This window comes from Trichoderma aggressivum, assembly GCF_033847375.1.
Source record: "Trichoderma aggressivum f. europaeum strain CBS 100526 chromosome Unknown scaffold_011, whole genome shotgun sequence".
Classification (NCBI taxonomy): Eukaryota; Fungi; Ascomycota; class Sordariomycetes; order Hypocreales; family Hypocreaceae; genus Trichoderma; species Trichoderma aggressivum.
Window position 1 is genome coordinate 1 of NW_026946377.1, and position 225,979 is coordinate 225,979.

Here is a 225,979-nt window from a genome sequence, read left to right on the forward strand (position 1 = left end):
GGGGGAGATGCAGCATTGCGCTGCTGCCACACCGATGATTCGATTTCCTCTCTCTCTCCATCCTGAACTCCATCCTGGATACAACCCAGCGACCTGGTTTCTTACTGCTGGATCACGATCCAACGCGAATCTACCGGAACAAGACCATTTCGGCATGTATGAACACGGAGGCTGCTCCCCAGACTGCTCGGCTTGCATTTTTTTTTGTCTGGAGACGAAGGGATGGATAGGTAAGCACGTGTCACGCATAAACATGGCACATTCTATGCATTGTACAGGAGAGGCGTACTCAGAGGATGGGAAGCAAGGGATTTTGATTAACTGCAATGCAAATGCAACTAGATAGATACAAGACACAGGGGGAGGGTTTGAAAAAAAAAAAAAAAAAAAAAAAAGAACCTTGAAAAGAAAAGGCACTACCAAATCCAGAACCAGAATCAGAACCAGGGCCGGATCTCACCAGAGCCTGGTCCTACTGCACGAGCACCCGTCCTGTCTGTCCCCCAGCGGACGAAAACACCAGAGGTCGGCGATTCCTCGAGCATCGGCCGATGTCAACGCGTCTTGCCTGTGCTCACTTGCTCGTACTTGTCCGTACTGTCTCTCCCCGTGGTAGCACAGCCAGGTAGTCGTGTTCAGTCGTGATCGTGATCGGACGTACCCAGCCATGGCCCGTAATACTTTGCATGTATGTAGTAATCCGGGCATAATGCTGGCAACGCCTAGGCCAAACTCGTCCTCTTTGAAAAGCGGGTATCAGGTGCGGCTGAAAATGTCTTGTCTTGCTCATCTCTTTGTCGTCCTTGGTTGCTTTTTTCTCTTTGTTTTTTTTTTTTCCTTTTGATTTGCGGCTGAAACAATGAGCATCCTCCCGCGTGAGGGGGAAAATCCAAGGCAGACGCGGTGGGCGCAGGGATTTTGGACGCCTCTTGATTTTGTCATTTTTCCCCTGTCATTTTTTTTAATTTGTTTATTTATTGCTTTGTTTTTTTTTCCTTTTGGTGCATGTGTATGACCGTGGATGGCCATGGACGCGAAACAAGTCTCAGGCATGGATGGTGGTGACACATGCTGCATTCTGTGCTCCCTACATGTACTCATACATTACATGATCCGTTTCATGCAAAAGGAAATACAACGCCTCCACGAACATGTGCAGAGTAGCGGCACAGCGCGCCTAAGTGTCGTGATAGAATCGGACAAGATCGTCCGAATCAAAGTGCCCCGGAACATGCCCCCGAGTCGCCGAATGGGCTTGACCGCCTCCATGGGAAAAGAGAACAAGAAGATGAAAGAATCAAATCAAATCAAATCAGTTCACTGTAGTGTAGTGTAGTGTAGTGCATAGAGACCCAAAAGCAACCCCCGCAGATATACGCCAAGTCGTATGCAACATTTAAAAGTCATGATACAATTCGCTCTCGCTCTCTTTGGCCCAAAAAGACCAAGAATATCAGGCTTCCGGTAATCCCCTTCCGCATTCCGGTCTCGACTCGTCTCCTCATCTCATCATCCCTGTCTTTCCTTTTCTGCGTGTCTCATCTGCCTACAAGAGGTCATCAGAGCCACTGGCGACGCTCTGCTCAATGGCGTAGTTGATGTCGCCCTCGGAAAAGACAGGCCCCTGTCCGTCACACTTGGCCATTCGCCTCATGTGCTCGGCCACCTTGCTGACGTCCACCAGGCCTCGCTTATACAGCGGGTGTTCCAGGAGGAAATCCCAGGCGGCACCCGCGGCAAGCAGCCTGTGGCCATCATCGGAGGTGACTATGCGGTGCGAGGGGAACTTGTTCTTGTGGCCCTCGAGCACGTTGGTGTAGAAATCGGTGGGCGTGTATGTCATGGGCCCCGTTGTTGTTGTTAGAGGCTCGGGAGAGTGGGAGCCGTTCTGGTTCTGGTTCATGGCAGAGGTGGCGCGGAGAATCTCGTTCTCGGTGGACATTCTCTGCAGATCTCGTCGGAGGCGCTCATTTTCGTTGGCGGCTTCCTTCTGGGCGGCTTCGAGGCTTGCGAGTTTGGACTCGAGGTCCTTGACGTGCTTTTCTTTGCGTTCGCGGAATGCTCTTTGACTGGAAGTAGGAAAAAGCAGGGTCAGTCAATGCCTGAGTGGAAGAAATAGAAGAATCGAGTATTTAGTCCCCAATGATAGTGTAGCTATTGGCCATGGACTGATATTATTTTTTCTTTCTTCTTTCTTCTTTCTTTTTCTTTTCTTTTTGATTTTGGAATGCTCAAGAAGTAGATGTAAGGGAATTTTGCGATGGGTATCCGGTAAGACTACGAATTGCCGTGTGCTGAATGCATCCCCGGACAAATCGATCCACAGCTCCATGGCTTCGATGCTACTCCAAGAGATGCCGGGGGGGCACCGAAAAGGGGAGCAAGCGCCAGGAAGGGAAACGTGAGGGAAATGAAGAAGAATCAGAAGGGAAAAAACAAGAGAGAGAAAAAAACCACCTACGCAGCTCTGTTCTGGGCCTTTCTTCGCGACTGGGCCGGGGTCATGTTATCATCGTCGTCGCTGCCGCGAAGCTCGTCGGCGTTGGCCTCGGCCTTGGCCACGGATCCGGATCCGCCATCGCCGCGCATGCTGCTGTTGCTGCCGTTGACGCTGCCATTTGTGGAAGGCGAGTGCGGCTGGCGGCCGGAGCCGTGCTGGTGCTGCTCCTGGTGATGCTGGTGTTGCGGCAGAGAGGGAGGGCTCGGATGCTGGCCAAAGGGCTGGTGATGGCCGCCGAATGGCTGGGAGTAGTCGAATGCGCTGAAGTGGTCGGCGAAGTTATCCTGTAGACGGAGCAAACAAGGGGATTAAGTCAGCATCAGTCAACACTCAACAAGCAGTTCACTTCGAGAGCAATGGCTCAATTGTAGTGATTAGTCTTCTCTCGTAATGCTCAAGTAAGGAGCGCTAAGGCACGAGAAGCGGGAGTGGGGGACCACAAACTGACAGGCGGGGAGGTATTGCTGAAATCGTCCGAGCCAGCTGATTGGGAGTGCGAAGGCGTCAAAGGCATAAAAGCCCCGGGGAAGGCCTGGTGAGTGCCAAAGGCATACTGGGCAGCGAAGTCCATGGCGGTTCTTTCGATGTGTCGGATGGGTGCTGAGAAGGCGGCGATGTCCCCAGCCGGCAGATGTTTTATGTAGGCAAGGTATGGGAACTTATGGCCGCCACCCGGAAGGGGAAACGGGGCGTGAGTGAGGCGAGTTGATTGAAATGGAGTTCTTCTGCCGCTTTCAAACAGGACTCGGGCAACTGCAACTCGGGTGCCTTATATGTAGGTACGAGGTATGTGCAATCGGGAATGGGGAAGGTTATGAAAATAGAGAGGTGGAAGTAGGTGGTATGGTATGTAGGTATGTATCAAGGTGGGTGGGAATCCTGGGGGTGAAGGAGAAAAAGGGAGGGCCCTGGATTTGTCTGCTTTTGGATCTTTGAAATTTCTGGCTCGCAAAGTCCGTACAAGTAAGTAATTGATGTGGCCTGCTTTTTTTTCCTTCAAGACTAACAACGAGGGGGCATTAAAAAGCGAACACCAAGCAGAAATGGAATTAGTCAAGCGTGTAGTGTAAGTGTGGTGTAATTCCAGCACGGAAGAGGAGAGAATCAGGACGAGAACAGGAAACGAAGAGAAATGGAAGAAACACGAGACAACCCACGAGACGGGCGAATGACAGCGGCGCCTGGCCGGAGACCCGGCAGCCTCTTGAGGCCTGAGCCTGAGCTGAGGGGGCTGCGACGGTCCCAAGATGATGCTAGCACGCGTGGGAAGCATCTCGTCCGCTGCTTAGGGATTACCGCGCGGGTAGCAGCCACATGGTCGCTCGCTTTGCTCCGTTCTAGTCGGGGGCTAGGCTGAGGCAATAGAGGACGGCATCGGGGTCGTGGGATTTCTCCAAAACGCCCGGCCAAGCTTGTGGCGCCACACGCGACTTGCTGGACAACCAGACCGCCATTGCTGCGTCTTGTCTCTTTGTCCAACTTGTTTCTCTTTCTCTCCGTCTCTCTGGTCGGGCTCACTCGCCCAATGTCCGCCCTCTCATCCCGACCCTGCCACTAATGCCGCTAATAAGACGGCGAACCCCTCCTAGTGGCTGGACAAGGTGCTGGTGGTTGACGAGCTTGTCGACATGCAGGGGGGGGAGCTTTCAGACCTTTTGCAATGCGGCAGTTGGTTCAGTCTGACTGGTTTGAGATTTGGAGCGGCCCCAGCCCGCTTTACTTGCTGACTTGGTCCTGCAAGCCTCGGGTTTGGCTGCGTTCTTGAACCGGGGATGTGGGCGGACAGGGACCGCTTTTTGAAGTTTTTCCTTGGAGTTGTTGTGGATCATTTCAGAATGGGTTAAAGACTCCAGTCAGTCCTACTGTCTCCATACCAGACGACGAAAAGAGAAAGAGGGGCACCAGACGGACGGAAGAGGCAACTTCAGACGAGCAGAGGACATCACAGAGATGCAAGAAGAGGAAGAGGAAGAAGAGGAAAACATGACAACCCACTTCCCTTCTATCCCAGTCATCGCCGGCCTCGAATCCTTCCCCAACCGTCAGAGCCCAGTCCTACGTGGGTTAAATTCACGCCGCAGGCTTATTTTCTTCCGGGAGCCCAAATTTCCGTCCCCAAGAACGGAGCGCATGGTTGCGTGCGGGAATATTATTTTCATCAAATCAAACCCCCAACCCACGCCCCCTTGGGCATCTTCACATGTACCAGTAGAGGCCAGAGCCACAGCCATCTCGATCTATTTGAGAGGGCGCAAGACCATGACAGATATTTTGATACGAGAAACCTGGGGGCGCTGTTTTCGTTCCAAGAGAAAGAGAGAGAGAGAGAGAGAGAGAGAGAGAGAGAGAGAGAGAGAGAAACCAATACGTGTATACTTGAAGGATTGTGCATCTCAACCTTGTCCTGTGTAGTGACTCACGAAGATCCATCGTCCCGGACTCCGGATGCCGTAGGGCTGAACGAAAGGCTCTACTGTACAGAGAGGGGCCATTGTGACTCTCTGTTATCTCAGGATCTCGTCGAGGCCCGAGGACAACTCTGTGTGTGCCTGCTTCCACGGCCAGTCCTGACTAAGGACGTTTATTTTGAGCCGGGACCGACCGAATCCTTCGAGAGCGGGGGGGCGAGCTGTTAAACTACAACGAGTACTAATACGGCGATCAGCATGGCATGGGCATGGGTCAGATTGGCCTGGTACCTTTCTCAGAGGAACGAGCTGGAGATGGTTTGGTCTGGATCCAAGTCTGCCCTGCTGACTCGGCTGCTTTGATTCCGGTAGCCTGCTGGTGCCTTGTGCCTTGTCTCTATCCAAACGATGATTTGCATTGGCCAAGAACCCGCCCGAAAGGAAGGATCCATGTCACGGTAGCCAAGCGAGTTTGGGCATAGTAGCAGCGGATATTCGGCGTCAGCAGGTTGCATGAAGCACATGTCAGGCATGAACAGGAAGAGGAAAAGAAAAGGGGACCGCCCCGATCATCCATGAGCCAAACGGTTCTTCCAAAGGTTCTTGAGGTAACTTTGGTCCCAACTGTCACATCATTCAACCAACACATCCGATATGGTGTAGTGGCTAACATCGCTCGCTCTCATTAAGTGTGCCGAGCAGCCCTGGGTTCGATTCCCAGTATCGGAGTCATACCGATTTTTTTTGGCTAAAATTTCGATTCTCTTCCTTATCTTTTTTCTTTCTTAAAAAGAAGAAAAAAAAAGCAGAAACGATTATCGCAATTGAAAAGGTCAAAGATGAAAGACGAAAGACAAAGGAAAGGAAAGAATCCTGAAAACGCCCGTCGTTTTAAAAAGTTCAAGTGAGTAGCTAACTACCATCAGATAAGTCTAAACCTCGTGCTGAGAAGAAAATGTCCGCCACCGGTCTATGTAAGAAATCCACCTCATCTGTCTTCCGTATGTAGGCCCTGTTGCCTGTATAGTCTGTATAATCCGTCATATCGCGTTACAAAGTTTTTGCCTTTTCCTTCTCATTTGTTTTCCCTCCTTCGACCTTCTCGACTCCCCTCTCCGCTGGCCTCCTTTTGAAACTATTTTCCCCTGCCATTTCCCCTGCCAAATCACATGGTGCCGCATTGTACAGCATACCCAACTAGCATGTTTGGGTATGAAGGTGTTTATACAATGTTGAGAATGATTCCTTAGTGGCTCTTGATACCGTTGGGCTTCGACACAGCCGCCTCGACATGGGGGTGCTTGATCGTCAAGCACCAGATGTCAAGATAATCGCAGATGGAAACAATGACATCCACCACAAAGCTTCCATACACACCAACCGCGGTGCCAAGCATGAGGAACACAAAGGCGGTTTGATAGATGTCGTCGCCCAGAGAGCTGGGCCAGCCAAAGCCGTAGTTGTTCAGCAGGACTGGGCCAATGGAATCAACAACACCAAAGCCGACGAGCACGCCGAGGACGTTCCAGTAGGGGAAACGCATCTTGGTAAGGTGAGCGGTGATCATCTGACCGACGCTGTAGGCATTGACGAGACCGGCGAAGAGGGAAAAGGGAATCAGGTGGTGGTGGAGGATATTCGGCTGCAGATACAGATACGTAACGATAAGGGCCCAGACAGCGAAGAACGGAACAAGACCAAGCAGGGCGCCGCGGGAACGGTCGCCTCGGGCACGGCGAGCTCGGATGACGTTGACGGACGACTCGAAAGTGTTGAAGCTGGTCACGATGGTGCCCTGAACCATGTACCACTCGGTAAAGGTGAGCTCGTAGATGAACTCGGGAATGCCCAGAGACGCGGGAACGCCAATGGCGCGCAGGGCGCTCTGCTGCCAGATGTGCGCGCCTCCCATGAAACCGGTCAGGGCGAAGACGGAGGCAACAATGAGCACACCCTCGACGGGTCCATTGACAATACCGAGAGTAAGAGTCTTGGTGTGGTACTCGTCCCAGGTCTGGACGTAAAAGGTAAGGAGAGCTGGTCACCTCGATTAGCATCTGATTGTCCCTCTTCTGATTCACCTCGCAGGTTTTGAGTGGGACTGATGGAGGGGAAGTGGAAGAGGGGCAGAGAGGAAAAGTCTCACAAGCAAAAAGAGTGGCCACAGTCTTCCAGCCCTGTCCCATGTTCTGGGACGCGGCAAAGATGAGGACTTCCAGAGTCGTGTTTAGAGCGTCGACACCGTGGTCAAAGAGCTCGCCGAGGGGTCCGGATTGCTTCGTTCGTCGTCTGCAAAGGTTCGCCCCCCGCGCATTAGTCTTTGCCGCTGCCTTGACTCGCCTGATGTCGTTGGGAATGGAAAAAAGACTCACGCTTGAGCACCGTCAACGGCGTCAAATGTCTGGTAGAGCAGCAAACCAATGGCCCAGCTGTAGTAGACCCAGCTCGGGCAGTCCTGATCCAGGGTGGGGTTGTACCACAACATGGTCAAGAAGTTGACGACGACGAACGAAAACCCCGTCAGGGTGATGAGGTTCGGCGCCATGTTCATCGGGAAGCAGTGGATGACAAAATTGGTGTAGAAGGGCTTGAGAATATATTTCGACACCAGGGACCGGTCCACGGCAGAGTACTTGTACTCCTTCAAGGCCGGGAGGTTGTGCTGCCGCACGTAGACCATCTTGACCGGATGTTTCCTGCTGTTGAGCTTCTTCTTCTTCTTCTTCTTCTGGTTCTGGTTCTGGTTCTGGTTCTTTCACACGCTGTCGCAATGATCAACACGCCGTCTCGTCGCGGTTTTCGTTTGGTCTCGGTCGTTTGGGTATTAAGATTGCATCGGCTTAGATCGGGTGGACACGAAGCTTGCAAGAGAGAGCTTGCTTGGCTTTGATATGTTGGGAAGATGCAAAAGACCAATTCACTCCAATACAGACTGTCGCTGCGGCAAAGAGGAATCAATGCGAGAGGCAGTGACGCTCGCGAGAAAAACAAAAGTTGGGCTAGAGACCCGTCTTCCTTGGTCTAGTCGCGTGTCCTGTTGTTAGTTTGAAATCGACCAGGATGAAGTAATGGCTGCTCGGGAAGCAGAAACAGGCTGTCACGAGGATTTTTTGGGCGCACAAACACCGACGTCAATTTCGCAGGTGGTTGCGCCCTAGTCCGTTCTGGGGAGGCTAGAAGAGGGCTAGCGCGCAGCGTCGAGGAAAGGAGATTGGCTGTGAATCTTGATTGTATTGATGCTTCGCGAGGAACTCTTCTGGCAGCTGCTGCGGGACATTGTTATTGGCTCTGCCGATGCTAACTCCGTTTATAACTCTATATCTCTATTGTTAGATACAGGTAGCATTTGTAACAATGCTTTTGATGGTCGTAGAGCAAGAAAACATTGGCTATCTCACGGATTTCTCTCTTGTGATTCCTTTTTCCAAGGTACATGTACCTATCTAGTAGTAGGTAGTCGGTCGGTTGATCCTTCGTGGTTCGTTCCTTCTGATGGAGTGTTCAGAGCTAAATTGTTATCAGGAAGTTATTATCCTTGACGTCATTGCTGCGCGTCTCGCAGTTGCTACGTAGAGCATCTCTCGATCCCCTCTTAAAGAGACCAACTATCATTGAATCAGCACAGTAACACACGTGTATCATCCGCTGCAGACAAAGCAAATAATCTTCTTTGTAGTAGAGAGATGCCAAGTTCTCTCCTTTAATACCGCAACCCATCAGCTATATTGTGATGATATCGGTGACTTTTTGGGATACCGTTGGTCCATGTCTTTCCAGGGGGGGGTTTTCATTTTGTATACATCCTCACCTGTAATTCAGGTCCCCCAGTCGACGATGGGAAGACGTGATTGGCGATTGTGCTAATACAATTTGCCACCCTCTTTTAATCAACCTCTATAGGTGGCCATCACCGTGATACTCCATATTATGTGCCTTCCATGTTGTTCAATCGTCCAGAATAAGTCGCAACTACCGCACGGCTCCTGCTGCTTACAACGGCCGCCGGCACTCGTGAGACACCAGGACACCAGGACTATCCGAGATCGCTACCTGGATCGTAATTCAAGTCAATTTCCCCCGTCCACATTAACGGAAAATGGATTCATTCTTCTCGTTATGTATCTCGTCCAACGTGAGCTCGGCTAGCTAGACTCGTACCCTGACATCTTTGCTCTCTCTGCGCGCCAGCGTATCCCTCGAAGCCATTCACGCGCTCGACAGAACCCCAGAGCCGAAGCGGGTACAATAGATTGTCACCACATCGTCGCTCTTGTCCCGAATCTAAACGGCTTCGGAAGACGCTTTCGTTCCAGGGGACCTTTTCACCCCACGAGTTCAATGCCAAGGTATCTCTAGTGTCTATAGTTGATGGACGGGATAAAGGCAGCATGACCCGTGCGAATGGCGTTCAGCAGCGGCTTGAAGAAAAAGCTTCACCTCGGAGGCCTTTGGATCCCGCTCGGCCATCATGCCCCATTTCTTTCTTCATTTCCCTCGAGGCACAGTGAAAATGCTTCTGTTTCCATCGCTGCCTCTCTTCCCACTAACTCTTCCTCGCAACATGGAAATAATCCTTCTGCTCCGCAATCAGCCCGTCTCGCCAGGTCAGCAGCGACACCCCCCTCATCAGCACGGCATCTCCCCTCGCGATCCCCAAGGCAGGCGAGCTCTTTCTCGCCGTGCACCGCACGTCGCACTCCCAGATGACCAAGTCTGGCGTCCCACTGATAGACCGCGTTACGAATTCGATGTCGCCATTCGACTCGAAGAGGTCGGCGTAAAACGCCCGAATCTGCACCTTGTCCAACCCCACTAGCTCGAATACTTGAGCAACACAAAAAGGTCAGCTAATCCAATCCACTCCGACCATCGATCATCCACCAGCCTGCCAAAAATGAAATTAAAAAAAACCTCTTGCACAAATCCAACTATTTGCCCAAAAAATGAGACGGAAACTCACAGTGAGCCGTCAATTTGGCGTCGTCCGCATACAAGCTCAGAATACTATCCAGATCCAGGCTGTTATACGTCGACTCCAGAATCGCAATGACGCCGTGCGCGGCCGTCATGATGCCTCAGCCGCCCTCCCGTTTTTGAAGAAAGGAAAAGGAAAAGGGAAGCAAGAGAAGCAGGACGCGGGTTCGCTTCTTCCCTCCCCTCCTTGGAAGAATGACAGGCACCAAAGAAAATAAGGTCCCCAGCTAGCTTCAGCCCGTCTGCGCCGCCACAAAGCGGGAAACCATCTTTTCTTTATACCGTCGTGCCAGTGATTCACGGAGGCCCTCAATCCCAGTAGTTCCACTGCTTCGTTGCCCGATTCATCGATAGAATGCCCAGAAAAGACAATGGCCCTGGCCGGAGGTTTAACAAGCCACGGGCCGTATTCCCCTTATAGATTTTCAACCTTGCGGTCCCGTTCTCATCGTATGGTTCGATGCACACCAAATCGGCCGCGCGCTTTGGAATCAATCCGTCTTGAACCGCCCCCATTGGCCCGCTCGGCAGTCGCTGGGTCCATATAGCATTTAGTAATGCTACTCCGCGGTCATTGCTGTCCCGAATTTTCGGAAAAGCCTGCCAGCATATGCCTACCTAGGAAATAAGAATCCATGGATAAGAAAACACGCTGGAATCCACTCGAATGACAACAACGCCGTAATACTATTATGATTGGTTAATCGACCTGTTAAACTAATGTTCTAGGATCTCCATGGCATGGACTCATCCCATCGTTCCGTTTTCCTTTTCACGAACCGACTCTCCAGCCTTGATCCTTTTCATCCAACCCTCGGGAAAAGGAAATTAAAAAAGAAAAGAGAGAAGTAAAGTAATTAAATAAGCTTTCCGATGCCAAAAATGCGCAATCATAACCATAACCATAACCTGCCGCAACTGATCCGCATCTATCTGGTAATCTTTATACCAAGTCCCCATCCCCTTGCTAACAATCAGGCAGCCCTGCTCAAGACATGGTCCAAAAGCGCGAGGCCGTTCGTAACGTCGCTGTCGACAGACTTCAATGACATGCTTCTTGATGGCCAAGTAGCGTTTCCTTGAGCAGCGGGCCTTTCCTGTCCAGTTCGGCTGGGACGGCCCTGGCCCACTGCGCCGTAAATATTCCTTGTCACTGGTGGGCTAACATTATGGCTAGCAGGCCGGGAGAGCACTTGTGCCGCATCAATGTCTCCCAGTAAACCGGTTCCTGCATACCACATAACGTTGAGTCGCCAATTGTGCTCTTGAATCTCCCTAGCGGTCAAGCGTCCTGGATATCCCATTGACTGGGGAAACATTGGGCCCGTGGGCTCGTCCCGTTCTTCATGGGCACGGTACATTCCGGGGGGGTGGTTCCATGAGGTATCCGGGTCAACTGAACCGGAGTAGCCTTGTCTCTGGGCACCAGAGTTTGCAGTGCTTGCTCCTGCCTTCTCACAAACTTGACAGGTACACCCGCAAGCATACTCAGCGGTGCAGTCGGGGTCAGAGTTGATGGTCAAGTACAGCAGAGTGTCGGGAGAAATCATCGGGTTCTCCTCATACTCAGCGAGTGGGCTCTGTGAAAGTGCCGGCATGGTGTTGGACGCTCTGAATGACGATTCAGGAGCCGACATGTATTCTTCATCTTCTGCCACGGACTCTTGAGGAGTCGATGGCACGGTGTTGAAAACCTTGAAAGCAAATGAAGGACGGTCGTCGTCAGCTTCGGCGATAAAACCTTGAGAGGCTGCCGATCGAGTCGTGAGTGCTTTGAATGTCGACTCAAACGTTGAAGGACGATACTGGCGTTGTCCGGGAGGCCCGGCAGTCAAGGGTTTGGGCGCACCTGGGCCTGTGGCGAGATGCATGGACGCCAACGAATTGGGATCTGTGTTGTCGCTGTTTGTAGAGGGGGTCGAAAGCCGCGATTCGAGGGCGCCGTGATAGGTACCACTTGCCCCAGCTTCGGATGCCATCTTTCGAGACCTCCATCGACTGTCCTGGGTTCTCTGGTACAGAATGCCGGGTTCCGATAGAATAGGCCTGAGTCCCATTGAGACTTCTTCACTTGAGGAGATCCGTGCTCCGCCTTGACTGCTCTCGTTGCGGTATATGAAAGGGGTGCTCAGCCTAGATGGGCCGCCGCCTAGGCTGCCGCCGGCCTTTGGTCTTGTCCCCCGAAGGAGCGCCTTCTGAGCGTTCTTTTGGTTCGGGTTCGGATACGAAGCCAGGTTCTGAAGAGATTTGACAGTCATGTTCATGAGGGCACTGTTGACGATATCGTCCTCATCATCACTAGAGCTGTCGTTGTTGATGGCGACCGCCTTCCCCTTGCCATTATCAAAGAGGGAGAGTGGTGGCGAGCCATCTCTGGCAAGGAGGGACGTGTTATGCCGTCTGAGGCCCTGAGATGACATTCTGGGTTCTTGGAGCGGGCTAACAACAGGGCTAACTGCGCGATCATAGTTTTGCTGTAGAGGGCTATACTGCGGGATGGCTGTGGCGGCTGGCACTTTGACGCTGGTGTCAGGTCTTGACTGTGCGTCGGGGAGCATAGTTCTGGGCGTGCTAAACTTGGTGGCATCAAGAGGGAACCCGCTGGCTTCGGAATTCAATTTGAGCAAGCGGCCACGGCGAGCGGGGGGCTGGAGCCGCTGCGAAGAGTTGGGATTGTAGATGGTCCCCGCAGTTGTATAGGTGGGCTGAGACGAGGCTGAGGAGAAAGTCTGGTAAGAAGCTTCTTCGTCGTCCGCTGGTCCACACGGCTCCATAGTCTGTGTCATACTGATGAACTACTACCTGGCGAAGATGAGAGGAGGTAAAGTGCGATAGAAATTGCAAACTAAGGGAAGGTCCATGTTAGCTGCGAAGCGAATCAAGCGAGAGACGGAAAAGTATAATTTCGTGACATCTCTCTGGAGATGGAGCGTCGATGGTGAGCTCCAAAATCGGCAGAGAGTGATGAACGGGGGAAAGGAATGGGTTGGATATACGATTCAAGGCCAAGAAGGACGAGCCCAAGTCCAACCAAGCTGCGGCCACTTTCACTTTATCGATAGATTCGGACAGGCAGCTGATTGACCAAAGCCTGCTTTCTCTCCAAGATCTTGACCTTGCTCTCAAAGTGTCCAATGAAACAACCGTGAGGTGGAAAGGAAAGGCTCAACGAGAAAAGATGCAAGAAATCCCGGCAATCCAGTAGATCACCAGAGAAGGCGAAGAAGAGAAGAGGGCGAAGGAGGGACGAGGATGATTTGAGAAAGAAAAAGGAGAAGAGAAAAAAATCGGCGAAGCGAGAGCGAGGGGAGAGGGAGAGGGAAAGAGAGGCAAGTGATGGGCAAATCGAGGAGTGAAGTCCTGAGGCACAAATTTCTGGGTGCTCCTTCCCTCCACAAACGACACACGGCGAGCAAGAATAGGAGAAGTGACATTGCAAAAAGTATAGATACACCATCGGTCAAGTTGGCTTACCTGTGATTTCCAAGAGGAATCGCTTTGACGGGGAGATCGAGAGAGAGATCTTCAGCTTTCCAAGAAGAAAGAAGACGGTCGAAGAAGATGAAGACGAAGAAAAAAAGAAACACAGCAGCGGAGCAAATGTGACGAAGATGGGCCGCTCCCAAGAAAAAAAAAAGAGAGAGAGAGAGAAGGATAATGGGGGGAAGGGGGGCAACATCCAGTGAAGTGAAGCCAAAGTGAAGCCGGCGGGTCAAACAAAGGGACAGCCGCCAAAAGTGATCTCGACGACTTGTAATCCAAACTCAAAATCCGAGCACACGTAGCCAGTTGAGTAGCCCTGCGTCCTCTGCGCTCCATAAGGCATCGTCAGTGAATGGGGCCCGTTCGACTTCCCGGCCCAGAAGGACTCAACTACCAAGGTAGCTGAGTGCTACAGAGCCCCCCATGACGCTCTTCACCAGCCATTTCTGCGATATATTGCTGATTGTACTCTTCAATGTCAATTGCTCCGGCAGTGAACCTTGCCTGTCCCCACCTAGGCACACATGATGGCTGCGCAGAGTTTGGTAATGGATCAGTAGCATAGGTAGCAGAGTACAAAAGATAGGCGCTCAGCCCAAGTGACAAATCATGTATACGTCAATATTATTCTTCATCTGCCCACTACCTTATCGTATCCTATAGCCGCACGGCCTACATAACATGTCCAATGCCAACAGAGAAAAGCAAGCCTCGCAGGTCTTGATGCTTTTTTTAATTCATTCCTGGTAAATCCACCCTGGGTATGATCAAGACACGCCTTCCCGAATTATCAAACATGAAAAGAAAGAGAAAACAAAAAGTGAAACGAAGCCTATGGCAAAGATAGCCAAATCTTGTAGCAAAAGCCAATCTTCTGGTCTCAGGGCCGAGACCGTCCGCATCCCATAAAGCGGGTCATCCGTTGCATCATCGTGACCAAGAATAGTGACTCACTCCTCTCTCCGGTTCGATTAGAGCATCGCAATGTACATATAAATGAAACGCGGTCAAGAATGGCGCATCGATAGCTGTGTATAGCTAGCCCTCCAAGGTGCAAGCGCCATGAGGTATGCCGTATAGAGAGGTAGATCAGGCAAAAAAGAAAAGCCATCATCAGGACGAATATTCGAGGATCACACTAAATATTGAAGTTGCAACCAAAGAGTATAATCACCCAAAAGGCTGAGTGTAACTATGTGAGAAGAAGATAAGGAAAACGTCGAAAAAGAGAAGAAAAGAGGAAGGAATGCAGCAGCGGCGAGCCCATCGCCGGGTCCATCTAACTTTGCATGAATAAAATCGAAGTGCTCAAAAGCGACGTTGTCGTCAAGGAGAGAGAGAAGAGGTTGACAGCTTGTACCACACTACATTGGGCGACTCGGGTTCGGATACGCGCTCTCAGGAATCATCCCCGGAATTCTTCGATTTCCCGCTGCGGCCGATCGACCACCGGGAAGTCTAAAGTCGGGATTGTCCAGAATCATGTCATGGCGCTGCTGTACTGGTCGGCGTTGGGGCATTGGAGGCTGTGGGCTCCACTGAGGGTTGATACCACGCTGCGAGATGGATGTGAAGTTGGAGTGCTCCGACTCAGCAGGGCTGCGAGTCCCATCAGGACCACCTCGCACATCGTCGTAGCCGGCTTCCTGGATATGTAGCGGTGGCGGTGTTTGACGTCGCGGCGGTGTACGAGGTGTCTGATCGAAGCGAGGGTCGACATCTTCATAATAGGTTCCCTTGTCCTTAATACCGGTTGCCGATGGTGCAGGGCTTCTGGAGTGATCAGGGGTAGGGTCGCGCTGCGCGTTGGCTAGAGGCGCTACAAGAGGCGAATTTCTTCCACCCTCTTGGTTCCACTGGGCACGAGATGGGACGTATTGCCTATGTTGTTGGACATGGTTAGTAAAATCCAGGGGTAGGGGATGTAGTCAAGGGGCGATGCATACTCGTCTTGGGAATATTTGCTCCCGTCGCTGGCAAACGTCTCTCTCCGCGCAGATGAAGGCGGCTGGTCCTGCTGGAGGTGAACCATTCCGACAACATCTGGGTCGCTCTCCCCGAGGTTGCCATACTGGCCTCCATTGTTGCTAACCCCGGCAGCCGGCGTCGCGTCCATCTCTATGGCTTGCCCAACCGATGAAACAGCAGACTCGGTGGCTTCTGGTAGCGGTGGAGGTGATTCTGCCCTAGGCAAGTCGAGATCTGGGCGGTACGGCACATATCTGTTGCTGCCGCTGTTGCTGCCGCTGTTGCTAGCAGTACCACTCGGTGCGCCATAGTTTGTGGCAGCGTCTGATTGTGGTGGCTGCTGCGCACCGCCATAAGGTCCCCCTCGACCATCTGCAAATCCTTGTCGCGGCGGAGGCTGCCGCCTGTTGCTGTACTGGCTGCCCATATCGTCAGAAGAATAATTCATCGGTGGCGGACTACGTGCTCCGCCTCCGTTGTAGTAAGGGCCACCACCATAGCCGGCACGAGATGGCGGTCCGTATCCTCCTCGTCCACCACGCGGACCGTATCCACCTCGACCGGCAGGGCCGTAGCCTCCTCGTCCTCTCATGGGAGCTCCGTAGCCCCCACGACCACCGCCGTAGCCGTTCACGGGGTCTGTTTCTCGTCTGGCGGGGCCCCGGCGGCCATCATACGGCTGGCCAGCCGCTCCGTAGGCGTTGGGAGGCATGTTGCCATAATTAGTGTACGAATCCTGCGTTGCCGATCGCTGTATTCCGCCTGCGCCATAGCCACCGCTGATTTCGCTGCCTGCGACGGCGGCCATATCGACGGCCGCGGGTTGCCTTCCATTGGATGACCTCTCAGACGTGGTTCGCTGCGTCAGAGGAATGCGTTCCTCGCTCTGCTGGTCGTCTCTCGGAGTCTCGTATGTGGCGAATGCAGGCAAAGTGTCTTGGGTGCCGCTTCCACCGCTAACGGTTGGCACCGTGGGCTGGGTTGTCATGGTGAAGCTGGCCTTTGGCACCTGGTTCTCCCGGTTGTAGTAGTTTTCACCACTCATCTCTGCATTCTCCGCAATCCTCCTCTTTCGGTCTTTTCTGCTTACCAGAGTACGTCGCATGGCGCAAGAGACCAGGGCACTCAGGAAGACCAAGATGGTGCCGGCGAGGACAATGTAGGTGCCCCACGCCATGTGAGGAATGAAGAGCAAGACATCGATGACGAAAGCGGCGATGCAGACGAGAAGGGTGATGAAATTAAAAATGAAGAAGAAGAGCAGATACCTCGACGAATGAGAGGCGGCGCGGAAGTGGGCAGCAATGGCCATGAAGAGCATGACCAGGGTAAGGAACGCGGCAACAGGGTGAAGAATCAAGATGGAGGAGAGCGTATGGCGAACACCACTCGGCAGATCAAAGGCCGAATTCTTTTGGTTGGGAATCACGCTGCCTATTCGCACATGTTTTGTTAGCTGCTATGACATTGTTTTGATTACCAGTACAGCCAACTGTTCGCGACAGTTGTGGGGGGGGAGGATGGGAGGAGCAGGGGCAAGTAGGGGGGAGGCAGGCAATCGCGAATATTCTCACCAATGTCATAACCGATGCCAACGCTGCTGCAGCCCGAAGACCGGCAGAAACCAAAGACGCCAAACTGGACATCTTCAAAGCTACCGAGAGGAATGGCCGAGATGATGGGGGCTGACAGCACCGAGAGGAGCAGCAAAGCAAAGGCGAGGCCAAGCAGGACTGTCAAGGGCGTCGCCGGTCGCAGCATGCTGGCGGTGGACAGAAAAGAACCCAGCTACAGCAACCGTCGACTAGGCGACGCGAGGCGAGGGAGAGAAGCAAGACTCGACAGCAGCGCAAAGACTTTGGGATTGACTCGAGTACCGGAGAAGTAGAAGAAAAGGCGAAAGAATGGCGTGAATTCAGAGAGAGAGAGACAAAGAGACAAAGAGGATTTAATGTCGTCGTTGTTGCGTCTTGTGCGCGAATTGGCTGAATGAACGAATGGGCCCCCCAAAGAAGCGTCACTGGGTTGTTGTTGTTGTCCTCCACATGATCCAGAACAAAGCTCGACCGGTAGTAATAGTACCAAGGCAGTAATGGTAATGGGCGATTCGGCGACGACAAAAAAGGAAGAGGAGCAAGAGAATGGCCGTCGAATTGCTCAACCAGAGCCAAAGGAGCTGGACTGGGCGAGGGAGGGGGGAAAGAGTGAGGTTTAGACCTGTGCGGCGCTCAGATTTGGTGTTTGCACCAGGTGGACCCGCCGTCTGGGTTGGGAATTGAGATTTGCGAGGTCTTGCAGCAAGCAAACAAGGAGCGTTGGGAAGGGGAAGAGATCAAAATTGGTGATGATGCCGGAGGGGGGTGGAGAGCCTGTCTCCGGTCCCCAGTCCAGAAGCATCAACATCGAGCGTTCAATGAGAGACAGCACCGAGAGAGCGCCCACAGCACGGCTAAACGTCGATGGCTGCAGCGCTAAGGTGCCGGTCTCGTAGTGCATTTAGCGCATCACAGCCAACCGAAGGACCCCCCCACAAGGAGCCCAGACAACCTTGGAGTCCAGTGAATCCACAGGCCGTTCGCGGCTGCTAGGCCCCGGTTGAGCATAGCGCTGACCCTCTGGCGCACGCAAGAGTCTTCCATGTAACGCTGCACGCAATTTAGCAGCGGCCAGTACATTGATGTGCCTGAGTGTGCCTGTGCCTGTTGAGATGAATTTGATGCAGCCTCCAAGGGAGTGAAATTGAGTTGGAGGCGCAAATCTTAATGCGAAGCTGGACGAGGCAATACGAGATGCAACAAGCCGTGGCGTTGGGAAAACGAGCATTTTGCAGCACTAGAAATCTAATTATAAAATTCCACCTCAACCGTCTGTTGTGCAATTCGAGTCAATCAATTCTTATCTCACGGCGCACAGAGTTCAGTTACAGTGGAGGATTGGGACAAGCTTGATCGTGCAATCATTTATGGATTGATCCATTGATGGCAATCTCCAAGTCCCGTCGCATTCACCTCACATGTTCAGTGTAGGTTGTTTTGCTGTTACGCGTTCCTGGCCTTGTCCCCCCGTAATTTAGTGGTGCTGCCCGCTAACATCGCTGTAAGAACTGGGCCACGGCTCCAGTGATTTTCCTGCCCGGTGTCTCGCTCGACCCACAATTATGCTGCAGGTCCCATGAGGCGCCACCGCAGATTTTCCCCGTGCCTGAGCCTCTGCAAAGACGGGCAGTCCATCCATCCATGGGCTTTTTGGGGCCGCGCTATCGAAAGTGTTGCGCAGCATGTCATCCGCCAAAAAGCCCCAGCTAGCAGCAGAGAGTTTTGCATGCTGCTTTTACGAGTACACTTGCGGAGTACGGGTCCGTTAGCAGAGGGAGAGAGTGACCGTCAAACTGGATTTGTGTGGTTCGGGCAGAGGTGGGCTTCTGATAAGGACAGAAACTGCTTGGCCGTTTCGAGCAGGTCGGCTCCAGTACTTGGTTGATTGCTAAAATTGGGCGGCAGGGGATTGTCACTGCAAAAGACACCACTGTACGAGTACAAGTACCATCACGGCAGATCAGGCGCTTCGCCGCGACATGGAAAACAAGGATTCTGGCCATCCCACACAATCACGACGTCGGCGTGGGCATTCCACCAGCGTATCCCGACCAGCAAACCAGAGGGTTCTCCTTCAGAGGTCAAGCACTCTGAGTTTCGCCACTGCTCCAAATCTCGTTGCCTCGAAACGGGCCCCCTGTTGTGCGGATAGCGGATGGGTCTGCTCCGTGTCGCTCGCTTGATGCTAGTCGGAAAAGGGCAAAGTCAAATAGCCCAGATCAAACTCGGTAGCAGTGGTGATTCTACGAGTATTCACCCTCAAAGGATCTTGTAAGCGCATAACATCGTGCAGGTTCGAGGCCGAATTTCCGTAGTGCAGAATTCGTGTAAACACATAGATGACGCAAGAACGCATCGTCAACTTCCATTGTGCCAAAATACTCTGGTACCTACTGCACCTTCCCTCTTGACTCTTCCCCGCATGGTTTTGACTCGTACTCGTATCCTTAAACACGAAGTGGGAGCCGTGCTATCTACCTACTAGTATCTTATCGCTTTATCTCGTGCAGTGCGAGATGTCGTCACCACACAGGTTAATGACCAGCATACCCTAGATTATCAAGCATCTTGACGAGGTCAAAAGATGAAGACGGACTGCTTCGTACGAAAATCACATGTTTCCTTACGTTGACTTGGAAACTCATTGTTTGTCTCTCTTGCCAAGCTATTGTTTCGTCTGATGCGATATATAGATCTACGTTGTAGTATTGACCTGTAGTGCTCCTTGATATGAATTTCCATAGTATCCCGCTAGGCACGTTTGCAAGAATCATCTCAATGTTTATGTAGCAGGAACATCACTGCATACCAAAGGCATTTAAGGACAAGAACAAATAAAAAGCTGCCCAAACAAATCTAATCATTCCCTTTCTCCTGCATCAAGATTATATCGCGTCCATACTGAGATGTAATCCTCAACTGGCCAAACCTCGGAGCAACCTCTTAGTCGGCACCGATCGGAGATCCGGGAGCCACAATATGCCGGGGAAATTATCCAAGCTGCCCGCCACCATCCCACCAAACACTCGCCGGCAGCTTCCATCATCCAACCTCGCCCGAGTCCTTGTTCTTCTTCTTCTCTCCGAATGACGCCGCGGTAAAGCTATCCATCCTCGACAATGCTCGGCACGCTTTGTCGCAGCGGCCTGGGCCTCCCCAGACAAGCTCTGCTGCGAAGTCGCGTGCCCTCTCGGCATGACGTCTTCGTTCGGCGCATCCAGAACTCGGGGCCATTCCAGCCTCTTCGGCCGCCGTCTCCTGCATCCTTGGGGGCTCCGCGGGCGGCCAAGCAGTACAAAGGGAGCCGGAAATGGGGACGCCGACTTCTCATCACGGCCGCGGTTGGCGGTACCATCTATGTCGTAGACCGAAATGTCTACGCCTCCAGCATTGGGCGATCGCTTCGAACGTTTGGCACCGCGCTGGTCGCTGCCCTCGACTACAAGATCAATTTCCGACCGGAGCCGTGGGTTGGGGGAACCGTGCCTGATCTCCATATGCGCAACGCGGAACGACTCTTTCACCTGCTGCGACAAAACGGCGGGCTGTACCTCAAGATCGGCCAAGCCATTGCTATGCAGAGCGCGGTGCTGCCGCCCGAATTCCAAAAGATGTTTGGTAGAATGTTTGACGATGCGCCACAGGACGATTGGAAAGCCGTAGAGGCGGTTATCCGACAAGACTTTGGCAAGAGTGTCGAGGAAGTCTTCGGTGTCAGCTTCACCGGAAAAGAGGGCTACGGAGTCATGGAGAGGAAAGCTCGCGCGAGCGCAAGTGTCGCCCAAGTTCACTGGGCAAGGCTCCCTGATGGTAGAGAGGTTGCAATCAAGATCCAGAAGCCTGAAATCGCTCTTCAGATTTCATGGGATCTATGGACTTTCAAGTGAGTTGTTTCTTGTCTCCGGGTAGCTTCTATCCAATTACAAGATTCTGGTGTTGACTGTGTAATCAACCAGGACCGTTACCTGGATCTTTTCAAGATGGTTTGACCTACCCCTCTACACCTTGGTACCCTTCATCTCCGAGCGCCTAGAGCTGGAGACCGACTTCTTGTGCGAGGCAAGAAATTCAGAAACGATGCGGGAGCTGGTTAATTCGGAGAGCCGCCTGAAAGGGCGTGTCTACATCCCCACGGTGTATCCCGACCTCACCACGAAGCGAGTCTTGACAACGGAATGGATAGAGGGCATTAGGCTGTGGGACAAGAAAGCCATGACGTCGAGATGGCTGGGCGGATACGGAAAAGGCAGCCCAGGAGCGGGCACTCCCTTGCCGTCGCTTGATATGGACCTTGTCCGCCATGAGCTTCGTACAAAGCCCTACCAGGAAAAGATCAAGCCGGAGCGCCAGGAGTGGAAGGGTGTTCGTGGAAGAGGAGGCCTTGGCCTGACCACCAAAGAAGTCATGACCACCATGGTAGACCTCTTCTCTGCCCAAATCTTCAAATGGGGCGTCGTCCACTGCGACCCTCATCCGGGAAACATCTTCATCCGACGTCTCCCCAGCGGCCGCTCGGAGCTGGTTTTGATCGACCACGGCCTCTATGTGTACATGTCGCCCAAGTTCCGCCATCAGTACGGTAGGTTCTGGAAAGCCCTCATGACGTTTGATAACCAGACCGTTGTCGATGTCACAGAACAGTGGGGTATCAAGGCAGCAGACATGTTTGCGAGTGCGACACTGATGAAGCCGTACGAGGGCGGCGAGTCCACCATGCAGAACGACATCAAGGCGATGGAAGGTCTCAGCCCGGCGGAGCGACACTACTATATGCAGCAGAAGATGAAGCAGGGTATCCGCGACATTCTTGCTGACGAGGACAAGTGGCCCAAGGAGCTCATCTTCATAGGCCGCAACATGCGCATCGTCCAGGGCAACAATCAATACTTGGGCTCGCCCGTCAACCGCATCAAGATGATGGGCGAATGGGCAAGCCGCAGCCTCTACGAGGACCCAAACCTCCCCTGGATGCAGCGCCTGGACAATGCATGGCGGCACATCATATTCAAGTCTGTCATGGCGCTGACAGACGTTGCCTTTTACTTTTTCAAGCTGCGACAGCTCCTTGGTCTGGGCGGCGGGATGGAAGATGAGATGGAGCGTCGTATGAAGAATATGGCGCACGAGTACGGCATCGAGCTGCAGCACGAGGTATTCGAAGGCTGAAGAGAGCGACCGTAACATATTGATGGTCCATTGTTTCATTTCCACGTTCTGTGCACCACGACATATTTGGTAGAGGCGTTGGACCGCATTGATTCTTATAGAGGGAAAAAAAGAAGGACAAAAGAGCGGTTGGCATTCGGAATCCCCAGTCAGCCTGGTGTATGTATTCATACATGTTACGATTATAGACGATATACCACTCATTGAGGCGGCAACAGGCAGCTCTTCTTGCTTGCCATGTCTGCGTGTGATGGTGATGCTGGTTGCCCATATTCGTTTTGATGCTGTGTGTTACTCCATACTCGTACCGCGTGGCGGATTGTACAAATGTAGTCAGACTGGCAGCATCTGCAGATGCTGTTGCCATCATCTTGACTTTGCTCGTCCACAAGTCAGTATGACGCTCGTAAAGAGCTGCTGAGCACGAGTAATTCAAGACATCACTTGCTCCGTACTTATGAAATACCTTCTTGTCTCCATTGTTCTATTGGATCTAGCGCCAGCCTCGCCCTGTGGCTAGCTGGCGGGCTCCGTGGCGCCTTGTTGAAGCTGGTTTCATGTTTCCCACGCGAGAAGACGCCAATGGAACCAATAGCGAGGCATGATTGGTGCTCCAGTAGCGTGACGAGTTGAATGGCGAATCGCAGCGGACCTGCAATTTAAACGCTTGCAGGGATCGCAAGGGGATGAGCTGGAGTTGGTGCCAAGAAATGGGCAAAGCTCCGCGATGAGGCTTGGCTTGTTGTTCCAGCTTCTCTCAATCAACAGCTCGTGCAAACAGGACCGGCTTTTTGGATGCTTCAGGCCCCAGGACAGATCCGACATGGTATTGAAATCGCCGCCGAGCAATCACCGCCATTGAGAATATTCCATTCCATTTTTGCTTCATCCCATCATCTTTTGGGAGGGCATACTGTACTCGTACTTGCATCGTTAATTAGCCTGCTCCTTGCTGGTTTCAAGGACATCTCATTTGAGGGGTGCATGTGAGGTGTGCGGAGGATGCAAGTGTGTCGCAAGCCAATGACCCCCGTCTGATGTGTATGCGGGCAAGCAAGGCATATAATCCAAGTACATCCTGGAGCCAAGCCCAAGCCTGCAGAAATTGATGTGCTATTGGCACTTAGCACTCGGCTCGGTACGACCTGTACAAGTACGTGTACGAGTAGTGGTAGGTGACAGCATTTCGTGTTCGGTAATACTTATTTAATGCTTCATGCTCCGTACGAGTGAGTACCTTGCAAAACCCCCCCATGTCCGTGGGCAAACCAGCCTGTGCGCGCAATGGGTGTGCGGCCAAATCTGCAGCCAACGAAACCAAGATACTACTGTATGTAGATGCCGCCTTGTAGAGGTCTCTTTGTCCGTGCGCCGTGGCTAAGATCTCGAGGCATCGCGTTGAATCAAGAATCTGCTAGGGAGCCTTAGATGCCGTGTTTCATGCTCGCCAGGGATCGCAGCTTTGGCCAGCAGGAGACTTGCAATCGCCATGACATGATGGCCCGGCCAGGCCTGGTCAGATGGGCTTGTGGAGAGGCGAATGGGGCCGGGGGGTCACCTAGCATCACGAATGTAGGACCTCGATTGGCGCTCCAACAAGCACTTGGGTGGCTCCCCTGAAGCCCAAGAGCTGGTGCAAGCCAGAGACGAGCGAGGACAAACGCGCAAGCTGTCGAGGCCGATGCGCGCTCCCTCTCCCTCTCCCTCCTCTGTCAACGCTTTTCTCCCAGAGTGTCGAATCCTCGCTCGCTCGCTCGCTTTCCTTTCCTTGCCATCGCCACGACCTCTTCCTTCTCCCCTGGCTTCTTCGGCGCTTGACGCTGCCGACAGTCCTTGTTGTTATTTTTTTTTTCTCGCTCGTTACCGCTGTGACATCCGTCCGAAGAGGCTGTAAGCCGCGACCCTGGCCCTGGTGATACTGTACCGCAAAAGCTTTGGGCAAGTTCACGAGCTGAGTCAAAGCGGTGTCGAAGCTCCAGCAAAACCCCCGGCCCTGTTGCCTCTCTTTCCATTTTCCTTTCTCAATCCGAGTCAAGGCAGGAGCCCGCAAACCACCTGCGATTCGCCACGATCAACTTGACCATCTTCCCCGCGTCTCGGCTGGACCAAGAAAAAAAGACACAATTACAAAATCGCCCAAAAACAATAAAAAAGAGCAACAAGCCCTTTCAAACAACGACTCATCCAATAACGCAATTGTGAGTAACGAGAATGGTTCTTCCTGGTCTCTTATCCTTTCTTCTCTCTTCCATTGGCTCCCATCACCGCCATCCTGTGCGAAAACATCGCCAATCGCCAAAACACTGTTGCTACGAGGTCGAAGCAGAGTTCAGCGACCAGGCTCATGTCTTGCTTTCATTTTTGCTTCTGCAGGGCGATCGTGGAGTGGCGTTGCGCTGGTGACGGCATTGGCCGGCTGCAAGTTGCAACAAGCTCGTTCAGCCTTGCGTGCGTCAATCTCGTTCTCTCCAGCAATGCGACAATGTCAAATGCAGAATCAGAGATGGAAGCATAGCGCAGTTTTTTGAGCGACGAGGCCTCGGGTTGCTCAAGCTTGAGCCTGGAGACAATCGCAAGATGGCACTCGTGGGCTGTCTCAATTATTACCCGCAAGCTCCCGGCCGCATGATTCTGCAGCTGTCGACTCTTTTGGCGCCCCCAACGCGTCGGCTGGCAACCAGAACCCTGACATTGTGTTTCTGAATGGATGCTAATCGCCTCCTTTTACCATCTAGTGACAAATTGCCATCGAATTGGAATCGTCTCCGCTGCAGAAGCCCCGCCTCCCCGCCTCTCTGCCTACGTAGCTGATGCATTAGACTTGCATTGGCATTTGGAAATTTGGGTATGGCATCTTTTCTCTTTCGTACCGGCAACGTCTAGCGCCTCGTGTTTGCTTTGACTTGCGCCTCTGCGACTTTCTTAGTGCGTCACTGGCGCACCAGAAACCAAGGCGGCAAACAAATCATCAAAGTCACTTTCGGATTTCTTTCTTTTCTGACCCTGGAGTTGAGCAGGAATCTCCTAAATCTTACCTCATCCAATCCGGCGTTTCAGAGGTTGATCATATCCGACCAAACGTCCGCTTCCGTCGTCATCATCGCTGCGACACAATACCCGATCTCGTTCATTGCAACAACAGATCGGCTAAGCAACGGCTCTCCCATTTCATTTTTTAACGAGCCTTATCCAGCAATCTGTCGCTGGCTAAACAATGAGTTCGCCTCGTCGTTCTTCTAGTTTCGGAATGCTTCTCAAGCGAACAAAAAGTGGTGATTTGGGCAAGGGCAATAGAAAGGCCCAAGCCGAGCCCGATCGCCAGCACCAACCCACTCCGCGAGCTGCTCCCAAGCTTCCAGAGTTTTTCAGCGGCGCCGAACAGCTTTCGAAGTCTTTCGCACCCGAATTGCAGTCGAGTTCCGTCATCCCAAGCAGCCGTTCCGGCCGCGAATCGTCCAGCCGCTCCTCTGCAGAGCCTGCTCGCGCCGTTCCCGCCAACATCCCGATCCCTCCCATTCACAGCAATGCCTTTGACCCATATGCTAGATCGGAGAGCATGACGAACCGTGGCCGTTACAGCTATGCCAGCAGCAGCGCTATGAGCACGATTAACAATCCACGGAGGATCCGCCGACGAAAGGACCCGACACCATTCAAGTAAGCCGCAGTACAGTTGCTACTTTGCTTCCCGTCTCCCTTTCATTTGATTAGACCTCAAAATCCAAGTAAACTAACCAGCCCACTAGCATTCTCATTCTAGGAAGCCAAAATGCTGGCAAAACCTCCTTTCTCGAGTTCCTCAAGACTGCCCTGGCGCTCCCACCGAAGAAGCAGGCCAAGAGGCAGGACGAAGACGTCTTCCAAATACCTACTCCGCCCGTTGGCAACTTCATCCCACACTATCTGGAGACGGAAATTGATGGCGAGCGAATCGGGCTGACCCTTTGGGATTCCGAGGGCTTGGAGAAGAACGTCGTCGACCTTCAGTTGAGAGAAATGTCGTCTTTCTTGGAGAGCAAATTTGAAGAGACCTTTGCCGAGGAAATGAAGGTTGTGCGCTCCCCGGGCGCCAAGGATACCCATATCCACGCGGCTTTCTACGTCATGGACCCTTCTCGCCTGGATCGCAACATTGCGACGGCGAAAATTGCTGCTTCGCGCAATGGCGTTCCCAACGGGAGCTATGGCCATACTCAAACACTCGGTGCTCTGGACGAAGACATCGACCTCCAAGTCCTCCGGACTCTTCAGCACAAGACAACCGTCATTCCCGTCATTTCCAAAGCAGACACCATCACCACAAAGCACATGAGTGTCCTCAGAAAGGCGGTCTGGGACAGCATCAAGACTGCAAACCTGGATCCTCTGGAGGCCCTGGGCCTGGATGAAGATAGCAGCAGTGTTATCGAAGAGGAGGCTGAGGAATCAGAGGAAGACGAAGTAGACGAAAAGCCAGCCGCATCACCGGGCCATTCGAAGAGACTCTCTACAAACTCCATCCGCAGACACAAATCTGAGGATGCCAAAGAGGAAGAAGCGCCATTCCTTCCCCTTTCCATCATCAGCCCCGATCTTTACGAGCCCGGCGTCATCGGCCGGCAGTTCCCTTGGGGATTTGCTGACCCCTACAACGAGGAGCACTGCGACTTTGTGCGCTTGAAGGAAGCTGTCTTTACCGAATGGCGTGCTGAGCTGCGCGAGGCGAGCAGAGAGCAGTGGTACGAGGGCTGGCGAACAAACAGACTCAAGCACCGTGACCTCCCCCACGCGCGATAAAGCTTCACGTGCAGCCTTGATCCCGACAGGGCCAGACCACAGCGTCTCTGTCATGACCCGTTGAGCAATTTGCAGAGAACATGTGTGGACCCTGCATTTTGTTTCAACCTTTTCTCATACCCTACCCTCCGAGGCCCCATTTACCTTAATTTCCGCTTCCGATTAGCTCGTGGCATATCCCGGCCTCACCTCCGCCTTGGGGTTCTATTTTCTTAGCGAGACAGGTCTTTTCTGTTTGTGCATGGGAGCGCCAATGTCAGATTCTTTCTTTGCATCGTCGGAAAAAAAAAAAAGCCAACATCATTTGAGAAGCCTTGATTCAGAGATGTTATAATTCCATGACTCTGGGTATACGTGATTAGGGAGAAGCTACATTTCCCTGCACTTTTCCAGAGTTGTTGTCTGTCTCTACTGCATCTTTCCCGCCCGCTCTCTTGTTCACGGCGATTGTGCTGCTCTTGACAGAGGACACAGGTTGATGGCGCGATGGAACTTTTTCTTTTTTTTTGTCTCATTTTTCTCTCTTATTTCTTGATACGCAAATGACTTTTGATTCCCCCATCATTCTTTTTTGATGTCCTTTCCCCTCCCCTTATACGACGCCTCCCAAGATTGCGCCTTTGGAGACCAAATTTGGAGCTGTGGAAACGGGCGACGACGAATGGTATTTTCTTCTCTTTTATCCCGCAGCCTGGTGCGAAGCAGTATGATCGATACCCGATGATGGGAAACCTATCCCGGTGGCTTTTTACCTTTGTTTCCTAAACCCCCTTTTTGTATCGTTAGCTTTAACAACAAAAGAAAAAAGAGCAAATGCCCCTGGATAGGTATCTATGAGTATGCGCGGAAAATTGCTTGGACAGATGTAGAGTAGGATGAAAGAGAGGTTTTTTCTTCTTTTGTAGAGTCCTTTTTGAATTGGAACTTGACCACCTTTTTTCTTTTTCCTTTTTTTCTTTTACGTATGTTTTGGCCTCTCTGAAGGGTGTGTTGGTTTTTATGACGTGCTGTGATGGAGTTGCCTTGATGTTTTTCGGCGGTTTGGTATTCAACACGAACCTAGTCGATCTTGTAACATACAATACTTGACGAGGCAGATAGGTAAGCATCAAGGTCTGAAGCTGTCGCATCCAGTTACCAACTAAGAAAATAATACTAATAAAAGATGCCATAACTATCAACAGGTACCGTGATATGAGATATGTAAACTAAGAAAACTGGCAAAGTTTTGTTTCCTAAACCCATGGATCTTCATGTTCCTTGATTCAGATGACACCGCTGTAGAACCCCGATAAAAATAGTGAAGTGGTCGTTGGCCATCGAAACATAGCAAAATTGTATAAACAACTAACCCACGCACCAAACTTTTAACCTTGCAGCCAGGACATGTCGGCCTTTGTGTTCGTAGGCCTGCCGTTCCTGTCTACATCACGCTCCCGCCTGGCATGATTCTTGCCCAACTTCTGCAGCCGGTCGATTTCCTTCTTGCTCAGCGTGACCTGGTCGAATCCCCGCGGCAGAATCGCGTCAGATATGAGGAAGTCGACCTTCATGTTGCGAGCCCTGTCGCGGTAGGCTTGCGCGTTCCGGGGAAGCTCAAAAAGTTGGCTGTCTTCCCTTTCAATATTGGCCCAGCCGGCGGCACGGCGGGCGACGAGGTCAATCAATGTGGCAGAATCGTGTTCGCTCCAGACGAATCGTCTTTTAAGAGACTTGGGCTGGCTCAGTCGCGCATTCATGCGAGCCTGATCCTTGATCCGCTGGATGGCGGCAAAGTCTGGCGAGGCAGACAGAGGGATGGACGGAGGCGACCGCGCAGTGGAGGTGCTAGCCGTAGGGCGGCGATATTCCACTTGCTGTTCTTGGCTCCGGTACACAGGGGCAGCTGAGGAAGCCGTCTTACTCCTTTTAATAGACCTCTGTTCCTCTTGTGCATCGTTGTATCTGCCATCGTCGCGTTCCGTCGGCAATTTTCGAGGCCGATGTACAACGCTGGACGGGGCAGTTGCCTTGCCCCCTCTAACAGGCCTGGAGTCCACTTCAAAGTCGTCATCTTCTTCTTCCTCTCCATCTTCCTCTCCCTCCTCTTCATAAGTCTCTTCTTCTTCTTCTTCTTCTTCTTCTTCTTGATTGTCATCAGAGTCGCCGACCTCACTAAGATCTTCGCTTTGCTGATATGTTCGCTTGCGCGAGGACCCCGAGTGTGGCGGTTGGGCAAAAGATACGCCACCGAGTAGACCGATTAGCTTTCTGCCCATGAATAAGGAGCTGCTAGAAACGAGTATCAGCGATCAAAGGGGGGAGAAATGGTGGAACATATTGGGGCTTACTCTCTATCTCGGCTTTTGAACCGTTGTGGCGGCGGCTCTGGCTGGGAGATGTTCAGATCCTGGGAAGATCCGTCAAAGGAGTCGTGGTCAGGATAACTATTCTCGTCGCTGAGGGGTGGCAGATCTGGATATGTCTCTTCGCGGGCGGCTCTCTTGTCTGCCTTTCGAGTCCTGTCCTGTCGAGCTTGCTGCTCCTTCTCGATGCGAGCTCTTTCTTGCTCTTGAGCGTGTTTCTCTCTCTCGTGAACTTGTTTTGCTGCTTCTCGCGCGCGTTTCTCTCGATCTTGAGCTTTTCGGGCAGCTTCCCGAGCCCGTTGCTCCCTCTCCCGAGCTTGCTGTGCTTCTTCTCGAGCCCTGAGTTCTTCTTCCTTGGCTCTTCGCTGCTGCTCTCGAGCCCCATGTTCGTCCTCAAGAGCTTGTTGCGCTTCCTCTCGAGCCTTTCGCTGCTCTCGGAACAGCCGTTGCTCTTCGGCGCGCCATTGCTCACGCAGCCTCTCTTTCTCCATGGCGACTTTCTCTTGCTCTGCCCTGTTCAACAAATGCGAAATTGTTGAATATCTGTCCATGAGCCATTCTTTGAGGTCGTTGAGCGTCTCTTTGAGGGAATACTGAGCTCGGATGCTGGGCAGATCCACGGGAGTCCTAATCCCTCTCTTGCCGCCATCAGACATTATCTTCCACATGTTGGAGACTCTTTGCGAACAAACGTCTACCAGTGACTGCTGATCGAGGTCCGCCAGGGGCTTGTAAGGGCCCTTGCTAAAAAGACTGCCATAGTCGCCGGGGGCATCTGGGGCGTTCATGTTGCAAAACGCGTGGCCCAGCATGCCGCGCAGGTCGGTGGCCTGGGGTGACCTTGCTATGCTCTCGATGGCTCTCTGGGTGCGGATTTCAAGAGACATTGACCTGTACTGCGTTTCTTCAGCGGCGAAATGCAGAGGAAAGAGGGTGTCTACGGCCTCGAGAAAAGGCACAGGGTTGTCTCCCTCAGACTCGATGCTTTCTATTTGCATGAGGGCGGTGGCAATGTTTGCCAGCTTGATAGAAAGCGGAATGGTTGCATTCTCCGTCTCCGGGATGTCCTCTCCCGCCTTGTCCACCCAGTCCCAGTCGAGAAAAGGGGATGCCTGGTGAGAAGGCTGGAAAATGCTGCGAGACGCCCTGAATAACTGCAGTTTCATGAGGAGCACCTTTTCGTAAGACGGCCGTGACTTGTTCTGCAACTGGCCGATGAGGTTTTTGGCGTCCCGAGCTAAAGAAGGAGCGGCCTCGAGCTTGATCTCATTCTCGGCCTCTTCGACATCACGTTGGACCATTTCTTCTTCCAGCAGCTGAGCCGCGGATTTGGGCTCTGGGGCAACGCTTTCGTCGTCGTCGTCGTCGTACTCGTCGTCAGTGTTGTCCCTCCTAGGGTTTGTCGCTATACTACTGACGCTGAGATGACGAGGAGCGCCACGACGCGGCTTTGGATCAAACACAATGGAACCTTTGCGTGGCACAGACGTTAGACCCTTTGGAGGTTCTATGCTTGGTAGCACAGGGGACGAATGTGATGGGGTTGCCGGCGGCGGAAGTGGGCGAGATGGGAGAGAAGAGGGAGGAGGAGCAGGAGCAGGAGGAGGAGGGAGGAGGAGAGAAGTCGTCGGTCTTGTAGGCGAGGAGCTTGGAGGAGGGCTAGGGGAGGAACTAGATTCCCTGACGGCGGCTTCGTTCCCACGCTGCTTAGTCGCTCGAGGTGGGTTTCTCCTGGGCTGTGGTGGAGGAGAGGAGGATGGCGCAGGCTCGACGGCCTTTTTGGACCGCCGGGTCTGCATCTTGGGCTAGCTGCAATGAGATCTGACACGACGCAAAGCGGGACAAGTGCCGGACAGCGGAGCAGAGGCCGTGGATCAGAACAAGAGACGAAGAGAGAGAGAGAGAAGGAGAGGATAAAACACTGATAATAATAATGGAAGCTAGGAAATACAAATGGACACGACACACGGCTCCCGCGACAGACCAGCACCGGACTGATGATCTCGGCCGTCAAAGAGAATTAGCGGCTCTCTTTGATTAGATGCTTTGTTTGTTCCGAGGCAGCGTCTGCTCTGTTTGTATTGCGCAACAACGCGATGGACGTCCAACCCTAACGTTAGACCTAACCCTATCCCTCTAAAAAGTCGGGATTTGTCCCCTGCGCGCCACGATGCGCTAGGCCGGTTGCGGCGACGCCTGACCTCCGCGCTGGGGGCAGCTCCACAGTGGAGGAGGGACAATGAGAAGCTAGAACTGGAAGCTTTCCTTGTTCAACGTGCCTGGACTGGAGCACAGATAACCAAGCTGGCCTATCACGAGCATCGAATGCAGTGTGTTGGCTTGTTTTTCTCTCTCCTTCTCCTTCTCTCTCTCTTTCTCTTTCTTTAAGCGGATTGAGGCGTCAGGTTTCAGCATGGGACAATGCGCAATCACGGCGTAAAAGCTGTTGGTTGGGCCTGTGCGACTGTGTACTTGTACTCGTAAGATTGCGGAACTGTGAACCGGCCAAGTACTGTGTACGAGTACCTACGCCGCGAGTAGCACCCTGGCAGGACGGGACATGGGTTGGAAGACGTTGCCAGATTCACAGAGCTGAGAAGCAAGCGAGGTATCGGGTACTAGCAGCATGAACCAGAAAAATTACTCAAAAGTGCACAAGGCAGATAGATGGCTGAAGCTTCTCGGCTGAGAGAGACCCAAAGTACGAGTAAGACACGCTTTCTAAACTGGGCTATGGAATCTATTCAAGTGTGGAGTACAGTACAGCTTTATGTTGCGTTGCCTTTGTACTCGCATCGTCTACTGTATCAGGCCGAGGAGAGAGAAAAATAACTCGCCATGAATAAAAAGCACAGGAAATCTCTGCATGACAAAGGGACTGGACTAGAGCTGGCGGCGTCTGTTCTGTTCGGTCAGACTGGCCGAGACAAAGCCCGGAGAGTTTCCTGGCCATTGTACTCGTAGTTGGGCAAGCCGTGAGCCCCACTGGACCGAGAGGCAGACAAGCAGAGTAACTACTCGTAATACCGCAAGTACGGGTACGGTATGCACTTGGTGGCGTACAGAGACGGAGCCAGAGGTCATGGCATGATCATTAATGACGACGGGCAGGCATGATCTGGTTGGACCGGCTCTCATCGTCGACTCATACGTGCTGTATGTAGCTCCTCGGCCTCAGTTGCTCTTCTTCTGGGCCGTGATGGCGGCCGACACATGTCTGTCCGGGCCAAACATGCCTGAGAGATACGCAATACGCGTAAAGGCGAGAAACAGCTGTAGAATAAAAAAAAAAACGCACGATTAGCTGCAATGCCAACAAATGCAGTACTAAATGCAGCAGCACTGCTACTCAAGCGGCAGTTGAAGTCTGCCCGGTCTCGGTTGCCCGGTCTCGTCTCGAATGCCTGAACATGGTGGATAAGATGTGGACAAGCAGTGGAGGCACTGGCTTGATGGAGACCAAAGACAAGAGAGCCAAACCGGGAGTCAAACTCAAAGTCAAAGTCAAGAGAGGGGAAATGTGCGTACCGTGGCGCCGAGATTCCCCCAGGCCATGGCGTTCCACCCAGAGACGTCCATGAACCTGTCCGAGCCTAGGCCGTGAACTGTGAATCCAACGTGGCCGGCATCAGCAATCAAGAGGGCGACGAGATAGCTGCGGACGACCCTGGCCTCGGACGTTGTCCAGAACAGGGCCAAGCCCACAAGGCACATCCCAAGATACATGTTGCCCAGCTGATGGGCCATGACGATGCTATTGTCCGAGGCAACCAGAGGCTTGTCCTGGGGGATCTGCTGTGCCACGAACCATGCCGGGTCGTATACGGCGCCGGCGAAGCCTGCCACGCTGTGATTTGCTCAGGCCCAGGTTAGCCGTTACTCGTACTGTACAGTTACGAAGTGATACATAGTCTCTCTCTCGCTTGCCGTCCTCGTCCTCGCTGCAGTGGGTGGCCTTGACGACTTTGTGTGGGTTTTCTTGGGCAGAGGAGCAGTGATTGGGCTTTGCTGCCACCCTCCCAAACCTCGTGAACCCCATATTTTATGCATACAAAGCAGAAGCTTAGGATGGGAGAAGAGGGAGAGATGGAGAGATGGAGAGATGGAGAGATGGAGAAAAGCTGAGAAACCGAGTGGTGGGCTGTCTTAAGTTGCCACGATTGGGCAAGCGATGCAATAAGGCAAGGTAGTCATACAGCAAGTGGGCTGGGCTTACAGCGACAAGGGCTCGAGGACCGTGAAGACGAGGCGGGGGAACGGCGGCAGAGAGGCGGCCATCATGTGCTTGTGCGTTGTGCGTCTGGAAAATGAGGGGGGGGGAGAAGAAGAAGAAGAAGAAGAAGAAGGGGAAGAAGGGGAAGAGATGGAGCTGGAGACGGAAATGAAGATGGGGATGGGATGACGAGTGGTGTGAGTGTGAGTGTGAGCCGGACGATGAGAGGCGAGAGGGAAGTGAGAAGCCAAGTGACCAAGTGAAAAAATCGGAGGCGTGGAGACGTTGAATATGCAGCAAACCACTGCGACAATTGGTGACGATGTTTGGGCTGTTTTGCGACGACGATTGGATGTTTCCGTTTCCGTCCAACCCAAACAAACAGCAGCCCCTCGTAGATTGTGAGCGTATGGTAGACTTGATGCTGCAGGTTCCTCTTTGGGCTCGAGATGCAGCTCGTGATACGGGGAAAGGAAATCAACCACTACAGAAAAAAACCTTGAACCCTCGGGCAGCTCCCGGTTAGGTATCGATCGAGCAGGATCTACTCGTACGTACACACTCAAGAGACACACTCAGAGAGAGCAGAGGCCCTGCGGTGAAATTCAGCTGAGACTTGGCCCGTCAATTCCAGCTGTTGCCATGGCGCTGACGACCACTGCGACTCGTACCGGTACCTGAGCGCCCTTCTTCGCTGGGGTGCCTTTGCCATGTAAGACACTGCCGGTGCGGTACTGGGTACGGCGGGGCATGATACCGTAGTGCCGAGCGTCAGTCAGCTGCAGCCGCAAACGTACGATGCGGAGGAACAATTTGAAGTGAGAGGGCAGTCGAATTCGGCATAATTCGGGGGGTGATGATTCTGGACAATGCCTGAGCGAACCAACGTGGACGGTATTGGGACCAAACTTGCTTGCTTGCAGCTGCACGCGACCATTTTTTTACCCAATTTCTACCTATTCTGTATCTTTTTTTTTTTTTTTGGTCGAAACGCTGCTTGACGTTGCATTGACACACTCAGTGCTAGCAAATGACTGCCAAATAAAGGTACCTTGGTGCTACCTCCTACCATGAGCAAAGTTCAATTCGGGTATACGGAGCAACGGGAGGTTAGAGGTAGACGTGGACATTAGAGATTATTACCAATGCCGAGACAAGCTACTACTAAGGTATCTAAGGTACACGGTACAGTAGCGGCCTACCTTTGACGTCACATTCAGCCTGTACCAAGTACGCGACGTTTTTTGCTTTTTTTTTTTTTTTTTTTTTTTTTTTTGCCTTTCCCCCCCTCTCCCTCTTTTTCTCTCTCTCTTTTCCAAATCAATCACCCTGTTGCCGGCTGACGCTTGAGGTTAGTACAGTAGCAGAGCCACCAACTACATGTACCTAGGCCGCCTGTAACTGTGCGCTGTGCTCTGGCCCCCCCGGAGGACGCGCCGCCGTGCCTTGCATCTAAAGCCGAGCTCTGCTTCTGCTTCCGCTTGATTTGTCGGGCTTTGCTGGTTCCTTTTCTCCTCGCCTTCTTTTCGTTTCTCTGTCCGTCTTTTCCCCCCTTCCTTTTGCTTGTGCTTCTCACCCGCTGCTACTACCTACTAGGTACCTAATCAATCGTTACTCCCCGTGCTGTGGCGCCTGTCTCGGCTTCGTCTCCCCGAGGCACTAAACCACATTTCGCGAGTTCGATTCCATCCATGCCTCGCCCAAGCAGCCAAACGTGAGCGCTTCACGTGCTGCCACCACTCCAGCTTTCTCTTCAGCTCTCCCTCTCTCTCCCTTGTGCTATTCGATGCCCTATTCCCAACCAATCCCCTTTCATGATCCCTCCCGTCCTCCCTCTCCCTCCAAATTGGTCTCCAGCCGCAGCAGCACCAGTGGCATTGCATTAGCAGGGCTGCCTGCACCCGGACAAGCAAAACGCGGAATTCCAGCTCCTCGTTCGCCAACTAAGACAACCTGAACCCAAGGAGGGACATGTCGAGGCCTCACTGTGCAGAAGTGCGGCAGAGCAGAGCATAGGCACATCCGGTCACTTTCTCTCTCCCTCTCTCCCTCTCTACCATCTTCTCTCGCTCTTACACACTCTTACACACTCTTTTAACCAACTCACACTCTTTTCTTCATCCTCTCCCTCTCCTTCGTTTCCCATCATCCTCTCTTCCATCCAACATCCCCCCCCTCTCCCCCCCCTTGGTCGCTCTTTGATCCGTCTTGACCCAAATCTCGAATACCCTCGCTCACGTGTGCCTCTCCGTCGACCCGGCTACTTGCTATTACTACCTACTTTATTACATCGTCAATTCATTCCTCGAGATTCACCACTGCGGATAACTCGCCATGGCTACCATTGAGCCGCGTCTGATCCACCTCTTGAACGACGATCCGCCGACAATCCCGGAGCTCCCCAACACAGACCTGCTCCCGCCGCCATCGCTGCCCACCTTACAGCTGCCGCCCTTGTCCGGGGCTCGCGATGGGCCTCTGCCGCCGCTGCAGCTCGAGGGCCTTCGAGCAGACAGGTTCTTCGGCAGTGCTGGCCGGAATGCCGCCGTTTCCGGTCCCAGCAGCGGAGCTCCGTTGGCATCGCCATTCATCGGAGATCAGTCGAATGCCTACTCAGATTACAGGAGAGACAACGACTTCTCCAAAGAAGGCAAATATGCCGGGAGCTCGGCCCTGTATCCGCTGAGGCTTCTGTTGAGCGAGGTCAATATGCCGCTGATACCCACGCCGCCAGCTCCTTCATTCACTAGCATTCTCAACGACGGTCCGGACTTTCAAGATGATGCTCCCTCATCTACGTCTAACTCAACGTCTACATCCACATCCACATCCACAACTGCAAACACAACCGCAAACACAACCGCAGACACAACCGCAGACACAACCGTAGACACAACCGCAGACACAAACACAAGTACTTTTACGTCTACATCCGCCTCTACATCCACGTCAGAGGCCTCCTCTTCGTCATCTGCTGCATCATCATCATCATCTTCTTCTTCAAATATTACAGCTGCAACACCCGTACCTGAGGATCCCCCTTCCTCTTCCAACAAGAAGCGACCAGCGATCCATATCAAGGATGATTTCGTGCAGCTACCACAGCCCGCGAAGAAGCCAAAGGCGCACCAGGCTCCCTTCATGCCACCCATCATCAACGGTCTTCTTGAGCCACCGCCCCATGTGGCTCTCTTCCCGCCCATTGAATCCAGCGCCTTTGACGACACCGATGCTGGTCAGAGCAAGCTCCTCCATGAGCTCAGCTACAGCCCTCCAGGCCCCCGCCTGTCTCCGGAGCCAGACCAGCCTGTGGCCAAACCAAGAGCAACAAGAAAGCGTTCAAGCAAGCCAAGGCGGAAATGGACAGAAGAGGAGACGAACCACCTGCTCAAAGGGGTCGATCGCCATGGCGTGGGGAAATGGACCAACATCTTGGATGACCCTGATTACACATTCAATTCGCGCTCTGCCGGCGATCTCAAGGACCGCTTCCGTACTTGCTGTCCCGAAGAGATGCGTGTAAAGGAGGTTGATGAAGTCAAGGCTCGCGCCCGACGACGGCAGCTCAGGAGTAAGCCGAGGCCCAAGTCGCTTTCGCCAAAGAAGAGTCCCGGCAAGACAGTCCAAGAGACCCAAGAGACTCTTCTGGCTGAAGGCGGGCCTCTGTCGGGCAAGGACCCGGCCGCCTCTATCCCCTTCGAGTTTGATGATATGCCCATCAAGAGGAGTCGTGCTCATCGGATGAAAGTGTCGGACCTTGCGGGGCTCGGCATCACGGGACCTTTCAGAAGGGCCCGTAGGCGGGAGAGAACTGCCTTTTCCAATCGAGACGACCAAGAGATTCTGCAAGGCCTTGAAAAGTATGGCGCGTCTTGGTCCAAGATCCAGCGCGATGAGCGTTTTCACCTTGGCACACGGCAGCCCACGGACCTTCGAGACCGGGTGCGGAACAAATTCCCCTACATCTTCCAGCGCATTGAAAAGGGTGTTTTCCAACCCAAAGATGTCAGCGTTACAAACATTCTCGAGCCAATGGTCAGCACCACCATTGTCGGCTCATTCAAGTCTGCCCCTGCTCCGCCACTTGCGTTGAAGCCCAACCCTGCAAAAGCCTCGCAGGAAGAGTTACCAAAGTGGCCGTTCCTGACGGCTGGCTCGGCGGAGCAGCTTCAACAACCGACCCGTGACACTGATGAGTCTGTCTCTTCAGCAGCAGGTGGCGAGATGGACATTTCCAGGCTTTTACTGGACGATGCCCAGTTGGCACCTGCGCTCTCCTAGAAGAAAAAAAGAACAAGAAAAAGATGGGGATACAGAAAAAAAAGAAAGAAAAAACAAGAGCCATCACAACTCACATCGCTGCTATATCGGACTACCGAAACCACGCACAAACACTGGATCGTCTCGCACGATGAGACTCAGGCTCAAGCGCGCTCAGCGTCATCCGATTACATCTCTCTTCCCTACTCTTCCTTTTACAATCCATCTTTGCATACTCCTAATTATCACAATGCCACGATACATTGATTGTATTGTCCATGATACCATCATCTTTCCTTTGTAACAAGCCTTTGAGACTTGATAATAACTTGAGGCGCTGCTATGTAAGCTCGCCAATAGAAGAGGAACTGGCAAGGATCATAATACCCCCCATATTAATGTTGCACATGATGGGATGAGAATAATAGCAAGCAAAATTTGATTTAATTGAATTTTTAATTTCCGTCACACTTGACGGCACCAAGCCATCATCGTTATTCCACCTGATAGGTACTAACTCTTCGAGTTCATCTTGTGAGGTTCGTATTGTGGAGTATTGGGGAGCGGCTGTTATCTTCCGCTATTGCTTATCGTAAAAGAATGGGGCGCCGGAAAAACAATGGCACTGTGGGGAAGTTCTCTCACGTGATTTACTTCCGCATCTGTCTGCCTGTTTTGGTAATCACGGTCAGCCTTAGGGCAAGAAAGCCCCCACAATTTGGCGCGCTCACGAAGCGAGAAGAGAAAAAAAAAAGGTGTGCCGTCAATTTACGTTTCTGTTTCTTGATCCACGCCCAACCTTTCCGTCGTTTTCATCACCGTCGAGAAAACAGCCAGTCGTCACCATGGCCCGAGGAATGTGAGTACAATCAATGCTGAGAAGCGTTACTGTCTATTGTTCAACAGAGGAAGAGAAGAGGATTGATGCTGTTTGCTTCAATCAACCTTTTTCTGCTCTTCGTCTTCGGATGCTGTTGACGATAGCTTCAATTGCAAAAAAACAAAACACGGCGACTGACTTTTTTTTTTTCCCTATCACAGCAAGAAGCACCAGAAGCGCCTTAGCGCCCCCTCCCACTGGCTGCTGGACAAGCTGTCTGGTCTCTATGCCCCTAAGCCTTCTGCCGGTCCTCACAAGCTCCGTGACTGCATGCCCCTGATCGTCTTCATCCGCAACCGTCTCAAGTATGCCCTCAACTACCGCGAGACCAAGGCCATCATGATGCAGCGCTTGGTCAAGGTCGACGGCAAGGTCCGCACCGACATCACCTACCCCGCCGGCTACATGGACGTCATCACCATCGAGAAGACTGGCGAGAACTTCCGTCTCATCTACGACACCAAGGGCCGCTTCACCGTCCACCGAATCCAGGCCGAGGAGGCCGAGTACAAGCTGGGCAAGGTCAAGCGCGTTCAGCTCGGCCGTGGTGGAATCCCATTCTTGGTCACGCACGATGCACGAACGTGAGTTCTGTCAGACATCATTCAGCCGTTGGATCAAGCTTTGGTCGATTCGGGAAAAAAAGGAAGGAGAACAATTAAAAAAATTCACCTCTCCCTTGATTTGTTTTCTTCTTATCCCACTTTCCCTCTTTATTTAGAGGAGAAAAGGAGGAGGAGAAACAGAGACGATGTCGATGGAAGCTTTATTTGACGGCTGTATGTTTCCCCTTTCCTCCGTGCGAGTGCTAAATATTCCTCTCTTCACAGCATCCGCTACCCCGACCCCCTCATCAAGGTCAACGACACCGTCAAGATTGACCTCGCCACCGGCAAGATCACCGACTTCATCAAGTTCGACACTGGCGCCGTCGCCATGGTCACTGGTGGTCGTAACATGGGCCGTGTTGGTGTCATCACCCACCGTGAGCGTCACGACGGAGGCTTCAACATTGTCCACATCAAGGACGCCATTGACAACACTTTCGCCACCCGTGAGAGCAACGTTTTCGTCATTGGCCAGGAGAAGCCCTGGATCTCCCTGCCCAAGGGCAAGGGTGTCAAGCTCACCATCGCTGAGGAGCGTGACCGCCGACGTGCTCTGGCTCACTAAATGGAGAAAAATCGGTAGTACTTTTCTTCTTCTTTTTAGTGGACGATATCAATCAATGGTTAAAAAATGGCATATATGTGGACTGGAGTCTCGGATTTGATGTTTGCTTTATTAGGAGGGGGTTTCTCCTTATGTGATCCCCCCTTTTCCCTCTCCTATGGAGATAGCCGGCCCTGAGGCTAACGACGGAAAAAAGACTTTTAACATATTGAGCCCAAGAAGCTCTCTGTTCACAGTGTTACGTGTGCCTCGCCCCTCCCCGTTGCCCAGCGTGAATGTCGTCTCTCGTGAAGCTACTACCCCTTTATTGGTGCGGTTACGTTGATGCAAGTCATATTCACCATGTGTCTTTACGGAACAGCTTGTGTGCCGCGTCATCATCTATTAACATGTGTATAAGTCTCATCCTGTCTTGTTCTTTCATAACGCGTCATTTACTGACAATGATTAGTCTCAATCATCTGTGTCGAAATAATGTACCGCCACAGCATCGTGCGTGGCATTCCCATTCACACTCCCGCCGTACTCCAAGTATCCTGTCACATCTGGCTGCTTGACTTTGAGAATATCTTCCGCATCGCCAAACACCCAGACGGTCTGCATACCCATAATCATATGCTGCAGCGTATGGCAATGCATCATCCACACGCCTGGATTCTGCACTCGCAGACGCCACGCCCGCCATCCCCACGGCTGGTCCGGCTGCACATTCGTCGTGTACCGGAACAGCATCGTCGTGTCTCGCCGGACCGGGTGCGTGCCCTCAAGCCTTTGCTGGGCCACCTCGGGATCGTACACGCCGGGCCCTCCGCCAACGTCATAGAAGTGGTCGCCGTGGGCGTGCCAAGGGTGCGTGTCGAGGCCGCCGCCCAGCCTACCGTCTTGGGAGCGGGCGCCGACTTGCTGGAAGATGATCTCGATGACTTCGCCGAGCTTGGCGGGATACGTCTTGGTTTCCGGGTCGAGGCCGTAGTTGGCGATGGAGGCGTCGTAGTCGGGCAGGTACTTGGACGCGTTCTTGTACAGGGATACCAGGTAGGGCTCGGACGGGCTGATGGTGTAAGTGTCCCTGTCGACGTTGTCGTCGGCCCACGACACGCCATTGTCGGTCCAGAAGACGTATTTGTCTATCTGCTGCTGAGCATAAACAAAGATGCGGCGGCTCACCTCGTCTGACGAAGGAACGTCGTTTGGAACGAGCGGCTCCAGCTTGTAGTCGAGGAAGCCCTCGATCGTGGGGGGCAGGTCCACGGGCCTGTCACTGGGCAGAGTCGTCGTCGGGACCTGACGACCATGCAAGTGGCGATGCTGCAGCGTGCTGCAGGTGTTGGAATACCGCAGCACAGCGTAGCTGGCAGTCATCCTCGGCCTGTCGCGGGACTCTATCTGCAAGTAAAAGTCGAGCTTGCGGAACAACGCCAGCTCGGCGCACGTCTTGGTCTTGAAAAGCGAGCTGAAGCGCTGGCCCGACCCGATCTGCAGCAGCGGCGTCGAGTACGGCTTGGTGTACTCGCCGTCGGCCTCGATGATTTCCAGGTTCGTGTGGTTCTCAAACGCCAGCGACGCGTACGACAGGCCCGTCGCGCCGACGAAGCGGAAGCGATACGTCTTGCCCGGGTCGACTTGGATGACGGACAGCCTGGCCGAGGCGGGATCGACGACGGGGTAGTTTGATATCGTGTTGCCGTTGGTGAGGAAGCCGCCCGTTTCGCCGGACCAGACGAAGGGCGCCGAGCGCAGGCCGTCGGCGATGTCCTTGTCCGTCTTCTCGAACAGCTCCTGGAGGTGGATGACGCGGTCGCCGTCGACGGGATACGGCGGCGGGCCAGAGTCGTCGACAATCAGCGGGCCGTTTGCGGTGCTCGTCTGGAAGTCGATGTGCGAGTGGTAGAAGTAGGTTCCGGCCGTTCCCAGAGGCGTCTTGAGCTCGTAGTCGAAGTAATGCATCGGCGGAATCGGCCACTGGCTGGCCATGGGGGTGCCGTCGGAGAAGGGCGCGGCTGCTTGGGCGAGGCCATGCCAGTGCTGTTTGTGTAGGAAGAAAGAGAATCGGTGTAAGTTTATTACTTTGAAAAATTGTCTGTTTTGCTTGGTGTTCTTGGGCTGTTCTCTCACCATGGTTAGGTTGGCGTCTGCCATGTCGTTGTACACTCTGATCCAGACAACTTGGTCCTCGGGGATATGGAGTTCGGGCCCCGGTAGCGTGTCATTGACGAGAGTTGTGTATCTTCTGATGCCTCCAATTCCAATTTCTCTTCTTGCGACTCGGAGGACTCGATCGGGGATAAAGGTCAGGTCATGGATTCGAGGACCGCCTGCGCCTCTCGCAGTACCGAACAATGAGATGAAGAGAATGACACCATTGGATAGCAGCCAGCGCATGTTGGCTTCGAAAGGATTACGATAACACCGCTCTATCTCTTTCTTCTTTATTGAACTTGTATAACAGGTCAAAGGGATTGGGAAAAGAGAAGTTTATTCTTGTTGACGCTGCCTAATACTAGTAGTATATCAAATGCTTGACGTTACAAGTCCCGGGTATCTACATATATCGGTCTCGAGATGGCTCTACAATGTTCGCCTATATCATTTGGGTTCTGTGATGATTGCCCGTAGGACAGGGGAGTTTGACAGTAGAGCAGACCTCATGCCGAAAGAGGATAATAGATCTGCCACCATGGCTTGACTATAGATTAACCTTTTTTTTGGCGCCTGTCTAGTATTCTGACCGAACCAGGCACCGAGGATTAAAGCGTGTAGTATGACCATGGCGGTTGGCTTGAAAGCGTAAAATATAACCATAAAACCCGAGTTTAATTGTTACAAAGTGTCTCTTTGGGGAGGGCCGTGTGTTTAACAGCCATGACAGCCGGTCGGTTCGGCGCCGTGGCAGGTGTCAATCAAGGAGCCAAATTCACCATTATATCATCCTTACGACATGAAAGAATGCTCTAATTTGTCTCTTTTACTGTATATTTGTATAATGTAGAAACTATATACATGAACAAGTGGCTCAAAGCCGGAGTGGCTCGACTGGCGAGGGTGGCAGTACGTAGAACTTGTTGAGAGAGGGCCAGAAGAACCCGAACCCGATGCAGAGAGACCGGATCCAGGCAGTCAGTCTAGAGAAGGAGAATGAAACGAGAGATGCGAGGAACCAGAAAACTGCCAGAGTTCGGGGGCATCGCTCCTACACACATGAAAGGCCTCGCAGCTCGTCTCTCCCTTGTCAACGAGAGCTCGCCCAATCTTTCGGACAAGCCAGTCTCACTTTCGCCTTGCCCGCCCCCTCTTTCTCTCAGACAGACTTGGACAAGAATATCCAGGCACCAGTCGTCCTGCAAGGTTCGCCTCACTTTTCCCCCAAGGCCTAGAGCATTCCTGTATCAGAAGGTCCGTCGGCTTAAGGCCGTCTTGAGCCGATACCCTAGGAAGTGAGCGATGCCGATCTTTCCAGTGCTGGTGCCCCCTTTTCGCCTAGTTTTGCCTGTTTTTTTTTTGTTCTCATCGGGCATCAAAGGCGATGCCCGACAAGGTTCATGGTTAATTTGGTGGCTTTTTTTTTCCTTTTTGTCGTGTGACAGGGCTGTATGTAGGGGCACTGAAGTATTCACATGGATCCGTGCTGTGCTCCGGGGAAGGCAGAGTGCTTCCGGGAGACTGCATGCGTAGTCAATACGTTCTAATGCAGGCTGGCAAGCCACAACTAGCTAGTAATATTTCGGTGAGCTCAAGTTATTACGAGAGGGGCGAGGAGATTGGCCTGTCTCGAGCCATACATGGTAGGCCAGAGTGACTGGATGATGTTGTGCTAGAGTGAGTGGGAGACACGTACGAGTATAGATGTTCATACAGAGAGGTATGTGCAATACGGGAGAGATACGACGGCAAGTATGGATTCCATAGATGGGTAGATTTGCCTGGAGAGAGATATGTACAGATGGATGCCCGAAGAACGAGTCTGTTTCATGTAGTTTATGCAATTTATGTAGTGTATGCAGTATATACTGCACTCATACAGAGAGGTGATGGACGAGCAGAGACATTGGTTGGCCGAACCGCAGACACCATCACTTCCATACTTGCCCGACATTTTGTCTTGTACATGTGCAAAGTCTTTGCGCGGCCCATGACAATGGCACTTCCCCTGGATGCTCACTGACCTCTGTCCCATGCCTCTGCACAGAGGACGAATACGAACCATCGAATAGAGGAATACTACGAATACACGGACCTCGATGTACCGGCACTTCTAGCTTCACTCGCAGCATCCTATCCTGGATGATATGCCGGGGCCATGGCGGCTAAATCTAGTCAGCCTCTGAAATCACGTCAGTTCTGGAAACGAACAGGGATCAAGGGTGTATGTACTAGACGAATGATGAAGCGGCTCAAACTAGTCTATTTGATACGCACAGACGCAGCAGGATGCAATACCATGCTGCTGTAAGTCATACACGTATACGAGTAGTAGCACTTGTACTTTCCGAATCAGCTCTCCGCAACTTTGCGGGAGAGCCTGATTCAGGACTGCCTGAGTACTAAGGTGGCGGCAGATCGTGACCAGGGTCGGCGGCTACCCAACCTCGTGGACGAGAAGGAGAGTTGTATGACAGAATTGGGAGAGAGGGCACATAAACATGGACTAATCTTGGTCCGATGGTGTTTATCATCGGCGATTGAGCGCATGAACCGGGTTTTGCGGACGCGGCACGATGGCGTGGTACGAGTACATGTAGCCTGCTTGAGGGGGGGGGCTGAGACTCTAGATGCAACCTTGGACATGTCATATCACAGGCAGAGACACGAAGCGACTTTGTGACAAGAAGCAGAAAAAGCAAAGAGAAGAAGCCACAAGAACCGAAAAGAGAGTCACCTGCGTCATACCGCGGGCCACGCATTGGCTGCCTGTACTCGGGCCAGGCCTGGGCCGAAATATAGCGCCCGATATTCTTCGGGATTCTTGCCCTTTGCTCAGCTTCGACGGCAGCGGACCAGGATGGGAGCCCCCCGGCCAGGAAAAAGAAAGATCTCGCACGGACACATTTTCTGTCTCGGCTGTCCAAGGTTCCGAGCTTGGTTTCTTGCCATCGGGCCGCGTTTGTATCGCACTTTGCGCTTCATTCGGATGGACGTGGATGAATCGAGGATGGGAGATGAAGTCATGAACACAAATTCAGGAGCTCGGTTGTTTTTGCCCGAAATTTCGGAGCGGCGGATCGACTGCGGGCTCGGGAACCCCTCGAGGCTAAAGGGCTTAGCGGGAGCTGGAGCCAGATACAGTGATGACCGGCGGGGGGTTTCGCGGCTCGTTCTAGGGGGTCCTGGGGGGAGAGCTCCAGCGCTGCCATTTAGCGCTCCAAACGTACTACTAGGTAATGGATGGACTGCACGTACATTGATAAGGTACCTTAGTAAGAACCTTATTCATACCAAGGTACATGTACCTACTACCTATTGTTCTTGCGTCCCTTGGAGGCACAGGCACAAGGACTTTTTTGCTTTTTTGTACAACTCATCCTGCAGTGCATCGCAGCGCAGCGCAGCGCGTAACGGCACCCGCTGCAGCTTCTACTGCACTAGACACTTTGCTTTTGCTCGTCTCAGGTGCTCATTTGCGGTACGCCTCTAGTCGAGCTCAGCTGCCAGCCCCCGCGCGGCACAGGCGACCAGGGGAGCTCCAGTGGAGGCCTATGAGTAGGTACAGGTCAAGTGTGCATAATGGCCAATCTGTGTGCGCGGCATTGTGTGGATAGCCCTAACCAAGCCCGTGTCAGTTCAATCTTGCCTCGCACACACCACCGCTTCCACCGGACACGCCCCCGAGGCTAAACGCCGGGAGACAACAAATGAGAGAACAAGACCTGGACGAAAGAGGAAAAACCGCTGAGAAAAAGAGACGAGTAAGAAAAGCCAAGATCAGGCTATGCACACCGCTGTTTTCCGCCATCAGAAGCCCCAATTTGATCGCGCTGGATCGGATCAATTCGAATCGAGTCGAGTCGAATCGAACCGAACCGAACCGATACGCGCGCTCCCCCCTCCTCCTCTGGCCGCAGGTGTGCGATTCCCCCGCCAAATGGGCGAAACCACCATCGACCAACCGGATCGTCGACCCCGAGACCAAAATATGGAGACGCAAGAAGAAGAAGAAGAAGCAAAAACTACAAAGGCAGAGACAAGAAGAGCATGCCGCTACATGAAGCGTCAGCCAGCAGAGGCGCTGCTACCATGTACTGCTGGGTACCTACTGCTAGTCTACGCGAGCTGAAGACAGGGTTTAGTTTGACATTTGTCCAAGACAGGCGATCCTCCTCCAGGATTAGCTGGCACCGAGTACCCGTACCGCTGCTTCTCCCATCCATATTGTGGCCACTTCCTTGGGCAGCTGGCACAAGCTTGTTCATCTCACATGGCATTTCAGGAACTCTCCGTTCTGAGGCTGGGCATGATGCGGGCAGATGGTAAGACTAACAAGTCCAAATCTAATGATCCATCTCAATGGCCTGGGTTTCCGCCTCCATACAACCATGGACCAGTGAGTGACTAGAGAGAGAGGGAGAGAGAGTCGAGAGAGACAAAAGAAAGCACTGCCCACGCCACACCAGAAGCCACACGCGGCATCGAGCGGCGGCAGAAACATCAGGCCATTTGGGCACATACAATCCATACTAGCATGTCTCAGGACGGGACAGGAAAGATCGGTCAGATGCAAGGGGTTTGCAAATCTGGCTAGCTACTCTCAAATCACCACTAGCAAGCCTGCATGGGATGAATCTAGCAGAGTCTTCTTGCTGGCTCTCATCAGACTGTAAGCCGTGAGCCGTCTCTGACTACAGACGACATCACCACGCCAAGGCGTCGTGATGGCCATGATCGCGTAGAATGACTTAGAATCGTCGCCTATTGCTTCTCACCTGATGCCCGATTGCATAGTTGTCTTTGATCGCAACTCAGCAAATTGCCCTTTCGAACTGGCTATAAAGAGGCCGCTCCTTCGCATCTTCCCCATCGAATTCCAAACTTTTTTCTCTTCAATCCAACTTTCTGTACTTTGACATAGCCTCTGCTAGAACCTTCAAACTCTGCCATCTACAGCTCATCAGCTAGCTACGCCAAGGGCCTTGCTCGCTCCGGCGTCATGTCATCCGTAGTAGGTGATCCCATCCTCTCTCTGTACAACCTCTTCTCAGCGTACGCTAATGTCCTTCAGTATCCAAGGGGCGATCCCGTCGTGGAACGCGGAATGTCCGTCCCTCGCATCGTTAGAGACAATGGATTCTGCCTCACCTGTCGTCGCTCGGGGAAGCAATGTGACTCGACGCTGCCCATATGCCGTACTTGTCAAGAGGACGGTCTCGAGTGTATTCAGCCAATCAGCGCATACCCTCGAGTACAGAGCAATTCCAGGAAACGTGGACGGATTAGTCCTGAGCCGGAGGAAGAGAGGCCCCGGTCCAGGCTCCGGCCTGCATCTGAGGCCGCAGTAGAGACCACTGCCGAGCCCGAGCCCAAGCCCGAGCCCAAGCCCGAGCCCAAGCCCGAGCCCAAGCCCGAGCCCGAGTCTGAGTCCGAGGCTGAGACTATCATCTTGACCCCGTCTGCATCCGAAACTCAGTCCGAGGCTGAGACTGAAATCTCGACCCCGCCGGCACCTGAGCCTCAATCCGAGTCTACTCACCAGACTCAACCTGAAAATGATGAGAATTCTATTCCTACATCTGGGCCTGGGTGGAGCGTGTTTCTCAATGCCGTATCACGAGAGATTGATCAAGCTCAGCAGGGCTTGCTACGACAGACCAGGGGCCATTTGAGATTCTCCCTGGTTATTAACAGACACAACAACGATCCGGACCATGACTATGCTGTCTATTACGATTACCAATACGACCTCGACTCTGACTATGACTTTGACTCTGACTTTGACTTTGACTCTGACGACGGCGGCGACGGCGGCGACGGAGGCGACGGCGACTCCTCGTCCTCCTCGTCTTCGTCCTCGTCCTCCTCCGATGATGATGTCGGTGGGCCAGATGAGGACGGAAGCCAAATTCCTATCCCTGCCCCTATTTTGCATCAGATCAGGAATTCTTGGACAGGACAGGGACCGCCTCCTCTCCTAGCTTATCTTCGCGACTTCATTGGCTATATGAGAGTGTTTCACTTGTCACGTGCGCCATCCGACTCTCTGCCACTTGCCTTGCTGCCGGCATGTGAGCAAACTACAGCCGAGACTCTCAGATACTACGTTCTGCGCCCAGCCAACCGTGGCACTAGACCGTTGCCAGATATAAACCCTACCAACCCCAAGGTGGTTGACTTGGCGTATTCCAACCCTCTCGTCCTGCAGCTCATCATCGCCGAGAGGGCCAATCACCGCGAGGTATCCTCTGCCGTACTGCCGACGGGTGAGATGGCGGAAGGGTTCTATCGTAGCGCCATTGGCGCGTTTGCTCCCAAGATTCAAAGCTACCTCGCTGGTAATGAAGAGGATATGTTGTCCCTGACCATGGGTAGCCTCATCCTGGCTCTCACAGAAGTAAGTGCCTGTCCCGTCATCGCTTTCCGCTCCCCCGACGTGCAGTCTTCCCTCCTCCCCCCATCACCCCCTTAGAGGTCTCCTTAGAGTTAGAACCCCATGGTGCTGATCAGGGCTAACAACACCTCTTATAAAATAGAAAGCCCGGTTGGATAGGCGTACTAATCCTCTGGATTATCCTACAGCAGCCGCCCGCATTCTAATCATACTCACCACCTGTCCCCATGAGGAAGTTTGCAGCAACCTTCCAGATATCTTGGTCGAGTATTACATGCACACTGCCATGTTTGCTTGCCTCGCAGCCGATATTACCACGGCAGAGACGATACCTTTTGTGAGCAGTGCGTTTCAAGATGCCGTCGACAGGCTGGTGGCCAGAGACTACAATGGTAGGCTCTGCGGCACCTGGTTGCCCATCATGGTTTCCATCCACAACATCTTTACGCTGGGCATGTCCATGCGGCCTTATGTCAATGGCCCGTTGGACATCCCAAGACCAGGCCCATCAACGGGCTATCTGCCTGATCACATTGTCACCTTTGGCCGGATTCAAGAGAAGCTCTTTGATTTCGCACCTGCCCTCACCGAATTCACCCCCGATTTCGAGGCGGGCGTGCTGTGGAGAAATGCGGCCATGCTGTACCTTTGGAGCCTCTTGGAGTGGCCACACACTGCGAAACCACCCGGGCCTTATAGCGAAATGATACACAACTCTTTTTACGACGCACTCCAGCGGCTGGAGCAAATTGAGAGGGACGACAAGGTGAACAAGACCATTTGCTGGCCCCTTCTCGTCATTGGGTGCTTCGCAGTGGAAAAGGCCGATCAGGATCTCATTGGAAGCCGCCTCGTCGACATCTCATCTCGCTTCAAGGTTGGCAACGCGCTCGAGACTTACTTTGTGCTGAAGCATGTCTGGGCGCAGCCTGCTGTGTGGCGTAGCCCCTGGCTGTTGCGCAAGTCGATTCGAGAGACCAAGAGCTGGGGATATCGTGAGGCCAACCGTTTCCTTTAGCTGCTGAGAGAACCTCGCTGCGCTTTCTTTTCTCTTTTACTTTTCTCTCTTTCCTCTTTCTCCTATGTCTTTATTTTCCCTACCATACACTCCTTTATCGCTCTCTTTGTTCTCACCTCCTTTCTGACACTCGTTTTTTCTCTGTTTCGTTTTCTCCTGTCTCCTTGTTGTCAGTCTCCTTGTTGTCAGTCTCCTTTTCTCAATCTACCATTTCTCAGGCTCTCTTTTCTCAGACTCCTTGTCCCCAGTCTCTCTTTTCTTAGTCTGCATTTCTGGACTAAAGAGGCAGGCCAGCTGTGACGCCGTGGCCAAAGTGCCAGCACAGACGGGTGACATCGATTACTGCTGCTGCTGCTGCTGCCGCTGCTCCGTACAACCGTGTAGGCTCGATAGTCGCGTGCTATTGTTTTTCAGTCTGCTTTTTCTCAGTCTCCTTCGTCTGTCGCTTTCGTCTATCACTTCCCATCATTTCTCCTTAGCTTTTGATTTTGTTTTCCTCGATTTGGCTGTCCTCCCCCCTACTCTCCTTAAATTCGGCTGTCGTTTAGTCTGTTACTCTGCTTTATCTGGCCTTTCTTTCGTTTATAACAGCCTAAATGGCATGGCTTGGAGGACATAATAATGATCAACACGTAAAAATACACGGCGCGAGTTGCATAAATGGATTGGTAATCTTGGTCTATAACACTCTTTCAATAAATTATACATCTTGAAACAAACATGCGCCTATCCGTTTGAACCGCTACCCCCTTCACTCTTCCCCATTCTTCCACTTCCCGCTGTCGAGAAAGAACTCGATGATCCTGCTAGACAAACGCACTCCGTCGTGCGGGCGGTCGACACGCTTGATGGCGTCTTGGAATGCTTCCTCGCCAAGCGTGTTGCGCTCCACGTTGAGAAGCTCGTCGTTGATGGGCTCGTCGAACTCCGGGTGCCCTTGGAAAGAAAGCACTCGCCCTGGCTTGTGGAGAATCTGAATGGGACATGAAGCGCTAGAGCCGAGGTTTGTGACTCCAGACGGGACTGTGAGGACGGCATCGCGATGCATCTGATGCAGCTCCTAAGACATGGCGTTAGTTGTCTCAAAGAAAATGCTGAAACAAACCACCATTTGGCTGACTGAATCTTACCAGCGACGGAGTTCCAAGGAATTTCTGGCCCTGCTCGTTCAGGGCAATGCTTCCGACGGAAAGCTCCCACCCGCCTGGACTGTGGTTGACGTCGGCTCCGAGTGCGCGGCCGATGATCTGGTGGCCGAAGCAAATGCCGACGACTTTCTTGTCTGTAGATTCCAGGGCGTCCTTGATGTAATCGACCAGAGCCACGATCCAAGGAACATCTTCAAATGCCGTGCCGTCTGTCGGATATGACATATAAAACCCAAGTCAACCAATATTCGACGCTCAATAATACCAAAAAAAAAAAAAAAAGACAGATGAAGAAAAAAGGAGACTCACAGCTTCCAGTCATGACGATTGCGTCTACGTCCTCATTCTGGGGATATTTCCCGTTGATGGCATCCCATTTGCTCACTTGGAGCTGCACATCGGCGGCCGCATCGCCCAGGTTTTTGAGTCCGAGCCTAAAGAGATCTTCAAAGATGTCACCGTATGAGCCACGGGCGGCCTTGGCCTTGGGCAGAGTCGCTTCGCATTCTAGAATGGCCAATCGCAGTACTCGAGCCATTTTGGTCGATTCTTTGTCCGGTTCTGTTCCGATTTCTCCGTACGAGTATTGTTAATACCCAGATCAAAAAAGGTGTCTGGGAATATATAGGTGTCTCCTCGACCCCAATTCCTCTATGTATTTGATACCGAGAAACCCCCAGCTTCGATTAGATAATAAAGGAAACGTAACGGCATCTCAACCCACGATGCTCTTAATAATTAGAGTACATGTTAGCCATGTGGGTTTTGCTGCTAGTTTGCTGCCATCGTGGATCTTGGGCCGCTATCATCGTTGGATTGGGGCCGCTGCCAATCAACGGCGCCCTTTTCAGTCTCAAAGTAGAAGCTTGAGTGCGTGTTTCGCATGTACTTGGCGATAAGGGAAAGACGCGTTGCTCCCAAATCTTTACGAATTCCAAATCGTGGGCGATAGAAAGAAGGAATAAAATCCGACAATTTGTTTAATGCTTCAATTCAGCTGTACGCAAGGTACTAAGGTATAGTTAGTACAGCGGGAGTATTACTGGCAAATTGGGTACATGTACCTTGGCAGGCATGCACCCGATAATCGACGGGGCACGTGGTGATTAGCACAGGCAAACAGAGCGGATAACAGCAACACAATTCGTAAGAAGAAATCATCAATTCATTTCTCGTTTTATTTATTTACAAGCCAAAGTGCTCTCAACCCCTCGGCCACTCCATATCTACACGAAAGAAAACCGGCAGCCCCGGAAGAACAAGTCGACCCAGCTTAAGCAGAACCTCCAACCTGCTGGCCGGTGGCGACGGCGACGGAGAAGGCGGCAAAGTTACCGTTGACGATGGTGGCAGCAGTGTCGCGGTCGTAAGCGGCATAGGGGATCTCGCAGTCGGCAGTGCTGAGAGGCACAGCATCAGCAACCTTGTCTTCTTTCTTTCTTGCTTTCTTCGATGAAGGGCTCGTTGACTTACTTGTAGAGAACAACAGCGTGGCCTTCGGCGACCTTGATGGACTGGACGAGAGGGCTAGGTGAAGATTCCCGTTAGCTGCATGAATCAGAAGCCTAGGGCAGAGCAGCAGGCAAAACTTACAAGGTGGCAACGGGGTTGCATCCTCCAAGAGTGTCATCAGCACCGCTAATGGTGTAGCTGACACCCTCGAAGTTGGTGGCTGAGAAGAGAGTGGCCTATTGGTGCGACAAATTGAGCGTCCGTCAGTATCTGTCTCGCATTCTCGAGATTTCAAAGGCCCCAGCCAACACTCACCACATCCTGAGCGGCGACAATGCTGGCAAAGACCAGAGAGAGGACGCTGGAGAACTGCATGTTTGCGGTGGGGAGTTGTATTGGTTGATTGGAAGAGTGTTGAGGAGAGTGTTGCTTGCTGTTGATGCTGCTGGTTGTTGTGAGGAGATGTTTCGAAAGGGGGCATCTCTCAACCTTTATATACTTGTAAGTTGCCTCCCGAATTATTGCCCGGGCCCGTTCCAACGACAATTGGCGATTCCAGGATGTTTGGCCCATCGCCTTGTACAGGGATCATCCCCAGCTTTGCATATACGGACTACACAGAAACAACGGCATGCTTACTCATGCCGATGCATACAGCACCGATGAGATCCAATCCCAGGGACAAAGCAGCCAGTCTAGTGCCAAGATACTACGACGACCTCCTTATTCCAACCTAGATTTAGAACGAATTAATCTCGAATGTACTAGCGGATTCCAAACAGGAAGGCTGAGAAATCATTCCAAAAGAGGCACATTTAGATGACATGACAGCATAGGTGAGCATGGTTGCGGGCAAAGTCAGATCCCACACACCTCGTGCACCTCGTAACCTGCACAGGCATGGATACAGTTGCTGAGAGGCAACAACGCATAAACAGCTAACCAACGCTAACCAGCCGATTTGTCCGCAGGCCTGATGATAATCCCCATACCACGGGGCTCGTGTATCCAAAACGATGTGTCGTTGCATGAAGAATACGGAATGACGGCAGGGATGTTGGCTAGTGACCTACCAAAATAAGCTTGATCTTGGTACGATCCATGACTTGCAACGGTCCCCCCTTTGGATTATATTACCAATAGGCAGCATTGAGAAGCCACTGATTAGTATTTACATGAGCAAGATACAAGCACCGGGCGCATCCTATAGCCGCTTACAGCAAGAAAGTTGTTCCCAAAAGAAGGTTGCAGTCCCAGGTACTTTGTCGTTACATCGAACCGTCAGCCGGGGGGAACGGCCCATCATCAGGATATACCTCCTAGACAGTCGGAAAGTGGAACTGCGAGTTGTGATGAACGGAAGACAAAGTAGGACCGTCTGAGAACCTTGGATGAATGAAATCGATTGTTTCAAGCACGGGGCCATTCTGGGAAACATGCCTTTGGACGGCTGGGTGTTTTGATCTCGAGGTAAGCTTAATGTTAGCCCCGCCACGTCCACATCTGTGTTGATCATTCGATGCGGGCAAGGGAGATGAAATGTAGCCCTTGTTGGAAGTATCAGAAAGAAATCGTAGGCTAATGAACTCCCGTCATTTATTTGTTAACCGGGTTCAGCGTAAGTTCAAAACACAAAATATGCTCGTACGATGACCTACCTGCGGGAGCGTAGCATCTGGTGTCGGAATAATTCCCTTGTCGGTCCGGATATAAGGCCCAGAAAGCGTAAGAAAATAGCATACATGTTGAAACCACAAGGGAGGCCACATCACGCGAAATCGGCAGTTGGATTCGCCTGGATTCGCATGCGTTGGTTACATATTTCGTTGATGCAAGAATATCACATTAGAGAAGATGACTGACATGAGGAGTTGATGGAAGGGTGGACTTAAATCCGACGGTTCATGTACAATTATCCTCCTCACATTCCTAGAACAACACGAACACAGATTACAACTCAACCGGGACACCGAATAATTGCTACCTTGGTATATAACATTCTCCAAACCAGGTCCAGTCGGGTTATTGCCTCCTCGACGTTGTATTGTCCTGTCATCAATCACACCTCCTAGGAGACACTAACCGCTGCTTCTTCATGCTGGCAAGGACAGAATACAAACAACCATCTCAACCCATCGGGTAGCCTACCCGGAACATACCCGGAACACTGAATTTTCGAATCCTCATCATTTCTCCGGTTCTGCTGCCCCACCACAGCCTTGAAGCCGGTTTTGTGCGAGACCTTTGTCTTTGGCCGGCTTTTCTCGGCCGCATGCAACTCTTGGTTAGTTGGTGGGAACCACTGCCGATTCTGCCGGTCAAATCGCCGGGCGGTCAAAAAAAGTTGGCTCACCGCCCGCCGAGCTCCTGCTCGCTTCCTATAAAAAGTTCACACAGCTGGCCGTTTGTTTTGTTTTTTTCTTTCTTTTCTTCTTTACGTCGACAATACTTCAGTATGTGCACCCCCTACCTGTGAACGCCCGCTGTCTCAAACGGCTTCTAACCTTTGTGTGTTTTCTTTCTACAGGAGAATCATTTCTATAGTATTCGTCTCTTGCTTTGGTTCCCAAAAGAGCCATCGAATCCACCCTGGTTGATGATTGTATATCCTCAGCACCCAAGAGTGAAACTATTTCTGGTCCTCTCGCTCTGTTCGCAAGAATGGCGGCGATTGCCTTGTGTAATCGCTGTATAGAGAGTTGTTTCTTCTTGATGATCTCGACCCTGTTCGTGGTCTGCCTTTGGGCGCGTGGACAGGGTGGGTGTTGATGGACGTCTGACAGGCTTTGTGTTTTTTTTTTCATTGCATATTGGGGCTTGCCCTGGGTGTGAAGAAGAATGGAACCGCAGAATTCTTGTGAATTGATCGTGAAAATTTTTCTTGCTTGTGGTGGGAGTGGGAAAATTTCTCTTGTCCTCTCGATGCTTTGGTGGGGCACAAAATTTCTCCATGCGTCGCCCAACATTGTCTCTCTTCCGCCTTGCCTTCTTTATAGTCTTTCAGTTATTATTCTTGCAGCTAACCTCGTTGTTACTACTCTATTGTCTGCAGAGCGATATCGCCTTTGAGGAACCATGAACGGCTGATCGCGTCGACCCCCAAGGCCCCTTGCAATGGCCAACTGACGGAAGGAGGGGTATACGTTGGGAGACTCTCTTCGCCTGTTTGAACCTTTGTTCGTGAGGCCTAGTAGGCTCGTCAATTATATTGCATAATATTTTCGGATACGGATACTAATGTTCGCCCGTTACGCAGAATGATGGCCTGTCTACCTCTATAGCATAGCAATCGCACCAATCGCGGCTCAGCAACAGCCATCAGTGAGCCACTAACAGCAATACTAGCGTTTTGAGTCGATAATGTTGCCGCTGAAGTAGAGGTGCGTGTTCAATTCGAACCCCCATGGGATCGGCTCTTGGTGGAGAGAGTTGCTGGGCTCGTGATGGGAACCTTGACCGACGTGGAAGCGGAAGTCGTGACGGGGCCGGTGGTGACAGTGGCAGAACCAGAGGGAGTGTCCGATGTGGCGGTTGACTCGACAGCGCTTGTTTCACTGGCTGGCCTCCCAGCGGTTCTTTGCAGTTCAGAGGTTGAGACAGTGCTTGTGGAGCAGTCGTCGAAGCGGCCGGCTGAATGGCAGTTGAAGGCTTCCCGCAGGAGGGACTGGAGATCGGGACCTGGGATAGTGTGCTCGAGAGGTACGCTGGGCAGCTCGGGACGTCGGTATTGTTAGGAGCTCGGCCACCTCCGCAGTCCAATGGGTCACAGACTTGGCCGTTATTGGGATCGAGCCAGTGGCCAATACCGTCGGCGCAGCTCGTGAAGCCATGTGTCTCGCAAGCATCGAAGGCGATAACAAGAAGGGAAAAGACTGAAATAACGAGTGACTGACGCATTTTGACGCCGACGATGAGGTCTTGCGGTGAGTGTAAACGAATGACTTGAATTGACCAGAACTAGGGGTCAAACATTGAGCGGCAAGGCCACGGCCTATATAGACTGACTATTCATCCACTTAGTCTTGGACTCCCGCAATTAGGATATTCCAGCTTGGCTGGTCGCTTGTCGCGATGAAGCCGCAACGTAGCATAGTCATGCCACTAGCCCCTTCGGAAGGAAGAAGATTCTCAGCCTAATCAGTTGTTGACAACAAGCGCCAACAAAAGGATTTCTTTCTGTGCGCATTGATCAACTAGCATCCCAAGATTCAAGGGCTTGCTTCTTATTTGCTGCCATGGCCCGCGAGCCACCACCACAATATCCGTTGTGTGGATTTTTGGTTGGAAAAGGGGCACAAGATTCAAGGATGGCCCTGATCTTTTGGCGTGTGACCAAATGCCGTTCTACCACAGGCTGAGATCAGTTGAGGTATGTATATTGCCATATAGCCCGATTGATAACTCACTACATATAGTCTAGATGACATACAGGTTGTTTATTATACATACTTCAGATACATCAAGTTCGCTTTATGCACGTACACGACCGTGATAGGAGGAGGGCAAGGCTCTGTCGCGGTTTAGGCCATGTATGGATGCTGTGTGTATAATTAGTAGTCATGTCTATCTTAAGCGCATTAGTAGTTGAAACTAAGAATTCTCCATTGGGCCAATCTATAAGCTCTGATATCCGTTCCCACGGCTTGTTCCGATTCCATAACCTTGTACCACTCGAGCGAGCAAAAAAAAAAAAGATTAAAAAAAAATAAAGACAGAGCGAGATGCCGAATCGAAACAACCGCGACGACTAGTGGCAGGAATGGCTGCCTACCTCTGAAACGCCTCCCAGGCTCGCCAAACTCTCGGCGCATATTCCTCCTGCAACCAGGATATAGGCATAACTATGTCCCCCTCTCCTTGGCGTGGATCTCTCAGAAACAATAGTCGAAAGCTCAGTGTCAAGTCAACGTTAGTAACTTGGTAAACAGATGGGTTTGCCCTGTTTCTGGTAATCGTAATCTGCTGTTGACAACCAGGTATCCATGCGCTTGCCCAGCGGGTTGTGACTCCTAGACGCCCCTCTCCCTGTTGCCTTTCTTCCCATCTCTGTATGATTATCGTCTGTTGAGCTGGGTCAAACTTTGCTAGCAGCACAATCTTGATGTCGTGATTTGAATCCCTAAACCAGTCTCTTGCTTTCCGCTGCATGTCCAGTAGAGTTTCGGAATATCCAGCTTCAATAACAATAGTTGGATATGAGCCCTCGGGGCGTGTATCCTCAGGGCTCCCAGATGCGTCTGGCTCTTTTCCTCCTCCTCCTCCACTACCGCCAGAGGAAGGCCGTATACTAGGATAAAACTCAATTCCTCTGACCAGCCAGTTCCCTCCTAAACCCATATTATCAATCTGATGGGTAATTTCTCTATCAAGAAAACCGTAGAGTCGCTCGTGTGGTCCAGAGGGAATTGTTGTAATTAAACACCGAGAGTCATCAGAATATGTTGAGATGCGGATCCTATGTTCATCAAACTTGTCAAGCAGCGTCTTGACAACCGCGGGAGGCACATCTAAATAATTGTAAGACACACGTCGGAAAGCTGTACAAAAGACTAATACATACCTGTAACACATAGCGCATCTGCTAACGTGGCATACTTTGCTCTTTTCAAGTCGTCGATACTAGTAAACCTAATTGTCGGCATCGAATAATTCGGTTGGCCCATTGATTGCTGCACGGCCATGGAGCTCTTGGACGACGCTGGTGCCGGTGCTGCTATAGGAGTCAGAGTTTCTTTCTGCTGCGAACCCACCGTGAAGTTGTGTGTGTGTGTGTGTGAGAGAGGAGATTCTTGATGCTTGAGGAAGGATGAAGGAGAAGAGAGAAGGGGGGGGGGGGGGGGGGTAGCTTTATAGGTAGTTAGTAGAAGAATACACCTTTGCTCATGCTTGTGTCACTTGGGTACTGTGATCCATAGACGTTCGAGCCTCCGTCAGTGATTCACTCAAGGCTCCTACGAGCGAAGGAGCCAAGGCCTTTGCTGGTAATCTGTAAATGGATGAATAAAGTGGCAACAAGGCTAATAGTATATTGCTTTATATAAGAACCTTAATGCGTGATTGTCCCCAACGTGAGAGGATTTCTACCTCGGCCCTTGTTTGAAGAATGTTGCTTCGTAAAAGCTCAGCTAGAGATGCTCCCACTTCAAGGCAAAAGAGCGCATTTGGCAAACGCTCATATAGGCCGTATTAAGGTTTTCGAGAGATTTCTCCACTCAAAACAGCCCATGTCTCTAGTCGTAGAAGGGATCATAACACTGCGTCACCATGTGCTCATAATTACCGATGATTAGGTTCCAACACCGCTGAGCCCATTGGGGCCAAATTTGAATGTTGCCTGGTTGAGACGGATAATCTAATCTATCCCTCTTCCACGCCCGAAGACAATGAGGGCGGAGAATAGCCACCAATGTGATAGCCCTGTTGCGGAAATACAGTACCGTGAAAAGTTCAGCCCGCCCCAATCCTCCACTTTTTGCTCACTGAGGCAAGTTGTGAATGGTTGAGATACACAGATATTGCTATACTCGCACCGAAGTATCGGGATTAGATCGCCACTGCCGAGCATTGCGAGAAGGCTGCCTTGGCAGATACGGCCCGACCCGGTGAAGTGATGAGGCTCTACATGGTAACGGATGCAGGGGGTCCTTTTGTTCAGCTCTTGGCAGCCAACCTGCATTATGCCCAGAAAAGTATTGGATGCCATGTTTTTAGCACCGTTTAGCAGCTCCTTGTGAGAATGCCCAGTTCCACTGTGAGATGAGAAATAACTTCAGATAAAGGACAAAGCAAGAGCATGTTCGGTTTGAGCGGGCTGGACAGCCCAAGATGGGTAGAGGTGTATGAAGCCCGGATTTTGAGCAGTGCTCAGCGCTCAGCGTTGCCCAGGCTGCGTACTCTAACCAGTGCCTTGTGGGCAAATTATTATGCATGTGAAATCCAGCATATGGTTCCAAAGAAGGGGGAAAAAAGGCTATCAAATAAAAGTCACAGTTAGGTAAAACGAGCCCCTTTGGTTCGCTGCTTCGTGAAGTAGCAAGTGTGCTATGCTTGACTGGTGGTGTAGCGAAATATTGGAGACAAAAGTATGCTTCATAATGCGATTAGCATGAAAAACTGCCAACAAACTAGGACGTCTCGTACGCCCGGTTAGCTCAATCGGTAGAGCGTGAGACTCTTAAGAGTTACACATTCTGAATGTAATCTCAAGGTTGCGGGTTCGACCCCCGCATTGGGCTTTTCCTATATCCAAAAAAGATTGAGAGAACGAGCGTTCATTTTTTTTTTGGCGTTCCTGGGAAATTTCTTCTTTTCTTACTCAAACCTTTCAGTGGAGCTTTTAATGATGTGCACCAAGTCATGCGCTAAATCAAGGGTTGCACCCAACCGCGATCCCTGTGGCCCATAGTGGACCAAGAATCCCCAGCCAATTATCTGACACGACTCTGGACGAAAAAGGCCGTGGCTTCTTCTCTCTCGAGATTCATCCGCTTTGATGCGCGCTTCCATTTCGTTTAATAGCCGAGGTGCCTGTTTTTTTTTTTTTTTTTTTTTTATTTAACGATGAATTGAATCTGGTTGATTGTATAGAACAGCAATCTGGATACTGTAGCCAGCTTGATTGATACCGATAGAAATCGCCAACCGCATATGTTGATTGGTACCTTATACTCTCCAGTTATAAAAGAGGTACCGACCGCTTCGCCCATGTCCGATCAATTTCGCACTCACATTCACATCGATGCTTTCTTTCCTTTGGTCCGATTCAAAATGCCATAATACTTACCTCGGCCGTACCTACAGGTAGTCTTTCAAGCTTCGCTCTTGCACACAAATGTACGTTTGCATGTATAACCTCAACACTTCCTTCCTCGCTGAGAATCACGTGTAGTCACCTGACGCACGGGTAGATGTCCTGCTTCGTCTGCTTCCTTAGGTACTTCCCTTCGATATCATCTTAGTATCTTCCATTAACTTGATTCTTGTATTCTACCATATCACATCCCATTTCTTGTGAGAGTCTGTGATTATTACGCAACCGGACCTGGCAGGCTACGATCCTACATCATAAAACAGACGACCATTCTGTATTCCAACCATCGCCTTTTACAAGTCCGAATAGTCATTGGTCTTTGGCGCTTCTCCAAGAGTGAGCAAGCTGGTTCCGATCTCTTCATAATGGTGAGTCTAACTCTCATCGTTCCATCTATAGCAGACAACATCTAATGTAGACCTCCCAGAACACCTGGATTGGACCACCATGTGTGCAAAGCACAGTGAAGCGGAAGGCAGTCTCTTCCTCTCAGCCTCGTCATCGGCTGCACAACACGTGATATTCAGACAAGGCTGAGTTTGTTTCGCAAACAGCGCGATTGAGCCGCCAATATCTGCTGCGCTGCAGGGCTATTTGGGATCTCTACTTGTCCTTTCGCCAAAGGGCAGCCTGCTACTATTCTCTGCTAATCTCTGCTCCTTTGCGGATACTTCATCGCATACTTGACGGGCTAGAATGATGGCGACTAAGACGCCCATTATTCTGAAGGGATTCTTCTTCAGCAGAGTCTCCTTGGAGCCGCTTCTCGGCTAATTTTTCTTTTTCGCCTGGAGAATCATGCCCGAGATGTTGGAAGAGCCACTCACACAACAACACGTATTAACAGACAATTAGTCGCAGGAGAATTGACACAAGAGGCGCAAAAAACCAATTTCATCATCTACCCAAAAGAATCGACTCAGTTCTAATACATCATGGGGTATATCATTATTGCCTCAAGTCTGTTTTCGTTTTCCATTTTCTGACAATATCAACAGAAAAAAAAAAGAATGGTCCTCCATCACAATGCAAAGACCAACACCAAATACTCCCCCGTTATCAATCAAGGACGTCGAGGTTATTAAAGTGAAGCAAGACGTTGAAGAGCCTCTCAGAGATTCCCCAGTGTTCCAGGCGGTGAAGCATGTGGAACGATTCTTGTATAAGTTTTTCAGTTCGACATCCGACCTGGATACCTGTACAAGACCCCATCTGGGCCGGGCCGCCGGATTGAAGCCAATTCTCGACGTCTTTCTCATCCTGAGGCCATCTGTCTACATGAAATGGTTCAACTCCTTCTACATCTCTTAGAGATCGGGGGCCGTATTTTGCAAACGCAAGTATGGTGAGATATGCCGTAAAGATGCGCAGGTTGTCGCAAGGTACAAACATTGCATATATCTTTGCTATTCTGATCATCTGGCCAGCGTGCCACACATACTGTCGAGATTTATGTGGGCGCTGTGCGAATTGTTCAATCAGCTTTTGCTGCGCCCAGCGCAAGGATGTGCGGCAGTTGGGTGACTGGCGCGAAGCGGCTGCACGAGCAATATACGTTATCAAGTCCATGACATCCGAGTACACTGTCAAGTGAGTATGATGGCGGATCAACATGGTTGAGCTATGGATTAAAGTCAGCGAATTGTCAAAGACGCAATTCTCTGCCGACTGAAGGGCGACTTGCCTGAAATTGAAGAGGTCCATCGTTGACAGAGGTTTTGAGATTGCAGCATCATGTACGGACTTGCCCAAAAAGCTGATGGACCAAAGCAATGACTCTGCCCTCTCTGTGGTAGCAGATCCCAGATCCAGGCCATGATGCCGGGCAGCCGCAATAGTGCTATCTCGTTGAGTTTGCCTCACGTACCCTCTCAAAATCCTCTCCAACACCTGGGTGCACAGACGTTTGCTCCAAGGAGAGATATGATCCGACAATACCTTTTTTGCCGCCGTCGCCGCCACGACAGTTGATACCTGTGGTCCCTCATCACGAAATGGTGATTGGAATCGGAGATCGGCCCAAGATTCCGCATCTGGAGCATTATATAACTCATCGGAGCATGGGAATCTCAGGGGTAGATCTCTCAGATCTATGGCACAGGGGCTGTTGGTGAGAAGGGAGAAACTGCAATCAAACTCGAACACAGCCCACGTCGTTCTGATTTCGAGCTCTCGTGCTACCCATGCGGTCCATTCGGCCTGCTCTGATCGAGTCGGTGCCACGTGCACCTGAGCTGGCCCATCTCGGCCACTCATGCCGGAACCCAACAGCTTCAGACTTTTCAGACTGTCAATGAGAAAGCTGCGGACTCCGTTAACCTGGCTGTGGATGTTTTCGTCACCGGACCCAAGCAAATATGCCTGGTGAAGACAAATGGCAGCCAAATGCATTATATCGCGGCTATTTCCAGTACGGCGAGTAGCCTGTCGACATTAGCATCTATACCGGCAAGAGATGGCCATGTAGTGAAGGCTTACCATGATGTTGAGCTCCGAGACGCACCGTGCGCTGATGTGATGCGCCTGGTAGACGACTTCATCATCCTCGTCGAAGACTGCGCCAATACAGGCCATTGCTCCGAGCACCACCATTGGGCACTTCGCAAACTCCCAGGTAGGAACATGAAAAACAGGCTGGATCTTTTGCCACTTGAGAAAGTAATTATCGACAAGTTGCCTTAGCAGCTCGATTCCAGGTACGAGGCCGAGCTCGGATAGCTCCAGAATCTGAGGAATACAGGGTTCCTTGAAAAGAAGCCCCAGGCTGTCTAGTGCTGCCACCAGGGAAGCATCAAGAGGAATTCCATCACCAGAGTCCCCTTGACTGCGTGAATGGGAATCATCGTTGATAAGTCTTTGAATGAGAGGCGTCTGCGGGCTCAGATACGCCACTTCAAAGTCCAGCCAGCTAAGGCTACCAGCTCGGACATTGACTTCTCCAGGAGCGGCTGATCTGGAAGACAGGCTGTCCGCACTGGTATCAATATCCATGGGAGGAAGTGGATGGGAGAGAAGAGCCAGAATGCTATCTGTTGGGCTATTCGGGCGTGGCCGAGGGGGGAGAGATAGGATGCTATCCGTTGGGCTATTCGGGCGTGGCGTGCTCCAACCAGCAGAAACATGGCCAGAAGTTGACCCTAGCGCTCCTTGTTGGATCGGTGTATCATCTTGTGGCCCTTTTTCTTCTGCCTGTTCCTGCTGCTGTGGAGATGTAGCAGGAGGAGGTACCGGTACAGCAGGCAGCGGAACCGCAATGACACACTCTGCAGCTTTACCATCGATTTTGCACCATTTGCAAGGAGCTCCCTTGCACGGCATCTTATAAAGCAGACAGCGCGCACAAGCGAATCGCTCATCAGTCTCCTTGAAGTGGTAGTCGTTGATGTGTATTTGGAGCCTCTCGTCGGTCGCGTATTTACGCCGACAATGGACACACCTGTGATTGCGCCGTCTAGCCTTCTCTCGCTCTCTCAGCTTGGCATGTATCTTACGGTGACGCTCCAAGTGTCGCCGGCTGGTGTATGCCACCGTACACTCATCGCATTGGTGTATGACGGCGTTGTCTTGTTTACCTGGTGCCATTCTTGCGTCGAAGCCACGTTATGCCGGATCCGTTCTGTCTTTCTTGCCAACATTAGCAGAGAGTTCGTACGAAGTACAATCTTGGGATGGTTCACAAGCAGAGACACTCAAAATGAGACCTCGGGATCCCCTTGCCTTCACAGGGGCAAAGCAGGGAGGCTAAGCGGAGTTGGCCAAGATGCAAGAACGGCGATGTTTTTTTTTTCAATTGTCAAAACAACGAATGACCAAAATGAAGGACAACAGAGTGCAGAAAGGAGGATGCAAAACAAGCTTTGGACTGGAGAAGGAATAGATTTTGGGAACGCCTCGCTACCTTTGCCTACCTTTTATACGAACTCTACCTACCTACTAGTAGGTATCTACCCAGGTACTGCTCCTACATTGCGAGAGCTGAAGCAGGGCACCGGTCTAGTCAATGGAAAGTCAACCATGGCAATAGCTCTCTGCATTTTCAGGTATGGACCGGTACCCTGCTCTCTCTCTTCTCTTCTCTACTCGACGCCGCACACGCCTGGCCCTTGACCTTGAACATACTTGTCTTACTAGCTTGCCATCTTTAATGCGTCTCTGTCCAAATCGGGTCTCGAGAGCGGCTGCTGCTGCTGCAATCGCGCGGCAGTGCTTGTGCTAGGCCAAAGTACGTGGCTGCTTCCACGTGCGCTACCAGCGGCCCAAAAAAACACCAGCCTCTCCGGTATTGGCTTTTCAGCGGGACAAGGACAGGGCCTCATGCATCTTGACAGTTCCTAGGCCTTCTTAATGGGCTTCAGAGTGTCTGAGCTCGCATCCCACAGCAGCATCAAATGCACTCTAGAGACGCTGGCGTCGCATCCGAGCCACATTGTCACACCTGGGTTCCACTGACGTGCGCTGACCGGTCTGCGAGGTGCGGGAAGAACAGGAATACAACAGGCACAGAGATATGCTCCTGGTCAGCAAGAAGGCGGCCACTTTCCAACCTTTTCAGGACCCGACCGGATTTGGTTTGCTTCTTGTCTCACGCCAGAGGTGTACACCCCTGGTCGATTCTTTCTTTTTTTATCTTTTATCTTTTTCTTTTATTGGTCCGTTGCTAGTTTGCACGGCTGATAGCTGAAAACCAAACCAAGGAATGACAGTCCTCGCTTGTTAAGCCCCTCAGACAGCAATCTCCGCCGCTGCTGAATGATTAGGACGGCACATCGCTGCATAAACGTAGGATTGTTGGGCTGGTAGGTAGGGTGGCATCGATCCCAAGTTGCAGTGCTCATCGGCCTGGATCGCTGACCATCCAGAGTAGCAATGATTAGAATGACCCGCACTTCCAGCCTGACCGGGGGTTGTTACGGAACGGCTAGGGGGGATATTATCCTCTCGTTCTTCTAGACCAGGCTCGGGTGAAGTGGTTTCATACCTTGCAGTATGAGATCTCAATGACATCAAAATCCCATGACTGATGCCCTGCCGCTTCTTTTTACGCGCTCTATCGGTCGAATTTCTACCATCAAGACAATACGGGCACCTTGACTGCAAGAGACGACTCAGGGAATAAGTAGCAACATATCGTACTCTGCCAACCAGGCCGGCCCCAATAAGCCGGTGTTTGCCTTGTCCATTGATGGGCTGCATCCTGGTTTCCTTCTAAGCCCTGGTGTGGTCCTATCACCGCCGTCGCTAGTGTGTTCAAACCAGGGAGTTCAGAGTAAGAGACAAATTTATGCCAGAGAGCTGCAGAAAAGGGACAACAACGCTTTTTCGAAGACGGAAGAAGCTCTCCTTCTCCAGTGGGAAGCGTAGTCTGCTATCTCATGACGCGAGGCAACATTGGCCATGCAGCAGGAACAGGGACAAGAACAGGACTAAACGCTCCCCGAGCAACACCCCAGTCAAAGGTGGTAAAATCCCACTCCTCCTTGTGAGTAGCTCGCAAGCTGGAACGGCGGCAAATCAAGCTCAAGCCCAAGACTTTGACACCGGGAAGGGCAAAATTACTGCTAAACACGACAGGAGATACGTGTCTCTCTTGATTTATTTTGCGCCTCGACTCAAATGTCATTGCGACAGTCGCAACCCCTATCACCAAATTTTCTTTCAAAGAGAGACCCCATAGACCAGGCTATTTCTTGGCATGGATGTTTTGTTGCTGGAGCGAGGCGGTTTGATTTTGGGGGGCTACAACTTTCACCAGATCTCACGACACTGATCTATGCAATATTCCACTCTAGATCTTCCCGGATCAATGGCTCTCTTTTGCTCGGGGCAACTCCACAAAACTTGCTATGTGGGCACAGTTCGCCATGAAGTGCCCGGGCTCACACAGGGGTGCATGTACCCTGATGAGATGCAAGCTGTGCCCCCGCCCCCCCTTCAACCGAACGGTTTTCAATACTACCTCCTGCTCAAGCAATATTCTCTCTTTGGATGGCTCTGGATGGAATGCAAGATGAAGACCAGTGAGGCATCACATTTGCATTAATCGAGTTACTGACTCTCTTCCTAAGCAGCCGCCCCAAGGCGACCTCTGTATTACCCAGTTGTAATAAATCTGTGTGCGATGCTGCATATGAACAAAATTGGTGTGGCACAGCGACACGACAGGCCGTCTCCTTGTACGAAGTACAGCACCGACGAACTACTTTTCCGCCAACCAAAACTATTTTTGCTGGAAGCCCCGGGAGAGTGTGGCCAAGAATGGGAATTGTGAACGCGACGCCGGGCTTGGTGGCCTCGTAGTTGACTTCAAACTACAAGTCGCTAACGTGGCATCCAGCAACACTATCTCTCATTCAACAGATGGAAGTGGCGTCTTGTTTCATGCTCACTTACCTGAATTCGAATGAGTTACACCAGAGAAGTTTCTCCAACAAAACGATACCCTACAGTGTCTGGCACCGCTATGCTGCTGCGGCTTTGGGCTTGCTCAAGTCCACCTGCAGGGGTGCCTAGCTCTAGGTCGGCCAGTTGGGTGGAACAGCCCTTTGCTATAATTCCTTCCGCCTTTTACCATTAAGAATGGAGATTTGCTGCCATTGTGGTAGAAGGGCGCCAGAGGCAACATGCATCAATAACTACGAGTAACATGTCTCGCTATCATCAGAGCAGAAAGGACTTCAGAGGGAGAAGACACAGATTGGACGGCGATTATTGAATCCCGAATATCAACCCAGCACTTTTCCCCGGACATTCTCTCATTTCTATTATGGATGTTGACTCTTGACTCTCTGTCAAGGAGCTGCGGAAGTCTTGCTTTTCCACTTGGGTGCTTTCACGAGGTCATCCACAGGTGTGATCTTGGTCCCTTTGAGAGAATATCCAGGGCAACCGGGAACAATTGTCAAGCTGATAGACACCGATTCTTCGAGTCATATCATACCAGGTCACTGACGCGGCGAACCTAAGGCAACATGGTGGCAATCGAAACGATAGTGTCATGCAACCAAGGCCCTCACTATTGAAAAAAAGAAAAGAAAAGAAAAGAAAGCATTGTGCCATTGCAGCTGACCTGCAAAATTTGGCGGGGATCCTTCCAACCAGACAGAAGCAACCAATATTCATCCAGGATCTCAAGCCATGTTGTCTAGAACATGCGAATGGCCTGGGTTGTTGGCCACCTCCTGCAGCTTAATGTATGGTTAGGGGGCAGCCAAGAGTCCCATCATAGTAGCAGGCAACGAATCAACGAGGAACAGTATACGAGGGGAACAATGAAAAGCGAGGTGCTTTGCGAGAGCCCGGGTCAACCGCATAAACCCTGCATCTCCCCCGGCATCTCTCAGCCATCCATTTCCTTCGCACTCTCGCATTGTCTTGGATATTGGTGGGCAGCAAGCTTGGATACGAGGGCCTGAGCATCAGAATTGGGCACTGGTGTACCGTACATGCGGCCAGAGTCTCAGTTGTTCATTTGGTTTTGCGCTTCTGTGCCCTCGCCTTTTCTTTGGCCTGAGAACAAGGATGTACGCCACAGCTGAAAGCCATTTCTGGACTCTGATATGAGTGGAGACCAGCATCAGAGAGTGTTCACTCGCAATGCTCTGTTTTACTGTTTTCCAGTCGTGGCATTTGAGGCCTTGAGAGAATGTGAGCTTGAGCAATTACTTGTATGCTTCAACTGCACCCATGTAGGAGATGAATAGTATACGTGTGGGGGTGGGGGGGCGAGGATCGGAGAAGAGAAGTACGATTGCATCAGAAGCTGCGAGCTACCTCTGTCGGTACACCTACTTACGAGTACTCTCTCGAGGCAGTTTATACCGAAGTTACCCAGACATGTCGGTAAATACAAGCTGCCTGTCTGCCTGCCTGTATACAGACAGTGCTGTTGGAGCTGCTTAGACGCGACACCTAAAGGAAATAAAAGACCGGTGAACGGATGAGACACACATCTGTGAGGGGGGGACAGAAGACAGAACGGCAAATGGCATCCGGCAGACGTGGCCAAATCCGCAAGGGAGAATCACTTTCCAACAGCGCATTATACATGCGACTACAGACCGACATGGCGAGAAGGCGTAATACCGCCAGGTGGGACTATACGAGGTCCCAATGAGGGAATGTTCTGCGCTGCGTGTACCTCATGGCACTGGCATACTGATGAGCCATTGTATCCCGGCGGAGAAGGTTTGGAGATGATATGATGGGGCAACTCTCAAAACAACAACTGACAGAGGCCGACATTCGGCAGCAGGAAGATGGTGCTGATGGCCTGGTCATCCAGCGCCACAACCATGGTTTTTTTGTGTGTGCGTTCTTTCATACCCGCCGCCGAGTATTACCGACCAATACCATATTCCAGTCATGTCAAGAAATTGAACCAGCCACGCCTATTATCTTTTAAGCGTAAACCAAAGCTACTGCATAGCGGCAGATCTACAAAATACACCGAGTGCCTACCGGTCTACAGGCCTGTCAAGCTTGGAAAGAGGCGCGCTGAACTTGGACAGGGTGCCAAGGTGGTTGATCTCCCCCGAGAAGCATCCGATTGCACCGATCTCTGGGTTGAGCTCCATCTAGGGCCATCGAGACTACCGTAACCGTCGATCATGGGCTGATAATGATACTCCCCGGCGTCAATAGCACCGGTGGTACGAAACAGAGCCTGCAAGGCACTGACTGGCCCGTCCGCGCTCTCTACCAGGATCAACGAACGACCTGTCGGATTCCTTGGCTCAGGCGGCGGGAAATAAGCGCTGCGGCTGACCAAGGCAAACTTTGAATACCATGTCGTCCAAGGCAAAACTCACCCACGGATGGCTCTCGCAGCCCGGGAAATGATTAACGAGATGGACTCACAGCAATTAGTAGATATCCCATCAAGGGGTTCGGCTGAGACTTCCGGCCGCGGGGCAAATTGCTTGCAGACCCGGGGGGAGACCACCAGATGGACTCGCAGTGTATAGCATTCATCATGGTCACTGATGGTTGAATGAGATTGAGCGGGCGAGACATGTACCCAATGGTGCTCGATAGGCCGCAGCAGTCGAATCATGGGCAGTGCTTGAGAGGCAAGGGGCTCTGAGTGGATAATGGGTTTGAACCGAGAACTGTGCCCGGAGAAGCCTGCCATGTCTTTGTTTGGTGTCAAAACTAACCACGACAATCCCGTGCTCGAGGGCCATGAGCCATGAGCCATGCCCCATGCTGGATATTCGATACTATACACTCTCTGTTACTGCCTACCATCTAGCTGGTAGCAAGTAGTATACTTGCTGGAGGGCAGAAGGCAGTCATATGAGCAGAGTACTGCCCAGAATTGGAAGAGGCGCCTCCAAAGTACTGTTCCAAAGTACTGTGCCTGGGTTCAGGCAAGGTACTACTAAGGTAGGGATGCTTAGAGTTTTTTTTGCTTTTTGCATTTACTTTTGCACACCGCCACCCGGATTCAATGCACTATGAGGCAGCATGGGCACTCCAGCACATTTGTACGGAGTACATGCAGTTCATTTACTGGCTACACTAGCCCCGGAAGGCAAACAGTCAGGTCAGGCAAGGAAGCAAGCTGAACGGCCGGCGAGACGAGTCGAAGAGAAGGCGTGCCAAGCAGAGAGAGAGAGGGGATTCCTTTTTTCTTGCTGCTGATTCGAATAGAATTCAGCCGAGCCAAACTGAAGCGGCTCGGTATTATTAGGGTGTTTCTTTTTTCTCGCCTTCTCTGGTGACGAGATTATGCGCACACACTCACAGCTGTTAATTAAACCTTGGGACCTTGGAAGTTGGAAGTTGTGGTTCGCGGTGCCTGGAAGTGGAAGTGGAAGTGGAGAGCAGAGCGGCCCGAAGGGATACTTGCGGGGCGGTGCCCAAAGAGGCTGAACCACTGGTCACTTTTCTGGTCGTTTTCAGTTGAGTTGGGGAGAGGGGCAAGACAAAGAGGAAGAATGAAGGGGGGAAAAAACTTGGAGCTACGAGGGTCACCTGCGTCATTCCGTGGTAAGGTACCTACTTGCGCCATCCATTGCACTGAGGCTAATAGTGGGATGGGGAGAAAAAGAGACGAGAGGCGGGAGGCAGAAAAAAAAAGAAGGCAGAAAAAGGCAGAAGAGACAGGCAGACAGACAGACAGACAGACAGAGGGGGGCACATGCTCGTGAGGATTTGACGGCTGCATGGGGGTTTGGATGCACAACAGTAAGTAAGTATGCCTGTATACCCTACCTAGAGCTAGGTACGGGCATTGTTGTCTACCTAGGAGGTAAGTTTGTTTCGGCATCTACCTACTAACCTTTGAATTAAACTTATCCAGGCGCTGCTGAACTGGCTTGACTGATGAAGCCGGCAGTCATGTGTCAGTCAGTGTCAGTATCAGTGTCAATCATGTGGCAAGTACCGAACAAGTACCGCACCTACCGTGTTAGCACCGCTGGGTACCCCATCACAACCTGGAACCTTGCCCCATTGCGAAAAGCTTTCCATTCAGCACTTCAATTCTCCATCACTCGACTCGACTCACTGCTCCCAATTTTCCCCCTCTCATGACAGAACATCCCGCGTTCGTCTTGGAATTACTAGCCGCACTCCTTTTGGCTGCTACATGGCGCCCAACTAAACCCCATTTCCCCCTTTTCTTCTTCTTTCTTCTTCCTTCTTTTTCACCTTGCTTGTGTCGCCGACCAAATCACCGATCCGCGACCTCTCACTCGTCCGTCGAACAGGCTGGGGGGGGGGGGGGGGTGCTAAATTGGCCACTCACTCACTCGCTCGCTCGCTGTATGGCGTCCCGCGTACAATCCCCCGGTCTCGAGTCCAGCCGAAGCTGCTCCCTGCATTACTAGCATCTCATTAGGCGCGCATGGCCTTGCGCTGCACCATCCCGTCTCATGGCGCCGGTCACCCTCGCCTTGTGCCGCTCCTGGTGACAGCTCTGTACTCATACTCGTCCCTCTGGTCTTGAAGCTCAGTCTGGGGGCTCGCGCTGGACACTTGGACAAGCGTGGCAAGTGTGTCTCGGGTTCTAATACTCGCCAGCTAGTCACCGGCTCGTGAGGTTTTGGGCCATCCAGACACGCAAGAGAGCACCTCGTCACAGACAACGCACAGCTATATAAGAAGCCTCTCGTCTGCCGGCATTGGCTGGGGAAATCCTTGTGCGCCAAGTCAGTCACTTCACATACGTCTCAACGCCGCTCTGTATGCGTCACCGTTCACACACTTATTGTTCAGCTCTTGTTTCCCCGGTATATACGAAACCAAGCGTCATTCATCCTCGATTCCCCCGCTCTCACCTGCTGGCTACTACCTTAGTAGTAGGTAGACAACAGATACCCGTTTTACCTACTCAATAGGGCAATCCTGTACGAGTACACTAATCGCAGAAAAAACCGACGCCTTGCCGACCAAAGACCGATCTGGCTTGAGGTTGCATCTGCCCTACGCCAGTTGCCTTTTTTATTTCTGCCTCTTTTGCTTGTACTTGAACGTCGGCCTTACTCTTGTACCTGCGTTGTTTCTGCGTCTCAGCTTGCATCTTCTGCGTCACCTTATATCACATTATATCACATCATCATTTCTCCCCCATTCTACAAATCTCAGTTCATACCTGCCTGAATTCTGGTGTTTGCGCCTTGAGAGATTCAAGGCTTCAAAATTCGCATTGCACGATTCACAGAGGCTATACATACGCTCACATATACACCAAAGAGTCCTTGTTGGTGTCGGTCATATATTGAGCCACTTAGCCACTCCGCACTATCATTTCCGCTACTCGAATCACGACATTCAGACACCGAACAAGGAACCCAAGCCACTTGCCGCGTTCAAAACAAAGATACACGTCAACAAGGTCTGGCCACTGCGGCACTGCTATACTGTCTTCCGCAGAATCGGGCAGCATATTAGCCGCTGTTTCTTGACCGAGCTTCTCGCCCCGAACTGCCGAGCTGAGCTTCAATCCAATTACAACCAAGCAAGCTCTCCAACGTCTTTGCTTCTCGGGCTATATCAAGCCACACCGGTTTGGCTGATATCCGTCCAAAGTATCACCGCGCGAGTTTCTTCCTTGTTTAGCAAGCGCCGTCAAACGTCTTTGTTACCCTGTGTTTAGATATTTCTTCCCATCCCCATCCCCTTCCGCCTTCGTCTCATTCTCTTCCTCTTCATTGCATCTTCCGTGTACCTGACGGCAGCTATCAAGCTTTCCCCCCCCCTTCTTGTTCCACATGGCTGGCAGAACGAATCGACCTGTCTGGGAAACCTCAGACGTGGACCGGAAGCCCGTGTCGTTGTTCAGGTCGGATCAGACGAGACGGTCCCCAAACGGCACGGACGCCTTCTTGCCCTCTGGGGCCGTCGAACATCGTCCAGATCCTGGGCCCAGCCGGCCTCCAAACGGCTATAGCACCATGAGTGGCAACGGCAGCAATAGTACAAGTGGCACCATCACTGGCAATGGCAGATACAATGGCAGAGCCACGAGTCTCCTTTCCGATCACGAGATTGCCGCTGCCTTTCGTTTTACTCATGGCTATGACTACGAAGACCACAGGGGCACTCCCTTGCCCCCGCTGTCAACGTTGGCTTTGATGGATCCCAACTTGGGCAAATATCTTGCATATAGTCCTTATCGCGTCAGCCCGCCAAGTCCATCAAGGGGACATCGCTTGCAGAGCCCCTTTGCTCCCGTTTACCCCCCGCCCATGGCTACTGTAGCTCCTCCTGAACTCGTTGCTGGAGAACGTCCCACGGTCTCGCCGCCGCGTACGTCGGGAAATGCTACCACGGACTGTCGTTGTCTCACTTGCTCCGGTGGTACAACGGCCAAGTGCTTCCAGTGTCGATTGGCTCGGCAGTACGAGCTATTGAACACGGCTTGGGAAGATGAGCGCGCTCGTTCTGAGCAGGCTCGGCATCGTATGGAAAGCATTCTTCGAGAAGAGGCCAGAATCACTGTGGACTATTACCGTGAAGTGTGGGATGCTGAAAAGACGCAGCTAAAAGCTGATGTTGCCTATCTCAGCGAGCAGGTTAGGACGCTGGGAGATGAAAACCTAGTACTCAGGGGCAGGCTCGCAGATCAGGTTCAAGCTGGCGAGCCAATCATATACCAAGGCAGCTTCCAAGGCAATACGCCTCTGGTTGACGGCAGCCCTCCTTCGCCATCCATCCCGAGTCCTCTTTCGCCAATTCTCGGCAGTCCTCTTTCGCCTCCTCCGCCCGTGGCTAGGAGGCAAAGCAGCGGCGCCGGTAGCTCCGATGGCGCCCGGGACAACCGCCGGGTGTCCGGGCTGCCGGGCTGCTACTCTCATCTTTTCGGCTTTGTTTTACCGGCGTCCCCTCAGATGCCAACACATCGAAACCCGTCGCCTCTGGGTAGATCTGTGTCTCCTCCTCCGGTTTCAGCGCCTTCAACAATTCCATCTACGCGCATTTCCATGTCTCCTCAGCCCGGACATGAGACCATCCCGATAAGCCCGACTTTCTCGCCCTTCTTGCCTTCTTCACCCTATCCAGGCGCAGGGGCGGCGAGCGGTGGCGTCTCGACGCCGGTGAGAAGCCCCAAGAGGCCGCTTTCCGTCATCGATGTCCACGAGCTTGATCCAAAACTTGAGGGCATTTCTCTCAGGGCAAGCACCGTCCGAAAGACCACATTCGAGGAAGCTCCTCCAGATGGGTCTCCTCCTAGCAAAAGGCGACGTAGCTTGTCTCATGACTATTACATTGTCACCAATGTGCACGGAGAGGATGAAGTAAAGGATGCGAAGAAGACCGAGTATGAGGAGTATAGGGAGGATGCGGAGCGACGGCTCACCATGTATGCCGGATATACTCCCAGCTGCTATTCGCCCTCTTCGCCGTCTGAGACTGTGTTGTTGCGCGGCCAAGGCAGCGTAACTCCAACTGCTTCTTCTTCTTTCCTTGCTGAAAGGCACGACTCTCCCGAGACAGAAGATCGCAGTGTGACTGCAACTGCGACAGAAGAGGTGGGCGAGAGTAGCGGGGCCTCGTACCCCGATCTTTCCAATCACCTCAGGCGAGCAGATTCATCGGGAGCCCTCTCAGCGGCTTCGGGCGATGCTCCTCTCAAGGGCCCTTTGATGATCAAGAACATTCCCGCTCAGGATGAGCTCTTTCTCGCTGCCTTGAACGAAAGACTCGAGCCAATTAGCCAGGGGCAAGATGCCCTTCCTAGGGCCGTGCAGACACCTGTTGCAGTGCCGGCGTCGTTGTCAGCGGTGCATGGCGAGCCTTTTGATGGTGCGGATGCCAGCCAGACTACAGCGCCCGACAACACGGATATATCGGGGACACAGTCGGAAACCGACGAGGAACATGATGGTGTCCATGTAGAAATGGACCGGCCCATTCCCTCCACTTGGCCAGTACCAAACAACGATGGCCAAAAGAGGGACGTCCATGATCCACCAAAGCGACCCGCGTATCGCATCAAATGGGCTGAGGAGCCGGGGTATGCGTATGACGGAACTTCAATCAAAGCGGAACCCAGCGATTATCCATTTTCCTATGAATATGATGACGAAGATTTGCCCGCCCAAGTTGAAGCATCCCCAACAATTCCTGTCAAAACGGAAGATTCAGACGACGAGAGTGATGGCAGGAACTCGGAGCCCGAGGTCGCCATCAAGTTTAAATCGACGAGCAACTTTGGGGCTCCCTTTGGGAGGAGGTAGAGCACTGTCCAAGGGAAGCCCAAGAGCTATGTAGACAAGCGCTGCTTTTTGGGTGATGTTTGGTCTTTGTTAGTGGCCGCGGCTATCTTTTGGTTCACTAGCATCAGCATATACCTATATATATACATAAGTTGATAGATTGGGTGTTTTTATTACCGATGATCGGTAACGGGCTGGGTTTGGACTTGGACTGGAAGAGTTGGGATTTGGGTTGTTCATGGAACTATTGAGCTTGGCGAGATCATGCCGGGCTCAATTTGGTACATTTCTTTTGTTGGGTGTGTTTATATCTGCTTCGTACTTGGTAGTTGTCGAATCTGGTGTTTATACTGCATAAGTGGATGGCTAATGCTAAATGAGAGGGACTATAGATGAAGTCTCTTCTTGTTGAAAGTGCCTAATATATCATCCCTCATGATTAATACATTTTGGTGAATACATTTTGGTGAATACATTTTGGTTGAGGATTGACAGTCAAGACGAATATCGCAAGCCGGTTATCCAGCATCCTACCAATTACGAACCCAATATGAAGCATTTCCGTGGCGAAACGCAAGAAAAGGGGTCTACCATTATCTCCATCTTTCACCAGCATCAGGTGCTCTCTCACTTTCATCCTTTCGCGCTACCGTTACTAACTTTGAGACACGGGATGCTAGATACCCAACCTGGAACGTTAGCGGGAAAAATCCCGTGTCAGTGAAAGCAGGTAGGCATGGTGTACGCCTCGTTGGAGTTGAGTTATGCAAAGACGTGCCGTGGACTGCGAGGACTATCCACGATGAATAGGTACAAAGGTAGTGTCATTCTCTACTACTAATGTACTCTGTACAGCTAGCTGCCTGCAACACTGTGCCCTTTTTACAGAGTAGACGCATCATTTTCTGCGCCGCCCAGGAGCCGTCCTTGGAAGTTTAGCTTGATGTTTCAACCTGACAATGCAGGGAGACGTGTGGTGTGGCTTGAGCTTGTCTTTGGTTTGGTGTGTGTAAGTGCGGAGTATGGAGTTGAGCATCGCGCAATTAGCACCAGGCGCTCTGTGTCCCAAGTACTACGGTCTTTGATTAGGTACCGGTTTGCATGTTATGTATGGCCTGTTATGCGACGGATCTCATTTGTCGTTTTCTTTTCTTTTTCCTTTTCCTTTTTCTTCCTTTTTCCTCTCTCTTGGCTGTGTCAGAGGGGGCGGCAACCCCCTCGAATCCTTGCAGAAGCAACAAGAAAAAAGAAAGGAAAATGAGAAGGAAAAAGAAAAAAAGAAAGAGAGGCAATCGGCCATCTTGTGCCGTCCCCGAAGCCAAGGAAAAATGCGGCCCATCCACCCATCCCGCTCCCTCATAGCGTCAGGTGAAGTGAAGTGAATCTTGTCAGTCAGACTCACGGCTAATGCAGGCTGGGCCGGGCCGGGTGCTGCTACCGCCGTGATACTTTACAATCTGGGCTTGTGTCTGCGAAAGAGAGAGGGTCTGCCTGCGGTTCCCGTGTACTGCTGGTCACTGTCACTTCTGGCCAACCGCCGCTCTAGAGCTGGTGCCACCCGATCTCATTCTCATTCTCATTTTCACTCACATTCTCATTCTCACTCTCATTTCCATATATTTTTTGTTTACCCCAGCCTTTAATTAGTGCCTGCCAATCATGCTGCGGGTCTCAGCTTGCAGTGCCCGGGGGCAGGTGGTACGTACCTGGTTGTATCAGAGGTACTTGCACTTTGTCCGGCATTGCTTTTTCGGTTATCAGGTCTTGGTCTTGGTCACGTTCTTCCCGTCTCTTCGTCTTTTCCATATCTGTTGTGTCTTTCTTCCTCATTCTCTCTCTTTTCTCTTCCTCATCTTGTTCTTCCACAAGACAAACGGGAACGAAAAAAAAAAACTAACAGTAGATTGTCGTGTATCAGTCGTCCTCGACGGCCGATGCCAACGATTCCAACAGTACTGCTTCTTCTTCGTCTTCTTCTTCGTCTTCGTCTCCCTCTTCTTCATCTTCTGCTGCTTCCTCTCCAATGTCTTCAACTGGCAAGCCGGCATCATCTCGAATTGCCAAATTGTCCATCTACGGCATTGCTCGCCAGCACTGCGGAGAAGAGCTCATCATTAACCCCATTCGATGGACTGCCCGTCACCTCAAGCTCCTGCGATGCTCGTTCGAAAGACTGCTCCCTGAGCCATTGACTCCAGCCGCGTACGCAGTGACAGAAGCTGATTACACAGAGGAGCGTAGTGGCACGCCCTACCTACACGAGTTCTTCCACTACTACTACAAGGCCCAATTTCGAGAACAGGGCATCAGGCTGCTTTTAACGGCTGATGGATGCCCCTTGATTGCTTAGTTTGTTCCTTCTTAACTTGCCCGCCCGATCAAGTTGACTGACCATTCTCATCAGTGACGCTCTCGGCCTGTATTTCAATGGCGGTGTCATCAAGAGGCTGCAATGTATCAGCCTGTGTCTTCGCAGCTCCACGCATCAGACACTTCGGTACCAACGGCCACTGGTAGCCTTGATCGACCGCGACCACGTTCTGGCGAGACGAAGGCAGTCGGTTAGCTACCGATTGATGCGCTTCAATCCTCCCATCATCCGCTTGTTCAACAACAGGTGGAGGAAAGTCTGCCCGCCTCATCCAGTATACGATCCGTACATCGTCACGCTCCTCATTGGTGTAGCACAGCAGAAACGGAGGCATTTCCAAGAAATCAACTGCAATCGAGAAGCTTCAAAGGGCACCATCTTCGTATGTCACCTACCCCTATGCTCATCTTATTTCCATGTCTCTTGGGACTAACACTTTTGCGTTTTCGCAAATCCAGTCTCAGGTCTTGCACACGTTTTACTCAAAGGGCCAATGTGAAGTCGTCGGAGAGGAGGCCTTCAATGGCTGGATGTATCTCTACCAGGCCAACATCCCCATATCGTTTTTGGACATGTTCGACGACCCCAAGTATGCGCCATCAACGCCGCCATCCGTCTCGGTCCAGGTCATCACAATCCGCTACAGCCCACTAGCTACCTTGCGTGCTCGGCTGCTGGAACTTATGCTTCCAGAAAGGTTGGTCTCAGAAACTTACGGTCTTTCAGCCAGAGGACAGAAGCGAAGATACGACGGTCAAGGTTATACTCAGCCGGCGCAACGAGAAGCCCCTGCAGGAGAAAAAGCATGCTCAAACAGTTGCTGTATACCCACTTAAGCTCAGCCCTGATCAACCATCATGCATCAGCACGCTGAACACGCTTAGACCACTTCAGAGGCTCAAGCACTTGTCAAGGGATGCCGTCATCTCTCGGCTGCCAAGCCAGCTGAGCACTGCCACCCTCCGTCAGGACGGGAAAGCTTTTCTTCTTCTTCTTCTACAATATATGTATATCAGAGCGGGTTTGGCCAAGGTAACATGGCCATATACGAAGGATCGGAGTCCATGCCGGATAGATTGGAAGACCATAGGAGCCCGCCCGTGCACGGTATTGGACTTTCCCGCCCGCCAATGAATGGTAGTTTGGCCTATTAGCCAACCAGCCCGGTGGGCGGTAAGTCTCTGCCAGATGATAATAATAATAAAAGTATGATATCGTTTTTACTACCTGGACCAAGATGCCCGGGCTGAAGAGCTAGTCTGGGGTCCTTATGCAGGGCACTTGTGACCCCAGCCGCGGCCTAGCTCAACATAGTACACGCAAGGGAGAGAGAGGGGAAGAAGGAAAAAGAAAAACGGAAAAAGCAAATACTGCTTGGGCAAGTAAGTGTGCCTCCATGCCCGTTCGCCAAATATTGCCCCATTGTGTTAATCGATGTCTCATGATGAATGGCGTCTCCCTCTAAGAGGAATGGCGCCGTTGCGTATCATTTGCATTGTCTCACGAGCTCCCTTGACAACAGCCCAGCGAACCAATCACTTGGCCAAGACGTGATTTGGAAAAAAGAAACACAACTTGAGAGGCGGCCCGCGACCGCTCTCGGGCAAGATGGGTGTCCCAAGACCAAGACGGGAAGACACTCAAGAGAGTATGAGATATTGTGCCGCCCAGCTGCGGCCTGCCGACCGAAAGAGGCTGCGAACAAACACTGCTTACATGGCGTAGAGAAACAAGCTTCAAGGATTTCCCAAGCGTCGAATGATTCCGGTTGACTGATTCCGGGAGCTCGGAAGATTATCAGAGGGTATCCTCTCTCTCATTCAAGACGGTAGTAAGGAGCAGTGGTGCCTTGATCACTCTGCCACCATGTCTTACCGGATCGGCACCGTCTGATAACGCTGCTGCTAGCCATGCTCTTGGAAACGCCGATGGCGAGGTGAATCTTGATGGCCCCTGCTGGGCTGAAAGGTGGGAGGCGGGAGGCGGGAGGCGGGAGGCGGGAGGCAGGCAGGCGGTGGGAAAACACGGCCGGTCTGCAACTATGATGTGTATGTGATGGGCGGTATTGTGCTCTCTTTCCACCCCTTGGCGGGTAAGGGCATCGGACGCTTGCACTCGAGCCGGAAGTCCTACGCTGGTGACGCTCAAAGCCCTACTCTTGCTTGCTTGCTTGCTCGCTTGCTTGCTTGCTCGCTTTCTTGCTTGCTCGCTTTCTTGCTTGCTCGCTTGCTTTCTTGCTCGCTTGCTCAGTGTATGCTGTTTCATCCGCAATGGTCGTAGCTCAAAAAAGAGAAAGACGTGGTTTCACACACGGTCCAATCGTGAGAAGCCTCGTTGTTTCAATAAAGCTGGTGGAGAGGCCCGAAATCGTGCAAGATCAGCATCTGTCTATCTATGATGCTGGCCATGATTATCGCCGAAGGACCCCTAGTTTGCTATCTCGCTGCAGGTCGAGATCGAGGCCCCCCATCGGTCTGACAGCATCCGGATCAGCAGCGAGACAGAAAGATGTGAATACACAAATATGGATACCAAGGATCCCATCTGACGTCGAGAGGACATACTTGTACATGCACGGCACAGGGCAGTCAATTCACCTGACCAGGTGAGTGATCCAGCGTGGAGGCGTTGTCCAATGGATGAACGAGATGACCTGAACTCTCCCTGCATAATATCATCTCACCTGACGCAATCTTGTCCAAGATAAGTGTGAATTCCCAGCGCACATATGTAGCATTCTCCACATGCCGGCTCTACGGAATACCACTTGCATGCAAACTACTGGGTAACTTGGGAGGAGAAAGAAACATACCAGCATACCTGGTAGGAGTATACTGGATTGCCCGCCCACCAGAGGTAAGCTCGTTGAAGTCGCCAAAGGGGAGCCTGACGTAAAAAGGAAATGAACATTTCTATTATTCTTTGCTACCCTAAACATGATGGCATATGGATAACGACCAAAGTATGCCACCATCCCCCCAGCAATAACACTCCAAAAACGCCTGCCGCAAACGCATGAAACCAAGAAAGCGTGAATGAGGGAGTGGGATGGCTAGATTAGATGAAGAAGCGGGCTACATCGGGTAAGCTCGAGACGGAACAGTCATGGGATTCTTTCTCTTCTGCTTGGAGATTCTATTCATTGGCATAATTAGACACCCATGGTGAAGTCGTGCTCGATACCAGGCGTAACGCTAGCCATGAACTGTTGATACCCAAAACGATTAGCATTTGTCAAATCTTTCAGGAAAGGGAAAGAAGGAATATCCAGCGCAGGAACAAGACCGGAACAACGCACTTTTAAGAATACAACCAGATACTGGTCTACTCGGATGGCAACCTCCTGGTCATCCACCTCGTTCTCCTGCACCTCTTCCCACTCGTCCTTGTCAGCGGCCTCCTGAGCGCCCTTGACGTCCAGATTCTGCAGTTCGCTGGCCAGGCCCTCGACGTCCTTTCCATCGACCGAGTGCTTCTTGCCCGCTTTCAGCCTCTCCCTGCGAAGGCGCAGCGCAGCATCGGCACGGTCCAGCAGCGACTTCATGACGGGCGCGTGCTTGCAGGGGTGGACGCTGGCCATGCGGACGTGGTTGGCGAAGAAGGGGAACTCCTCGAGCGTCACCGTCTTGTCTTTGTAGTCGCCGACAATGTCCTCCATCATTTTCATGGGCGGCAGAGGGTGGCCGCTCGCCTGGTAGCCGGAGAGGTAGAGGCGCGGCGTTCGGTAGTAGGGCGTGTACATGATGTAGAGGTTATACGTGCGTCGAGCGCTGTGAAGAAGAAGAAGAAGAAGAAGAAGATGAGGTTAGCAACATGATTCCGGTGATGACGAGATGCTGGCGGTGAGTGGCGAAACTGGGGAGAACAAGAGAGAGAGAGAGATCTTCAGCTTACGTGTTGCCAGGCTCGATGCGAAGAACGGCATCGTCTTCCTCCTCATCCTCCATATCCGGGATGTCGTCGTCCAGCCCGTACAGGTCGTCGTCGCCGACGTTGCCCGAATCGTCCACCGTCTTGACCTCGCGCGCCTTGAGCGGCTGGGAGCTCGCCAGGCCGCCGGTGCGGAGCCAGCCGTCGTCGTCAGCGGCATCGGCCTTGTTCTTGAAGTCGTCGCCGTCGTTGATGATGGACTCTTCGTGGGCGGCGTCGCCGGCGAAGTCGTCGTTGAGGCGGCGGTGGCAGGGGACGTTTCGCGTGACGAGGAACTGCTTGCCGGGGGGCAGGTAGCTGGCGCGGAGGGACTCGTTGTCGGCGTCGCTCCAGGACCAGGTCGGGAACTTGTAGACGAGGTAGTCTCCGGCGGCGACGAACTCTTCGGGGGTGATTTGGCCGGTGTTGCGGAAGGTCGAGGTGTGCGTGACGGGGGTGTAGCGATCCCTCAGCGTGTTGACTGTCGAGTAGAGGTAGTTCATCGTGACGGCGATGATGATGATGATGACGAAGTGGAAGCTGTCACTGGGCGTCTTGGGACGGGAGTTTAAAAAAGTAACGCGTGGATATCAATATGAGCTACTTCGACAGCGGGCAAAGGTATGTTTGTTTCAAGGTGTCGTTGAGTTGTAAAGATGAAGAAGGAAAAGGAGAATCTCGGACTGGAGAATCTATGAAGAGCCTCGGGGACACGGTGGGAAGAGCACAAGGCAGCAAAACGAGGTTATCGAGACGGCCAGGGCAGTTGACCCAGAGCGAGCATGTGATGTGGTGGGAGAGAGAGAAAAGGGTTGATGACTCAAGGGACCGTGATCTGCTTTTTGCGAAAACCTTGTGCTAATTCAGGCAGCCTGTTTGTATGTACTTGTATGTCTTTTTTGGTTTTGAGGGGCTTTGGCTTTGGCTTTGGGGGATGCGATCACATGGCGGGGCGGTCGAGGCTGATGTGCCGGGAGTGGTCTAGCCTAGGGTGTGCCTAATCTTATCGGTGACAGCATCGATGGTTTTAGGGGGAGCTTTGCTTTGCTGGGTTGGATGAGGAACATGCGCCGGCGGGTTTTGTTACCTTGAGTTTGTTTGTTTATTGATTATTAATTCACCAACACAGTGGGAGAATATCAGGGTTTGAAGTTTGGAATAATAGCGTGTGCTGATGCAGTGAATTTATTGTATGTGTAGCTTTTGGCCTTGGAGAAGCTGCTCCAATGTAAGATCAACGCCGTGTCTATCCGCAAAAAAATATGTACCCTTTTCCGGTCTCTCTCTCTTTATATCCTTGTTTATATACACAATGAAACATGATCCATTCATTCATTTCATTCCTCTTCTTCTTCCTCTTCATCACTCACTTCTTCCCCTCTCTCAATGGCTTCCTGTCTCCTCTTTGCCGCCCTCTCTCGCTTCTTCTCCAGCAGCTTCTTCAGTCTCGTCGCCGAGTTAAACACGCCATTCGTCCCTGATCCGCATGCCGCACACGTTGGGTCTCTCCTGTATCTCTGAAGAGCGCACGGCAAGCAAAAGTAGTGCCCACACCTTGTGACAATCGGCTCCTTGTAGGATTCCTGGCAGATGATGCAGGCAAACGGAATGCTCTCGAGAATCGCATCGTCGTCCTCGTCCTCATCCTCTGCCTTTGACTTGCTCCGGTTCGCGCTGGCCACCACGGTTCCTCCGAGGTTCTTCTTGCCCTTGGTGACTTTTTCCCATTCCTGATCCAATTGCCATCCTGCCTTGAGATCATCTCGAGAATGCAGGTACTGACAATTATCACCGTAACCGCAAAACCCGGTGATGCGGTAACTATCGTGGTATCAGTCAGTATGTGGTAAACGAAACGGCCAAAGGGTCATATACTAACTCTTTACACGTATCAGGGGCGTAGTCCGTTATCGTGACGGTTCTGATGTTTGTAGGCGCCTTGACAGGGCCAACAGTCTTGCGGGGAGCGTCCGGGTTCTTTTGTATAAATGAAGTCTGGTTCGCCAGTCCCTTGTATGTGCCATCGGGCTGGTCGTCCTTTGAAGCTCGAGCCGAGCCGAGGAGGTTCTTCGCCGACAGCGCGTCCCTTGCGTTTTCGTCGTACCAGTTGCTCTGCTTGGTCGCGTCGTTGCTGTCGGCAATGGGCACGCTTCTGTCTGCCGTGAAGACCGCAGAGCCGCCGTCCTGGTTGCTGGGCGCGGCTCCCCTTGCAGCGGCGGTGACGACGGCCGTCTTCTTGCGCCGCTTGACTCTCTGGCCGGCCTCGTCTTCTGAGGATGAATAGTCGCTGTCGCTGTCGCTGGCGGCCGGGGGAGGAGTTGCCGGTCGCTTGCGCAGGTTCGCCTTGCCCTTTGCGCCTCGCTTCTTGAAGAGAGCGACTGGTGCGGTGCCGGTCTCGGCGTCTGCCATTGTTTTCTTTGTGTCGGGTGTGATTGAATGCAGTGAGCTTTGGAAGAATTCGACGAATTGTGCGAGATATCGTTTGAATGTAGACAATTGCAAGAATTATTGGTTGAGAGCGATGTTGGTAGTTGAAGATTTGATATCGGGAATGTTTTTTTTGAACTGTCACAGTATGGCTGGCAATTGCTTGCCTGCCGTAGAAATTCATCGATACAAGTGGAAATGTGGGGCGCGTTTGTCACCCGCGGAGCTCACCGATTGGGTAAGGCGAGTGGCAAGAAGAACGTCAAGACAAAGTACATATACCTAAGACACATGGCGGAATCACAAGACGGCTTACACATCATTCAGCTTGATGAACAGTCCAATGAATTTAATCAAATGTTCAAATCATAGCAGAGATCTACCTACTATAGTTAGCTTGTTGCTTTGAAGATAATTCACGCTGATACATGGGACAAGGACAGCCCGCAGATGGAGCATCAACAGGGGAAGGCTCTTACACACATGCCGACTTGATACACTGCTGAATACATATAGAAGAACTCAAGGCCAAATGAATCTCAGCCCTGTACAATACCAGGCCCACTGGCTGATGGATCAGATACAATTGACCATTTACATTCACAAGGAGAGCTCAGGACAACAGGCATAAAAATTCCCATTGATATCTGCCATGTAATGAGTGACTCTACATACATCCCTATCCCGCTCGCAAATACACCATTAAATCCTCCACCATGAACCTTTACCCACCCTTTCCCATCCGTTTCCTCCTATAATCAACCATACCCGTCCATTTCAATCCATTTCCAGCCATATCTACCAGTTGTCATCCAATATCCTCCGATTTGCGAGCCCCTCGATACCGGTGTGTGTGAACCCCGTGATGCCGTGGACAGGGTTCACCATCCAAGTGCAAAGGGCACTCTACTGGGTACCGATGGGCTTCTGGCAAAGAACACCCTGATCGGCCTTGCACAAGAGATCAAATCAGCATTTATACCTCAACGTTATGCGCTCTTGCTCATTACTCTATGGGAATACTTACAACGGGAGCCACGCAGCAAAGGGGCTGTTTGCCCTTGGAAGCACAGTGGGCCTGGAAAAAGGGACCACTGGAAAGGGCGGCGGTGGCTGTAGTGCGTTATTCAGTGAAACGCTCGACGGCGGAATCTCTTCTAGGAAAGAGGAGATAGACTTACGAGTGCTGCAATCAACACCAACGAGGTCGAGGACGCTGGTGGCGCAGCAGAGAGGGTTGGAGAAGAGGCCATCAGGGCAGACAGCAGCCATGGCGCTGGTAGCGAAGAGAGCAGCGACGGCGAAGAACTTCATTTTGAAGGTGTTGACGGTTGGTATACAACAAAAAGTTGATAGAAGAGTGTGTGTGTGTGAGAGGGTGGTGGTTGTGGTAAGAGAAGATGTTGATGAGGATGAGGAAAGGAAGTCGTTTGAAGATGGGGAAGAAGGTCGACTTTATACCCTTTTCTCTCCTTGATTGCCTCCCGAGTCCCACGAGATATATCACCGCCATCTCTTCCATTCGATCCATCTCGGACCAAAGTTGACGGCCGTGCTTGGATGTCCGTATGCAGGGAGAGGAACAGCGCAATCTCTTTCACGCTGCACAAAGAAAGGGATAGGTAGGGAGAATGGGTCTATTATCTCGGTGGCTTGGGTGCCGTGTCTTGGGCGCATGTCAGAGACACGCAATACCACGTCCATGACGGCATGAATATGAGAGTGTCAGTGCACGTACAGATGGTCGGTCAGTGGTGGTTGTGAGAGGCTGGGGAAGCAAGGCATCAGGACTCTTAGAAGCCAGCTGGACGTGCGTGTTCCGACGTAAAGCTATTCAACAAACTTAGATTCAACAGGTCATCAGATTACCATTGCGATAGTGAGATGCAAGTATCGCCATACTCTTACAGGCTACAAAAGACTCGTCCAGTCGAGGGAGAAGCTCTCCTCGATGCCCAAGATCCGGGTATGGCATCTCAGCTGCCATGGTTGAGCTCTACCTGGTTTACGGCGCTCTTGTTTCTTCTTTTCTTGTCTTACACATTATCACAACTGCCCTTGTCATTAATTTCAGGGCGCAGCTAGATGTCTCTTGACGTGCGAGCTGATTTGGTCAAATGCCGTCTTGGTGGAGACTTGGCTTGGTCGTTCATCTCCCTTTGGCTGAGGCTTGTCAGTGCATCCGGGGCGGCTGCGCAGGGTGACGCCGACTAGGACCAATTGGAAGAGTGCCGTTTGGGCCGTGGTTGTTCTCGGTCAACAGGGAAGAGGCAATAGCTTTGAGACTTGCATATAAGTTGGTCACTGGGTTGCTGTTCAGCTGACAGGGAGCAAGTTGTGGCAAGGTGCTGTGCCGTGCTGTGCGTGTATGAAGTTGTGAAGCTGCTGGCTGTTTGAGCGTGAATAAGGCGCTTAGGTTGTACGCACGTGTCTATCAACAATAATATTCACTCACTAAAACATTTCTGTAAGAGATCTGAGATGCTACTTTTATAACGAGTATCCAGCATTGGGCCTATATCTTTTCCATTGATGGCTTCCTGATGTGAACAGTGTTTAACTCTCGGGTAGGGTTTAGTGAGATACTTGCACAGATAACCGCCGACGATCCGATCATGATCGGCCTTTGACAGGCTTGCGGCACGGACTTGTCATCCTATCCACTTCTCGTAGTAATAATCAGGGAGCACATGCGTGTGCCCGCCAGTACAGTAATAGTACTTGCAAGCAGTATTACTATCGCACTTCTCGTGGCGTCCCGAAAGGCGGCGGTTCATCGTGGGCGGCTAGACAAAAAGTGGTATGGAGAGGGTGTTCTGTCACATCGTGGCCCGACTTCCGGGGCTGCCAAAAGTGACGGTGCAATCTCCTAGAGTCAATCTAAGATGATGGCTCCGCCGCCATCTTGCATGAGAGCCACTATGCATGAGAGCCACTAGATATTGCAAAGTCACGGCTTGTTGAGCTTTTCGGGCCCCGGGTAGTACGAGTATACTTGGCAGACAGGCTGCGTGTGCGTTGAGCTGTCAAAAGGATACCACGATTGAGTTGACAATGGTGCTTAAAGTTTGAATACATCCATCTGAAATGCAAGATGGACATCAAAGTGCCTTGTAAGGTCTATCTCAGGCAATGCTTGGGGAGACTTTAACATGCAGCATGTTGGAAGCATCCATACCAATTTGCACCATTACGGTAAACTCCATGCTACTATCCCGTGTTCAGTATTACTGTATTGCCAGTGTCTTACAGGTTCAGCCACGCCCTGCACGCACAGACGGCGTCTGTACGCGGACAGCGAATGGCCATGGAGCCGAGGCCAGAATTGATGCTCATTTGGTTGACATGGGCATATTCGTACTTCGAGCACGAGTACAGCACCATTGCGAGCAGTACTGCATAGGTAGGTATTCGGCCCATGCTACCGGCAGTGGAACTCGATTCACACGCGGAAAAAAAGCATCCATCAATCTGACAACTGGCGGTGTGCACCCATTTGGAGCACGGCATACGAGCACCCTCAGCGACCGGCTAATGCAGGGGAAACGGTGCCTGGGCTCAGTCGACGCCGGGGCCGGAGGCTGAAAAGACTGGAGACACTGGAGTCGCTCAGTTGCGGCTGCGGCAAAAAAAAAAAAAAGTGGTGATGGTTTACGAGTAAATTGATCTGGATTCTGGCGGCTCCAACTTCGGATATTATACTCGCAAGGGTTCCAGAAGGCTCTCGGAAGACGGAACAGATGCTGCTAGCACGAGTAAGTTGAGAGCACTCGATCCGTTGTTCTCCATGGATGTGAGTAGTGCCCGACACTCTGTTTGACGCTGCCCAGAGAAGGATTAGTTACTAGCAGTAACAACAACAACAACCCGACCTGAGCGAATAAAATGAGCCGCTCCCCAAGAAAACAATGAACAACAAAGAGCCAGGCACCGGCCCAATCACGGCGGGCAGTTCCATGGGCTTGCGAGCGGGGAAGAGGCTTGTTAGCGGGTTGCTAGTCCGAGGCACTAGAGTCGGATGATTGGCTGACGGGAAGCTGTAGGTTTTCTTCTGCTCGGGCTCTCTCAAGCGGCATCAGCCGGGGTTGTGGCTTGTTGAGATTGGGGGGCCTCTTTTGTATGTACTCGTACTCGTACTGCGTGGTGAGGTTTTAAGCTTTGCTAGACGGCCGTGATTATGTGAATGTGATGCAAAGGTGAAGAGGGGAAGAGAGAGGAATTCGGGCTGGGAAGCACTTTGGACTCTGGAGCAGCGGAATACGTAGTACTAAGCCGGAGCGATGATGATGATGATGATGATGTACATGTGCATACAAGCATCAACAAGGAGTAGGTACTTGTACATAATGCACGCATCTCGTGCCTCCATCTCTGGCTCGCAGAGGGTCCCTTGCTGGTGCATCTGAACAGCATGTGAGTGATGCTTTGGCCTCGTGTTGATGCAGGTACAGAGCAAGGTTCTGTTTATCTTTTTAATTGAAGGCTCTGGGGTAATGATTTCGTGCATATATACCCGTACAGAGTATCATTTCGTACAAAACCATTAATATCCATTGGTTGTGATGATGATGGGGGCAGTAATTAGAGGGGATGCAGCACGCTGAAACACGCACTGGGCCATTTGGGGCATCAACTGCGTCTCTCATCCACGAGTTTTGCTCCGTGCTCGTCGTAGGTAGCGGTTACAAGTGAGCAGTACCTACCTTAGTAGTACTTTGTACACGATACGATACAGGTACCGTGAATGGGAGGTAATATTGACACCTAATATAAGCCAGCAGTCCTCGTGACATGGCCGAGCTGAATTCCAGTTTCTCTCGTCCTCCTTGGCTGGCGCGTGCATGAATTGGAATTCCTCGGATGCATTGACCGAGCAAGATCTTTGCGAGATGACGCCCAATTAATTCAGCAGTTGGTGGTTCATGCAAGTTCATTTATGCGTCCATGCACGCCGTCTGCCGAGCCAAAATAAAGCGAGAAACAGAAACAAACAGACAAGCAAACAAATCGCTAGGCTTGTCCGTGCAGTTGATTGATTGATTGATGCGATGCGATGCAATGCGATGTCATGTCATGCGAGTTGCGTGCTTCTTTGCAGCCCCAAAGCACCTCATCCAGTACGAGCATGTACCTGTTGTAGTCGCGACTTGTGCAGCGCACCGCAGCGCACACCAATACAATGCACTTGTACCCCTCAAAACATCGAGATGCCTCAGGAGTGAAGAGATAAAGACAATCCGTGCCTGCCTTCTGCCAACTCAGTCTACGGCTGCTAGGTACTATCAGCTCGATGCGATAAGAGATCCGCTCTCAACCTCATCCCATCTTCTTCTTCTTCTTCATCTTCTTCTTCATCGTCATGTCAGACCTCGTTCCATCATCAACCTCAAACAAATACTACATACCTTGGCCCTGCAACTCGTACATTTTGTTCCCTGGTCAGCTTCTCCACCACCCGGCAAGGCCCCTTTGCCTTAGCCCTCCCGAAGTGGTCCTAGCAGTGCAGACGAGCGTCCTTGTTCCTCTCCTCCATTGTTTGCGGCATCTGATACCTCTCTTCTTCCTTTCTTACTCTCCTACTCTCTAACCCTTCTTCTTTTCTTTTTTCTCCCTAACCTCGTCACGAAAATCCGAGTCCTGGCAAGTCCTTGTCCTCCGCGCGGCTGGCTCTCCGATTTTTTATACTTGAGTTTTTTTTGTCCTTTCTTTTTTTTTGCCCGCCCCCCCGACTCGATACACTCGTTACACCAACACCTACCGCTAGAATAATAATAGAACGCCTCGTGTTTTTTTGGGGAGGACTCGCAGCCACATACGCGTCCGATTCAACCCTATCCGCTCATTCATTGCAGCCTTATTAAAAAAGAAAAATTCACCAAAAAAAGTTGTTTCAGCCGATTGACACGGCAAGCTGCCCATCAGCTTGAATTGGATTGCGCCTCGTCTCATTGTCTCCTTTTGCCTCGGTCGGCCGCCTTCGATTCGGCTTGCGCGTTGGCAACTCGAAAGACCCGAGTCGCCGTACAGTGCGCATTTCGACTTGGCCAACCTGATCAGCGAAAAGAGACGGTCGCGCGTCAGCTGCATTCCAATTGCGTGTGCTCACCTTTGGTTGTGTTGTGTCCAGCTAAAGCTGAGAGCCGTTGATTTACTGGATCCAGTGTTGAAACCTGGCCGCCCACACGGCTCGAGCCACGTCTGCCCCAGCCGGGACAACAAAAAAACACACCCAAAAACAACAACAAATAATACGTCTTTAATCTGACCCCCCCAAATTCGCTGTTCCTGCTTCTGCGGCCTTGCCCATCGACCCGGTAGGCATTCGTATTGCCTGGCTCTCGCAAACGCATAACAAACAACGAGACAGGACAGGACAGGACAGGACAGGACAGCCCGCAGCCTCGGCGCCTTTTTAACTTATCTCGCCTTTCCTTTCTCTTCTCGCTTGGATCCCTTTTCTACTTTTCCTTTCCTACTGTTTTGCGCTTCTCTTCTGCTTCTTTTGGCCTTCCAAATTTCCCGCCAATTTCGCCTACCTGTTCGCTCTGCGCTTCCATTTCCGCCTGTGCGCAGCGCATCCACAGCGTCATTTCAAGGTCTTGCGTCCTCTATTTTTTTTTTCCCTTTCCCGCTTACCTCGAGCACCCCGGTTTGCTGCAGCAGGGCCTGCAACGACGCCGGGTTTTCGTGCCTGTATCCATTTTCCCCGTCCAGGCCGCTCACCAATCGCCTGGTCGCCCCCCCTGCAGCTTTCGCTTTTGCCGCTGCATCTCAGCAACGCCAGGGGCTGCGCGGTGCCAAACGCCAGCTCACTCACCCAATTCCTGCGTTTCTATCCGTCGTCTTTTCGTCACCAACCAAGGAATCAAAAGTTCAACCCCTCAATTCTCCGCATCGCTCGCTGTGACTCTGTCCTACAGTACGAAAGCGAGCAGCGAAAACGACTACAACTTCCGCCGGTGCAGCTGCGGCACGGCCTCGAGCTGCCACCTCCCGAAACCCGGTAGGGGATTGAAGCAACAAAAGCACCTCTTTGATGGTCCGCCGCTAGCCACAGACCGACGTTGCGCTTTCTGGCGAACTCGCCTTCATCAGAATGGCGTCGTCGTCAGTCACCTCGGACCGGCCCGATCTCTCTGTGCCCGCAGGAGACGGCGCCAACGATCCCTTCTTCTCCGCCTCGTCGACCGCCCCGTCCCATCTGCGATTTTCCGACTTTGATCAAGAGCTCTTCGCCGCCGGCCCCGGTTCCGATCCGCGACAGGCGAAGCGCGCCCTGGAAGCTCACCTGGCAGAGACCGACCGTCGCCTGGACGAAGCTGGCAAGATTGGAACCGCTCTCGTATCGCAGCGCAAAGCCCTCGCCGAACAGCTCCAGGAAATCGAAAAGCTCCAGGCCGAGGAAGAGCTGGCGCCCGAGCTGCGCAAGAAGCTCGTCAGCATCGAAAAGGACTACAATGATTTGGCTCGAGAGTCGGCGAGGGTCTTTTTGCCCAAGCAGCGAGTCGCGAGCAGCAGCGACAACAACCAAGGCTCGCCCTACACGCTGGACAGCCGATCAGGCAGGGTGAGAATATGCTTTTCATTTCATTTTCCCCTTTCCCGTTTTCCTTTTCCGCTCTTCCTTTGTTCGAAGAGAACTGGGTCGGCGGCTTATCTATCCCATTGCGCATTCGGCCGACCCACTACACATTTACACATTTACACATGCCACATAGATTCGCCTCGCACATGTTCCTCCTGATCTCTACAAGCCTTCGTCAGTCTTCAGTTGCTAATCAAAGCCATCGTCAATCATGGTGTATAGCGCTCCGCCAGTCCTTCCAAATTCGAGAGTCAAGCTACGGGCTCACCCGCCAAGCTCAGCGTGCCCAACCGCAAGATGCGAAACCAGCCGTCCAACAGAGTCCACGACATCGAATTCGCCGCCGAAATCAGCACATCGCTCATTGCCCAGCTCCGCAATCTACAGGCACTGCTCGGTGAACGAGATGAACAGGTCAAAGACCTCCGCAACGACGTCTCTCGCCTCGAGGGCGAGTCGGAGGCCCAGCAGCAGCGTCTCAAGGTTCTTGATGAGAGTGAACATCGCTTCAAGGAAGAGAACTGGAACCTTCAGACCCGACTGCAGGAGATGAATGGCCAGCAGAGGGAGGCGTCCGACCGCGAGAAGAAGCTCGACAATGCTCTCCACGCCTCCAACGCTGCCAAGTCTGCCACCCAAAAGGAGCTGGATGAGGTGAAGCTGACGCTCTCCAAGCTGACCGAGGAGCACGCTGCCTCCACCAAGCACCACGACATTGAGCTCGGCACTGCCAGACGCGCCATTGCCATGGCCGAGGGCGAACGTTCTGCCATGCAGCGCAAGATTGATGAGCTGACCAGCCAGAACCTGGAGCTCGCCAAAGCCATCGCGGCCCAGAGAGCAAAGGCTCAGGAGCGCGAGTCCTCTTCAGGCACTAGTGACGAAGATCTCGAGGCTTCTGCCATCGACATTACACCTGAGCATTCCCCGCCGCAGTCTCCCGTCAAGGGAGCCACTCCCAGGCACTCCATGCTCGAGACCGAGACTCTCAAGACATCTCTGCAGCACGCCCAGCGAACCATTCAGAGCCAGCGAAGCCAGCTCCACCGTGAAAAGACGGAGAAGCTTGAATTCCGACGCATTATCCAAGACCTTCGCGACGATTTGGAAAAGGCCAGAAACGAGCTTGAAAAAGGCCCTGCTCTGCCCCCCGTTCGTCGTGGTCGCAGGGTCGAGCCCAAGGAAGTCAAGGTCAGGCCGCCTCGATTGCTCGGCAGCTTCCGCTCTAGCCGCCAAGAAGTTGTCATGGAAGAGCCAGTCGCTCCGGAAGACCCAGAGTGGGAAGATACTCACGATGTTTCACCTCGCTCCTCTGGCCTTCGCGCCGGCGGTCGCTCTCCCGATCGACGCCAGCAACAGTTTCAACTTCACCTCCAGCGGCAACGGCAGTCGTCTGATGTTTCTGATGGAGAGGAACTTGTTCTCGAATCCATCGAGACCAGCGACTCTTTCGAGACTGCTGCCGAAGAGGGCAACGATTCTGCCTTTGAGACGGCCGAACCAGGAACCGAGACGGAAGATTTCCAGACAGGACACGAGGACTTGTCTGATGAAAGTGATGCCCCTACTGAGGTTGCACTCTCCATACGAGGCTTTGGCAGCATGAGACGACCTCCCAGCCTGCAGCCCGGCCTTCCAAGATACCCCAACCGGGAATCGTTTGACAGCACCGCGTCAACCTCGACCGAAGAAGACGAGTTCTTGGAGTTCCCTGAGTTTAGATCACCCACCGCTGCCGCCTCTCTACGGAGAATGCGCATGAGCAACAGGTCATCAATGTCCCGAAGAAGCTCTCGACAGGAGAGCGAGGAGCCTCAGTTCCGGAGCCCCGGCGCAAGCTTCAGCAGCGGTGGCGGCGATCCGGCAACCCCCGGCCAGAGTCTCTTTGCCGAGCTGCAGGATTTCCCCAGCGACGATGAATCATCAATCATGTATACTCCTGGCCGCAGAAGCCTCCGTTCCATGACGCCGGCTTCCACCCGCCGCGCCGTTACGCCGCCTCCAGCGGTTCCCCGGCTGCCTCGAGTCATCATGGTGGATTCAGGCGTCATGACCGACCCCATCGAGTTTGGTCCTGGCATCGCGTCTCTCGGCCATCGCACATCTCGCAGCTCGCTGCTCAGCGTGGGCGAGTTCGCTCGAAGACCGAGATCCATGGAGTCGGCCATTCCCAACACTGATTTCCGTGCATCCACAGCCTCATGGCGGAGCGCTGAAGAAGGGCCCGCGGGCTCTGCTACGTACTCCCGCCCCGCGTCTACAGTTGCCTACAGCGATGCCGGTGCCCAGTACGACATTGGCGAGAAGCTTGCACAGTTCCCTCTGCCTCCCTCATCGCTGCCCAGCGAGCCAGATGTCATGCCAGTTCCTGCGCCTGCGCCTGCGCCTGCTCCCCCTGCTGTTCTTGAACTCTCCGTCATCCAATCCGAGGACATCGAGCCTCGAGAAGAACAACACCAAGAGCCGGCACCGGCCGCTGTACCTCCCACCCTGATCTTGACACCAATGGCATTTGAGACAGTGGAGCCCTTAGCCGAGCCGGAGGTCCCCGCTCCTCACCTGGGATTGTCTGCCATCGTGGCCGAGCATTTGAAACCCGAAGCAGAGCCCGACGTTCCACCTCCAGACCTCACCCTCTCCAGCATCTTTGCTGAAGGACTGGAGCCCCGGGCGGAGCCAGAGCTGCCTCCGGCTGAATTGACTCTGTCGACAATCATTGGCGAGGGCCTGGAGCCAGTGGCCGAGCCTGAAATCCCCCCAGCGGCCCTTTCGCTGTCGACAATCGTCGGTGAAGGTCTGGAGCCAGTGGCCGAGCCTGAAGTCCCCCCAGCGGCCCTTTCGCTATCGACAATCGTCGGTGAAGGCCTGGAGCCAGTGGCCGAGCCTCAAGTCCCCCCTCCAATCCTCTCGCTCTCTACCATTGCAACTGAAGGCTCAGAGCCAGTAGAAGAGCCAGAGCTGCCTGCGCCGGTGCTGAGCCTCTCCACCATCGTGGCAGAGGGACTGGAGCCCAAGGCAGAACCCGAAGCTCCTCTACCCGAGCTTACCCTGGCCTCTATCGTATCAGAAGAGGTTGAGCCCGTTATCGAGGAATCACAAGTCCCCGAGCTTATCGCCGCCAAGGAGATTGCCCCAGAAGAAGCTCCAGCTGTCATCTTGCAGGAGCTCAGCATTTCGCCAATCGTGACGGAGCAGGTCGAGCCCATCGCTGAGCCCGAGGTGGTGATATCCCCGCCGGCATATCTCACCATGTCATCCATTCAGACACAGCAGCTAGAGCCCAGAGAGCTTTGGTTGCCAACTTTGACGCTGTCTACCATTGCTGTGGAGAATGTCGAACCCATCGCCGAGCCGGCGCCCGAGCCCGTTTCCGCAGCACTGACACTCTCTGCTCTCTCCTTCCAAAACACCATTCCGTTCGACGAGCTGCCTATCGATGACGAGGAGCTGTTCTTGCCATCATTACCCCAGCCCGAGCTCCCTGCGCTTGGCCTCTCCTCAATCGTAGCAGAAGACGTTGAACCCATCTTCCCTCTCGCCCCGCAGTTTGCATTTTCCTCCATCTCATCTGTTGAGACTCAGCCAGTTAGCCCCGTCAAGAGAGGGGGATTCATCCTCCCAAGCAACATCAAATCTCCCTTCAACGATGAAGAAGATGGTGAGGTATCCGACAAGAACCTCTTTGCGTCATATGTTACTCGCAGAAGACCTGAGAGCGTCCCCTCATCACCCATTATTGCCGAAGATGAGACGAGGCAATCACTTCCTGTGTCGCCGCAAGTCGACACTCCCGAGTCCAAGCGGCCATTCAAGGAGATTTCAGCCAATGGAAGCTCTCGTCCTGGTCAGCAACTGACTCAAACCAGCGACCAGGGAGCCCAGACATCACTGACTTCGGGAGCCATCGATGAGCTGCTCAAGACTGGAGCTGAGACTCCCGCAAAGAGCCCTTACTCCGTTGGCAGCCCTGATACCGTGGGGACTGTCAAGGTCAACCGCCCCTATCAAGAAAACCTAGACAGCCCCTTCTCAGCCATCTCAAGCAGGAGTAGGACGCTCGATCCAGCACCTATTTTCCACTCTACGCCCACGTACCGGCCTGGCAGTGCTACCAGTGGCAAATCCTCGCTCGTGGACGCGCCTCCTCTGCCATCAAACCACCAGCAAATGATCCAGGCGGCTCGTTCCGGCTCATCCAACGGGACGACGCAAACGCAGAACCAGAGCCAGAGCCAAGGTACTATGGGCCCGCCTCTCTGGCCCGCCTCGGCGACAAAGCCAACACCGACCACCCCCAGCAGGGACAGACCAATGTCTCCTCCTTCCGGCCGCGGCACTCCTACTCCTCGCGCTCCTGTCCGAGCCGACTCATCCCACGGTACTGCCGAGTTCCCTCTGCCTCCTCCTGTCAGGCTTTCTGCTGCCATGTCCAGGCAGACTTCCGTGTCCTCGTTCGCATCAGAGCTGGACAATCGTTTCGGAATGCGGGCCAACGAGATGGGCCTCGACCCTAGCGGGTTTGGACCCAACACCGACCCCAGGATGATCCAAGCCATCACGCAGACCATGATTGGAGAATACATATGGAAGTATACGCGCAAGACTGGTCGCGGCGAGCTATCTGAGAAGCGACACCGCCGCTACTTTTGGGTGCACCCATACACGAGAACTATCTACTGGAGCGAGCGAGACCCGTCAACGGCTGGTCGTACTGAGATGAAGGCGAAGAGTCTCCCCATCGATGGCGTGCGAGTAGTGACAGACGACAACCCCATGCCGCCGGGTCTCCACCGTAAGAGCTTGGTGATCATCTCTCCCGGCAGGACGATCAAGTTTACCTGCACCACTGGCCAACGACACGAGACGTGGTTCAATGCTCTGTCATATCTCCTGCTGAGGACTAGCAATGGTCACGATGGTCAATCTGATGCGGAAGAGATGGCGACTGACCTCACTCGGGAAGACGTCGACGAGTTCAACCCTCCGTTTGGGCGGCGCCCTGCCAACGGCACCTCGCGTCCCTCGGCCCCGTCCCTTTCGTCGTACAACTCCCGCACCACTTCACAGGCCGAGGCAATCTCTCTAGAGATTCCTACGCTGACGCCATCGGGGAAGCATGCTTCAACCCCGATTAGGCCTTCCCTTACAGGCAGCATCAGCAGCAAGGTAGGCTCGTACTGGAAGGTGGGCGGGTCCAAGCTCTCTGGATCGATCCGCAGCAGGACGGTTAGCGCTCAGAATGTTAGCATTTACCAGGCGAGCGAGGTCCACGATAGTGCTGAGGATCTTCGTGAGATGATTGAGCAGCAAGACAGGGAAGCAGACCGGCTGGAGAATGTCAGAGCCTGTTGCGATGGTAAGTCATGCGCGAGAATGGGAACTGTTTGTGTGTGTAACGGTTTAAAGCTAACATGTTTTTCCGTAGGCAAACACGACGTCGGGACGCTTCCTCACACTACCAAGAAGGGAGGACGCAGCCACAACCATCATCACCATCACGTTCACTCCAGTGGACAGTCTGCCATGAATACCCCCATGGCATCTATGCGCTCTCGGGCATAGAGTTTCTTGTTCATTCGACTTTTGCATTATTAATCAACAACGTCTTGACTCTATCTCTCTCCATCTCTCTCTCTCTCTCTCATAGAAAAAGGGAACATCCTTTCTTCTCTCTTCTCTCGCTCTCTCTCTCTCTCTCGCTCTCACTCTCGCAAACGTGACGACCATACATCTAACGGAAGACCCGCCTTATGACTCTGAACGATTCTTCTTTTTCTTTTCTTTTTGTTTTGTTTCTCAATTTGATCTTGTTAATGCTCACAGACATTTCAGGTTGTCATGGATGGCTTTTTGATAAGATACAATTTGTCACTGGCACACCGAGCATTCTGTTTTAGCCTCTGCATACTCCGACCTTGGAAGAACCATTGATTCTTAGAATGCAGTCCCCCCTCTCTCTAAACTTGTTTCTTTCTTTACTGTCAAAAATTTCCCCATCAAGGCACAACTGCTTTTTTTGCAGACGAAAAAAAAAAGAATCCCCATCATGCTAGGGTTGCAAACAGATGCATGCATTTTTCCCTTTTGATGCTTGTAGCAAGGAAACTAAACTGAAAAAAAAGAGGGATTTGTTTTGGCTCAATTTTGTATGTTAACTAGGTGCCTATTTGGATGTGCTTCTCGCTCTGAAGATGAATGAGAGCGTGGGAGCGTGTCTGGAGTAGGTATGGATGGGCATGTCGGACATTGCAAATTTAGTTGGCGTATCAGTATCATTTCGGCCTCTTACTTCATAGATGCTTGAGTCTTGTCACGATGCTCTGTAGAATTGTTGTAGTCGGCGCTGTATTATCAACGGAATCGATTGGAGCCAAGTATACTGATGTGTGGACGGTAGAATCACAGAAGAGGAATCGTATTAGCATTACGGTTTCAATCGCCCATGTCAGGTAACTAAGTATTACATATGCATCATGTAAACAGGATCCATCATCATCGTTGCGTCCCAACGCGTACCTATCCTAAAACCAAGTCTATAGAGTCAAGGTCATGACTATCCCAAGCTTCCTGTGTAATATAGCCGTATCCTTTCCGATACGCTACACCATCTATCCACTCGATACAAAGGACGCCGTAAAAAGGCTTGTAGGCGCGTCTGTTGAGCCACCGACCACGTTGACGATCGATGCTCTCGGAGTACAATCGCCGACAGACCTCGACAACCTCGACGATTTCATAGAGATCCCCCGCAGGGCTGTCGGGAGGAGACGGGAGATCTGACGGGAGATCCAACGGAACGTCCAACGGAACATCCAACGGAACATCCAACGGAACATCCAACGGAACATCCAACGGAAGGTCTGGGGAAGCTTCAGTTTCAGTTTCAGTTTCAGGCTCCTCCTCATCTTCCATGTCAGGGCTGGCCTCTTGCGAGAGACTAGGCAGTTCTGTATCGGCCGTCGGGAGCTGGACCCAGCCGCAAACCTGGTCGTCATAGTCCAGCAGTTCGAGGTGAAAGTCCATGGCGCCGGCTTCCATGGTGCAGCCCGTCTTTCGCAAGCACGTGAAGAAGGCTCGCCTCGTCTTGCAGGAGATGAACCTGCGCTGCCGCATCTGCATCGCGCCGCGCCGGGCGTGCAGCGGGAACGGGCGCCAGAACAGGCGGGTTGGGAACTCGGGGTGGCTGTAGACGTATTTGCCACTGAGGCCGAAGGGGACGCTGGGCGTGTTTGCGATGTCTGGGCCGTTGGAGCCGGGATACCTTTCCCTCGTCCAGCCGCCGGTGACCTCTTCGTCGTGGAAGGGCTCCAGGAAGGGCGTGGACCAGTTGGATCGGATGCGCTGCCTGTCTTCGGATGTTGGCGTGTCCTGGCTGAACCAGTGGGAGGTCGGGATCGTGGTCCATTTCTCCGTCCTCGAGAGGGCTTCTTGGGGCTGGTTCGGGTAGGTCACGACTTGGTAATCTTCTTCATCCCTCAAGACGCTGAGGTAGTCGCTCTTCCATCCGATCCAGGACCACGAGGGCAGCTCGGCGTTGGGAAGAAGATCGCGAGGCCTGCTGGAATGCTCTCGTCTGGTGAGGCCTCTGTATTTTGCGCCCGACATGTTGTAGTACCAGAATCTGGTGCCCCAGAGCAGCGCCGCCTCGAAACAGACGACGGGCATTCCGAAGAGGAAGCCGCCGTCGAAGGAGGGACTGATGAGCTTGAGAAGGCCTGCTATCCCCGGCAGGGCATCCTCGGGGTAGGTCAACCCGAGGTTGTTGTACGAGCGGAACAGGTTGCCCAGCACGTTGAGATCGGGACGGCGTCTCAAGATTTTGGACGACTGCAGGACGGTCTCATTGGCCTCGTCCAACGGAGAGCGAAGAGTTGGGAGATCTTCATGCCACGTTCCGCAGTGGCAGGTCCAATGAATCTGTTGGCGCGTAAAGATGAGGCGCCGATGAGAGAGAACGTACTCTTGGAACGTCCAGCCCCTTTTGAAGTATTCAGGCACGAATATGTGGCTGACGGAGGGGAGGTCTCTGACGAAAATCTCGCGATTCTCCGTCCACGGGAAGATGCCCTCGAGCTGTCGGGGCGAAGAGCAGTTTTGGAGGCCGGGCAGACCCGTCATGCCATCGCCATCGGTGGAGATGATGGTGAGTTTGGCGGATGCGTAGATTGCCCCCATGTTTTGGATCTGGTTCAACATATGGGCCTTGTCGTCGTGTATGATGCACACTGCGTCGACCCATAGGTAGCGCTCTTTGATGTTTTGCACAACGTGGATGGCGTCTCTGATGATTGGCAGCTTGGTGATGAAGCTGTCGGCGAGGCCGCCCGGCTTTTGGAGCTCATCGATCTTATCGAGGCTGACTCTGGACCAGACGGATGCGCCCCATCGGTAGCTCAAGGCGACGTACTCCATTGAGATTTCACCGCGCACAAGGCAGTTGTCTTGGGTATCGATGAGCCAGTTGGGGACTACCAATGCATAATTGTCTGACTCTCGGCAGTTTGGCGTCCGCCGAAGGATGCAATCGTCCTTCCACGCAATGGCGCGGCTGAGGTCTATCCAGGAGGTGTCGATGGTTGTTTCTTTGGACGATGCGCCCGAGTTTGGAGGCTTTCGAAGGACAAACTCATACGACTTCTTGCCACGGCACTTGTAGTCAAGAACCGTGACGGTTGGCACGCCGTCTTGGGTACAAGAGAGTTCCACGCCGTAGGCGGGATAAGGACGATTGTAGATTCGAGTTGCCATCATCTTCTCCACGAACTCGCCGTACAATTTCAGGATATGCTCCATCATTGCCTTGTGAGTCTCGCACGTCACGGCGAGATCATGTTGAGCCATGCGTATAAGTGCCGGATAATGCTGGCACTCGCACTTGAAGTCGGGAGAGTGATGCTGCAAGACGTAGGTTGCTTCACTCCCGTCGAGCAACTTGTTCGTGACAAAGCACAAGCTGCATCCGGTGTCCGGGAGAGGCTCAACCTCCCTGGACCTGATCCAATGACCGTTTGGTTTTCCCCAAGTCATTTTTATAAATGTTTTTGTAGGAAGATGGTTGAATTCAAGAAGGGATACAAGTAAAGTAAAGCGAGTATAATGGATTGGCACTTTTTTAACAGTGGTGAACACTTGGAAGTCTGTGATTGTATTGGATACGCTTTGATACGTTCAGAGGCTAGATAAAGAGAAAGAGAAAGAGGTAAACGATACTCAAGGTGCTGAGATGGTGCCCGAATAAATACATGGACCGGCCTCACACACTTGACGTTACACAAACGTTGATGCCTCCATCACGTGTGAAGCCACACGGTAACGCAAACAAACAACTCTCCCCCCTTTACTCTGCAGTTGTTGATTTTTTTTTTTTTTTGCTTTTGGTGGTGAGCCAGCCCATTCCTGCCTGCTGTACGGATGCCCAAGTCCCGGACAACTGCATCTGGTTGATAACGCCAGAATCCGGGTTTCTCAAGGCGGCTGAGTGAGGGGCTGAGGTCTCTCACGCCAGGATCACAACCCATGCCTGCATTAGTAGTGACTACCGCATGCGTACAGCAAACTCTTGATCCTCGCCGGCATCGCGGATCCAGATGCCGGGATTGGTCGGTCGCTGGGTTGGCGGCTCGTGGCATAATCGGGGCTGGGAGATAGGGGGGGCATATTCATGTCGTGACTCCAATATCCTCCCTGCAGCGGTTGTTTGCCAAACAACACGTCGGCCTCGGGTGACTTGGGTTTTCGTCATTCACCCAGCCATTTAATCTCGGGATGGGTCTTGGCAGGCAGAAACGCTCATTTCATGGCGTATCACAGCTGGACCAGCGGGATTCCTGCCCAAGGTTGTTGTTGTTGTTGCTGTTGTTGTTGGTGTGTATGGTTCGGCTCGACACGGCTCGACACACCAACCTCTGTCACACCCATTCACTCTGCCAAAGAGGAGAGAGGCCGCGCCTGAGAGGTTCCGTAGGCTTCGTCTCTCTTCTGTGTCTCCGAATTCTGTAGAACCAAAGAGACATGAAAAAGGAAAGCGACTTTCGGGATTCACCCAACGATTGTAGCGCCAAGCTGAGATAACAGTCGGGTAGTCGCAGAGCCAATGCTTTGACTTGATGAGTTATGCACATACTTATGCAGCTAGGGGCTACCCAGGCCTGATAACATGGCCCGACGTTCACGTACAACGGGCTGTGTCAAGACCTCTGCATGGCCAGGAACCGCCCCGAAACCCCTCCCGTAGCCAACATCTTCAGGGCGTCGAGCTTGTGGCCAAACAGCTCATACGACCAGAGCGAGGCCCCGAGCAGCTCCCCATACCACTCTTGTCTTGCGGCAGGGCTCATCCAAGCCAGCGCCGCGGTAAAGGTTTGAGAGTCGGAACTCTCAGTGGCTTCGGCTGGTTGCCAGCCCCCCAAGTCGCTACTCACTTTGACCGCGGCGGGGATTCCTCCTTGTTGTGAAGGCACCGTCATGCTGAGTTGCCAAAGAACACAAGAGGCGTCTGTTAGGTTGAACCGTTGCAAGAGCATCAGAGGGGAGGGAGAGCAACACACCGAGTAAAGACGCCGTAGGCATGCTCGAAGAGCTGACGCTCGAGCGCGCCTGGTGGGAGATTGAACCAGATCAACTCGAGACACTCTACGCGATCGAGCCCTGTTGAACCCTCGTGGTCTCGGGCTATCGGGAAAGATTGGTACGTTAATGGTGATGATATGTGAGGTGACGATGCGACAAAGTCGTCCAGCATCCGACGAGAGTCGTGTGAGACTGCTCTTTGCGCATGTTGGCTACCCCAGACTAGGTACTCATAAGGTAGAATAAATCAGCTGAATGCACGTATAAACATATTCACTGCAACTAGTTGCACGTTGTTCTAACCTGGCAGTATGGCGAATTTAGTGTCGTCCTCGACATCACGAGCCCAAAAGGCCTTGACAAAACCTGGCAGTGCGCCTACATCGTTCTTGATCTGGTTGTATATGCGAGGGCCGTGAGTCCGGACGGAATGCCGCTTCAGCTGCATCCAAGCAATGTCCACGAGGTAATGACCCCAAGGTGCCTGTCTGCTCCGCCATTCTGGAATCACGGACATGCTGCCCTCGTGCAGCTCGCCTTGGGATGTAAAATAGCCCTGCGGTAGCGGGAACAGCCGCGTCCTTGCCCTTGCGTCGCTGATGCTGCGATCGAGGACGTGACGGGCATGTTCCCTGAGGTTGAAGAGGTCAGCGCTGCATTGGCGTGGGAAATCACCTTGAAGAATAGAGACCAAGCTGGTGAGCAGTGCGGGTGATTGTTGCGGTAGATCGTGAGATTCTTGTGGTTGGACTCGGTTGATGAGCTGAACCGATTTTCTCAAGATGCTGGGCGGCTCGTTTCCGCGAGAGGACGGCAGCAGCGAAGTTTGTAGGCTGTCACAGAGATGCTCGGCACGATGGATGTCATGGTTAATTCCATCCCAGGCGAGGAATGCGGTAAAAGTGGCCGAGACATTCGCAGCAGCAGCTTCCGCTGGAGATGGATCGGCGAATGTCGAGGCGTTATTCTCAAGCCGCATGACATGAGAGTGTAAAAGGCCGTTGTCACCATCACCATCCGTCAGTGAAGTGACGAGAGCGTTCCATTTCTCCTCAAAGGCCAAACGGCGCTCATGCGACGACGCTTCTTGGGCGCTGAAGGTGACTGATGCAACATCGATTATTGCGTTGGTTCGCACTGCTTCACCAAGTTCCAGAGCGCCTGGAATTCTTCCTGCAAATTTCGCACAGCGGTTGGAAACGTCCGACGCAAGCAGCGCTACCAGCGGAGTGAAGCCGAGAGAGTGCTGAAACTTGTGCCAGGCGACGACGCTGTCCCAGTAAATCAAGCAGAAGAAACTGGCTTCTGCATCTACACCTACATCTACTCTTAATCCCCATTCGATACCGCGACAGCCGGTGATGGAGCTGATGTAGCGCAACGTGGCGTCCAAGAGCCTCCGAGGCGGCCTGGAATCATCGCGAAGGTCGACGCCGGGCTTGAGCGAGAACTCGATGATTGCTGAGGATCGGCGTTTGCGCGCTTGAATCCGCATCCGCAATTTCTTCAGCGCGGCTTTTTCGCCAGAGCACGCCATTGACAGCTGGGCCGAAGCGTGGCGTGGCGATGCGTCGCGCTTCTCGTTGAAGTCGAAGCTGCGTCTCGCGGGCTTGTCGCATCGCCTCCTCGTGAGCCTCGCTGTTTGACATGGCGATGGCGATTTGTGGTGGTGGTTCCATTTGGTGATAATATCACAACCAACAATATTTTACAGAGATTTTCTTCAAGACGTTCAAGGGATTCCCCCGCCCGCTATAACAAAAGGCACCCAAAAAAGAGAGCCAACGTTTGCATCCTTCTTGGGATCTATTCGGCAAAATGTGAGTGAACCACTGGCCGCTCTTTTTTTCTCGACGACATCATCATTCGCTCCGACGCTCTTGTGGCTCTTGTGGCGCCAACTATGCTGAGAAAGCAGAGATTCTTAAGACATTTCATCTTACTCTGATGGAGTCTTGTATACTGAACAAGACTCCACGCAGCCGGAATATTCACCGCGCCAACGCAGGACGCCAGTCTCACGTCGGGATTGCCTCTTCGGCCAGCCGCTCCAAGAGGTCAACCCACCTCTCATGGGCGGGCCGCGCTCGTTTGCGACGGTTGTTGTGGGATAAACTTCCTATAATCATCACGAAAGGTCTATATTTAAGATGATTGGTAACCAATTACGTCGGTGAGTCGTTCTAGGATCAAGGCTCTGACCGACGGGTTGCTGCCTTTACCATGCTGGGGGGTATTTGTCTTCATCCTGGGCGTTTTCGAAGCAGCAGCAGCAACTTTTCCATCCAAGCTTAAAACAAGGACCATTTCTGCCAGGATCGGGCGGCCTAATCGTATTTGCCGTCGGGCATGTTTTGCTTGGGAAAATAAGCACAGCCAGACAACACCAGCCCGAATTGCCTTGGAGGTTGATGGAGAAAACAAAACTTCAACCAAAAACTTTTACGCGGCCACGCCGAAAGGACCGAAGAGTCTATTATAGAGTCTCCACGATGATGATGGGAATTTCGAGATGAGCTGCTGGCGTCTTGGCCGTACACAAAGTTATAAAAGAGACGGCATGGACTCTTGAGACACATCTAGAGCTTCATCAGTATCTCAAAAAGACAGCATGGCTGGATTCGCAACATCACGCCTGCTGGCCCTACTGACGCTGGCCACAGCCACCGCGGGCCAGATCGCGTCCTCTGGAGCGACCGTCAAGCTTGGCCAACTCAGCTACTTTATCAATCCCTACAAAGCCGGAAGCATTCCTCGATCCTCTCTCAGTGCGATCAGCGACATACCGAGCGCCTTCGGGTTCACCCCAGTCACAGTCGTGGCCACAGCCACCAACCCCTCGAACCTAAACGCGGTCTTGACAAACTGGACGAGCATCGACGACGTCTTCCAGGACGGTTTTGCTCAAGCCGTCTTTGTTGCGGGTCAGAAAAGCAGCACCACGCAGAACCTACTCGGCACAAATGCAGTGGTAGCGCCGCTTGATGCCTCCGACTTGCCCTCTGGGCCCTACTTTGTCGACTCGGCAGGCTCGGCATACAGAGCTTACCGCTTGTACGATGACTTTGTCGGTGCCTTTGCCGAGTCGCTTCTGCAGAAGCCGGATGGATCTTTCGAGACGCTCTCGGCCAAGATCAGCTCCTCGGCCACGATGAGCATCGGTGTGCCGTCGAGACTGTACTTCACACGAACCAAGGAAAAGCCGTTGGCTGGAGTTCGCATCGGAGTAAAGGATCTCTTCGACCTCAACGGCGTAAAAAAGTCCAACGGCAACCGGGCATGGTACCACTTGTACCCAGAGGCTGAGAAGACGGCTCCCGCAATCCAGAACCTCATCGATGCCGGTGCTGTCGTCGTCGGCCAGCAGATACCGGCACAATTTGCGCAGGGTGGCACTGCCACGGCGGATTGGATCGACTACCACGCACCGTTCAATCCCCGAGGAGATGGTTATAACGACGCTGGAGGTAGCTCGACAGGCGGTGGCGCATCCATCGCCGCATACGAATGGCTTGACTTGGCCGTTGGAACAGACACTGGTGGAAGCATTCGCGGCCCTGCAGCTGACGGCGGAGCCTTTGGCAACCGGCCAAGCTGGGGAAGCGTGTCCTCGGACGGTTGCATGCCCCTATCTCCGACGATGGACACCATTGGATTCATCACTAGGGATCCCGCGCTCTGGGACGCGGCTCAGGCAGCGTTGTATCAGAGCAAGTATACCTCCTACGCCGGTGACAAGGCGATGAAGTGGCCGAGAAAGATTTACAACATTGGCGGCTGGCCGGACCCAGCCGATCCTACACCACTTGACCATCTGACGCAGATTGTTGTCGACATTAGAGACAAGATTGTCAAGTTGACTGGCTCAGAGCTCCACGTGACTGAGATTGCAGACGAATGGGCCAAGACGAGGCCCAAGGCTGCCCAGGATGCCAGTATCAACGAGGTCCTCGATCGTGTGTACACCACCAAGGTAGAGAAGGACGTTGTGCGGCTTGTCCGCGAACCATTTTATGCCGACTACAGCGGTAAGTCAAGAAACACGGCTCGTGCTCCTCCATTGTAAAGGATACGACTCTGACGCATTCACACCAGCAAAACACGACGGTGCTCTGCCCGCTGTCGATCCGGCCAACACCAACCGATGGGGCTTTGCCGACCAGACGCCCGACTCGGAACTCGCCGCCGCCGAGACCAACAGAACCATGTTCCGGGACTGGCTGCAGTCAGAGTTGCTGACGCCAGACGACGAGACATGCTCATCGGCCATCATCATCTACGCGACAGTGCTCGCCGATGCCGTGCCGCGCAACGTCTACCTGAGCCCGCCCAAGGTGAACCCCAAGTTCGCCCTGTCTCGCATTGCGCCGTTTGCAGAAGTTCCAGACTTTGCGATTCCGGTGGGGGAGTTTGAAGTGAACAGCACCATTACGAATCACACGCAGAAGCTGCCTTTGGGGCTGGGCATCTTGGCGGCCAAAGGTTGCGATGGAGTGCTGACGAGGTTGGCGCAGGATATGGTGAAGAGCGGCATCATTGGGACTTACAAGGCTGGTGGGACGATGGAGGGCGGAGAGGTGCTGTTTAAGTGAAGAGGACAGACACATTGGCACAAGTGAATCAAGAAGAGCAAAGAGGCTATACTGAGTAATACTTGATCTAGAAATGCTAATTCATGTACTGATTTGATAACCACCTCAGTTAGAGTTGAGTTGCGGCTGAACCACCAACAGACCTGGCTATAATTCACATCGACATCTTCCAGGACCAATCTATGACTGCGATTCGTCGTGTCACTGAGTCGTGAATTCAATTGGAGCGGCCGACTTGTGCAAATTGAGCATTCAACAAGTCAAGAGCCATGTCGAACAAACATTTTTCGTCGTTGAGCGGGGCGTTTCTTCCAAACATTTTGTGCACTGCCAAACAAACTTGGTTCATAGGCATCAATACATCTCCGCTATTCCAACAAGCCGCCTTTGAGCTCAACCGGTGTTTCGCCGGCCCGGTTAGCTCAATCGGTAGAGCGTGAGACTCTTACGAGGCACACGATCTAATGTCGCGATATCTCCACATCTCAAGGTTGCGGGTTCGACCCCCGCATTGGGCTTTTCCTATAACAAGCACCTGGTTGAGAGTTCAAGGCGGCTTCTTTTTTTGTGGCTGAATTTTTCGTCGAATCTTTTGTTATTCCCCTTCTTTTTTTTTCCTGGTGTGTGTGCGTGTGTGTGTGTGTCTACTATGAACATGATGTGATGTGGCCTTGGACTACTTACTTACTCCGTACTTGGTGTTTACTCGTCCTCCATGCTCAGACGACATTAGTTGCGTGGTGCAAGCATCATCACATACATCATCATCATTCATCATTTCCTCTTCCATGACACGAAAGAGTCTCGTCGCAGCCACTTCCTGAATTTTGAATGTCTCGAGCCAATATCCCACCATCTGGTGGTGACAGCGCCTGGTGCCCCCTCAAGCCAGCCGGAAAACTGCGATGCGAGATTGTGCAGTAAGCCTGCGACAGCTAATGCCCTTTCCCACTCCTCTCTCGTGCAAATGTTGAGACGCCCTCCACGCCGGATCAAGGCTGGGGAGCCTACGGAACGGCCGTGGCAGGTGTTGTACCTTTGGTTGCTCTTCACCCAGCAGTCGAGCGGCGTCAGATCCCTCGAAGTCAGCGTATTGGGGTCGGCGCCTTTGTCCAAGAGATAGTCGGTAAGTCGATCGTCAGTAGGTATGTGAAGCGCCTGGATAACCCCCCCTTGTCCGTGAGAAAACATCAGTTCAACAAAGTGACTGCTGGTAATACCCAAGCCGGCAAAGTCCGCCTTGAGCTCGACATTGGCCCCTGGCTCGAAGAAAGCGGCCATCACCCTCTGGAAGAATTCCATGGATATGGCGGTCTTGGTGGTCCATGGATCCATGTGATGTATCTGATCCATCAGGATGAGCAACCCAATGTAACTTGCATGGAGCTGCAGCCCTTGAGCCACTATGGCTTGAAGAAAATCTACAGCGCTGTCTGTATCGAATATTTCCCGCTCAATCATGTGCAAGAGAATGTGAAAGATGAGCACTGCTTCCGTCTCCTTCTCGTGCTTGAGGGCGTCTTGCAGATGTAACTTGAGCTCGCAGGCCAGCGCCACTTCCAGTGTAGTGTAGGGCACAGCCGTACTATGATCTGGAAAAGCCTTGTTCTTCTGCCACACAGTCCATTTGGCGCCCGTAAAGGAGAAATACGCGCTGTTTCCTGTTGTCGACTCTGCTTCCCGTGCGTAGTTTGAGAATATCTCGCCCACCGGTATCGAGATGCGGCCGTTGGAGTAGGATGCGTTCCGTACAGCTTCGTATCTTGAAAGTATTGTATAGCCGTTTTCCTTTACGATTCGGTATCGTTCCCCAAGTACAACGCGCTTGAATTCGGGAAGCTGGACAAACTCGACCAGAGTTTGATGCAACAGCTGAAGTTGATCATTCTCAACACCACCCAGGCCGCCCGAATGTGCCCTACGACGCTCTTGGATCCCAACAGTTTCAATCAGGCCACCTGTATATGTCCTAAGATGTTCATAACTGTGGAGTCGTGCGTCGCTCTTGTCGATTTCCAACATCTGCGGGTAAATATCATTGACGTTTTGAACATTGGCACATAAAAGGATAATCGACATCTCCTTGAGATAGATTGGTCTTGCCGACTTGCTGACAGCCTCGAGTAAGCAAAATGCCTCCCAGCGATATGATCGTGGTATTCTTTCAATGATGGTCTTGTAGTACTGCTCCAAATCTGTGGGCAGCGACTTGAGGATATCCATGAGCGCAAAATGAAGATGCACACTACCAACGCCGGAACTAGTCAATCCAGCAGCGTTGTCCAAGAGATCGTTCAGCACCAGTTTAACCCATAGGAAGACACCTCTCGCCTGGTTGACAATCTCCTCGACCAATTGTAACATCTCTGCTGAACCTGGATTTTCGGGGCGTATGGTATGTAAACAAAGCTCCCGGATGTCATTTTCAGTGAATTCGTGAATCTGAATGCTGGGGCTGCGTCCGAAAGCGTCAATAAATAGCTGCCAGGGTCGACTAGAGAAAAGGATCTTCAGTCTAGTGCGGCTACTTTCATTTGAAGTTATATCCTTGATCCATTGAGAGATGAATTCTGGTGGGCCGTCATGTTCGTCCAGAGCATCGATAAAAATGCAAAGATCCAAGTCAACCAGCTGCTGATCAGTGATGAGACTGATTGCACGGTTGAGATGTTCTAGACTCCAGTCGGCTGTTCCAATACGATTCCGTTGTGTTTTTCGAACCGTGAATCTGTTCAGAATCTCCTTTATCATATCATCAAGCTTTCTCTTGTTAACCACATCCCAATTATTGGATCTTCGAGCCACCAAATCATCTCTAAAGTTCGACAGCTGCGTGTTTATGTCGATGGCCTCAAGCCAATTTTCGACTAGAGAGATGAATTCTGGGCTTTCGGCCCATGGCTTCTTAACCTTGGAGAGAGTATCCTTCACAATTTGGAATCGTCTGCGCCGGCTGTTCTTGTACCTACTTTGTTCCTCTAACAAATCATCTCGAAGGGGGTAGACGTGATATAGAAGGTCTTCATCGCTGTACATGGCACCGGTGGATAGCATTGGTTCGATAACCATCGTACGAAAGGCCTTGAGAGGTATCTCACAGCATAAAACTTTGTCAAGTTGCCCCAAGATCTCGGTATTTGGAGTAACTTTGCAGAATACGATCAAAGCTTCCAGATCATGAGAAAGGCTTCCAAGATTGTTTGCACCAACAGCAGCCTGGTATGTCTGCACAAGGTGCGGTTGGATAGCCAGGAATGACTGCGGGGCTTGTTCGAGGACTTGACTCAAGATTCCGCGATGAAGACCTTCGAGAGACTTTTGGATCGCGGTGCCGCGATGGTGGAAGAAGAATGTTGCGCGGACAAAATTCGCACTGCGACGCCATGTGCGTAGATAATCCGCCGTGAGCGGGTTGTTGTGAAGGTATTTCATGAATGTTGATTTGCCAGACGCTGGCTTGCCGGATATCCAAAACAGCTTCTCACCATTTTGCAACCAGCTAGTCAAGCCGACGGATGATCTCTCAAAAGCCCAGGAGAAAGAATGGCCAGCCGCTACATCAACCTGCTCCAGTCGGGTGTCACGTTCTGGGGCGTCAATTGCCTGTATGATGGCTACATGTACAGCATACAATTAGCATTCTCTACATATAGAATAAGAGTACATGCATATACTTACAACGAAAGTCCCAGAAATCCGGGTCCACAGAAGGGTCGACATGATTGACAAAGGTCTGGGCTGATGGGCTATCAATATGGAAGGCTGTCATCTTTCCAATGGATGGCCGGCTTGTTTCCTCATCAGCCCCCGTGATAACATCCTCGAGCATTTCTTGAAGCTTATAAGCAATACGATCAATAAGCTCGCTTCCTGGAGAGAACTTGACCATGTCTGAGTGGTTGGCGTTGATTTGTATGGTCGAGCCCGGTTCGAAGTTGCAGCGTTGGCTTGTTGCAGAGCTAGGAGAGACGAAAATAGTCCCAGGTCCAGCTCTCTTGTACTTTCCATCGACTGTCTACAGCTTGACTTAGCATGACAATGTCAAAATCCACACACCTGCCGTTTCACGGAAATGAAAGATGATGGAGACATACTATTACTGTTGGCGTTGTCTCCGTCTCGTACGCCCAGAGCAGTTTCATCTTTTGAAGATGAGAGATGCCCGAGAACTGCTCTTCTAGTACCCTGACAAAGGGTGATTCGTCCGAAATTTCTTTAACGAGAGCATCTTTGTTTGGCTGACCTTGTAGCATGACCTGTAGATCCGAGACGTCCAATCCTTGACTTGGAACTCCAAAAAAGATGGCCCCTCGAGTGCGATTAAGGATCAACTCATCCCTCACACTGCTGTCGGCCAACATGCGCAACGCTTCCTTCAAAACTATGCCTCCAAGGCTATGAGCGAAAAAGAGAAGCTTTCTAGGGTCGGTTCCAGCCCATCCTCCTTGTTGAAGGGTGTGAATAAGGCTCAGTGCAATATCTGGCACTGTTTGAAACGACTTACTTCCAGCCAACTTGGTGTCGTATCCATACAAGATGAACTTGACTTTCGGAACAAGATGCGGAAGGGCGTCCCGAATCCACATAAACGACTTGTTCTTGCCATGTGGCTGCCATGAGCCCATGGGGTGACTCGCAAGGCCCGACATCACGATGCAGCTATAGGGCGTTTGTGTTAGTTGGACTGCTGCATAATAATGAAAGATTGTTGCATTCAAAAGCTCCTTACTCATAGTGATGTTCGTGTTCTGCGACATCGTTGAGAGGCGATAGCCCGATGAAGGTATCATCAAGGAGAAGCGGTGCAAGCCAAGTAGGATCCCGTAGTGGCCATTCACCTGCGTCTGGATCCCTGCTGACAATGTCTGGAAGCTTCTTAAAGGACAGAGTCGCCGTCTTGGTGCGTGTAATGACCCATCTTTCACAGCTGAGAGCCAGCGAAGCCACGCCGACGTCTCCTTGATCGCCGTTGGTAATGAACCTGCTGAGAAGAAGGGCTACTCCAAGTCGATCCAGGTGCTCAGGAATACCCCGCAGGCGGTAGACTTTGTTCTCAGCAGAAGACATTTCTTCTGCCAGCAAGACGCGTGCCTCTTCCTCGTCTCTGACTCTGGCCAGGCACCGATCACTTGGTTCGCCGAGGTGGTGCCCAACGGCTTCAGATTAGTTTCGGCTGCAGACTGCGTACATGTCTGAAGCGACATAGCCTGGACGGGGCTGAATACATGTACATGCATGGAAGGATCAGGCAGCGCTTAATGTGCATCTCCCACTGGCCACACAACCCCTGTCATCCATGTTGCCCAACAGCCACCGAATCAACACAGTTAATACATCAGATGTAGCAAATCACAGTGCTGAATTGACTTCTTCAAGGCTCCAGTGTCTTTTCAGTTTCTTAAAGTTCTTTACAACCGTGTTGATGTCTACATCTCAGACCAAGAGTTCCAGTCTCTAAGCTAGACATTTTGACAGTCCTCACCGGTACACCAATAAGAAAAGGCGTGGGTTACACTCAGTTCAGTCTCTTCTTATCTTGATAGATATTACACACTCAATCCACAGGCCTTCCATTATCGCTGGCCTTTATGGAATTGCTTGACGCTTTCTTGCCTTGAGCGTGAATCTGCAGTGAGTTGGGCTTGATATCGCACCCTATAGATATGTTGTTAGCCAGATGAGCCGTTTTCTGCTCTGCTCTGCCCTGCTTACCTCGCACATAGTAGGCATGCGGTCGTCACACACGCCCCATTCCAGTTCGCTAAACAGCTCATATAGGACAACCCTGAGCTGCATCAGTACAAACGAGACTCCTAGACAGGTCCTCGACCGCGACGAAAAAGGAATAAAAACGGCTTTTGCCTGCTGTGCCCGGAACATGGCATTGATGCTGTCAATGTCCTCTCCCCATCTGCTTGGCCGGAATGTAAGGGCATCAGAGCCCCAAACCCGCGCATCGGTTTGCACTGCATATGAATTCCATCCAATCCATGTACCGGCAGGAAGGTTGATGTCACCCCCTAGAAGAATCTGCTGGGCTGTATAGCGATTCGTGAGAGAGGACAAGGGCGTGTAGAGACGCAAAGCCTCTAGTGTAACTGAGAGAAGAACAAGAAGCCTGTCCAAGTCTTCTAGAGTATATGTGGTTGGCACCGAGGAAGTCAACTCGGTGTGTAGTGTGGATTGGATGTTGGGATTTATTGCCAACGCCGCAATAGCAGACAAGAGGACTGCTTCAACATTCTCAAAAGCGGCAATCAACAGCTGTTTCATGTTGGAGAGATGATGAAATTCTGAAATAGCTCCGTGTCTTCTAGCAGAGTTCAGGCGATCCTTGACGGTGTTACTATCAGCGTTAGACTCATTGTCTGGGCTCAACCTGGCAATGCCGAGGACAACTTCTTCAAGCTCCTTGACTAAAACAAGTGCTCGACGATTCGATGGAAAAAACCATGGGAACTTTTGCAGGAATGGGAAGGGCATTGTATTCCCCCCCATGAAGCCCTTCTTTCGGGCTGTCACAAACCGAGTCAACCGACTCTCGATATCAGGTGCACTCTCCAAATTGATGCCCATAAAGTATTTGAAGTAAATGGAGAGTGCCCAATGCTGCACGTGTTCATCAATATTGATGCCGACTGTGCCGTCTCTGTCTTGCGTCTCGCAGTCTCGCCACAACATGGCACGTAGCCCTGAAGATTTCTGCCTCATATACGCAATGTCAAACTGCCGTTTAATCCCCGGTTGCAGAATATTTCTCTGCTGCTTCCACAGCTGACCACTTGAGTCAATGATGTTTTGGCCAAATAGTTTACCCAGAGGACCCCATGGAACTTTCATGTACGAGCCACCCTTGAGGAACGTTGCGTCGTCACGGAACATCTGCATTAGATACTCGGGCTTTGTGATGTGCACGCTCCATCTTCCAATGTGCCAAATAACAACTGCTCCGTGTTTTTCTGCTAGGTCTCACACATGTTTATTGTAGAAATCGACTCTTGAGGTCCCATAGTAGGTGGCATAAATTGTGATCCAGATCGGAATTCTGGGAATATTTCTGGGTAGCTTGTATGGGTAGATGGAGGCATATACAAACAGCAGAAGAAAACCGAGAGCAAGGATATAAGGAGCCATGGCAGGCATTGAGAGGCAAGATCTCAATTATATGTAGAGGCAAGGATTGGATGGTGGTAAACTCAACTACAAGATAAGGCAAGGTGATTACTTATACTGCTAATTCGTCGGGTCGCTAAGCATACATGCTACAATCAGTCGTACATGAGCCTTCTTCACGTTTTAGTGACGGGTACATATTCTTTCATGTTGATCATGCTTGTTTCAATGAAGGGTAACACAGCGGCCAAGTCATATCGGAGTACACATGCCATGATACTGGGAGGTCGGATGGACTGGATAGTCCGACGGCAGTCCAGATGTGCGATTCTCCCATCCGCTGAGAGCAAGGCATGGGCGTCTTTGTGTCGGTCTGAGTAATACATCTTTCGTATAAGGCAGTGCTACATGCTATAGCCGTAGTGCAACGGCTACATCCGATCATTGATGTCACTCGGGATGGCGACGTGCCGAATGACGATGGTATCGCGACGAGCCGAAGCACGACAGCATGTGGAGAGAATCAATCGTTGCAACCTAGGAACGTTTCCCATAGGGCAAAGCCTACGATAATGATTGAGACACGACATAGTACTGAAGTTTGTTGAGACCCGAATCGTAGCGAAGATTTCGTGGATAGATTGCGCTGGGTGCGAGAGTCTATTGAGACTGGCAAGTATCTTGCAGCCATGTGAGTCGTTTCAAGCATCCCGTAGCCTATGAAGTGACACGGAGTTGACTTGTGCACCAGGCCTTACAAAGGGGATATCATTAGTGTGAGTTCAAACTGAAGAAGTCGGTTACAACAAAATGGGAAGCAGGTTGTTTTAAAGAGTGTATCTGCATGGCGCGGTCTGAGAGGATTCAACATCCGCACTGTTTGCATATCGGGCAATTCCGATGGACCATATATATAAACATATAGATTAATCAAGTGTGAGGTCTATCATTCTCGTCGTAAATGGTGCTCGGAGTCGCCATCACCTCCTTAACCATGCTCTTCCATGCTTTCATGATACCTCAAACGTGGTGGTACGGTTGGGCCCGTGAATGTCGACACGGATATCTTCCCCGGTATGTCATTGCCATGCTCAGCATGGAGCTCAATTACTTCTGAATCCTATGCTTTGGTAGCGATGATGCGCGCTCCTCCCAATTCACGGCTGGAGAACAAATCGTCGACTGTATCGTAGAATAATGTAAGCGGCGCCCCAGTCGTCCCCTTTTGTCGGTTAATGAGCGCCCGTTGGTGAACAAACTCAGTCCACTCCTCCGACACGTCTTCAAACTGAACGTCATGGAAGCCGGCATTTGTCAGATCGCGTATATACTGGTCCCGGCTCGGCAGGTAAGGGCAAGAGAGGACGTCGTGTAATTTGTCTCCGGCGTCTTTACTGAATGTTGTCTCGGCAAAGAAATCCTCAATGTAGATTTTCCCTCCCGGCTTGAGCGTGCTGACTGCTTTTTGGAACAATGTATCCCTGTCGGGGATGTGCAGAATGCATAGAAACGAGACAATGTAGTCGACGGGGGCATCTATTGTGAGTTTTGTAAAGTCGGCGTTGACTGAGCGAACGCCTTCGGAGAGGCCATTTCTTTGGGTGATTTTCTCGGCAAGCTGGTGAATCTCAGGCTGCAGCTCGATGCCCGTGACATCAACGCCGTAATGCTTGTGCAGATAGCGGCCCGTGGCACTGAAGCCCGAGCCAATGTCGACGACGGTTTGTCCCTGTTGCATTCCTAACGTTTGGCCTGCATGTTCCAAGGCAGCATTGCCCAAGTAGTGCATGCAATCGAAATCTGCCGTGTCGTCGAGGTCCCACGTGGGTTTGCCTTCCAGCGTATCCAGACGTCGGTTGGCTCTCTCCAAGTTATACAAGGCCATGTCGCCAACAGGCTTGTTGCCATTGCTGTTGTCGCCCATTCTGTATATATCCGGGAAGTCCGCTCTAACAATAGGAGATGTATCTAAAGTGTCTTCACGGTAAGATTTGGGTCACTATGGCTGGGCTGGGCTCTCGTGGGTAGGTAGTCTTACACGATCTGTAATGTCGATACCCACGGTCTCTTGGTAGCTCCGCGATCGTAGTAGAAGGAAATAACGGTAAATAGATGAATTGAAACAGCAAACAAAAAAAATTGGTGGTTTTAAGCAAAGCAAACAATATGGTGTCGTGGAATATTGATTAAAGTACGTTGGTGATGAAGGCAAGCTTAGGTATATGTAGGTAGGTGGCTAGGAAAAATTGAAGGATTAAGGATAGATGAATTAAACAGGCCCCTCTTTCAGGTCGTTATCTATCACCTGGGCATTAATGCAGATCCATGCCAAATCTTATATAGAAGTCGGTGAGTTTAGCCCAAAGTATAAATCAAGGCGTAGTATTAAAACAGAGCTCGAATGTCTACCTACACGCAGACAGGACAGGACAGGACACCCGGTTTTGCGCTGTCAGATCCACACGGGGATGCAAGGGGGACGGACCCAGAAGTGCCGAAAAGATGCAGCTAAATGGATCCCGGCTTTATTAGCTGAGCCATGTACGAGTACGGTGTACTGGGGCTTCAGTATCGGTACATTGCGTCGGAATCACCGGGATGTCATTGATATGGTGGCTCTCATGTACGGGTTCTCATCATACAGTGATAAAGTTGGACCAACGTATTAGGTATGTGATGCGCCAAGCTTGGGAAATCGGAAGAGGCCATTGGCAGTGGCTTCTCCCTGTCACACATGCCAGCCGAAAAGATGCAGCATTCCCTGTCCAGCCAGGCATGTGATGAAAGGAATAGGCCCAGGCAGCGGTATTCGTCGGTGTCGGTGAGAGGCAGGGTTGTCCATGACAACTCACTCGGCAGCGTTGTCTTTTTTTTTCCACCTGTCTTCTGGAGCAGAGATTCACTAGTAGTACTAAGTACTAGTATATGAGATCTGGCTTACTGGACGCTTACTTCCTTGGAGAAGTGGGTGTGAGGGCCAGGTAGGGCCACCGAGGATATCCGGAGGATAGACAACAAACGGAAACAATCGATTGGCCTCACTACGTATGGGCTGTACGTGTGATAACTGAGCAGATAAGCTACATATCGAGGTAGTAGTTAGAATAGCCTCGTGACATGTAAGCTACCTTTTCAAGAGGCATGTCTTACGTTTCACTCGATGCACGGCAAGGTACCTATGCAAGCTTCCAGTGACTGGGGACTTGGGCTGCAGTGATATACCTACTCGTAGATGATTACTACCTACATATAAGGTATGTAGGTACATGTATTCACAATTATAGAAAGAAGGAGGAACAAAAAAAAGAAAATACCCAAAAAGGCAACTGTATTATACCAAAATAAAGAGGGAGAAAAAAAAGAACCACCTTGATCTTTAGCCAGGTGCTTGTTATAGGAAAAGCCCAATGCGGGGGTCGAACCCGCAACCTTGAGATATCGCGACATCAGAACGTGCGCCTCGTAAGAGTCTCACGCTCTACCGATTGAGCTAACCGGGCCGGTGATTAAGCGACCTGGCCAGTGCTCCAAGGTGGTTGCTGCTTGTTGGATTCTGATCAATGCTATCTCATTTATACATCATTTCGCCAGCTTCATGGCATCCTTGCACAATGACTCAACAGCGCTGCACTGCTTTTAGCCATGTGTGAAATCACCTGCCAGTACCGCCGAGTATTAATCGCATTCAGCTCAATCTGCACAGGATGCCCAGGGGGAAACTTGACATGACTTTTGCAACAGCCGTGGTGAACGGACGAAACCTTTTAGACTCGAAAGGAACAGAAATGGCTCTAAACAGCCAACGCCATATAACCTCTACCACTCAAAAAGGGTTACGATGAGAAAACCAACTCTACTAGAGGAGATGCAGGCATAAACTGCGAGGCCTGAAGCTACCTACGTATGGGAGACTGCCATCTCATTACCCTCAAACTACGCCGCTGCACCCAACCCTGTCGGGATAACGACCATGCTCTCAGGAATCTTGAAGCTCTGGGCGCGCGTCTCTCCTCTCTCTTCCTTTGGACTACGCTGCTGCACCCAGCCCTGCCAGGATGACGACCATGCCCTCGGAAGGTCCCGGTAGCCTCAGACCCAACGTCTCTGCTTTGTCCCCTCGTTCGAGTTTCGTCCATCTAATTTATAAAGAAAAGGCCTTTACCGAATCAAGCGAGGTTTGCTTGTATCGTCCAGCTCCCAGAGCTTGGGTTGGTTGGCCCTCCTCGTGGATCTCGTATTCAAACCGCTAGCAGGGCGGAGGGGCCTTGCTCGTGGAGAAGCTGGAGAAGAAGACGTCCGTCTTGGGCGTTTGTGCTGCCTGCCCTTTGCTTCGTCGTCGACTTTGGCCTCCGTCGTTGCCATGCTCTCATCTGGTGCCTGCTGTGCAGGAGGGGAGACGTGGGGCGTCGGAGCAGATTCTGGAGTCTCTGTTCTTCGGCGCTTTTGTCGGCGTTCCTCATCGCCATCATCATCATCCTCGTCGTCGGGTTTGGATCTCTTCCTAGGCACCTTCTCAGCCACAGCTTGCTCAGATGCTATGCTCAGATTCTCCTCTTCCTCATCCGTTGATGTATCTTCCGACGAACTGCCGTAGGTGATAAAATCCGGCTGTATAGATTCAGGCCTGTTGAGCTTCCACCCCTTCGCCGCCGTATACCTCCTCCAACGCAGACGCGGCGGGAACAAGTCGTCATCTGGCCGTGTTGCGTTACCTGTGCCAGCTGCATTGCCTTCTTCAGCTGCATCATCGAGTCTCCGCCGCTTCTTAGCTGGTGACTCTCCTGCACGTTGCGTGCTTGGAATTGGCTGGCTCGAGGGAAACCAATTGCAATCATCGGGTTCGTCATCTGGCTCTACTGCGTCATCTGTGCCGGCCGCGTTGCCTTCTTCAGCCGCGTCGGTGAACCTCACCCGCTTCTTTGGCCGGTTTTCGTTTTCTGTATGCTGCTGCCGTTTGCCATCCAGACTTTGTCGGGGCGAATGGCGTAGATGTTCTTCTGTCGTTGTAGAAGAGGAAGGGGAGTTTTCATGTTGAGAATTGGGGATTTCTTTCGTCACTGCTTCACTTGGCGCTTCGGACACATCTAGATCAGAAGGTTCAGACGGCGTCCTATAAATCTCCCCAATATCATTCTCGTCCAAATGCTGTGTCCCACAGCCTATCTCGTCGTCCGAGAGATATCCATTAGGCCACCACTCAATATGAACCTCGTCCGCTTCGAAACCAAATGCTACTCCATCCAAGATCTGCAGCATGCTCTTCAAGCTGCCGGTTGTGCAGAAATCAACTGCCAGGTGGCGAGTAGCGTTGGTGACAAAGGACTGGTTTTCTTTCCAAGCATGTCGCTTGAGCCCGCGGTACCATTTTCTTCCTTTGGCCTGCCGCCGCCTGATGATCCGCCGAAAACGTTTCTCAAAGTCATTTCTATCGCTGGAAAGCTTGGCTAGTTTGATTGCCGTCCTGAAGTACGATTCCGTGTCGAGGACGGGTATTTGTACTGTATTGAATCGCCCCCAGTACTCTTCCCATAGGAACTTGGGAGAGCGAATATCTTTTGGGGCAGTGTGCATCCATTCCAAAGCCTTCGCGCGAGTCTTTATCGGCGCCCTGGGTAAGCCCATGACGAGTATAGGGCGGGCGGACGCTGAATCTGAATCGGTCGGTTCGCGGTTGTGATGGTGATGGTGATGGTGACGCGGGGGTTCGCAGTCGCGGCCGCGCAATGAGCATCAACAGCGGCTCAATCTGCTATGGAAGGATAAAACATCCGCCAAGCACCAGGCAGAATCGTGCCCAATGCGTGCGTTTTATCTTAGTGCTGCATCTTGTTCTGATTTAGGAAGACGGTCAAAGCAAAAGTACAAATGGCCGTGATTCACGACGGGTACTTGGTCTAGCAGACAGTGCGCGTCAGATTAGAGGTACCGATCGATAAAACCAACTCGGGAGACGGGCCGTCAGCCGCATTAGCTTCCCTGGTTGCCCAAAGGGGACCAACCAAACACCGTCCACATCACCACTTGTTCTTGTTGGCAGTGCATTGGGCATGGAGTCAAGTTGCTATCAGCATTTGATAGTAGTATGTAGTAGCAGTAGTAATGGCAGCAATAACGGCCAGGGTATGGCGGGCATGGCGGATATATAAAGGTATACATATATACGTGAGGAGGAGCAGCATCAGCATGATGGAGGTAGCGCATCCACGTATTCTCTGCTTCCCATCATGTCTCTGCCCCTGAAGTCCAAACAATTCTGACAAGCTCCCTAGCTAATCAAACTAGTAGCCAAATGCATGTATTAATATACATATATTCAGTTTTGCGCTCTGCCTCACTGTGCTTTCCCTCACTCTTTCTGCCTTTCTCTCTGTCTTCTTTCTTTGCTTGCAGGCAGAGCATCTTGCACACCTAGCTTGTAACAGCAATGCAACCGTTCTTCCGCTGATGACGATGAAAAATGACAAAGCCAACAAGGTTAAAGGCGAGGAGCTTATGCCGAATTGCACCAAAGCAATTTATCATCGAAGCGATAAATTGCACCAAAGCAATTTATCATCGAAGCAATTTATCATCGAAGCGATAATAGCCTGGAACTCCAAAAACATCGTGACTGTAACAATGGCATCGATAATACCAGACTTGCGCAGCGCCTCCCCGTCTGGCTAGTAGCCCACGACTCCATGGACAGCATCTTCAGAGAAGAACCTGAGAAGGGGATAGGAAGCTTCTTCAATAATCGGAGGTACGACGAGAGGGGTGATGAATGGAACTAGAAGAGATGCTTCAGATTCCCCAATACTGGAGAGTATGGCACAGTGCGTTCGATATGGGATTCGCCTGAAGCTGCAGAGTACTCGTACAGCCTCGTGCAGCATAATCCCATCATCTCCGCCTCCTAGCACACCGTCTGCTCTTAACCCGTACGCTTCTGCTGTCCCTTTTCTCAACATGGCTAGCAACGCGGCACCAGACTCCCCAAGCACCAATGTCAACACGCAGTCCTCCTCGCCGGGGTTAGTGAGACGGTTCTTCTGTGATTCCACAATTAGACAGCCGTGCCAACCCCGCAGACTGTTCTCTGCTCGCGGGACTGGGGAATTCCGACATGTTGCCATCCAGGCGAGCAGAGGAAAAAGGACCGGGGTCTTGTTGGCTGTGGATAATGCGCGACAGCTTGTTGTTTTACCAAGTGGAGCGTCCCTTGTCCACCTCGGCGCTGCAGTATGCCATCTCTGGAGCTGTCCCTTCCACTTCATCATTTCCTTGTTCAAAACACTTTTGCCCAGATTTCTCTTGGTCCCCTTCCTCTCGTGCATATTAGGCTGACACACGATGAAGACGGGAACGGGAGCAGCGATGGCAGCGACAACCGGAACCCAACCCCGTTAACCAATTCTTTCCAGCAGATGAAGGATGTCTTTGAATTCCAAGCACAAGGCACCACTGTCATTTGGCAAGTCCCAGTTGAGGGCGCAGAGCAGCGTGCTGGCCCTATAAATCTCGACGTAAATCACAATTCTAAAAGAAACCAAGGACTTTCCAAACCGCTCCGACCATGTGACCCCAACGTATTAGACCTTCAAGAAATCGCCTCCGACAAATCGTCTCCAAATACGCGCCCCGCCCCGAAACGGATCTCCCGCGTGCTAATGTCCAAGGGCTTGTACACTGGGGAACCAGGCCGAATCGTTGATGCAAGCACCACTGCGACAAGCGATGTTGTTCAAGCAGATTCTATCTTGCCCCATCAAAATCTCGGTAAGCACACCCAATTCCGCCCCTCCATACAAGATGCTTCTCCAGGCTCGGCTGATCTGTCATAGGAAAGCGGAAGCGCGAGGATGCCAGCTTGAATGACGATGCCATGCTGCCTAGTAAACGTGCCAAAACATTGCGTCGCTCTGTTTCGACCGTGATTGGATTGTTGACGCTATTTCTACAAGAGATTGATGCTGGATTTTGCCGGCATGGGCTCCAAGAGATGGAGGACAAACTCACAGAGATTCACACTGCGACTCATGCTACCATTGGCGAGGTTGCGAATTGGCTGACGTTTGACGGCCAGGGCGAATTCGCAGAGTTGGGACGTGGCGTGAAGGAGGTTTCAAGACAACTATGCGAAGAGGCCGGCGGGCAGGTGGTTGAATGCCTGGACAAGCTCTCTGAGTTGGTAATTGACTTGGTCGAGATTCTAAGACAATCACACCCAGAGGCGGACGAGTATTTTGAACAGCACGTCGAGAAAGAATCAGGTGACTATGGGGATCAATTGACGGCAGATGCGGGAGAAACAAGGGCGGAATGTAGGGACAAGGAGTTGGATGGTGCACAGGTGCCGTCTTGAAGAAGCCTTCTCTCTGCACTTCGAGGAACCTTATATATATCGCACTCGGTAGGAACGAACAAGCTCGGCGGGTTGACTAGGAGATTGGGGGGTTCTCTTATACCGCGTTTCTCTAGCAGAATCCTGCGATGGCGCCCAGTGGCATCTGCAAGTCCTCACGAGGTGCAACGGAAATCGTAATGGAGCTGGGAAACGAGCCTCCAGTCAAGATGCGATTCGTAGCGCCGGCATGGTATGATGCGTCGTACTCGCGCTCCCATCCCGGTGGGCATCCGGGGCCCTCCACTGGCGAGATTTCGACGAGCAGCCGATGACCTTTTAGAACACGTCCAGTAGCCGGCATGATCTCGACATCAATCTTGACCACTTCTCCTGGTACGAGGGGTTGAGCATCTTCACGTCGATGAGTGTGCCAGGGGCGCTCTGTCGTACTGCGCTCAGGATCAGTCGCTCGACGGGAGACTTTGAGGCATCCCCAGGTCAAAGGACAGTTGATCCAGCTTCGTACGTGCGATGCGGAACCTCTCGCTCGCCATCCATGATACGCAGAGCAACAAAGACGTCAGCGTCCGACGTTGTGGACGACACCCACAGCGTTGCCCGAAAGCGTCCCACCAATTCGAGGTCTTCTTCCAATGGAGCTGATTCGAAGACTGCCATGGGCATTGCCTCGTTCCCATCTTCTACATCGGCTGAATATTCAGCAACTCCTTCCTGGCTAGGCGCGCGAGTGGAAATATGCCCAACACCCACGCTTGTGACTTCCAGGAAGAGCTTCTTCTACGCCTCGAAAACGGCTCTCCGAGCTCGCTGAAGACGGCACGGATGGCGGGGGATTGTTCAAAGGCGTCGATGTCGGAAGTGAACGAGATGCCGTCTGCATGTCTGTTCACGATATCACGCATGGTATCATCGATGGATACGCCATTTCGGAGGTCTCTTTCAACTGCCAAGCTCTGGACGAAACGCGCTTGGTTGACCGTCTCTGGAAGTGTCAAGTTTGAATTTCCCAGCTCAGTGACACTATCGCGGAGCGTGGCAAGCGTCAGTGAACCACCAACAGCGGAGCCAAGAGACAATTTGCCGATCGAAAAGCTCAAAATTTCACCATCTTGGTAGAAGAAACGTCCTTGCTGGTCAGTGACGCCTTACTGGGACGCTGTCCGATATCCTAGACCAACCAACGGCCTATCGTCAAATCGGCCGCCAAGAAGCTCAGGAACTTTTGATTGAAGCTTGGCCATTGGATTTTCACAAGTTTGTACAATTCAAAACAGTCGGGTTTCCTGCAAAAGACGCAAGTGGATTTTGTGGATTTTGTGAGAAGAAGTGTGCAAATGGCGGGTGTCCAGAAGCCTTTACGGAGCACTGAACCTGACAGCAGATGATTGTAGACGCCTTCATCATCATTTCGAACGTCCTTTTCAACAATCATTCAGGTCACTTTGATTGCCGAATGATTTGCCGCTGAATGACGCACTGCAAAATAGATGATATGCCGCTTGAGGATACGCCGCTCTCGAACAATAGATGCACCGCGATGCCAAAAGAGTCTCCTCGCCCGCGGGATAACAAGACTGTGGCTTCTGTCATCAAGGGATCGTGTGACTATAAGACTTGTAATGCGGACCGCAATGGATCTCCAAGTATTATCCGAATAAGAATTACTGTCTACACCGCTCCCCCCATCGAATATCTCAGCTGATTCTAAGTCTTGAACGATAAAAGTGAAAGATGCATATCGTTACAAATTTCGCCGTTAAGGATAAGTACAGTTATTATGAAGGGTTTGGAAACCACTTTCGGCCAGTCCAATGCCCCTTGGAACCACGGAAAGCGAATCAAATTCTGATGCTTTAACTACGGGTCCGAAGCCGTTCCTGGTGCTGTTCCTATTCCCAATGCCCATCCTTAACGTCCTCCCCTTGGACTGCGCACGGAGAAAATGTCCGGAACGTCCTTGGTAGGCCCTCGATCGCACAATTTATATACGTATATGTATCGCATTGAGTCCTCCCATGAGCACAACGAGTTCATTTAATGGAACCACCATCTTGAATACGCCAATCCGCCCCCGGCCAAGAACCTCACTCCAAATGCTGTGTCGTGGCCCACCGTCCCATGGCCAGAGAAGGGAGACTGGATCTCGCAGCGCTTGGTGGGCAGCAACGGCGACCCTCAGCAGAAGACGGGCCTATCCATCTGGTTCTTTAACGTTCATAAGGACATGGATCCGCAAACCGTCTTCAACAGCCTGGACGGCGAGGCTCTCGTTGTCCCCCAGTTCGGTTCGCTGGATATTACGACAGAGCTTGGCAAGATGCTGGTTAGGCACAACGAGATTGCCGTAATCCCGCGCGGCATCAGATATCGTGTGGCGCTACCTAATGGAAAGCCGTGCCGGGGGTACATCTGCGAGCTCTACCAGGGCTATTTCCGTCTGCCCGAACTCGGTATTATCGGGACGACTGGCTTGGCGAATTCCTATGACTTTCAGATACCAAAGGCTTCATTCGAGGGCCGCATTGAAAAGCGGCCGAACGGTGATCAAATCGCCGTCGCCAGCGAGACTTCGGTATGGAACATTGTATCTCGCCTGAATACAAAACTGTGGCGCTGTTCACAGCCTACGAGCCCTTTCAATGTCGTCGGCTGGCAGGGCACACTCTATCCTTACAAGTACGATTTGGCGCGCGTAGATGGCATCGCAAACATCCGCTACGGCCACGCCGATCCCTCCGTGTTTGTTGTTCTGACGGCTCCTTCGTTTGGCAAAGCCCCCGGCACTGCGGTGATTGACTTTGCCTGCGTCGGCCCCCGATGGCAGGTTGCCGAAGGCACGTACCCGTTGCCTTTGTTTCACCGTAACACGATGCAGGAGTTTGTTCTCGGCATCATTGATGACCAGCGCCTCGATACTCCGCTCAACGATCCCAAAGCCGACTTTAGCCCTTTTGCGGCCTTTCTCAACGGGACAATGGTGACGCATGGGCCTGACGAGAAGCATTACCAGGCCATGAAGGCATCGGACACTACTGAGCCGGTCATGGTACAGAATCAAGGCCTCACTTTCGGCCTGTTTGAGTTTGAGTGCCCCCTTTATTTGACGGATTGGGCCATGGAGGCGGCGAAGCAGAACTCCAAGCGCCAGTTTTCAGGTCAATTCGCTGAGACTAAGTAGCGAGATGGGAAATAGCAGAGTTGTGTATGCCAATAGAATGGTTAGATTGAATCAACAACTTTTCAGTAGCTTGTGCTAGGTACGTCTTAGCATCAGCAACGTTTGAACTTGCCTTGATCCGTTCCTGGCCTCGATATCTTCGGGTAGAGGCTCTCGTACAAATAGCAACAGTAATTGACTCAGCTCTACATGTCTGTATAGGATTGGAGATGGACTTGATGTAGTCCCCTTGTAGAATGGCAGAAGATTTATTCCTACGATCGCAAATACAGCTACAAGTCGGGTCCTTGCGTAGCTCCAGACAATAAAAATTTATGTCGTGATGCCTCCTTTTTTTCTTGAGTACATGTAGCCTCGTTCGGCGGGCATTCAGTTGTGATGGCGTGGGTAAGGAGAAGATTCTGTCGAGGGGTAAGACGTCAACCACGGGCGGCTGCCATATTCAACATCAGCATTGGGGGTATTTCGGTCATCACGGTATCAATACTGTGTCCATGACAAATTCCGAGTGACAATGGCCCTGTGGCTGCCGTTACTGGAGCGCGAGTCTGTCCGTCTTTCATCCCAAGACGGCCCGTCCAAAGACAATCCGCCCGACACTAAGAACGGGACCTGAACAGTTTGCCCGGCAAAGCACTTGAACATGCCGCCCTAAATGCACCATGGTTTATGAACTAAACGAGAATAAAGATGTACTTGATGCTTCATCATGCATGTTAATTAGTCTGGAAGCTCGCATGCTAAAATTCCAAGAGGATATCGATACAACAAACTGATAGTCTTTGAACCAACACATGTTCAAATGTAAAGAGACAAGAAATCGTAAATCAAAATCCAGCAAAGCCTTCTGACCAGATCCAATTCGAGTCTTTGGTAATGTAGTCAAAGTTGTCCATCCCATCTTGAACGATAACGTCTTCCCCTATGCTGAATCGTGCGTCGGGTTCTTGGTAAAGAGCGAGAGCGGGATCTATTAGCGCTTCTGCATGGTTGATTGACGTCGCCTCCTTCAGTGACAAGGCGTTGATGTGGTCTGGAAAGAACAAGATGCGGGACACGATCCAATGGTCGTCGTCGCCCGGTTTGCTGTCTGCCCATTCAAGGTCACTCAGCTTCTTTTCGTACCGCCGGAAAGAATCTATACGTCGCCCGTCAGTATAGCTATATCTCTGTTACGTCTACGTTCCGTTGCGACCTACTCAAGACAAATTGGCCAAGGCCCGAGAACTCTGCAAACCGTTCTAGGGTCATGGTCAAGATTTGCAAGGAAAGCGACGCCCTCTCTGCCAGTTCCGGATCAGCTCGGGTGAATAGCTTGACGAGCAATTGGAGGCACGCGGGCACCCATAGAACAGAGGCAAGGTAAGGACAGCAGCGCGGCACATCGTCGGCCGACGAGTCTCGAAGAATGGAGCAAACGGTCTCGGATGCGGACAGCGCCCGTGAAAACGCTTTGGCCTCGGGTGATGTGCCATTGTCGCTGCCCTGTCGTCGCTGGCGGGACAAGTCGTGACAGATGGTAAAGATGTCAGAGGGCGTTGCATGTTTGAAGCATCGAATCTTGCTGGAGATGGTAAAGACACTGCATTTTAGGTCAGCGGCGAGGCTGCTGAGACGGGACAGGATGCGACTTGCGATTCGAGCAATAAACGCAGATGGAAATGGTCGGTCGAAATCTTGAACTGCCCAGCATCTCCCGTCTTCGATTCCATGGGCATGTTCTGTTTGTAAAACGTAGCACACTCGTCGATTTTTGTGAGAATGTCGTTTGATTCGAGAGCGTCATCATCATTCATCGCCTCCTCGAGCATCTTTGCGCCGAGATGCATTGTTCTGATCCGATGTGCCAAGATGGAGAGCTGAGGCCGTACTGTCAGAGAGGCTCGCAAATCATCGAGGCTCGCTGGTAGGAAGTCCGATGGGCAGTGACGCCCTTGGAACCAGTCCTTGTCGTCGCAGGGAAGCTTTGTCTTGCATTTCCCCCAATCAATCATGCGCGGTCTGTCCTTGGTTACGCAGATGAAGTTCTCCAGATACGCAATGACCCACCAGGTGCGCCGTAGCTCTTCTTTCTTGACCCATATGGATTTGCAAGGATCTGAATCGCTGGCTCTCGACGTGAACATTGTTTCGTTGTTGTAATCGACCTGATCCAGGCCGCAATCAAGAGCTAATCGCACCGTAGTTGTTAATAATGAATACGTTCGACCACCGAGTCCGATTCCCATTTGTGCAAAGGTAATAATGGCGGCAGCTTGCACGACGGTAATCGAGGGTCTCTGCATCCCGCCGCTTTCAAGCTCCAGCTTGTCCATTCTCGAGGTTTCATTCATGAGCAGCCGGTATGCCTGACTGAGAAACCCTTGACCGCGCTCCCATCGCTTTCGGCTCTTGTAGTGGCCGTCATCTTGGCTGCCGTAGCTACCTGGCGCCTGGCGCAGCAGCATGCGGTCGAAAAGGTCGACTTCAGGATGATCCGAATATCTGGCCGCCAAAGAAAACATGCTTGACAGGATCAGCGTTGCCTGCTCGTCCAACGCGTACGAGCCACTTTCCACTCGGCCGACAAAGCTCGGTTGGTGAAGGAGGCGGATCTGCGGATGAACATGGTCAAAGTAGACATTTAACAGGTGAATGATGAGTGCCTTTGGAGGAAGAGGAGGAGGATCTTGTCTGGGGGAATTGCTCCACGGCTGTTGCCAAGGCAGAGATTCGGTGGCCGTCGCCAATGCCGATGCTGCAGCCTCGAGTGTAGGATCCAGGCTCGAGAGGGGATGAAGCGTGTCTTGGGAGAAGGAGGACTGAGACCAGCTCATCTGCCCCAGGGCATCTTGCGACCAATTGTCTTCCCATTCGCCATTGTCGAGTGTTGAGCCCGAAGCTTGTGTTTCTTGGGGCGGCTGAGGGTCTAATGATGTGCATATAGTAAGTAAGTGTCGAATGCGCTGAAGGTGTCGCTGAAGCAATCAACTGGCGCTCACCTGTTGTTGATTTGTCGCTCAAAGGTACCTGTATTCTTCTCTTGTAGCCCTTTCTCGGGCCGGGTTTCTTCGTAAAGGCAGGATAGATACAAGTTGCCATGGTTTGGGAGCATAGCGAGCACTGCGGCTTCGTCCCGCTACCTAAAAGGCACGTAACACGATCATGAGCAAAGGTGCAACGCAACACACGATTCTTCGTTCGCCGCGGAGCATCACATCAAAACTCACATCTCTTTTTCCTCCTGCGTGCAACAGCAGCTGTAGTTAGCTGGCAACGGCCATGACGTCGAGCAGAATCCAGAGCAGGGCGAGCAACTCACCGGCTGCAATTCTGACAGGCTCGGATCCGTTGGCTTTGGTGAGAGAGCATTTCCAGACAGCAGTGAGTGACTGGATCCAGTCGTCGGGCCAGCAATACGAACAAATCGCAACCACCTTTTGACCGATCTCCGTCTGCAAGCAAGCCGACATGCCCAAGATCAGGCACAAAACAACCTGACAAATGGAACAAACAAAGATTCCGTCCAGGTGCTGCAACTGCTGGTATTACTGCATCTCCCCCTCGCTTAGTGGATTAGTCAGCGCGACACCACTGTACTCCGTACCCAAGAATAAGATGTGCAGCACAGCATGGCTGACGCCTGACTTGACTCCTACACAAGGTAAGGTAAGCCAAGATTGTTGGTACCCGTAGCCATTATAGCTGAGGTGGATTTGGTCCTTGGAAGCGGTTGTGAAAGGCCTCGAGCAGCAACAGGTTGGTCCATCTGGCTGATCCAGTTGAGGCAGATTAAAGATGATTTCGGCCTCTGTAGACAATGTGAATATACTAGTACCTACCTATGCAAACCACCAATCTCATCATTCGATATACCGGCGCAAAGAGAAAACTACATGGACAGATACATCTGATACACTTACTACTATATACTCTTTACTACTATATTACTTGGGTACAGGTATGTATCACAATATGATGTATGGGCACTCAATACGTTTCAACCACAACAAGTGACTGAATTTTCAACTACCTATAACCTACCTAGTAAGTAAAGACTACCTAAAGATAAAAGATACTAACTTATCAAACGCTGGGGCGTAGCCTCCTTTTGACCTAGCTGTTGCAGCTTTCCTGAACCTCTTGATAACAAACATGATCCCCATACTAACTTGTAACCCATTGGGATAAACAACCTAGATGGAACAGGGTACATGTATCCTAAACGGTGCAAAACAAACAAACAAACAAACAAACAAACAAACAAAAAAACAAAAGATCCAAACAACCCAAAAAACAAAGATCCAAACAACCAAAAAAAAAAAGATCCAAACAACCAAAAAAACAAAGATCCAAACAACCAAAAAAACAAAAGATCCAAACAACCGAAAAAAAACAAAGGTCCAAGTCCTCCTGGGGCACGACTTCAACAATTCAATCATTTTTCTCTCTCTCTTTCCCAGTTTCCTCATTTTCCTCTCTCTCTTTCCCAGTTTCCTCATTTTTCTCTTCTCCCTTTCTCCCTTCTCTCGGTGGTTCAATCTCACTTCCGGGGGACTCTCTGTACAATAAAGTTAAGTCGAAGGAGGACAAAAAGCTCCAGCTCCTTAATCTGCTCATCGCCAATATCAGGTCGTGCCACACATGGGTAAATCGTGAGAAATGGGAGGCCTTTCCCGGCTCGTTCAACTTCTTGCTCTTCCCGCAGCAGCTGACACTGGCTACTGTTGATGGCTTGAGGTTTCATGAGCTCTGGTAGTTGGGGGTATCGGACGAGGTCTCGCAAGATCTGGTGAACAAGAAGGAAGTGGCACATAATCCTCTGCACCAATTTCTCCGAAACGTACTGTATCGCATCGGCGTTGTTTGTTTCCTGGTCGGTGACGGTCATGACGTCAAAGCGCCCCGTCCCGGTGGACGTGTATGGCAGAAGATTCTTATCCCGCTCCATGACGGAAAATAGTACCTTGAAAGCGTCGAGCGTGACTGTGTGGCACTCAAGGATGATTTGACGAAGGGGTCCAGGCACGGGATTGGGCCCCTTTCCGAAAATCCACTGATTCGGTAGACCTCGAAGGGCCTTGGTGAAGTCACGCGAGACAGTCATTGTCCTCAAGAACAGGATATCAAAGCGCAAGTTCCAGTTGCCGTAGTCAAAATTCGCTCCTGGTTGTGCCTTGACGATCTTCCCATCGGGATTCTGTTTGCTAGCTGTGTCCCAGGCCTTGACCTGAGCATGAAACAGGATGCTGACTTGACACAGGTTCCGGGCGTATTCTTCAGTACATTCCCTTCGCTTAACCGCCCTATTTATCCTTTCGGCAAAGTCGCAGGCCCTCGCACAAACCTCGCGGGCATCGGCTCTGACCATGGCGAGATTTTCCCAAACGGCGTGAAATTTGGAATCGTCGAAAGGGTTTGGGGTGGATGGCTGCATCTGTGGTTGCTGTATCTGTGATTGCTGCATCTGTTGTTGCTGCATCTGTTGTTGTTGCTGCATCTGTTGTTGTTGCTGCATCTGTTGTTGCTGCACCTGTTGTTGTTGCTGCATCTGTTGTTGCTGCATCTGTTGTTGTTGCTGCATCTGTTGTTGTTGCTGCATCTGTTGTTGCTGCACCTGTTGCTGTTGCTGCATCTGTTGTTGCTGCACCTGTTGTTGTTGTTGCATCTGTTGTTGCTCAAGGTCAAGCCGCTGAGGGTTAAACCACGTGGACCCTTGCTCATGCTCCTGTGGTTGAAACGGCTGTTGAAGCAGTCCTAGTAGACTCTGGGTTTGTTGAGGCTGCTGTTGCTGAAGCTCCAAAGTGAAGTTATTGGATTGTGGCTGCTCCTTCTGGGGCTGTTGTTGCTCTTGCTGAGACTCTTGTTGCTCTTGAAGCAAAGTAGACTCATTAGATTGCAGCTGCTCTTGCTGAGACTGTTGTTGCTGAAGCTCCAGAGTAAACTCATTGGATTGCAGCTCCAAAGTAAACTCATTAAATTGCGGCTGCTCTTGCTGAGACTGTTGTTGCTCTTGCTGAGACTCTTGTTGCTCTTGCAGCAAAGTAAACTCATTGGATTGCAGCTCCAAAGTAAACTCATTAGATTGCAGCTCCAAAGTAAACTCATCTGATTGCAGCTCCAAAGTAAACTCATTGGATTGCATTTGCTCTTGCTGAGACTGTTGTTGCTGAAGCTCCAAAGTAAACTCATTGGTGAATTGCAGCTGCTCTTGCTGAGACTGCTGTTGCTGAAGCTCCAAAGTAAACTCATTGGATTGCAGCTCCAAAGTAAACTCATTGGATTGCGGCTGCTCTTGATGGAACTGTTGTTGCTCTTGCAGCAAAGTAAGCTCATTGGTGAATTGCAGCTGCTCTTGCTGGGACTGCTCATCGAGTGGAAGCTGGGCCGGGAGGTTAGAGTCCATGTCCGACGCGGATCTTTGTTCTTGAGGCTCTTGTTCTGTTGTGCCAGTAAACGCACGGATAAACTCCATGTATTCCATTTCCATGGCGATAACTTGACGGCTAGGGACGACACAAAAGCTGTCGGCTTCGTGGCCCGCTCCGTTTTCCATGAAGGCGTCCATCTTCTCGGCTGGTTTGGTTATCTCCATGGCATCATCAAAAAAGTGGCTGCTCGGTTCAGGTGCATCGTCGGGACTTGGGACGTATGCTGCTGTTCCGGCTTGCGTGATATCGCCATCCCAGATTGGTTCAGTCATATCGGAGGGGAGATCCTTGAACAATTCAAAGCGGCCATGGGCATCGCTAGCTTGGTTGTCGCGGTCCATTGTTGCAGTGATGTTGATATCGAGCAGAGGATTATTGCTTTGAATATCGAGCAGAGGATTATTGCTTTGAATATCGAGCAGAGGATTATTGCTTTGAATATCGAGCAGAGGATTATTGCTTTGATCACTACAATTTTCTCAGGAGCTCTACCACCAAGCTTCTTTTGGAGGCTTCTGGCCTGGCTAGGGACTTTATAGAATTCTTGAGGATGTATTGCTTAGAGCGCGGTGTAGAGATGTTGAGAGTAGCAATATGCAGGGTCAAAATCTGGGGGGAAATTCTTGAGGATATTTTGCTTAGAGCGCGGTGTAGAGATGTTGAGAGTAGCTGTATGCAGGGTCAAAATCTGGGGGGAAATTCTTTTGGATCTCGGCGGGCCTCTTGCACCTTTATATACCCAGCATTCGGGAATGAAAATTTTCATTACTCAAACTATAAGACTCGGGGTAGAAAAGTTTATATCAGGGGAAAACCTTATACATGTTGTCTGAAGACCTTGTACATGTAGTTTGAAGACCTTGTACATGTAGTTTCAAGGCCTTTGATATGTTGGAAACATATTGCGCCGCTTCTTCGTTTGCCATTCCTTTCGTCTCTTATCTCTTTCTGCCTCTCGTAAGAGATACGAGACGACGAGGCAATGCCAACGTCCTTGGCTGTGTCAAGCGCGTAGACACAATGGACTGGACGAGAGGCTACGGCCGAGGGAACGAGGATGAAGAGCAACGTCATGATGCTACCAATTGCCACCACCAGCTCCATACGCGTCCGTACTGCTTCCTTGTGATTCCACCCCTATTGCTTGCGTTTAGATTTTCCCAAAAGTTGTGGCGCGAGCTACCGTGTAGGTTTTTCCTCCTGGACAGATTTTTCCTTGGATGAGGTGTTTTGCGAGCGTTTTTGTCTTTTCGCACCCCGCATTCGAAGCGGGATCAAGAAAAGGACAAGCTACGATCAAACAAAGTTGTAACGTAGCTCCTCAAGAAGATTCGTTGACGGGATATGACGTGGCCAAGTGGTGCAATGGTGGATGTCGAAGTTGAAGCTGCCTCGGTGTCTTGACCACCACACCACCTGCAAATCTCTTGCCATCACGGCCAGTTGAGGTGCATCTTGCAACGCCGAGATGTGTATCTTCCGTCTTTCGGCAACTCTTGTCCATTGAGTCAACATGGGGGCACGACGGAATGCTTGGAGTGATTCGAGTCTGTGGATGTCTCGACTGTACGTACACCTGCCGGCTGAACAAGAACAAACCTTATACAAGGTTCGCTTTGAGTTCTTGAATTTACGACGGCGATAATGACTCCAAGAATGACTCGTACGCGGATTTAATGTTGTCTGTTGGGGTATGAAATCGAAGGCTGAGGGGGATGGACGATGGGACTGAACGGGACGCCACTGCTGGAGTGGCTTTGCGGGCGGAGACTTTTGGAGGGAAGCGGAAATTGAGAAGAAGAAAGAAAAAAACCGAACAGCAACAATGAGAAAACGCAATTCGCCATTTGTTGTTGATTTCTCGGGCTCGTGGGCACACAGGCGTTGCCGCGTCGACGGACTGTGAGGTCCAAGTAAAGTATGTAGCTTTCACGATGCTCCCCCACAGACGGCGCCATCCAACTGCCAGATCTACCTAGTAGGCACTAAAGCATGGAGGTGGCGCTACTAGGAGCTGAAACCCCAGGCGCCAATTTTCCAGTGGCTTGAAATGTCCATTCCAAATTCCCTTGTAGGGAACTTTACGGGCCCGGCTTTAACGCCAACTGACAGCGCCCGAGATTTCCCCGACCGTTTCACTCACATGGAGTTCACATGGATTGAGGCCATCAATTGCCTTGTTTATTAGCAGCCATCGGGTCCATTGGACGCTGCAACGCCACAAAAGCCAATCTTACAGGTAATGGATCGCTCACTTACAAGCACATCTCAGTGCTGGAAATTATTCTCCGGGCTCTCATACGTGTACGTGTACCCTGTCTGTCTCTCTGCGAGACTTTCCTGATACTTGTCCGTTCCATTTCCAACAGATTAAACAGCGCCCTCGCCTCCACAACAGCCATCTCGTTGATATTTCTTGTGCTATTGTTGAATTGACTCTCGATTCATGGCTTAATTATACCTTCCAATACCACCAAAGCCAAATCCCACGGATGAGTCTCAACGGTCGAGTCTATGGATGCTCCCACCCCCCCAAAGGGCAGCGATGCTATGAGATTTGGCTTCTTGGGAGCGGCCGATGCTGCGTAAACCTTGATTCTCTGCCAAATCGCTCCCATCTGGGCCCGGTCAGAATACGCTTGTTGAGACCAGAGGGATCAGCCAAGCGACGATGCTATTCTGCCACATCACCCGCCCGCCTCTGCCCAGCTCTCCTCAGCTTCAACTCTGGCCTATGCGTCGTCTTCTCTCCCTCTTGATGGAAACACACGTGGCTAACATACAAACACCGACAGTCCCCTTGCTCACTTCAAACCCGCCAAATCACACCCCGAGGCCATTGTCCAGGCAATCAGCGCCCGCGATCGCCCAAAGGCCGAGGAATATGCAAAGACCCATGGAGTCCTCCAAGTCAATGATACCTATCAAGGTAGATGTACGTCATCTCATGCTCTCGGAAACACCCTCATCTGTTTGTCAGAAATCCTTCATGGTCCCAACGTTGATGCCGTCTTTATCCCCCCCAACGGTCCTCACTTTGAGTGGGCTGTCCGTGCTATTCACGCCCCTTCTTGAAAACATTGAAGCCTTGCACGCCCAACTCCATTTTAGGCTCGTATTTTAAATTCCAGCACTGTTGAGCGATATCCTGCTTCAGCATTGCCCAACACGAAAGCGAGAAGATAAATATAGTAGAAATAGTACATGTAGAAGTTGGATCCCCCCTCACTGTCAGTTTCAAATGTGACGCGACCATCAATAAAGTTTACCTCATCAACAAGACTAAGTTCGGGGTGCTACAGCAACAGAAGTACAATATATGACTGCTCTTGGTGAGATAAGTTCGGGGTGCCGCAGCAACAGAAGTACAATATATGACTGCTCTTGGTGAGATAAGTCCTTGTATCTACATAGTCTTGATGGCATAGTCTCGGAAATTCCCTGCAGTACCAATCTAAGTTCTCCCCAAACTCTGTCGGATTAAGCCACAGTTCACTGCGTGCGTGTGTAGAAACAACAGTCTTCCCCAGCACTGGTGTGTTTCCCTTACCCTCATACACACCTCCTTACTCCTTCGAATAATTCTCACTTCACAACACTGCGAATATCCAAATCATATTTGCCAGATTCTGACACATATTGCCTATTATCTACATCCAGAGACTGCCGATCAATTGAATTTCGTCTCATTAGTAAAGATGGATCCGGAAGCAGGAACCCCCCGAACAGTATTAAGCCATCTAATTTTCCACTGTTATTTGGCTGGATTATGGAGTCTTGCGATGACATACCCAGACATTGCTGCCGGCATGCTCATTTCCTTGGAATTTCGAATGTTTAAACTCTCATGACGAGTTATGGTTGTGGATCTTTTATCATTGGCTATCGTTGTGGGTTTCTATATTTCGACTCTACCTCTATTCTGAGATGATAGAATATCTACTCTGGCTTTACGTCAAATTCTTCTTGGGTCAAAGCACCGAATTGACTAGGGATGTCTATAAACCCATGTGTCTTAAAGTTGAGCTCATAATGATGAGTGGACTCTACTGCTATAGAGAGCCGCTTTGATCCCAGTGAGAAGGTTGGGGACAAGGGAGGGTATATCAAGTTTTTTTTTTATATGGATTGGGCATCTGAGAAGACCTTGTGTACTACCTAGGTAGTCATACAACTGCTGAGTATATCCAAATAACAAAAAAGGCCACGCTGGGTACACGAAGATGATCAATTTGTCCAGTGAAGATTTTGACCCAACTTCGGCTTTTGCACCTTCTTTTCAACAGTTAACCAGCTTGGAAATTGTTCATCATCCCCCAACTCAGTGCTGGGTATTTTGTCAATACAAGTATCCGCAGGAAGGAACATCATTGCTCTTGGTGTAGTAGGATTGAACTTTGGCTTCGTAGATCTTGGCTCAGATTTAGGAGATGTGTTTTTGACCGCTGTTTTGACAAACAGGGCATCAGTTCTACCCATCTGCCCATTAGCGGCAGGACGTGAGTTATGATCCTTGGCCCCGATCAATACATCCGTGGTAGCGGCTCGTTGAGCCAAAACGTGGTTCGCCCCCGGTTTCTTCATTACTCTTTGCTCTCCAGTGATATCGTAGGTCCGATCAGTTTGGAATTCCGATGTCGCATCTCGGATAGAATGTCTCCTTTGGCCGGAAGGATCAGACAGCCGTTTGGAGGAGCCGTTGACAGAAGCAGATTGGCGGCCATGGACCGGACAACTAGGACAGCTGACAACCTCGACTCTCTCGAATTCTGACTCATTAGGGGTGTTCTGGGGATGTTGATGTTGGCAATCAGTGTGAGAAATCCCATCATCATGCGGGCGTTGCGAGTCCTTGTCCGAGTGTCGCTTTCCAACCCTGCTGTGCAGTATAGTATTTATCACGGAGTCCGCAGAGGTGGCCCTTTCAGACTGCGGGTCAAATTTGGCTGCGCCGGTAGATGCAGCTCTCCTTTTAGGCTGACGACCTCTGCTCACAGAGCGTGATGACTTCGTTTCGCCGCGATTGATCAGAGAAGCCATCGACCTTTGTTTTGCATCGTTGGTGAATGCTTGGTGACTACCGACACTGTTGTTGCCATGGGCTCCAGGCTTGGAGCCATCATCAGGCACCTGTGAGTATGTATTGGGAGAAGATGCCCCAATTGTAGAACTTCGGTAGTAGTCTACCGCCACGGGCGTAGGTATGTATGCTCGAGTCCCAGGCCCCAAGAGACTAGGGCTCGCAACAATAGGTATCATATGATGCATTGCAGAATCCGCTCTAGTACTATGCTGGCCATCGCTTGCCAGGTTTAGTAAAGACGTAGGACGGTCAATGGCTAGCCCGCTTTGATGATAATCTGTGCTGTGTCTATTTCTCGACTCGGCTCGCTGAGAAATTTGCTCGATATGCTGCGATACTGCGCTCGGGATGTTTTGCGGGCTTAGTGATGAATCAGATCTGCCTCTTATCCCAGAGCGGCTCGCATTCCGTGACTTTGGCGACGAGGGTCTTGAGGGATTCTTCTCATTAGGGGACTTTATGCGCTGCGTCTGCGCCTCCGTGGACGATTTTGACTTTCCAGTTCTATTTGACGACGTGTTCGACCTCGGAGACTGTGAATATTTGGATCTTGTTTGCTGAAGCGCTGGAACACCGTTTATGCTCTCGCTCTCGCTCGTTGTATTCGGTAAGGGAGTGGTATCCTTGAGTGCTTCCCATGGAAAAGGTTCTGCTTTCCGTCCGACCGGCGTGCTGGGAGTCCATTCTCCACCAACGACTGGTGTCCGAATTATGCTGTCATGTGGTCGCCAAAACCAACGTGGTGATGCCGTAGATGCAGCAAACGGAGTTGTCGGAGAGTTGAAGGAATCTGCACCGTGGTTAATGGTCACATTGCCGCCATAGATACGCCGCTCGAACTCATTGTGGAAGGAGTTTGAAGGATATCCGCTCAGGGGAAGGCCACTATGAGGATATGGCGTGCTGTCTTCTGGTGGTCTCGGGTTGGAACGAATTGTTTGAGCCGAGACCTCTGATTCATTGGATTTGACTGATTGCATTGACTGTGCAGATCTTATAGACGTTGCGCTTAGGAGATTATCCTCTGGATTTTGCGGATTGGAAGTCGAGATCGGTGACTGCGGAATAACGAGTCTTGGACGAACAGCCATGGGCGTCGGACTAGGGGCAGAAGGAGTTGGAATATTGCCATCTGCTGCATCGGCCGCCTGATTACGATTGGCTGATTCGAATGGGGGCGGGATCGAGATAGAAGGCGCTCGTCGCTTCGCTATTTGCTTGGCGGGAGATATTTGCTGGGGTTTTCCAATCAGCTGAAGGGGAGATGCCTGTTTGCCTTTCGTAGGATCCAACACTTGAGGAGGAATCGAGGTTTCGGTAGGCGGTGACTGCTGGGCCATGGACAGATCCAGGGCTCCAATAACATGGTGTGTCTTGGTGTATGCTGGGGTCTGGCCATTGACATGAGAAGGCAGTTCGAGCGCGCCAACAGGCTTGTTCAAAGCACTGGCGTCTGGTCGATAAACCATCTTGGCATAAGGCGGGTTGGTCGTGTCCACAACCAGCAAGTCCTTTTCCCCTCTCCCCAGCAGACCATATACCTTCACTTCTCCCTCCTGTATGCCTATAACAGCGCTTGTACCAGTGTAGGTCACTTCATCTTCGACGCCGGTACGGTTGCAAAAGACGACGATGATTTCGTCCTCGTTATTAGAGCGGATCAGGGGTTCTAGCCGCGTGACCCAATATGTCAATGTATCCATGTCTGGCTCATTGGGCATTCGACTGTAGTGGCGGCGATCCTCTCTGGTCATCCATGCCATGGAAACGATGACGAGATTGGATTCGACTTCGAGAACGTGAAAGGCAAACTCGAATGCGTGCCACGGTGCTTCAAATTTATAGGGACTAAGAAATGCAAATCAGCACACGACACATGACACACGACGTTGGAAGAGTACAGGTATGTCGAAGCTCAACGCCTGTTGACTTACTTGATATCCATGCCTAGTAGCACACTGTTAGCGAAACTTTGCCCAAAACACAATCGACCTCTTCTTCTGCAGACTCACAAATGCCGATGGAAGTATTCCCAAGTCCTGGGATATATCCATCGTAAAATCCACGATTACCTTCCAGCGCCCATGACTCATCTGTGTAGTAAAGGAAAGACTTTCGATAGTTGGCGATTGTTTCGCCATCACCATTCACCACGATGGCCGAGTTGTAGTACTCGGGGCCAGTGGGCCACTTGGGAGACACGTCGACTTTCTCTGGGTATCCAACAAGAACAGTGCAGTTGTACTTCAAGGCCATTGTCCGAGCCCATAGTGCAGTAATGCCTGAGCCCGAGGGCTCAAGGAATGGTGAGATGTCTTGCAGCGACTTAAAATTGTAGCCTGGGTAGTGATAGTCAGTTCACCCATGCATCTACCAAACTCGTTTGGTGTTTTGCTATCGCAATACGAGGTGAGAGCTCAGCGAGCAGACATGGGGCGAATCATACCAGAAAAGGCCAGCTCGGGCAAGACCAAAAGGTCCAAATCCTCGGGATTTGCTTTGGAAAGCACTGCATCGGCACGGTTCAGATTGTTGTCAACATCGCCCACCTGGGGTGCAAACTGCAAGCACCCGATTCTCATCTTAGTTGGAACGTCTCAGACCGCAAACCCAAGATAACCAAGCCAACCTCTTCCCTTTCCCCTAGCCTCATAATATCCGCGAGGGGAAAAAAAAAAAAAAAAGGAACCGTAACTGCTTGTCAGGGTCTGTATTGTCAAATTTCAGCGGATATTGAAGAATAGGAAGAGGCGAGCTAGAAGCGCATCGAGATGGATGTGAGGGGTGGACGTCTCCTAGTGTGAATGGGAGCCTCCAGATTATTTATCTCCCCTATTACGGCTGGGGAAACTTGAAGGAAGGGCTGTTAGAGAGAACATACTACAAGTACTGCTCATTGCGCCTTTTATGCCAAGTAAGGAGGTGGGAAGGTCAGGAAGCAGCGGAAATGTCGTAAACCATCTGTCCTTGACAAGTCGCTATCTTTATGTATGTTGGTTGAACATCTGTAGCAGTGTGCATGTGGGTACCCGTAATGGCCAACGGTAGGCCAATATTAACCGCTCAGTGACACCCCGCTAGATCCTTGATCATCTGTTTTTGGGCGCGGATTGGTTGCAGACTGGAAACGGTGGGAGTCTTAGCCTATTAGAGTAAACGAGGGACAACACTAACAGGGGGAAATGGGCCCATTCGCATGTAATTTGAACCAACACTCGGATTGAAGAGAAGTTCTTGTGACAACTTACCACCCCGAAGCATACTTCTTGTACTCCGTAAATTATGTCTAAATCTTCACTTTGACTGCGGACTCAGTATAGAGTATACTCGTTAGGATAATATTATATACGGAAGCAAAGATACTAGGTAGGTGGGAGGTAGGTTCAATAACACCAAGCATGTACGGAGTGCTGCGTACCTACATGTAAAGTAACAGGTCGTTCCTCAATTAGTCAACGCGGCAAGTACTCCATAGGTAGCTCTTTTGTTTGATCGTTTATTATTTCGCATGCATATGAAAGATTTCGAATCCATACCTGTCATTTCTAGCATAGGTACGTTCATTCCTGTAATCCACCCCAGTCATGAGTCCAATATTTTGCCATAATTGATATAGGGACGTAAAGCTGCTTCTTTTGACTTATTGCGGCTACTTTGCTCATTCTGAACACCACGCTGCCTTTTGAGAAAGAAAACTACAGTATTTTTTCACCAATTGTCAATACCTAATAGACAGCACGTAAGTATGGAGTTGCCCAAAGCGAGAACTGCAAAAGGAGTCGGGTCAAGTCTTGATATTTCTGTTTCTAAGAGAGATGTGAATATTTAAATAAACATGCTGAGCGATGACGAAATGCAATGCCTATTCGGTGGTTTGCACGAATGATGTATGGTTAGGATTAGCCGCCAAGCCGTCGGCGGCAACGAAGCGGCAAATCGCTAGCCAAAATGGAGGTATACATCTAGATAGGAGGTAGGTACGGGTATATATAAGGTAGGTCACGTTAACGCCATCTACTAGTACCTCCTATTTCTCTCTTGCACAAATGAAGTGGTGAAATAGAACGGCGGCATGGACTGTATATCATAAGCCCTCATCCGTCTCAAATATCCGAGAGTGAGGTAGCTACTGCTGTTATTGTGGAGAATTAAATGGACGTTCATTGCAAGAGAACGGCAATAAGGGCTAGAGAATAATGAATCCATGCAAATAATAGACTGTACATTTAGCAGTTGTCCTTAGCAACATTTTGCTACCTATGTAACGAAGATACAACTGAGGGTGATAGAAAACCACGTTGAGCATTCGACTCTTATTGAGAAAAAGGTAAAAGAAAATGCACAAATATCTCAAATACAACACAAAACTAGAAGACAAATGTCAAAGGAAAAGGGGAGCTGATAAGACAGTTAAATGAGAAAGAAACGAAAAAAATGCTGATGAGCATGAAGACCATGGCTCTGTTAATGCGCACCATTTCAGTTAGCTTTTCCCTTGTCTTCTCCACTGGTATTTTGACCGCACTTTGGAGACATTCCATATGCTTCATTCAGGCACTCTTCCTGTAAATTTCCGACGCCGTGAGATGAAGTGGAAGCGCAAGTAGGAGTTTCCACCGCAGCAGTTGGATATCGTTGCATCAATGGATACATAGTGAACATATCGGAATATGGTGCGGGGCTGTAGTACGACTGTCCGAACGAGTTGTACATAAGAGGACCACCCTGAGGCGTCATGGGATGAGCCATCAATGATTGGAGTGGGTGAAATCCATAAGGCGAATAGGTATAAGGCTGAATGATTGGGTAGAAGCAAGATGCCGCTGACTCAACACTATACGCCGGAGAAGGCTCTGCAGTAGTCTTTATCGGAGACTTTGTTGGAGTTTCCAGAGTTTTATGGCCGTCATTTGTCGCACTATTCACAGATTCGACGCCCTTAGAATCGCAGAGATGCTCATCTGACTTGCTTCGGTAACTGTCATGTGGACAAAATTCTGGCTCATGAGTGGTTTGGATAGCCTTTGGTCCTGTTTCTTCCTCTCTGGCTTCGACGTTGTCACTCGAATTCTCCTGTCGCATTTCATCTTTGCCCTTGATGGTGATGCGTCCTTCTACTTCTTCAGGCTCAGTCTCCTTGACATAGCCAATCGCCGGTAGCTGGCCAGTGGAGCTATTCTTCGAGTTGATTGGGAAGCTAACAAAGGTAGCAGAACTTTCACCGCTGACTGTTGGTCTGGCAACGGTAGAGTGGGTATACCGTCCGGCATTTGTTCGAAGAAGAGGGTAAGATCCATCTAGCCTTGTAGGAGAGACGTTGTTATCCTCCTCATTGTCAGCCACGGCTGGACGATATGTTGCCGATAGCCCTGTAATTGGAGGAATGAAAGTGTTAGCAGTCATGATACGGTTGCCACGTCCATGTTGATTGCCCCCTTTGCTCCCATGCCAAGTGGACGGAATGCCAACGAGTATTCCTCTTTGAGAGCCATTGGTACCGTAAGTTGGCCCATTGAACATTCTCGTACGCTTCCTCTCAACTTTGATGATATTTCCATCAATAGGCTTGCGGTGCTATTAGGAGCGTTAGTGATGACCACATCAATGTCTAGAACCTGTCTCAAAAGACAGAGTCAACTCACATAATTCATGATAGCGTTGTCAATAGAATCGGGCCGGACAAATTCTACAAATCCAAAACATGTTGTAGTAGCTAAGTTCAATCGTTAGTTATTACTCATGAACGAGCGTATAAATGGACACTTACTCCTATCACCAGCTTGGGGAATTTCTTTTGTCGCAACTTCAGCACAGAGCACTTTGCCACACTGGCTTGCTAGAGACTTCAAAACATCCGCCGTCATATTCAAGGGCAAGTTGCCAAAATATGCCGATCGACGGTCTTTCTCGTATTGGGCATAGCTCTGCTGATCGCTTTTCTTGTGCTGCTGCCGAATCTCAGCCTTGGGGTCGTATGCGTCAACACGAAAGACGGGGTGGCCTTCAAAAGTCTACAATCGTGAAAGCAGACGTTAGCTAGACTCAAACTGAAATATAGGGCGGTAACCATCCAGCAGACATTACATTGCATACCTTTGTTACAGATCGCGAAGAGTCATAGCGTTTGTAGTGAACGACAATCGCAGGCGGGAAATTCTCTGTCTTGTGGCTGTTGAGATCCAGAGGGTATGCCTTAGCTATTGGTCCTAGGACACCAAGAAGGTCTATAGCTTCTTGTTTGGTCGTTCCAGCTCCAGAGAGCTTATACACGATAAAGCATGCTATGGAGGATAGTGGTTAGTTCGCCATCTTGATACGACCGAAGAGGGGCGATGTAGCTACAATTAGCGGTGGCCTTTTCGACGCGACAAGGGCGACCGAGTATGACAGCACCGTTTCCGTGTTTTCCAGCATTCTCCGCGTCAGTATCGCACTGTAATTGAGTTAGCAAATAACATGCACTTGTTGAGTCAGGCATGCTATCTCTGCTTACCGTGAATTGACAAAAAGCAAACGGCATCTGACGACTATCTCGACGGATCTTGACAAAGACTGTTCCAAACTGCGAGAAGTACTTAGTGACTTCGATTTCCAGCTTTCGGTCGTCAAAGGCTTGAGTTAGACTTGAAAGTACTAGTTAGCAAAAGCTCGAGGATGGTGCTTTAGTGTTGTAATAGCAACTTACTTGGCGACAAATACGCAGGCTGATGATGGATAAATATTCTGGGCATCAATTTGAAGAGGCTCGCGAGGAACCAAAGACCAGCTACCATCCGTTTGCGACACCTGTTCTTCGCTCCCGTTTGAGGCCTCTTCAACACTATCTTTCGCTTCCATTGAGGATGAAGCCTTGCACTCCGTTCCTGGGTTTGGTATATCAGTAAACACGTCATCATTGTTGGCATTTCCAACTTGAAAGGCAAGTGAGCTAGACAAACGAGTTTAGTAAATGGCCTGAGAAATCAAGAACACAAGGCTGAGGGCGGGGCATGAATACCTTTCACGTTCAGCACACTTGGCACTCTGGGCAATCAAGTTGCCAGACGAGGCAGGTCGCTTAGGACTTTGAAATTGTTAGATCCGAGGAGTTCTTCTCTCTGAAGACAATATAGGCTTGGGAATGACTGACGTGTTATCTTGTCTCGGCAAGCTACTTGGGCCTTTGCAATTTTAGTGACTAAGAAGGAGAAAAAAAGAAGATATAGCATGCTACCTACCAGAATTGAAGACATTCTCTTGATCAAACGAGAGCTGGCGGAGGATGTCAAAGGACGATGCCTTCATGAGTGTCTTCTTTGGATGGCGAAGAGAAGAATGTGCTGGCATTTTTTATGTTCTGCAGGCAAGTGTCAACGTTTGTGGGCAAGTGAAGGAGGTAGAGGTTGAGAATGAAGGAAGAAGAAATATTAGAACATCAACAGGAGAGGGAACAGCAGGGGAGAAGTGGACGAGAGGTGGAAGAAAAGTGAACGGTAAAGAAAGCAGATGAAAGCAAAGCGAGAGCGCAAAGAAGAAAGAGAAGAAGAAGGTAGAAGAGGAGGAGAGAAATAGAGGCCGCGCGAACCTATGCACGCGGGGTTGAACATACTTACTTTCTCAGAGAGGGCCAAGTGGAAAAAAAAAAATTGACTGCCTAATGCAATGAAAAGTGTCCGAAAATCGGCCCTGATAAAGTTCAACGAACAAAATGCGACTAGGTCTCTCCAAGGAAGAGAGAAGAATGAATGGGTAGGAACGACTAAGTAACAGATAATTCAGAGAGCAGCTTGGAACTGCTTTGGGGGGAAACTGGTGATGGAAGACTCGCAAATCCGGGTGAGGCGTGGCCTTTGGGAATGGCGATTGAAGGTGGGCGATTTGAAAGTTGAGAATTGGAAGTGAAGTGGAGAGGGGGGGAAACATGAAATAGATTGGAGATGGACTGATTGGTTGCCCGGAAACCCAATCACAGCAGTGCCAGCAGATGGCAAGAAATTGACAGCCAAATGCTACAGTTGTCACCTTCTGTGATAGCAGCCCACTCCCTGAGATTAGGGGACGGCCAAGTAAAGCTGCCAATGGCATTAGTGATAAATTCCCAAAGCAACATGCGTCAAGATTGAAATGAAAAGCCTAGAATTATTGTCGTACATTTCAAAATCCATCTAGTGATTGCCGAACATATAATTGTGAAAGAACCGCAGGTATATTACTTGGGGATCAAAGAATCTTAGAAAACATTCTTAGACTCCTCGGTAATATCAACGTACAGGAAAGTTCCTCCTGTCAAGTAGATAACCCATGAAACGATCCCATAGAGGCACGTGTCAAAGGAGTTTATACAGGAGTCTCCAAAGTAAAGTGAGTTGTAAACACTCATAATGTCATATGGTGTGGAACTTGCCGTCGTCGTTGTTCCATGATGACCTGCTTCGGCTACCATTTAAGACACTTTACCAGAAATCCGATCACAGGTACCTAGTAAATGCAATCAAGGTTCCTATTATCCCGTAAGCCGCGATCAAACTGATGGATTTGTACCTATGCTACCTTGTCAAGATACTCTAATATAACGGTAATTCTTTAATAATACTAATACATTAACCTGCCCAGTTCCCTTTCTACTTTACAATTTTCAGCCCTTTCTAAGTCAGCATCGTTACAGGCGACGCCCCCGTTGATAGCATGAATTTCCCTCGCTCATTCAACCATCGAGAAACCTAAGCAGCTACTTGGACGCTGGCTTCCATCCGGCTCGTCTTGCCTGCTCCTTGTCGATAGCTTCCTTCTCTTCCAGATACGCCTCCAAGGTTGTAGGAGATGTTGTGCCCCAAACCCTCCATGGGTCTGATTCAAATGTGACTGCATTGACCTGTCTGGAAAGCACCACATATTCCACCTTGTCTTGAATCTTAACGCTGCCAGTGATCGTCTCCCCTGTAGACGCATCATATCGAGACACCTGCTGGGTGGATGAAATGGCAACAACGGCCTGCTCAGTCATGAGGTTTTTGTCGTACATGTTGATCTGGTGGATCTGATGTGCTGTTCGCTTGGGATAGAAGAGCGGGCTGTTGTATTTGGTAACCTCGAAGTGAACTCGCTCTCGGGGATTTCGGCGGTCTATCGCCGCAATGAGCTTCTTGGCAAAGTCATTGACGCAGATTCTTTCGAGTGTCGCTTTGTCCCCAGCGGCAAAAGCCTCCAACACTTCCTGGTATAAAGCCTTGGCCGTAGGCGCAATCTTGCCGCGGCGGGCTTTCCACTGAGGTCGAGTCGTCCAGTTTGGCATGGATTTCAGCTTAAAATTGAGCAAGGAAACAGTTTCAATCACCCAATGCCTGAGCCTGCTCCATTGATATTGCGCAAAATCCGCAGGGTTTAGCGGCAGACGAGATAATGGTAGGGTTACAAATGTGCCTAACGAGAGAGAGCTTTGTGTTAGCCAGAGCGCATTCAACTGGATCGCCCATCAAGGTAGAAATCTGAACTGGTACTGTTCAATTCCATCACGAGACAACTTGATGGAAAGGGAGCGGACGTCCAGGGAATTAGGGACATGTGCGAACCTGGAAACAGCGGCCCCCCTCCATCCTTGAAGTACTCTGCGTTTGCCATTTTCTGCAGCTGCGAGATGCTCTGCTCTTTTGTCATCTTGCTTGAGCCGGCACGAGCTGCACGATCCATCTCTCTCATTGTCCTGCTCCTTGACGGCTGTGTCGCATATTGTCGAAACATGTGCGCGGCCAATGGCCTTGCGGCGCATCTCGGAAGATTATTCGCAGTGCCATAGCGAAGGACCGGTGCCGCGATTGAGCGCATTGCGGGGGCGGGCGACATGATCATGGTTCGGATCGTACAGATGATACAGTGGAAGAAACTTCTTCTGCCTTTCCTCAAAGGAATTGTACCCGATTATCAGCATCCAAGCATCGTCATCATCCCACCAAAGACAATCTTCAAAAAGCCGGCCGGTCCAGGTGGTGTTGAACTTCTGCGGTTGGATGAAAATTGATGGACTAATGATAATCCGGATGCCGGAATACCCTGTGCGGGGTGTTAGAAAGGCCAGGCATCTCCCCAAAGGACTGGAATCTACACCCGTCTGCTATGTGCGAATCTCTAGCCTCTTCATGTTTAGTCTTTCTCTCAACGCCGAAAGGCTGTGCATCATCTCCCACGATCAGATACAAGGCTGAGAGATTTGTCTGATGTGTAATTCACGGCGGGAAATCTCTCATGTTACTCAGCTTTAGGTGAGCCGATTGGCTCGTCCGCTGCTATTGTCGCCAACACGCTTGTATGCCCATCATGAAAGTCGCACAGCCTCTTCTCGCAAAGAGCTTCCTCGCGCGGAGCTTTGACGAGCTCAAGAGGCGCTCCAGCATAGGTAATTAGCTTCACACCCCCTCTGATGGCATCTTCATGTCCTCGGATTCGCCAAACACCCTCGAAGTCGCTAACATTCGCATTCGTCAGCCTGGAACCTCGACGCCGTCAAGGGTCCCTCGGGCCCCCGCGAGCTCTACGACTTCCATAGCGCCGATTCCGTGGGCAACTGTATTGTCATGTCTGATAAATTGATCGGTGGCTCCTCCACTAGCAGTCTTGACTTTATCCGTTCCTCGAATTCCTCCCCCCCGCCGTCCTACGCACGCTTCTCCGGCCACATCTCAACCTCACTGCCACCAGATCGCCTGGCAATTCAGCGGACAGGCTATGCCGCGTTTCGGACGCCAGATCAGCCTCCCACAGTCTTTGGTCGCTCTGTTTGGGATATAGACCCTTACGCATATCTTGCATTGCGGATCAAGTCCGATGGCAGGGCATATTACGTCAATGTACAGACAGAGAGCGTTGAGCCGACAGACCTACATCAGCATCGACTATTCGCAAAGCGCCCTGGGCAATGGGAAACGATTCTAATTCGGTGGAATGACTTTGTACGCACAAACCATGGCTTCGTTGTCGAGCCACAAACGGAGCTTCTGAGACAAAGAGTCCATAGTGTAGGCATTGGGCTGACGGATCGCGTGGAAGGGCCCTTTGAGCTCTGCATCGAGAGAGTATGGGCAACAAATGGAGCTGAAGACACACGCACAACGAAAGAAGCACAGGAAGGAGAGCTGAAGAACAGGAAGGGTGAGAAGATTCAGTGGTGAAACAGCAGCAGCATCGTGTTGGACTAATTCCAGAGAAACGATTTCTGCTTCATTGCCATGCGAAGCTGCGAGGCTGAATGATATGGTTGAACAAGGCGACACCATTCAACGTCGTCCACACTATTCTAGTTAATCGCGATCAATCTGAAAAGCCTCAATCAAACAAGGTGGTCCAAGTCAAACAAGGTGGTCCAAGTCAAACAAGCTATTATAGACCAGAACCTATTCACTTTTGGCAGGTTTCTTGTTCATGTTTCGACAAAATGTTCTCGATCAAGCAAGCTGTTATATTCGTCATCTTGGTCAAGCAAGGTGATCTCATCCAAATGACATCGATGTCCAAAAGTCGCGATCCAACTTCACTAAAGTACTCACAGCCACCGTCTATGGGCTCCCGCTATAGCTGACCGCAATCAAAGGATGTAGTTATATTTACGATGTAAAACACTTTCGTAAAAACCAGACTCGTATGCATTCGGTTATATGACGCATCTATCAAGAATGTTTGAATTGCGTCGGGTATCATTACATGCAAGATCATATCGAAACCAGCCCCAGGGCTTGCTGCCTTTACCAAGTGGCGCGCACGCTCGCCACTCCCGGACTCAGCTTCCCGTTTTCCCCAAACTATAGTACAAGCCTATGGCTGTGATGTCAAATAAACATGGCTAATGCTCCCCCTTCCCTGAATACCTAACGTAATAGAATGCGAGCGCCGTGCAAAATTGGGGCACCTAGTTCAAAAGGCGTAGTAGAACTCATTGTGTGGGTTGTATTGGTTGTTGGGGGGTAAACCTGCATCTTCTAGATGTTAGTAAGATGTCGGGCCATTAATTGTACAAGACAACATACCTCTCTCGCCTTGGTTCTCCTGGTAGCCCAGCATCTTATCGATGTCCCAAGGATTGTCGACATCGATCGTGTCACTCTCAGCCATCCCAAAATAACCCATTTGTGGTATCTCAGGCTGATACTGTTGTGTGGCGGTAGAGGATGTGTAAGCGTAATTGTAAAGCTGTCGTGGGTCTGGATATGCGAATTGCAGCGAGAGGTAATTCACTGCATTAAGATCATCGACTAAATGAGACTTGACTCCTAGAACTGGCACTCGTTTTTCTTCGTAATGTGTGCCTAGATGCTCCTTGGCTGCTTGGAAAGGGTCTGCTTCGATAACTTTCATAATGTCTGTCTTTTCTGTCATTAAAAAGATGGAAAGAGAGCCAGGCGAGTTCTGATGCCACCGCTATCAGCTTCATTTATTGTTCATGATATTCTACTAGACTAGTAGTGGCGAGGCTATTTGCCTGGGAAATTAGTTCAGCAAAGATATGAAGTTGCAGTTCATAAAGTTATGAATGCTGCGAGAAGAAAGTATCCCAGTCTCCATCAGAGCCTTGAGTAGTGTTTGGAGTTACATGAGCCCAGTTCTGCTGCCAAGCACCCAGAAACATTGTAGTATCTTGGGGTAATCCAAATTCAGTATTTGGTATGGAAATCGAGGCATTGCCTACAGCCGTGGGGAATAATTCATTGCTCAATGGCCACTCAGTAGTTCCAGGAGCGAAACTATGGTGTGAAAATTGTTCGTGATTAGACATATGCAATCTTTGGCCCTGTTGGTAAAAATGAGATTGTGGAGCAAGTGTCGTTTCTTCGAATTGAATACTGGCTTGAGCTTGCGATTCAGATGGTGAAACAATGGTTGCTTCAGTGTTAAAGAGAAGATGCTCTTGGAGTGGTTGCTGGATTTGACCCGTCGAGTATTGTCGTAATGCGCCTTCCTCTTGTGATTGATAGAGTGTGGGTGCTACTCCTTGTGCATCTCTAAACTCTGTGGGAGCTTCGTGAGCGTTTTGATGGTAATATTCGGTCTCAGAAACTAAAAATTGTCAGATGTAGTACCAAACTTGGTAGAGGAGCCATACCGTTATCAGTATACTCGTAGAAAAATGGGGCACAATGTTTTCGAACATCATCTTCTGTTCGACACTGGCGCATATTATAAGTAATCGCCTCGGTGCCGTTGCCCATTATGTAGGTCAGAGAGGTGGTATCGCCCTCTTGCTCGTTCACGGTCCATTGGCCACCGGGTCGTGGCTCCAGAGCTGTCAACGCGGAAATTGGTGGAATTTTTGGAGACTCCATGATGGTATCGGTCGACTTGGTATGGTACTTGGCAATGCTAATTGTGATAAAGACGGTTTCAAGTAATGAGATCGCAAATTCTCCAAAGTTTATTTAAGGATTTGGCAGAATGTAAGAAGCGGGAGTATAGAGTGAACAGCTGAAGTATGTTCCCTCAAGAGTGTGTGCCTTGCCTAAAATATGTTTGTCTAACAGTGAAAGTGAAAAGAAAGATTGAGGGTAGAAACTGAGGTCCATGGTTTCGCCTCACTTTTCACTCACTTGCATCTCAAGTACTGTGCAAGTACTGTGAAGCTTTTACTCGGGGGAGAGGCCCACGCCACCATTTATATACGTATTGCGGATATCCGCTAAGCACGCCCGTTGTTTGTGTTGGTTGTTTACCAGATTCGCCATTAAAATCTCCCAATATGTAAATTCATTTGCGTATATTATAAAAAGTAGCGTAAAGAAACGCTTTCTTTCCATTTGAGGTCACCCACATATGCATCAGATTGCAGCCTCAGTAAAATTTTAAAAATAAGCTCTGAAGTCCATACAAGCAGGAATATCATTGTCGCCTTTTGGCAATTTTATTCTGAGCTACTATTTCTTGCCCGAGAAATGTTCGCAACCGCCTGCCATTTTGTATGAGTATTATGGTTATTCCATATACCCAGTGTAGTAGAAAAGGCCAGCTCAGGTTTTCTTCATTTTGCCATAGGTAGAATTAGATCGTTCTCCTCTTGCTGCGCATAGGTAATTCACTTTGTTTTCACAACTTCTATAGCTGGGGGCACGCCTATACAGGGAGGGGAGGGTGCCAGTATAAATATACGGCTGGGGTATTGGTAAAATTTTGGAGAAACCTGGAAGTGGGGCGGCTGAATTTAGCTCCAACGCCTTTGTTTGTTAGCATATTGTTGGTAGAGAAAAAGCCAATTCCTTCCGCCACAGAAGTTGGAGAATGGGTCCAGAGGGAGTGAAAACTGAAGTGGAGGGCGCACTGACCTAGCACTAAATAAGGGGGGGCTGGTGGGTGATCAGATTAACTCACTGGCAGCTCTCAATAGAGACTAATAAGTGAACTACCATGCAGATTCCAAGTTCACTTGCAGCTCACCATCGCCCATAGCTTTTCAATTCCTCGTAGTACTGAACTTTGGAAATGTTTTATTTCTTCAATATTTCCCAATTCTCACATCAAATCTATCAACTCTCAAACTACGACCGCTTTTTTTTTCACGATACTTCTTCAAACACCTTTCGGATTTAGAGATTGGCACACCATCATCACCCGCGAATATTCATTTTGAGCCAGCCATCTCTACGTCATCATGGATATCCCACAGCAAATATCCTCTCCGAATCATGAAATCGCAGTCTATCTAGCCGCCATCTGGGATGGACTGAAAGTCCAGATAAATCCATTCCTCACTGTCCTTTGCATCGATGATAACATCTACCGAATGCTGGATAGCCATGGGAGGCGCTACATTGCTAGGAAATTCATGTGAGTCCAATAACAACAGCGAATATTCTCGCAAGTATTAACCTTGCTGCAGGGAGCATACGAGAGAAGCTGTAATGTATTGTCGTGATGGTAGTGGAGGAGACCGCCATTATCTTGGCTCACCTCGTTACTTCATTGCTAATGGCGGCGTGGTACATTCTCCTGATGGTCTTGAGCCAATCTGGGTGATGAATGATGGTTCCAATACTCGCCTTGAAAGCGTCGCAGCTTGCCAACCTACAGTGCCACTTAAACCAACCAAGATTCCACGCCCTCCCAATGCATACATTTTGTACCGCAAGGATCGCCACAATTTGGTTAAAGCTGCCAATCCAGGTATTACCAATAACGAAATCTGTAAGCTTTCCTCTTTCTTTGGTGAGATTCTTCAGCTAATTACTTGTTCATACAGCTCAAATCCTAGGCCGAGCTTGGAATCAAGAGTCGAGAGACGTACGACAAAAATATAAGCAAATGTCAGAAGAAATCAAAATCGCGCTACTGGAAAAGCATCCAGATTATCAGTACAAGCCTCGGAAATCGTCAGAGAAACGCCGTCGCACTCGTCGCAGCCAACAAGCTCATGCTATGTTGGTCGATGCTAATCTTGCTGCTCCTGACGATCACGCAGTTGAAGACCATTCCGTGAACTTGGTTTAGTTTCACACAATTAGATGCGGAGAAGATTCTACGCGAACGCCTTCAGCTGTGGGCTATCATTTGCACCCTATGGTACGCATGCAAAAACTACATTCGACAAAGCAAGTTATCTGACAAATTGCAGGATAAATCCGAAGCCGGGCCAGATATCCTGGGCAATGATCAGCGCGAAGCAAGTCGCTTCCCACATTCTCATAACATCTGGACCTTGAACTGCCAGTTTTGGTGAAGAGAATTTGCCAAATATTAGCCAGCAATAGTTGCATCAAAGCTGCGTAAGTGTGCATTTATGTCAAATTACGTTAGTATTTACATGTACTAATGCATCGTTACACACAGCAACTATCATTGTAGGGAAGTGGAAGAGCGAGATACCCATGAGAAGAAATTTTGGAACGATTTGGCGGAACAAGAGAAGCGCAATCACAAACAAAAATACCCCGACTACAAGTACAGAGTGAGGAAGCCTCAAGCGAAGAAGAGGCAGGGGAGGCAGGCTGGGGGCATCGCTGCAGTCGAGACAGATTGGTCACCACAAGATCACGCGTCCGCCTGAGGTACTTGGCAATCTTAGCTCTACTTGAGTTTCATTTCATTCCTATTCATTAGCCATATAGGGCTGTGAGGTAGCAGGACAGCAGATAGTCAGATTTCACAATTCCTTCATCTCAATTGTACATGATCACATACGGTAGCCTCCCAGAATATCGTGTTTCAGGCATGCTTCTTCAGACATCGTCACTGGATCTTCCAGGTCTACTCTTTCAGTATATGCCGATACCAGGTTTATTACTCGTCATCTTCAAACATAGACATTAGATCTATAGACCTCTACTCTCTTCGCAAGAACGCCGCCGAGCATCCCGTAGATTTTCGTAAAGGAATATTACGGATGCCACTCAGCACTTCGGGACACCATGGATGAATACAAGTCCAATACCGCCAAAACAGTTGAAGTGACAAGCAAAATGCTGTGCTCTAATTGGAAAGAAAAATGCCGCGGACCCTGTAGCCCAGTACGCAGATGCATCCAAGCTCAAATGCAGCCGACGCTCTGCTACGATGGTGATCCGTTCCAGTCGCTACTCCAAATGAAAGTACCGCAACGCCACTCAGAGCCTCGTTCCTTTTCGCCAGAGGGGCCTAGTGGCCGGGCGCAGATATAGAATGACCGTCCTAGAGCAAGCGTCAGCCACAAGCCCTGTCTACACACGTGGTGATTATGATGGCGTCCAGGCAAACAAGAGGGCGGAGGGCGTGTCTCCATCATTGGATCTAGCAACCAACAGCATCCGCTAAGAGGAGAGGTGTAGTGGGAGCAAACGAGCCAACAACTGAAGGTCACGAAAGCAAAAAAGCAAAAAGCATAAAAATAACTCGCCAAATGCTAGAGCCATGTTCGGAATAGTCATTGGACTCGGCTGAACAGATGGAGGCGGAGGAGGGGGGGGAAGAGGAGAGGAAAAAGAAAAGGAACCAGACGTACCACAATTCGCACCTGGCTTTTTCGTGGTGAGGCTGATACAGGGCTCATTATGCTCGCATCGGGGAAGCGTCCGTCTTCCCAGAAGTTTCGACCAGGATTCCTTTGCTTGAATTGGATCAAACACCCTGGCAGCAGCATCCGTCGGTTGAGAGGAGGCTTCAGGAGCTGACTTGGCTGGAGACGCTGGAAACGCTGGATCCGGCAACCCTTCCGACCAATTACCGCCGCTTGTCTCTAGTGGCAGATTTGCAACCGGGGAAGCTAGCTGGGCTTGGTGTGACGACAGGGGCTCGGAGGGCTGCGTTGTTGTTTGCTCGCAAGAAAATGGGGCGTTGGCATTGGCGCTGGTACTTGTGGTGGTGTCGCTGTCTTTTCTCCCTGGCATCCGGTTAGTGGTTGAGGGCTGAAAAAAGCCCTGTAGAGTTTTTTGCCCTTTGATGCCAGCGCGAGAGCTTCTGGCATTCTTCCTTTCCGTGGCGCCCAGATTAGCGTGGGCACCAGTGTCAACCACTTTGTTGCGCTTTGGAGAGGGTGGTTGAGCACGATCGACGGACCCCGCAGCACGTTTTGTGGATGGCGCCTCTGACCCCGACCCAGTTGGCGATTTTGAATCTGCGGAGTGGCTAGCGCCGCTCAGTCCGAGCCTGTGATGAGCGTGGTTCGTCTTTGGCTTCGTCTCCAAGCGTGCCAAGTCGACCACTGCCTCTCCTTCTGGGGTAGACTCTGTGGCGCTGGAAGGCGCCAGTGACGAAGAGTAGCTCGACAGCTTAGCGCCAGCTTTCCTCGTAAACATGTCCCGGATGCTCTGTCGCCGGTCGAACTCAGGAATCAGCTTGGCTGATAAGGGCAAGACGTCCTTCAGATGCCATTCACGGAGGCGTCGACCGTCCCTGCCAACCATGCCAGCTGGATTGACAAGGTTCAACAACGGCACCTTTTCGGTGCCAGTCGCAACGACGTCAGCTAGCGTGGCAAAAACCGGGCAGTGATCAGATCCCATCAGGCCCTCCTGGATGTTGGCCTCTGTGAACCAGTCTCTCAGCCCATTGCTGCAGAGCACGTAGTCGATCCGGCTGCCGTTGTTGGCTGGTCGTGTGTTTCGTTTCGTATCCCAGCATGTGTTCATGCCCTCTCGTGCGGGGTGGAATTCTCTGCATAGATCCCACAGCACAGGCTGCTCCCGCCCTTCGTCCCGATCTCCTTGCACCGTGCCTCCGTAGACCAGATGATTGAAGAGGCGGCGTGAGGGTAGGTTCATCCACTCCTCGATGCTCAGACCTTCTTTTCGAAGGTTCTCGACAACGTTGGTGGAGTCGGGCACGGAGCGACTCACGTTCAAGTCCCCCACCAAAACCACCTGCTTGCCCTCTGCGACCAAGTTTCGCACCCTAGCATCAAGGGCCTGCAGAAACTCCATGCGAAATTCCACCCTTGACTCATCGCGGTTAGCTGGGCTGTAGACACCCAAGAGCACAAAGGCAGGAAATTCGAGAACGACGCATCTCCCTTCGGAGTCCAATAGCAATTCGTCAATGTTTCCCGGGAGCTGCTCTGGCCTTGGGTAGCCTCCAATCTGTTGGTCTTTGGGTAGGTTCCGGAACTGCGTCGATGATTTGGGAGGGCAGAGCACACCCAATATGCCTTCTTCAGCCCTAATAGGTGCACAGGTGGCATTTCGCGTGTATATGGCAACGCCAGAGTACCCTTTGAAGTATCATGTTAATTGCTGCTGCTCTTGTGAACACCACGACGGTGTTGAGCTAAAGGCACCCACCTTTCTTGTGCCTCGGTAGACTGAAGTATGCATCCCATCCAGGAACTAGAACCATATCATCCGTCAAGTCTTTTCGCTGAATCTTAGTCTCTTGCATCACAACAATGTCGGCTTCGAGAATATCGAACATCGCCTAGGTGGGAGATGAAGTATTAGTAGCGGATCAACTTTGTTCAGAATGCCTTACGGACCTGGAAAGTACGCTTTTCTCTCCATGGCTGATACCCAAAAGGATTTCTGCAAATGCATAAGTTTACAGATTCGCTGCAGGCGTGCGAGGATTGGCGAGACAGACCTAATGCCGTTGACTTGAAATCTGTCAGCGTCGAGGTTGTTGTCAATGGGTAACGAGAAGTCCTTACCGTTCCACGTCGTAATACGAAAGCCCATCTTACCTGGAACTATAACTTCACTCTTGAACACTATCGCAATCTAGCCACTCTTCCACCGCGTGTCGCAACGAGAACATCCCGCTTCACTCGGCCGAATCGGGGGAGGTGAATCGATGACGGGACAAGGCGGTTGGGCGGGAGGAAATCCGTGCGCATTGAACAACTGATGGCGCTCATAAACAATCGCATTGAGAGGAATGGCAGCTGTGATACAATCGCATAGGCCCAAATGCGCCGCCAAGGCACCGCATAGCAATTTATAGAGACGACGGAGGATGAAGCTGCCCCACGCATCGCGAGAGCTTACAACTCTCCTGCGCGAATACGTCACGAGATCACGTGATGGTATTAGATTGACTGCGGCCTGGAGATTGAGGCATCCATGGCCTGGTCTAGCCGAGCTCCATCGAATATGACCTGATCTCACAATCTGCACTTTATAGACTCAAACATCGACGAATTCGAACCGCCCACGATGTTTGCCGCCCGACAGGTTACCCGCACCGCCCCGCGCTTCGCTGCGCAGCTGCGCACTCCCATGCAGCGCCGCTTTGCCAGCACCGCCGAGAACGAGTTCATCGCTGAGCGCCAGCACATCAAGGAACACGCCAAGGGCACCACTGGTGAGTGTTCAAGGTCCCGGTCGCACCAATTGGGTCTGAGGGAAGCTTCTAACTGTGTGTCTAGACCTCTGGAAGAAGATTTCTCTCTAGTACGTTCACCGCCGGCTCTCGATTGAGCGAATTTCTACGCCGCCCAGCGATGGATGAGGGGAAAAGCTCTCGAATGCGCCGGATACGTTTGGATCAAGACAAAGAAGGCTGACTAGGTCAAAGCGCCGTCGTTCCTGCGCTGGCTGTCGCCGGTGCCAATGCCTACTGGCTGTGGACTGAGCACTGGGAGCACTGGAGCCATCTCCCTCCTCTGCCAGAGCGCACCGAGTACCCTTACCAGAACATCCGCACCAAGAACTACCAGTGGGGTGATGGTGACAAGGTGAGTCGTCGGCCTGCCGCGTATTTCATGAGCTGCATGCTAACTAGTTTCGCAGACTATCTTGTAAGTTCTTTTGCTGCTCGCCCTAGAGGGCAAGGTTTTGCTGCGATTGCCATCCCACCTCTGGTAAAATTCCATGACGACGAAATGCGTATGCTAACCATGTTGGGAAACAGCTGGAACGAGAACGTCAACTACCACAACAAGGACAAGACCAAATAAGCTCGAATTATGGCTCCCGGAGGAAAACTGCTGGTGTTTGTAGATTACCCTTTTTGGGACCGCTCTGTATAGTATTTCCCTTGGAGCTTCAATCGATTATACTGTGGCTGAGGAGAGAGACCTATGCTTGTACCATGGCGACTGAGCTTGAGCTGTTTCGTTTGCAATGTATATTATCCCCCTGTGTCCCTACCTGCTGCATACGTCCAACGCTTCTGAATGGCTTCCATTTATACCCCAGCCCCGTAGCAGAATGCCAGCTCCTACGTGCTAGTACTACATTGTTCTACCGATCATATGCCATTATCATCACCTACTACTTACTTGTAACTGAGACTTCGATAACAACGAGGGAGTAGGAGAACAGTTGGCCATGATTCTCCGAGGAAATCCCGTCATCATGCATGATGAAATACCTCTTCCTCCCGATCTAGTACCTTAGTCGTACTGCCACCCAAGATCTGAAAAAGGTCATAACTGTATTAGGTAAGCCGTTTGGACAACCTCCAAGATACCTCAGTAGCGCTTTCCTCCCTCCAACGCGTGAAGCTACCTTACCTGGGGTACTACTAATACTTCACATCACGGCAAATATACTTGGCTTCCCCAACATGAAAGCGTCAATAACAAACTGACCAGAGGCGCCGTCTGATCTATTCATCTCTGATTTGCTCCCTTGTTCATCGTTCACGCGAAATCTCACACGCTAAGCTGCCGGCTAGCAATAATATGGAGAGGCATTGAGCGAGCTTTCCAGGTTGGGCTTTGCAATCGCCCTTCTACCTGCTGGTTGTCGCAGGATTTCCAGGATCCGATTCTAAACCGGGAGTCTCAAGATTCAAGATCCGCCATGTCACGATATCTCACGCCGGCCAAGATCGGCCTTCTTGTCCTCATTCAGCTTTACGTTAAGGAACAGATACCCAGCGATGCTGTCGTGCCTATCCTGTCGTTCATTGCGTCTCATATGATAGGCTACGATCCCAACGGTCCTTCTACAAGCCAAGCGACGAGATGGACAAAAGCTGAACGCGCCGTCAGTCTGGTCGTCTCGGTTAAAGACTTTGAAAAGCTTCTCAGCAGTTATCCATTTTTGACGGGCTTGCCCGGGAAGAAACTATGGGACCATTTCCTCAATAATCTGTGGGGGATTGATTCGCTTCATGCACTTGAACATTTCTTCGAAAATCTAGCGTCCATGTTTCCCAAGTCAAAAGAGGAGCTTCGAAAAGAAGGCCTAGATCCTGACGAACCCGAGGCAGACGTCAAGCTCTCTCACAACTCTCCTCTCGGTGCTTTAGTCCGCAGAGCCCGCCTCGAATACCAACGCCTTCCGTTCCATGAATGTACCGAGCTATGGAAGGACTTTGTCCGCTATCGACAGCCAACATCTCACTACCAGAAGCGGAAGAATCCGGAATTTGGCAGATACAGCTTCGACAATGTGCTGCTGCGTGGCGAGCTGGAGGATTGGGATGTCGACAAGGTTGCGAGGTTGGCATCAGTAGTGTACGGGGACATGTTGGCGGGTGATCGCACCGGAACACTCCCCGTCAGCTTAGAAGACGTTGAAAATCTACTAGACTTTCAAATTGAGCAGATGCAGAGTAAGCCTGCCAACAACACGGAGACCAGTGCTTCTGATTGATTGCCATGGGCTTTTGCTGACTGACGGTTTAATACGCAGAGTACGGCAACAGAATACCTCTGGAGATTCGACACCAATTTCACGACCTCCTCAACGATATCTTCCTAATCCCAAGTGTTACACACTACATCACGTAAGTCCGCGCTCTCTCTCCTGGTTTCCCATCCGCTGATGGCGTGCTAAATATTGTGTTCAGCTTCCTCGATGCTTGGAGAGCTGGAGACTATCCAACTGCATTCGAATTTCTACACCGTTATTTCGACTACACAATGCAGCATCGCGACCGTCTCTTTTACCAGTACGCTCTGATGAATTTGGCTGTTTTGCAAGCCGACTTTGGCTGTTATAAGGAAGCCATGACGGCGATGCTTGAGACAGTAACCACGGCGAGAGAAAACCGAGATATGACTTGCCTCAACTTCTCCCTGAATTGGTTATTCCATTTTGGACAGGCACATCCAGATCTCATCCGTGGTCTACAGTCAGACAACCTGCTCGGCACGGGAAAAGAAACACTCACCTTCCTCCGGGTCAAGGCCAGGGAAGCTGGGATGTGGACCCTCTGGAGTTCTGTGCTGTTGAGCGAGGCAAAACTCTGCCTCATCAATGGCGACAGCATCGCAACCTCTCTTGAACACATGGTAAGAAGCTCCCAAATTATCGTGGAAAAGAATATGAAGGGCATGTTTGGGGCGCACCTTGGCTTGTACTCGTCTCTCTGGAGCAGGCTTGGCTTGGGTCATCTGGCCGCTGTCTCGTGTGAGACCTTTTTACGTTGTCACACCTACCATTCCATGTTCGATGACGAACTCAAGATACTTAGCCGGTTTTCGCTCGCACTTATGGACCAGGGGAAATATCGCGAGGCCATGGAAGTTCTCGACAACGTCGACGAAAACTCGTTGCGCTCATGGAAGCCTAACCAGTACTGGTATAAATACAGGGGGATTATACGACTCAAAAGGGACTTGCATCACGAAAACTTGGATGGAGCGGAGCAGCTCTTGGACCAGTTTCTCCAATCCAAGGGCGATGACTTCGAACCTGACTTGGCCTTCGTGATTGACACTGCACATATAGACTACTTGATACGCCGTGGAGACCTGTCATCAGCCTCTGAAAAAGTAGGCAGGATGATATCGGAGCTTCAGGATGAGAATAGGGACATATGCCTGCGCGTCAAGGCGCTCCTTATCAAGGTTTCGCTTTTGGATCGATGTGGACGGCCTCAGCGTGCATTCTCAATTGCTCTCCGAGCGGCAAACTTGTGTTTGCGGGCGCGACTGATGTCTCTGCTCTGGGTGTCAATCGGCGCAATATCCAATATACTGGTATCCATGGGCGAGTTCGAAGCCGCCGCACAGCTTCTCACCGCTGTGTTGCCGCGCAGTCTGGAATGCGAGTCTCCAGCCCTCACAGCCAAACTGTATGCATACCTCGCGGATGCCAATATGGGATTAGCAGGCCAGTCCGAAGGCGAAACCAGGGCTGGTGAAGATGGAGAGGTCCTAAAACGGGACCGGGAAAGAAGAGGAAGTGAGACAATGAAAGCAGCTATCCAACGACGCGATGAGTATCTGAATAGAGCGGCGATGGCGGTCCAAAAGGCATTTGACGAGTACTCCAGCATCGAAGACATCGCCAACCAATGCGAGATGATGGCGAAGAAGGCGGTAATCATGAAAGTATTAGGGGATATGGCCTTGGCTGCAGATTACGCCGCAGCATACGTTGGCCTCAAGAAGAAGGCCGAGTCACTGAGTTTACAGAGGGGGGAAACTGGATAACATCCTGAGGAGCGGGATGGAGGCCAACTAGCCAGGCCCAAGAGAAGCTGCAGCATGTGTGCATCGATACACCTTGTCACCAAAAAATCTTACCCTGGGGATACAATCTGAGTATGGGAAAAGTAAACCATTGATAGGACGCATCTTCTATGGATAAAAACATGACGAAATACACAGTAATATCACCAAAATGACTAGGCCGTGAAAGCAACAATCAGGATATCAGGACTACATTGGTTAAAATTGTTTTGTTCGAGAAGCTCGCAGACAAGAAAGAAAAAAGGAGCAGCCTTCTTCTATTCCTCTTGGTAAGAAATCTTCCGCATTTCGCCGAGACGGTGTCTTGCTGAAGCAAGCGCGTTTTCCAATTGCAAAATCTCGACCTGTGAGGGTAAAAGTGAAAAGTCACTCCGGTTAGCTCATGTTCATCAGTGTTAAAGGAGAGAAACAATTGTCGGCTTACCTGTTGCTCCATCTCGCGAACCTTGAACTCGTGTGCACCGAGCTTGGTGTAGTCTACCTGGTCCTCCTCTTGGCTTCGCTCACGAATCATGCTCTGAACTTGGCGCACCAACGATCGGCATGCTGCTCCAACAGCTTTGCTGGCCGTTTCCAGGTGATCCTGGCTCTTGGACATGAAGCCAGCCTTGACTCGGCTGGCTGCCACCAACTGGGCCGTGGATGCCGCGACGTCGTTGGAGGCGACAATCAGCTGCTCGGGGCTGTTGCGGTTGGACATGACTCCGTCCGCCGTCTCAATGAGCGTATTGGTTGACGAAGCTACTGCCTTGGCCGCCGAGATGAGACCCTCAGTCCACCTGTTGTTCTTCTTGTAAAAGGCTGTTCGCGATGATGAGCCTCGTCCAGCTTGTACAATTTCTTGCTGTGTCGCCGTTGCCGCTCGAATGAGCTCCGCGATGGCCGTTGTGATGGCTGTAGCAGCATCCAAGATTGAGTCGTGCACTTTGACCTCGTACGAGGTGTATCCATCACGGGGCTTGTTCTTCAGCTTGGCAAGGCGAGCCGCCGCCGCCGCAATGGCGTCAGCCGCCTTGCTCAACTCGGAGTCGACCAGGTCTCCCAGGTCTCCCTTGTTGTTCATCAACTTGCCAAAGCCAGGAGCGAGGCCCTCGACGAGCTTGTTGAGCTTCTGCAGTTTCATCTGCACGTCGTTGTTGCTGTTGATGACAACGTCCGTCTTCTGCAGCGGCTCCATTCCTTCCAGGCGGAAGCTCTGTAAGCCCCTGAAAAACTGCACGGTAGATTGTGCCGATTGCCTTGCGCCTTGCATCAGCGCATCAGTCTTTTTGTCATCCGTCGCCAGGCGCACCACACCCTTTGTATTGCTGCACACATCGGCAACAGCTCCCGAAAAGACATTGATGGCCTTGATCAGCTCTGAGTGTGTGCTATTGGGTCCGTCAGCGATGAAGTTGTTGAAAGCAGTGGCAAACTCCATTGCGCTCCCAGACGCCTTCTCAATCTGAGATAGGACATATGTCGGCGACGCGTTCTGGTTACCCGCCTGCATGGACGAATCCAACTCGTACAGAGCATCGTCCACTCGGGCGACACCGGCCTGCAGCACCGAATCAATAATGTCGTTGATCTTATCCAGGTTTGACAAGATCAGTGCGTCGATTTGCCCATCCAGAGCATGGTCTGTCTCTCCTTGGTTCTGCTTCAGCTCGTTCAACTCTATGAGTGTCTGATCCATTCCTGCCTTGTACACCTCAAGCTCTTCTTCTTTGTCGCGCAGGAGCTGTTCGAGATCGGAATCGCCGTCTCGGATCTTGCTTTGCACCTCCTCCAACGCCCGTGACTTAATTCGCAGGGCCTCTTCCAAGTCAGTCATCTCACGGTTGTACTTGGAGAGCATCGCGGATAGCTCGTTGCCCTTACTGCGCTCAAGATTGTCGGCCCGATCTTGCGCCAGACGAAGCTCTCGTTTGAGCTTCTCTACCTCATCCTTGGTGCTTCCGCTGGCCCGATCCTTGTCGTGGAGAGCTCGGTCACGCTCTCGGATCATATCAGCTAGCTCAAGGTTCTTGGTCTTGATTTCTCGCTCCAACTTTTCGCGCTTCTCAATGGCTTCTTGGGCGCTTGCTGCCTTGAGCTGTACTGCCTTGAACTTTTGCAGGAGATCCAGGTGCTCATGTCGAAGCTGAGAGTATAGCTTCGCAAGGGACTCATACTTTGACCTCCAGGTATTGACTTGCTCCTGCAGTGCTTTGATCTGGTCATCCTTGCTACTCATCTGATGACCAAAGCTGTTTTGGATCTGCATCAGCTCGCCTTCCAGAGCCTTGACGCGCTGATCGTATTGCTGCAGCATCAGCTGGTCACGCTCGTATTGTGCCCGTGCATTGAGGTTCTCCCGCTCGAGTTCGGCCAGGCGGCCTTGCGTCTGCCATTGCGCTTGTTGCGCAAGCAGTGCCTCCTGTTCTCGCTGCTGCTGTTCCATCAAACGCCGCTGTTGTTCCTCGAACTCGCGCTGGGCCTGCTGCTGCGCCTGCTGCTGCGCCAAAAGAGCAGCTCTCTGTCGCTCTTCAAGAACTCGCTGTTGTTCTTCGTATTCGCGGTTTTGGCGATCCAGCTCACCCTTCCAAAACTCGGAAATCTCATCTGGTTCCTCCGACTTGGGGGCTGGCGCAGGAGATGGCTGGCGCTCGATCTCTTGCTTTGGTCTAGCGGGCAAGGCCGGAGCATCATCATCGGTGGCAAGGAGGTTCGGTGGATCCTGCGGCAGTTTGGGGATCGTGATGAGACTTGTCAGGTATCGAAGATTGGAACATTCGTAGTAGAATTTGACCAAGCGATAATGCTGAGCGTCGTACCGCTGACGGAGGGGTTGCAGTGCATCATCGTCGCCAGTGACTATTACACTCAGGTCAGTACTCGTTCTCTGCAGATGGGAGTCTTCGACTCACTCGAGTGCATGGCGCGCAGCATGCTGGTAATGAACTTGTAAATGCCGTAGCTCTCCTGAACCAGGGGCACCAGAGCCGCAATTCGACACTCATTGTTTCCAACATTTCTGAAATGCGAAAAGATCAATTTTTGGAACTGCTCTATCTTGTCTTGCAGCACCATCAGATCAGAGATGGTTTCATATCCCTCGTTCGGGTCATTGATGGCCTTCAGACTGAGGTACTCCTCATACTCAAAAGTGCCGTTAAACTCTGGGTGCTGTTGGTGGAAAGATAGCTTCGCAAGGAGATAGTATACGTATTCGCGAATCAAAGGCCCGTATCCTCGAACTCCTTCTCCGCTCATTCCGCGGTTCAAGGAATCGATCCACGAACGGTTGGCCATTGCTTCCTTCAAAGCCGAAGGATGGCCCTCCTGCAGAACTTTGTGAACAGTGATCAGAGCTTTGAATGTCTGGACTTCGTCGGCAAGAATGGGTTGGCTGCATGGAGACGAGGTGTCGTAATCAGCACAAGCTACCGCAAACCATGGGCGCCCCAAGTCAACTTACACCTTCATGGCTGCCCAGAAGGGCTGCGAGGTCCGGTGATCCCACGTATAGACGATACACGCTCGCACATGTTTGCGCTTGGGGGAGATTTCATCGGGGTTGGTAGCCTTCTTGATGCTAACGGCAAGCTCCTGATCGGTTCTAGTTGGTGTGACGGACACAGATAAGCAGGTGTCATCTTAAACAGATGAATCCATATCTAGACGAAAGGGCGAGACAAACTTGGTATGCTCGGTGGTGCGTATGGAGGCCATGGTGGGCGTAATACAGCTCAAAGAGCTCGGCGGCGGAGCTTGGATAGGAGGCACACGATGCAGCAGTCGCAAGAGCGCGCACTCAAGGCGCTGGAGGTCAAAGAACCGGGGCCGGTGAGGCTGTAATCTGCAGTGGTTCCGGAGAGCCGAACCGTCCCTGGCCAGAAAGATGATGGCCCAATCTTCAGCACGCAGAGAGGCAGAACTATGGCCAGTTCGGAATGAAGGGAAGACGAGACGAATGCGATTGCAGCTGCGGACAGGCGAGCATCGTCACCATGTGGGGCTTAGCGGGCCATTAATTACCTGGGCGAGGCGGTGTTAATGTTAATCCGATTTCTTTCATCAAACATCAGGAGGTTGCGCCTTTGTGCTTGGATGCAAAATTACATAATCCTGCCATAAGATTTACCTTCTTTGTTCTTCCAGGGTAATTTACTACTGGGTGCTACATAGGTACTAGGTAATAGTATCATGGATCAGATCAGTATGTGAGCCGATTATCAGAGGAGGGGGGAATGTGTTCTTGGGATGGAAATTGCACCGTGATATTTCGGTGCGGGACTAGGGTCTGATTGACAAATGTCTTGGGATTTAGAGTCTCGAGTATATAGCAGCGCTGGTAGAAAAATAGGTAAGTAATAAACTACATGGTATCAAGTGTATATCCTTCTTCATCTCACTCATAACAAGGCCGTCATTGGAACAGTCTATTGATGTATATGGCCTGCAAGGTAGACAGCATTGGAACAATACAGCCCAATTGGCATTGCAATTCACGTAATACACCTAATGAAAAGGCACGATGTGGTTGAACAAGATTCCATTGTACACTCGCGGATCCAGCTGTTAAACCAGGGAACAAAGAAAAATACCCATAATGGCGTCACAAAGAGTGACTGCTCGGATAAGGAAGTGACATGCTTTACCTACACGGCCAGCGTAAAGCTCAATGATACACCGTTTTCACAGTTCAAGCTTGACAGATGTTAAATTGCCATATGATCACCAAGTCTATTAGGTTGTATCTTCAACATCAGTCCCCAACGCATCCAAAAACCAAGCCAGTCACCACGGCATCGACGAGGGGACACTGCATAACTTGTACAAGGTATTTGGATACTCGACTCTTCCAAGAGGAGTATTCACGGAGAATGAATGCACTCTTTGTCGATGTCATATTGTCTCATTTGCTATGAACATCAAATAAAAAAAATGCAGACCTTGGTCACATGCTGAGTTCTTTTCCGTCCGAACGCAACACCCTAAGAAAAACCGAAGCAAGCACCACGCCGACCCTTCCTTTAAATAGTGGTTTCGTATGCCAGAGGGACAACAGTCTCAGGGGGGTTGTCAGTCAGAGAGACTGTGACGGCATCCCGGGGGAGAGCAGGCTGTCGCTTAACCTGGACAGTAACGCCATCGGCTCTGGCCTGCTTCTTGGCGGCCGCGTTCGCCTTGACTCGCTTGATGAAGTCCTCACGGGATCGAGAGGGCTGGATGTGCTCGATTCGGACGTTGATGCGCTTCTCGATGTAGCGGTGCTTGACCTTCTTGTAGATGATGATGCCGACGGCGCTCTTGGCGACGTTGTAAATAACGCCAGTCTTGCCGTGGTAGACCTTGTAGGGCATACTGCCAAGTGTGTTAGTTTCCTCGCGAAATTTCGCCCATGTCCCAGACTCTCCCAAATAGAAAGGCTTCCTTACCCCTTCTGCACAGCACCGTTGGCCTTGATGTCGACAATGTCACCGACGCTGGGCAATTGTTAGCTGGCTTGGTTCGAAGCGCCAGAGATTTTCTCGGGCTGCACTCACTGGTACACCTTCAGGTAGGTGTTCAGGGCGATCATGCCCTTTTGGCGGAAGTCCCTGCTGAAGGCATACTGCAAAACCCGTTAGCAACGACTGTCTTCAACAAGACCGCTCCGTCACAGATGGGATAGACCAACTCGGGTGCCCGCCCGCTTTCCGTAAGAGTGACCCATGGCGCCTGATTGCCGTCGATATTCGTTCGAGGATTGACGAGGGATGGAGTTGAAGCTTTGCTAATTTGGCGTGGTGAAATTACGCACGGCGTGTGGAAGCGAATATGCTTAGATAATCCACTTAATTTTTTTTTTCCGCCGTGGTGATAGGGCAGGCTTGTGGGATTTGGTGGAAATGGCACATGCAGCCCGGCTTAGGGCTCGGTGCGGGCGGTCACGTGGGTAAGTTCTCGGGCGCCAAATTTCCTATCCACACAACCTTGATGATTTTCGAGATCACCTGCGCAAAAGTTCACCAGCAGCCACCACTCCAGGAAGCAAGTCAAGTGAGTCTTGAGAAATCCCAATTCAGACGATCCAAGTCATAATCTCTGACTGTAATACAGAATGGCCCCCCGTGCGCATTCCAAGACCTCGCGTGTCCCTCGTCGACCCTTCGAGTCTGCTCGTCTGTCAGTATTCACCGGCCACTGAACTTAGAGCATGGCTCTGTTCAAGTCGATCGTGACAAGGAAACTGACATGTTTTCACCAGGGACTCGGAGCTGAAGCTCGTCGGTGAATATGGCCTGCGCAACAAGCGTGAGGTCTGGCGAGTCGGTTTGACTCTGTCCAAGATCCGTCGTGCTGCCCGGTAAGTTTTTTTTTTCTGCTGTCGTAGCCACCTCAAAGTGTTCCCTCCAACTAATGGTCAATTCTTTGCAGTCAGCTTCTTACCCTCGACGAGAAGGACCCCAAGCGACTTTTCGAAGGCAATGCCCTGATTCGCCGTCTCGTCCGTGTCGGTGTCCTCGACGAGTCTCGCATGAAGCTCGATTACGTGCTCGCCCTCAAGATTGAGGATTTCTTGGAGCGCCGCCTGCAGACCTGCGTCTACAAGCTCGGTCTCGCCAAGTCCATCCACCACGCCCGTGTTCTGATCCGCCAGCGCCACATCCGCGTCGGCAAGCAGATCGTCAATGTTCCCTCTTTCATTGTCCGTCTCGACTCCCAGAAGCACATTGACTTCGCCTTGACCTCACCATTCGGCAGCGGCCGTGCTGGCCGTGTCCGCAGAAAGAAGGCCAAGGCCGCCGAGAAGGGCGAGGATGGAGAGGAGGAGGAGGATGACGAGTAAATGCATACACATATTGTGCTAATGACTCTCCTGCATACGAAGCTGGTGGTTGAAGGATATCACAAGCAGGGAAAAAAAGGTTTCTCTTCCTAGCTTTCGGCGTTGGCCAAAGGATACAATGGAATGATTTAAAAAAAAAAAACATGAAAACGTAATTGCCACAGGGATTTGACTTGACTTTTGTGAAAATGAAATCCCACGTCTACTGTGAACCGAGTGCATACTGATGTCCGTAAAGTGTCTGGCAGTAGCATTGGTTTTGTGAAGAAGCATGTATATGCAAAAAGATCGCTAATACGTGATAATTAAATATATGTACAAAGTGATGTCCCTCAGCTTAAGAGCTCGTCCTTGCCCAGCAGTCTTGCCATTGGATCCTGGGCAACCGTTCTCTTCCGTCGGTACTCGTCCATTTCGGCCTCTGAGACTCCATTCATCATCTCTGCCTGCGTACGCTTCTTGGTCTTTGCGCTCTGGGTCGCTGATTCTGGTTCAGGCTCTTCCTTCTCCGTAGGCACCGGTTCAGCCTCCTGATCCAATACAGGCGCACCAAATCGCTGACGCTCGGCAGCTTCCCATGCTTCTTTGCCTTCTTCGCCAGTACAATAGCTGTTCTTGATGAACGAATGGCAACATGAATAACCCCATTTAAAATTGGACCACCAACTGCCCCAAACAGACGTATGGTTGTTGATCAGGGTATCCTCCACGTACTTGGATTTTGCGCTCCGGAGAGGGGCTCCCTTGATAAGGCCGGCCTCATCGTACTCAACAAATGTTTCAGATTCCGCAATGGCCATATTGCGCAGTGCGGCCGGCATTGACTTATGCCCATCGCTCCCGTACTTGTCCAGGAGTTTTTGTTCCCGCTCCGTGCGTCTCTGTTCTGCCTCTTCTGCCTGCTTCTTACGGTAGAAGGCGCCGGCCGTTGGATTGGCTTGCAAGTGTTGTGATGTATCACCACTCTTTTCTTGAGCTTCCCACGCATACCTTTGCGCCTTTTCAAAGTCACCAGCATCACCGGAGGATCTCATGAAGCCTTCTTCTGCAAACAAATCGGCTGCCTTGTCTGCCGTCGCGCCCGAATTGACGAGTGCTCTGGTTTTGGGGTCATATTTTGCGGACTCCAAGTCAAGATTCAGGAGATACTTGGCAGTGTCTTCTCGTATTCTAAGTTGTCTGGTTGCCGTGCTTTGATGCTTGCTCATGTCGTTTTCTTCAGCGTATTTATCGCCGTCATCCTTCTCGTCGTCGTCGTCGCCATCGGTAGTCTTTTTGGCTTGTTTCCGTAGGTCCTCCATTTGGTTATAGTCGTCGATTACTTTGCGATATTCTCTCGCATCGTACCCGTTCCAGCGATCTCGTTTTGCATCCCACCCAAGATTGACATCCTGGATAATCTCGTCTGCCTGAATATCTTTGCCCGTCCACTTGGCACCTTTTGCTCGTGGTCGGCTCAGACAGTCTTTGGCTTTGTGTGTCATCGAACCGCAGTTTTCGCAGGCGCCTTTTCGGTACTTTGTCGCGGCTGGTCCAGCCTTCTTCCCACGATCGTACCATTGTGACTTTTCGTTCTTTTCCTCGCGACGCTGATGCTTGAGATAGTCATTGTCATCTCCTTCTTCGCCGGCATAGAATGGCCGTTTGCTAATGAAGGACGGGATGTAAATGTTTTCCTCCTTGGAGGCGGCGCCCGTCTCCGATTTTCGAGGCGGCGGCGGCGGCATGGTTCTTGAAAGAGCGTTGATGTGGAAGCAAGGCCGATTCTTTTCGCAAGATTCAAGGTGCAACTGAAGGGAGTGGGATGATGCGTGTGATGTATTTATTGGCTTTGCGAGGAATCGTTACAGGGATGAGAAAGAAGGTTGAGTTTGATCGCAAAACAAAACATCCCGAATGTCAGTCAAGCGGATTGATAGGCTGTTATCTACACGTGATCACGCGCTTGAGAACCCCCCACCAATGACGCGAGTTTGACACGCCTCTTCCATGAGCTTGCGATAACCGCGAAGCAATGCAATCGTCCACTCTCCGGCTGTTCTCGAGTCGAGCGTAGTCTTATGGATCTGTTCGCCGAGAAGAATGGGCTTGTTCCGCCTTCGTCTGAATTGTATTGATCATTATCAAGCTCTACCAAGCAGGCATGATCCGCCGCTTCGCAATGACGTCCAGGAACCCCCGCCCTTGAATGCCACCAGAGTCCCCGTCATTCGGATATTTGGCTCAACCGAGTTCGGCCAGAAGGTTTGCGCTCATGTGCACGGAGTGTTCCCTTATCTATATGTGGAATACGATGGCAACCTGAATCAAGATGCAGGTGAGCTGTGCGGTGTGACGTCCGTCTAACTTATTGCTAAAAGATGCCGTCTATAGTTGGGGCGTTTATATATCGCCTCCATCTCTCCATTGATCATGCACTAGGCATAAGTTACCGACGCGACCAATATGGAGACAAGGTGAAGTTTGTTGCGCGAATTACGCTGGTGAAAGGAATACCATTTTTCGGATACTCTGTCGGCTATAAGCCCTTCCTCAAGATCTACATGTTCAATCCTCTTGTGATGACAAGGTTGGCGGACCTGCTTCAGCAAGGCGTCATCTTGAAGCGAAAGTTTCAGCCCTATGAGGCACATCTCCAGTATCTCCTCCAGTTCATGGTCGACTACAACCTATATGGATGTGATTACATCGAATCGTCGCAAACATATTTCAGATTTCCAGTTCCTGCACATGATGCGAATACTCCCACGTCTTCGCATCTTTGGAATGAGCACACTGTTCCAGCTGCGTTTGTGACGAATGAACTCACGCTCCCGCGAGAGAGCTATTGTTCGATTGAAGTCGATATCGCTGCCCAAAGCATTGCCAATAGAGGAAAGGTCAAGGAGCGACGACTTCACCACGACTTTAACGAGTTTATCAATCCCCCAGCTGGGGATGTCAAACTCGTCTCCAGTATGGCTGGACTTTGGAAGGCCGAGGCTCGAAGGCGCCAACGTCAACTTTCATCCGGCCAGATGCTTACCCAGCATTTCGGGTCCTCTTTTCCACGAGAGGCCCTGGTGTCGATGTCAGCGGCGGACTCTCGATCGTCCCAACTGCAGGCTTGGATGCATGAGGAAGAGTATCGCCAAAAGGTGGATTTCTTGATTTCCAAAGAAAGAGAGCAGTGCCACGAGTCAGAATTAAACCTGGATACCATTTTGAAGCCGTTACTCCACGAAGGCTCCATTAAAACAGCGTTACAGGCTGTTGAAGATCTCCACCCTTCTAATATATTGCCTATACTTGGGCTTACTCCAAGTGCAGCACAGCCAAACAAGGATCCTAGTAGCAGTATTGAGGTCGACGAAGTGAAGCTTCAGCTATCTCAGGTAAATGAAGATGATCTGCTCGCAACTGATTTGGATATATCCGATTTAGAACAAGAATTTGGACAGGAGCATGGGGATGTGCCAATGAACAATGTCGACCACTTGTTGCTTAACCCCACAAAGGTCAAGGTCGAATTCAGCAAAAAGCCTGAAACTGCGAGATTTAACACGAGGATTCTAGGGATTGCTGAAAGCGGTCTTTCAACTGGCCACATTCCACGAATCCCCTTACCATCTAGGCTTGTTGAAGCTGCGCAGCGCAATCAGCTCACCTATAAACGTGGCGGGAGGGCTGTGACCAGTCAGGGGATCAAAGCAGTGAACAAACGGACGGCATCGTGGCCATCCAACGAAAACTTTGCCAAAAAGGCCAAACATATTGCTGCATTTCCGGAGAAATCTTCGCCATTTTTAACAGGCGCGGATGAACCAAGCTTTCTTTACCAATCACAGCCTGAATTGTCCCAATCTACCAACATTTCTAGGTTATCGCAGCGCGATTTCAAGGAGGAGGGATCCAAGGCATTTGGCCACGTTGTGACTTATGCTATTCCTCCGCCCTCCGCCGCCGATTTTACCTGGAATAGCGAACATAACCTTCCCGAAGTCATATACCAGGATGCCTTCTATAGCAACGAGGGAGATCTCTCATTACGGCGACGGGAATATGCTGGCAAGGAGTTTCAGCTCATCAGTGATACCCTGCCATTCCTACCCGAGTTTGACCCAACCGGCAATTCTTCACAAGTCTGGAGTCAAAATGCTGAGACGGGTCTCTCCCAGAAAGCCCGCATGCGGCAAGATGATCAGCGGCTGAGGAAACTTTGCTCGTGGAGAAGCTGGGAGATTGCGCAATCCCCTCCTTCGTATGAAGAAGTTGCCGGGTGGCTGGTTCAGAATGATGCCGCCAGCGTCGCAAAGACCACACCAAGACTGAGCCGCCCATGGCTCTCTCAGATAGACGGGCCAACGCCAAAATCCAAGTACGACTTTAAATATAGCCAAAAACAGCCCTCGTCGGCCGTACCGCATGAGGCTCAATACATGAGCACGATGAGCCTCGAAATCCATGTAAATACAAGAGGGAATTTCGTCCCCAATCCTGAGGAGGACGAGATCCAGTGCATTTTTTGGCATTGGAAAGACGATGAGGCAATGGGTAGCGCTGAACGTGAATTGCCAGGATCATCCAAGTCTGGGATTCTTGTTCTCTCCCGCGACGATGTTCTAGCTAGCCAAGTGAGAAACGCGGTGCCGGATGAAGTCATTCAAGAGTCATCAGAGTTGGATCTACTTAATCGAATGGTTGAGATTGTCAGATTCTATGACCCAGATATACTTACTGGTTACGAAGTCCACGGGGGCTCATGGGGCTACCTGATTGAACGGGGAAGGCTGAAATATGACTACGATCTTTGCAATGAATTTTCCAGGATGAAGGCACAGTCAAAAGGGCGTTTTGGAAAAGACAGTGATCAATGGGGCTTCAACACGACTTCGACGATTCGGGTAACGGGAAGGCACATGATCAATATATGGAGAGCCATGCGTGGTGAAGTAAATCTTCTCCAGTATACCATGGAAAATGTGGTGTGGCATCTTTTGCAGCGTCGAATACCACATTATTCGTGGAAGTCTCTCACGTCCTGGCATCGCAGCGGCAAAGCCCAGGACTTGAACAGGCTTCTGAAATACTACCGGACACGGAGCAGACTGGACCTGGAGATTCTTGAATCCAACGAACTAATCTCGAGGACCAGCGAGCAAGCAAGGCTTCTTGGCGTCGACTTCTTCTCCGTGTTTTCCCGTGGCTCGCAGTTCAAGGTGGAATCCATCATGTTTAGGATTGCAAAGCCGGAAAACTTTATACTGGTCTCTCCGAGTCGAAAGCAAGTTGGCCAACAGAATGCTCTCGAGTGCTTGCCATTGGTAATGGAGCCTCAGAGTGCCTTTTACAGCAGCCCTCTGCTTGTGCTTGATTTCCAAAGTCTGTACCCTAGCGTTATGATTGCGTATAATTATTGCTATTCGACTTTCTTGGGGCGGATTACGGATTGGCGCGGTAAAAGTAAGATGGGTTTCGCCGAGTATAAAAGACAAGATGGCCTGTTGAGTTTGTTGGAAGACCACATCAATATCGCTCCAAACGGGATGATGTTTGTGAAGCCCGAGGTTCGGAGATCTCTGCTCGCCAAAATGTTGACGGAAATCTTGGAGACGAGAATAATGGTCAAGAGCGGAATGAAGCAAGACAAAGATGATAAAGCTCTTCAGCAGCTGTTGAACAACAGGCAGCTTGCCTTGAAGTTGCTCGCCAACGTAACCTATGGTTACACGTCGGCCTCGTTCTCGGGTCGGATGCCGTGCTCGGAAATTGCGGATAGCATTGTGCAAACTGGCCGCGAGACGCTGGAGAGAGCCACTGCTTATATCCATTCGGTGGAACGATGGGGCGCCGAGGTGGTGTATGGAGATACTGACAGCCTCTTCATCTACCTCAAAGGGCGATCAAGAGACGAGGCATTCGTCATCGGACAAGAGATTGCCCAGGCCATCACGGAAAGGAACCCCAAACCAATCAAGCTCAAATTTGAAAAGGTCTACCATCCTTGCGTCCTGCTTGCCAAGAAACGCTATGTTGGGTACAAGTACGAGAGCAAGGATCAGACAAAGCCCGAGTTTGACGCCAAAGGCATAGAAACCGTGCGCCGTGACGGTACTCCCGCGGAACAGAAAATTGAAGAGAAGGCGCTGAGGCTCCTCTTTGAGACGGCGGACCTGAGCCAAGTCAAGGATTACTTTCAGAAACAATGCGTGAAGATGATGCGTGGCAAAGTCTCGATTCAAGACTTTTGCTTTGCCAAAGAAGTCCGTCTCGGTTCCTACGCTGAGAACGGCCTACCACCTGCGGGAGCCATGATTAGCGCAAGGAAGATGCTGCAAGATGCCAGAGCAGAGCCGCAGTATGGCGAACGAGTCCCGTACGTGGTCATCACCGGAGCACCAGGTGCTCGGCTCATCGATCGATGTGTCTCACCGGAGGAGCTTCTCCGCAACCCTCACTGGCAGCTGGATGCAGATTACTACATTTCCAAGAACCTAATTCCTCCCCTGGAGCGAATATTTAACCTTGTCGGCGCCAACGTGAGGCAGTGGTACGACGCGATGCCAAAGATACGGCGCATTCACCGGACCCAAGGAGTAGGACAGAAGAAGCGGACGTTGGAAGCATATATGCAGTCGATAAACTGCATGGTCTGCGGACGGAAAATCGCCAGCACCACGGAGACGTCGCTGTGCCGCTTCTGCCTTGCCAGGATCCCTGCCTCGCTGCTGACGCTGCAATCGAGACTCACTGAGGCGGAACGCAAACACGACGAGACACTGCGTGTATGCCAGAGCTGCGAAGGGATCGGCCCCCTGCAAGAGGTTACGTGCGATAGCCATGACTGCCCCGTGTTTTGGACTCGCACGAAGCTGAAGACCAAGATGCTTCACGAGCAAGCGGTGACGAGGCCCATGATCAACGAGTTGAATGCCAAGATGGGAGGCGTTTCGCTGAATTGGTAGCATAGATACCCGAGAACCCGAATGATCATGCACATAGGCTGGCTCACTGACAGAAGTTTGGCATGCCACCAGATGAATGGGCAATTTGTCTATGCTATTGATGCTTCCCCTGCCTAAACGCCAGCGCTAATTACAAAAAACTAAATCATCCTACTTAGGTAGCCTAAGATTTGCTCTGCGCGCTTTCAACCTATGTAGTTCCCTTTCCGTTCTATCCGTCTTGTACAAGTAAATCTATGGTAATAAAAGGAGAGAAAGAAGAGAATGCTCGGTATTAAAACCTTGAGTGTTCAAGATGACCATGAGACATAGGCTTGGCGCGCCAGATGTTAGTCGTCCACCATCCATGCGGAATAATCATCATCGTCATTCGGCCCTGCTAAAGCTGATGGACTTGGTGGAATAGGCCGGCTTGCCGTATGGGAGCTCCCTGCTTCCAGGCCGTTGACTGCGTCGCCCGCGGAAACGAGAGGTGCAGATTTGATGCCACCGATACTGGTGTCGCTCTGCTGCTCAATGTCCGGGAAGTCTCTGTTCCAAAGCGCAGTCTGGTGTGCCTCGTCGTCGACCGCGGGAGTATTAGGCTGTGAATCGTCTGGCGCAGCAACAATGAGGATATTTGGACTATCTTCCTCTTCCTCTTGATGGCTATCTTGCCTCCTTCTCCGGGGCGGGGAAGGGCGTCTCCCTGGTGAAGGCATGGCGCTCTGATCATCTTCAGTCACGAGGGCAAGCGGATCCTCCAAGACTACGGGAGGGGATCTTCGCTTTGACGTGGGAACGGGCCCTATCTTGGTGCCTCCATTCGTCGGCATCGGGAGTGGTGTGCCTGGTGGTGGAAGGGGCTGCCCTCGGCCCATGGGCTGGCTCAAGTCGACAGGGATATTCTTGTCATTGTTCCTCATGGCCTCTCTTTGCCTTTGGAGAGCATTCCACCCCCACTGTCTTGCCTGCGCAGCTGCATTGGTGACTGCTGCCAAGGTGTTCCTCTTTTGTGCCGTCACCTCACCCTCGAGAGTGGTTGCAGCATGGGGAGGGTCTCGCTTTTGGAACAGGTTGCGGCTGAACGAGCCTGCCTGGGATTTCAGGGAGCTGGCGGTAGACGTCCGAGAGAGATCTGGCTCAGAACCCGTTGTTGGTCCGGAGATTGACGCCGCGTATTGTTGCAGTGGTTGGGGCGAAAGCTTGTGATCGGCAATCGTATCGTCATCTGCGCCAGAGTTGAGATGCAGTTCTTTTGAAGAAGAGGATGACCGCCTAGAGACTAGAGTGGACTGTGACGCCTTTTTGGCTATTGGTGGAGGTCCTGGTGAGGCATCGTGGGATCTGGAGCGCAATGCCGCCATGTGGTTCATGGCATAGTCTGGTGGAGATGTCGAGGGTTTAAACAAATCAGCATGGGTTATTTCCGTTCCGACAATGGGCTCAGTAGAGGTTTTAACGATCCTGGGAGAATGGACCGGGGCAGGTGGTGCAAGATCCACGCTGGTTGACGACGCCAGAGCCCCCAAAGGAGTTCCTAGTCTGTCTGCCTTCTTCTCGAGAGGGCTGGGCGCTGGCTCTAGAGGATCAATTACTGGCGTTGATTGGCTCTTTTCTATGGATTGAGCATCGTCAGAGGGTTGGACAACGCCGGCGTCGACAACATCTGGTATTTCACCATCGCCAATTTGGGCCAAGGGTTCGGTAGGCCGTGGAGGGGGGGACTTGACTGCGTCGTCTCCTTCGAATATTCCTCCCCTCAAATGCTTGTGTTCCGTGTTAAAGAAGGGAACGTCATCCCAGAATGGCTGAACCAACGTCTCAGCAAAGACTTCCTTGATGCGATTTTCTATCTGACGCGTGATGACGTTGTAGGTGATTTGTCTCGAGCTGACAATGGGTTCGATGGTCATTTCCAACTTTGGCATCGTCTGGAAGGAGAACCATATCCTGTTGCTGGGAGGTGGTTTGATTTTGAACAGAACATGGCCTTCCAGCCTGCGAAGGACCACGGCCAGAATCAGGTTAACTTCTCGAACTTTGAACCTCGCTCCCAAATCGATCCTCGCTGTGGCAGCAACCTCGATCCGAAAGCTTCCAGTGTACCTCAGGTCAGCCTCTACAACACATTCGCCCTCGACGTTGAGGTCTTTGAGTCTCAGATTGGCGAAGTATGGCGCAGCATCTCCGGTGTCTATTTGCTGGATCTTGATGTTGGTGAGGAACGAAGGTGTTTTGACGCGCGAGATCTTCTTGGTAATCTTTTCGTGGATAAAGGATTCCAGGTCTCGGGTCTTGTACACGCCCAGGAAAATCCTACCGATGAGTGCGTTAATCCAACGAAAGTGTGACTGGTCTTCCGACGAATGTAACTTTTGCACGAGCGAAATAATGGATTTGAGGTCAAAGTGTTTAGGGACTGGCGCAATTTGCTCGACACCGAATGTATGCTGTTGGTTTTTCAGCATGGCAAAGTAGAAATCCTCTTTGGCCGAGCAATTTTCGGAAAACAAGTAGAACGGCTTAGATCCCTGATTGTCCGGCGTATGATCGGGTCCGGTGGCTTTTCGCGTCAAGGATATTGCGTTTCGCTTGATGAAGAGTTCGCCTTCGGGTGTAATATCGCCTCCCGAGTATATCCCTATTCTATGGTGTGCCAGAGAAATCACATGTCGCACTTCGAGCTGCTCCTCGTCGTCGAACAGCATTAGATGCCCGTGTCTGCAGTTGGTCAATAACGAGGACGGTTTTTTTTTTTTACGAAGGATGACGTGTGTGTGAAGAAGCATACCTGAGCACCACGTAAAAGACGTTGCCTGCCTTCTTGGGCCTTTGGCTAACGCTGCTGCTATTCTCCATGGAATTTGCGGCAGCCTTGCGATCAAATATACTCCTGTACATTGTCTGGTAGACGCTTGGGCTGGTTGGAGTCACGGTGGCCGAGCCGATGGGGGTCGAGCGCTCGACGGGCTTTGCGTTGATGCCCATGGGTATGTATTCACGGCAGACGGCAAAGTATCCGGCGGCGACATCGATATCGGTGTTTGCTCTCTTGGACTCGCTGTTGTTCCTCTCCCTCCTGGCTTCGTCAAGCGCGGTTGTGTCATCGCCGGGATGCACAACATGGCCCTCGTCTTGGTCATCTTGGATGCCGAGGACGCGCTCGTAGGGCAGGTTATAGTATCCCAAGATGAAGATCGAAGCAACCAGCAAAGGGACAAAGGTCACGCCGCCAACAAGGTAGGCTACTAGAATCGTGGTCCAGGCAGCCATGGCGAGAGAATGGACGGACAGGCAGCTATAGATCCCACGGGGGACGATAGCGGCCCGCGACAGACGATCAGGGCGAAAACAACGCGAGGCGGGAAGAAACGATCATTATGCTGCGCCGGAGAAGAAGTCGGCCAAACGATGGGAATCAAGCTGTTGCAATAGCTTGAAGGTGAGCTGGCCAGAATGATGCTTGACTTGAGGCTGACCTACGTCATGTGATGCCGGGAACCGGTTAGGTAATGCCCACCCGGGCTAAGTACCCTTCCGACACATGTACCTAGCTGCTGAGTGCGATTGTACGCGTGTAACGTGTAGTCTCATCAAAGGGGTACTTGGCCGTCAAGCTTTGTACAGGTGCTGCAGCTAGGAGGTTAGCAAGTCTCACCCGAAGGCTTAGCACTTGCCTGTACAGGTACCTGTATAGTAGCTGTCAACAAAGACATTTGCATGAAGTTTCCGTGCTATTCTATGGCTTCACAGCAACCCATCTAATACATGTAACGTCGAAAGCACATTCGTCGGTACCTCAATATCTATCAGGTAGTAGTAGAATACCTTAGTACTAGGGTATGTATACATTCGAAAATGAGCCATTTAGGGTGTAGATGAAACTGCGCGTGACGCCCAAATCATTCATGGTCCCAGCCATAGGCCGTTATAGTCTAGTGAGTGGCTGAACAACCATGGAAGTTAGTAGTATAAAGAGACTCATCAAAAGAGGTATGTTCAATCCTTTCATTTTATACTTGGGTTAACATTACCTTCCGTTTAGGTGACATTTCCCACTAGATTACGGAGCTCGAGAGATTCATCCATATCTGTACCCGTGATGCAACCTTCTCCGTCAACATGAATGTCAATTCAAGTTGGCGGCTAACCTGTAGTTCTTGGGAAGATTTCAGTGGCAAATGCACGAGTATGTACGACCCAGGTATCAAATCAACAAATACGCAGAAACCACAACAAGATTCTCCTACACCCATGCCTTAGTACTTAGTAAACTATCTACGTATAGTAGATAAGACGCTACAGCCAAGAAAAAGCAGCATCAATAATGAATGATACTATACCTACATGAACAATGAGTACATGTACAGGTAGCCTTGTCTACTTTTTGCTCATCTAGAGAGGCAAAAGCGCCGGGCCCCCAAAAAGCGCGAGAAAACTGGCGATGGGCTCCCCCCACTAGGCTAAAGATGGGCTGACTGGAACTAAACTGGCCTGTAAAAAGCACCTGGACGCAAAACTTTTCCGCTCTTGTTCCCTGTCGTATTTAGTATTGGATCATCTCTTGTCGCTCAGCAATTCTCACCTCCCTCTCAACCCCGATTCGACATACTCGCAGCTGAAATCTTTTGTGTTTTGGCAAATCGCGAGCGCCTCTTTCAAGCACCCAAGTCGTGCGACAACCTTTTTGCCTCTCAATCATGGGCCAGCCATCGTTTGCGGCGTCAAACGCCATCATCTATGTGACTTATGGCTTCTTCCTGTACGTAAACTCAGTCTCAAGCCCCCTTTTTGTCTGTCTATAGTACCGTTTTGAAGCGGAGAGACAAAGAGAAGAAATGGGATGAAAGAAGGAGGCAAATAAACACATTGATTCGAAGCTGACGTGAATGGATATGCAGCGTCTTGGGCACGGGCATTGCCTGGAGAATGAGAAAGCAGCCCAACACGGAGTTTCTCTCCGGCAACAGGACACAGACTGGTCAGAATACGCAAGAATATGACGCCCTTGTTCTCCGGCGCTCATCTTATTCAGCCCATCATTTCCCCCCTCTTCCAAGTTCTGAAGCTGACTTGTCCGCGTTGATTGCAGCTTGGCCTCTGGCCTTCAACTTCATCGCCTCTGGTGAGTCGCGAGCGAGGGCAATTTTCTTTGCCCCGTGAAACTTTTGTCGCAGACAGAAGACATGCCTACGGAGCGTTAGCAGCAACGTCAACTACAGCGCCTTGATCGCACTCAAGGAAATGTGAAGGGAATTTCGCTTCATTTCCCCAGAAACAAGTCAGAGAACATCAGCGATTCGCGAAAAAGATGTCCGTATCTAGGAGGCTGAACAGGTTCGTAACCCACAAAAAGCAATCTTCGTCTTCTCCCCTCTCTCCCCTACGATGCGTCTCTCTCATTCTACTACTAATCAGAGGAGATTCTGGGGGCTTCACTTCTCTTTGCCTTCACAGGCACTGGGAAGAAAGAAAAAGAACAGGGAGAACAAGAGATCAAAGATGCCCATCGTTGGGGAACAAGAGAGGGGAGAGGATGCGGCTCACTACGGGCGCCGAGTTGAAGCAGCTTTGCGAGATCCAACCCCGGGCAGATGTAATATGGCTTACTTTCTGCCTGAGGGAGATGTCGCGGCTACGTCAACGAAGCTGAGATTGTACCGTGAATACTCGATCAAGTTAATGCTTGCGTGGGAAACGTGCTGCCGCTCCAGATCCCCATCCTTGTACCCTTTCCCGTTGTAGATTTGTGTCATGCTGACTGTCGCAGCCTTGGGATCCGGTATCCTGTTTTCGTACCCGGAACTCGCAACCATTGCCGGTGTTCAGGGTGTCGTCGTTTACGCATTGGCGTCTGCGCTGCCCCTGCTTGTTTTCGCCCTTCTTGGCCCCATGATCCGTCGCAAGTGTCCTGATGGATTCGTTTTGACGGAGTGGACGCGTAACCGATATGGCACGGTTGCCATGCTGTACCTGAGCTTCATGACGCTTGTTACCTTGTTCCTCTACATGGTTGCAGAGCTGTCGGCTGTCGGACAAGTCGTCAACGCTCTTACCGGCCTTGATGGACTTCCAGTCATCATCGTGGAATGCGTGGTCACAACCATTTATACATGTAAGTGCCTGAATATATGAGCGGAGTATAATGCGAAGACCTGGCTAACATCTATACGCGAACAAGCTCTGGGTGGATTCAGAATCTCGTTTCTCACAGATGTGATCCAAGGAGCCATGGTTGTCGGGCTCATCATCATCGCCACCATCACCATTGGCGTCAAGGCCGAGATTGACCGCGACCTCATCGACTCCTCGGGCCTCACCAAGGCCAGTCTTGTGGGATGGCAGCTGGTGTACATTCTTCCCGTTGCCGTGCTGACCAACGACTTCTTCCTCTCCAACTTTTGGCTGCGTACCTTTTCATCCAAGACGGACAAGGACTTGTGGGTCGGCATTTCTGTTGCGACGGTGGCCGTCCTGTGTATCCTCACCTTGGTTGGTGCTACCGGTCTTATTGCTGCATGGACAGGAGCTTGGCCTGGAGATGATGACATTGACGGATCTCTCGCCTTCTTTGCTCTGCTGGAGCAGCTGCCGAGCTGGGTTGTGGGCATTGTGCTGGTCATGGTTGTCAGTCTGAGTGTCTCTGCCTTTGACTCTCTGCAGTCGGCCATGATCTCATCGGCGTCCAACGACCTGTTCCGCAACAAGCTCAACATCTGGATCATCCGAGTGCTTGTCGTGCTTGTCATCATCCCCACTGTGGTGATTGCGCTCAAGGCCCCGTCCATCTTGCAAATCTTCCTCATCAGCGATCTCGCGTCGGCGGCCACGATCCCTGTGCTCTGTATCGGTTTGATCGACTCGTTTTACTGGTGGCGCGGGTTTGAGGTTGTCGTGGGAGGACTGGGCGGCATCCTGACCGTCTTCATCTACGGCGCCATCTACTACGGCGATGCAAAGAGCGGCGGTGAGCTGATCCTGCTCGAGCAGGGTCTCTACGCGGGCGATTGGGGTGCTTTTGGAGCCTTTGTGGCCGCCCCTGTCGGAGGCATCATCTGGGGCTTCATTGCTTTGGCGCTGAGGCTGGCGGTCCAGTTCGCTCTGGCCAAGAGCCGGGGCGAGCGTTTCGATGCTCTCGATCGCCCGGTGGCTACGAGTGAAGAGGAGGAGGATGACGCCCAGCTCGTGACTGAGATTTCGACCAGCGTTGCCGGCAAGTTCTTTTGAGCTGTTTGCTGGTGAGACGGTTGAATGATGATGTTGGGAAGCTGATGGTGTTTCTCCTTTCCTAAATACCACGAAGAAGAAGAAGAAGAAGAAGATGATGATGATGATGATGTGATTGGTGGTTAGTAGCAGTATTGGATAAGAATTGAAGTTGGAGGCTGGTGGTGGTTGTAGCAGTGTTGCAGTGGTGGTGCTTACATGGAGAGCAATCTGGTGGCCACGACGAGGAATCTCGTGGTTGTAGGAGGTTAATGGTAATCATATACTCGAAGCAGTCATTGCTGAAGCTGATACTCGGTCCCTGTGCATCGAACGATTCCCCTTTTGACGGCACATGACCTCGTCTCCATGCCACCCTGCCCACGTTGTGCTGCAAACTTGCAAGGGATGAGGTTCAGCGTAATGCATGGAAGTTGACGTGGATTCGATTGGCTGTCCTGTCCGTCCACTGTCGAGACCTGGAAGGCGGAAGCAGCCGCGCTGCTAAACCCAAAAGCCCGCTAAAGAGCCCCTCCAAGCAGCACCCAATTGGGGAGGCTAGCTCCCTAAGCCGTGGAAATCTACAGGCGACGCCGGACGCTACAGCCTTCCCCTAATCGATCAAACGGATCCATTCCGTCTGCAATCTGTGGGAGCTGCCACCTCTCCGTAACAACCAGATAGGTACCTGTACTAACTAATGCTGCATTATTTTAGGTAGTACCTTGGTAGGTAGCCGCCCTTGCATCATCGAGCCGAGCCTCGCGCAGAACCCAAACCCAAACCCGCACAACAGCGACAACAGCGACAACAACACACTCCACATTGGTTGAGCTTTTGAGCTTTTCATCTTAATCTTGACGCTTCTTTTCTTTGCTGGATACTCGACTCAACTCAGCTCAACTCACCAAGCTTCCATCTCCTCGCAACTCAAAAAAGCTCAGCCTCACAATCCTCCTCCTCCTCCTCCTCCTCCTCCTCCTCCTCCTCCTCCCCAGCCTCCGAGCTCATGGCATAAACACACACCTCTCTTCTCCGATTGGTGATGGCAAAGGCGACGACGCCGCCTCCAAGCTACGAGGCCGTGTCCGCCGCTCCTCCTCACCCTCCTCACCCTCGCCCTCACCCTCGCCCTCACCCTCCTCCGCCTCCCATTTCCGTCGCGACGCCGGGCCTCTCCAAACGCCGTCCCGCCTCGTCTCCCTCGTCCCCGACCTCGTCCCGATCCTGGCCATCGTCGTCGTCCAACCCCTGGTCATCGCCCACCAAGACTTGGTCATCGTCGTCATGTCCGCCTCCGCCCGCGCCCCTCCTGCGACGCAACGTCTCGTCCTCTAGCCTCTCGTCCGGAAGGCCTCACGATCTGGCGCCTCTGACCACCAATGGTGCCCCGACCTCGACCTCATCCTCCTCCGCTGCTCGCATCCGCTCCGCCTCCCTCTCCGTCGCCAGCGCCGAAAAGCCTCCCATACCGTCCATGCTGCAGCCCCGCGTCGCCGTCGTGCTCAACGTGCCCCAGCCATGGCATCCCTGGCTCTTCGCCTTGCGCCTTTGCTCGATCCTGCCGGCTCTGTGGTGGGGGCTACCCTCGCTGCTGCGCTTGCTGCTTCACTTCTTGCCAGGCCCGCCTGAGCAGTTTTTGCTCGTCAAACAGATAGCCGTCTCGGGCAGCAATATGGATGCTCTCCAGGCATCTCTCTTGTCCACGTGCTCGCGTGAGGAAGGTGAAGCAGCCGCGGCGGCGACGGCGGCAGTCTTGGCGGCGCCCTATCCCATTACCGAGACAGCCTTGGCTACAATATGGGTGCGTGCTACATGATTTTGTTGTGACACTCTCCGGCTACGAGCTGTCAGAAACTAACTGGACCTCTGGTAGTGCTTTGCCTGCGGCTACCTCGCTTTCTTCTTCACCGACTGCCTCATGTCTCGATGGTACGCTTTCCATACTCCCGTCCAATCTAGTTGTAAAATTGACACTCAGCTTCCTCGCTCTAGGCTCATCAACTATACCCCTCATGCCACCCTGGTTCGCCTCGCATCTATCAACGCCGTCAATGCCTACCTTACTCTCACCGTGCTGTCCCTTACGGGGGGATTCCAGGACCCACGACTTCTCCTCCCCGGCTGGGTCAGCATAGCAACCGTACGGACAAGTCTCGTCTCCTTGTACCTCGAAAGAATTCAGAGGCTTTCAAAGATTGCATGGCTAACAAGCTCCGTCTGCATAGTCCCTCACCATTTGCTACCACGTCACGCATTCCAAAATCAACATTCGAAAAGAAACAATCACCTCGGTCAACGTCTTCTCCATAGCTAGCTACATCACTATGGTTGTGCTGCTGGCTCACATGCAGTGGTACAAGCCCGACTACCCCACCATGCCCATTGTATCAAAGGGCAGCCGCCTCTGGCAAAACGGCAAACGGCTCTTGGCCAACGTCAAGGCGCTGATTAACGAACACGCCCAGTAGTAAACGAAGCCGACAAACGCATTATACGAGTATGAAGAGAAGTGGGGTGAGAGCAAGGGTGTTGTAATAAGACAACAAACAAAAGAGTTGGAGAAGGAAGAAAGGGAGAGCACGACGAGAAAAGAGACAAGGGAAGGGGGGGGAAAGAACATGAAGTGGTTGTGTTTGGACAGACTCCGATATACCAGCGCCTTTCCACGGTTCTCTTTGCGACGACTTGTTGAAAGTTTGGGGGTTTTGTTTGGGGATTTCCTTTTCTTCCTTTTTTCCATCTTATCTTTTGCGTCTCCCGGGTTTTGGTTCATTCTGGCAATACAGGCGTTGATGTGTTGGACAAAGGGCAGTTTTCTGTATTCATTCTTGAGTATTTCTCTATCCCCCCCCCCGTTACCGATATTTCATCTGTTGTACCGATAGAGGTACTTTCCCCCCCAATGTTTACAGTTTGGTTTTACCCGGCGTTGGTTTTAAACGGTGGGCAAGGCAGTTTCAGTTTTCCATACTTCTTATTACGTTGTTATGCCGATTATCTGCCAAGAACACTGTGGGAGAGCTGATTCTCTGATTCTCAGATTTTCCATTTCTCCATTTCTCACCACACACTCTTTTTTTTTTTTTTAGAAAAAGTCCTTTGAAGACGCTTACACACAATCACGATGAGTCAGTCACAAACAATGTACATATCGCGGCATTCGTCGCACCACACTTTCTTGGCATTATTTCTAGTTGTCCTAGACTACGGCCAGGCCCGTCGGCACTTAGACCCGAATGCAAGGGGAATAACGAAATGGCCAGTTTGAAGAATAGCGACCGACTGACAGACCCAGTTTCCTTGGCCCGTAGCCTAGACCCTTTGGTCCAAACGTAAAAAAAAAAAAAAAAAGAGAAAAATGTTGCCAACTTGACCTACCGTGCCGCAGCGCAGCACGAGTAGGTAGTTGGACCGACAATATAGCTGCCTCTCTCTATCCCGTCCTCTGTATGGCGCCCGGCCGGCCAGACCTTCAAAACAACGCTGTTACACGCACGCCGGCGGATTGTACCGGAGAGGGCCTCGCATCGCATGAGATCGCTCGTAGCCCCAGTGGACTATGGTTGGGCCCGTTGAGCGGTTTCAAATAGACGAGGGAGGTTGCGGTAGGCGTCTGTGTAAGAGTCACAGGCTGCTCGAACAGCCCCATTCCGACACGCTCATCACCAGCATGCTGTGAAGCCAAGTCGCTGGAAGGGCGGGCCGGGGCGGCGGCGCGAAAGAGGACGATTTAGGCACCGTGAACGGTGATGTTGTCGGGGTTGAGACCGAGACCGCTCTTCTTGTCAACGAGGAAATCCATGACCTTCTTGCGTTGGTCGCCCTGAAGCTGGATCACCTCGCCGGCCTTTTCGTCATTGACCTTGTTGCCATTGCAAGCTGGGGCAAGTCAGTATGGGGGTCGCTACATGGGGGCGCGATAGAAGACAGGTGACGTACCGAATTCCTTCCTGAAGAAGGTGAGAATCTTGCCGGGGTCAAATTTAGCAGGAAGACCAGTAACCGTGGTCAGAGACTTGCGACCATTTCGCTCTGTGGCAAGACATCAGCAGTTGTTTTTGGGGGAGATGGATGAATGGATAAATCGTAAGTTGGCCATCGCCATCGCCAGCGCGACCAAAGGCAGACCAGACTGAACGTATGAGGCAAAGAGAAGGAAGAACCTACGTTGAATGCGGATATGGATATGGTTCTCGACCTTTTTGATGTCACCGGTGTCGTCGTCGGCTTCGGCGAAGGGGTCTGTGGCGAGCGTCAGTCAGCAGGATGAACAAAACAGATGGACACAGATGAATGCGGCAGTCAGGATTAGCGTCTAGGGAGGTGCAAGAATTGTCGCGATGCATGAGCGCGCGTTGCGACCCATCGCGCACATCGCACACGACAAACGAACAAATGCAGCCCAACCCACAATAACAAGACGCGGGAGGGGAACGGGACAACCAAAGGGAAACCAGAAAAAGAAAAAAAAAGAGAAAAAAGAAGAAAAAAATATTAGCAAGGCAAACGTACCGAAGGACTTGAGATTTTCGATAGTCATATACTCGGATGTTCCGGGGTGTCTCGTGGGAAAAAGGAAAGTTTGGAGGGACGAGGTTGATGAACCGGCGGCGAAAGGCGGCGGTCTCTTGAGGTGTTTAGGTTTTCAAAGAGATGCGGGACAAGGAGAAAAAGAGTCGGCGGGGAGAGGGGCTGAGCGCCTTTTGTAGTACGAAGGTTTTGTTGTGTGTTGTTTTTTTGTGGTGACTCGACGAGCTTTAAATGCGCTGGCGCAAAAGGTAGAAAGTCGGGCTGGGCGGTTGGTGATGTGACGACAAGAAGTTTTTGTGTCAGGTGAGCAGCGAGAGTCGAAGATTGAAGAGGCAAAAGGGGGAAAAGAATTGATGGGAAAAGATTGGTCGAGATTCGATGCACAAAGAAGGTGGGCGAAAGGTGGGGGAGGAGGGAGAGGGAGAGAGGCAGGAGAAGCCAAGGGAGAATGTTGGAAGCTGAGGGCAGGTGGGCGGTACCTGGCCGTTTGCGGGCAGCCAGGGCGCGGGACGAGGTACCGGGTACCTTCCAGTTGGTTACGTGGTGGTGACTGTTAGGGCGGCAGGTGGCCAAGAGAGAGGCTGACCCTTGGGCTCCACACAGCAGGCGGTGGGCGGAAAAGCCTTGGAAACGAGGCGAGGAGCGGCTCCAGTGCGGAGAGTCTAGCGGACAGACAGGGTACATGTACGTGTGCGAAAGATGAGTGGGTGAACGCGGCAACTGGACGAGAGAGCCCTACGAGAGCAGCGGGCAGCGGGCAGCGGGCAGCAACTCCATACAGTGCATCGGGTGCTCAATGTTGTTGAACCCCAGAGTACCTACCTATTGGCGGCATTCCTGTTTGTAAGAAAACAGCCCACTGTACTCTGTAACTTGTGCAATTGTACTGCCCGGCAGAATTGATCCATCCATGACAACCTTAGGTACTAAGGTACCGTCACACATAACACGGTAGCACCCAAGCGCAATCAGCACCAGTCCTACCTACTAAAAGGCGCCACGCCACACAAAAACTCACCCCGCCACAGGAAACTGAACTGACACAGGTTGCGTTGCTGCCGCAAAAGGCACACCGCCATGTCGCACTGTCTTGTCTCAGCCATGTTACGCAGTATTACGAGCATTGCCACCACGTGAATCGGATTGGGCTCAACCGGTGACTGGACTGGGCTGGGCCTTGCCTGTGACTGGCCGGGCCTTGGCTGACCCAGCCCGCTGTCGGGCCTCCCGCGACGTTGCCATGTCTCTCCGTCTGTCACCGGGCTGGGCCGAAAGGAAATAGACGAGAGAAGAAAAAAAAAAAGGAGTAGCCGAGTACTATAGAGGTATGTAGGTAGTGATGCGTGTAGTGATGCGTACCCAGTAAGCACTTCATTTGCCCTGCAGATAAATTAGTTTTGCAGCCTACCTTGCCGAGTACACACGACTTTGTTGCGTCAACTCGAGTGGCTTCACTTTGCTGCTCCGATAACCCACGCACAAGTGCCGATAACGATTTGACCAGTCTCGGGACATGAATCTTCCGGATGCTGCTCGTCGCTTGCATTTTGGCCATTATGTAATAAACTGAGAGCAGCAACACACAAGCCAAAAGAGTCGTAGCTGTGCGGACGAGTCATAATAGCTGGCAGAGTTGGTCAATTCATTCGTAGTTTGTTAGTCCTGGCGCAGGTTTTTAATTCTCACTCAGCACAGTCACAGCTTCGTCGTGTTGTTCGCCCAACCACTTGTTAGGCTATTGCACCCGACTTACTGTACATAGGTATCGCTTGCAATGACAACTCACATATGCAAGGCGACACCGCCCAGCATGCCCATCGCCATTGGGTGAATGCGCCAATAAAGGAGAAAAGAAAAAGGGGGCCGTTTCGAATGCATGTTTGTACAGGGTAGCCAGCCTGAGACACAAAGTGACAAGACGCTCAATGCCCAGCGCACTATGTCCTGTTGCCCCTTCTCTTATTGGGCTTGTGGGGGAATGGGAATTATCGTGTCCAAGAGTATTTTATCGTGTCGAGGCGCATTTGGGAATGCGACAAGACGGGTTTCGCGGACTCAATCATGGTCGGAATAAGTCGATTTCGATGGTTATATAAGCAGCATTGAGAGAGAAGCGTCAGTGATGCCGCAAGGTAACTTCAACGTCTTCAGGTACCTGTCGGGAAGGATTTTGGCAGCGGTTGAACCCGTACCCAGAGGAGAGCAGCTTGTCACGCGCCACGAGGCTCGGCCTGCGTCAAAAGAACGGCCAATACACGTGGCGTCTCGCCTCATCGGAGGGCATTTTTGAGGTTTCTCGCAACCCCACAGCGGGAACACTGCGGAAGCCATCTCGAGGCAGCTCCCGGGCAGACAAAAGTTGGAGTGCTGTAGCGCCAGTGGGCTGAGAGCTTGTTATATAGTCGGGGTGGAATGGAAGTCGTACAACAGTCGTATTAGACAACGCTTCTCAACGGGCATATAATCTCCATCCGTAACTGGCTGACTTTTTTTTTTTTTTTCATTCTCCATTCCCCATTCGACGAAGCCATCTTCGTCTTTCATTCGTCTTCTTCACGTCTCACACAAAGAAAGCAGGCATCATCTTCCCAAAGCCCATTCCCCTGCATTTTCTTCACACCGGCTTCTTCCCCGACTGGCAGAATCATCTCGCCAAAGGGTTCCATTCGCATCCTCTTGCATGGCCAAGCGAGAAAAAAACCACCACCGGAAGCCGATCCGACTGGCAAACGTGAATCAAACCCCGGCATGCAAATCGACTGGCATCACGCCGCGGAAGCAGATCCGGTTGGCAGTCGTCGACAAAAGCCCTTCACCGGGGAAGCGTTCCAGAGGCATGGATATCATCGAATCCTTGAAATTCTCATGCACCGGCTTTGGATCCGATAGGTAACTTTTGGGGGAGGCATCTCGGGTGTGGTTGTTCGGTTGCAGGTGTTGTGCATCCGCGATGCATCTTCACCTCCGTCCGCGTATTTTCGTTTTTCTCATGCACCGGAAGCACTTCCGATTGGGAAAAGCAGCATCACGATGGAGTCCCGGCCAGGGATTCGATGCGAACGATCGTCCTCGGGGAACATGACCCTTGTATCCGGAGCATGGCCAGTTGCTCTTCGGTGTTGTACCTACTTGTACGCAGAATGGCCGTCAAGGCTGCGCAGAGTCGCAGCGGCGTCGAAGGAATGGGCTAAAGCGAAAGCCACTCAATAGCGCTGGACTGCAAAGAGTCTGACCCCAGCAAGCCCACCGCAGTACAGAGTACCTACTCTAACAACCATCTCGCTTGAGCATCGACACGAGTAGAGTGACAGTTGCGATAGTGTCAAGTCAGGAAGCCTCCCAATAGAGAGAGGTATAACCAACCTCGACTGTAAGTGCTGTAGAGATGGAGCAAGAAACTCTTGCAATTGCTGGGCTACGTCATTTTCCATTCTGGTGGGTTCAAGACACGCCCCAAGTTGCCAGTTTCGGACACCCGTTTTTTCTCTCGTTATCGATTAAGAAAAACCAACAAAGTCCACTCACAGAAGTAGAGGCAGAAACAAGCTCAAAGCCAATCTGGCATCTCGCCGGATCTGCGACACCTCCAGTCCGGACAGACACACAACTAAAAAAAAGGGGGAAACCCGATCGACTTCCCGATCCCGATCCTGTCTTGCCCAAACGAGGTGCGGTGCAGATTGAGGGGCTCACCAGACCTTTCTTTGGAGGGGTCGCTGAAGAAGGGAAAAAAACCAAGCATCAGCCCTAAGCTTACCTTGTACCCATGCCCTCCACAGTCACTCTGCGAGATTGATTGATTAATCCTCCGGACGCGAGAATCCTTTCCGAGGTCCCGGCGAGCAAGTCATCTTCGGCCCAATCGAGGTTAGATACACATCCAGATATACCGTACAGCTACAGAATAGACTCGTCATTCATCTGCCATGAAGTTTCAGCCGCGAGAGCTCCCGCTGGGGTCACCGCCCTTCTTTGAAGACGAGGCCAACCGCACGTGGGTGCCCCTGTACAGTCATGCCTGCTCCTTTGGGCCCGACATCTTTGTGGACAAGATGATGAATCTCATCAAGAACCCCAATCTCAACTCGAGCTGGCTGTTTCGAGCTGACATTCTGTACGACGAGGCCAAGACGAAGGGCAACACCAACAGCATCGGCAGCAGCAGCAGTAGTGCCACGGATGCTGATAGTCTTACTGGCAACACTGCCGCTAGTAGTAATACTAGGCCTGCTCCTGTAGATGCCGGTGTCGGTACCGTTGCCGTTGCCGATGCTAATGCTCATGCTCATGCTAGCCCAGATGCTACCGCTGAGGATGAAGCACCCAAGCATCATCATCATCATGAGACCCAGCTGCCATCCCGGACCGCCTCCGAGGTTCGCCCCCTCGCCGTCCAGATACGCGGCATGACCCTGGAGCGCACCCTCGTCCGCAGGCTCATCCCCAGGAACGAGCGGAGAGACAAGCCCCTGGAGCAGACATGCGCCTTTTTCACGACCAAGACGGCGCATGATGGACATGACATGGATTCCACGGCACTTGCGTCTGGATCTACATCTGGATCGAGATCCGAATCTCCGTCGCCATCCGCGCTCGTCATATATATGCCCCATTCGGCCTCCGCAGACGACCTCCCCTTTTATCATCCCAAGGTCCAGGGCATCGCGCACCTGCACCAGTGGGACGAAGCAGGCAAAGGCACCATATCCATTCACTTCCTCCCCTATCCGGAGCACCCCTTGAGCGACGCGAGGCTACAGCGGACAGCCTTCCATCTTCTCGAGATCATCGACAAGCACGGCCACGGCGCCGCCGAGGGCTATGTCAAGAGAGTCAATCACGATTTGGTCATCCCCCAGGACAGATTTCAGAACCGGTACGCACTTCTCAAGAGCAAGTATGCTCGTCAGCTGGTCGACTCGTGGGCCGAAAAGACGGACCCGTCCAAGCACGTCTTTGAAGACTTGGGGATAGCCGCCTTTCTCATCGAGCTATGGAGCGACATGTATCCCAAGGAGACCGCCGCATTCCCGGGCTTCGTCGACATTGGCTGCGGCAACGGGCTGCTGGTCTACCTGCTGACACAGGAGGGCTACTCTGGATGGGGCTTCGACGCGAGAGAGCGCAAGTCGTGGGCTCAGTACCGGACGCGGGGGCAGGCTTCCCCCTCTGGCTCGTCTCTGGAGGAGCGGCTGCTGCTCCCAGCCGCGGTCTCGAGAAGCGGTCAAGATCAGGCCAATGCCGACGCCGACAACGAGTCAAGTGATCTGTCCCACGGCGTCGTACATGACGGCGTCTTCCCGCCGGGCACATTCATCATTTCCAACCACGCCGACGAGCTGACCCCCTGGACGCCGATTCTTGCCGCCTGCTCGAGGTGTCCCTTTATCATGATCCCCTGTTGCAGCCACAACCTCACCGGGGACAAGTTCCGGGCACCCCCTCCCCAGGACAAGACCAAGGCCAAGTCGACGTATGCGTCGCTAGTCGACTGGGTTTCCAGGATTGCGGAAGATTGCGGCTGGAAGGTCGAGACCGAGATGCTGCGGATTCCCAGCACCAGGAACACTTGTCTGCTGGGGAGGTCCCGCACGCGAGAGGTGCCAGAGGCGGATATCGTCGCCCTCATCGCAAAGTACGGCGGCACGGGGGGATACTACGAAAACGTGGCCAAGCTGATCAAGTCTGGCCCGAGAGGTCACTGATGAGTTGATGGCATATGTTGATTTTTCTTTTTTCTTCTTTTTTCTTTTCCTGGAGTTGGATTTACTACGATCCAAGGGCTCCCTGCTGTTAAAACTGCCCATAAAGTCCATAAAGTTTTTGAAATACAGGCGCTCCGTATGAGAGTGCAGAGCGAGAAGACGGATTGAACAGGATCGCTTGAGTGATAATGGCTTCCCGGGGGTTCTTTGTTTTTTACCCTCTAATCCAAATCAGGCACCGGCAAGTGGTCGATGAGCTTCGATTTCAGTCCTAACCTCTCCATGGCTTCCATGGCGTTCTTGTCTCGCAGCTGCTCAGTCTCCTCTGTGCTCGCCAGGACAAAGCTGTGCCTGAGCAGTAAGGCTCCCACGGGCACGCCGTACTTGGCCGCCGTCTCCTCATCAACCTTGCCCAAATCGATGATGAGACTCGATTTTACGCCGAAGACGACGTCGGATGTCTCATACTTGTCGCCGCGGATAAAGAGCGTCCTATTATGACACGGCACGATATCAGTTCAGCTCTAGGTCAAAGTCCAGCCACTCACGTCTTGCTGCTATTCTTATGCGTTATGCTTAGATGGTGGGCAGGGCAGGGCAGGGGGAGGGGAGCCGGGGACAAGGGTAGGCTTGAGATGTGAACCCGGGGCGTGGATTCAACTTCATGTACAGGTACAAACAAATGTATCCGAAGGGGGGAGTACGAGTAATACGTACGTGATGAGAGGATCCAGTCCTTGCTTCTCAAACATGAAATGCATGTGGGCTGGCCTCCAACAGTGGCGGTTGAGCAGCCCCAGCAGCTTGCCAACCGGGCCATCATCCGGGATGGGGTAACTGACGGGCTTGATGGCCTTGAACCAGAAGCCGCCGTCCACGTCGCTCGTCATGACGCAGCGCTCGCTCGGCGAGTCTCGAGTTGCATATTGCACGTCGTAGTGGCCTGAGGAGTCCGTCTCCCAAATGTCCACCTTGACGCCCGAGATTGGCCGGCCAGACGAGTCGGAGACGGTGCATAATGCGAGCATGGGCTCACCCGCAGCGTCAGTGCTCATGGACGAGCCTATGGGGAGGTGCGGCGCATCACCGGTGTGGAAGGGTCCGAGGACGGAGCCTTCCGTGCAATTTGGTGGCTTGGGATGGTCGATGGAGTCGACCAGCATCGAGAGGCCAAGGATATCGGAGAGGAGGATGAATTCCTGCCCCGGAGATGTCAGTCCGGCAAGCCACAACTTGGAGAAAAGAAGGAAAAAAAAAAAAAGAAAGACACGCTTATGAGACCCAATTACATGACACTCAAGGCAGCGTGATAAGACTACTACTCTCATGGACCTGGTACATGGTATTTGGGGGCCAAGAGCGGCCAAGAGCCAAGGGGGGGCAGAAGGATGCAAGAAGAAGGCTCCCCGAAAGCAGGGAGAGGAGTTTAGAATTGGAAAAAAAAAAGGAAAAAGAAGCGAAACAAGGCCAGGCTATGGAGGCGCGGCAACCAGAATAGATCCCGGCTGGCCGCGGCCCTAGCCGGCAGAGACGAAGGATGCACTTGTTTTAATTATATCAAATGAAAGAAGATGAAATCAGCAAATGAAACAAAGAGAGACAACACACCTGGCGGACATCGGTACACATCTGGCCAGTCTTGGTGAGGAACTCGATGGTGGCCATCCACTCGTGCGTGCTGAGGCGTGTTTCCCGTGCAAAGTCGTGGACATGGGTCACCAGCCGCTCCATGAGGTAGTTGAGCCGTGCATTGCTGCTCTGCGAATTGATTCGCACCACGTTCTCGGTGATGTTATCGATGGTGAGGTCGAGGAGAAGAGGGGTGTTGTTAGTTGTGGACGCCATGGTCGAGTTGTTGGGTGTAATTTGATTGAGAGGGGGGGACGATTGTAAGTTGAAACCGGGGAGAATGCAGCAGTTACGAGGAGTGTGGTATGGCCGTCTTGTTGTCTCTCTCGTGCATGTGCCGACAACGAGTACAGTGATGGTGCCCGAGGCGATGATGCCGCTCCAATCCGGCGTCCCTCAGCGCTGTTTAAATAACTCTCCGAGGTTGATTACTCGCGTGTTTCCCATTCCCCAGACGTCCGAGTCCCGTACGTAGTTGCCGGCTTCGTCAACAGAGTTCTCAATGAGACTCTCCCACTCGTAAGCATTAGCCCAGAATTAAATAATACTCACCACCGGCCAGAGGCAAAATGGCCAGAGACGCCAAAAGCCAAAAGCCAAAAGCCGGGTGGTTTGTCATTTCGGCGTCAGCAGCCCAACCCCCACTAATACAACCTCGCCTTCTCCTCACTGCCGTCCTCTGATCTCATGGCCGACACTCCAGGCTCAGCATCGCCCCATCCGGGGTATCAGTCGGCTAGCAAGGAGATCGGGGTCCGGCAAAAGGAGGAAGGGGAATAAAAAAAAAAAGAAAGATCTCTCATCAGGGGTGTGTGGACCGAGGAGGATTGCCGCTACGGCTGATGGGGTCTGAATTCGTGCAGCTCGCATATGCCATGGTTTGCTGCGCGGCGCTGCACTTCCCAAGCAGCAATCACATTATTTTCCTTCTTTCTTTTTCTTTTCTCCTCTCGCATGTCTCGCCTTTTGATTCGCCTTTGCCCATGCATCCCTACCTGTCTCGCGACTTCGGGGCCACATCAGCTGGAGAAATGGCGTCGAGACGGGGGAAGGGGATCTGGATCAAGCTCGTGAGTCGAATCGCCATCTCTATCAAAAAAAGGGCCTTGATGACGGCCTCACTTTGCCATGGCCAGTACCTGCTGTAGCCCAGCATTAGTATGACCAGATGCCCGTAAACGGAATCCCTTCTTCCCACCGAGTGGGCTCTTGACGGTAGCTCCCGGCAGATCTCCTGCTCCCAACTTTTCCGCTACCGCTTCATGCCATGGGCCCCCCCTGTCGGTGTGGCTGCAAAGCTCACGAGCGTGATGGAAAACTTCCTGGCTCCAACTCACATCGAGCCCACCCAAAAGTGAGGCGGACAGGTTCGCAAATCGGCGAATGAGACGCGTGCTTTCTCTCAGTTGCGGTGGGGAATCTGTGTTCACTCCCATGCGGCTTTGCAGTCACCGAGATGGGACCATGCATCAAGAGAGCCTATCCTTGGAAAAGAGGCGTTTTGAGGCTTGAAATCTCTCTTCTGATGGGCTCCAAAAGGAGATGAGAGACACAAACCAAGAGAGAAAGGAAATAAACAAGGAAAATCATGTGAGCGGCCGGCGGTATAGAGGCCATGATGCGTAAAGCGGTTCGATGTGAGAAGATGGACAGGTGAACAGACAGATTGGCACTCCCCAGCACCGTCGCCCCTGTCTCTGAATCCGGGCTCTCTCTCTCTGTCTCTCTCTATCGTCTCTCTGTGTATGCATCCCACAATCTCTTTCGAGACACACACGTATAAAAAGTCGGTTCGCTCGTACAACAATACCGATCACAAGCCTTCACCTTCAACAGAACAGATCCTCGTTTCCTCTGGTCACTTTGTTACCAGTAGCAGCTTACACTCCTCTTCTCAATTGCACTTTTGAATTATACCCCTTGTTCAATCAAACGATGCGGGTAAAGATAAGCAGCCTGCTTGTCGATTCTCCTGAAGACGCTTTGCCTCCCGATCGTCCTAAAGTCATCAAGTCTCCCGATCGTCCTCTAGAATTCTATGCGCCTCAAGCTACCGGCAATGGCAAACTCAGCAAGCTCCTCGCCGAATTCGAGCACACATGTCGTGTCTGCAACAACTTCAAGTTCTGTGAAGACTTCGAACGAGTGCACGCGTTAGAGGCCCGTCGTACCGCGCGAACTCGAATTCGCGGTGACCCTGAATTCTACATCATCGAGATTTTCACAAACCACCTCCTCCGTGATGGCAAGGATGCCGATGATTATGGCAACCTGGGTGGCAAGAAAATCGATGATGCCGACAGACTCCTTGACTGCCCATACTGCCGATTGCTATTCGATACTCTCAATCATTTCTTCAAAGATAGTACTGCAAACTGGAGAGAGGATGCTCGGGAGGACCCGACCCTCATTGTCCAAGTAAAGGTTCGACCTGGTCAGCCCCTGATTCTGAATTGCGCCACGGCCTTTATTGTTCACCACGACTTCACTCTTGTTCGTGCCGATCTCGAAGTCTCCATCATGGATCGGGGTTCATTGACCGATTCAGACTTTCCCAGCGCGGAGCCGACAGCCTCGGAAGATGATGACTCGTACAAACACCGTGCTAGTGAAGGCTTTTTTCGATATTGGTTCCGAGGTTGCTCGCGTTACAAGGACGCCACGAATCAATGCTACAACACCCCCAACCGATTGCTGTACATCGACTGCGACAACGATGAAGTCGTTCTGTGGGAGTGTTTGTCCAACCCTCCAGGGTTCCCAGACGTTCCGGACCCTATAGAGTACGCGACGTTGAGCCATACTTGGCTCAACACTGACCCGGGGGTTCCTAGGCTCCTCATGTCCAACATGGACGATTGGAAAGAGGGTCGGACGATTTCCGGCTTGCCAGCAGCCATTAGAGACGCTGCCAGGATTGCCCACCTCAACGACATTCACTTCCTCTTCATCGACTCCATGTGCATCATCCAGGATAGCCATGAGGATCTAAGGGTGCAAAATCCCATGGTGGGCAGCTATTTTCGGGATTCCATCCTGACCATTGTCGCGGCATCCGCTGTCACGCCGAATGACGCGTTTCTCCATCCTCCAAAGAAGGACTGGGTCACCAAGCGGCTTCCATTTGTAGCCCCAAGCGGCGCCCAAATTACCCTGACCCTGCGCAGGAAGTTCTCCCGCCCGGAGACCCCCTTCGATGCCCTCGACAAGGCGTCGCATCTTGTCAGCGTTGCTCCCGGGTCGTTTCGACGAACCGGCCCGCTCTATGGGCGACACTGGTGCCTTACTGAAGGCCTCCTAGGCACTCGTGTAATTCATTTCACGTCGGGAGGCATCATGTGCCAGTGCAGACGCCATGACTGTACTCGCGAAGGAGTGAGGAAGTATGACAGGGGTGATTGGTCTCGAGGGATGCCAGAGCGATACGGGGCACGCGATGCGTCGCAACTGTGGCTTCATGCTGTTGAGTTCCACACCTCGTGCAAGAAGCTTCGCGGAGAAGATAGGCTCGCCAAGTTATCTACCCTGGCCTCCATGTCAGACATGGGCATTCAAGACCGGTATGTCGCAGGCCTTTGGTGGAAGACCATGACCACGGGTCTGTTATGGGAAGTGAGCTTGCGCCGATCACAAACTAACACGAACGTGACCAAGATAACCCTGCCATTCACCAAGCAAAGGGCACCGTCCTTCTCCTGGGCTTCTGTTGACGCTCCGGTTGTATGGCGAGACAATTCCTGGACTTCCAGGGCTGAGGCAAGAGTGGTTGGATGTGGCAGCATCCCAACGGACCCCGATGACCCCTGTGGCAGCGTTCATGGGGCTTGGATTCGTGTGGAAGGTTTCATGTTCAGATGTGAGGTCAGCCAGACGCTCGAGGGTGCTGGCGGGGATCGCTTCCAGTTTGCCTACTTTCGTGGCAAGGAGGATAACAAGATCAAGGCATACCCCTTTGTTGGAGATGGTGCACTTGTCACGGTCAAGGCCAAGGGTGCCTTGGACCGGCTGCGCAAAAGACATGTTTCCAAGATTTCACAGCGCTTACGCAGAAAGGGGTTTTTGAAAGAAAGAGAAATCAATCCTCTCCATACACGTGCATTCTTGACGCGCAATCATAATGAGTTTAAGCCGAATCTGCTGGGACGCAAAACGACCAGGGCAGTGGCGTTTATACTCTGCATTAGGCAAAGGGGAGATCATGACGTGGGCTGTGAAGGAATCGTGTTCGATAGGTGGGATGGGTTGGTGTTGACCCGGTCGATGCGGTATCCTGGAGCCTTTGAGCGGATCGGCTGCATCAGAGATGTGCCCAGTACGTTGCTTGATTTGAAGGATCGGTTTTATGGCGCCACAATAGTGTAGTACTGTCTAGGTGCAATAGACAGATCTCTCGGTTTTCCTAAGAGTTTGTTAGTGTCTTGGTTGACTAGCCGTGAACGAGGAGTTCATGTGAAGTCGGATTTCTTTAGTGTGCCTTGTCATTTTTTTCTCTTCATTGGGTGTTGATTGGTCTGAGAGGGTTGTGACAGAGGGAAAAGAGAAGAGGGAAAAGAAAGAGAAGAGCCAGACAGAGACGGGGACATCTGGGAACATGGAAGAGGTGCTGGGAGAATTGAATACGAAGAGTGGGAGAAGGCGAATGAGAGTGGAATATGTTTTCATCTCTTCATTCTGTTTTGTCTTTCTCTCTCTCTTCATCTTTGGAAGCGCAGCAGGAGGTTGGAGGAAGAAGCAGAGAGAAAATACCCAGCTGCCCCTTGTTCCTCCGGAATGATGGGCAGTTCGTTTGTTTCCCTCTGCTTTCCGCCTTTGCTCTCCTCTTGCGGTTTCAACTTTTTTTTCTTTTCATCCTCCATCTCTGAGAGAGAACGTGAGATGAGAGAGGTGAGAGGGCGGGGGAAAACGTGGACCGGCTGTTGTCGCTGTGAGCAGTGGCCGGCTCATCTTTTTCCCTGGCTTGCATCCCTCTTATCTTACATTTTCTCTTACCAAATTCCCTTTGCCGCCGTGCTGGGCCATGGGTTCTCCTTTTCTCTTTTTTCATCCCTTGTCATTAATGTTTAATACCCTCTTTTGGTTTAGATAGGTAGATAGATCTGTCGAATTCGAGCGTCATCCCCGGACATTCGTTGCCTATGTAAGCTGTAGGTGATGTGAGGAGTGGGCGTGGAGAGTGCAATGTCTAAGCGGTGGATGAGGATCTAGAGAAGAAATTGGAACGGTCAGTACATTGACTGGAGATTCATTTCAGGCATCATTAATACTCACTCGCTGGGTAGGCGAAGAAGCTGATGTATCAACCGAGAAGATGAGAGGAGAGCAAAAGAGAGGGGAAAAAAAAAGAAGAGAAGAGGAGAAGAGATGGAGATTGTTGGGAGTGAAGAATGTGAGAGGCTCCTTCCGATCAAGATGTTGCACGGCATTCTGCAAGACAACATGACGTCGTGTTCTCCCAATCGAGAAGGCACTGGCTATCGGCTCATGGGAAGGAACGCTTATGGTAAGTACCTAAGTACTAGGTAGTAACCACAAACTTGCAGAGGATTAGATCAGTTCTTTTTCAAATTTATAGTGTATTTGCAGTGAGATATATAATGCTTCTGAGCACATCACAAAGCATACGCCGTCATGATACGCTACAAGTCATGAAGCCGAAAACGCTTCTCCTCTTTGATCTCATGTACATTTCTTCGTCATTTTATATACACCCATGCCCTTTTCTTTTATCTGGCAGTTATATACTCTCTCCAAGTATCAACGCCATTCTCATCTTCAGTTTTCCGAATCTACGAGTTGGACGTTGGAAGCACTCCAGTCAGGCCACCGCCCAGATACAGCGATCCAATGTCCGTCAGCAGTCCCGCATTGTTCAAAAACGTCGCATTGGGCCCGACATTGCTAACGTTGGACCGGAAGGCGCCGAAGTAGCTGTACCGCTCCAGGTTGCTCAGGCCGTCCATGTAGCTGGCGCTGGTGTTGAAGAACTGCTGCGTCGCGGCCAGGGGCTGGTTGGCGTAGGCGTATTCCGTCACCCAGAGCTTCTTGCCGGGGAATCTATATACAATTTGATCGAATTAGTCACATTTCCCTCCTATTACTGATGTTTTGGAGCATCCGGGAAAAAACCTACGCTGCGGTGTAGTCGCTAATGTGGGCCTTCAACCCATCAAAGTTGTCATACCAGTGCAACGAGACAAAATCATACGGGCAATCCCTGCCAATGAGCTGAGTACAGTTTCCAAAGAACTGATGAAGCCAATCTAGCCCTGATGGTGCCCCGGTTGTGGCAGGTGCGCCGATCTTGATGCCACGTTGTTGCAGGGGAATGAAGTTGGCGATCCAAGCAAGAGCAGCGTTGTGCGGCAACACATCGCTGCCACCCCACGAAGACGGAGCATCGGGCTCGTTGAAGCTCATGACGTGGGAAATGTTGGTACCGCTATTGATGAGATTGATAACGCTGTCTCGGAAAGCAAAGTCCTGGGAAGGGTTCGGTCCAACTCCCCACATCATGGGCACGAACTCGAACTTGGACTGTGGGATGGAGGCGTAGTCGGAGCTGGGCAGGTTGCCATAGTTGTAGTACCACGTCAGGTCGGAGCCCGTCTTCACCCAGATGGAGTTGTCCTGCAGGGTCGTCGAGTTAGGAATGAAGATGAGACCACGCTTTGCTGATGGAGCGGCGGCCGCGAGGAGAGGCGAGAGCAGCACGCCAGCGGTGGCGAGGAAGCGCATGGCCATTGTTGCGAGAGATTCAAAGATCCTAGCAGCAGCAGGATAAGGAATAAAGAGAGGCAGGGACTGAAAAGAACAAGAACAAGAGTGTAAGTGACGGTGTAAGTGAAACGGAAGAAGGCTCTGCTGACTCGAAAGTGAGAAACCTCGGATGATGCAGTCTCTCTGTATCCTCTGTATCCTGGACACTCTAACCGTCTCCATGTCGAGGTTTATATACTCGAAATGTCATCGAGCACTATTGAGATTGCTGACCATGATGAGCAAGAATAGCTCCAGTTGTCTTGGCTGAACCCAGTCCCAATCCCCTGTTCATCTTGCGTGGACTCCTTCCGGGTTCATGAGCAAGTGAGCATGCCATCGTGCCAGGGGCTCTCTGTGGCCATAGCAGAGGAGTTCGAAACAACCAAACAACCTCCAATGCCAACGCGAACTAACCAACAGCTTATCCGCAGACCCCCGTTGATGGAGCGCGGCACATCTCGCACTATCGGACCGAGTATTCGGGAATTGACTCCTCTCTCATCCTATAATATATTACGACTAGCACCCTTTCTCTCTCTTTTCGCCTCTACTTTTCTTTGCGTTTGAAGCATCGCGCCCGAGACTCCCCGAGAACGTTCGTACATGTCTCCTGCAGCATGACGACCGTTAACACATCTGCTTCTCACAATGAGGAGGGGGGAGGGGTTTTTAGGGCCGAAAGAAAAAGGAGAGGATGAAAAGACAAAATAGAAACCAACTGTGCATATGGATTCGGCCCTTAACCGCGCAATTAGACCCGATGGGCCCTCACCAGCGTGTTTTCAAGCTTCCTGCTCAAGGTTAGCATGGCTTCAATGACACGACCGGGGTGCGAACAACCCATGTGGGTGTGCTGGGTGTAATGGTCCGTTGGATCTCACTCACTCTGTGCCCACAGCGATGAATAAGAGGAATGAATGATATGATATGATATGATATTCGACGCATAACAAAAATGACAGCAAACGACCAACTTGCCTCCTATTCATAACATGACATTCCGTCCGATGCCAATCTAGGGGTCACCAACACGCAGCAGAGTCGAAAGAACGCGACACCGCCAAATGAATGCTACTCTGCTCTACTCTACCTTACTCTTTATTCCGTTATTTGATCCTGCTCGGTACGATCCACGGCGCAATAACGCACTACCGGCTGCATCCCCCGCATTCTCCGGCACATGTGCGCAAGTCGAGCCCGGGGTGCGTCAACAAAAAGGCACCGCGCTCCTCTTTTGTTAGGGTCCATTTCAATACGCACGCATGCATACGCTGGAGAGCTTCTCCTTCTTCTTCTTCTTCTTCTTCTTCTTCTTCCTTCTTTTGGGGAGATGCAAGACCAAGCTTATGAGCGGCCGGCCCGATGCCAAAGAAAGGAAAGAAAAAGAAATAGGCTAGGGCGGGTGGTATTGGAGTGCCGTGTTTGGACCGGGTAAGCAGGCAACCTTACTTGAAACATGGGTTTCTCTAAAAGGGTTCTGCTTTACGGAGGTTCCCTGCCACGCTCATCGCACCCTACTAGGCTGTATGACCGGGGCTTCTTCATCGTTTCTTTTCTTTTTTCTTCTTCTTCCTCCAACATGAGAAATACAGCCCACCAAGGAGAACAACGTAAAAAGAAGAAAAAGTGACAAAGGAAAAAGAGCTAGGAAAAGATGATGAAAAGAATTGCGTCTAGAATTTATTCATAAAAATAACCATTTTGTCAAAAGAAAAAAAAAGGCGTAATTAGCCAAAATGGGGGAGAAAGGAAAATGATGAATCAAAGAGTACAAGAATGAGCAAGATTGACAAATGGGAAGAATAAGAAAGCAAGAAAGAAAAGAAGAGGGAAAAAAGAGGGAAAAAAGAATAAAAAGAAGAAAGAAGAAAGAAGAAAGACCACCGAGAACCGCATGACTGGGATCATCATTTTCAAGTCTATCCAAGATTGCATGCTCTACATATCTGGAGCCCAAAAACAAAGACAAGACAGGACAAGGTACTAGGTAGTAAGTGGTAGTAGTGGTAGTAGTAGTAGTAGTCGTAACTATCGGCCTCTAACATGGCCGACTCGATCTCTCCTGCGAGATCCTATGTACATACATGAGAAAAAATAATCAAGAGCAAGCAGCAGCAGTGATGAAAATGCTTTCTAGAGGTGCTCGCTCTTTTCAAACAGGTTTACTCCCTTTCAAGCAGCCCAAGACAACGAGAAAAAAGGTCAGCCCTTCTTATATAAACGCCCTTTACGCGCATCGCATCGCGTCGCATCCCATCGCCGTAACAGAGTCAACCCGCCCACTCCTTTTCTGCCACGCATTGACGAGGATTGCTCTTCAAAGAATATCGACGGCAGCTGGCACACATATACACACTTGGCCAAGTCTGCTGCTGTGAACGCATCAGGTTGACCATCAATCTCCCTCGTGAGATTCGCGCGATCAATTATAAATAGACAAATCAAATTCAACAATAAAAGAAAAAATGTTGCGTCACTGTAGGTAAAGGAGACAGTCGGGATGGAGCTTATTTAGTCGTAACCAGCACCACGCTGCCAGGGGCTATGTAGACACGCCAGTTAGTTTAGACCCAAAAGCCATCAATCATCATGTCAAAGAGACTTACCTTGCGTTGTTTTGTGATCGGTAGCCGCCAGGGCTCGTGGCGCTGCCATACGAGGGAGTACGTCCGATCGGCGACGGTGATTGGCCGTGACCCAACGATGAGTGAGAATGTTGATCATTGGCCGGGAAGAGTGGCACGGATGGGTTGACTGGAGATACTGATCGAGCCGGCTGGTAAAAGGGCTGGCTCGTCATGGACTGGGGAGCATAAGTCATGGCTGTCGTGTCCGTGGGGTGGCGCACTTCGTTGGATGTGATGGACGCTTCCTCGTCATCGAGCTTATAGCCGGCCTTGTCGCCTCTGGCGGTCACTGCCAGGGCATCCAGTTCGGTGGCGGCGCCGCTGTTGAGCTGCGTCTGCGACTTCATAAAGGATGCTCGGTCATCTGCCATGAACTGATACCGGGCATCGGGATTCTTGCGGATGATGGAATAGACGGTCGAGGCGATGACCATGAGCAAAAGAACCAGCGAGAAGATGGCGTTGAGAACAAACAGGATGACGCCGACAACACCAATGGCCAACAGGGGCGCTCCGAAAACGTTGGTGAAGATGAGCAGGAAGATGGAGTTGAGGAAGTTGATGACGTAGATGGCGATGTTGAACGAGTTTGTCTTCTTGTCCATCCAGGGGCGCAGGACCGACGTGGTAATGAGCATGCCGACCTCGAGGATGATGAAGCCAATGGCCTGGGCGACGTTTGTCTTTTGCGCAAAGGCCACAAACATGGCCTTGATGAGGGTGTAGACTAAGATGGGTCCGATGAAATAGTACGCGGAAGCACGGAATTGCACATAGAGGAAACCCCATTTGTTGAGAGCCTGGGGATCGGAGAAGAGGATATAGGCTGGGTTTCCGTGCATGTTGATGGACCGGCGCGCGATGATAATCACCTTGCTAGCACCCCAGCAGAGGGCAATGAGTGGGCAGAAGAAATAAAAGACGGCGAGCACGACCTCGGCGGCGGAATCGACTTGCGTAAACTCCCAGAAGCACAGGATGGAAAGCTGGGGGAGACCAATGAGGGCAATACGGTACAAGATGCCCTTGAGAACGGTGCGCCAGCCATTACGGAACTCGAGGAACTTGTCCGCCTTCATGACGCCCTGCTTGGCAAGGAGTTCGCAGATGCCCTTGAACAGAGTGACGCTGAGCATGGTGAAGATGGCAAAGAGCCAGAAAAAGGTCAGGCCCGTGATGAAGAGGTTGGTCGTTTCGATCTTGGCCTGGAACGCCACACGCTGGATTCCGTACACAACGTAGCCTCCGGATGGGGACAGAATGTTACCACTTCGTTTCATGACGTTGACGGCGGCGTCGGGCACCATGGCAAGACCACGTCTGACGAGGCCCTTGCCCATTTCGATGCCGGCATCCAGACCACGCTTCTCGACGGCGACGGAAACAGAGCCCAGGGAGCTGAAGAGGGTAGCGGGCGTGCCGCCGGTGGCTCGCTGATACCAGGTGAAGATGCTTTGCATGAAGTTTACGTGAATGATGCCCATGGACCACTGGAAGTTCTGGGTCCAGGCTTGGGCGATGGGGGGCAGGCTAACGCCGGTCAAGCCGATCATGGCCTGGGCTTGGAAGTAGCCAAACAGGGACAGTGAGAGGGCAGCGACGTGGGCAGCCGTGTTGGAGTGGCCGAGTCCATTGAAGATGGCGGAAGAAACCAAAGCGATGCCGGCGATGATGGCGGTAGCCCACTTGACACCGGTCAAGTTGACCGTCTTGCCGTTGGAGATGGCAGCCTCGACACAAGCAATACTTTCTCCAGTGCTGGTAAGGTTAATGCGCACTCTCACGCTGGCGTCGAGATCGGGGACGGAATAGGCGATGGAAGGAATATTCTTGGCCGCGGAGGCGGGGACGTCGATGTTGAAGGGGATGTTGAACTTGGCAGCGGCCGTCATTGGGCACATGCCGCCGAGCTTGATGTCGCACGGGTCGACGGTGGTCTTGAGAAAGGTGTATCCATAGGCAGAGGCCTCGACGTCGAACTTGACGTAGCCTTGGACCGAGGACGTGGCCACCAGGTGGATCGTGGCTGAATTGTTGTTCGGGGTGTAGATGACGTTGAAGAAACTGGCCTGGAGACCCGAGTTGTCTTGACAGGTGTTGAGAGAGGTGGACACGAGCATGTTTTCGGCCAGGACAGGCGACAGCAAGGCTGCCATTGCGCCCAGGAGGAGCGAGCCGCTCCTTGAGAACCACATTGCGCCGGTTGACTTTGATGGCTATCGCTCGTGATTTGTTTGCACGGTTGTTGTTTGTTTTCTCTGGGTGAGAGCAGAGAGTTGACCTAGGGTGAAGTTGAATTTGTCGGAGGGGTGTGAAGAATAGATGCGCAATCAAAGAGCCGTTTTCGTCCCGCGGAACGTCTCGTAGGGTTTAGAAGGTCAACGGAGGAGGGTGAAAGGGGGGTGTTTGCGCCGACGAGGATTTGAAGACGATGGTCCGGCCAAAAGGAGTCTTTTTTTTCTGCAAACTGTATCGAGGGGAGTCGATGTCGCAACGCAGCGACTGACGAGGGGTTTGCCTTTCGATTGAGTTACTTTTGCGAATCAAGTCGTCGTTTGTCGAGGTTGTCGGAGCGGATGTTGTTGTTGTTGGGAGCGATTGGAAGCGCCGTGCCAGCGAAAAAAAGGTCACTTGGCGGCAAAGAAAGGAGAAACGAAGGGCGAAGGAAAAAGAAGAAATCCAAGATTGTTTTAAAGCGAGAGAAGGAAGCGAGCGAACATGTTTATCGTGAAGGTAAACGGATGGATGGATCTGTCGCCAAATACTCCATCCACAACACGATGGAAAAATCTGGGGAGAGAAGAGACAAGAACGAGAAAAAAGCGACAGACAGCGGCCGAGTTCCAGCAGGTGTGGGAAAAGAGTGAATGAATGGATGGAGACGGACGGAGAGCGGTACGAAGAGGGAAAACGAGCGAGCGAGAGCGTGTGGTTGCAGATTGTTGCGAGTACGCGTCCATGGGTGGTGGCTGAGTCCCCCGAAGGCGCCGTTTCAGGGCCGTATGAAAGCAGGATCCGCTCGCAGATCGTGCAAAGCAGCCCAGCCCAGCTTCGTATCGTGTACTGTAGGATACTGTACAGTACGGTATGGCAGCGGTTGATACGAGCGGCCGTGTTATTACTCGCTGCTCCGTGCCTCCGTGCTCCGTACTAGCAGATTAAAATAAAATACGGGGCCCTGGGCGTCTCCTGAAAAGAGTAGCGAATTGCACGCTCATTCGACGAGGCGAAACGAGAACTGGGGGGGGACCCCTGGCCGGGCCATTTTTCTCTTCTCTGCTGCTTGTTCTTGATGTCAGCAAGCGTTGTTGACTAGCAGTTTGCCGGCTCAGGGGTCCATACCTGTACTCCATACTGTGCGTGTGCTGTGCCGCAGTTGTCTCGCATTTAAAATCGCGGATCGTCCACTCAATCTTGGCCCTCTTGGCTGTTTTTTTTGTTTGTTTTGCGGGAGGGATTTTGAGTGGTTTGTGGTTGGTGAGAACGAGCGCTTGGTTGGTTGAAGGTAGAGGATGAGAAGAAGAAGCAGATGAGAAGAGAGGAGCTAGGAGAAGAGAAGAGAAGAGAAGGATGACAAAGATGATGAAAGATTCATTCCCTTGGGCTCTTTCCAGTTGCCCACACACACAGAGAGAGGCAAGTCGCAGACAAAATAACGAGGCAATTTGCCAATGCGCCTGCCCTCTTTGCTTTGCTTGCATTGTGCAGCCATTTTGCTTGCCCTGGCTAGGCGGTACGTACCGATATCTTACGGGCTCTGGTCTGGGCCAATCACAGCCTCGCAGTCTGCTATTGGACCCCACCTGCACCCATTCATGCATCGCCTCAACGGGTTCCCATTAGTGATTACCTTAGTAGGTACTACCCAGGTAGTGATTAGTGCCGTGACATGCCAAAATGCTGCATCGCCTCTTTAAATACGGGAGCGAATATGTATTTCGTATCTGCACGTGTCTGCAGCTGCACATGCGCCGCATCGTATTGAAATAGTTGTCGTTAGTACTTACGGAGTACGAGTATGTACATGGAATATTCAACACAAATGTCACGATGGAACTGTAAGCGGCATTTGATGCTCCGTGAAAGCATTTCTGATGCGATATTCTCATTACAACCTACATGCAGTAATTCCCGCGTGCCTTAGTAGTATTTTCGGGGTCAATTTAGATGGATAAATGTCTTTCATTTCTTTCATTTCCTCTCTTCACCTGCTCTTTTCCCCTTCAGCCACTTTCCCCAGATCTTCATCTTTATTTAGATTCTGGCGCAGGTAAAGTTCAACAGCCGCAAGCCCCAAAGCCAGTGGCGCGCAGATCAAAAATAGAGCCAGATGGTATCTGTCTGACAGGCGGAGGAAGCTGTTCCTTGACTGGAAATTGGATTGACATTTCATTTCAGCATTTGATCTGTAGATACATGCAACGTATCAGGGTAGGCAGCTCAGGGATTGGGCAAGTATACGAACACTGTAATAAGCGTAGCTGGTGAAAGGCTCAAGCTGTGCCCTCGCACGATGGAAGTGCTCTGAGACATTTGCCATGAGGACGTCGTGAACATTTGGAAGAGTCAGAGAGAATATCATATTCCCCGAGGCCATTGTAGAGGAAGTCGGGGGCGGAAATGTGCCCGGAATTACAGATAAAAAGTGTGCTTGATGTGGTGAGCGTAAGTGGTGGTGGATGTTTGGGATGGCCCAAGTGAATTCTGACTGCCCGAGTGAAAACTCATGGGCAATATTTTTGTCCTTCTCGTCCAAAGGGTATCGGTGCGATTTCACAATGCGATTTCTCAATCACCGCTCAGACGAGGTTCCAAGGACAGCATTCGCAACTTATTCTAATCTCCAGTCTTCAATACATCGCCAAGAGAGTCCATCCTCCCCAATATCAACCATACATACGTCTCTCGAGATGCCTAGAGGGCCATCTATCCAACGCCCGGGGCGATATTACTTGGTAGGTTAGGTAGCAGTAAGAACACATGCGTGTTTACATAGAAAGCGGCATGTCTGCCCAATCCGTGGTTAGCCGGACATACTGCATGGTAAGCACACACGAGTTGGAGTTATTTGATTGACGGCTAATTCCACTTCCCGAGCGTGACAAAAGATGTCTCTATTTACTTGAGCAATTGGTGATCCATTTCAAACTGGGAACTGTCAATTCTTGGGATGCTACTGTGACAGGTAGCAATGCGACATGCCAAGTGACAATGAGTACCGTCATCTGGTGGCTCTAGTTGGAGTGCAAGATATATTACATACTACATGCAACCACTCCGTAGACACGGAGCACATCCCTTGTTATTAATTTGTCTAGATCTACCTATTCGTTACTCAATCTAAATACTACAATACACAAATATTGATCCATACTCTGCATCATGATGTAACCCCAGCCATCGCACACGACCGCAAAATTTCTTTGTCTCGGACTCATCACGGCAAGTTAGAGCCCGAGTCCGTGGGTGAGTGACACGGACATTCGCGAGATTCAGACCGTCTCAGGTCCTGCACTTTGACACGCAAGGAAAGGCAAGGCCAGAGCCCGAAACTTTTCGGATTCTCAGCAATGCTAGGAAGAAAAGGAAGATGATATCAAAACCCACCTGAATATTGTCTGCCTTGGACTGAGACACGCGCCCAAGGCGTTCAAACATGAGAAACACGATGCTTCGCCGCCGAGCCAGCCTGGAGTTTCCGCTGCTTACCGCCGATCACGCGAGACATATGCAAACGACAATTTTCGGGCTTTGCTACAATGACGACCGATTTCGCCCAATATTTGACGGGAACTGTACCCTTTGTCGGGCAGCGTGCCGCCGGCGTGATGAGACATGGGGGGCCGACATTTTTCGGTGTTCCGGTCATGGCCAATGGCGTCGCTTGTTATATGGCCCTCGGAGGAAGTGTTCTCCCATTGAGTGAGACATGCTCATAGAGTTGATCCCCTCTCATCACATCATTTCCCACCGCTCACCGCTGGCTTCACGAGACATATGGGGCCGATATTCTTCGGATTTCTTGTCATGGCGAATGGCGTTGCTTCATATGACGGCTCCCAACTGAGACACGCATCTTTCAGACTCAAGGAAGCTGAGAGAAAATTTTTCAGCAAGGAAATGTGGTTGCTTACCGCCGATCTCATGAGACATGTGCGGCTGAAGTTCTTCGGGATCGTCCTATCGGCCAGTAAAATCGCTTCGTATTCGAACAAGAGTAGGCTTTTGGGCTGTCCGAAAGATTTCGGGGTGGAGAAGGCCTGTCTCACGCTCATTTTCTTTTGGTATCACCAGTTAAATAGTAGCGGGAGGCTATTGCTTCTTGTACGGAGAGTGACGGCATCTGTCTCACCGACCGATCACCGGGCAAGATTTCACAGCTTCTTCTCCACCCCGAAAAAAAAGATCGGCCCCGTGTCTCACTCCACGAAATCACAATGAGAGAAATGAGATGCGCCTCCAACCCGAAATATTTCGGACTGCGAATCATTCTACTGTTGCTCGCGAGGGGAAGAGATGAACCTCCCCACCCCGAAGACTTTCCGCCTCGCATCTCACTCTGTGATATCAGAGATCAGAGACATGGCTCCACCCCCAAAGAATTCGGACTGCGAAGATATTAGTCTAGATCTCTTGATCGCAAGACATCATCACCCCACCCCCGAAAGCTATGGACTGCCTACTCCGTGGAATATCATGAGACACCGAGACAAAGCCTCTCCACCCCGAAGCATTTCGGACTCCTAAAGATGGCCTTCTTGCTCAGCAAAGGCGATATGAGACATCAAGGCAATGCCGCTCTATTCCGTGCCCCGAAAAGACTTCGGACTGCGAAGGTGAATCACAAGACATTGCTTCCCCACCCCGAATATCTCGGACCTCGAAAGATGCACAGAAGGCGGTAATGAGACATAGACTAATACTGAACCTCTGTCCCGACGTGGTGCGAACTGCCTCGAAAGTAGACAGATGATCTCGTTCACAAGACAATGGCTCTCCACCCCGAAATCTTTCGGACAGCCCAAAAGCGCTGTGATACCGTAGTACTCGTAGAGGTGGGCATGTATGAGACATTCATCGATACTCCGTGACTTGACCCCGAGATGTTTTGAGCTCCCAAGTTATCCGCTCGGCACGCCGGCCCTGATTATCCCTGTTCGGTCTGCCGCCGGCCATGAGACAAAGAAAGATCCGCCCCGAATATGTTCGGACAGCGAGTTGAGGGGAAAGAAAGTATCGGCATCAAGAAAGAGGAAGAAAAAAAAAGGGTCTCGGCATTTTCGCTTTCCGTCCACTATGAATTGTACAACATTCATCTAGATCGTGGGGGAATACATTGGCTGCGGGGAATCGTTTGAAGACGTAAACAGTCGCTGTTTTATGAGCGTTCCATAAATGCATCTCCGCGTTCCCCGCTCCCCGCGTAAGAGCCTGTGCTAGGAGGATAGGACATCCATATTAATTTCAATATATAATAGATGAACGAAAGATGCTATCAAATTCAAATTACCTCGACAGATGCGATGAGTTGAATCGTTTGATAGCGTGGTGGAGGAGAGCGGTGTGCTATTTGCCCAATGTAGAGTACATACCTGTGCCTTGACACTCGAGATACTACTGAGGTACACTTGAATGAATGTTTGAATGCCAACATCAGCTCTTCGATGCACGTCTCATTTCAACACGCTCAACCTCATTATCTACCAATTCATTTTCGAGAATACTCATATGATGATAATATCTCTAATCAAGCCTCGCCATTGTAGACCGGGCAGTCACTCAACTCCATCCCATCCCATCCTCCTCACAATGTCATCTTTTCCATGTACCCTAGAATCTATTGATGCAATTTCTCATGCAAAATGCACGCCCAGCATTTTCGGTAAACATCGTATGAGAGCCCAACCACGCCCAAGCGCAAGGCAGCCTATCAAGACACTCATTTCCTCCTTATCACCTTGAAGCCGCAGTAAACTCCGGTCTGGCCCCCTTCCAAATGCACCGCCTGCACGCCTCGATATTGTATAGCCCCCAAATATGTATGATTCATCACCATCACCATCACCATCACCGCTCGTGATATTGTTTCAGGCCTGGACCGCTAGACAGGCAGCAGCCTCAAGCATCATCATAGACATCTCCCCTCGTGACAATACTTTCTTTCTTTCTTCTTTCTTTGCTTTTTTTTTTCTTCCCGAGCCTCATGTCATCCGGATAGATTGGTAAGCCGAGACAGCGCAGAGGTAGCTCAGGTCTCATGCCGCCTCAATCAATGCAGCCTCTCCCTTACATATAATCCCCCACCTAGTATGCCTCTCTGGGCCGCGTTCTTTCTTTCTTTTTCTTTCAGCTTCGCCTCTCAACGCGTCCCCTTAATATCTGGACGAGCTCTGATACGCTCGCCATCTGCCGCGTGAGGCTGGGATCCTGGCCGCGATGCCGGGACTCTGGCCAATAGATCCGAGACCACGTCTCAGGTCTCCTATCTCGTACATAATTAGATCGTTTTTTTTTGGGTCGAGGGTCCCCGGGATGAGACTATCGCGGCGATCGAGCCTCCAGACTTACGATAGATTCTTGCCGTTCTCACGTACGGCAATCCTCGATCGGCGTCAGCCGCCGGGTCTCGGTCGATCGGCTGGCAAGGTTCGCGGGGCTCATCCAAGCATTGTCGTGGCAACCCCTGGCCGGAGCTGAAGCCATCATGCAAGTGAGCCTGCAAGTGACCCTGTAGCCTATAATGTACCTGTCAGGAAGTGTGTGCCTGTAGTAAGCCAACCCGTAACTCAGCTAGTAAGAGAGAGCGTGCTTAGACGGATGGACGTTCCATCTTGAATCTTAGAGTGAAAACCATCTATATAAACCCATCTTCCCTCCATCCTTATACCAACCTTTCTCTTCCTCTCATCACCACCGTTCGAAGCACTTCATCACATTCCTTCAAGTTCCCCCCCCTCCCCTCCCCCTTAGGGGCACCCTCATCCTCACTTTGGGCGTTGTCAAACACTTCTTCCTCCCATCGGTCCGCCAGCAATGTCGTCTCCGTCTCGAGGGAGCAAGACGCTCGGAGAGTGCCAGAGATCCAGTCACTCGTTATATATCTCCAGTTCTCTCTGGCCGAGGCATTGCAGGGTGTCCTCATGTACATATCCCTCTCGGCCCCTTGAACATCGATATTGGTCAAGAATATAGTCGAGTCAGTACTCCAAGCCCCAATATCCAAAAGATTTGGCTAACACTCCTCTGCAAAATAGTTCCACTCCCCTATAGATACATGCCCAAGAAAATCCTTCAAAAACACCAAAAAATAAAGCTCCAAGAAATGGGTATGTTGGAAAAAGAAAACAAGAAAAAAAAGATTCCACAGAAACAAAAAGGTAAAAAAAAAGCATTTGCCAAGCCGAAAAACCACCAAAAGAATACTGGAAGGCATGCTCTGCTCAACAATGTGGACCTACCGGTCCAGTCATTGTGGCAATTTCAGCAGGGCATGCACGGAGGAACAAAGTTGCAAATATCCGTTTGGACTTTGTCCGACGCATAGCCCCTTTCGGGAGAATCCACGCTCTCTCAACCTTCATCTCGTGCTCCTGGGAGGGGCCAGAGCATATACCGAGACCTTTGTCCCAAGGGTTGTTGGAGAACTGCCTATTTCTCCCCTGTTTTTGACGAGGTCTCGACATGCCCGACTTGCAACTTGGGTATTTCTTTTTTCTTCATGGGTATTATAACGCCGTTGTTTCAGAACACTGCTGCCCGCACTTGCGTGCGCAACTCTGTTAAGTCGGGCGTTATAATGATGGACTAGTTCACCATGTCAATAAACTGAACCAGTCCATCGAAACCCGCCGTGACTGGATGAAGGAATCCAGCACGATAGAATGGAGGAGAGACATTGGGAACGGGAAATGGGAAATAGATGGACTGTGGGGATTGGAGGAATGGGAACTGGGAAACACTGTGGAGGACTCAAGGCAGGGCTGAGAGGGGGAAACGGGCGGAGGAATTGGGCTTGGGACTTGTTATAGAGCGGAGGATCATGGTCGGGACGTGTGGGGGAAATGGTGGAGGAGTTTCAACGGGAAAAAAACCCTTCTCACCTCGTGTGAGGAGAATCTTGGGGCCGCATACCATCAGATGAACCTGTCAAAGGGTTTGGGCAAGATCATGGTATGCGGCCCCTGCCCAAAAAAAATGGTCCTCGGGGCCCTCCTGCGGGGTGGAGGAATTACCATGGCACAAAGGATAGAGACGGATTGGGTTGGATATTGGGCCGGGCCAGGATGGACTGGAAGGAATTGGGTTTGGGTTAGGAACGGGATTCGGGACTGGGTTGGAATAGGGCTGGGGCGATGGGTTGGGCTGGAATTGGGAGGAAGAAAGAGGTGGAATTTGGGGATAATCATTGGGACGGATAGAGGTGGAATGGGATTTGTATATAGGGACGGAACTGGGATGGGTTTTGGGATGGGTTTTGGGATGGATGGAAGGGTTTTCAGAATCGCAGCCATGGTACAGGAGGGCCCCTTGAGAGACTGAAATGGAAATTTCCATTTCAACAATTTTCCCGTATGTTTTGTGACGTGTGACGCGAGCAAGCAGTAATCTTCCATGAATCTTCTTCCATAATGAAGAGATTGCAGCACAAGGCGGCAATACTTTTGGATAATCCTCGACATCGTTGACTGTATGACCAATTGGCGGGCTGTTGCTTGCTGGTAGAGAGTCTGAATCAGCAAACGGCGAAGAAGATGATGGATAAAGGGTTGAACTCATGTAGCTTGGAAGCCGGTATAAAAGAAACGGACTGTCCTTTCGTCGTCGCTGTCACTGCTCGAATTTCACTGCTCGAAACGCCTTCCAACACGGCGGATGTGGTGATGATACACGCTCATTTCCGACTGAATAGGCCAAAGAGCACGGCGGACTCTAGAAAAGCAAAAGCCGATGGATATGAGGAGGAGAAAATGAAGGAAGGAAAAAAAGTCAATTGCTCGCGACGTCACGATGGTTCAAGGATCTGCAACACAAGGAAGGGGCAGCTCCTTATCGGTGATATCATGTGTCTCAGGAGAGGGAACACAAAATCGTCAATTTATCACTACCATAATTATCAACTATTATATTGCACGCTACTACACGCATGAAGACAGCAATTTACAAGTTGAACATTGAAGGAATCATCGCAAGTGGTTTCACGGACAGTCCCAGGTCTTTATTCTACATGGAGACATATGTGGAAGTGCATCATCGCCAATTGTCTCTTGCAATCCTCATCTCCTACCAAAACTTCGGTTATACTGCTTTCTAATGCGGCATCACCGAAAATTGGATATCTGTGTAACCCAAGATGATGGAAATTCCAGTGCTGAAAAAGAAAAGACCATCATCACGCGCAAAAGGTCCCTTGCAATCAAAGATTCATCACCATCTTGAGTAACCACCTCCTCCATGCTCGCCCTCAAAGAGAAGCCTGGCTGCAAATCGCCCATCGGAGTCTCTACTCTCCACTAGACTTCAACAAGCCATCCGCTCGGCAGATGCATCTCATCAAAAGCTTCACGACTCATGAGGCACGCTACTCTTCGAGCTACCCGCATCACCAATCTGTCACTCTAAACCTTGGCGCCGACATCTGCAACGAGAATCTCATGCAAATCACCAAAAAAATGCCACGTGCTCAGCCTCTGCACGAGCCTCCCTCCAAGAACAAACAAAGATACTACCATCATCAAACTCCAGTTGCAGCAGCCCAAAGGACACACGCAGAGACAGAGTTGAAGCTTTTCTGTAGCCTCAACGCCACACCCCAAACCAGCGCCCTCTCCGCATGAGCCGCGTCCAACAAAAGCTCAAAGTTGCGTTTGCACACCCCCCTCTTCAAGAAAACGGCAGGCTCAAAAAAGAGCTGAAGAGCGACTCATGAAGCCAAAGGAAACTCTGGTGCCATCAACTAGCAGCTTGTGTCCTTGCCATGTGGTTTGGGGCGCCAACGCCCCCCCTCCAAAGCTTTCCTCATCTTCAGCATCTTCACATTCTCCAAGCGCTGGTCAAGGCGACCAGCCCAGCTTCATCTTCTCCGCATGCCAAGCCAGCCGCTGAAAACTCACTAAAAACTTCTCCAACTTTGATGTTCAGTTGGGGTGGGCGTGTCTCCATCTCTCGAGGGCTAGGATATCGCGACAGACCCTGTAAATCGCCTCCAGCCACGCCGCCAAGTGGGGAGGAGACGGTACTTCACAGACAAGTATCGTCGAGCATGAGCGTTGAAATACGATGCCATCGCCAGGCCCTCTAAATAAAGGCCAGTTTGTGTGCTGATAGCGCGTGGTCTAGCGCAGTGGAAGCCCAAAGCCGCCCATCCGTCAAGCCCACGACTGTCTGTCTCATGGTGGCTTGCCCATCAGTGACATCTCAACTATTTTGAGTAGCATCAACTCTGTTGGTTCCTCTTCCTCTTCATTCCTGAACTCATTAGCGAGCCTGATACTACCTGTCCACCCCCGACCAGCCGCAGCTGAGTTGCGTGGCATGTCACTGCAAGATATCACTTGACATTGTGTGGCAGAAACGGCGTTGATGCCTCTCCTCCGTGGCTGGGGCTTCTGGAACAATAGAATGTTCACCTCACTTGCCGTTTCCGGATAGTATATTCATCTGCAATCGATCCAGATTGCTGTCATGTTGTATCAAAACATGTATCAGCATCCACTGGCAATATGTGATATCTGCAAAGAGGCACCGCAATCAGATAATCATCTCACGAATTGTCTCGTAATCGTCCACCCCCCACACATAGTCGTTTGACAGACAAGATACCGGCGAGACGACGCTCCGAGCCTCCCCGTCTTGGCGCCCGTCGCATCTCCAAAGACGTGAATCCCTTCACATCCGGACTTTCAAGGCCCGAATCGGGTCAAAGACGGCCGGCATACTCGTCCGCCTTACACTTGACCAGTTCGTGAGGCTTGCCAGACTCCGAACCCCTGGTCGTTTTGGTGCCGCGCTTGCGCTTTCTCAAACACAAGAAGCGTGCTATTGTGGCGCAGATCTCCTCTATTGTCCAAGATGCAGGGAAACCCTCTGACCTCCACAGATCGAAACTCAAAAAAGGCCCCTTCAACTCAGAGCAAAGGTAGCTAAACTTCCACCACGTGGCATTGACGGCCCTCCCGAGTGCTCTCCCGTGACTGGTCCGTCGATGGCAGCGACCATCATTGCCCGGCTGAGGAGTGGGTGTGGTGATCATGATTTGCGCCCTAAACGTCCCATCTCCAAAGATCTAGGCGCCCACTAAGAGGTGAGGCGTGGTAATCGAAGGGAAACGTGGTGGCTTGAGATGAAAAGGCTAGATGATTCTCCAAGCTAATATAGCCACAAAACGCTCTTCTCAATCGACCAACAGCACACCACAGCCAGAGGGAATGCCTCATCTCGTAACAGCACGCCCTCTTAGCGTAGGCAGTAGCAGCAAGCAGCAAGCAGCAATCTGAACGCCACAAAGGCTCATCCAAGGGCCTATTTTAGAACGACGACAAGTAGTGGCATTTTGGAAGCTTAGACTCTGCCTCATAAGTGCCGTCCAATCAGGCAGATCTTGGCAAAAAGCATTCCAATCATTCATCCTATCACAAACCAGTAAAGAAGAACACCCCAGCCGTGGAGAGACGACATCGACTGGGGGGCTCTTCTCCAAAAGCTAAACAAGAACACTTGTCCGTGGCTTCATGCAGATGCCGCCACTATCCCTCGAGGACAGCCACGCCGGCTCTCGTCGACAGAGGGCAAGAGGTGTGCGACTTGAATTTCTAAAACGGGACAAACCACACAACCAACGTTCTGTCGCATCGCTTGCAGGGCTGAAACGTTGGTGTTGAAGTGGGTAGTGTTGCAGAAGATTGAGGCAAGACTATGCGACCTAGGATGCTGTAAACGAGCTCGATAATCAACGATGGACGAGAAGAAACGTGTTGTTAGGCTGGACCTTTTGTCATGGTTCATGCCCACAACAGAGAGACAGAGGTTTGCTGATATCAGCTGTTCTCACCACTTGTAAAGAGAAGCGCAAAATTGTACAGCGGATTAGTGCTTCCTTCGCACACAGTCCTGGTCTATTTTGTCAAAAGCAGTCGCCCAGTTGGGGGCTCTGCGCATCAAATGCTATAGTACTCCGTATATGGCTATGAATCGATGGCTCTTGTGGGATGTGGTATGTGGTAATCTATCGTTTCGGTAGATGAAAGACACACAAGAGCGAATCGCGTGGCTTGCAGAGATGGACAGTGCATGAAAGCAGCAATATAGCATGCAAGTCTTGGTCAAGCATACTCTGCCCACGACCACTTCTCTTCACTGTAATTGGTTCACTGTGATGTCTTTTTGTCCCTGCTTCTTAACAAGGACGAGCATCACCTCAGTCCCAGTCAGCTCTTCCCCATGAGCCCTTTACAGCATGCCATGACCTTCTCTCTTCACTGCAAATGGTCGACTGCCCTTTATTCCAGTATTCGTTCACTCTCTCAAAAATCGACAAACGTCAGTGTCGAGTTCCTGAATGGTATCAGCGCCCCAATCACCGCCGGTACGTAATATGCAGACCGATTGATCAAGTCCCCCGTCAACAGTCCGATTGATCCGGAATGCTGCCTCGAGTTCTCGCTTCCAAACACCTGGTCGTCCGCCGGTCCCAATTCCATACCTCCGCGGACCAGTCTTGCTACCTCCTCGGGCTGGAAGAATGCGGCTGTTCGCGCTCTCCCCATGCGTTCGGCCTTGGTAGCACTTGTTGAAGTGCTGGTCGACTCATCATGTGACGCTGATGAGTCTGATCCTGGCGTGTCTGCCCTGCCCAGCACAACGACCCAGGCAAAAGTCTCCATGGCATCCCCGCTGTCGTCGACGCCGCCTTCAATGCCAACCCAGTAATCCGCCTGGGGCTCTGCGTCGCGGGCGTTGCGAGCTCGGTTTCGTGCGCCCTGCAGGGTTTCTGCATCCGTCATGGGCTGGTCAGCGACGCCGGATGGCACGTTGAGGCCGGTGAAGGAGAATGTCGCAGACGGAAACATGCCACCAAAGGCCTCTTTTGCGGCTGAGATCTTGACATTGTTGCGTGAGGCGACAATGACTCGGATGACACGGGTAGCCTGGTCTGTCATTTCGAAGCCTCGTGTAACGCTCGCTTCGCTGTGTTGCTTATTTTGTTCCCCGCACTCTCTCACTCTTTCTGTTCGCCTTGTTGATATGCGCAGAGGAAATAAAGACAATAAATCGTATCTCAAGAACGCTTGCAAGTTGAAACTTTGACAGTTCTATCCTTTGCGTAAATGCGCTCGTCTATTTCGTAGTGCTTTGAATATCGGAGAATGAACTCGCAATGTCCTTGGCGGGGTTTTAACTCGCATAAAAGGCGTAGTAGCGTTGCTCGGAAGCCGAGTGAGTCTTACACCGGCTGAAGATCCCTGCTAGTCAGACCCGACAGCACAGTAATGGACCGCCCCTTAATAGCAAATGCAGATGCATTCACGTCTTGGCGGAAATCATGTCCAGAGAAAGACACGGTGATGAAGAGAGAGAGAAAACTGTCAAGCTGTTTGCTCTTCACCAAGCGATGGACATTGGGTGTGATTTTGTCAACTCTTTTCTTCAACTTGAAACACACAAAAAAAAAAAAAAAAAAAAAAAAAAACTATGGCGGCGGCGCGGCATCATTGTCCGGATTCGCCAGCGACAGATAATCCACACCCATCGCACCCTCATCGACGTTGTAGCTGCCAGCATCGTTGTCTTCCTCTAGCAGGGGGATCTGCTGCCCCCAGACCAGCCCGTCCATGTCCATGTTCCATGGCCAGTCTTGGTCCAGCATGTTTACAATGTCCCCAGCGCTGTAGCTAGTCGAGGCGAGTGCTTCGGCTCCCTGGTCTCCCCAGAATCCAGCCGTCTCATCGCTTGGTACCCCCTTTTGCAGGCCGGGATCGTGAGGGCCGCTGCCTTGTCTTGCGTTTGAAATTTGAAAAGTGGCCTCCAGCAGGCGGCTCACGACATCCCGACTGCGGCGTGCCGTGAGGGACCAATCCTTCATGGCTGTAAACAGCTCGAGAGTCGTCTCGATCTGGGCCTGCCATTGGACGACGGACGGATTATCAGGCTGCCACAGAATGCTTACCAGAGGGATCATGGCCGCCTGGTACAGGAACCACACAGCATTCCACCCAGACATTTGCTGGCGCATCCATCCCTTGGAAATGCTATCGACCGTCTCTCGAGCAGCGCCCTGGCAAATCTCCACGGCAGCGATATCAGGCTCTGACACGGGCAGTTCGGCCTTGCTGGCAAGAGTAAGAAGGACTGGGCGGTGTAGTAGCATTCGTAGATTCCAATACCGCCATGTCATGATGCATCGTGAAAGATGTAGTGGCTCTACACAGGGCTCCGTAGAGCGTAGAAGCCAGGGGAGGTTGTTGAACCAGTCGACAAGAAGGCTGTCCAGATGATTTCGGTCTTCCGCGTTTAAGAGGGGGGTGACTGCAAGCATGTCTTGAATCTTGGTGGCAATCTTGCAGAATTTAATGTTTTCGAGCAGAGGCATGATGCCCGCGTATTGTGCAGAGTCATGCTCCTCCTAGAATGAAGAGAAGGAATCAGAAGCTGCCGATTAGAGTACATGAAAATTGTGTCCACGACAACACAGTGAGAGTAGAGAAAAATCAAAAGGGGGGTTTTCAAGGGAGCATACCTGCTCTGTAACCAGTTGAGGCGGCTGTATGTTGATTGCAGGTCCCCATCGCCCGAATGAAGGGCGCCCAAGAGTCGTGGTTCCCCATGTGTCGAGACAGAATATGGTCCACCAGGTGCGTCGCCGCGACTCGAGGACCGCAGGGTCGGATTGAGGTTCCTCGGGTGACGGTTCTCGATGCAGACCAAGGGCAGTGGCCATTCTGTGAATTGCGCCGATGATGGCATTGGCCATGTTTGGGCGGTTGATATAATGGAGGTAGTAGCCTCCAAGCAAGGCCAAGGCGTGGATGGTTTCAATGTTGCTGCTCCCAAACGCGCTAAGATGGATGTGTTCTATGGCTTGATTGTAATACTTGATGTGGCTCAGGTTACTGGAGGGTGTGGACATGATGCTGCTCGTGGCAAAGACCATGTTGACGAGGGAGAGCCAAGGGGCATCGCATCTTCGGCCTTGATTGTAATGTTTCCGAAACGAGGCCTCGTCCAATATGGGGGTGAGAATGTGGACACGTTTGAAGTAGGCATCGACAAGAGCTTGCCCCTTGTATGTCCATGGAATGGGAGAATGCGCCTTGGATTTGGTAACTGCGCGGAAAAGAGGCACGCTGTTGCGCGCATTGTCATCGCTAGAAGCATCGGGGGATGATTGTGCTGCAAGCAACACTTGTAGCTGAGGCTGGATCTGAAGCATGACCGTCAAAGCCACCTTGACCGATGAAGCGCCGAGATATGAAGCAGCCTGTTTGTCCATGTTGAGAGACAAGGCGTTTACATCATCAGCTTCCGCCGGCAACGATTCCTTTTCCCTCCGCTCTTCATCCCATTGTGAGTTTTGGACGGGCATCTGCACAAGCTCTTTTGGATGATGCTGCTGTTGCTGCTGTTGTTGCTCCAGATCATCAGGAGAGGGGGCAGCCGGTGAGATTTCGGCGGTTTCTTGCTGGACCGGCTGATCTAGGAGGTCACGGAGCTCCTGGCGTGACAATGCTAGTAGATGGGAGACATCGTGGGTGGGATAGAGACGCCGCAGCACGGAGCGGCACTCTTCAAGGCTCCGTGATAGCTCCTCTAGTGACCTAACAGCGAGAAAGGGGAGGTTAGCCAAGTGAAAAGGGGGGAGAAGGAGGAGAAGGAGGAGAAGGAGAGGAAGAAGAGGAAGAAGAAGAAGAAACAAAGAAACATAGAGACATGCTTTCTTGACGGAACAAGACGCTGGCGATGTTGCTCATACACGCATCGCCTCCGGGAGCGGCTGGACTGGCAGCGGTTACACGGCTGCTTGCCGTCGCAGCGAATCTTGCGGCGCTGACACTCGAGACAGGCGTGGAGGCTCTTTGCGGCTCTGCTGCCGGCCGTGTCCTGAGAGCGATTGCCGTCCGAGGACGATTGGGGGGAACGATCCACGGCTTTTCCCTGGACCCCCTGGACTAAAACGAAGTCGTTCTCTCTGGTCAGCCAAGGTGTGCTGCAAGGCCGGAGACAAACTGCGCGTGAGAGGAACTCGGGGGAGAGACTCGGGATAACGATAGGGGGGGTGCTTGTGCATAGATAGACTCCACCCACAGGTGTAGAACATTCCGTCCAGATGGTTGATGCTATAATCTAGTAGTATTACCAATTTACCGTAGCAGTAGCAGTCGCAGTGGCAGTTGAGTCGGGGAAGCGAGGAGGAGACCAATGGCCAATAGGAAGGCCCAGCATATAGTGCTTTCGTTGGCCAGAGTGAAAAGACGAGATTTTGGCGTCTAAAGCACGTATCAGGGAGCAAAAGGGGGAACAGATGCCCCGATTGTGAGGTGATGTGAGGTGAGACGAGGTGAGGTGATGAAAGGACAAGGTTACTAGAATACCACACTGGGTTATTACCTAAAGCTGAGGCCGGAGAAAGAAAGAGGGGGGGCGATTCTTGCGTCGAGCTTGCCGACAGTGCAGAAGAAAAATCAATCAAAAGTATCGTCAATCAATCAATCCAGCATAATTGACAAAAATTACTCAATGCCGCCCAGCCATGTCTGACAAATAAAATAAAAATTGAATTAAAATTGAAGCAAGGTAGAATGAAATAGAATGAACAAAATCAATCCATCAACAACCCCGTGGTGAAACCCTCGGAGAAAAAGGACTCGACTCTTTTCGTCGTGCTGAAGGAAAAAAAAAAAAAAGAGTGGAAACCGGGGTTTCTCTTCTTTCCTTCCAAGCAAAGAATAAATCCTTGAAAAAAAGAAAAAAAAAAAAGAAAAAAAAAGAAAAAAAAGGCACCGAAAAAATCCGGGGTAAGCTTCACCAAAGAACCGAGTGCTACTGTACCATCAAACACCTATATTGGAATCCACACTAACACCACTAAAAAAATAACAGATTTTCAAATGGTCGCAGTGCATATGCACCACACACACACAACCTTCTTGACTCGCTTCCCCAAATCGAAATCGCAAATCGGCGCACCTGCCCACAAATATCCCCCCTCCAAAAATACCCCGTGGGCAGGTGCGGAATCCGGTGGCTAGTCCCTTTGCGGGAAGTTGGGCCGTAGCGGGGAAAGAGCTTCTCCGGAGGTCTGGAAAATGGGCCAAAGCAGGTGGTGATACTGGAGTCTACTAAACTAATACTACCTCTACTCGTTTAGTAGGTATGTACGAGTATCCGTACGGGCTTAGTAGTACCTGGTAGTACCTGTAGTACCTGTATTGGGGTTATTGGCTACCAGGTAGTACACATGTATGTACATGTATGCACAGTAAACAGTAGTACGACTGTGGAGCAAAACAATAAACAAAATCGGTTAATGTCTCTCGTTCTGGAGGGGGGGGGTTTCTACTGGCACGGAGTATTGATCCAACTGGCTACCGGAGTAATACCTACTTGGAACAGGTAGCGCAGGGCAAAATGGCGACTAACTGCCAACATGAGGGCATCCCACTAAGCTGCGGCTGGATACAGGTGATGCCGCTAGACGTTGGCAAGGTTGGGTTGCAATACGGATGTCGTGAGACCAGGGGCCTGGATGCCTGTGAGTGTGTGTGTGCATGTGTTGACCGGCATCGATGGTACTGCTAGTATTCGCTGACCCTCGGGGGAGGGACCACATGATGGCGACAAAGAGTGTGTATGGCCACCCGTGCCAGTAATACTCCGTAAATTGCCGCCTTGCCAGATACCTAGACGGGCAAACACGTCCATATTAACTGCATTGCCGCAGAGTAGCATCTTGTGTACACACGCACGCGCGAGACACCATTCGCCTACAGAGTTGGGTACTAGAGGTGGCAAAAGTCAGATTCTGCCAAATATGCAATGGTAGGCAGATGGCGGCTATAGCCTCAAGTTCAGTTCATCCATGACACGTGAGAACAAAGAGGCACACATGGATCCGTACGGTTTGTTTGGCAGTTGTCATTCCGAATGTTGCATTGTTGCGCTCTGGCCCCCTCTCATAGCCTCATGTCATTACGTGAAAACATACAGTAAGATGGCAAAAAATGAAAAAAATAAAAAAAAACAATTCCCCTCCATCCCAAAAAAGACCGTCCCGTGGAAACGCAAGCAACCATCAACCGATTCAGCCTCAATTCCTGCGTACAACTGCCCTTGGTATTAGTGTTTTTTTTTTTTTCATGGTGGGTCACAATGACAAGCAAAAACATCCACGCCCTTATGCCTTCTCGATATTAACGATGCCACCGTGGCTGTCCACGGCAACGGACTTCTTGGCGGTCGACGCCTTGACCGGGTTCTTGGCCTCGAAGATTTCGTCAAGCTCTTCCAACTGTAGAGAAAGCAACGGGTTAGAAAAAGACAATGCCACTGTAGATGAAGAACAAGTAAATCAGCAACACTTACGGTGCGTCCCTTGGTCTCGGGGATGAAAAAGTAGACAACAGTCACCTGGACAAGATCCCAGATGGTGTAGATGATGTACGTGTGCCAGCCAATCTTCTTCATGGACACGGGCCAGGCAAACTGGTTCAGGAGACCGGCGGCGTTGGTGGCAAAGCTGGAAAAGGCCATGCCCTTGGCACGCTGCTCAAAGGAGAGCACCTCGACGGGGTACAGGGCCTGCAGGGGGGTGATTCCGACCGAGTAGACGGCGCCAAAGATGAAGATCATGGCCAAGGCGGCCTTGGATGCCGCAGGGTTGTTGTAGATGGGGTTACCGTCGGCGTCGACGCCGGTTTGAGAAGCCGCAAACCGCGCAGAGGCAATGGTCATGCCCAGCCAGACGACGACGCAGGCGGCAAAAGAGAAGAGCAGCAGGGGGCGGCGACCCACGCGGTCGACCAAAAACGCACCCAGGATGGCCCAGGCAAACTGCTGGCAGTTGTTGATGAGGGTAATGTTGGCCTGCTGGATGGATCCAGTGTAGCCGGCGGTGTCGAGGACGGAGCCGAGGAAGTAGGACAGCACGGCGTTGCCGGCCCACTGGCCAAAGACGGTGATGGTGATGTTGCAGAGGAGACGGTAGACGGCAGAGCGGCTGCGGAACAGCGCCCGGTAATCCCACCAGCGCTTGTCGGCACCGTCCATGTTGAGGAGCTGCTCGTACTCAAAGAGCTGCAGCTGGACCCAGGGAGAGTCGGGGTTGCCGTTGCCGTGATACTTGGTGAGCACGGCCTTGGCCTGCTCCTTCTTGTTGTGCACGTAGAGCCATCGGGGGGACTCGGGGAGGAACATGGCGAAGATGCAGATGAGGCCGGCGAAGAGGGCCTGGAGCCAGGTGATGAGTCGCCACGAGTAGTCACCGCCGACGTTGAGGCCGCCTCGGGCAGCACCGGCCGAGATGATGGCGCCAGAGAACCACAGGGTGTTGTACATGGCTAAGGAGTTGGGAGAATTAGCTCTCATCTCTTCTCATCACGCTTGTTGAAGACCTTTTCGATTGTCCCAATCAAGGGGGAGGGAGGGGGGAAACGAAACATGATGAGATGGGGGAAATCAATCAATCAATCAATCAATCAAAAGGAATCGCTCACCTCCAACACGTCCACGGTAGGCAGGGTGGTTAATCTCGACGACGTACATGGGGCCAGCCGCCGCAGCAATGGAGACGCCGAAACCGAGCAAGAATCGGCCTCCCATGAACTGGCCCTGGGAGTTGGACACGCCCTGGACAATGGTGCCAATGACGATGAAGCTGGCACCCAGGAGCATGCCCACACGACGGCCGAATCCGTCAATGGCCGGGCCGACAAAGGGAAGCGCGACGACACCACCAATCTGGTACATGGACGAGACAATGCCGGCCCAGATGCCGTCGTTTCCCGAGGTGTACCTTTCCTGGAACCAGGGGTTCTGCAGCAGGTTGTTGATGAGCGAACCATCGTAGCCGTTCATGGTGCTGCAGAAAAAGGCAACGATGGAGAAGGAGTAGATGAGCAGCTGAGCCGTGGTCCAGGCCCTCGGCGGCTCCTTCATCATGGCCTCCTGAAAGGCCGTGTGCCCGGTCACGACCTTGGTCTGGAGTTCTCCCTACATTGAGATGAGAATGCGTCAGCAACTCGTTTCTTACAAAACGAGGTGGCAAAAGAGCACAAAGCACAGAGAGAAAAACTGCAATTGGGTGATTTGACATACATGGTCGAGCTCCTCATGGGTGTGGATGTCGTCCTTTTCGCCCATTGTAACGAGGGGGTGTATCTCTAGCCTCTCGGGGCCAGACCAGCTCTTCAGATGTGTGTGTGAGAGAGAGGTTGATGGGGGGAAGGGGAGAATTCTGCAATGCCCCCGTCTTTTTGATGGGAGAGCCCGAGTATTTGTAGACTGCGAGTGAGAGGAGGAGGTGAAGAGAGAGGAAAAGAAAGGTTGCAGTCCTGATGGCCAGGGGGCACTGTCGCTTTTATGCTTCTTGTATGTATGCCCTTGCCGCGTTGCAATCCTTCCCCAGGCCTCTTGACGCTTGACAGGCCGGATGCTAGGTGGCAATGCTACTTGTTGAGGATCGGGAAACAGCCCTTGTCAATAGGCCCGATCAAGCGAGGCGAGCGTCTGTTTGTTTGTACGAATTAAACGTCTTTGCCAGCACCAGCTGCTCAAGCCATCTCAGGCAGGATTTGGATTTGAATTTCGCCGGTGCAAGTCGTTACGGGCGGAGTATTCGAAAAGAAGCTCCCCCAGGAATTGGGCATGCCGTGCCGCTTATACGGCTCGTCTCCTTTCTCACACGATTGCGGTCAAGAGGCTATTGGTGCCGTGGCGTCGACTCTCGGCCCTCGTAACAATGCGGGGGGGGGCCAGGCCCAAGCCTGATGCAGGTTGCGGAGGATTCTGGTCCGCCTCTGCTGGAGGGCGGTTTGGGAATAGCCACAGCCTGAAGGACCTGAAGCCCGGGGTCGAGACGGCGCTTTGGCTGGCCTGACGGATCCAGTGAATAGACATTAGCCTAAGTGGTGCGGATCATCCGCCTCTGGGGTATCTGGAGAGGTCCAGGCGGACGATTGGGCCGAGGCCACGCGATGCACGGAGAAATCCTGCTGGGTTGTCTTTTTTTTTGTCTTGGCGAGAGCATGAGACGGCACGATACAAGGGACGAGGTTGTCACCATGGATGTTGAATGAGATATTGGTTGATGCAGGCCTTGCCTTGCCTTGCCTTGCCTTGCCTTGCCTGTGGTGGCGGTTGGCTGGCGGATGGCGGTTCGAGCCTAGCAGCATGTCAGACGGCAAATGGCGAGCTGACTCGCGCAGAACAGAAGGGCGAGAGGGATGCAGAGAATTGCAGAATTGCAGAGTCGAGAAGGCGAATATGTTGCAGGCGAGGATGGTTTCTGGGTGGTGAGACGGAGCCAGCCTTGTCATGGCCTGACACGAACTGGTGACTTTTTTTTTGTAGTCCATCTCGAGACATGTGTAGGTACATGGACAAAAAAAAATGGAGGGTTGCAGGGCTGCATCGGCCAACAGAGCCGGATGATTAATCAATCAATCGGCATAAATTCCCCAGCAATTTCGATCACCTTTCCACAGGCAGGGTGTCGGAGCGGCTGAACAAATTAAATCAACTAGAGAGGCCCATGTCAAGAGCAGCTGAGAGGCGTTGATGGGCAACGTGATCAATGGCCTCTGGATGTGGTGCAGGCAGAGAGTTGACGAAATGCAACAGTGCAGAGGCTAGCTTGTGATGGTGATTACAGGGGATTGATCCCTCACTCAGGGCGCAATTGGGGCTTCCATGTTACCAAATCTCAGGGCTGAATGCTGGGGTTTGCCCCAAAAAAAGACAGAACAGACAGACAGACAGACAGCAAAAAGCCCGGCGCCAACTTAGTTCTCAGTCGTTGGCTCGAAAAGGGAAACGAGAAGAGCTGGGGGGGGGGGGGGGGGGGGGGGGTAAT

The 225,979-nt window shown here is 51.5% G+C and overlaps 59 protein-coding genes across 59 annotated transcripts; 20 read left to right on the top strand and 39 right to left on the bottom strand.

The window, feature by feature from the left end:
* Positions 1 to 1,546: 1,546 nt before the first annotated feature.
* Positions 1,547 to 3,071, bottom strand: Triagg1_3656 (transcriptional regulator family: bZIP; the record flags this gene model as incomplete). Its single annotated transcript, XM_062897972.1, has 3 exons — positions 1,547 to 2,069; positions 2,462 to 2,784; positions 2,949 to 3,071. 3 exons carry the CDS (start codon positions 3,069 to 3,071, stop codon positions 1,547 to 1,549), a joined length of 969 nt encoding a protein of 322 aa, XP_062757159.1.
* Positions 3,072 to 6,154: 3,083 nt separating this feature from the next.
* Triagg1_3657 (uncharacterized protein) lies at positions 6,155 to 7,588 on the bottom strand (the record flags this gene model as incomplete). Its single annotated transcript, XM_062897973.1, has 3 exons — positions 6,155 to 6,945; positions 7,055 to 7,197; positions 7,281 to 7,588. 3 exons carry the CDS (start codon positions 7,586 to 7,588, stop codon positions 6,155 to 6,157), a joined length of 1,242 nt encoding a protein of 413 aa, XP_062757160.1.
* Positions 7,589 to 9,451: 1,863 nt separating this feature from the next.
* On the bottom strand, positions 9,452 to 9,977 carry Triagg1_3658 (uncharacterized protein; the record flags this gene model as incomplete). Its single annotated transcript, XM_062897974.1, has 2 exons — positions 9,452 to 9,732; positions 9,869 to 9,977. 2 exons carry the CDS (start codon positions 9,975 to 9,977, stop codon positions 9,452 to 9,454), a joined length of 390 nt encoding a protein of 129 aa, XP_062757161.1.
* Positions 9,978 to 10,856: 879 nt separating this feature from the next.
* Positions 10,857 to 12,668, bottom strand: Triagg1_3659 (uncharacterized protein; the record flags this gene model as incomplete). The annotated part of the gene is made up of 1 exon (XM_062897976.1): positions 10,857 to 12,668. One exon carries the CDS (start codon positions 12,666 to 12,668, stop codon positions 10,857 to 10,859), a length of 1,812 nt encoding a protein of 603 aa, XP_062757162.1.
* Positions 12,669 to 14,729: 2,061 nt separating this feature from the next.
* Positions 14,730 to 17,094, bottom strand: Triagg1_3660 (uncharacterized protein; the record flags this gene model as incomplete). Its single annotated transcript, XM_062897977.1, has 3 exons — positions 14,730 to 15,246; positions 15,312 to 16,767; positions 16,827 to 17,094. 3 exons carry the CDS (start codon positions 17,092 to 17,094, stop codon positions 14,730 to 14,732), a joined length of 2,241 nt encoding a protein of 746 aa, XP_062757163.1.
* A 2,953-nt stretch (positions 17,095 to 20,047) lies between these two features.
* On the top strand, positions 20,048 to 22,094 carry Triagg1_3661 (uncharacterized protein; the record flags this gene model as incomplete). Its single annotated transcript, XM_062897978.1, has 2 exons — positions 20,048 to 20,811; positions 20,885 to 22,094. The coding sequence occupies 2 exons, from the start codon at positions 20,048 to 20,050 to the stop codon at positions 22,092 to 22,094; spliced, it is 1,974 nt and encodes a 657-aa protein (XP_062757164.1).
* A 3,214-nt stretch (positions 22,095 to 25,308) lies between these two features.
* On the top strand, positions 25,309 to 26,870 carry Triagg1_3662 (uncharacterized protein; the record flags this gene model as incomplete). Its single annotated transcript, XM_062897979.1, has 2 exons — positions 25,309 to 25,751; positions 25,841 to 26,870. The coding sequence occupies 2 exons, from the start codon at positions 25,309 to 25,311 to the stop codon at positions 26,868 to 26,870; spliced, it is 1,473 nt and encodes a 490-aa protein (XP_062757165.1).
* Positions 26,871 to 28,237: 1,367 nt separating this feature from the next.
* Triagg1_3663 (uncharacterized protein) lies at positions 28,238 to 31,014 on the bottom strand (the record flags this gene model as incomplete). Its single annotated transcript, XM_062897980.1, has 2 exons — positions 28,238 to 29,138; positions 29,201 to 31,014. 2 exons carry the CDS (start codon positions 31,012 to 31,014, stop codon positions 28,238 to 28,240), a joined length of 2,715 nt encoding a protein of 904 aa, XP_062757166.1.
* A 1,375-nt stretch (positions 31,015 to 32,389) lies between these two features.
* Triagg1_3664 (uncharacterized protein) lies at positions 32,390 to 33,496 on the bottom strand (the record flags this gene model as incomplete). The annotated part of the gene is made up of 3 exons (XM_062897981.1): positions 32,390 to 32,488; positions 32,744 to 33,062; positions 33,432 to 33,496. 3 exons carry the CDS (start codon positions 33,494 to 33,496, stop codon positions 32,390 to 32,392), a joined length of 483 nt encoding a protein of 160 aa, XP_062757167.1.
* A 2,266-nt stretch (positions 33,497 to 35,762) lies between these two features.
* Positions 35,763 to 37,709, top strand: Triagg1_3665 (uncharacterized protein; the record flags this gene model as incomplete). The annotated part of the gene is made up of 1 exon (XM_062897982.1): positions 35,763 to 37,709. One exon carries the CDS (start codon positions 35,763 to 35,765, stop codon positions 37,707 to 37,709), a length of 1,947 nt encoding a protein of 648 aa, XP_062757168.1.
* An 824-nt stretch (positions 37,710 to 38,533) lies between these two features.
* Positions 38,534 to 39,741, top strand: Triagg1_3666 (uncharacterized protein; the record flags this gene model as incomplete). Its single annotated transcript, XM_062897983.1, has 3 exons — positions 38,534 to 38,547; positions 38,730 to 39,152; positions 39,399 to 39,741. 3 exons carry the CDS (start codon positions 38,534 to 38,536, stop codon positions 39,739 to 39,741), a joined length of 780 nt encoding a protein of 259 aa, XP_062757169.1.
* A 453-nt stretch (positions 39,742 to 40,194) lies between these two features.
* Positions 40,195 to 42,123, bottom strand: Triagg1_3667 (uncharacterized protein; the record flags this gene model as incomplete). The annotated part of the gene is made up of 1 exon (XM_062897984.1): positions 40,195 to 42,123. The coding sequence occupies one exon, from the start codon at positions 42,121 to 42,123 to the stop codon at positions 40,195 to 40,197; it is 1,929 nt and encodes a 642-aa protein (XP_062757170.1).
* A 3,544-nt stretch (positions 42,124 to 45,667) lies between these two features.
* Triagg1_3668 (transcriptional regulator family: Fungal Specific TF) lies at positions 45,668 to 49,295 on the top strand (the record flags this gene model as incomplete). The annotated part of the gene is made up of 4 exons (XM_062897985.1): positions 45,668 to 45,974; positions 46,047 to 46,279; positions 46,805 to 48,280; positions 48,420 to 49,295. 4 exons carry the CDS (start codon positions 45,668 to 45,670, stop codon positions 49,293 to 49,295), a joined length of 2,892 nt encoding a protein of 963 aa, XP_062757171.1.
* A 751-nt stretch (positions 49,296 to 50,046) lies between these two features.
* Positions 50,047 to 50,981, bottom strand: Triagg1_3669 (uncharacterized protein; the record flags this gene model as incomplete). The annotated part of the gene is made up of 3 exons (XM_062897987.1): positions 50,047 to 50,355; positions 50,426 to 50,652; positions 50,753 to 50,981. 3 exons carry the CDS (start codon positions 50,979 to 50,981, stop codon positions 50,047 to 50,049), a joined length of 765 nt encoding a protein of 254 aa, XP_062757172.1.
* Positions 50,982 to 51,716: 735 nt separating this feature from the next.
* On the bottom strand, positions 51,717 to 52,270 carry Triagg1_3670 (uncharacterized protein; the record flags this gene model as incomplete). Its single annotated transcript, XM_062897988.1, has 4 exons — positions 51,717 to 51,843; positions 51,917 to 51,970; positions 52,037 to 52,131; positions 52,211 to 52,270. The coding sequence occupies 4 exons, from the start codon at positions 52,268 to 52,270 to the stop codon at positions 51,717 to 51,719; spliced, it is 336 nt and encodes a 111-aa protein (XP_062757173.1).
* An 8,494-nt stretch (positions 52,271 to 60,764) lies between these two features.
* On the bottom strand, positions 60,765 to 63,287 carry Triagg1_3671 (transcriptional regulator family: Fungal Specific TF; the record flags this gene model as incomplete). Its single annotated transcript, XM_062897989.1, has 2 exons — positions 60,765 to 62,129; positions 62,184 to 63,287. The coding sequence occupies 2 exons, from the start codon at positions 63,285 to 63,287 to the stop codon at positions 60,765 to 60,767; spliced, it is 2,469 nt and encodes an 822-aa protein (XP_062757174.1).
* An 8,633-nt stretch (positions 63,288 to 71,920) lies between these two features.
* Triagg1_3672 (uncharacterized protein) lies at positions 71,921 to 74,389 on the top strand (the record flags this gene model as incomplete). Its single annotated transcript, XM_062897990.1, has 1 exon — positions 71,921 to 74,389. The coding sequence occupies one exon, from the start codon at positions 71,921 to 71,923 to the stop codon at positions 74,387 to 74,389; it is 2,469 nt and encodes an 822-aa protein (XP_062757175.1).
* Positions 74,390 to 76,391: 2,002 nt separating this feature from the next.
* Positions 76,392 to 77,575, top strand: Triagg1_3673 (uncharacterized protein; the record flags this gene model as incomplete). The annotated part of the gene is made up of 3 exons (XM_062897991.1): positions 76,392 to 76,717; positions 76,773 to 77,121; positions 77,198 to 77,575. 3 exons carry the CDS (start codon positions 76,392 to 76,394, stop codon positions 77,573 to 77,575), a joined length of 1,053 nt encoding a protein of 350 aa, XP_062757176.1.
* Positions 77,576 to 79,890: 2,315 nt separating this feature from the next.
* Positions 79,891 to 81,151, bottom strand: Triagg1_3674 (uncharacterized protein; the record flags this gene model as incomplete). The annotated part of the gene is made up of 2 exons (XM_062897992.1): positions 79,891 to 80,509; positions 80,634 to 81,151. 2 exons carry the CDS (start codon positions 81,149 to 81,151, stop codon positions 79,891 to 79,893), a joined length of 1,137 nt encoding a protein of 378 aa, XP_062757177.1.
* Positions 81,152 to 81,985: 834 nt separating this feature from the next.
* Positions 81,986 to 83,057, bottom strand: Triagg1_3675 (uncharacterized protein; the record flags this gene model as incomplete). The annotated part of the gene is made up of 2 exons (XM_062897993.1): positions 81,986 to 82,469; positions 82,528 to 83,057. 2 exons carry the CDS (start codon positions 83,055 to 83,057, stop codon positions 81,986 to 81,988), a joined length of 1,014 nt encoding a protein of 337 aa, XP_062757178.1.
* Positions 83,058 to 83,981: 924 nt separating this feature from the next.
* Triagg1_3676 (fungal hydrophobin) lies at positions 83,982 to 84,389 on the bottom strand (the record flags this gene model as incomplete). The annotated part of the gene is made up of 3 exons (XM_062897994.1): positions 83,982 to 84,026; positions 84,103 to 84,188; positions 84,257 to 84,389. 3 exons carry the CDS (start codon positions 84,387 to 84,389, stop codon positions 83,982 to 83,984), a joined length of 264 nt encoding a protein of 87 aa, XP_062757179.1.
* Positions 84,390 to 90,171: 5,782 nt separating this feature from the next.
* On the top strand, positions 90,172 to 96,222 carry Triagg1_3677 (uncharacterized protein; the record flags this gene model as incomplete). The annotated part of the gene is made up of 3 exons (XM_062897995.1): positions 90,172 to 90,642; positions 90,883 to 96,016; positions 96,086 to 96,222. 3 exons carry the CDS (start codon positions 90,172 to 90,174, stop codon positions 96,220 to 96,222), a joined length of 5,742 nt encoding a protein of 1,913 aa, XP_062757180.1.
* A 954-nt stretch (positions 96,223 to 97,176) lies between these two features.
* On the bottom strand, positions 97,177 to 99,687 carry Triagg1_3678 (uncharacterized protein; the record flags this gene model as incomplete). The annotated part of the gene is made up of 1 exon (XM_062897996.1): positions 97,177 to 99,687. One exon carries the CDS (start codon positions 99,685 to 99,687, stop codon positions 97,177 to 97,179), a length of 2,511 nt encoding a protein of 836 aa, XP_062757181.1.
* A 1,160-nt stretch (positions 99,688 to 100,847) lies between these two features.
* Positions 100,848 to 102,908, bottom strand: Triagg1_3679 (uncharacterized protein; the record flags this gene model as incomplete). The annotated part of the gene is made up of 4 exons (XM_062897998.1): positions 100,848 to 101,127; positions 101,208 to 101,451; positions 101,533 to 102,824; positions 102,877 to 102,908. The coding sequence occupies 4 exons, from the start codon at positions 102,906 to 102,908 to the stop codon at positions 100,848 to 100,850; spliced, it is 1,848 nt and encodes a 615-aa protein (XP_062757182.1).
* Positions 102,909 to 103,840: 932 nt separating this feature from the next.
* Triagg1_3680 (uncharacterized protein) lies at positions 103,841 to 105,821 on the top strand (the record flags this gene model as incomplete). The annotated part of the gene is made up of 2 exons (XM_062897999.1): positions 103,841 to 105,257; positions 105,325 to 105,821. The coding sequence occupies 2 exons, from the start codon at positions 103,841 to 103,843 to the stop codon at positions 105,819 to 105,821; spliced, it is 1,914 nt and encodes a 637-aa protein (XP_062757183.1).
* A 774-nt stretch (positions 105,822 to 106,595) lies between these two features.
* Triagg1_3681 (uncharacterized protein) lies at positions 106,596 to 110,888 on the bottom strand (the record flags this gene model as incomplete). The annotated part of the gene is made up of 4 exons (XM_062898000.1): positions 106,596 to 109,435; positions 109,500 to 109,836; positions 109,916 to 110,480; positions 110,551 to 110,888. 4 exons carry the CDS (start codon positions 110,886 to 110,888, stop codon positions 106,596 to 106,598), a joined length of 4,080 nt encoding a protein of 1,359 aa, XP_062757184.1.
* A 519-nt stretch (positions 110,889 to 111,407) lies between these two features.
* Positions 111,408 to 112,709, bottom strand: Triagg1_3682 (uncharacterized protein; the record flags this gene model as incomplete). The annotated part of the gene is made up of 2 exons (XM_062898001.1): positions 111,408 to 111,476; positions 111,534 to 112,709. The coding sequence occupies 2 exons, from the start codon at positions 112,707 to 112,709 to the stop codon at positions 111,408 to 111,410; spliced, it is 1,245 nt and encodes a 414-aa protein (XP_062757185.1).
* Positions 112,710 to 114,054: 1,345 nt separating this feature from the next.
* Triagg1_3683 (uncharacterized protein) lies at positions 114,055 to 114,858 on the bottom strand (the record flags this gene model as incomplete). The annotated part of the gene is made up of 1 exon (XM_062898002.1): positions 114,055 to 114,858. The coding sequence occupies one exon, from the start codon at positions 114,856 to 114,858 to the stop codon at positions 114,055 to 114,057; it is 804 nt and encodes a 267-aa protein (XP_062757186.1).
* A 2,234-nt stretch (positions 114,859 to 117,092) lies between these two features.
* On the bottom strand, positions 117,093 to 118,556 carry Triagg1_3684 (uncharacterized protein; the record flags this gene model as incomplete). The annotated part of the gene is made up of 1 exon (XM_062898003.1): positions 117,093 to 118,556. One exon carries the CDS (start codon positions 118,554 to 118,556, stop codon positions 117,093 to 117,095), a length of 1,464 nt encoding a protein of 487 aa, XP_062757187.1.
* A 1,185-nt stretch (positions 118,557 to 119,741) lies between these two features.
* On the top strand, positions 119,742 to 121,278 carry Triagg1_3685 (uncharacterized protein; the record flags this gene model as incomplete). The annotated part of the gene is made up of 4 exons (XM_062898004.1): positions 119,742 to 119,947; positions 120,005 to 120,155; positions 120,221 to 120,692; positions 120,758 to 121,278. The coding sequence occupies 4 exons, from the start codon at positions 119,742 to 119,744 to the stop codon at positions 121,276 to 121,278; spliced, it is 1,350 nt and encodes a 449-aa protein (XP_062757188.1).
* Positions 121,279 to 121,390: 112 nt separating this feature from the next.
* On the bottom strand, positions 121,391 to 122,522 carry Triagg1_3686 (uncharacterized protein; the record flags this gene model as incomplete). Its single annotated transcript, XM_062898005.1, has 4 exons — positions 121,391 to 121,709; positions 121,787 to 121,996; positions 122,074 to 122,411; positions 122,460 to 122,522. The coding sequence occupies 4 exons, from the start codon at positions 122,520 to 122,522 to the stop codon at positions 121,391 to 121,393; spliced, it is 930 nt and encodes a 309-aa protein (XP_062757189.1).
* Positions 122,523 to 123,505: 983 nt separating this feature from the next.
* On the top strand, positions 123,506 to 124,459 carry Triagg1_3687 (uncharacterized protein; the record flags this gene model as incomplete). The annotated part of the gene is made up of 1 exon (XM_062898006.1): positions 123,506 to 124,459. One exon carries the CDS (start codon positions 123,506 to 123,508, stop codon positions 124,457 to 124,459), a length of 954 nt encoding a protein of 317 aa, XP_062757190.1.
* Positions 124,460 to 125,286: 827 nt separating this feature from the next.
* Positions 125,287 to 127,911, bottom strand: Triagg1_3688 (transcriptional regulator family: Fungal Specific TF; the record flags this gene model as incomplete). Its single annotated transcript, XM_062898007.1, has 6 exons — positions 125,287 to 125,597; positions 125,659 to 126,089; positions 126,143 to 127,367; positions 127,469 to 127,577; positions 127,630 to 127,682; positions 127,761 to 127,911. The coding sequence occupies 6 exons, from the start codon at positions 127,909 to 127,911 to the stop codon at positions 125,287 to 125,289; spliced, it is 2,280 nt and encodes a 759-aa protein (XP_062757191.1).
* Positions 127,912 to 128,981: 1,070 nt separating this feature from the next.
* Positions 128,982 to 131,210, bottom strand: Triagg1_3689 (uncharacterized protein; the record flags this gene model as incomplete). Its single annotated transcript, XM_062898009.1, has 1 exon — positions 128,982 to 131,210. One exon carries the CDS (start codon positions 131,208 to 131,210, stop codon positions 128,982 to 128,984), a length of 2,229 nt encoding a protein of 742 aa, XP_062757192.1.
* A 3,886-nt stretch (positions 131,211 to 135,096) lies between these two features.
* On the bottom strand, positions 135,097 to 138,534 carry Triagg1_3690 (uncharacterized protein; the record flags this gene model as incomplete). The annotated part of the gene is made up of 4 exons (XM_062898010.1): positions 135,097 to 137,800; positions 137,887 to 137,899; positions 137,965 to 138,291; positions 138,399 to 138,534. The coding sequence occupies 4 exons, from the start codon at positions 138,532 to 138,534 to the stop codon at positions 135,097 to 135,099; spliced, it is 3,180 nt and encodes a 1,059-aa protein (XP_062757193.1).
* A 1,897-nt stretch (positions 138,535 to 140,431) lies between these two features.
* Positions 140,432 to 143,278, bottom strand: Triagg1_3691 (uncharacterized protein; the record flags this gene model as incomplete). The annotated part of the gene is made up of 9 exons (XM_062898011.1): positions 140,432 to 141,526; positions 141,595 to 141,665; positions 141,720 to 141,963; positions 142,046 to 142,233; positions 142,295 to 142,385; positions 142,446 to 142,575; positions 142,638 to 142,880; positions 142,950 to 143,015; positions 143,166 to 143,278. 9 exons carry the CDS (start codon positions 143,276 to 143,278, stop codon positions 140,432 to 140,434), a joined length of 2,241 nt encoding a protein of 746 aa, XP_062757194.1.
* Positions 143,279 to 144,659: 1,381 nt separating this feature from the next.
* Positions 144,660 to 145,777, bottom strand: Triagg1_3692 (uncharacterized protein; the record flags this gene model as incomplete). Its single annotated transcript, XM_062898012.1, has 2 exons — positions 144,660 to 145,351; positions 145,501 to 145,777. 2 exons carry the CDS (start codon positions 145,775 to 145,777, stop codon positions 144,660 to 144,662), a joined length of 969 nt encoding a protein of 322 aa, XP_062757195.1.
* A 465-nt stretch (positions 145,778 to 146,242) lies between these two features.
* Triagg1_3693 (uncharacterized protein) lies at positions 146,243 to 147,093 on the top strand (the record flags this gene model as incomplete). Its single annotated transcript, XM_062898013.1, has 2 exons — positions 146,243 to 146,321; positions 146,411 to 147,093. 2 exons carry the CDS (start codon positions 146,243 to 146,245, stop codon positions 147,091 to 147,093), a joined length of 762 nt encoding a protein of 253 aa, XP_062757196.1.
* A 739-nt stretch (positions 147,094 to 147,832) lies between these two features.
* Positions 147,833 to 149,238, bottom strand: Triagg1_3694 (uncharacterized protein; the record flags this gene model as incomplete). Its single annotated transcript, XM_062898014.1, has 4 exons — positions 147,833 to 147,894; positions 147,946 to 148,278; positions 148,760 to 148,972; positions 149,019 to 149,238. 4 exons carry the CDS (start codon positions 149,236 to 149,238, stop codon positions 147,833 to 147,835), a joined length of 828 nt encoding a protein of 275 aa, XP_062757197.1.
* A 1,316-nt stretch (positions 149,239 to 150,554) lies between these two features.
* Triagg1_3695 (transcriptional regulator family: HMG) lies at positions 150,555 to 151,390 on the top strand (the record flags this gene model as incomplete). Its single annotated transcript, XM_062898015.1, has 3 exons — positions 150,555 to 150,730; positions 150,783 to 151,087; positions 151,143 to 151,390. The coding sequence occupies 3 exons, from the start codon at positions 150,555 to 150,557 to the stop codon at positions 151,388 to 151,390; spliced, it is 729 nt and encodes a 242-aa protein (XP_062757198.1).
* A 1,275-nt stretch (positions 151,391 to 152,665) lies between these two features.
* Positions 152,666 to 155,198, bottom strand: Triagg1_3696 (uncharacterized protein; the record flags this gene model as incomplete). Its single annotated transcript, XM_062898016.1, has 6 exons — positions 152,666 to 152,724; positions 152,877 to 154,580; positions 154,651 to 154,783; positions 154,842 to 154,887; positions 154,946 to 155,045; positions 155,099 to 155,198. The coding sequence occupies 6 exons, from the start codon at positions 155,196 to 155,198 to the stop codon at positions 152,666 to 152,668; spliced, it is 2,142 nt and encodes a 713-aa protein (XP_062757199.1).
* A 319-nt stretch (positions 155,199 to 155,517) lies between these two features.
* Positions 155,518 to 156,260, top strand: Triagg1_3697 (uncharacterized protein; the record flags this gene model as incomplete). Its single annotated transcript, XM_062898017.1, has 5 exons — positions 155,518 to 155,665; positions 155,730 to 155,754; positions 155,879 to 156,038; positions 156,094 to 156,101; positions 156,215 to 156,260. The coding sequence occupies 5 exons, from the start codon at positions 155,518 to 155,520 to the stop codon at positions 156,258 to 156,260; spliced, it is 387 nt and encodes a 128-aa protein (XP_062757200.1).
* Positions 156,261 to 157,110: 850 nt separating this feature from the next.
* Triagg1_3698 (uncharacterized protein) lies at positions 157,111 to 159,695 on the top strand (the record flags this gene model as incomplete). The annotated part of the gene is made up of 3 exons (XM_062898018.1): positions 157,111 to 157,867; positions 157,948 to 158,041; positions 158,105 to 159,695. The coding sequence occupies 3 exons, from the start codon at positions 157,111 to 157,113 to the stop codon at positions 159,693 to 159,695; spliced, it is 2,442 nt and encodes an 813-aa protein (XP_062757201.1).
* A 296-nt stretch (positions 159,696 to 159,991) lies between these two features.
* Positions 159,992 to 163,430, bottom strand: Triagg1_3699 (uncharacterized protein; the record flags this gene model as incomplete). Its single annotated transcript, XM_062898021.1, has 5 exons — positions 159,992 to 160,078; positions 160,159 to 162,572; positions 162,626 to 163,107; positions 163,177 to 163,317; positions 163,399 to 163,430. 5 exons carry the CDS (start codon positions 163,428 to 163,430, stop codon positions 159,992 to 159,994), a joined length of 3,156 nt encoding a protein of 1,051 aa, XP_062757202.1.
* A 1,304-nt stretch (positions 163,431 to 164,734) lies between these two features.
* Positions 164,735 to 165,417, bottom strand: Triagg1_3700 (uncharacterized protein; the record flags this gene model as incomplete). Its single annotated transcript, XM_062898022.1, has 4 exons — positions 164,735 to 165,065; positions 165,140 to 165,187; positions 165,248 to 165,315; positions 165,382 to 165,417. The coding sequence occupies 4 exons, from the start codon at positions 165,415 to 165,417 to the stop codon at positions 164,735 to 164,737; spliced, it is 483 nt and encodes a 160-aa protein (XP_062757203.1).
* A 387-nt stretch (positions 165,418 to 165,804) lies between these two features.
* Triagg1_3701 (uncharacterized protein) lies at positions 165,805 to 166,533 on the top strand (the record flags this gene model as incomplete). The annotated part of the gene is made up of 3 exons (XM_062898023.1): positions 165,805 to 165,869; positions 165,952 to 166,050; positions 166,122 to 166,533. 3 exons carry the CDS (start codon positions 165,805 to 165,807, stop codon positions 166,531 to 166,533), a joined length of 576 nt encoding a protein of 191 aa, XP_062757204.1.
* A 332-nt stretch (positions 166,534 to 166,865) lies between these two features.
* On the bottom strand, positions 166,866 to 168,260 carry Triagg1_3702 (uncharacterized protein; the record flags this gene model as incomplete). Its single annotated transcript, XM_062898024.1, has 1 exon — positions 166,866 to 168,260. The coding sequence occupies one exon, from the start codon at positions 168,258 to 168,260 to the stop codon at positions 166,866 to 166,868; it is 1,395 nt and encodes a 464-aa protein (XP_062757205.1).
* A 355-nt stretch (positions 168,261 to 168,615) lies between these two features.
* Triagg1_3703 (uncharacterized protein) lies at positions 168,616 to 173,477 on the top strand (the record flags this gene model as incomplete). Its single annotated transcript, XM_062898025.1, has 2 exons — positions 168,616 to 168,850; positions 168,907 to 173,477. The coding sequence occupies 2 exons, from the start codon at positions 168,616 to 168,618 to the stop codon at positions 173,475 to 173,477; spliced, it is 4,806 nt and encodes a 1,601-aa protein (XP_062757206.1).
* A 329-nt stretch (positions 173,478 to 173,806) lies between these two features.
* Triagg1_3704 (uncharacterized protein) lies at positions 173,807 to 176,732 on the bottom strand (the record flags this gene model as incomplete). Its single annotated transcript, XM_062898026.1, has 2 exons — positions 173,807 to 176,180; positions 176,251 to 176,732. The coding sequence occupies 2 exons, from the start codon at positions 176,730 to 176,732 to the stop codon at positions 173,807 to 173,809; spliced, it is 2,856 nt and encodes a 951-aa protein (XP_062757207.1).
* A 1,427-nt stretch (positions 176,733 to 178,159) lies between these two features.
* Positions 178,160 to 183,136, top strand: Triagg1_3705 (uncharacterized protein; the record flags this gene model as incomplete). The annotated part of the gene is made up of 10 exons (XM_062898027.1): positions 178,160 to 178,221; positions 178,361 to 178,584; positions 179,230 to 179,574; positions 179,641 to 180,676; positions 181,387 to 181,493; positions 181,564 to 181,954; positions 182,004 to 182,469; positions 182,542 to 182,597; positions 182,661 to 182,808; positions 182,894 to 183,136. The coding sequence occupies 10 exons, from the start codon at positions 178,160 to 178,162 to the stop codon at positions 183,134 to 183,136; spliced, it is 3,078 nt and encodes a 1,025-aa protein (XP_062757208.1).
* A 1,262-nt stretch (positions 183,137 to 184,398) lies between these two features.
* Positions 184,399 to 185,882, bottom strand: Triagg1_3706 (uncharacterized protein; the record flags this gene model as incomplete). Its single annotated transcript, XM_062898028.1, has 4 exons — positions 184,399 to 184,547; positions 184,608 to 184,700; positions 184,836 to 184,910; positions 185,213 to 185,882. The coding sequence occupies 4 exons, from the start codon at positions 185,880 to 185,882 to the stop codon at positions 184,399 to 184,401; spliced, it is 987 nt and encodes a 328-aa protein (XP_062757209.1).
* A 3,242-nt stretch (positions 185,883 to 189,124) lies between these two features.
* Triagg1_3707 (uncharacterized protein) lies at positions 189,125 to 190,903 on the top strand (the record flags this gene model as incomplete). Its single annotated transcript, XM_062898029.1, has 1 exon — positions 189,125 to 190,903. One exon carries the CDS (start codon positions 189,125 to 189,127, stop codon positions 190,901 to 190,903), a length of 1,779 nt encoding a protein of 592 aa, XP_062757210.1.
* A 221-nt stretch (positions 190,904 to 191,124) lies between these two features.
* Triagg1_3708 (uncharacterized protein) lies at positions 191,125 to 192,748 on the bottom strand (the record flags this gene model as incomplete). Its single annotated transcript, XM_062898030.1, has 4 exons — positions 191,125 to 191,395; positions 191,452 to 191,460; positions 191,621 to 192,102; positions 192,512 to 192,748. 4 exons carry the CDS (start codon positions 192,746 to 192,748, stop codon positions 191,125 to 191,127), a joined length of 999 nt encoding a protein of 332 aa, XP_062757211.1.
* Positions 192,749 to 194,467: 1,719 nt separating this feature from the next.
* Triagg1_3709 (uncharacterized protein) lies at positions 194,468 to 196,894 on the top strand (the record flags this gene model as incomplete). The annotated part of the gene is made up of 1 exon (XM_062898032.1): positions 194,468 to 196,894. One exon carries the CDS (start codon positions 194,468 to 194,470, stop codon positions 196,892 to 196,894), a length of 2,427 nt encoding a protein of 808 aa, XP_062757212.1.
* A 1,424-nt stretch (positions 196,895 to 198,318) lies between these two features.
* Positions 198,319 to 199,273, bottom strand: Triagg1_3710 (CAZyme family GH128; the record flags this gene model as incomplete). The annotated part of the gene is made up of 2 exons (XM_062898033.1): positions 198,319 to 198,586; positions 198,663 to 199,273. The coding sequence occupies 2 exons, from the start codon at positions 199,271 to 199,273 to the stop codon at positions 198,319 to 198,321; spliced, it is 879 nt and encodes a 292-aa protein (XP_062757213.1).
* A 2,529-nt stretch (positions 199,274 to 201,802) lies between these two features.
* On the bottom strand, positions 201,803 to 204,113 carry Triagg1_3711 (uncharacterized protein; the record flags this gene model as incomplete). Its single annotated transcript, XM_062898034.1, has 2 exons — positions 201,803 to 201,833; positions 201,898 to 204,113. The coding sequence occupies 2 exons, from the start codon at positions 204,111 to 204,113 to the stop codon at positions 201,803 to 201,805; spliced, it is 2,247 nt and encodes a 748-aa protein (XP_062757214.1).
* Positions 204,114 to 216,437: 12,324 nt separating this feature from the next.
* On the bottom strand, positions 216,438 to 217,073 carry Triagg1_3712 (uncharacterized protein; the record flags this gene model as incomplete). Its single annotated transcript, XM_062898035.1, has 1 exon — positions 216,438 to 217,073. One exon carries the CDS (start codon positions 217,071 to 217,073, stop codon positions 216,438 to 216,440), a length of 636 nt encoding a protein of 211 aa, XP_062757215.1.
* A 5,231-nt stretch (positions 217,074 to 222,304) lies between these two features.
* Triagg1_3713 (uncharacterized protein) lies at positions 222,305 to 224,268 on the bottom strand (the record flags this gene model as incomplete). Its single annotated transcript, XM_062898036.1, has 4 exons — positions 222,305 to 222,418; positions 222,493 to 223,466; positions 223,623 to 224,118; positions 224,224 to 224,268. 4 exons carry the CDS (start codon positions 224,266 to 224,268, stop codon positions 222,305 to 222,307), a joined length of 1,629 nt encoding a protein of 542 aa, XP_062757216.1.
* A 755-nt stretch (positions 224,269 to 225,023) lies between these two features.
* Triagg1_3714 (uncharacterized protein) lies at positions 225,024 to 225,443 on the bottom strand (the record flags this gene model as incomplete). Its single annotated transcript, XM_062898037.1, has 1 exon — positions 225,024 to 225,443. The coding sequence occupies one exon, from the start codon at positions 225,441 to 225,443 to the stop codon at positions 225,024 to 225,026; it is 420 nt and encodes a 139-aa protein (XP_062757217.1).
* Positions 225,444 to 225,979: the final 536 nt, after the last annotated feature.